The following is a 288,358-nucleotide window of genomic DNA, read 5'->3' as shown; positions in this document are numbered from 1 at the left end:
ATTGAAAAATCGAGAAAAACGTATATGAGTTTGTCCGTTTCGAACACTTTTTTCCTACTCTTATTTTCATTTTTTCTATCGACCCCTGAAGCAATTAAATAGCAAAACAAAAAAAGGTTGACAAATAGAATAGACATATCTTTATGCAATAATGTGACATGCGACATTGACCATAATAATTATAACATTTCAAGAATATTCGCATCAAAATAGTATATCACCATAAGTCGCTCGTCAACGATTCACGGTAGATAATGAAATGAGTTCATACATTTATTACCGGTGGTAGAGCTTTGTGCAAGCTCGTCTGGGTAGGTACCACCCACTAAACAGATATTCTACCGCAAAACAGCAGTACTTGATATTGTTGTGTTCCGGTTTGAAGGGTGAGTGAGCCAGTGTAATTACAGGCACAAGGGGGGACATAACATCTTAGTTCCCAAGGTTGATGGCGCATTGGTGATATAAGCGATGGTTAACATTTCTTACAATGCCAATGTCTATGGGCGTTGGTGACAACTTACCATCAGGTGGCCCATATGCTCGTCCGCCTTCCTATTCTATAAAAAAAAAAATACATACACTGCAGAAGTTTGTCTTTTTGCATGTATGACGTTGTTTCCTAACATCATTTTATTAAACGTAGTTTTTTAAATTGAACGCTCATTGGCCGCCTATCACATCATCGTAGTTGCTACCAATTAATGACCATACAGATTAAATCGAAATTAGTGGAAAGGCTTTGTGGAAGCGCGTTTGGGTAGGTATCACACACTCATAAATTATTTTACTGCTAAACAACACTAATTTGTGGTTTGGACCTGGTTTGAAACGTGAGTGAACCAGTGTAATTATATACAAAAGAGACATTACTTCTCAGTTCTAAAAGCGCCAATATCTAATCTAGCCCGTATAAATAATAATAAAATATATAAAAATAGCTTTGTTAGCTAACAAAAGCAACGTGTAAGCGATAACTTATATCGCTGCTTGGTTAACATACTCAACGAGAAAGCAGCAACTTTACGACATAAACAGCTAACATCTGCTTTGTCTTATTGAATTTCGAACTCAATATTACCTTCCACTGCTCACTTATTCATTCAGACGCCGAAGAATATACACGTTATTGTAATACTTGATTTCGAAGAAGACATTAACATAAAGAAAATAATAGTTTTAACACATTAGTAACACTTGTTATGCTCAGCTATTTTTGGTTCCAATTCAATTTTAAATAATATTGTTTGTTACGCTTTCATTAAAGGACAAAGGAAGCTTAATAGCTATACTCCTCTTCACACGTGGTTGAAGTAGCAGGCTTAAACAAGACTTACATAAATGATTACTTACCATCAGGTGGCCCATCTACCGATCTACCTAACTATATTATAAAAATGTAGGTACCACCGTTACTGGTGGTAGGGCTTTGTGCAAGCTCGTCTGGGTAGGTACCACCCACTCATCAAATATACTACCGCAAAACAGCAGTACTTGGTATTGTAGTGTTCCGGTTTGAAGGGTGAGTGAGCAAGTGTAATTACAGGCACGAGGGAAATATCATCTTAGTGCCCAAGGTTGGTGGCGCAATGGTGATGTAAGCGATGTTTATCATTTCTTACATTGCCAATGTCTATCGGTGTTGGTAGTCACTTACCATCAGGTGGCTGATATGCTCGTCCGCCTACCTATAATATAAAAAAAAACTAAAAAAATTCAAATTTAAATCCAGGAAGAGCGCGTTTAATATTTTAATGGTGATGCCCGATTCGGACCGGTTGAACGGTCATTCTCAATGTTGACTAACCAACTGTGCTGAAGCGTATTCGCAAGCACAAGTGCACGACAGATTAGACGGAACAACTTTGTGGGCTTTTTCAACTTCCAAAGGCTAAGGATTTCATCGAAAAGAAAACTCAATAGTGTACATAATCGAGCCGGGATTTGAGCCATATAATAATAATAATAATAATAATATTCTGGGACATTTTTCACACACGGCCATCTGATCCCAAATTAAGCTTGTATAAAGCTTGTGCTATGGAAACCAGACAACTGATATACTACATATACTACTTTTCTTTTGTAAATACATACTTATATAGAAAATTACACCCAGACTCAGGACAAACAGACATGCTCATGCACACAATTGTCTGTCCTAGGTGGGAATCGAACCCACAACCTTCGGCGTGAAAAGGCAAGTATCTGCCAACCACGCCAACCGGCTCGTCATCATATGAGGTAGTGCTACCAAGAACATACATATGTTGTAATATATATTGTATATTTATAAAAAAAACTGTCATGTTCATTTACCTACACTTATTGTAATTGTTCTTATATATTATTACATATTGAGTTGAAGTGAATGTAAAGCATGTATTAGATGTATTTTATATACAATTGTTCTAGATCCATATATATAAATATATATTTTTTATGTTTTAAAATACGCTATCGAACTTAATGACCCAAAAAAGAAGTTTGAACTTGACCGACCCGTAACAGCCTCTGAATGTCCCACTGCTGGGCTATAGGCCTCCTCTCTTCTTTTTGAGGAAAAGGTTTGGAGCTTATTCCACCACACTGCTCCAATGCGGATTGGTGGAATACACATGTGGCAGAATTTCAGTAAAATTAGCCACATGCAGGTTTCCTCATGATGTTTTCCCTCACCCTAAAGCACGAGATGAATTATAATCACAAATTAAGCAAATGAAAATTCAGTAGAGAACCCACGATCGTCGGTTAAGATTCACGCGTTCTTACCATTGGGTTATCTCGGCTCATATCCCATTGGGTATTTATCATAATGGGTATCCATTGATATCAATCAGATTTGTTATAGAATTATACGTGTATATTTTCCGATTACTATTGGTAATGTTTACACTTATATCACCTCATCCATAATGTAATTATTGGTTAAGATAAAAGCAAGTATGATCGTTTCTTGTGAATTTTCTCACCAATATCGTCTTGGAGTTCCGTTTAATCTATTTTCATGCCATAATTCCTCGGTCAAAAAGAATCCTTTGCTCAAAGAATACCGCTAAAATGAAGCATCCCGTTCAAAAGGAGTACACTCAAAGGAAAAACTGAAAATAATATAAAATTTTCAACGAAAAAAAAAATACTGTGGGGCGTATTTTAAAATGGTTCAATTATTTTTAGCGTCGGTCGAGTCTTTGTTAACTAGCTTTCTACGCTTTGTATGAACACAATCGTGTTTGAATAGAATGTGGTTTTCGGTACTTTTGCTTTTAGCGTCAATGGGATTTTATATGGAAATTGATTTAATTCTCTGAGGACCTCATTTTTGTTCGGATGTATTCAAATATTTTCATCATGCCGATGTTTTGACGTGTAATGCACCTCGATTACTCCTTTTATTGATATAAAAAGGCAGACAATTTAGGTATTTGACTGTACGGTTTTTACTTACCTTTGGTTCAAAGGAAATTATTATATAATTTATTTAGGGTTGAATATGTTAACAAGGATTACTATCTTCATTTTTATGGCCTTACTCATTTTTTATTTAGATAATGTTCAGTTAAACAATGCCGTCTTCTTCTTTAGAATGTCAATTCAATAATGACAGAAAGAGAGAAATCAACGTTCGTAAGTCCGCAATTCTTTACCGGTTATTTTTACACAAATCAATATAGACCATTTTCCCATTTTTCGGATGAATACACCAACTATTTTTCTCACCTGTCGTTCGTTATCAACGTTGCAACGCGACCGTAGTGCACTTTAAAAAACTCGAAACAGCTGAGTTTTTAATAAAAAAAAACCTCTAAAGGTTTATGCCGGTACACTTGTGGTTCCGTACGTAGCTCGATTTTATTTAACGTTATTGTTTGTTTCGAAACGCATTTCTATTTAGAAATCTTAATTAATGTATAAATATTTTTGCTGTTTCAAATTTTCGTTCTTTATTTGAAATTAAATTTTTTGCTGTTTGCTGTTGAATCTTTCAGTAAAGTATAATAAAAGCTAGACAGAAACCTCATTTTCTATTAGGAAGGTTTAAAACTAATACGCTACTCCACCAACACAATGGATATCATACCACCATACTAGGGGGTAGAATATCATTTGACACGTGCAGGTTCCTCTTCACATTTTCTTACACCGCCGAGCACGAAATGAGAGACTTACTAGTGCTTACCCAGAATTGAACTCACAATCGTCGTTTGAGATTAGCGCTTTGGAATCATTCGGCAAACCTGTGTCCAAAAATAAAAAGAATTGCATTTCATCCCATTGTTGAAATCAAAATTATTAATCAATAAATTTTAGTTTTCTTACAATATAATAATAAATTTTAGTTTTTTTTTACAAATTCAGTTATACTATTAAAGTTTTTAATCTGTTTTTACTAAATATTATAATATTTCTTCCCTTTGTATTTTAATACAAGCCATAAATCTTTTTCTCTTCCATTACGATAAAAAAACGGGTAAGTTACGACAATCTTATATCGGCTACTTATATTAGCGTACCTTTTTACCTGACTACGAAGTTAAGTTGGGCGATGATTATATTATATTTTTATTTTAAATATGTAACATATATATTGTTTATTCTATGTACAATTTAATATGATTAAGTATAGCATATGAAATACAGTGGTGCTATTCTGTTAGAACACTTCATTACTCACTCGTGAAATGATCACAACCGACTTATAGTGATATACTATTTTGATGCGCGTATTCTAGAAATGTCATAGTCATTACGGTCAATGTCGCATATCAGTTACGGATATTTCACGATCGTTTTCTACGGTGGGTTACAAATTTGTTCTTACATAATAGCCTGTAGGGCTGTTCTGAACCCAAATTGATAGTTTTCGCCAATCATTGTCATAAAAAAATTATAATTATGTTTTTAAATTATTCAATTTTTATTAATTTATACTTATATTAGTAACAGACCAAATGTGTACTCTAAAGACGTTTTATTTTATTTGTAGATACATATCTGTTTTTATTATTAAAAGTTCTTTTGAATTTTTATTAAGCTTTTAAGTCACGTTCGAAATTTGTTTCGTAATGTAGATTATATCCCTATGAACAATTATGCACTACGATTAATCATTAAAAATACCATGAACATCATGATATTACAAAATCGTATTCCGAATGTTAAAACTTATGTCATGCGCATCCAACAACTTGCTAAGGTACCGTGTGGTGGAATATGCTCTAAACAATCATGACAGGTGACCTATCACCAGCCATGAAGCATTTACGAGCAGTCATTGATTACTTCAGGCGCAAACATCAGATAAATTTCGTGCATATGGAATTCTTTTATAGCTTAAAATATTCATAGTGGTAAATCGTTGAAGTATAATTTATTGATATTTGGTCAGCGTTTCATGTTTTACGTCATGTATGACAAAAAATAAATAAAAAAACGATGACGTAATATGTATTCTAAAAACGCGATACATCAGAGCGTTGCAAAAGTTTGATTCATGACGAGCAATAAAAATTAATAGTTTTTCACAGGCTCTATTTTATTTTAGGATAGTTTTTTTTATGATTTATAGAATTTATTTATATTTTGTTTATTAGCGATTATAATACTCTTTGTCTTGAATTCGCGGAAAAATGTACAAAAATGAATTATACAGCTTAATTTTTTTTTATGTTTTAGGACGGGCAAACGGACCACTTTTTACTGCATTATCGAACAATTAAAAGATTCATACAATTGGTTTTAGGAACAAGGATTATAAGATAGTTACCCAAAGTAACAGTACAACACACCGTTTACTGGTGGTAGTGCAAGCTCGTCTGGGTAGGAACCATTCATAAGATATTCTACCGCAAAACAGCAGTACTTAGTATTATTGTGTTTCGGTTTGAAGGGTGAGTGAGCCAGTGTAATTACAGGCACAAAGGACATAACATCTCAGTTCCCAAGGTTGGTGGCACATGTAAGCGATGGTTAACATTTCTTACAATGCCAATGTCTATGGGCGTTGGTGACCACTTACTATCCAGGTGCGCCCATATGTCCACCTAACTATACAATAAAAAAATTACTAAAACGTATTACAACTCGTCTTAGTGCTTATATTGGTGACATCTGTCTGGTTCATTCTTCGCCCAGAGCCTGGAACCCAGCTCAGCCCGGAACCTGCATTGTGATTCAACAGGGAATGCTGATAGCTTTCTGCCTACCATTCCATTCCGTTCTGCTGTCATAATTTATTTTATTTTATTTACAAAAACAATAAATACGATAGGAACTACATTAGTATAAAACTGTGTCGTAGCTACTATCGCTCTCCAATTCGACAGCACATTTATTTATTATTTGTTCATTATAAACATAACAATCAAATATCATTTAATTTAATAACACAATAACTAATAACAAAATATACTATATAAATATATACATCTAAATACATGTACTATAAGGAAGGGATGGGGTAGGAAGAAAGAATAGGTTAGGTCAATGTTATACTGATCGTTTTAGTAATGCTTCAGTCTCATCATAGCCCAAATTGAGAAGCCAGTTGGTCATTTGAATTTCACACTGGTAAGTCGTAAGTGAGAAAATATTGTTCTTCTTATTTATTCTATTATATAAAATTGAACTCAAATAATTGTATTGGTGACTTGCCATCGCTGATTTAAATGGAATGGTCTGGCAAACCCTATCACTTCTGCGTTTGTTAGATAAAAACTTAATTTGTACAATAGTTACTTTTAATTTGGATTTTTTTATACTTATTTACATACTCACGATATATTGATGTTATACGGTGTATATGACTAATGACTAAATCATGGTACACAGGAGCCGAACCTCCATGAATCGCTACCGGTTGTGATAAATTATATCATTTATAGCGATAGCAAGTAAAACTGTATGTAATTATGAACAAAAGTTTTCGTAGCAGTAATTTGAAACTTTAACAAATTAAAGCAATGTTTTATAAGTTTCATGAAAATTCTATGCGATCTGAGTTCCACTTCATATCGTTTATTGCTCAAGTTTTGAAGTTACTTGAATATATTATTAATATATGTACGTATTGTTACGGCTCGTGGGTTTGGTTCTTGAATAATATGTTATAACTTAACGCTTTGCCAAATCTAACATTTCTGAGTTTCTATCAAAGGCATTGGTTATAATTCGTTTTCTTTATATATAACCAAGTTTTTGGTTATTGTCAATTTTTAAAGTCATAACATTGTCAATTGTTTTATTATTTTAATATTGTTTTTAGTATAAATAAATGTTGCTTCAGCCGTCCTCTTGGTGACTAGGAAATTACCCACCCAGCTTAAGGGTATACTCATGGAGAGTTGGTGTAAGGCAAAATGCGTATGTCAATAAATAAATAGGTTAAGGGCAACTTTATAAACACATTTATCTAAAATGACTCACGAATTTTTCATTTCAATTTATTTGCGTTAAATTAGAAAAAGTATTTTAATTTTTCCAAATGGCAACATTTACCTAAACGACTAGCTATTTTGATAAATAGCCATTCATTCTTATATATGTGACGATGTACGGATTTGTTATGTGTGTGTGTGTGTTTAGTAGTTTTGTATTTAATGATATTTTCTACTTAATATCTATTTTAATATAATTTGGATTCATTAATATTTAAGTTAGCTTTGGCCGCAATTAGATTAAGCTTTTTAAGTCCAATTATAGTAAACGTTTACAACGCAAAAAGAGAAGATTCTGAATTAAATATTATATATTCTACCGCCAAACAGAAATATTGTATAGTTGTGTTCCGTTTTAAAAGTTGGGTGAGCCAGTGTAACTACAGATAAAGAAGATAATATCTTAGATCCCAAGGCTGGTGGCGCATTGCTATTCTGCTTACGTAACATAAAAGGACTTCCTTGTAAAAATACATTTGAACAAAAACATTATCATTTGATATACAATACATTGATGCATCCTCTGTTATGTGTTAGTATTTGTGTTACGTATACACCATATCGTTCATCCATTAGCGTTATTGTGTTCACTAAACATGTCCTAAACAGAGATGTGGCTCAGCTTTCCGCTTCAATAAACTTATTAGATATAAACTTCGTCGTAGGCTATTCGTAACGGCACTAACGTAATTGCCAACTTGAATTCAGATATTAAATTAATTTAATCGAGGCGTTGCTAATAATATATATTATTAATATTAGAAATTAATCTTAGCGTTTCTGCTATTGACAATCGTGGATCGGATTTTGAAGATTTGGTGGTAAGGTTTTGAAAGCCCGTCTGGGTACCACCCACTTATTCTTATTTATATCAGTTATTCTACCGCCAATCAGCACCATTTAATATTATGTTACGGTTTCAAGGATGAAAGAGCCAGTGTAATTAAAGGCACAATGGACATCTTAGTTCCCAAGTTGGTGGCATGGGCGATGTAAGGAATGGTTAATATATTTTACAAAACCTATAACATAAATATATATGTATATATTTATATGTATATATTTATATACTGTAAAGGCGGTAAGGACCACTTACCATCAGGTGGTCTATTTGCCAGCCAGTCTTATTATTTAAAAAAAAAAGACACACATACACACAGAGAGAAAAAATGACTCATCTGTTTTCTAATGTACCTTCGCATCGTCATTTTCTTCAATTAAATACTGAAAAATATAAAGAAATTATTTTAAAATAAATTTATATCTAGAATAAAAATCATAATGTGATTTACTAAAGCCTACAGCTAACAAAACGTAAGAAGGTAATATTAAAATTTTCGATTATGATTCTGCCCGGAAATAAAAACATAGACACAACAAAATATCAATAAAAACTATATAAAAGAGACACCCAAAGGCAACACGCCACACTGTGATTTTTTTTTTGTTTGAAGACAGCGCAGAATAAAAATAAATAAATATTAAATTCACGCTATTTGTAACTTTAAAATAATAATATGTTCATTAATGTTTTTCTCGGTTTTACTTATTGTGTATCTGCTTAATATGATTAAGTTTAAATAAATTTATTGAAATCCTATTCAATTAAAATATACGCAGCGTGAAAATATAATTTACTTTATAGAAGAAATACTGGCAAGACTGCCAAATATAAACAATTTATACATAGAGTAGTCGACACAGCACTCAACCTATTTCTCAAGTGGAGAAAATGTTTTTACCCGCTTTTTTCCAACCTGCTTCGAACTGGTAACACTAATTTTTATTTAAATTAAATTGAATTTTTCGCGCGTAAAACTCGAACGTTCTAATTGTGTTATATTTTAAGGCTCTTAATTTAATTTGACAATAAAATTAAATTGAAGCTTCATTTGTGGTAATTCATGACTCACAGATAAATAATTGCTTTGCAATATTCTTAACATAAATAAAATATTATGTTTCAAAAACATTTATGAATATTTATAAATTTGAAAAGAGTCCTTTTTTTATACAATTCACAACAATTATTTATAAAAATAGTACGATGATAATTTATATATAACACGTAATTGTTAAGCAATAATTTTATTAATACAATCCATTAAATCGTTTCATTATTGACTTATATACGATATAATATTTATTTAATACACAAACATACATACATGTGCATGTATGTGGTGTTATTATAATTGAAACGGAATACGAATATTGGACTATTAACATACAGCTTCGATTTCCGCTCAAGATCAATGTTTGTATAAAGGGTAAATACCAGAGCGTACGCCGGAAACATAAACTAATTGCTGTGCGGCTCGAACTGGCTACGACCGGTTGTGTCCAGATATATCCGGTTTTATCCGGCTACAACCGCTCGCGTCCGGTTTACGGGCAGCGAATGTATCAATTATTACGCGAGGTGTAAAACTTTACGGCTAGATTAACTAATGGTCGGTTTCTAGATATTGCGAGCTGAATCGTAAATAGTTTAAAGTTATACCTGGGAAATAAAATAAGCTTCTTTAATATGTATTTATGTATAGGTCGAGTATACTATCGGACTTAAGATTAATTGAAAAGTAAGGCGACGTTCGTGGACGTAACAAAGTCTGAACACCGTTCCAGAATAAACCAAAATACATACATAAATGACATTTTGGATAGTTATTATAAATAAATATAATTATAATTGAAAGAAAATGATAAATAAATATTGAATACTTAAAGTTTCAAAATAAAATACACTTAAATAGTGTGAGTACCCAGGTACTCACGAGGATTGATGTGTAAACATGTGTTTACGTACCGATCTCACGCACACATTAACGCACTTACGATGACGTCATCTGACGCTCGAACGCTCAAGCAGCCCCTACCGTGTACCGAGCGCTAAGATCACAAATCAATATAGTTTTCTTATTAATATAATAATATAAATAGCAACACAAAGGCGTAGAAAGGGGCAACGGATGACGTCATAAGAGAGGGTCATGTCATTTGCGGTCATGACGTATGAGTCGATCTTACCCTCAAGGCGCGCCAGTAAATGATTAACATTAAAAAAAAAAGTGTACATAGAAACAAATAAATAATAATTATTAATGTTACATATCAATTCCATAAGTGAGAAAATACAACAATAATACTCACGGGACGTGAAATTTTAATCAAATTTCATATTTTATCTAGTTGAAAAGTTTGGAGCTTTTAATCAAGGTGTAAAATACGGTTACATTTGCAAAGTCGTGAAACGCCTGAAAAAACAACTAGTACGATGATAATATCTGTTATAAATTATTCAGACGGTCATGTGAATTAATCCTGGAGCTTTTTACACGATACCGCATGTTGTAGTCATGTGTCAACTCAGTCAATATAACACGTGTCTAATGTATCATATAATTAATACCTTTTTTTTAACGCTGGAATACCGCGTCACGCGTTTCCCCCTCGGGAACAGTGGGGGTATGTGGGGCTCGCCGGTGCCCGAGGCGCCGAGTGCAACCCGAACGTCGGAATACCCACTAAAAACCAGCGGTACCCTTTCCGCTTTAACTAGGAACGCCACGGGATCGCTTTCGCATGCTACCGTGACGCTCTGACGATATAATTAATGCTCGTGTGATCGAGCTTTGATCAGCTCTTGTAATTAGTTATATTGTTTTTGTTGTGCACAATTGCGTTTTTTAGGAAAGAGCCAAACCAGTAATAATATTATTGGTCGTATCAGTTACCTGTTATAATAAAAAAACAAATAACGGGCCGTCTTGTTCAAGTGCGTCTTATAATGTGGGACGAATGTACGATGAGCCACCACTCACAAATAGAAGCCATAGAGAGAACCTAAGAATATAATAATAAATAAACGCATGAAACAATACGCAGGTCGTGTGTTTTATGCATGTATATATTATTATATGCCCTTAGCACTTTAATGTATAGGGGAATAGATCGATTTTCGAACGATAGACGTTACCTTATTCATTAAAAAAATCACGGGATAAAATACTTATTTTACCGGAATACAGGCGGGCAGGTGGTAAAAAATATAAATATGAATAATCGAATTATATATATGATAAAATAAATGATCGAAGAAATTATTTATTCATTTATTTTGGGAAATATACAGCATAATATAACACATGAGCATTTTATAACAAAATAAGTCTCACATAAGCCAACAAAGTTTCTACATTTACATTGAAACATGAAGTGAACCTAACAAGAACAAGTTATTTAACAAGTATATAAAGTATCAACAAGTAATTTAAAAAGCAGAACAAAAAAAACGTTAAAAATATTAATGACAAATACATTTTTTAAGGTTCCTAGGAACTTAAATAAATTTACGTTAAATATATCTATATTAGTGTAACGTTTATTATAATTGTCACATGCTCTTACCAAAAAGCGATTTTTAGCATAGTTCGTTCTACACGTAGGAGCAGAAAAGGTTTGTTTTGAATAATGGAAATGGCAATGGAATGTGAACACTTGATATAGATTTTGTTGACTAAGTACATTGAATCGACAAAATTAATTTCAATTTTGTGATATGATATTACTGAAGCTTCTACTCTAGCTGCAACACAGACGTCGCTGTGGCCTGCTTTCATAAAGGCTCTATGCATCTGCATTAACAAAATGGCCGACAGTAATGGCATTACATTCTTTCGTTTTGTTTCCTTACTGTATGTCAGTATACTTCCTTTTGTTGGTACTAATATGCTTGCTAAAGACGTTATTGTCATATATACAATGTACGTATGACAATAGATATGAAAGAGATGCTGTAAATGGATAAACTGCGTGTAATATTATTTGAAAAAAAATCTCGTCTCATTTTTTTTATATAACATACGTAAGACAAGTAAATGGGTCAATGGTCACCACCACCTGTTGGTAAATGGTCACAATCCATTGACATTGGCATTGTGAGAAATATGAACCATTCCTTATCACCATGTGCCACCAACCTTGGGAACTAAGATGTTAGTTTCCTTGTGCCTTTAGTTGCACTGGCTCACTCGCCTTTTAAGTCGAAACATTGTCATGCATTGGTAGTAAAATATCGTATGAGGGTACTACCTATCCAGACGGGCTTGCACACCAGCAACCAAATATTAACAGACTATAGTTGAACTACGATTAAAATCAATGTACTTTATTCGAGTAGAAAATTCTAATGAATTATATTGTACATGTACGCTTTAACAAATCGATTATATACTTTAACAAAACTGCAATTTTTTGATAAATAATACTGTACTATATAATATAGAATCCTGATTGAATGGGTACTCATCATCGAAAAAAATCATCATTGAATTTTAATTTGCTTAATTTGAATTTGTTTATAAGCATCGTGAGGAAGCCTGCATTTGGTGGATGAAAATCTGGGTGTCTACCAACTCGAATTGCAGCAGCGTGGTGGAGTAACATCCGAAACATGCCCAGCCCAGCAGTGGGCCCAGCAGCAGTGGCTTCGCGTCACCGACATGCTATTGTAAATACAACGAAATCGTTGAAAGTACAAATAATTTAAGTATTGGAAATTTATGTAAAAACTAACAGTATATACAAATAATATAAGTGTATTTTAACTAATATTTCTTTAAATTAAGCCGTATTAATATTTTGTGCCGAGTTTGCGACATACTGCTTATTATTATGAATAAAAAGCATTATAATAAAAAGGGATAGAATTATTACCTGGAGTGCCAATAGATGTGGAAATTGGACAAATATATTTAACAATTTCAAGTTTTCACTTCTATCGGGACTGCCGATAGAAGTGAAAACTTATAATTGCCTGTTTTTTTTATATTAGGTTGCATGTTCGTCTGGAATATTTTGTATTAATTGGATCCGATATGAATGGCATGAATAGGAGCCAGTGTAATTACTGGAATAAGGAAAATGGCATCGCAGAGACCGCATAGAGCTGCCTTATATTTATTATAGAACCTTTTTTTTTTCGTGGAGGAAAGGCATTTACGCCTGCCGCCCGGACATGACCGGGACGAGTATGTGGGACTCACGGGGCAGAAGGCCACCGTCCTACCCCCTAAAACCTCCTCGTTTCCTTCTCACCGCATGGTGGCGGGGTTACGGGAACGCGTTAGCTCACCACCGCGACCCCGCCTGCGGCCGTCGCTTTGGGTGAGCGACTCACCTGTTGTTTTTTATTGAGGTTTTCTCCTCTTGGCCCGGCCGGTGAAGGCAAGGCCCTCGGTCCCACCACAGGCTGGCGCCTGGATGGGGAAACGAGTTTGAGAAGGCGGTGACCGAAGTCTGTCCGCCCAGCATCGACACTGAAACTGGACGAACCCGCCTCTCCCTCCTCCTCTACTTCTCTACTCCGTCCTCCCGTCTTCGGCAGCCCGAAAGGACTCCGGAGACCAACTACTCCTCTCTCTCCGGCGGCCCAAAAGGACCCCGGAGAGAGACTATTTGCCACGAAGCCACTCGCTGGTCCACTCTGCGCAACAGAGAAGTCCCAGGAGCGGCCCGCGACACTTCCGCCGCGTCAGTCTCAGCCGCGATCGACAAGCATTCCGGAAAAACATCGGATTGCTGGTCGACCCCATTGCCCAGGGTGCACCACGTGGAGGTGACTGATGCACCCCATATTTATTATAGACCCAGTATTTATAAGTGAGGGTGACGATTTATCACCGGGGGGTACTCCAGTCACATCACTTTACATAAACCTCATAATAATCATTTTTATTCTAAGCACTAAAATGATAAGTAAATAGTATGTTTCCAACAATATAATAAATAGTTCCTAAAAATAAATGGTTAAAATAAATCACAATTTAAAACATCATCAATTAAAAATGCCGCAGCCTTGGATATCGCAAATGAGGTCGTTAAGGGATTGACGTTAAACCTCCGCTAATTTCCGAAAGCGGTTTATACCGGTTGGAACTGGTTATCCATTTTTTAAAAGAAATATATTTTTAACTGACGCGTTTTTAATAGAACTGTGTCCGGATAATCCTTTTTTATGCCTTGTTATCCATTTTTTGGTTTATATTATATTAAAATAACGAATTGTCGATGACAATTTTTAATGGTATTTATATAAGAAGTTTCGTTTAAAAAATAAAACGCGTTAAGTTTCTTTCGCTGGTTCTTCTCAGATCGTGGTATTTTCGAGCTTGTGGTAGTTTTTAATTTGACTATCAATAAGTAAATGTCTTATTTATAAAAATTATATAAATCTTACGCTATTATAAAAATGTCACGGTCTTACTTATAAAAATTGTTTAGCGGGTGATAAGTTAAACAATGCCGTGTCTTCTTTTCAAATTTCAAATGTCAAATCAATAATGAGAGAAAGAGAGAAATCGGTGTTTAACTAAACAGCCACTGTGCAACGTTTATAAGTAACAGTGACTATGGCCTCCTCTTCTTTTTTGAGAAGAAGGTTTGAGCTTATTCCACCACGCTGCTCCAATTTGAGTTGGTGGAATACATATGTGGCAGAATTTCATTGAAATTTGACACATGCAGGTTTTTTCACGATATTTTCCTTCACCGTCAAGCACAAGATGAATTATAAACACAAATTAAAAACGTGAAAATTCAGTGGTGCTTGCCTGGGCTTAAACCCACGATCACCGGTTAAGATTCAAGCGTTCTAACCATTTTTTTTTTCGCGCAGTGTAAACCTTCAGAAAAGTACCTAGCTCGCATGGGGGGGGGAAGCTGGGTTTATGTGGGATTCATACCCACTAAAACCACTGCGATGGCCATCCTCGGCACGGATCGGAGAGACTGCGGGATCATGTTGATATGACGCATCCGCGGCCTCTCCCATGCCTTGCTCCACTCGTGGCTCGGCGGAACTCTCCTCAGGGGGCGAAGGTAATCTCGCCCCCCAAGCGTTCTAACCACTGGGACGTCTCGGCTCTTTTTAAGTAAGGCTGTGAATGAATTTGAACTTGAGTTCAAAAATTCACTAAAATAACTGTATATTTTATCACACATCATATGCAGCCTTTAAAGGCTAAGCTGGATATATGTTCCACTTAATTGCCGTCACTGCGACCGATTCTGTGCTCTCTTACCTCTGTTGTTTCTCGTTATCTTCTTTGCGGAGTCCGTCCATCTAGTTCATATATAGTGTCTGTCAATAAGAGAAAAATAATATATCCTTAATATATCCTTATGTACCATACAAATTCTTTGAATATTGAGTGAGTCAGTGAAACTTTAGGCTCAAGGGACATAACATCTTAGTAACTAAGGTTATCCACGCATTAGCGATATAAGGAATGTGAATGCGAATGGGCACCAATGGTATGTATATTCACCTATATCTATGATATGTACAAAGAATAATGAGGAAGGCCTTTTCATAGTAATAGGCAAGCTCGAATCCTTAACCATACGGATATTTTATACCCCTTATAATAAATTCCAACAAAGAATCAGTTTGCTGGAAAAATTCTTACAACTCGCACAAATTTCATTTAAGCAGGCTTATGGAGTAAGTTTTATCATATGGGTCGCTGTAGAACTATAAAATAACAATGCTACGACTATAAATTATTACTGGAGATGTTTTATAGGGCAAAGAGTTATCCTGTATGCTTGAAATAAAGCGATTCTCGTAAATGTGGAACGATGAAAATACGTCTCAGTAAGATTTAGTAATAGAATTGGAGTAAGGAGAAGAAAATAAGTCATCTCGCGGTGAACCTATCACCAAAGACTCCCAAGGTCATATGTCGGCAAACCACCCGAATAATAAAATAATAAATAATAATAATAAAAGCTACGAAATACTTAGCTCGTCGATGAAGATGATACCTGATAATACTGTTGTTAGACAGTCATTTGACATAAGTGAAATATATCACAGTAGGTGTATTAAATAGCTCCCCTTTGAGTGTTGCTGGTGTCCATGGGTGGTGGTAGTCACTGACCATCTGCCCTTAGTGAGTCTCCTGCCCCTTTGCCCCCCACTAATATAAAAAATCAGGGTCTTCAATCAGTGCGTCCTACCTGTAATGACTTACGGTGCCGAAACGTGGACACTTACCGTAGGACTGGTCCACCAATTTAGGGTCGCTCAGCGAGCAATGGAACGCGCGATGCTTGGGGTTTCTCTGGCAGATAGAATCCGAAATGAGGACATTCGCCAGAGAACTAAAGTCACCGACATCGCGCTTAGAATTAGCTCGCTGAAGTGGAAGTGGGCTGGTCATGTCTCCAGGCGCATTGATGGCCGATGGAGCCGACACGTGTTGGAGTGGAGACCACGCTTAGGCAAACGTAGTGTAGGACGCCCAGTGACAAGATGGGCCGACGATTTAAAAAAGTTGGCAGGTTCGGGATGGATGCGGACTGCCCAAGATCGGGATGGTTGGCGTTCTATGGGGGAGGCTTTCGCCCAGCAGTGGACGGCAAAAGGCTGAAAAAAAAAATATAAAAAAGACTTCCATAAGTCATAAGTGAATGGTTGTGATATATATAATGTAAAATATATTTAAGCAAAAACCTAAATAACATATGCCAATGAGTTGATATGTGATGATGATGATGACCTTAGATGGACGGAATGGATCGGAAATCCAAGCAATCACTACTGACATTTTTAATAATTGAATGGGAAGGAACAGACTTCTGACGCACGGGTAACACCAGTTCAGTAGTCAGGGCTACTTTTTAGAATATGTATGTATTGGATAACAATAAAGTATTATTATTATTTTTATTTATTATTATTTCACGTGCTCAATTAATTTGCTTACCTTTAATGGAAATATCGTAGAGATAGCTGTATGTATGTATATATGTATGTGTGCTACTGTAGAGTTACAGCTAGCGAGTCAAGTACCCGACGAGCCCAATTGTATTTTTAAAAACTAAGGAGTTAATTAAACACGTCCGAACAGATTTAGATGCTCAGTTTAATTAATTGAGAATACATATTGTTTACCGTCTAAACTCATTATAATTCCCACGAATTTACCTAGTCAGCTATGTCACCCAGTAGACCATCCAACGATAAATGCTACAATGCACTTTTAGGCTTTTACTGTGAATACTCTGTATGGTACTGGATGCATAACTAGCGCTTTTGTTGTTTACTTATTTTGATTTTAATACCATAAGTAAAATTTTGATACAGCCTTTAAATATGCCACTGTTGCGATAAGACTTTTCCTTTTGAGGAGAAGGTACCTTACCTTAGCACCACGCTGCTCAGATGGGTGTCGGTGGTTACGCGTGCTACGCAAGATGACTTATAAACACATTCTACCGATTTCAACGGCGTCCTAAGCCGAGGTCCAGCCTTACAGGAGACACCCTTAGGACGTCCGTCTCTCTTGAGCAATGTGTGGCTCCCAACATCCGGCTGAGTTCAACTCGCCCATCCCGCCCGGTGACGCTCTAGAGGCCAGTAGGGCCAACAGTAATACACAAACCGAAAAAAATAAATCTAAGCACTTGAAAAATCAGTGATGCTTGTCCGAACTTTAAAGGTCTCGGTTAAGATTCGCGTATTCTATCACGTATCACTGTGTCATATGGGCTCATTTTCTTTGTGTTTTTATTTTATAATTACTTACATAAGAATGACTTACATTGAAGACTTAAATAAGTATATACAACTGAAAATTTAAAATATCGTCTGTATATAACATAATCGTATAGATTGATGGTTAGAATGCTAGATGCATTTCTCCATTCTCTAGTATCGAGTGAAGGCAATCAGAGTATTATATATAGAACTATGTAATAATCTAAGTGTATACACATATGCGGAATATTCAGATTAACTCAATCAACATAAAAGCCCATTAGTTCACACAATCCATTACATTGTAACGCCCAAACACACTTAAATGTACGTGCACTGGCTGATCCTTCCATTAATTAATTTTGAGTTATCTAGTTTTCGGTTCAGCGCCACTTATTGTACTGGACCTATTTCAACTAACACGTTAGGTCATAGAACAAAACTTGGCTCTTTCCAGACATTGGTTACGCCCTTCAACTAAGTTAAATAAATTTTATCTGAAGTGTTTATTTTTTGTATTGTTCTTGTACTGGCTTTATGGGATAAGATAGGGGGCAAGAACTAGGCTCTAATTTGAAATTTGATAGCTCCGAATAACGTCCACTCTGAGGGTGTCTCTTATGAGATCGTACCTCGGCTCAGGGCATGGTCGCTTAGTCTAGTAGCAATTCGTGTTTAATAATTAACCCGGACTATTATATAGAGTTGATATATATATTATAATTATGATTTGTTCTTAGTGTACGTTTAATTTTTCTCTACGTTTTCTGTATGAGTTAATTTCATACTAATTGTTATGGAACAGTGAGTTAGTATCAATCAATCAATCAACAGCTAATCTTAGTCCACTATTGGACATAGGCCTCTCCCAAAGTGCACCAAAGCTCCCGGTCCTCCACCTTCCAAAAATTTATTATTTAGGTTTATAAAATTTATTACTTTGACAAATATCTATACTTATAAATATTGTTTAGGTGGCAATTAGTTAAGTATTGCTATATCTCCTTCTTACAAATGTTAAATCTATAATGATAGAAAGAGAAAAATCAGTGTTTAACTAAGCAATAACATTAAGAAGTAAAACCGAAGAGTAAATTTGTTGGTCACGACAACTTTGACTAGTTACAGTGTTTTGTGTAAATCATTCGATCTTGCTTCGAATCATATCAAATTATGTAATTTAATGTTAAAATAAATTATCTGTATTTCAATTAGTCTATGACAAGTTTTCTCATCTATTCGGAGCCAGTACGGATGTGATAGCGATCTTCCCGAGGTGAATAACACAGAATTTGAATAGTCTTGGGAAGTCTTTGATGATGTTTATTCAAAGAGCTCGACGTATTAATGTTATTAATTGAATGTAAATGGACATTATATAGTTTACGCTTTTAGTCATTTTGATTAATGATAAGGAGAAACTACAAGATTTCGTATAACTATAATGGCTTTAAATAAAAAATACCTAGTTCGTTTTGAGGTTTCCAAGTATGTTATACTTTTCAGTTTGGTCGGATTTTAATCGCTATCATTCCTTATTTTATTATTTTGGTTAATCTGTAGACAGGCATTTGCTATTTATTTATTGATATGTGGACTGGTAAAGTCACCTCATTGTTAGAGGTTTACAAATTTTATGAAATTTATGTTTTTTCAAAAAAAAATTAACGTCGCGATTAATATTTCATCTTTTTTGTCCGTGGAGAATACCTTTACAAGTGATAACTTTCACATTAATTGAACAGACATTGCCGAAATTTATTTTTATATATAAGATTTACAGATAAATGTTTTATGTAACGTACAAAAACATTTTCAAATAAAACAACACGAAACCTACAATGTAATTAACGAAACTGAAAGAAGCGAAAGATGTGTTAAATCATATATTTCGGGGTTAGAGAGATTAAACGAACAAACAGGATAGCAAAAAGCCGCCTAAACATGACCCGAAATTCCGACACCATAAATACGAGTGTTTAGCCGAAAAAGTTCAGAACGACTCGACCGCTGCGAATTTTGGCACGAATGAAAACTTTTCTTATACGCCGGATTAAGCTTAAATGAGTTTTTTTCACGAGGATAGTTTCCACAAAAGGATTGTTGTAATCTTCCATCGCTGTTTTGTTGAGGATTAGGTAATTGATTTTGCAACAAATAAATTGTTTTTCGCATCGTATCTCTGTTTTATGTTCTATTAACACTTGCTCGTAATATTCAAAGCGAAAAAAAATCAACGAAATGTATAGATGAGTGGTACCTGCAAATCGCTTTTGAGTTAATTGAATTTCGTAAAAAAATTAGTAAGTACTATTAGGTTTCTTCAATATCGTATTAAACGAAGAATTCTAAAAGTTTCTATTTAAAAATGTTAACAGATATAAAATTCGAAATAGTATTTTTACAAAGTCGTCCAGACGATAAAACTGGCTAGTAAGACTCTTTAAGAGTCCGGAAGGATGCAGGAACATTTTCAACCGACCGTAGCGAGTTAGGTTCATAGCCACTTATGTTTTCCAAGAGTTAGTTGTTTACCTATTAACCCAAATTACTCGTACGTTCGAAGAAATAGGTCGAAACTGTAACGATTTAGAAAGAGAATAAGTTTATTCAGCATAAAAAAGGTTTTACTAAATACAAAATTAAAGATATTATGGGAAAACGGGCAGGAGGCTCACCTGAAGGAGAGTGACTAATCATCGACTCCTGTAACATCTCAGACCTGAGAATAACCGACAAAAGAAACTCAACGGATTTTTTATCTCATATTTTACAAGTATAGGTATTATACAATAATCAAATAAAATTTTTTATTTGAAAGGGCCTGGAGGTGATCCTTTCATTCCCAAGGTGTGCAATCATCTAAAAAGTCATTCGTTTTGTAATAACGATTCTTTTAAATTTCAGAATTAAATATTTTTTAACGTTTTCTGGGATTCTGTTATAACATCGTGAGATAACTTTTGTCGAATAAAAATCGCGCATTGGCACAGCTTGTTCTTGTTGTAAGCAAAAAAATATCATCCTAAAGGAGAATTTACTCTTCTTTTACTTTAAAAAAAGTTTAAATACATAAAACTTACTTGCGTCGTAATTCAGCTCATAAACACAGGGAACTGTGGTCAATCTGATAGCCAGAAATGGCGCCATTGATTTCATTTATGGCGGCTCTTTCTTTATCGCTAACGTTTGATATATCGGCAGTATTATCCCAATATGAGGCATTAATAGTGATATTAGAGGCAAAGTTATAGGATATACTGATGATAGTGGAGTTCTCTTTGCAACAAGCTAATGTCTATGGCATTTTATTCGTTAGCTTATACGACTTATATTAAATTTTGAAGTTAAAAGTTTAACGGATTTTTCAAAAGAATCAAATTCTTTATTTGTATGTATGTTTAGGTACACACATACTTCCACGGTAGGATGCGCAAGCGATACCGTGATGTCCACTCAAAAAGAGGGAGTGGGTTTTTAGTGGGTATTCCGATGCCCACAGTGTCGACGAGCCCCACATAGCCCACCTCATGTGAGTTAAAAGTATAAATGCGTTTTTACAGCGAAAAAAAAGGTACATACATACCTCAAGATGATGCTAATGGACCATCTGATAGTATTACTACCACAGCACATAGAAATATTACCCATCCCTCATATAGTCAATGCGCCAGCAACCTTGGCGCATTGCTTTGGTTTTTTGAACTAAGATGATATGTAGCTCGTGTCTATAGTTGCTCTGGGTCACTCACCGTTCAAACCGTACAAGTATTGCTGTTTATAATGTACTAAATAGTGCATCATTGCCAATATAAAAATTCCTGATTGTGCTGATAATTTCTTGACTGAGAACTCAAAAAATCTTTACTATTTGGACTTAATTCACATAGAATTCAAGATTTTAGGGTCTGTAGCCTTATTACACAACGCGACAATCAGTAGACATAGAAATATATGGCACAGAAAAACACTGCGCAAACCCTAAATAAACTGAATAAGGGCAAGAGAATAATCAAAATATAAACTAAACATCAAATCCGAGGTCTGTATAAATAAAACGAGATAAGAAGTTATTTAACAAAGATCGGAGACAAAATGAATGAGAATGAGAACGAAACCATTTTAAACTTAATCAATCAAAGTTCAAAACGAAACCACTCCAACAGCGTGTTTTAAATATATTTACTTTGAGTTCAAAATGTTTATATTGAAAATTTCTATATTGAAAAATAACTGACTTACGTTTTTGTTTTGGGTTCAAAGTCCGTGTAGTTTAGTAAAGTATATTATATACATCGGTGGTAAGACTTCTGTGTAGGTACTACACACTCATCAGATATTCTACCGCTAAGCAGTTACTTACGTTAGTATTGTTGTGTTCCGGGAAAAGAGACATAATATCTTCGTTCCCAATATAACATAAAAAAGATAGATCATCGATAGTGTTTTTAGAAATAGACTGCATACATAATTATCTAACTCCGTTAATAATGACCACCGGTGATAATCAGAAAACACCAATAGAATTATCTTAATTATTTAGGATTATTTAAATATTTAACATTAATGTATGTAAAATTTAACAGGACAAAAGTTATGTAGGCTAACGATGTCATATTAAACAGACAACCTTCATTGTTGGCGAAACATTTGACAAACCATTGTATGACGACATGCGAGCATTCTTCCATTCTCGCTAACGAGGGTCCATAATGAATTCAAGGGGAATTAAGGTTCCCACACACTTAAAAATGGTAATAACTAAGGACAAACGTTTTATTTTATTATTACACTTAATATGCAAATTTAATCGTAAAAAAATGACTTTTAAGTCGAGACTAACATAATAGGCGTTTTAAAAAAATATATTTTCGTATTAATTTACACAAATTTATTTGCGGTTATATATTATATATATATAACAGTAACAGTAACAGCCTGTTAATGTCCCACTGCTGGGCTAAGGCCTCCTCTCCCTTTTTGGGGAGAAGGTTTAGAGCTTATTCCACCACGCTGCTCCAATGCGGGTTGGTAGAACAATATATATATATATATAATAGAACAATATATATAACAATATATATATATATATATATATTGTTATCAACATTGCGCCAGTAAAATAAAATAATAAAATTAAAATGTTTAAATATCGTAATTCATAAATGTAAACATTTTAAGAAAAAAGGAAAATAATCATCTTAATTTTTTATTTTAATATTAATTAAATAATATTAATATTAAAATATAACTGAATTGTCTTTATCCTATATATTTGAAGTTCTCAGTTTGTTTGAATTTCCAAAAAATATTTTCATACGTAATACGTACCCATACCGGTGGTATGACTTTCTGTGTATTTGTACATATAAATAATTATTTTACAACAAAACAGTAATACTAGGTATTGCTGTAGACGTTCTGACAAGTGAACAGTGTAAATTATACTCACAAGGAACATAACATCTAATATTTTGTTATACACTGCGAATATGGGCGAAACGTGACCACTAACCATCAGGTGACGTTTTATTGTCAGCCTTACTAAAATAAATTAAATGAAATATATATAAAAAGTTACAACCTATAAAAAATTAAGGCAGCACTCAGAAAACCGCTCTTACAACGTAAGTATATACCATTCCTTAATATAATCGAAGTATTTTATTTAAGCAATAAAATCTGAGTTTCTTAAATATAAATAATTTTTTACTTCGAATATCTTAAATTAATTTAATTCATAATCATATCGTTATTTTTCATCTATTTTATTTAATACAACGGGTTGTCATGTTTCATATAATGTTGCAAGCCAGAAAAATCTTGATTAAATTAAATTATTGAGTTGCTACTTTCAATTGAATTATATACTAAATAGATAAAAAAAAATATTCACGAAAGATTTGTAATTACCCTTAAGCTATAATTAATCGTGATATGCTAAAAACTGTTAAATTCATCAACCCCAATTAATTTTGTTGCTTGGAACGATGATCGCGGGTAAATATTTTAACTAAACACGTGTAAGTATTTATAAATGATAAAAGCTTGGACATTTATATAGAAATTTTAAGGATCAATTAACGATTAAGTAGGTTTTTGAAACAGTACTATTTTAATTAATGACTGTTGCTTAGAAGATGTTTAGTTAAATTATTAGTACTAAAAAAAACTAATAAAAAAAGAGAGATAGAAACAAATTATCTGAACCCAGACTTCTATGTGATATCGTAGTGTACACTACGAATTACTTGTTATTATTTTATGAAAAATACAAAATGATAGCGTGATTTAATATACATGCAGTGCCATCTATCGATCGAAAGATTAATCACCCGGTGTCTTAAAATCTATCGAACGTGGCGCTATTCAGGAAATCAAATACTAACATTTTTGGACCAACTGAAAAGAATCATTTATCACGTAATCTTTACACGCTTGAATTTTGAATTAATCTGATTTTTTTAAGTAACTTCTTTTTCTATAACAAAACAAATGATTCAGAATATTAAAGTTTTGCGGTAGTTTTTTTTTATTTACTCAAATTAAAAAAAAGCAGTCTTGTAAATTCGCGACCTGATGGTAAGGGGTCACCATCGTGCATAGATATTGACGTCATTGTGCTACCTACCTTAAGAAATAAGAAGTTACTCACCTTTCAAACCGGATTACGGAAACACTAAGATGTGTGGTTTAGCGATAAATACGTCGTGAGTGAGTATTACTGACACAGACGGTTGCACATAACCGCCAAGTAAAGGTTATAGGTTCGTATATTTAGAAAAATGAAACAAAAATCATAAAATGTTGAGAGCTGTATCTTAAATTTAACAACAGGAGCAGGACTAATTAACACAAAATAAACGTACTGTAATAATAATAAACAACTGCACTATAACATGTAACAATGAATTAAGTGCAATTATAACCTTTATCTCTTTTGACTTAAGAATGTTGTTTACTGAAGTGTATACCTACTGGCATCACCTCCAGGTAGACGTACCCTCAGATTTCGGATAATTTTTAAAAATGGCATCAATGACTAAAATATGCTAAGGAATCGAAAAGTCCTATTTATAATCGTACATTTCTCACTTTCTGTCACCATCAATTGGACAATTTTTCGAAATAAGAAGGCACAGCATTCACTATTTACCCTTTAAGTAATATTTATATGTAAATACGTTATTTAAAAAGTAGGGAAATATATATTCATCTATCTCGATAATCTGAATACCTTCGAGATATTCCAGATAACGCTAAGAAATTAGTCGTGATGGGTTTTTTTTTTTTATATGCCCCGAGATAGCAAATGACTCTACTCCACCTGATGGTAAGTGGTAGTAGAGTCCAAACGCGACGACGGCCAGTACAGAAGTACAGTCGGGAAGAATGTTCTGTACTAGCCGTCCCCGCCTTGCCGGCCCGTACAAGATGCCTCTTCACGCCTCGTTTGAAGGAACCCGGGTTGTAAGAGGAGGGGAACACGTGAGCTGGTAAGGAATTCCATTTTTTGGTAGTGCGACAAAGAAAGGAGTTGCCAAATTTCTTTGTGCGCGATGGAATTGATGTCACAGTTAGGCGGTGACATCGAGAACCAGCTCGCGTGGACTTAAGAAGGAAGGGGGAAGCAGGAATAGGGTAGAAGTATAACAGTAATTCTTACTGTAGAATTTTGAAACTAGGACTTATAACTTCTTCGTAGTTCTACGTATGCTCTGGGTCTTAAAATAACATAAATATAATATATATTTATAACATAGATATTATTTATATCTATGTAAGTAAATATATTAATATGTGGTTCAGTATACAAAACAAGTGCGGAGCGATTCCACTGGATTATAATATGACTTATGTGTGCCTATAATTCGATAAAGAAAACATTGATGATATTATTTACATTAAGAAATTCTACGACATATAATTTCAAGAGTATTTTTAATTTTTTCGAGGCCTTTGATAACTGTGGTATACTTTTAGAAAGTACTTTTATTGTAACTGATAGTATTTGTGGTAACAATTGTAGTTGATTTTGTCTTTTAATATAGAAATATATAGAATAGGCTATTTTTTCATAAATTATTTTTAAGAAAGCAAGCGGTGGTAGCAGTTCAGCAGACTAAAATTGTTTAGTAATTAATACAGGTCAGCATAATTATCATTAAAGTAACACATGTCACTTCTATTATATTATTCTAAGGTCGTAACCAATTAGGATGGCCGTAGAGCCAAACCAAACAGTGCTACTCACATTAAAAACAATGGCTTCGGACATTACACGACAGCGCGTCACACCGTAAACTTCACGATGTTTCATTAATTTTTATTTTTTTTTTTATTTTGTACTGTGGTTTAGGAAAAATCTAATCAGTTTGGCTACGACGCCCAAAGATAAAAAAAAAATCCTCATGAAATATTACTGCTGAAGTTCTGTTCAAATCATAGATTCATCAGCGGTAATAAGACATAATCGAACAGAGATCATCTTTACATGATTTTCATTTTGTACATAACTTACATTACCGTAATGTAAAACTCAACTTTCCAATTATGGATTATTTTTTCTCCTTCTATTTTGTTGGTCAAACCTTGGATTTGAACCCGTGTTCTTCTCCTCGTCGGGATCTACACTGATTGATGAATTTTAATCTGTATTAAAAAAGTTCTTAAAATATCTCATTGATATAAATAACATGTTAAGGGAGAATCAATCGTTGTCGAGTTGACATTTAGTTCAGTGGAAGAAGTCCTCGAATGGTCAGCCATAGTGTACGTACAGCCTCTATCGAGATTATCATGTTTCTTTAGTTTTAATTTAATTTATTCAACTATCACATTCGAAAACAGTAGTACGATATAATATCATGGAATATTTATTTTTAAATTTACACGCACATTCTGAAATATGCAATATAAAAATAAGTTTAGTAGGTAATGATCCAGGAACCAGGAACAGGAACAGGAACCTCGGGAGCCTCGAGACCTCGGGAGAACCATTATGTAAAAAATATTTTTGTTTAGTATTGTACACGTACCCTTTCTATTTCCTTATTTCTAATAATCCAATCAAAAACCCGACAAATACAGAAGTAGTTAAGGCGCAGAATCAACTGTGGGCTGTTTTTTTCTGTAATAGAAAATATTTACGCTTCATTGCTATAAAAAACAATATTATTTATACTTAATTCGGAAAAAACACGTAAATTTTATCTTGTTTATAGTGAATTGTCAATAAAGAAATTGTAATCACCCTTCAACTCGAGACGTCAGGTCGGTATTACAAATAAAATATTATATTTTATATATCAACTCGCTATCCAAACAAACCGCCTTCACTTCGCGCCAATTCCAATGTATATTCTATTTTCCCACGATGTGATTCATTCGAGATTACGCATAATATAAATTCATATTGTACACTACAGAAACTATATCAATATTAAAAATATATTAAACAGCTACGAAAACTTTCAGCAATTATTCGGTGTGAGTGGCGGCCACGAGGGTAAGACGGCGGAAAACACAACAGGCGTAGTAACACGGGAGTAATTACACGACAGTAACTCCACTGTCTATGCACATGGAATGCTAAACAATCATTATGGGTTATCGCACGTCGAATCTCTAATGAGCTTAGGCTTATGGTACCCTTGTAAAACGAGATCCATAGATTTCCCATTAAGAGCATCCCATTAAGGGTTTTTGATTTATTTAGACAAAGTACTCAAGTTATGCTTGGAATTTCATCTGAAATATACAATACGAATATTAAGTTGATTTGATATTTTTGTTCTAATTTTTTAGTTGGAATCTGTATAAAATGTGTCATCCCTATTCTTCTCTAACGAAAGAAATTCAATTAGAGGAATAGTGGAATACGCTTCAAACCTCCTCAAGAGGAGATGAGGCCTAGTAGTAGGACATTCACAGGTTACTTTTTATTTATTTACTGTATTTTTTTATATATGATAATAAAGAAACTTTAAAAATACACATATATTTGCCTTTTACAATATAAAAAGAGAAACGTATGTACCGAGCCAGTTATTGTTAAAGTAATTAAATACCTTCTTCGTGCTTGAGCAGAATTCAGTTAATTAAGCATTGTCACAGAGCTTCAGCTCATTCCGTAGTACAAGAAAGAGCGTTTTTTGCTAAATAATTATATTAAAATAAATATTAACATATGAAAGCCGAGATGGCCCAGTGGTTAGAACGCGTGAATCTTATCCGATGATCGTGGGTTCAAACCCGGGCAAGCACCACTGTATTTTCATGTGCTTAATTTGTGATTATAATTCATCTCGTGCTTAACGGTGAAGGAAAACATCGTGAGAAAACCTGCACGTGTCTAATTTCATTGAAATTCTGCCACATGTGTATTCTACCAACCCGCATTAGAGCAGCGTGGTGGAATAAGCTCCACAACCTTCTCCTCAAAAGGGAGAGGAGGCCTTAGCCCAGCAGTGGGACATTAACAGGCTGTTACTGTAAATATTAACAAATCACAATGAAAGTTAGAAGCTTTTAAAAGCAAAATTGCTAAACTTACACTTCAAATTGTAATTTCATGGAATGTGTTTGATCAAAATAATAAAATGCGGTGATAATGACCACTTACCACAAGGTGGACTATTTGCTCGTCCACCTAACTATTTTATTTATTTATTTATTTATTAAGGTTTACCAATAGTCGTTCGCACTGAATATAACACATAAAACATTTAAAAATTTATATATACGTAGAATAGCGTAACAATTAATTATAGGTAAACAACACTTTTAATTATACATAAAAAGAAAAAAAGTAGCTACAGCAAATGCATTTAACACTAAATAAGGATAAACTAAAATTTAAAACAACAATAATCACGAAAAAAAACTGAATAACAAGAATATGTATATCTGAAAGTATCTTATAAAAGTAGTTATTTTACTAACTGCAAGCATTTATCACATTACATAATCTCGAACAGGGAGAGTTGGCACCTAGCACAGGCTTTCTAAGAGGTGGACAAAGTGGTGTGATCGAGCTGCAAGGGAGCCTAGAGGGTACACACAACTTGAATAAGCCAAGGAGCTAAGGGCAGTCAAATTTTGTGGCAAAAAAATTTACCCGCAAACATTGCATCCAGTATATGCCTGCGATTGGCTAGGGACTTCATGTTAAAGTGTTTAAGGCGACATTTGTATGAGCGTATTTTTTAGCTATGTCATTATGAAACGCAAGGTGCCATACAAATCGTTTTTGAATACGCTCAAGTCGCAGTGAGTGTGTAGCATAATGAGGCCTCTAGACCACATTACAATATTCCAAGACACTACGAATCAAGCTGTTATAAATTATTATTTTAGTTTTTTTGTCGCGAATTGCCTTACGTTTTCTTAGGATAATAATAATGTCCTCCAGACCGATTTCGGCCACGGCGGCCAATCCCAAGAGAGATTAGCCAACTACGCAGGAGATATTATAATGCACAAGTGTGTGCACTAACACAGGTGCACTCTCTATTCCCTAACTCTCATAATCCGATGGGACGGCAATCCGACACGACCGGAAAGAGTTCAGGCGCAGGACCAACGGCTTTACGTGCTTTCCGAGGCACGGGAGTGTACACACTTCCAACTTCCACACTCCGGGCTGCTACTGAGAATTTTCTGACAGAAAACCCAGGAAACCAGAAAACCAAATTCCCAGGTCAGGCCAATAACTTTTTATTGGCCCGACCTGGGAATTGAACCCAAGACCACCGGATCTGCGGCCTTATATCAAGCCACTAGACCAACGAGGCAGTCGTTTCTTTGGATAAACCCTATATAAAAGAAAACATATTTTATTATATACATAAATATTATAGAAATAAATATATCTAATATTGATAGGGTCTAATTCCAGCCGCTATCCCTTCATTAATATGTCAGTAATCTGCTCTTTCAAGTGCTTCTCTTTAAGGTAGTATGCGCAAAGGGCGTTGCAGAGGGAAGCGAACATGGAGCAATTAGAATTTCGGTGGCTTTCTTCTTTCCAAGGTCACTGTGTGAAACTGGGAATTGAATAATAAATGTAATATTCAAACAACCATATTTAATATTTTTAAATTAATTTAGGCTGATGTAGATAATAAAATAAATTATGTTCAGTATTCAAGTGGAAATAAAAACCACCTTTATACCATCAATGCAGCGCCAACTATAGATTTTATATCAACTGCGCATGTAAAAATAAATTAAAATTAAAAAAAATAATAATAACAATCTTTTATTTAAATGCGCTAAAAAATAAAATAAACTTTTCCTTTAAAACATTTACAATCCACTTATAACGTCATTACACAAATTATATGATATAAAAGCTTGTCGCGAGATTTACGAATATACATTGCAAGTTAAATAAAAGTTTGTACACATATTGGCTGTTACACTGGCTGACTCACTCTTCTTAACCGGAACATGGCAATAGCCACTAACTATAGGATTTAAGATTTTATATCTCCTGTCCAATAACATTGACTAACTCACCTTAATACCTGGCACTTACCAATACAAACTGGAACTAGAAGCGTGGGTGAATGTTTCCCAATGAAAAGGGCCCGTACTGCACCACCAGTTCATAATGATGCAGACAAAAATCACATCTACGCAATGTGATTTACTCTTATAATTAATTTAATAAAATATATTTCAAGAAATATAACATATAACAAATAATGTACGGCACCTCTTATACCCTTTTTACTGAACACAACGTTAGCGCGATTTAGGAATCAGTTATGTGACACGATGATATAACATTTGATTAGTGAATTTTTATATTTTTCTCAGTTGTAGCTCTTTGAATCTGATTCAAGTTATTATAAGACTACCAGATAGTATTTTATTATGAGTCAAAGTCGAAATATAATTTTTATACGTATAACGATTTCAGTATCTCTTAAAAATAAAATCTAATAAATAAAATGGTCGATCGTAAAATTCTCCGGAACTTACTAGAACGAAGTTCTCGACATTTTTATCGACGGCCATCCCACGTAGCGAGTTCGTATCCTATAAACAAAACGAAAATTTAAGAGATATAAAGTAGATCTCGATAATTGAAGTACGGTTTAAGGCTATATTCGCACTGTAAGACATTCTTGTATCAACGAAAATTGATACATAGGTATAAAATATTTTTTAATGTTATTTTGTTTTATTATTCATTTGGCGATCAGAATTTAAAAAATTAAGAATCAATCAATCAATCAATCAACAGCCAATCGTTGTCCACTGCTGAACATAGGCCTCTCCCAAGGTGCGCCAAAGCTCCCTGTCCTCCGCCTTCCGCATCCAGTTGGTGCCCGCCACCTTCTTAAGGTCGTCGGTCCACCTGGCTGGAGGGCGCCCTACGCTGCGCTTGCCGATTCGCGGTCTCCACTCTAGGACTCGTCTGCTCCAACGGCCATCGGTCCTACGACATACGTGACCAGCCCACTGCCACTTCAGCCTGCTAATTTTGCAAGCTATGTCGGTGACTCCGGTTCTTTTCCGGATAATCTCATTTCTGATCTTATCCTTCAAAGATACTCCGAGCATAGCTCGCTCCATAGCACGCTGAGCGACTTTGAATTTGTGGACTAGTCCCGCAGTTAGTGTCCACGTTTCGGCACCGTATGTCATGGCAGGTAAGACGCATTGGTTGAAGACTTTCGTCTTCAAACATTGCGGTATAGACGACTTGAGGACTTGACGAAGGTTGCCAAATGCTGCCCATCCCAAGCGAATTCTTCGATCGGCTTCCTTCTCGAAGTTGTTCCTACCGACTTGTATTACCTGTCCTAGGTAGGTATATTCACTAACAACTTCGAGAGGTTTCCCCTCGACATATATCGGTCCCGGCACGACATGCCTATTGAACATGACCTTGGTCTTGTCCAAGTTCATACCGAGACCGACACGCCGGGAAGACTCGCCTAGGCTACGCAGCATTTCGGTGAGTCACCGAAAAAATTAAGAATATTTAACATAAATAACTATGAATTGACTGAGCACATTTTTTTCTGACGACCTTGACAGCGTCAGCTGTTCAAGACCGAGTACCGAGACTTAGTCGAGAATAAATTAAAGTCTATATATGTTAGTACTTAAGTGAAATAATGCCGTATTTATATATAAATATATAATCGAGAACTGCGTGTACATGGGATTTGTAAATCTAATATTAGTTGATCTTCAATCTTATATTTATAGGTTATTTTTATATTAGCGACTGTCTTGATGTCTTTCATGTGTAATTGGTAATATTTAACTTCTTAACCCGAAATGCAACTTACCACATATACCAGGAATGTATTATGGAATACTTTATGAAAACAACTTCGATTAACGTTTTTCCTTAACCTTTTCTAAATCATATTTTTCAAGATAAATAACTTGTTATCATAATTATTTTAGGAACCGTTTCATGGACGTGCGTGGGTTGATGGTACCTAACTTAAATTCGTAAAATCATAAGTATAAAAAATACACTTTAGAAGAGGCTTTGAGTTTTACTATTCTCGGATGGATAGCCAAATGATTAATCATCATGATCTGATTAATCATAGTAATATCATGGGACACTATTCACACACGGCCATCTGATCCCAAACTAAGCAGAGCTTGTACTATATACTACATTTCTTTTGTAAATACATACTTATATAAATAATTACACCCAGACTCAGGACAAATAGACATGTTCATGCACACAAATGTCAGTCATGGGTGGGAATCGAACCCACAACCTTCGGCGTGAAAGACAAGTATCTACCAACCACGCCAACCGGCCCGTCATTAAGTTATGAACACTGACTCCAATACTGTAAGCAAATGATAGAGGACTTTGATGATTTGGTTAAACAAAAGGTAAAGTTCGTTGCTCTGTGCTTGTGAAAGCAAAGAATTATTAAAGCATGACTTTAGAACTATTGTGTAACATTGTAACACGATTGTGAAATCACAAAAAGTAATATGCGACATTGTTTATAAGCATCAAAATAGACACTTATCGGCCTTACTTATAAATCTTTTTAGCGACTGTTTAGATAAACACTGATTTCTCTCTTTCTCTCATTATTGATTTGACATTCGAAAGAAGAAGACACGGTATTGTATAATAACATTTCACGAACGAGATACGAAGTGAGTTCTTAAATAATTCACGCGGTCTAACCACTAGGCCATTTCAGTTTTTTATCTTAACCAATGATCGTGGGTTCAAACCCGGGCAAGCACGACTGAATTTTCATGTGCTTAATTTGTGATTATAATTCATCTCGTGCTTGACGGTAAGTGAAAACATCGTGAGGAAACCTGCACGTGTTTAATTTCATTTTGAAATTATATTGAAATTATGCCACATGTGTATTATATTCTACCAACCCCATTGGAGCAGCGTGGTGGAATAAGCTACAAACCTTCTCCTCAATAGGGAGAGGGGGCCTTAGAACAGTAGCGGGACATTAACAGGCTGTTACTGTTTACTTGTACTGTGTATACAAATAGTCTAAGACTACCAATTTTGTAAGGTAATACTTTAATTTTTTACAAAACGAAGTTTGGTGGTTTTCAATAATCGATAATGTACATATGTGTGGGTCTTTAAGTGCAAATTACTTTGAATATAATGTAATAATTGCATAAAATATTACATTTAATTTTATAAATACATATTAATAATGTTTTTTTTTTCATGTGACACGCTTGCGGATTGATAAAATGAATTATTAAAATATCAATTGTAAAAACTTTATTTCAAGTACAAAATATCTAACGGGTGGCAAGCACTAGTGATTGTTGCGTGGTATAGGATTAGTTTGATTGATTAGAATGTCATGTGGACGTGTTGCCTTATATTTTACACCAGCAGTACAGTCTTGAAATGAAAAGCAATCAGAGTAATGCAATTATCTAAGACAGTAACAGTAATAGCCTGTTAAAGTCCCACTGCTGGGCTAAGGCCTCCTCTCCCTTTTGAGGAGAAGGATTGTAGCTTATTCCATCACGCTGTTCCAATGTGGGTTGGTAGAATACACATGTGGCATAATTTCAATGAAATTAGACACATGCAGGTTTCCACACGATGTTTTCTTTCACCGTCAAGCACGAGATCAATTATAAACACAAATTAAGTACATGAAAATTCAGTGGTGGTTTCCCGGGTTTAAACCCACGATCATCGGTTAAGATTCAGGCGTTATAACCACTAGGCCATCTCGGCTCTTTGTGCCACACATATGTTATTTCATAATATTTTTTTTAATGTCTGGATTTATAAACATTCCCCTATATATAGGCGTACACAAAACTCCCTTTAAAAGCTGAGTTTTTTCATAAGGAAAATAAGCGACATCATTTTTTTTATATGATCACTAATATTTCTGTTTTCATTACTAATTAAGCTTAAAATTTTCGTCAGGATTGGAGCTGAGAATAGTTAAATGAGTTACATATACTACTAAGACTTTAGAGGAAAATAAAGTTACCGTATCACAGTATTTCTTCTTCATTCGAAACCTCTTTAATATTATCTACAAACGATAAAGTATACGCCGTCTTATACTACCTTGTAAAACTATTTGCGATCTTCAATTCTTCCATATAAAGTTTTATTGTATCATTTATAGTTCGGCCAACGTTCTATACGACATCGCTGGAGCCATTTTATTCCCGATTGCTTTGATATATTAACTAATATTGTAGATGCGGAAGTGGGTTTGTTTATTTGTCACGCTTTCATCTTAAGTCTCTTAGTAATTCAGTAACAGCTTGTTAATGTCCCACAGCTGGGCTAAGGCCTCCTCTCGCTTTTGAGGAGAAGATATTGAGCTTATTCCACCACGCTGCTCCAATGCCGGTTGGTAGAATACACATGTGGCATCATTTCAATGAAATTAGACACATTTAGGTTTCCTCACGATGTTTTCCGTCACCGTCAAGCACGAGATGTATTATAATCACAAATTAAGCACATGAAAATTCAGTGGTGCTTGCCCGGGTTTGAACCAACGATCGTCGGTTAAGATTCACGCGTTCTAACCACTGGGCCATCTCGGCTTATTATTTTTAGTAATTACTCAACCGATTATCATTAAATTTTGCACACACGTCTTTAGGGTTACAGAAAATTAGATACATTATATCTTACTACAATTTTTTTTTTGTTATGCAAACACGTCAAATACATGATTTAAAAAAATATTATGACGTTGTGTAAAAAGTTATTACGTCTTTCTGTTGATAAATTATTAATACCAGGCGAACACGTTAAGCCATATCTTCGTTTCAGTCGTGTCGGGTTCACTTCTCATCAAATTACGATTATACACTATAGGTTTGTACACTCATATACACTAATACGAGTATTTATTTCACAAAAAAGTAGTTTTAATGATTCGGAAGCCAAGAGCCGGAAAATCGATTAAGGAAAAGTTACTCGACTGAAAAACACAATAACTTTTAATTGACCGATCGCGATTTGATCCTTGGACCTCGGAATCAGCGGCCTTATAAGCTATCAAAAAGACCAGCGAGTTGTTATAAATTGACTGTTCGTTGCTTTAATCATTATATATATTAAAATGCATTTATGAAAACTAATATACGTCTGTTGTATGCAAGTTTTACGTCAAACTTTTAGCATTAAATAAAAATACATATATACTCATTTAGCATTATTAGACCCTGTTCCCTAATTTATTTTAAACAAATTGATTCTAATTGCAACAAAGTAGAGTTTAAAATTCAATAACTTGCAACGTTCGGTCAAATGAAATTTAATGTTTCGTAGCGTTGGTCCAAATGGAAAAAGTTTTGATGTATTAGCTGTATGGCGTTACGCTGGATTTATTTGAAATAATTTTTGTTTTATGAAGACTAATTTTAGCGAAGAAAAATACGAATAATGTGTTCTATTTTTAAATTGAAAACTGTTTTTACAGTGTTTAATCACTAACTCGCTCTGGTTTTAAACAGACTATTTTATTCTGAGACGTAGCACTTCTTGGAAATTATATTAAATACTGATATAAGGTTTAAAGCCTTTTCTTTTCTTTGCAAGTCAGGTAGGTACAACTCAATCATCGGGTATTCAATTGCTAAACAGCAATACATAGTATTGTTGCGTTCTGATTTGAGCCTGTATAACTACAGTTTCCGAGGTTGGTGGCACATTGGCGTAGTAAGGAATGGTTAATATTTCTTACATTGCCAATATCCATTTGTGCTGGTGACCACGTACCATCACGTGGCCCGTTTGACAGTCCGCCAACATGTAACATAAGAAAATTATAAGATAAGTTATGTTTCTTTGTTGTTTTGCTTTCTTTTAACCGACTCTCGTAAAACTATTTCGAGTGATACGGAACTTCATATTATTTTAGTTTATAATTTCAGGCATTATGTTAATTTGTTGCATAGTTTATTCAAATATAGTTTTAAATACTGACATAGTTGGAGAGAAAATCGTTGGTACTGGATCTTTCTATGAAAGTATGTAAAAACTTTGGATGAAATATATTTTATAAAATGAGAAAAAAATACACGTGGTAGTTTTTCCAGTTTTATTCAATTGAATAAAATTATTAATCCTTATCATAAATAAAATATAAATTTCAGTCGTTCTAATGTTAGTAAATAATTATATATAATTAATTTAAATAATGCTTATAGTTTATAATTTGAATCAGTAGTTTTAGAAATATTACGAGACATATCCGACCAAAATGCGGTATTTTTTTTATACAGCAACATTTATATTATATTGCAACATAAATATAAAGTAATATGTTCAATTGTGTGATTAGTTGAGATAAACTGTTACAAGCTATTGGGACATTGACAATACTAATAATTATTACCGTATAGAATCTATCACTCAAAACAGCGTATTACGTTCGGTTTTCATCATGTGACTTCGTATCTGGTAGTAAGTTTTTAAACAATAGCATTACTTCTCTTGAAAACTGAAAATTATTATTATATAATATTTAATTAGATATAAAAAAGTCGAGATGGCCCAGTGGTAAGAACGCGTGAATCTTAACCGATGAACGTGGGTTCAAACCCGGGCAAGCACCTCTGAATTTACATGTGCTTAATTTCTGTTTATAATTCATCTTGTGCTTTTCGGTGAAGGAAAACATCGTGAGGAAACCTGCATGTGTCTAATTTCATCGAAATTCTGCCACATGTGTATTCCACCAACCCGCACTGGAGCAGCGTGGTGGAATAAGCTCCAAACCTTCTCCTCAAAAAGGGAGAGGAGGCCTTAGCCCAGCAGTGGGACATTTGCAGGCTGTTAATAAATAAAATAAATAAAAACAGATATATTAGATATTCATATTAAGGTGTAAATAATATTAATTGCAGCCAGAGACTGTTAGGAATAAATTTAGACTACAATGAGTCACATCAGTAACTTTCTTTTATTATCCAGATAAAATACTAAGTTAAAATCTTCTACAATTATAACTAGTTTAATAAAAATGACTTTAAATATTATTTATCCCCTTAGGGAAAGGATAACTGTTACAGTTTAGTGTCAACTATTAAATTTTACGTTTAACATAACTACGAACGCGTGAGAATCACATCGAGGGGCCAAATGGTTGTAATTAGCATTATCTTTTAGGGCGTTAGGGTCTAAATACGTTTTAGTAACGTGAACAAGAAGGACATTTATTTTGTACCCACATTACGACATAGCTTACCTACGAATTTAAGCTGACATCATTTTTTACCCCTTAAAGGAATATAAGGTTTGTTTATTTCATAGCTTTAAAAGGATTTAAAAAATGTAAGGACACGATTATCTGCAAAAGGTTATTATGTAAATTCATGGATGATAGCATACCTTGGGAGTTGAAAGATTTCCTCTTTGCTATTATTGTTTGTTATATTGAAAATATGGAAACAATTATTATTATTTTATTGTATAAGGTAGGCCGACTTCCACCGCCCAAATACATTGGAATTGTAAGAAATATTAACGTACGAATATTAACGTAAGAAATGTACTACCAACCTTGGGAACTAAGATGTTATGTCCCTTGTGCATGTTTGCTGGGTTGCCGATCGCTTGAGCCGGAATACAAAAATTCTAATTCTTCAATGTCTTGTGAGATGATGACCGTCAGGTAGCCTATGTTGTCCGTCCGACCTATTTTATAAATATTTAAAACAAATTAAGCATTTCAATTCGATTTGTTATTCTCGCTTAATAAGTTATCAGCAAACAGCCTGCTCTCGATTTATGATGCGGATTTTATTTAGCAAATTGTTTTGTTCGGGGATTATTTTGTTATTTGGCTATATTTTATTGTTACATAAAGCGTTTTGGATTTAATTTATGTGAAGATTTTACTTCATTAATTATATTGTTTCCTTGAGCTTACTGAAGTGGTCTTAGTCATTATTATTATTAGACTTTATTTCATAGTATTGCTTAACATTTTTTTTTTAAATAAGATAGTTACAAGTAGTAAAATTAGTTATAAATGGAAACTTGACTGGTATGTGTGCTAACATTAATATCATAGTTTTAAGAATATATGTGTTTGTTTCCTAAATAAAAAAAGATTATTTTAGTGTCAATGAGACCCAGGCGGAAAACGACTTTCACACTTTTGCTATGTTAGATAACAGGTGTATTATTATTTTTTTGACTCCGTATTTCATTATTAGTTTTCTTTAATTATGAATTAAATTATAGCATTAACCATCAACTTCGATGTTTCACTTTTATGGGCGTCTTATTTTAATAATAATATTATCCTGGGACATTATTCACACAAGGCCATCTGATCCTAAACTAAGCAGAGCTCGTACTGTGGAGACCAGACAACTGATAGACTACATATACTACTTTTCTTTTGTAAATACATACTTATATAGATAATTACACCCAGACTCAGGACAGACAGACATGTTCATGCACAGCCATGTCTGTCCTGGCTCACAACCTTCGGCGTGAAAGGCAAGTATCTACCAACCACGCCAACCGGCCCGTCGATTATTTCTCTCAAGCTTTGTTTATTTATTTAATTTTGCTAGTCTTTTAATATAGACTTAATGTTTATATAGTATAGTGTGTCACGAAACCCTTTTATAAAAAAAATTATATAAAAAATATTCTTTCATATCACAATTGAAATTGCTGATATATGTTTTAAGAAATTAAGTATTAAATTTCTTTAGGCTAAGTGATAGTAGTAACAGCCTGTGAATGTCCCACTGCTGGGCTGAGGTCTCCTCTCCCTTTTTGAGGAGAATGTTTTGGAGCTTATTCCACCACGCTGCTCCAATGCGGGTTGGTGGAATACACATGTAGCAGAATTTCAGTGAAATTAGACACATGCAGGTTTGGTTCACGATGTTTTCCTTCACCGTCAATGATGAATTTAATAACAAATTAAGCACATGAAAATTCAGTGGTACTTGCCTGGGTTTGAACGCACGATCATCGGTTAAGATTCACGCATTCTTACCACTGGACCATCTCGGCTAAGTGATTAGGTAAGTTTAAATACAAATTAATTTTTACAAAGAACCTCAATCGAAGAGTTCCTCACCAAATTAGATAAATCCATTTAAAACAAATGGTGGGTCGGTTGAAACAATTAGGGAGGCAAGATCAATCCAATTTTGAGGGCGAGTTTTATTAAGTAGAATTTGTAAAGGGTTGTTTTAAACAATTTATTCGTACCACGTACGGAACGAGCTAAGCGACCCAACATTACGTATGCGAAGAATTTTTCATTTCTGTACATTTAGTGATTACGTTTAAAAAGTATCATATCTTGACGTGAATTAGGCTTTGTGTCGTATCCATTGAGTGATTTACGTAACAATAGTGTCTTGTTTCGTCATTACTTTGCAATGTATGACAAAATAATAACCGTCTCTCAAAGTCACTTTACCAACCAAAAGCTCTCTCTTATTGAGATGATGCTCCAATGATGGACAAATGTGACAAATTTTATACGACATAATGAATGTATTTCTTCGGGATCCCATACACCGGCAGAGACGAAAAAATTTATAAACACATGAAAAGGCAGTAGTGCTTTCACTGTTTAGTTAATTTTAAAGTTATAAGTATAGAAATCAAAAACTAATGCTATCCAGAAAAATTGAAAATTAATCGTCATTACGCTCATCATTTCGCATTATAATTAAGGCCTGATGTGTTTTACTTTTAAAAAAAATTTAACATTAAATAAATCATTTTGCGATAATTTATTTGTAAAATTTACTATTAATTTTACTACTTAAATTTATATTTTAACTTGATTGCTTAACCTAATGAGTTATAATATTAGAATTCCTAAAATTCTAAATATTATTGTTGTTTACAAATACTTATTGTTGTACACAATTGAGCTTACACATAAAATACTGACGAAATATATGTGATAAGAGCGGGCCTTACCATTAAGACACCTATGTACATGTATGTAGATTACCTCTGTACTTGTATGTATATACCTTAATTCCATTTTTAAATTATCATAACTAACTATATAAAAACGTGTCCACAAAGATATGAAAGAAACAATAGTTATTAAATAACACTTGCGTCTTATCGACGAACCACAGGCTGAAAAACGAAATAAAAATATAACACAAGGGAAGTCAACAAAGCACGAAATTAGTTTTATCCGAAAAAAAGTAGGGGGGGGCAACGAAGCGAAATGCGACAGAAATGGGAATGTAGGGGTTATAGAGGCTATCCCGTTGATGTTCAATGATTTGACCGTAAACGTTACGCTGGATAAAGGTGTCATAATGCAGCTAAAATAAATTACATGGTTAACATTAAAAGAAATAGGCGTTTAGGAATTCGTGTATAAATGTGATGAAATCAAATCTTATTGAATACCTAATCGCATTATAATCTTGCTAATATTATGAACATCTTCTCTTGTATAGAATGACAAGACTTGTTGTTCAAAAAATATACAATAATTTTGATATAATAATAAGTGTATACATAATTCGTACCGTTGTTGAGTTACAAATAAAAACAGATAAGTTCTAATATTTCAACATTAATGAGAGTCATACAGGCTCGATGCTGAATCCTCAGTCATCTCAATTTGACGTATCGATGGAGGCACAAAATGAAGTGCTATTATTTTCTATAGTTTCAAAAAAAAGCATTTTCTAGACCTTTCTTTGATTAGGTCTATTCTAACATTTCAAGATTTTCCTCAACGAAGCTATCATGTTTTTATTAAATCAAATAATTAATAAACATTACGGACGTTTAGCGAATTCCTTACAATATTAACATTTAGTCATAAAATAAACATTTAGTCACGAGTAATATGACAGCCCGTTCTAATCACTCGAGTCGAGATGGCCTAGTGGTTAATGCGTGAATCTTAACCGATGATCGTGGGTTCAAACCCGAGCAAGTACCACTAAATTTTCATGTGCTTAATTTGTGTTTATAATTCATCTCGTACTTGACGGTGAAGGAAAATATCATGAGGAAACTTGCATGTGTCTAATTGCAGCGTGGTGGAATAAGCTCGAAACCTTTTCCTCAAAAAGAGGAGAGGAGGCCTTTAGCCCAGCAGTGGGACATTCACAGGCTGTTACGAACTTACGAACTAATTGTATAATTCAAAACTTATTTATTAACGTAAATTATTACGTAATTTATTAATTTATTCAAAACTAATTATTTTCGACGTAAAATAGCGTAATTAGAACAACAAAATATTCGATACGATTTTCATATAACTTATTATGTAACTACTTTCCACAAAAACCACAAAAATATTATATTGGTATCGATTATCTGTGGATAGGACTGGCAGCACTGTTTAGAGAATCTTTTGTTTTATTATTTTGCGTGGGTAGTTGTTATCTGTCAGTGTTCCAGCTAATTTGAATTGTCTTTATAAAATGCCCTTAAATTCGTAATTTTGTGACTAATAACTTTTTTTAATTGATATTTCACTTCTATCCTAAAAATATTATGTTTATAGGCGGCAGAAGAAAATCACAGCCATACAAGTATAGACTGTGATAATTTCAATTGCATTAATTAAAAAAAATACATTATTTTTATTCTTAAAATTATGTAGTGTACACCCAAACAGGTTTTACATTAATGAAAGCTAACTTGAATAAGTTATATTTTTGTTTTGATTACTCCCAGAATACCCATTAACTTAATGTGTTTGTGATTTTTTATCTAAAACGGGATAACTAAAATTCAATATTGTGTAACGTAAAATGAAATCGTATTCCAGACGTAAAGAACTAACACTTCAAACACTTTCTCGCGAATCGTATTTTCAAGGAGCCATTTTACGAATCGCTCCAAAAACATCTGGATTAATCCGTGTTTGCGATGGCGACGTCCTATCACACTATTCCATTAGGTTCTTTTAGTGTCGACTGCGACACAATTTCGACTCTTGACTGCAAGGGGTGGAATTCAACAAATAAAACCTGCTTGAAACCTTTCGAGTGGAGATCGATTGGATATATCGAGTACGTGAGATTTTACGATAAAGACGCTGTATTTTGTCAGATGCGAATTCTTTGTTACCATTTGTGTTAAAAATTTGCAGGGTTGTTATTAAAATGGTATGATAACAAATATTATTTAGTATTTGTGATATGTTAAAATCTAATTTTATCGTCAATTAACTTTTTATTTTACGTAGGTATTAAAAATAAATCAGGAATCAGAAGAGAAATTATCTAAAGAACAATCTAAAAACTTACCACAGAATCGTCTAATGGTGATATTTATTTATATGATTTATTTTGAAATATTGGATAGAATAACTTAGATATATACATGAATGATAGAATTACACGTTATCTATAGTAACATTGAAAGGATAAAGCATCAAAATAACGTATTAATGCAAGTTGGTGTTCAACATTTCACGAGTGAGATACGAAGTGAGCTCATGCAGAATAGTATTGCTGTATTTTACAATTGAGTTTTACACCGTTTCCTAATCAATTTCAAATCAGACCATATTTATTAAATAACAAGTCACGGTGCTATGGTATAAACAATACATTTTATTTAAATAACACTAATTATTTTGCTTCTATTTTACTAAATCCTTAGGCTAAAAAAAACGTTTTTCCATTAACCTTACTTAGGTATTGCGTTGAAAATCGACAAAGGCATTCGATTATTGCTATATTTCTTGTCTCAGCCTGAAAACCTAATGGCAAGTAAAGCTGAAAGAGGCCTGGAAGTAAAAGAAAAGCACTTTGTCATAAAAATCCAAGTTTACGCACGATCCTTTAATAATAACGCCATAAAACTCGGTACACCGTAAATAAGAACCTGATTTTTTATACAGAAAATATTTTTGGTCATATTTTTACTCGATTAGGATGTAACAGACGGTATTACTTAAATATATTATTATACATACATACTTTATAAGTAGCTTACGATGCAGTTGATAGGACCCATGGGTCTGATAGGTTGTCACAGGTTCTAATTCGGATAAGCAATTAATGGAGTTAGAAGATAACTAAATTTATGATGTTTATTCATCGGTGAGCTCAGTGGTGAATAATACATTGCAGATCATTGCAGCATTGCATGGTTGATTAAGTGCCGTGCTTTTTATTTTAGCAGGAACAAAGTTCGTTGCCCAATAGTGGGACGTGGGCAACGAACTTAGTATATTGTCTATTGATTAACTTTGCTGACTGTATAGTTATTATAGTAACCAGTGCTTAGATCCCTGACGAACCACGAGCGGAAAGCCGCGGATGCGTAACATCGGCAGGATCCCACTTCCACTTCCGATCTGTGCCGAAGAGAGCCATCGCAGTGGATTTGGTGGAAAAGAATCCCATAACCCAGTTCCCAACCAAGTGCAATCCCAATTAAAAAAAGTTAGTTTTCTAAAGGTCTCCACTGCCTGAATAAAATTAGACACCTATTTTATTTACAAGGCTACAGTTATCAAGACTTGGGTTCACGCTATTAAGAAACTTTTAGTAACGGCTCAAGCTAGGAAATTATACTGGGATAAAAAATATAATAATTATAAAGTTACAGCTGATAATGACTATACATTTTAATAATGTACAAAAACACAAGTTGTATGTTTATTTACATCAATCAGATTGTAAAAATGATAAAAAATCTAGTGATAAATTTTCAAAATGTTACAAGTTTATATACGACATTTTTATCCGCTATCGATCCCAACTTCGTAGGTATAAGGGATATTATCCCGTGCTATTTTATTATCAGTGAGGTATAACATTCTCCAACCGCTTATTTTTCACGCGCTTCTTTAAACATATCATAATATATATTCAACTATTTTCCAATTGAAAAGTGTAAAGTACATTATTTATCGATTATATATTTAAACGGAAGTACAGTTGTCGTTATTTTTTTTAAATAATCTCGTGGTTAATGTGTTAGGTATATCTTTTGTCGGTTCTGAAACTAAAAACTTATTATGAAAGTTCCAATACAAACGGTATATTTTATGTGAAAGTGGAAAACGACAAACCTCCTTTATCTTTTTTTTTAATACTGTTTGTTTGTGTATCCTTACATTAATTACATAATTGGATGAAATTTTACATAACATTTCTCACTTCACACTTACAAGGAAACTGAAAAGTTTTAGTTGATAGACAAGATATTTTGAAAGCTATAATTATAAGCGAAGTGACAGCGTCTCACCATAATATATTAAATTATTCTAACCCAATATGTTGCCGTTTCGCCCATAAACAGCTAGGGAGGATAACAGCCTTATATTGATATAGATGATTTTACTTAATTTATACGTATATTATAATTATTTTCATTTTCGATTCCTTTAGAAATTTTGAAAAAGATTGATAAGGTATTGGTAACTACAGAGTATATTAAGCATTTTCAATTACTTTTTTTTAACGAATTAAGTATAAGTAAGGCGTAAGGCCCAATGGATAGAACTCGTTGTTCTCGACTAAATATTGTTTAAATAGATGTCTCTATTACTATTACAACGGTTTTTTTTTATTTAATATGGCTATGTGCGAGTTATTAAAATTCGTCAAACCAAAGAAGTAAATATAGATATAAGAAATTGCTATTATAAAATTCAAATAGACATATTATATATTACATTAATATGGCAGGTTTTGAAGGTTTCGTAACAAATTAATTCACACTGGTGATGCCGCAAGTTTTGTTAATATGTAATATTGTAAAGAATATTATTGTTACATAAATAATAAAAAAAATATATTAATATAATGAATTATCAGTACTGTTAAATTTAATAACGGAACTATATTCAGACGGCAAATAAAATCCGGAAACCATATCCCATTTAATACAACACACGAACTTAACGAGCGCCTAAAATTTAATAAGCTCGCGACCGTGGCGCCATCTGTTCAAATAACCGTGTACTAGGCAAAATTCATAAAACGCTTAATACTTAGTACTGCCGTGCCGTCTGTACACGTCTTTATGGCACGCCGGGACAGAATTCAAAATTAGAATTCGACCAATTTAGGTTCTTTATTGCGACGTTCGTATTTTGGGCCGGGCGAGGATTCTTTATGATCGGAATATCTCTTGATTGTTATAGATATTTAATTATATAAAATATTTGGGATTTATGATACAAAATTATTATAATATATGTAACATTGAATTTTTTGCCTTAATAATTCAATGACGTATTGGCCTGCGATTGCTTCGATCATGAATCCTTGACGGGAACATTCGGCTTTATAAGGCAGTCAGTTTTATTTTTAATTTATATATTATGGATTATTTGCAATAAATAATATAACCTAGGATGTTGTGATCTATGTTTTTAATGAAACTGTCTACACCATATTAATCAGAAAAAAAACATTAAAAATATTGTTGTTGTTGACACAAAAATCTTACCACACAACATCATGTAACGTCGAAGTGTTTTACGCGGCGCATGTTAGGTGAGCTGTCAGTAGGCATAATTTTTTCGGACATCTTCAAAATTTATCGTCATATTTCAGTCAATTTTCAAAAAACTTTAATGAATTTTGCACCTAAACCTTACTCACGAATCACTTCGTCCAATGGTGAAAAACGTATGAAAATACGTTTGATAGTTTTTGAGTTTATCGCAGACAGACAGATAGACTGATGCAGCGGAGGACTTTGTTTTATAATATGATCTATCAAAATGCCTTCGAAATTCAAAATTATCTCTAAGACGCCGATCTAAGGCGACGATATTTAATCTAACAAGAAAGATTCCCATATAGAATGATGAAGGAATAAATAAGTTTTATTATGAGCATACAGACAGTACTAAATTGATGGAACAAACATATTTTATTGGTTAATTTGATTCACACTAAAAGCGAAGGACTTAACATTATTACAAAAGTTAGTAAGAGTTAAAAGGATAGATAGTCGGAGCGGTACCGAACTTGGGATGATATTTTTATATCCGTCGAATAAAAATTTAGTGTCTTTACCGTCTGTGGGATCGTATATCGGGATGAACAAATAAATCAGTCGGATTAGGATGTAAGGATGTTATTAATATAATTCATTAGGCTCTAACACTTTACTGGTGGTAGAGCTTTGTGCTAGCTCGTCTGGGTAGATACCACCCACTCATCAGATATTCTATCGCAAAACAGTACTTGGTATTGTTTTGTTCCGGTTTGAAGGGTGAGTGAGCCAGTGTAATTACAGGCATAAGGGACATAACATCTTAGTTCCCAAGGTTGGTGGCGCATTGGTGATGTAAGCGATGGTTAACATTACTTACAATGCCAATGTCTATAGGCGTTGGTGACAACTTACCATCAGGTGGCCCATATGCTCGTCCGCCTTCCTATTCTATAAAAAAAACTGAACATTTTGATTGCATCGGACAATTAAAAGATCTTGGTCTAAACTCAGAAATAAAATGATGTTTATCTGGATTTCTTATACAGATAACTAGCTGCTCGTCCAGGTTTCACATGGGTCTCAATAAAACGTTTACTCTCTCTATTCAGTATTTGTTGGTTGCCTGGAAGAGATCGCTAAGTAGCGATAAGTAAAATTGTATGCTACTTTTATTTAGGCCGTATCCATGTTTTATATATTTTTTTTCTCTTTGTGGTGTACAGTAACAGCCTGTTAATGTCCCACTGCTGGGCTAAGGCCTCCTTTCCCTTTTGAGGAGAAGGTTTGGAGCTTATTCCACCGCGCTGCTCTAATGCGGGTTGATATAATACACATGTGGCAGAATTTCAATGAAATCAGACACATGCAGGTTTCCTCACGATGTTTTCCTTCACCGTCAAGCACGAGATGAATTATAAACACAAATTAAGCACATGAAAATTCCGTGGTGCTTGCCCGGGCTTGAACCCACGATCATCGGTTAAGATTCACGCGTTCTAACCACTAGGCCATCTCGACTCGACTGTGGTGTACAATAAAGTATAAAGTATATTTCAGACAATTTTCACAAAACCATAGTAAATTATACACCAAAACATTTTTCATGAATCACTCTGTTTAATTGTGAAAGCCGTATTAAAATACGTTCGGTAGTTTTTTGAGTTTATCGTATTCAGGCAAACAGTCGTGCTGGAAGACTTTGTTTTATTTGTTATTTAAGCCGGTTTATAGGTTATTTAAGCCGGTTGGCGTGGTTGATGGATGCTCGCCTTTCACGCCGAAGGTTGTGGGTTCGATTCCTACCCAGGACAGATATTTGTGTGCATGAACATGTTTGTTTGTCCTGAGTCTGGGTGTAATTATCTATATAAGTATGTATTCACAAAAGAAAAATAGTATATGTAGCATATCAGTTGTCTGGTTTCCATGACCGTGTGTGAAAAATGTCCAAAAAAAAGTATCGTTATAATTTACTTTTTTTTTGGTAAAAATATCCAAAGTAAATCAATTTCCTACTACAACATAAGTTGTCACATCTACGTTGCCAGTTTAAAAATGTAGAATATTATATTTTTATACGATGTGACGTATAATCGTCAGAAATGTATTATCTTTTAATATTAAACGATCATTTATTGTATACGTATAAATTTATTTCATGTAGCATACAACTTTGGCGGCCTTATTACTACACAGCAATCTCTTCCAGGCAACCAACGACGTATGGTAACACATATGAGTAGTATCATATGCGATATGATGTGGGTGGTGCATGAATAACAAATAAATAAATGATATTATCAATTCATACTAAAATTACAAATATATAATATAAATATATACGATAATATTGAGTATTATACTCTTTAAAATAGTAACCAACCAATTTACTTAATTAACTTACCTATTTATTTGTTAACAACGCAATAACATTCAATTGATTTAATTGAACGTCGACATAGGATATTTGAACAAGGGAAATTATAGGGTTCCATCATTTCAACGTGTAACAATATTCCTTAAAATATTTTATATACGCAGTGTTTCGGTTTACCCGTTAGTACTATAGTATTTTTTTAATATGTACTGCTGGTCGGTTGTTTAATTATTCTATCCTTAAAAAGGCCAAGCCTTATTAAGTACGTGCACGAGTACATAGTTATAGGGCGATGTAAAATACGACTAGCGCCATCTCTTGATGAAAATAAAAATTAAAATGACATTTGACGTAACGTTATTTGACTTGGTCAAAGTGAAATCATCTCATGTCGTATTTACGTTTCGACACGTATATGCTGTATGCCGCCTACAAACCACCCGAACAGACTTTTTGCAGCACTGATGTCCAAACGCTTATCGACACGCCGCTGCCTACACTGATCGTGGGTGATCTGAACGCGAAGCACCATGCTTGGGGCTCGCGCGTCATCACCCAAGCGGGTAGGCACCTGCACGAGGATAGCGAACGACACAGGGTTACGGTGTGTTGGGTCCAGGAGCACATACCAACCAACCCTACGTACCAGCCGGACGTCCTAGATATCGTGCTGCATCACGGACTAGACGCACCTATGGATGTTGAGGTAAATTACGACCTCAATACGCAACACCTGCCAATAGTGGTCACAATCGCCCTCCAGTGCGACTTTATAGTGCCCCGTTCCCCACGTTTGCGGGTTGACTGGGGACGCTACTCCTCAGAGTTCTCGGAGTTTCAGCTCACGGTCCCGATCGCGACGACTGATGATGTAGAAGGAGCTGCTTCTAAAATTTCTGAGGCGATCCAGAAAGCCAAAGAAGCAGCCACCTCACAAGGAAGCACGCCAAGAAGTCCTCAGGACCAGCTGCCGAGCTCGCTCCGAGCGAAACTGAGGAAGAAACGGGATCTTCGCCGACTCTGGGCGCGAACGCGCTGCCCGAGGGTGAAGCGTGACCTCAACAAGATTGCAGAGGAAGTGTCGCGTGCACTCGTGGCTCTCGAGGATGACTACTGGGAGGCCACCATCGATCGAGCATCTGAGCATGACACGACGCTGTACCACCTCTGCAAAACAACTCACCGGACAAGACTCGCCTGTCTATCCGCTCCTAGATCGAGCGGGTAACAGAAGATATTACGCCAGCGACAGAGCAGAGATCCTGGCGGAACATTTGGAGGGCCAATTCACCCCCAACCAACCGGAATTAACTAAAACCGATGTCGTCCATCATCACGCGGCGATCCAGCAACAAGTGGAGGTATTCCTGTCGGCCCAAAACCCGCCGCTCCAGGGTGACGATTTCATCTCTCTGTCCGAGCTGCGGAAGGCCGTCTTCCGACTACCAAAGAGGAAGGCGCCAGGCCCCGACGGAATTACCAACGCCGCGCTGATGCAGCTACCCAACAACTGCCTCGTAGCGCTCACGAGTGCATTCAACGGGATACTCCGGAGCGGACACTTCCCCGAGGCGTGGAAGATAGGGAAGGTCTTCGCCCTCCCTAAACTCGGGAAGGATCGGCGCTTCCCAGCAAGCTATCGGCCTATCACGCTACTCTCGCACATCGCCAAGCTGTTCGAGCGTCTGTTGCTGCGGAGACTCGCGCCTTACCTGCCCCTGCGCGAGGAGCAGTTCGGATTCCGCAGCGACCACTCAACGACGCTCCAGCTGGCGAGAGTCCTTAGCCACTTAGCCAGTGAGCGTAACAAAGGGCATCCCACCGTTGGGGTCTTTCTCGACATAAAGAAGGCCTTCGACCGGGTGTGGCATGCCGGACTCCTGGCTAAGCTCCTGAACACCTTGGCGCCTCTCGCGTATGTGCGAGTAGTGGCGTCATTTCTGGAAGGCCGAAGCTTCTATGTCTCGGTGGAAGGCGTGGATTCCCAACCGCGCCCCATTCGAGCCGGAGTACCCCAGGGTAGCTGTCTGTCGCCGCGTTTATACGCGGTGTACACGAACGACATCCCCACCCTCCGCGACCATCTGCGAGAGGGTGAAGAGGACGTAATGCTGGCCCTGTACGCGGACGACAGTGCGTACTTCTCGTCGTCCTATCACCAGATCGTTGCAATTAACAAATTGCAGCGCGTGTTGGATCTGATACCGGATTGGCTAGACAAGTGGAGGATGGCTGTCAACGTTGGTGAGACGGCCGCTCTGCTTGTCGGTGCTGACAAGCCGATGCGTCGGCTCACCTTCCGAGGCCAGGACGTGGAGTGGCAGACCTCAGTCTGTTACTTGGGGTGTCACTTGGACCGCAGGCTGCGCATGATACCCACCGTTAACAAGGTGGTGAGTCATGCCGCGGCTGCCCGGTCTAAGTTGTATACCCTCTTCACATCGCGGCTTCCTATGAAGACCAGACTGAGGGTCTACGGTGCCTACGTCCGCTCGCGCCTGACGTATGCGGCCCCCGCCTGGTACGCACTCTGCTCAGCGTGCCAGAAGCGGAGGATTCAGATCCAACAAAACCGATGCCTGCGAATGATTGTAGGAGCTCCGAGGTACGTCAGGAATGACGTCATTCACCGAGATACCAGGACGCCCACCGTGGAGGAGTTCGTCCGCAAGCTCGCTCGCTCGCTATTCGCAAAGGCGGATAGCAGTGCGAGCGTACACCTCCACGGTATAGCACCGCTTCATGCCACCTGAGGGGCGTCTTTTACCTCGTGAGCTCCTACTGTCGCCGACCATCTGCTCCGATGCGGGTATCGGTGAAGAGGACGACGACGATCTGGAGACATGATAGGACGACAACACCCTTATACATCGAAAAACTAATCAGGACGAACAGCCACTGGGTCACAATGACCCTGGCCCTTTGGGCCAGAACACAGTGAAACGACGGATGAACCGTCGGGGAGGAGCAGCCCGGGTAGGGGGGGCAACCCCGAGGCCCGTACCCAGACTGGCCTAGGCCAGTCAGGAGGACCATTGATATATAACGTTATTTGATCTTGAACAATTTGATAACATTTTCTGAATCGCGCTTATGTTTGGTTCAAATATTTCTGTATAATAAAAAATATATTCTGGTCTCAATATTTAGAATATAATTTGACACCGGTGTTTGTTGTGTATGTACAAACAGACATGACGACAATCTTATTTCTGCGAGCTGAAGTGTTCTCTACCATAATAACCGCCGAGTCAAGGTGACATATCATAGGAGACAACTTAATACTGAGACATTGTTTATTATCAAAGGTCTTCTATCAAATCATCTATGAATGCATGTATTTTTATACTTTGCAATCAAATGTATTTATTTTATATTTATGCCAATTGTGTCACCAACTGTTGATAACTTGAAATATACTATTGCGTGCGGTTCGCTATTAATATTTGAGTGTAAGGAGCGAGACAACTTTTGTACTAAGCGAAGAATCCCTGGAGAAATTTCGTTATTGCCAGACAAAGCTTACATCTTACAATTTTAAACTTACATCTGACATTTACTTTACAGAGAAACAGACAAAGAGAAAAAGAAATCAAAGCTATCACGTAAAACATAATTGGTTTCAATTCGAGTTTAGGCATATATATTAGGCAAGATATTAGGCAATAAAATGGCAATAGGGCTTTGTGCAAGACCGTCTGGGTTAGTACCATACACATCACATATTCTACTGTCAAGCGATACTCAATATTGTCCTGTTCCGGTTTGAGAGAACAAAGCATTAAAATTTCCGAAGGTGGCGCATTAAAAGCATATATTTGCATCTACCTATATGAATTCAATGTTCCTTTCTGAGCTCAGTGCAAGGGAAAATGAAAAGTTGAATGTTGATAAAAATGAGATTTTATATTTCGTGTAATTCACACGCGTATAGCTTATATTAAATGAAAATAAATTATGCAGAATATGCTGCTATTGATATCCACACTCGAGACAAAATCGAACCAAAAAAAAAATTCATTCATGCCAATTCCATTTAATATTAACGAAACTTTTTTTATTACCTCATACAGTACATATAGACATATAGAATAACAAGAGAAATAAAAAAGTACCGTAAAAGGCTCCCACTTAAATGCATATAATATAAAAGGGGAACAAATAAAAACACGATAAAATAAAACAACCGTTCAAACTAAAAACCTTCCGGATTGATCCGATGGTTTAGCTCATGATGGTACGACGTTACGAGCAGCCCGTGAAATCAAATTGCCTTCCGTTCACCGCAAACCCCATAGTTTGCATCCATTTTGGATTAGGCGGCTTTATGAAAATGTTTTACGTGTTTACCTAAGGGATATTAAAAGATAAGCCTGTTTTTCGTTTAAAAAGCCAGATGTGATTGCCCTAATGCATGTTTTCAAGTTTTCAATTGCCATTAGTGTTATTTTTTACTTAGTGATATTAACAGTTATGTATCTTATATAAAATGAATCTATAATGAGGTCGATATATATCGATTTCCGCTGTAAGTTATATTCAACAAACACAGATGCGAATTACATACATCATTTGACTATATTTGTTTCGTTGTCATCTGTCTCGTATTTTATTACAAATAGATAATAATTATTATAATATATCAATGATAAAAGCTTTTTAATTAAATATAAAAAATAAAACGTATACGATTTTAAATATAACAGCCTTATAACCGTTTATCGGCAGTTCAGTTTAACATTGATTTCTCTCTTTCTGTCATTATTGATTTAACATTTGAAAGAAGAATACATATTAATATACACACTAATTGTTTAAACCACCCGCTAAACAACGCTTATAAATAAAACCATAAGTACTTAATTATATCTGACAATTTTATAACTTTAATGATTACATTGAATATTACCAATCAGATATGAAAACCTTACAAAACATTTCTATTTCAATTGCTATATCGATAAACTGTTTTAGAAAGTCAACGGGTTTTTCCTATACCCTAATGTACTTTCACATATCTGCAGCGATACTCAAATATTAGCCATACACTAGACATCAAACAAACCGAAATTGGTTTCATAAAAATATAAAAATTGTCAAATATATCCTTTTCATAGACATCTTTTTTACGCTTTCGAGAAGTCAATATTTATATGACAGAGATAAATCGAGATAGCCCTGTCTATCATATTTAGTCTGTTTCCTCAACCGCGTAATACACGCTGCCCACTGAAGTTGACCTTTTACGACCCTAAGATTTTAGTTTTTCTTTACGATTTCCTTCATATATCCAGAACAGAAGGGTTTTGCTAATCTGGTTCTCACATAACGTTCGAATGCGTAGACTAGTTGACCCGGCCCCTTAATAGGGTCACCCATCACTCAAACTGTCCCTTCAAATGAGAACGTTTTCTCCGTTCCGATTCTCATGAAAATCGAGTTCTGTTATTTCATAACGTCTTCGGTAATAAGATAAAAGATTTCGTAACCTCATTTGTGGATAGCTATTGCCAAAAGATATTGCGTTTGTGAAATGCAATCAGATAACGTCATAGTTGATCGCTTAAAAACTAATCAGCGAAATAATGCAAAGTCTCAGGGCGTTAAATCGTACTAGAACCAGAAATATGATGTTATTTAATATTAATGTTATAATTTCAAAAAAGTGTGTCGCATCTTAAGTTACAAGTCTTTTGATTGACATTAACAAAATGACGTGACATGACATAAAAAAAAAATCAAGCCAGTGAAGTGACAATCACATATAATATTCTAAAAGTTTTAATTCAAGGTATTTTCAAATTATTAATTATATTAATAAATTAATAATATGACGCAATAAGATTCGCGTCAAATGACTATGTATAATGAAACGACATATATAAATAAAGTAATCATTGCGGCGGAAAGAGGTCAGGTGCAGAATCAACGGTTTTATGTGTTTTCCAAGGCGCGAGAGTATACATACTTCCAACTTCCAGACTCTTACTGACATTTTTTTGACAGAAAAAACCAATATTTTTTTATCGGGTATCGCAAGTTTATATCTAGAGAACAACGATGCAGGTAGTTCTCCTATAAGCTAAATAAAATAAATAAATAAATAAATATCCTGGGACATTATTCACACACGGCCATCTGATCCCAAACTAAGCAGAGCTTGTGCTATGGAAACCAGACAACTCATATACTACATATACTATTTTTTTTTTGTAAATTACTTATATAGATATACACCCAGACTCAGGACAAACAGACATGTTCATGCACACAAATGTCTATCCTGGGCGGGAATCGAACTACCAACCACGCCAACCGGCTCGTCTAAATATAAGGTAACTTTTATACTAAGGCAGATTCTTGATTCAATATAGTTGTTCAAACTAAAGTGACTAACGACGGCCAGTTCTAATTTGCTAATAATTTAGTCATAATCCAAAATTAAGTTAAGATTATCTTGAGAATCATATCAAATGTTTAGTAAAGTAGGACTTATGTCTTTACCCTAGCGGTATCATGCCCATGATTGCCTTGTTGCCCAGTACCCCCCTCCCCATGGGAGCCCGGTACCTTTTGCGAAGATTTCCACTGCAAGAAAAAAAAGTGGCTAGATATGAGGCTGCAGACCCAAAGGTTCTGGATTTTATTCCCAGGTCAGGCCGATAAAGGTTATTGAGTTTTCCATCAAAAAATTATATTATATATATAATTCGATTTATGGAATAGAGAGTGCACCTGTGTTTTTCGTACACATTTTTGCACTATAATTCGTCCTGCGCAGTTGGCTAATCTCTCTTGAAATTGGCCGCAGTGGATAATAATGTGGAGGACATTATTAGAAACAATTTAGTCTACTAATGTCCTCCACATCATTATCATGACCATGATTGATGATGATATAATATTATACTTAATATTAAACTTGTTTAAAAAAAATGACTGCAAAATTATATAAACATAAATCCGCAGAAACTTCATCAATTTAATAATTTTAAAACTGAAAGTATTCTCCAACAAGATATGTATAAATAAAGCATACTAACTCCTTACTTACTTTACTTTTATATATATAAAAACATATAAAAGTATTTATTTAGTATTAGCTGATTTTCATGCAAGATATTTATTTAATAGCGTATAATTTGTATTCCTGTATAATATACCTATGCGGAAAACACTAACTACTAACTTTCTTACGGGCTGCTAGACCGGTTAATATGAACTTTAGTTTTAATTGAATCGTGTAAGATGGTGACTTGATAGAGCTTGTAAGCTTATACAATTACTAGTTTCCGCCCGCAGCTTCACCACCGATGGGGGGGAGCAGGTATCATTTATTTATTTGGTTCTGATAGGTACCCAGTGCTTTGTGCAAGCTCGTCTGGGTAAATACCACCCACTCATCAGATATTCTACCGCAAAATAACAGTACTTGGTATAGTTCTGTTCTGGTTTGAAGGGTGAGTGAGCCAGTGTAATTACAGGCACAAGGGACATAACATCTTAGTTCCCGAAGTTGGTGGCGTATTAGTGATGTATACAATGGTTAACATTTCTTACAACGCTAATGTCTATGGATGTTGGTGACCACTTACCATCAGGTGGCCCATATGCTCGTCTGCCTACCTATTCTATAAAAAAAACCCTATATCTTTTTCTGTACCATTGACAACAATGCAAAATTACATGAGTATTTAAGCATTAGAAACAAACAAAACAACCAACAAACAAACCCCACTTTCACATTTTTAATATTAGAAAGTTAGGTTTACTAAAAGCAAAAAGTCATTTCTATCTTGATTTTACACTGAAAATCAATATTTGAGTGTTATTCGATATTAAATAAAGGAATTTTGATTTGAATTTAGAGAAATTGAATTTGAATTTGTCATTAAACATAAATAAGAGTAACCTGAAATCCTGTGGCTTTTAATACAAATATCAAAATAACGGTGATTAAAATTTTCCAATAAATTCTTGTTAACATTCACATATCAAAGGTGTATTACACATGTATGATGTCTTCATTACTTTGATCTCATTAGGAATACCATCAAGATCTTAGATAAGATGACATAGCTAATCATTTCAACATCACGCACAGCGATATCGCATGCGAAATGTTTGTTTGCACTGTTCTTAACCAAAAAGCGGTATGTTATCGATTTTATACTTTGTATATCTACGGGTTTTATTTACATCATTTGTGATGTGAAACATATATAGGCACGCATTAGGGGTAAGTCCGACTCGTACGGCCGTGACGGTAAACGGTATGACGCTCTCTTACGCCGTCATACCTCGTCAATGCCGTCGCTTTCGACTCTAATATTTCGATAATGGCGGCCTGTCTCAACGACGACTAGATATTTTATTGTAGTCAAATGTGTTCCTTTCTCTTTTAGTCTGATGGAATGGCGATCCAACGCGATTGTTTAAACTTTATGAGGCTGGCGTGCTATCCGAGGCACAGAAGTGTTAATCATTAATTTAATTCCTAACTCTTGGCTGTAACTGAAAAAGCCTGACCAGAAACCACTGATATTTTTTACTGGTCCGACTTCGTATTCAAACTCAGGTCTTTACAATTTGCAACTGTACAACCACAGCCACTGATATATATGACGGATCAAATATTACAACGCGAACATACGTTAATAGACTAATGACTAAGACAAGCTAGACTCGCATACATTAGCTGTAATTAATTCCGTAATTCGTCGGCTAACCATACATTATGGGTAACTATACGTCAAATATGGGTGGATGGACTTTGCTAGCATTAAGGGATATTTCAGAATTTTGCCTATGTGGTTCTCTGTTGATGATCTCGTTATATAAACATACTTTATTGCTATACACACATTACATATGAACAGCGGGAAGTAAATTTGCATTAACGCGTACAGCTAATCAAATAATTAGCAAATTTTGCTAATAGCGTTTGATAATTATCTGTTCATAGAACATACATACATAGTATGTGGTCTTTTGACTAATGCTATTTGGGGAAGACTGTATTGAAACTTCAAATGAAAAAGCGATGAATGGCCTTTGATTTAAATGATTATAAATATATAAAAGAGAATTAAATTATGAAATTATTACGCATTTTAAAATTAAACGAAAATCTTAAACGAAGATTGTGGTTACAAAACCGGGCAAGCACCACTGAATTTTTATATGTTGTTTGTTGTCAGGAAACCTGCATGTGTCGGATCTCCCATCTACACACTCGACTGAAGTTGGGAGCGGAAGCTAGTACTTTATATAACACGTAAGATAAAACACGCTTAAATGTTTTCATCGTTCCGACGATGTTAGTGTTTTCCGAAACACTACTACTAAATTAATGTTTACAAAGTTCTTACGATTTAACGTAAGTAACCAATGAAAGCAATGTTTCATTACATTAAATTTTACTTATCCAAAGTAATTATAATTTTATTTCACCGTCACATGAACTTTATCTTCAGATCCTGAAAACCGAGCGACGAACAAAACTCAAATATTTATAGAATTTACGCGTGAGACGCGTATTTGCGAGATACTTCCAAATATTACCGCGATTTTGTACAGGAAACAAATCATGTTATACGGATTTAATATTCAAACGATTAATGCTTTTGTATGCTTAATAATAAGAGCTATATTTCTTTGTGTGGTTATATATATTTTCGCCAGGTATACAGAACGTAGCGGTTTTAATAAAGGGTACCCCTTAAATTTGTATGCTAAGCTATGGAACGAGAATATTTATAAGGTTTCGAGATGTTAAAATGTGTTGAAATCATTTTTGTATTATAAATAAGATCAGAGCGACATTTTTATATAACGTTCCGTTATAAACCTATTATCTATCTTATATTCTTTTTATATATCGGGACTTATACAAATAATAAAGCGTTATTAAATCACAAGTAACTACGTTTTTACAAAAGGGGAGACATGTAATATGATACGCTTTCCCCAAATTGTCCCTCTTTAGGAATGCTTCGTATATCTTGAATTTCCCAATTTCACTTTGAAGGTTTTGAAACGTTAAACTCTCCACTAAAAATGCCTTAAAAATATTTTTTGGAAAAAATCTCGTGTCATTTATGTGTACTGTTACTTTTAGCTGTTATTACAACAAAATTACAGTATACCAATTATAAATTATTGAAAAAGTGGGTTGTTGTACTTACACATAAAAAGTTATCCTTAAAAATTCTTCACATACTATATTTATTTATAGCAGAAACTTTTTCTCGAAGTCGAGCGAACTTTAAATCGGATTACAGTTGGAACGTGAAGTTTTAATGCGATTCCAAGAATTTTGTTTTTAATATTTAGATCTTTTAGCCTTTTAACTCCTGATCAATTTTGATCGCAATATAGATTAATTAAATATTGCTACCAATAATAAATAGGCGCTTAAATCTTAGACTACTTCAAAACGTAATATTGCTAAATTTTATTGTCAGGCATTTAGGAACAATTTCACGTGATTTATTTATTGGAAAATAAATTACCAAAATTTAGTAAATTTCTGCTTAAAACTCATTATGTTTCAATTAATCGATATTGTATTTAACCTAACAAATTTACATAAAATCGTTTTGCCATTGGAGTAAATTCTAACTCGTTCCATGCTATTGTAAATTACGGCATAACCAATTATTTAATACGGATTAACCAGTCTCGTTTGTACTTCACACGGTGCCATTAGGCGGTTACGACCAACAATTGCGGGTAATTTGTATCACAAACAGTGCTAAATTGTGCAACTTAATATTTTAATGTGAGAGGACCTTACTTTTTTGGGATACAAATTTTAATTGCTGTAATTTTTCATTTGAGAAGGCTATAAGGGTTCTTCTTTGTCGAATGAGTTTTGTTTCCGTGTTTTGTGATAATGTAGATTATATAAGTATTGTAGATTATATAGTATATCCTTCCTCTCTTTTAGAGAAGAAATTCACCACACTGCTTCAATGCGGATTGATGACACATGTGGATTTTTTATCTGTTGTTATTTGATGTTCTACTTTGCTGCTGAACACGAGATGAATTATAAACACAAATTACACATGCACGCATATTATGAAAACTGAGTAGTGAAAGTGCTTGAGTCTGAACCCACAATCTTCCGTTAAAACTCACGTGTTCTAGTAATCTCCATATAATTTATGTAAAGTAAATAGAATTTTTAAATAATTACAGAAATAATACTTTCGTTATAATGTAATTGTCATGTTTATTGATATTGCAATAGCGACGTGAGATAGAAGATACAAAAGTCATAAAATTATCGCTATAAAATATTTTAAGTGGAAGCGTTTAATATGTGCAAATTAACCCAACAAGACTAGCTTAGACGAACAGAATACTACAAGACTTACTTTTAATTAGTTCTTCATTATGCCCGAGGCTGTCTTGGCGTTGTTTTATTTGCAAAATGGTTTTTATTATGTCTAGCTTCGCGTTTGTAACGAAAATTGCAGACTTCAGTCAGTAAGATGCACTTTTGTTCGAACGATATGTCGTTAAATCGATACCAGTTTGGTCAAGTGTTTAGCTTACATACGTCATATATGATATTTTTAAGATTATCTAGAAATTTTAACTAAAAGCATGTAGTTAAGAATTGAGCGATAGTACTCTTCTGTGTGGTGGAATAAGCTCCAAACCTTCTCCTCAAAAAGATGTGAGGAGGCCTTTAGCCCAGCAGTGGGACATTCACAGGCTGTTACGGACGGACGGATACGGACTCTTCTGTACTTTAGAAATTACGTCAAGTTTTCGTCCTTCAGATTTCTCGCTGGTTGTGTCAAATTGGCATCCCATTAGATAATAGCAGCATCAGCACACACAAAATCTACAGCAACATTTGATTAGTCTCCTTTGAAAATAGCATGTGTGGCGGAGACCAGGAAGTTATTATGTCCATGAATTTAAATATATATAATATATTGCAAGCTAAACTGTCTATAAATTCGAGCGGGTGCTCAAGCATTGTAGATCCATTTCAGCTGCTGAGAGTGTTGTTTTTGACAGAAAATCAATATTATATAACTCGCTAATATTTATTTTTTGGTACAAAATAACTTATTATTAAATAATTTTATATGTGCAAATCTTTCATGTCGTGAATTGTAAAAGGATCTCAACAATAGCACTTCTTTCAAAAATACTGAAGCTTGCATCTGACTGTTGAATCGACAGAATTTAGAATTTCTACTAATCTAAGAGCCCGAGTTGTTGGTCTTAATGAGCAAAATTTTCACGACGCCGACTAATTACAGTCAATAAAAAAACTCCTTGAAACGTTCTTTTTAGAAAATATAATTTTATGTTTCAATTAACCGCTTAAGCTGTTTTGTCGCTTCTAAAAGTGTTCGATTTTTAAAGTTACTCATATATTTTAATTTATTCTTAATAATTTAACTGAAAAAATTGGAAAATAATAACTACTGAGTCTTTATATAGTGTTATATAGAGTTTCTTATATATGTAATAAAATAATTTATTCTCTGTAGACTGCATTCCAAATTGGTGATAACTTTATATTTTATATACTTTTGTATCATGAAAATTAAAAAAACTCATAAGAGTATTAATTTACTATGGTACTACAGTTTTTCTAAGTAATATTCTGCTTGAGAAATTACCACCCACACTAGGTATTCTATGAACGCATTACTCACGTTGTAATTACAGGTAAAGGGGAAAGTTTATTTTAATGGACTTCCTCCGCCTATAGACTGTAAAACATTTAAACCAATCCTTACAACGATCATGTGCCTCCAACCATGTGATCTACTTTTTTATACCCGTTGTGCCTAAAATTAGACTGACTCTCTTACCCATCGAATTAGAATAGCTACGTTAAGTGCTCAGACATGCTTGCACCAAGCCATAATAATGGATATATACCAATATCAGATTCCAAGAGTTATATGCTATGTCTGCTTTCCAATTACTAGTAAGAATAATTTATTTTAATTAACTAGATAATCTTTTCCAGTACGCTAACAAAACCAGTTCGTTATCTATTTAACGAAATCCCATTCTGGAGATCTTTCAGCATAATTAAACAGATGTACGGGAAAAAATAACAGTTTTAGGTTCATTTGGGCGCTCATAAAATTCTGAACACGCACCCCCATAACGTGGCAGGCAATGTGAGTGTAGTCCAAGTTATAAGATTGTGTCGTATCTTAAAATTGTAAAAACGTCCTGTTTGGTTATAAAATAGTTATTTTTAGGTAATTTATTTTGGACACTATCGTCGATATAAATTGGTGCAAAGAAGTGCAATTCTACAACTATTCTACGACAAATACAATTCTGTTAAGAAGCACAGAACAAAATTATCACTCCTTGGAATTTGTCAAAGTCTCTGAAAATGTATTATTCATTCTTTAGATTGCTAATCTCCTGATCTCCTTCGATGTTCTAAATAAATAAAATAAACTTGTAATTATGTGCAAATTCGTAGTTAACTTACACATTGATATATATAGTAGTAGTTACTTAATGTGTAATAATATATATATATATAAGTAAATTTTTATTCAGTTGTTTGGTTTCCATAGTACAAGCTCTGCTTAGTTTGGGATCAGAGGGCCATGTGTGAATGGTCGAATAATAATGTCCTAGAAATAATTAATATATTAAAAAGCTCACATACGATACAAAGCAAAAAACATTTTCCCTTATATACGTATGCGTTAAGGTGTGGGTGTTGTGGTCATGATTACTTCTTCTTTTTTACTAATGCCACGGTATCGCTTCATTATTATTATCATTTTTTCTTCAAACGAGGCGTGAAGAGGCATCTTGCGGGCCGGCAAGGCGAGGGCGGCTACTGCAGAACATTCTTCTCGACTGTACTGGCCGTCGTCGCGTTTGGACTCTACTATCACTTACCATCAGGTGGAGTAGAGTCAAATATAAAAAAAGTCACAAAATAAAAGACACAAATCATTTTGTATGTTTTTCTATTTTATTTATATTTAATTATAGTAGATATTTTTATTACAGTATTGCGCTCGTGAAATTGACCACGTACAAAATCACCTGCCTCCGAAATCCCGTAATTTTCTGCACATTCGTATTATTATTAGACAGATATACTAATCGTTAACACGTTTTTTTCACCTTCTGTGCTGAATCTTATAATTAATGAATCAATATACATACGTTTGCGTTTTTATTTGTGATACTCTTAAAGAATAATAAAATAAATGTAATTAAATGTAAATGTTTTTTTAAAAAGATATTAATAAAGGTTTAATACCTTTAAAATAAAAAAAAAGATCAAGTTAAAAAGAGTTTTCAGCTCTTTAATTTTAAATTTAAAATAAAGTTATTTGTGCATATTCTTTTCATTTCTTGCTATCTTATTACAATTGTAGTATTTAATTCAATTAAAAAGTGCTTAAAAGCTTACTTTGCTGTAAAGTTAAACATAAATAAATAATAGGTTTGTATTAAGTAAAGATACTTTAAAATAACCTATTATAATAAGATTTCTTTGAGATTCGAGATGGCTCAGTGGCTAGGAACATGTAAATCTTAACTGAAAATTGCGAATGCATCATTTTTGTGTATAATTAATCACATCATCTAGTGAAGAAAAACGTCGTGAGGAAACCTGCGTTATTCACTAATGCGCATTCTAGCAGCGTGGCGGAATAAGCTTCAAAACCCTGCCATAAAAAGGAGAGGATCTTAACTCAGAAGTGGGACATTTGTTGGCTGTTACTTTTTTACATATGAGCATACTTCATACAGCAAGTCGTATTTGCTATCGGAAAGTCTAATGAAAATCCCTTTTTGTCCCTTGGAGATTATTGGGAGTAAAAATCTAATCTCGCTTTTTTCACATTGTTTTGTTACACTTGCAATCAGGATTTTTAAATTCAAACACACTTGTATAAGTACACTAGTGTGTAAGACTATTAGCTTGTGAATTCAAGTTGGATTTTGCATTATTTTCTTACAAAATAGCTTCGCTGTTAAAACAAATGTAATGGCTAGTTGGGATTGCATGTTGGTGTGGTTAGATCAAAACCACATACCAGTTATTATACAGCCAAGTAGTTGCTGTTTTTATATCAGCCAATGAAATAACAGATATTACTTGGACTTTAAAATAATCCATGTATGTTGGTTGCTGGATAATAATATAAACTGAGTCATTTGATCATCAATCAGATGTTGTACTTATAAGCAGTGTTTTGAAGTTATTCAGTTAATTAAATTCACGAACTACTAAATTTGTATTTGAAAGTATAGTGACAATGTGTCAGTAACAAAGTATGAAAATCTGTCACCGGGTGAACTATAAGTAGTAATATGTTTATCTTTTAAAAATAGTCATTACAATGTTAAGCCACTTTGCTATGATCAATTGGTAAGGGGTAACCTACCTAATAAAACACAACAGTAACCTATAAATATTTCTCTGCATAGGTGAGAGGCCTTCTCTCTTCACCTTCATTGTAAGCTTATTCTGCCACGCTGTTCCATTTAAGGTTGATTAAAAGTGTGCACACATATGGCAGAATATCATGCGACAAATGCAGGTTCCTTCATTGCCGATCACAAAATAATAAAACCGATCGAAGTACTCGAACGATTGAACTATACCTATAGACCATCTCGCCTCATTAAATAAATACGTAGATTAATAAACAATAATATCTAAGGTGTAGTGAAGATTTAAACATTATGAGAAAAAGGACTGATGAATGTTTTTGGAACTAATAGTCGATGACATTGAGATTGAATATTAATATTACAAGAACACATGTTCTTTATGGAAAAAATAAATATATTTAAACTGAAATATTCAGATTACCTAATATAGTAGACCGTATGATATTTATATATAGGTATGTTGATGCAAGAAAGGAGGCCTCAAACGTGGATCAAAACGGTTGCTTCGAAGTCTGTCAGTGTTTGTTTAACAGAAAACTTAACTTATCCTACATTTAATGTTATTTACAAAAAATTATAATTAATTTATTGTATAATAAACACAGAAGTCCCCTTGAGCATGTCAATCTAAGGATTTCCACCAAAAGGGCGAGAATGCGTAAATATTCATCTTTACACCCGAATTCACACAGCCAATATTCAATATGTTAAAATCCACACGCGAGGCTAAGCTTGTAATCAAACGGTTCGTGGGTACGTGAATTTATTAAATTAGCTCATTATATTCCCCACGCCCCTAACAAGACCAGAGCTGAATAATCCCTTAATAAAGAATACTAAAAACCGCCACAATAAGAATCAATAAGGAGTTTATGAGAAGACAAAGATATAAGGAATACATTACCTAGATATAACAATAATATATAATCAATTCTTGCTCTGTTATAATACATATACAAATTCTTAACTTAAAATCAGATAAAGCTATTTTTTCAAGATAAAGAAAGAAAGATAAAAAAATACGAGAAGATATATACTCGTATCAACTACTTCGAATGTGAATTCTACCTAGAAGAACTTGCAATTATAATTCCTTCTGTTTTAAAATGCATAATATACATATTTGAGCCGGTTGGCGTGGTTGGTCGAACACTTGCCTTTCACGCCGAAGGTTGTGGGTTCGATTCCCACCCAGGACAGACATTTGTGTGCATGAACATAAATGTTTGTCCTGAGTCTGGGTGTAATTATCTATATATGTATGTATTTACAAAAAAAAAGTAGTATATGTAGTATATCAGTTGTCTGGTTTCCATAGCACAAGCTTTGTACAAGCTTAATTTGGGATCAGATGGCCGTGTGTGAAAAATGTCCCAGGATATTATTATAATTAATTAAATGACTATATCCTCCATGATAACCGTCATCACCTATAACGTGATCTTGTGCTGTATAAAGTGGCTTCTTTATTGATCTATTTATTGGTAAACGTAAAAGTATCATCGAAACTTTATCATAGGATTGAATACCAAGTCACAAGATACCCGTATCGACTTGGTGGAGACAGAAACTAGGTGAACATAACAATTACTTATAACTTTTAAATCTTCAAAGCAAAGCTTTTATCTTTAAGGTTTCATTTTAAAACCATTCATCACATCCAGTCGATCAGTTCAATTTTAAAGCAATGTAAATAAAAAGACCAGAAACCGAGAAATAATAATTTCTGACGCAGCCATTCGGAGGTATTCAGCGCACGTACAACACAATGGAGATTTTTTTTCCAGTCTTCACGGAATTTGGTTCCTGACAGTTTTGCCACCTACATCAGCTTTACCATTGTGAGTCCCATTTATGGATTGGTTTGATAAATTAACAATTATCCAAAATTTTTGTCTAAATAGTCTATTGTTTTGGATTTAGTTTTAATGATAATTTAGTTGAAGGATCTTAATAAGGTATTGGCGAAGTAAACCCAAATATTTCGGTCATCGCTATTGTGGTTTTGATTTTTGTGTGTCTTGAGATTTAAGTAAATATTTATAGTTTTCAAAAAACTTTAAGGCTTGTTTTATTTTGAAGCTAATTTTGTCAATACCTTATGAATCGAGGTGGGCAATCTCATCAACAGTTGATCATATGAATTTTAACGATGATTGTAGGTTACAATCCGGGCAAGCGTGCAAAAGGCAAATGTGCTTAATTTGTGTTGTTGTTTTTTACAACTTATTATTGTTTGTTGGTGACGGAAAACATTATGAGGATAAAGGCATGTGTCTTCAATCCCCTATTGGAGCAGCTTGATGGAATAAGCTCCAAATATTCTCTTCAAAAGAAGAGAAAACCTTATTAGCTCATCAGCGGCACATTTATAAGCTTTTACGTTAAAGATCACTATATACTTTTTCCATATGATATTAGTAGATTGATAAATTGGAATTCAAATGAACCTTCCAATATGTAGTGTATGAACATATATATACATATATAAATAATTCGTTAAATGTTATCAAATTTTAAGTAAATTAAAAGTAAATTATTTGTATTTAATGTATATAACTCTGTAATAAAAACATTATTCCAGTATTTCTATAGTATTATCATTCATAAAACATAAAAACATTACATCTCATATGTTCATTGAATTGGAATTTTACCATAAAGAGCCTTGAATATCTTATCTAAATTCGCTAGTTAATAAAACTGTCTACAGCGAATAATTTACTAAGCTGCTATATTGTTAATACCTAATAAAATATCTAATTTTCTTCATAAATTAAGTAATATGCGAATAAAATCATTAAGCTAATGTACGAAATGAAACAAATGCAACTAATCAACATATGTAGCTTCGGGTAAAATAAAAACAAATTTCTTTATTCAACAACAACATTACACTTATATATCGATTGACAAATTAGAAGCTACCTTGGTTCAGAGAAAAAACACCCTGAACTGAGACGAACCTGCGAAAGAAACTCAGATCCGATCATTCAACTCAAGAAATAGTTCTGGGTCTTAAGCATTTGTCAACAATATGAATAGGATATAGTAATATTACCAAGCATGATGTCCACGACGCTTGTGAAACACTTTGACATGCCAATAAAATAGGTATTAAAACTAATTCCACTTGTAAATCAAGCGAAAAAAGACATGTCCCTATTCTGAAAACAGTCCGGACGTCAAAACAAGGTTGTTAACAAACACGCAGTTCGCGCAACACGCGTTAGTGAGAACGTCAGTTAGATATATTGTAGCAGCTGCGAAGCGACGGAAATATTTACATAGGGATGGACTATCCAAAAGCGAATATCGAAATTAGGTCGCAATGACAAATTCTTTAATATATCATTAGATTTACTGCAACACTTCGTAGCTATTGATGTCAAATACAAGGGTAGGGTAACGTAAAAATCGTTGTAGTTGACTAGTTTCTAGAATGTTATCTTAAATCTAATTAAATATTAAATGTATGAAGCCGATGTACATAAGTACGATATAGTTGTTACTTAGTTTTTGAAATCCGAAATTAAAAAAATACATTAATAGAAATTAAGAAACCAAATAAACCACAGGCACATGACTGTGGAAAAATTTAACTAAATAAAAAACACGTAAAAATGTATCGAGCCTGCAATTTATCCAGCTAAGTTTCAGTTTCGTTGAATTCATTTATACATATTATGTTAATTAGTCTAATAGTTTCACTCATAATGGCGGATTTTAATTATTAAAAAAAATTCACGTAAACTTTAAATGCGTTGATTACTAACTCTTCTTTTTAGTATACCTTAAAAAAATCTAATTCTTTTACCATTTATTATAAGTAAGAATAAAGCTATCGATAACCGTCCATCCCTATCTAACAGCAGTACATCACTGAACTGGAGATTATAAAATCGTCATAATCATAACTCAATTAAATCTTTTATATTTATTCGACTCATTAAATCAACATATCGCGATACTAAATTAGACTTATTATGAGAATACAAATGACTACGTATTCGAGTATTCAAATATTACATATAATTCGATAATATTTCTTATATTTTATTAGTCGTGTAAAACGTTACGGGAATAAATACAATACAATACAATATAATACAATACAATACGAGTTTTGCGATAATTTAATAATAATAATAATAATATCCTGGGACTTTTTTCACACACGGCCATCTGATCCCAAATTAAGCTTGTACAGAGCTTGTACTATGGAAACCAGACAACTGATATACTACATATACTAGTTTTCTTTTGTAAATACATACTTACATAGATAATGACATCCAGACTCAGGACAAACAGACATGTTCATGCACATAAATGTCTGTCCTGGCTGGGAATCGAATCCACAACCTTCGGCGTGAAAAGCAAGTATCTACCAAAACGCCAACCGGCCCGTCAAATTTTACGTAAAGGACGGGTAAAAGAGTATAATAGTTACGTGAAGTTGTGAACCGATGTCAATAATATAATATTTAAAACAGATTTTCTCTGTTCTGCTCTGAGGATAGCTAGGTTAAGCAAGAGCCGTGATGGCCCTTTGGTTAAAAGATCAGAATCTCAACCGATGATTCGAGTTAAAACCAATTGAAGCCAGATGCAGCATGAATGATGAATGATGTAGATGTAATAAACAAATCAAATAGACCTGTGACTGATTTGAGTCACAGGTTTTTTTCATATATTATAATTATATGCTTAAGCTATTCATTATTAACAATAAGTTAATTATATAGGCCTCAACAAAAGGTATCGTAGACCCCCAAGAGGTAATTATATTTACAATTAATTAGCTCATCTGAAGTTTCACCACGTTAATTGGACACAGCTTAATTGGCATCTTCGTAATTGACGGTTAGTGGGGGGAATATGGTGGGGAAAGATTCAAAGTCACCTATTGTTATTTTGAAATATGATTTCGGCTACTACAGGTGTCGCTACTCGCAAACGAACTAGAAATATTTTAAACTTAATTTTGCCAGTTTGCCGTGTAAATCTTGTAATAAAATTATTAAATCTGGATTTTTAAGTAATGATTTACGACACTTATTGTGACTTAACTTATTTTTGTGGGTCTCATATTAATTTTCGACGCTTTGTCATACCAATTATTATACGCCCGCTTTATTCAGTTTTAATTAAATTTTATTAAAGTTTTCTTTATGATAATTATAAGTCTATTCCACGAGATAATTGTCTATTTTATTAACTATTTATTTTATATCGTCCGGCTGGCTTGTGATTAAGTGACAAATATTTAAAAAAAAAAAACACAGTTATAGTCTTAAGTAAGTAACAGCCTGTTTATGTCCCACTGCTGGGCTAAGGCCTCCTCTCCCTTTTTGAGGAGAAAGTATGGAGTTTATTCCACCACGCTGCTCCAATGCTGGTCGGTGGAATTCACTTGTGGCAGAATTTCAATGAAATCAGATACATACAGGTTTCCCCACGATGTTTTCCTTCACCGTCAAGCACGAGATGAATTATAAAAACAAATTAAGCACATGAAAATTCAGTGGTGCTTTCCTTTCCTTCTCCCTTTTTGGGGAGAAGGTTTAGAGCTTATTCCACCACGCTGCTCCAATGCGGGTATAGTATAGTCTTAGACACAACAAATTAAAATAACAAATCGAGATAAAGAGCATTAATTTTTAATTGAAAAATATAACACACTATAATTAAGATCCCTAGATTGTTTTTTATCCAATGAGATAATAAACCTTTAAAAACATACATATGCATTATTAAACATTTTGAGGTTGAAAATATAGATTTTGTTTATGTCACAAATATATGTTTTACTAATTATAGCGATGAACCATTCAAGTAGCCCTATAATTATAAAAATTCAAAATCGGTCAAGCCATTTGAAATGAGAAGGCTTACGTACACGTTTACATTGAATTGTATGCTATTTATATAATTTTATATAAATAGCATATAATTCAATTCATTTTGCGATATAAACCGCTTTAGTGTCTCCTGATAGCATAAGGTTGAATAGACTTTAAATTCTTGTAAATTGAAAAGTGCACTTGACTTCAGTACATTTAAACTCAATAGATACTTCGGACACTATGCTAAATTAGTAGTCCCTGGTCACAAATTCAAGCATTACAAATGGCTATTTTATCTTTGAAATCTATTATTGACTGCATATTTTTATGGATTATAAATTTATAATGCAATACCTCTGCTCTTACTACGTTTTGGATTAAATTTTATTTCCTTATTTGGCTGGATGCGTAAGAGTCTTTGCTTATGTCACTATTTTTTTATTTTGTGCGTTGATAGTTCGTTCGTTAACGAAGTTTTAAGCAGTACTTGTGATAGAACAACGAACCGTTCTAATATATAACAGTTACACAAACCGAACTTCGAGCATTGCGTTCGACATTTTGTTACGTTAATTTTACAAATTGTCAGGCATATTGGTGTAACATTTCATCGAGAAAGGCACAAGCGTGGGTGATGCAGAGTGAGGTGCGCGCGGATAATTAATATAACTAATCAAAATAAACGCAATAAACTCAACAAAGAGTAAACACAAGAAATGTTACAGGTAAATACTTGTCGTAAGCATTACGTCGAACGCAGCGTCGAGCCTTCGCGGCAACGTTACAATTCGTGGAAATGCTCGAGGAATGCTCTAGTAACTCACCTTTCAGTCTCGTTGTTGCAAATGTTTACTTACCTTCAGAAATATTTTATCATTTGAACTCGTATTCGACGCTGGTATAAATATATATATACTCCTTATCCCTCTCAATGAAACCTATTTGCCTTCTTCTATTCATTTCTAATCGTTCTCCCAAACATTGTCCAACACCAATATTAAGCTAACGTAAAATAATCACTACAGTACTGTAACAGCCTGTTAATGTACCACTGTTGGGCCAAGGCCTCCTCTTCCTTTAAGAGGAGAAGGTTTGGAGCTTGTTCCACCACGTTGATCCAATGCGTGTTGGTAGAATACACATGTGGCATAATTTCAATGAATTTAGACACATGCAGGTTTTTTCACGATGTTTTCCTTCACCGTCAAGCACGAGATGAATTATAAACACAAATTAAGCACATGAAAATTCAGTGGTGCGATCATCGGTTAAGATTCACACGTTCTAACCACTAAGCCATCTTGACTTAATAATCACTAACACATAATTTATTACCAAAAAACAAACAAAACATACATTAACAAAATGAATTTTACATACATGAATAATTGACAAACACAAAAGTGATTGGAAATAACGCGATTTATTATCGTTCGATTGGTTCATTTAACTTGCAAAAGCAAGGTGTAATATTGGAAACAGGCGTTCTGGATCTGTTAATACGATTTTAATTACGTTAATCGTTTTACACGAATTCACGTTTAAAATATTCGTATCGAACGTAGGTGGCTATCACAATATTGGGTAACAATTAAAATGAGTTGGCAACACCAGCCAATTATCAATTTGTATGTAATTATACTTTACGTGCTGTTTCCACCGCGACATTTTGACGATCGATAAGTGCAATGTTGCCTTATTGAATTGCGAAGAATTGTAAGTGAGCAGCTGGTGATAAAGCTCAGGTTCAGCTAACTTAAATTAAAAAATATATATTCAGGTAACTTTTTACAACCACAATTTACAGCATTTATAATGATTTAAAATTAAATTAGGTTTTTTTTTCATATAGAAAAGGTAGGCGGACGAGCAGCTGTCTAACTGAAGGTAATTGGTCACCAAAGCGTATAGACATTGGCATTGTAAGAAATGTTAACCATCGCTTACATCGCCAATGCGCCACCAACCTTGGGTACTAAGATGTTATGTCCCTTGAGCCTAAAGTTTCACTGACTCACTCAATATTCAAAGAATTTGTACGGTATATAAGGATATATTAAGGATATATTATTTTTCTCTTATTGACAGACACTATATATGAACTAAATGGACGGACTCCGCAAAGAAGATAACGAGAAACAACAGAGGTAAGAGAGCACAGAATCGGTCGCAGTGACGGCAATTAAGTGGAACATATATCCAGCTTAGCCTTTAAAGGCTGCATATGATGTGTGATAAAATATACAGTTATTTTAGTGAATTTTTGAACTCAAGTTCAAATTCATTCACAGCCTTACTTAAAAAGAGCCGAGATGGCCCAGTGGTTAGAACGCTTGGGGGGCGAGATTACCGTCGCCCCCTGAGGAGAGTTCCGCCGAGCCACGAGTGGAGCAAGGCATGGGAGAGGCTGCGGATGCGTCATATCAACATGATCCCGCAGTCTCTCCGATCCGTGCCGAGGATGGCCATCGCAGTGGTTTTAGTGGGTATGAATCCCACATAAACCCACTTCCCCCCCCATGCGAGCTAGGTACCTTTCTGAAGGTTTCCACTGCGCGAAAAAAAAAAGAGTGGTTTGAACGCTTGAATCTTAACCGGTGATCGTTATCGTATCGTATCCCTTGTGCCTGTAATTACACTGGCTCACTCCTTCAAACTGGAACACAAAAATGGCAAGTACTGCTGTTTTGTGTTAGAATAAAAAAGGTACCACCGGTTCGGAATTTATCTACCGAGAAGAACCGGCAAGAAACTCTGTAGTTAACCCTTTCGACCATTTCAGTTATAAAGTGATTTCATTAAAATATACAAATAATTTCACGCTTTTTATCATCTACATAATTTTGTGATTAGAAATATGCCGAATACCTTTTTTAACTCGCTTATAAAACCTATATATGTGGTAGACATACCCACTAAAACACCAGCGGTACCCACTCTGTCTCTTCGGGAGGCATCATGGGCTCGCCCAAATGCCTTTTACCTTATTTATAATCTTTTATTTTAAACAATATATGTAGGATTTATATATATCACACATTCTTGTTGAAATTTCACTAAAGAAACGAATATTCTTGTAGAAAGTCTTTAAGAGAAAACATGTTGTATATTATAGTTTGTAACACACAACAAAGGGAACAGGACTGTTACTCCTTAATACAGATTATTTTATAACCTACCGAGAAGTACAGTGCTACAGTGCGAATTAAATTAATTTGTACAAACCAAAGTGTAAAATTTAATTACTATGTTCAATCTCTATTCCATATTGAATAACGATATATTGTTATATATTATTATTTATTGGCGAGTTAGATTCATGTTACTCTATCGCTATTCTACTACTAAACAGCAAATATTTGTATTGTATTTCAGTTTGAAGTGTAATTGAGTTATTGTGATTGCGTGTATAAGATAAATAAATCGCAAGTTCAGATGGTTGGCGTCGCGTTGATATTTCTTACTGTCTATGGGATGTTGATCAAGAAGCCAAATCGATTCTCTCCTTCCTTGCCTTTGATTCAGTATCATAGTATATAATATCTATTATTAAAATTGATTCTGCTTTATTTTCAACAACAAACTCTTTCTCTTATATCTCTCGTTCCATCTCTTAAGTGGTAATCAATTTCTTCTCCAGTCAGAGTTTAGCATTTCATTTTAAGTAGTTACGTAGGATAATATATCAGCTTACAGAAGTCAGGACATTGGCCGTCAATATTAAACTCTAGACAGCTGTCGCTATTCATCATGACTAACCGTCTTTAGCTCAATTGATCTTTCAATGCTTTTATTTCTGTCTGAATAAATAGTAACTAATACATATATACTTTAGCATATCACTAAGCCGCGGTGGCCTAATGGCTAGAACGCCTGAATCTTAACCGACGTTTGGGTTCACACCCGGGCAAGCACCACTGAACTTTCATGTGTTTAATTTTGTGTTTATAATTCATCTCGTGATGGTGAAGGAAAATATCGCGAGGAAACCTGCACATGACCAATTTCATTGAAATTCTACCACATGTATATTCCACCAACCCGCATTGGAGCGACGTGGTGGAATACGATCCAAAGCTTCTCATCAAAAAAGAAGAGAAGGCCTTAGCCCAGTAGTGGGACATTCACAGGCTGTTACTTTACTTATCACTAGGTTCTCTAAAACTTACAAAAGCAGGTGTAGCATAACATTTTTGCTGAAATATAATTTTAATGATAAGTATAAAATTTAAGCTATTTTTCAGTTTAACTTAACTAGAATGGCGATTCAAATATTAAGTTAGTACTCTCTTGAAAATAAAGTTGTAGTGCAATCTATTTTCCAATAGAAGTTAATTTTTCTTCAAGGCCTACCAAAATCAAAATATACTTTGTAGAGGAAAGCTCATACAAGCATTTCAATGTATATATATTTTTATTTTTAATTATCATCGAAATGTAGACTATACTGAGAAGGAACGAGAAGAAACTCACATAATTAAATGAAATTTATATACTTGGTGGTAGGACTTTGTGCAAGCCCGACGTGATAAGCGCCATCACGCACACCCGCTCATCACATGTTCTAGCGCCAAACAGCAATACGTAGTATTATTTTCTTCCTGTTGAAAGAGTGAGCAAGCCAGTGTAACAGGTACTAAGGGCATAACATCTTAGCTCCCAAGGTTGGTGGCAAATTGGTGATGTAATGTAATATTTCTTACGATGCCAATGTGTATGGTCGGTAGTGATCACTTACCATCAGGTGGCCCATCTGTCCGTCTGACTTACCTATAATATAAAAACACATACGTAAGTTAATATACCTATCATTTTTGTATCAACCGTAAGGATATCCAAGAACCACCAAATAACAATATACTTCCCCATTTTTTAAAAAAAGAAAACTAACAATAAAAATTTGGAATACAGTTAAAATTAAAATTCCGTTCTATTTTAAAGTAACGCCCCTAAATAACCCTTCAATTATACAAATTATTTCCTATACTCCCATTGGTTGTCACGCGAGTGTATAATTTTAGCGCCATTACTTCCATTATAGTTCATGATATGGGCGCAGCTGTCCTGATAAAAGTCCCAATTTAAAAACATCGTTTTACATCTTTATATAATTTTGTCGGTAGAAAGGACATGTGTTCTAGTATGGATGGTTTCATATTGAACACTTTTTTTATGTGATAATCACTAGTTATTTACCACTCAAAGATATATATACTTTATTATATATAGAAGATAAAAAAGTGTTTAGAAAATATTCATTGATTCCCATACCGGATAAATAATAATTCAATTGTATTTCATTATCTATGTTTAAACTTGATTGTCGAAAAAGAGTAACAACAGAGTTTCTTGCCGGTTCTTCTCGGTAGAATCTACATTCCGAACCGGTGGAAGTTTTAAATTTCATTCAATCTTGTGAATTGTCAATTCAAAAGTACTAAAAGTATAACTTGTTTTGATTTGTTATGAATAAAAAAATATGTCTCTGCTTATTGATGACTCTACACTGACCAGGTTTTATTCGAAACCATTCAGAAGTGCTATTCTGTAAGAATTCTCTTCATCGCTCACTCGTGAAATGTTGACAACCGACTTATGGTGATATACTATTTTGATGCGTGTATTCTTGAAATGTCATAGTCATTACGGTCAATGTCGCATATCACTTTAGCATGTTTCGAGAAGTCTTAGTCGAATGACACAATCTTAAAAGGTTGAATAATAGTAGTAACAGCCTGTGAATGTCCCACTGCTGGACTAAGGTCTCCTCTGCTTCTATGAGGAGAAGGTTTAGAGCTTATTCCACCACGCTGCGGGTTGGTAAAATACACGTGACAGAATTCCAGAGAAATTAGACACATGCAGGTTTCCTTACGATGTTTTCCTTCACCGTCAAGCACGAGATGAATTATGAACACAAATTAAGCACATGACAATTCAGTGGTGCTTGCCCGGGTTTGAACTCACGATCATTTAAAATTCACGCGTTCTAACCACCAAGCTTATCTCTTTTTTAATTGTTTTATGTTTTAATTTTTCTACTTTAAAATTAGGGGTAATTGAACTCAATAAAAGTCGAAAAGTCTAAACAATTGTACGCATACAGCGTGTACTAAATGTCAGAATTAATATACTACACCTGGCTATGTTTGTGTCATGGAAATTAGTTAAAAATAAACATATGAAACCGCTGACAATGTACCGTGTCGTGATACACAAAGAAGGTGACAAGCATCGTAAATGCTTAGAACTAAAATTAAATCTTGAAATCTTCAATCAAGGGCTAAGGGTAACTATTCTTATGTCATACGAAAGATATATATTTTTAATATGTGATTTTTTTTTGTATTTTAATTGATTTATTTTTTGAGCGCAATGACACTGAAATTTTAAGTCTTATTTTGTTGCAACATTTACAGTTTGTTCTTTATAGTGAAATAACCTGCCCATACTTTAACCCTGTTCATTGTAATATTAAAAACTTTATATATACACTATAAATTATTCCTATGAAATTTTCGAATAGCTTTGCATCAATAATTAATCATCCAATGATTACGTAAAATTCATTGCGGATAATTATGTCATAAAATTTAAAAATTTCAAATTAAAAGTAAGTTCGTACAATACACATATCGTACGATATCAAAATGGCCACTTATCTATTTATATCGTATACACATATCGTCTAAAGATCGTCACGAACGAGTGTTCAGTGAATTTTGAGCCAAACTTGCCTTTTATAAATTGCATTCCTCGTGGTCGAGTCTGTCCCAGTAGAATTATTGCCTCGCGTCTTATTTGATGAATTCAAGCCACAATAAACCAGTATAAATTGACCTGTCTTGTCACAAACTTGTTGCATTACAAAGGCAAGATGATATTTTTAATGGTCCCTTTAAGCTGGACGTTAGGCGCCACATATTTTTTAGTCTATTTGCTCTTCTCGATGTCAGAAATGATTTTTAAATTATTGTAAAGTTTAATACTTCAAAGTGGTGTATTTCGGTATTCGTTTATTTTATTTGTCGTTAAACACTTTTGGCATTTAACGCTTTTGTGTCAGTGATACTAAAATATACGAACGATTTAATTTTATTTATTTGCGAAAGCGAGCGATTCGAGAATAAGTGACATACATTTTATTTGATCAAATTTTAATTTTGGAAAGAAGTTCCTTATTGTGCTTTTAAGTCTAAACTATGCGCATCTAGGCCAGGTTAAGCCGAAATAAGTGTTAGACTGTCACGAGGTTTTTGTTGTGTGTGTTTGTGTGCTTAAAAGCGTATGCATAAGCTCAAAAGGGAAATGACGTCTTAGTCCAGTAGTAAAACATTTACGGGCTTAAAAATAACTCAGTTCATATACAATAAAACACTGCAGATATCTTCGTAACTTATATTCAACAACCAGGTAAGCAATCAATAACATTCAACTAGGTATTGAGCCAAGATGGCCCAGTGGTAATAACGCGTGAATCTTAACCAATGATCGTGGGTTCAAACCTGGGCAAGCACCACTGAATTTTCATGTGCTTAATTTGTGATTATAATTCATCTCGTGCTATACGGTGAAGGAAAACATCGTGAGGAAACCTGCATTTTGCCACATGTGTATTCCACCATCCCGCATTGGAGCAGCGTGGTGGAATAAGATCCACACCTTCTCCGCAAAAGGGAGAGGAGGCCTTAGTCCAGCAGTGGGACATTCACAGGCTCTTACTGGACTAGGCATTCAATCCAATTCATATAACAATTATCCAAAGAACCTCCAAAATTATCTCACTAATCCCCTAACCACCATTTTGGTGTCTTTTTTTTTTATTTTTTTATGTTATAATAATAATTATTATTATATTTGTCGAGTGTCTTCCGCCAGTATTGCCAGCGCGCAACCGCGTTAATTAACCAAATATTATTTTATAAGATAATCCTAAAGTTTACATAGGTTTATACAGTATATATAGTAATATCAACGCGTCAAAAAATTAAATCAAAGCATTTCACTTGCTTATTGATAGTCAAACCTGAAACTAACACCGGTTCAGAAAAGAAACACCCAGCCCTGAGAAGAAACGGCGACAAAAACTCAGGGGGCTTTTATATATATATATATCATTATTAAAACCATTTAATACAGTATCAGACACGCCATTAAATGCATATCATTAATCTTAGATTGCATCATCTATAGAGTTTTAATCGTGATCTGTTAAATTCAACCGCTCCGCTATCCTTTGAGGATATTTGCTATCAGCTCCAGAAACGCCTCCAGCGCTAGTTGCCGCTATTGAGACCAGACTATTGACTTCCTTTGTTCCACTCATTAGACTTAGAATTAATACGCCTCTTACATAGCTAGTTCAATACCATGTTAAGCAATAGAATTAATAAATATAATAAAATAGTATAAACCTTATATAAATATATATCACCCGGCCTTTTTGGCCCCCACTTGTGACAGGAGGTGGTTTTTTCCCCAAAGAATAAGAATTGCGATGTATGTACTTAGGTTAATGTAAATATCTCTTATGTGAACAAAATGGCTACGGTAAAAGGTTACACGAAAGCTTAAGCAATGAAAATATAAAAATATTTTTAAATGAATTTTATTTTTCTCCGTAAAAACACATATAATTTAAATGTGTTGTATTTATATTGTACCGTCAGAAGAATGAAAAGTGTGTACAACAAACTCAATCGAAAAATGATTCTCAATTAATTTGATACGCTATATACAAATAAATATATCAAAAATATTTAATAATAAGCAATGATTAAGTCGCTCCCCATTATCCGCATGAACCCTATCGAATTTAATTATTTGCGTTCGTAAATATAAACTCTAGAAGCGTATTATTGTTTCGTTGATATCAATTTCGTTTACATTATATTCGTGTCAATGATTGCTCTTATTAAATCACGTAATCCTTTGTATGTTCACCCCTAAAATTAATTCTGTAGTAGTCACTCCAACAAATCCAATGTTTAGCTCCCCGATTATCACAGTCACCGCCATCTTTTATTTTCCTGTCATCCTAATAAATAATAACCTCATTTAGTTACACTGCGACACTCCATATCTCTGTGTGTGTTGTTAAAATGTATTCATTTGCGCAAGCCCGTCTAAACACATAAATCAACACTGCCTTAGGCGGCTTATTAATATTTGCCGTATGTGCTGATCTAAAGTTTCTGGAATGATCTTTTCGTATTTCATTTGTTGTATATAATTTGGACTAAATAAATAATTGCTTTACGGTGAAGGAAAACATCGTGAGGAAACCTGCATGTGTCTAATTTCACTGAAGTTCCGCCACATGTGAATTCTACCAACCCGCATTGGAGCAGCGTGGTGGAATAAACTCCAAACCTTCTCCTCAAAAAGAGGAGAGGAGGCCTTTAGCTCAGCAGTGGGACATTCACAGGCTGTTACGGTTACGGTTAAATAATTGCTTTTAAATAGTAGTTTGTTTTTAAGTGTTTTTATTTTATTCTTAGCAATCATTGACAAAATGGACTCGAATGATTGAATGAATGAAAATCAACCTTGGAAACTAAGATATTATGTCCCTTATGCCTGTAGTTACAATAGCTCTCTCACCCTTTTAATAAGAACACAACAATACTACCTACTGCTGTTTGGCGGTAGAATATGATATGTTAAATTTTTTTGTATAATTTGCACATGTACTCAATAATAAAGTGACTGATAATAATGTTAAATAAGCGAATAATTGTTTTATTTAATTTAATGGTACATCTAGATAATTTAATTCTGTACTGAATATATAAGGGAGATGCTATCTCCAACGCAGTTGTTCGGTCCACTACAGCGAAAGAGCTACATTAGTATTTGCACAGCTACTTTCAATAGACCTACATTATGATTACAGAATGAAACTATAACGTAAGGAACGTTATAACGAAAATGCTATATTGAAACGTACAATAAGATATATAGTCCAATGGATCCGAGGCGATGTATGGAATTGTTAATATTTCTAATATTGCCAATGTCTATTTGCGGTGGTTACCTACCCAGGTGGCCTATTAACCAAGCCCTATTTAATGAAAAACATATATATCCAATGCTATAAGGTAATTAATACATCATATTATATTAACTTCCGATTTGGAACTTCTTGTATTGACTTCTTGTATAAAGCTGATCACTTATTCTTCAACTTTTTGGTAACAGCCTGCGAATGGCCCACTGCTGGGCTAAGATCTCCTCTCCCTTTTTGAGGAGGAGGTTTGGAGCTTATTCTACCACACTGCTCCAATGCGGGTTGGTGGAATAGACATGTGGCAGAATTTCAGTGAAATTATACACATGCAGGTTTCCTCAGGATGTTTTCCTTTACCGTAAAGCACGAGATGAATTACAATCACAAATTAAGCACATGAAAATTCAATGCTTGTCCGGGTTTGAACTCATGATAAACTTTTTAATATTTATGAATGTAGCATATTGAGTAAATCATTGCAAACGATATCTTTCCGACTGATTTTGGCCTTTAGAGTCATTCTCAATGACACTAGCTGTGGGGGGATCATGGAATTGAAAACATTCTTGACTTTCAGTCTTCAGACTAAGAATTTCTTGGCGGAAAAACCTAATAAATTTTTGATAACCCTAGCCCGATTGGAGCCCTAACCCTCGAGATCCCAATCCCAATAACCCATATAAACAAGCCACAAGACCCAACGGACAAGCACAGTCACTGCATAGGTAAGAGAAGGAATGAAAAATATAAAATGAAGAACGTATCTTAATAATATCTAAGACTTGTATTGAATTAGACTATTAAATTTACTTATAAAAACTTTTGATAATAACATCTGAAATATTAATTACATAAAAGATGAAAGTCGTTTGTTCAGCGTTTAATCTCAAAATAATTACATCATAAATTGCATCCGAATTCCAACCCTTTTGTTTACGCACAATAAAGATAAAATTTAAGAGGCTCGCTAGGAAATAACTTGACAATCTAGTATCTAGATAGGGAATGGCATTACAAAGAGGAATAATTTAAACGAAGGTTCTGATTTTAAATTTGCATTTTGATTGTATTTTAAACTTGAATATTGTTTTACTAATGAAGATCAGTGTGGGAAAGTTAAGAGGCTAAGGATACGGAAAGTTTATTGGTTAGAATACTGGTGATAGAGCTTTGTGCAAGCTCGTCTGGGTAGGTACCACCCACTCATCAGATGTTCTACCGCAAAAAATCAGTACTTGGTATTGTAGTGTTCCGATTTGAAGGGTGAGTGAGCCAGTGTAATTACAGGCAAAAAGGACATAACAGCTCCCAAGGTTGGTAGCACATTGGCGATGTAAGCGATGGTTAATATTTCTTACAATGCCAATGTCTATGGACATTGGTCACATCTGGTTGCCCATATGCTCGTTCACCTACCTATACTATAAAATAAATACGTGGATTTTTAAGCGGTAATAGTGGAGTGAAATCCGCGTAAATGCCACTGAATTTTCATTTGCTTTATATGTGTAAGGACAGTAAAACAATTACTATTTTTGATTATAAAATTATGCTATTTCATTTATTTCGTGTCTATTTATAGAAATGTTATTAATATGTTCAAAATATGTAGAAACGTAAAAAATATCATCAACTTAAGTTATTCTATGTACGTATATATTTTTTCGAAATTTTATATTTTTAACAAATTATGAGCTAAGATGGGTATATAATATATTGCCATATATTTGTTTAAATATCAAATGTGTCTGACGAAAAAAGGTTTTACTTTATAAAATGTATTTATTTAGGACTGTCTACTTACCATATTGAAAAACATCCTAATATAGTCATTAGTGCTCTATATATAATCAAAAATCTATTTTATTATAAGCCTTGGATTGTTTTTGTATTTTTTTTCTATAAAAAAGCCAGATTAAAAAGCTATATAGCTATAGAAAAAGACGTAAGCCAGGGTTGAACCCGCGTTAAGGCTACCATGTACATGTTGGTTGGTACAGCAGGTCTTGAACTAATTACGTCTTTATCGTAGTAAAAATCACGTGATCAGCTGCTCTTTAAACTCTTAAAAATATTTTTATTACAACGTAAAATGCAGTGAGTACAGTAAAATGGCACTGATTATTGCTCTGCTATCTTTTCTGCCTTATATAACAGAAATGGGCTGAATATAAGCTCGGTAAAGTATACAGACGATTCCTAGCAATTGTTTCTGATTGTCAGCTTTTAGCGTCATATACAGAAAGTTCTCTTTGAAAGTTCTAAGCTGCATGAAAAATTTTCATTGTGATATATTATATATAAATCTTTCAAATATATTTTAAGCCGAGATGGCCCAGTGGTGAGAACACGTGAATCTTAACCCAGCTCGGGTTTGAACCCACTGAAATTTCATGTCTTTAATTTGTGATTATAATTCATCTCGAGCTTGACGGTGAAGGAAAACACAGTGGGGAAACCTACATATGTCTAATTTTACTGAAATTCTGCCACATGTGTATTCCACCAACCTGCATTGGAGCAGCATGGTGGAATAAGCTCCAATATCTTCTCCTCAAAAAGGGAGAGGAGGCCTTAGCCTAGCAGTGGGACATGCTGTTACTGTTACTGTGATTTGTATTATAAATGACTTGTGAATGACTGTTGACATATATATGTAATATGATAACATTATTTCAACGTAACCGAAATCCTTCAAATAATAGTATTACTGCATGTATGCATTTTCTAACTATTATTGTCGTTTGCTTGTCCTTAATTTGGCATAAGGACTTTTTATTTGCCTAAGCGCGTTTAAAATTGTGGGTTTGGTATCTCAATTGGTATACCAGTGCAGAGAATTGTGACTAGCTAATAAAGCAGATCCCGATAACCTGGGGGCCTAATTTGGACAATTAAATGATTAGATTTTCCTGTCAAAAGTTTCAGTACCACCACGTTTGAAAGTTGGCAGTATGGTGGTAGGGTTTTGTGCAAATCCGCTTGGGTAAGTACCCGATTAGGTAAATGGGCGGTTGACTACTTGCCATCAGGTGGCCCATATATCATCTGCCTACCTAATACAATAAAAAAAGTCTTCAGAAATTACCACCGTGATCGTATTCAGTACATCGGAATACAATCGTAATAATCAATCCAGAATGCATCTTATTATATATTATAAGCAGATGGTATTACAATATCTAGTACATAAATATTATAGGTATGTCCTTTAAAATATTTGATGAAATGAAATAGATGTAGTGAATATTAAATAAAAGAAAGTTTTATTTAGAAACGTATTTATTTTTTATTTTATTGTGCTCCTCATATTTATAAATAGACACATTTGTCCGTAAATTTTATCGTAATAGTGATGTTTTGAAACATGCGAAACGATTGTACAGAAATAATAAATATCACTCAAATAATATATTAAATAAACAAAAAACAAGAACAGTAATATATGATCGAATATAATTTTCAATATATACAGTATCGACAAGTAGCGTTACGTTCTTAAAAAAATCATAGCAATTAGTTTAGCATGATACAGCATTGAATAACCCATATTTCAATTTATTGAAAATAATTTCTATTAACTATAAGATTTCAAAGTAAATTGTACTTAAAATATATTATAAGTTATAATAAATTTTAATACACATGAACTTGAGCATCTCGCTCAAGGTTATTTCAATATTATCTCGTGTTGTTTTTAAAATGTTGATCTAATATTAGAAACCAATGTCTTATTTCCATATGAAAATATGATTTTATAGATAGCTAAGAAATATTCTATATTAAAGATTTGTTAAACATAAATGTTTCATAGATTTTCATTCGATTTAATCAGAAATATTTAGATGATGGAAATACAATTATAAAAAGTTCTTTAGCACCAGAAATATATAAATAAATAAAGCTTTTAAAACAATATTAGAAGGACATCAATGATTTTATTCTATAAATGCAATGTAGATAATTTCATTATGATATGATTATAAAATCCAAGTCACTATGCTAACTTAATTTATCAACTATTTATACAATATCTACAATTTCAGTAAATTTCAAAATTTACAATTTATATTTTTACAATTAATCAAATATGTGTATTATAATTTGATAACTGCAATTAATTTAGGACTAGTTCGATATAACTTACTATGACGAAACTTCTAAAACTTATCTATGTTCACATAATTGTACAAAATACCTACTCAATTGATTCAAATTGAAAAATCGATACCAAAAAGCTGTGACAAAATTATATTATGGTTATTTCTAGTTGGAAAATCTTTCGCTAATTAGAAATCCTTTTGTACAGACTGTAGAAATATTATCACTACTGAGTATCACTACACTGAGTTCCATAGTCATAATAATTCACTCACAAACACTATTATCGAAGAAGGCAGAGGGCCATACTGAATTTCAGTGAAAGTAGGCCGTAAGAAGTAAACCTAGTAAATGCTTGGAATTACATTAGATATCATGTATCACTCAAAATGGAACCATTATGGCAAGTCTATCACCGAGTCCGAAAAATTTTCTCGTTCATGACAATGGTATTTCAGCTGACAAGCGATGTCTAGAGGAAGCCCTTGTACCACATGTTCCACAAGTATTATTACTGTATCCTGAATCGGAACCAAACGAGGAATCTCCACTAGGAGGTTTGGGAGATGCTCGTGGTCCTCTCCAGCAATTGATACCAGGTAGTTCACCTCCAGGCCAGGCTCCCCCAGGTCCCATTGGCATAGGTCCATGTGGTCGAGCACCGACAGTACCAACTTGAGGGTATAATCGCAACAATGCATCTAGAAGCACTCCTTCGTGGAATTCTGATGGATCTGGAGGATGCATATGTCTAGGAACTCTATGCTGAGCCCGTCTTCGTTCAAGTGACTTAGGCCGCCGGTCTAGTCTTTGTGGCCTTGGTCTGTGAGGCAACGAATGTGGGGCGGGTGGTCTCGAACACGTCCGACACGGTACCGCTTCACCGACGAGGCTGAGCTCGTCCTCAGCGAAATGGTCGTCACTGTGAATGGAGTCGTCGGAACGATGAGGCAACTCTTCGTATAGAGGAGCACCACAAGTGTCTCCGCCACAAGAGTTGCCGCCTCTCCACGAACCACCCGTGCCGCAAACAAATACCCGCTCTTGGCAATTGGGTCTCTTTGCTTCCACCATCTGTAAAAAAATTGAAGAATATGTTATAACAGCCCATATATTTATATTCATATAATTGCAATTACATAATTGACTAAAGGCTTAAATATTGTCTGTCTACCACAATTTCGAAATCTTTTAAAATAAGAGTTATGCTATACCAAAAAAATATCCTAAATAACGGATATAAATAAAGCTCTACTGTATATATAAAAGCCATAAATTACTATAAATTTAGTTCTGCCAAATAAATAATTTAAAACATTTTTAGATTCTTCTTTTTATGCAATGACTACCACTTCAAATTATTTAAAGTGAAGAAGTAAGAACAGTAAATATTCACCTCAAGTTGTGGTTCCATTTCGGGCCTGTGTGGTAAAGGTGGTCGGCGCGGCAGATCCTGTAGGTCCTCGTAAAGCGGCGCTGGTGGTGGCGCTCGCCTCTGCGACCCTGTGCTCTGGTTAGTAGCTGAAGACTTCGATGGCAGCAAGTTAGTGACTTTCCGCTTATGTCTGGAGGAGAAATTATTATTTTAATATTTTCGTAACTTTATATATAAGTATTGCTGTTCCTAATATTATAATTATACATATTATTGCTAGAAATCTTTAAGTGCCAATAAAATCTTAGAGTTAGCTATACTATAAGATGCGGGTTGGTCGATGCGCCAACTGATAGTTAGTGGTGACCACCACCACCGCCTATAGACATTGTCACTGTGAGAATTAATAACCATTCCTTACATCGCAATACGCCAACAATCTTTGGAGCCAATATGTTATGTCCCTTGTGCCTGTAGTTACACTGGCTCACTCACCCTTCAAACCAGAACACAACAATACTATTGCTGTTTATGATGAGTGGGTGGTACTTAAACAAACGGACTTGCATAAAGCCCTACTACCAAGTGAAATAAAAAAAACATGATTTAGTAGATCATATACAGTTAAATATCATTGTATCATTCCTAACCGTTATTTCAATCCCACACATATTAACAAAGAAAAGCAAACGGAAGCTGCTTTATCTAACTATTACTTTAAACATACATAACTCATGTTACAATAAATAAAAGATTATTAAGTGTGCGTGATGTTATTTATCATTGAAAGAGTTCCCCAATAGCAACAATTACGCGTAACTACCAGCTACGTACATATGTATGTACTTATCACAATATCTCTATTATTATTTGTCGGAACTGTATTGTATCTTGGATCTTTTGTGCCTTGCAGACTGCCACTTGAAAATATTCGAAGATATTAAAAAATGACAGAACTTTATCTGGTTTATTGTCGTACGATTTGATAAGTGGCTACAAGATTTTGCCGTTTGTAAAACTTCGTGCAATCCCGTTTCGATCGTCAAATATTTTTTCTTTGTTTAATTTCTTTCTCTGCAGACTATTGCATGTTTTTTTGAGTTTTGAAAATTATGTTATATATTTAATTATATTTTCTTGTATACATATTTGAATATTTTTTTAAGTACATATTAGTAATAGCAAATTAAGCTGTGTGTCTAACTGTATCTATATATTAAGCGATCTTGGCGCCATCTGTTGTAGAAATAATAATAAGCTTTTATTGATACCATTAAAATAATAATTATAATCAGTGAGGACCATATATTCTGAAGTATATTATATTAGACGTACATAAGCGTATGTCGTAGAATTCAATTCGTATTATTCTATATTATAAAGAGATTAAGTTTAATTTGTATATTTGTAAGTTTGGTTGTAGGAGGTAATCTCTCAAACTCTTCATCCGATTTCAAAATTTCTTTCATCAATATTTGGAATAAGCTGATCAAGTTATATACATTATCCTGTTGAAAGGTTTTTTTTTGTTTACCAAAAATTTGCAGCGTAAGTTGACGAATTAAGTAAGCGATTGCGTTTTTTACGATCATTGCCTTAAAATTTCGTGAGATAAAAACTTTTTTGTGCAACAAAAAAATAAAAAAATAAAATTCGTTCATAAAGAAATGCACTCAAACGTGCAAAATATAATGCCATTCAATTGAAATGCAATTATATTGGGTTATTATAAGTAAATTAGATACGGTCATTGAACATGGTTCATGGAACATATCACGTGATACGGTGATATGTTTTAAGTAAAAATGTTCCGTAGGTGATTTAACAATTTTGAATTAGAAAACATTAAAAATACAGATAATAAAAATAAAGTTGATTTTGTTTTAATTCATTTATATTTATTCAATTTAACATTTGGAATCTGTGATATATGTCAAAATCCTTTATAATTTCTTGTAATAAAAGTTTTAGCCTAATTTCGTCGGATGAAGAACCCTACCTGATATTAGGGATAATATCAGGTAGGGTTCAAAGTAAAGATATGTACATGTTTGTAATACATAATTGCGTTCGTAACAAAGGCACATTAAATATGATTCAATAAATTGAATTGAGGCGAGCGAGTGTGGTTTTTATGTAGTCGGCCTCACATTTGAAATAAAAAAAAATTATTGTACATTTCCATTGATAAATAATAAAAAAAAAAAAAACATTCTTAATTTGAATACTGACTTAACTTCTGTATATATAAAATATGTGTTTTTTTAATAACGATTTAATATCGAAGTTGTTAAATATTTAAATAATATACTTGTGAAATTACGTTTTGTTTTGATTAAGTATTTGAAGATAAGTTAATATTAGTACTATAATTTACGTAAGGGTCTTTTTATTTCTAAGTATTAGATAGATTGATAAAAGTGTAATGCCTAGGCCGAGATGGCCTAGTGGTTACATCGCATGAATCTTGACCGATGATCGTGAGTTCAAGTCTGGGCCACCACTGAATTTTCATGTGCTTAATTTTAGTGTTTATAATTCATATCGTGCTTGACGGTGAAGGAAAACATCGTGAGGAAACCTGCATGTGTCTAATTTCATTGAAATTACACCACATGTGTATTCTAACAACCCGCATTGGAGCAGCGTGGTGGAATAAGCTCCAAACCTTCCCCTCAAAAAGGAGAGGAGACCTTAGCCCAGCGGTGGGACATTAACAGGCTGTTACTGTATACAGTACAGTACAGTATAAATTATATGCCTATATAAATGTGTATTTTAAATATTATAGCGTTACCAATTTTCATGTGCTTAATTTGTGTTTATAATTCATATCGTGTTTGACGATGAACGAAAACATCGTGAGGAAACCTGCATGTGTCCAATTTCGTGGTGGAATAAGCTCCAAACCTTCTCATTAAAAGGGAGAGGATACCTTAACCCAGCAGTGAGATTTTAACAGGCTGTTACTGTACTGTACTGCCGATAAAAATGTGTATTTTAAATATTACAGCGTTACCATTTAGAATTTAATAGATATCCATGGTAGTATACATACAGACAGGCTTTCTCGTGAGCGGAATTCTTGATTTCGAACGCGAAAGCATTTAAAAAATGTTTTTTTCCTTTAGTTTTGTTTGATATATTTGAATTTGGAATGTCAGTTAATATCCACGAGCTCTACATCATCACAAAATTCGCAAAAGAAAATAACAAGAAATACTTCGAAGTATTTATAAAAGATGAAAGATTTCTTTGTTGTTATAAAAATATGTATAAATATAAAACTTCCGCGACATAAAATAGACCACCCACGGTCACGACCGTCTTCATGATATCGTGAAATGGACACTGCTATAAAAAGGCAGTTAACAGCTTGTTCGGAATTGAGTGATATAACAAGGAACTCTTTTCGTCGAAAAAGACTTAAATAGTTTGAATAAAACATACTTTTACTTTTTAAAATTCGAAAAGAACACAATCGAAAAACATGTTGGTCTGCTGATGCAAATACGTTGAGGATAAACTCATACATGTTCTACAGCTGGGCAATGACTTTTTCTCTTGTGAAGAAGATTTGGTGCTTATTTTACTCGGAGCTTCTATCCAGTCTTCTATGATACTCAAAACATATGTACTTGAGGTTATTATTATTAAAATTTCAATAACGTATTATAGTTATATCAAGAAGGAAGAGAGGTTTCCGATCTGATGATGATTTTATATTTTTATACTGAATAGCTTAATTAAAAATTGTATGCTGCTTGGATAAGTATGAACCACCAGTGAATGTTTCTTAATGATAAGGAATAAAATTATTGAAAGAGTTCATGAAAAGAATACAATGATAGCTAATTTGTTTTGAAAACTAACTTTACGTTCGTATTTATCGATGAAAAATTGGTAATATTTTGAAGCTTACTCATCATTTTTTTACCGCTATACTTCCATTTTTTCTTATTCTTAAAATGTAAATAGTAATTATTAATAGCAATAAATCGATATAAAAAATGCAATTTTTTAGTTTTTTTTTAAAATAATATAGAAAGAAGGAAATAAACTTAAAAGTTAATCAAACACATATTTTAACAACATATAAAACTGTATAATATGTGTTGTATTTTTTTAAATAATATCACAGCAAATGTGAATATATAATTTTCAAAATGGTCACAACTTTAACATATAATCGTTTTCCTGAAAAATAATATTCTGATATCTATCTGTGTGTACGTGGTAAAGAAAATGAATGAGTTTTAAGTTACAAAACACGAATTAACTAATATATGAATCAAACTGTTTGTTTATGTTGATTTAAGTTTTTTTATTGTAATAACTATGACAACATATGTGACAGGATCGTTATCGATTGAAAATATTTAAAAATTATTGATATTATGAGATTGAATTGATTCGAAAATTAATTAAACTAAAGCCTTAAAATAAATCGTTTATCTAGAATCAAAATTCAAAGATAAGAATACATTTATACAAATTTCCCAAAAACAAATTTGTCACAACGCATTCTAAGCTCTATCACGATAAGAATAGAATACACTATCTTCGCATTTTATTATTTTCATATGACTATTTAATCGTAGTGATGTCTGTTGTTTGTCGATAAAACCAATAAGATAAATCAAGAACACGGTGCCTTGTTTTGTATGTAAATAGTCATGATTTATATTTCTTCAAATATTTCGTTTTATCGATATGGGTCCCTACGAAATTTTATTGTAATTAATGCGTTTAATTATCTTTATCTCTAATCGACTCTGGTATCTTTTAATTGATGAAAACGAGATTTTGTTTGATACAGTTCGAAAGATTTGTCAATATAAATAATTAACTTTAAACAAATATACGAATACTAATAAAAAAACTAGTCTGCCTTTTTGGTTTAGTGGTAAGCTCATTGGGCTGCAGCTTTCGACGTCCTGGGTTCAAACCCAGAGCGGGTCAATATATTCTAATTAGCAATAAAACACTATAATAATTCGTGCGTAGTTGACTATTTTTCGTTGAGGAAGGCCGCTGTGACCAAAATCGTTTAGAACGACACAATAAAAAATGAAATATTTTAATCTATTAAAATAGCTTTATAATTGATATTACGCAATTAAATTTAGTCTATGTGTAATTAGCTCTCGATGAACAAGGAACCGAGTAATAACTCTTATATGTTAAAAATTATTGATAGACCTTAGTTAAACTAATTTATAAAGTAAAAAATATATTAGTATATACGTAGCTATATATTAATGCTCGGGATAATATAACCATTATAATAATACCACATACATCCATCTGTTCAGTCGTTTAAGAGTTATGGTGGAATAAACTTACAAGAAGAGTGAAATCATTACGTGCCTTTTCTGGGCAGTCGCGTAAAAAATAGAGGTATTTTACTGATCTTGACGTGATTATCTTTTATTGTTCATTACGTTTACTTTCAATTACATATAATATATATTAAATTGCCATTATTGGAAATTTTGATTGGATTTATTTTATTTTCGTTTTAATTTTATAATGTATTTTTAGTAATTTCAAATTTTCAATTTGTTTAATATAAATATATTATAAAGTTTTAATATTATAAATAGATATTATAAATAATAAAGTTTTAATGTTATAAAGTTTTATTATTTTAGTTTTATAAGTTTTAATAAAATACATTTAAAAACACATTCTAAAACCTGTTAAAAATGAGTTGCGTTCATAATAACGGTCAAAGTTTCGAAATAGGTGGTACCTGTAAAGTAATACGATATTACGCTTAGTAAACTAATATTCCGCTTGAAAAAAGTGTTAAAACAACACTAGACGTGATTTATCATCGACACGTTCTACGTCACAACTCATTATCTCGTAGCGCGTCACTACCGATATAGCTACACGTCAATCAATCTTATAATACGTCCATGCGATTAGTGACGGACCACTAATTATAGACTATCGAGAAATATGATCCGAGTTCTCAATGAATATCGACAAAACGCGGTGTCGACATCAATTTGGCGCGAGGCTCGTCTTAAACTATGGAATGCTTTGCTTGAGTCCGTATTTTCTGTTAGGTACAATGTTGGTGTCTTCAAATCCAGAGTAAACAGGTTTCTTATAGGCAAGCGTGTTATATTTTAGACCGTGTCTATGCTTAAAATAAGGCAAGTCAACGGTCAACCGCTGGCCTATTAATTGTAAAAAAAATGTTTACTTACAATTAAATTAACATTCGGCTGAGTTTGTAACGGGATGGGATTTTCTGTTTATATTCAGATCACGTATAACGATGCATATTTATCGAATTTTACTTCATATTTTGTATGCGCCGTTGTCATATACAAAATAAAATTTATTTTAACACGTGTTTCGCGTCGGTGGCGTTTGTTTGTCAGCAAATACTGTGATTGATATTGTTTGATAGCTGTCTGATATCGATATTTATAAATATAAATTAGAGGTTTCGTCCGCGTGTGTATGTCTTGTGTGCCTTTTGTCCTTTTCTGTAACCATGATAAATAAACCATGAAATTTATCATCATATATCATAGCGATCGGTTAAGATGTAAACGCAAAATTAATTTTAATTTATAATTAAATTTATAGGATAGGTGGTCACCAATGCCCATAGACATTGGCATTGTAAGAAATGTTAACCATCGCTTACATCGCCAATGCGCCACCACCCTTGGGAACTAAGATGTTATGTCCCTTGTGCCTGTAATTACACTGGCTCACGCACCCTTCAAACCGGAACTTCAAAGCGTAACAAATAAATAAACAAATTCACTTCCACAATTATATTATTAGCAAGAATAAGATAAACATCTAGTACAACACTATCGTGGCTCAGTTGAAAAATGCTTAAAATATATATATTTTAGACTGTGATGATTTTTGTTTTTTAGGGATGTCTAATATGAATTTGAAAATATATTTAACAGTAGTTGCGATTATTTTAATGTCTGCATGTTTCGCAATATATGTTTCAGGATTAAAAATTGATACAGATATGATATTCATATATATATATATATATATATATATATATATATATATAATAATAATAATAATATAATGTCCTCCAGATCGATTTCGGCCACGGCGGCCAATGTCAAGAGAGGTTAGTCAATTACGCAGGAGATATTATAGTGCACAAATGTGTGCGCAAACACAGGTGCACACTTTCTTTCCTAACTCTCATAATCCGATGAAACGATAATCCGACACGACCGGAAAGAGTTCAGGCGCAGGACCAACGGCTTTACGTGCTTTCCGAGGCACGCTACACTCCAGGCTGCTACTGAGAATTTTCTGACCGAAAAAACACAATAAGTATTTATTGGCCCGACCTGGAATTGAACCCAGCACCACAGGGTCTGCGGCCTTACATCAAGCCACTGGACCACCAATGAGGCAGTCATATATATTGGCTTGCATTAGACGTTTTAGATTCCAGATGACTTCTTCATTGATTCCGAGTATGTGCCCAGTTGACCTTAAAGGTCAGTTGTCTTAATCTTTTGCAGATGAACGGGTCGCCTTTGGTGGTACTTTTAGGCATGGCAGCCTAAGTCTTATATAATTGAATAATCTATTAATTATTATGAAAATAACATAATTTTTTTTAATTTTTTTTATGAACAATGACATTAGTTTTCTGTTATGTTGTTGTAATTGTTATTTCAATTTAAAGGATATTTAAATTCTAAACTTAAGTAGTTTTTAGTGACAATAGGATAAAAAATCATATAATTTAGCAACAATTTACATATCCATAGTTAGTAGGAAAGCCGGTCACTCTTCTCGTCCAGGAAGATGGCCCCCCTTCTTCCTGGACGAGAAGAGTGACCGGCTTTGAATTAACGGACCTCAATTAAGACCAAAGTGTGCCAATGGACAATCAGGTCCGCATGCAATATTTTTAAATGTTAATTTTACAAATACCATTGCAAATAAATTTTTAAAATCCTTTTCAATTGTAAAAATATTTTGAAATAATTTATTCACGCGTTCCGTATAAAATTTATTATCAGATCGCTAACGATTCAACTGAGGAATTGAATTTGCGTTCTTTTTAACACGTATTCAGAAGTAAACTGGATTTTTTTTAACAATGAACATTTTTTTTCAACACTATTATAACTAATATTATGAATGCGAAAGTGAGTTTGTTTGTTACACGTCTTAACTACTGAACTGATCATCATAAAATTTTGCATACATTGTCAGAGAAATAGAAAAGGACCCGCTGGGTTTCTTTCGGCGGTTCTTCTCAGGGCTTGGTGTTTCTTTTCCAAGCCGGTGGTAGTCTCTAGTTTGACTAGCAATAAGTGAATGTTTTTTTTTAAATAGAGTATCAAACACCTGATGCCCCCTTTCTCACACGAGGGCAGAAACTAGTTTAAAATAATACTTTCATAGTACATATATCGATACAATAAAAGAAACTGTTTATGTTGTTCAATTAATAGGACCCATTTGTATGTCAATGACATATGTCATTGCGATCGCAATGGTTATTGACATACGTAATAAAAACAGAGCTTTCACATTTCTGTAACAAGCCGAGGCGTCCACGAGACTGGCCGGAAAGCGGATTATATTACTCTTTCGTGATGCTGGTATTGTCTAACTGAATTTATGCATTAACGCTTCGATCATTGAACGTTGATTTTATTTATGGACGGATTGCAAGTTCCTTTGGTTTTGCTGTATTTATGCGTTTAAGCAAATCGTTATATCAATATCCTTCGTGGCCTTATTACGTTTCAATTTATAGCGGCTATAATTGTTTTCTTTAAACATTATAACAAATAATAACACAAGCTGTATTATATAAATGAATGAAATAAATATATTTAATATGTTTCTTTATAAAGAATAAAATTCGTATTCAAGAAAGTTGATGAACCAGCCGTTGCGTCAAGATAGGTGAAGGTGCAAATGAAAAAATCAGTCCTTTTTTTATCGCTGGAAAAACGAATTACGCGTTTCCCCCACGGGAACAGTGGGGGAGGGGGTATGTGTGGCTCACCGGTATTCAAGGCGCCGAGTGTGCTCCGAATATCGGAATACCCACTAAAAAACTAGCAGTACCTTTTCCGTCTTAACGAGAAATGCCACGGAATCGCTAGCGCATGCCACTGTGACATCAAAATCGGTCCTTATTTAACCTATTTCGAGTCTACGACACAGATTTGCAGCATATACGCATCGTTTATAAATATATTATAGTTTATAAATATATTCAAACAAAGTCACGTCCCAAAATATAGTTCAAAAATAGTTCGTTTCTTGACCTTTCCTTTGGATTTAATTAAAATATCTTGTTTCAATTAAAATTCATATCCGGTTAATGTAATTGTATTAGAATCAAGGGGATTCAGACGAGATCAAAGGCTTATTGGGATTGTTTGGGATGTTATGTTTCGGGAAGTAATATAAATTGATCAAACTTTATAAGATAAATACGGTTGAACGGTTGAACAGGTCTTATTAAATTCAGCCGACGGAGACCAAATAATTTGAAATTATTACTATCGTAACTATCCTTAGTATGGATATATTTATTTTTAATTCAACGAATCTATTGTTAAACGAGATTTTTTTTTAATACCTCGGAAAACTAAACTAAGTCCAAATATACAAGAAACTTAAACCAGACGATGCAGTGCGTTTCGAACGTTTCGAAGGCTTAAATATATAATATCATATGAATAATATTATTATATAAAAAGCTACAGTTATACCGCGCTTTAAATTCAAACTATTGACGTGACAAAAGTGAATTTAATGTCTTTTCATAATCTCACTCATTTTACAAATAAAGAAAATGATTTATTATTAGATAGAAAGAGAAACTAATATAGAAAGAATATATAAAACTGAGTAACTTTATCAGAAAATTATTCTAGATTTAAGTCGGTCTGTTACCTGCATTTCAATAGAAGGCATTGAAGGCAACCCTATCGAAGCTTATTAAAATTTCTTCTGGCGATAACTTACGGCGAACTTTTACGCAACGTTGAATTTATATAAAAGTTAACCAATTATGTAAAGCGACATATACGTAACAGTAACAGCCTGTGAATGTCCCACTGTTGGGCTAAAGCTCTCCCTTTTTGAGGAGAAGGGTTTGGAGCTTATTCCACCACGATATTTAATGCGGGTTGGTGGAATACACATGTCGCAGAATTTCTATGTGGCAGTTTTTTTTCAGACATACATATTCAATTTTAATAGTTTGTTCATATAAATGTATCTATGAAATTATACCAATGCGTGTGTGCTTGCGTTGGTAGAGCTTTTTGTAAGCTCACCTGAGTAGGTTTCACCCGCACTTTTATTACTGCTTAACAGTACTAAACAGTATAACTTTATTATTGTGTTCCAATTTCAAAGGTGAGTTAGCCTTTGAACTACAGGCACAAGGCACATGACATCTTAAGTTTCCAATTAGGCGGTGCTTTGCTGGTGTAAGAATTTTTTAATATTGCCTAATGCGCCAATGTATTTTTTTATCGATTATGACCATAGTATTATATGACCTCCTATTATGATCAGGATTTGCCAGTCCGTTTAGTTTTTGTAAAAAATAAAAATAAATGTCAACGATAAATCAAATCTAATATTCCTTTTATCATGTTCTATTTAATATCACAGACACAATTTAAAACATCACACTCATGGATACGTAAATACAAGATATGTTAAGCAAATATATCATGACAATGCTTTCATGCATTTTCTGCACGTGGCAGTTTACTACCTAGAATCTAGGTTAGGCTAACACTAAGTGACGTGTCTCGTGTCATCGCACAGTTTATACCCCATTTGCAATACAAAGATAACAATTCTACGAAATTTACTCGTAGTATGTTTAGTTTTGAAACGTATTCTGGAATAAATGAATGTCAATTTTGAAAACAATTGCAGCCGCTATCAGTTACGTTAGGAAACTAAGCTGATAATGAATAATTGTAAATTATTTTTACAATACAATTTTAGATAATGGATGACGCTCTTTGAAAAAATATTTGACCCAACGCTTCCAACATTTCGTGGTTCTTTTAAGCCGTTGACTAAAATAATGCACTTTTTACTGAAATTTTAATACGCTAATGTACGATATAGTCCAACTTTTGGGCACATTTACGTCGAATTTTTCAACTTAATCGAATAAAAGTTGGTCGATTTTATCGAAAACTTCTCGAGTTGCATATTTTTAACTTGAAAACTCGAACGCAATGGATAGTGTGAACATCGACAGGTCCATTATCCAGAAGTTTCAGTTTGAAAAGTTCGTACCGAGTTGGCATATCAAAGTTAATAGAAGTTACCAACTTATGAAAATTGCCTGCGAATGTTTTCTACGTTGTTCTGTTCTTGTATTTATAGTGACAGTCATGGCATTCATTTTAGTGTATCAGCTACTAATTATACATTAGCCTAACAACTTTTAGCGTATTACTTTAATTCGAAAGGAATCATTGGATTACAGGATAAAAGTACTCAACTCTCTCTACTGTCCTGTAGTGAGGGCACTAGTTAGATTTTTGCTTTTATATAAGTATGTTACAGCTATATAAAATATCTTGAACTTTTATAGCCCTTACTCAAACTGTTCTTTATTCAAAATAAGACTATTAACTCTCGGACCACGAACAACGCTTTCATATAAAGTAACATCGTTATGGAGTTACTTTAACATAATTTTTATCATTATTGTAACGCCAAAAATTTATTCTTATTGGAAATCAAATCAACTGAAATCCGAAAACCCAATGCCTCATCTTGAACAATGGAATAATCTTGAACGCTGTCACATCTTATCTGATGACAGATTAAATTTAGGAGCGAATAGTGTTATGTCATTACGTAATATTCTGAATAGACGCGTAGATAAGTGGGTTATATCTTGTAATTTATGGCTCGAGGATGTCACACTTAATCATGAAGTTTGCGAAAGGCTTTTAACGGAATGCTTTGTAACAATAATTATGACTAAAATTTTGGAGTTCGGTACCTGGAGATGTGAGTTTATTCAGTTCTGTATTGTTTAACAAATTCTAGAGGGACTTTTGTTAATTACAAACATCTAACTTCTGTGTTGGTTTTTTTTTATAGAAAAGGAAGGTGGACAAGCATATGGGCCACCTGATGGTAAGTGGTCACCAAACGCCCTTAGACATTGGCATTGTAAGAAATGTCAACCATCGCTTACATAGCCAATGCGGCACCAACCTTGGGAATTAAGATGTTATGTCCCTTGCCTCTAATTACACTGGCTCACTCACTCTTCAAACCGGAACACAACAATATAATTATTGCTGTTTTGCGGTAGAATATCTGATGAGTGGCCTACCCAGACGATCTTGCACAAAACCCTACCACCAGTATATGTGGATATAAAAAATAATCAACAATATGAAAATCCTACTGCTGGGTATAGTCATTACCTTCTTGTTTAATTTAAAATTGGTAGCTACATACATTGGCCACCTAGTGGTAAGAGATTACTTCACCTATAGACATTGGCATTATGAGAAATATAAACCATTCCTTATATCGCCAATTCGTTACCAAGGTTTGTTCCAAGATGTAAATCATAATGTGCTCATTCTTCCTTTAAGCCGGACATAACAATATCGATTCGATATCGTTAGAGGTCGTTCGATTGACAGTATAATAATAAAAACTCTACCCGATTAACATTTAATGGAATTAAATTATTTTTGTTACAGCGTAAACATCCCACAGTTGGGCTATGGGCTTCACTCTTTTTCGGGTTGGTGAATAGATATACGGCAGATTTTCTTCCGATACGTCCATAACTTAGTTTCCTTCCCGCCGAGCATGAGATAAATCATAATTCACCACAACGCAATACAAATTGAGCATATGAAATACCGTGGCACTCCACAGGACTCAAACATGCAATCATTGGTTAAGGTTCGCGTGTTCTAACAACTGGGCGACTGACTTTCATACATGGAAATAACAAATGTATATGGAAGTCATATTAATGAGCTTCACGTATTGATAAAGCTAAAAATATTAATTTTGTTATTGAAACAGTGGTAACGCATAAATATAAGCAAGTTATTTGGGTTAATTAAGCTCTGATGGGCTAGTAATTAAACCTCTCATTACAATTTAATTAGCATGGTTTGTATTATGATTTTTCATATTACTAATTATAATAAATAATAAGCACGATATTGTTCGCATCACATTTAGCTTATTTAATCCTAGAGGGTTTTTGTATGGCGAATGACAATATACTCATAATTATTTATTTAATCAATAATGTATTCCGATCATCAGCAGATGACATAAGATTTTTTAATTCTTTTTATATAATTATCTAAACTTTCTCAAAGCAACCGCAGTTTAACCTTATATAATAAACATTATGTACAAAACAATGGTTTTCATTATAATATGTAGAAATGTGTCCTGAACTCTCCATGCGTTAAATTTACCATAGCTATTCAAATCAGACCACAAGAACGAATTGAGATATCATGCAAATATGTGATTGTATGCAGATTGCCGATAATAAGCCGTTGCGTTCAGAAATCAACGAATCCCTTTATATGATATAAACGCGTTCAAAATACGACTTTAAATAAATGAAACAAGTTTTAAAATTCGACAACAATATCACATTGAATGACGTACAACATCTAGATATAGCTAGTTACAATTACACACGGAATTGCAGTTCTTAAGCTGATAGACATAAAGATTAAATTAGCAGTAAAGATTTTACGGATAGTTGAGCTTACACAATTGGTTTGCCATAATGAGAAGAAACAATGGAAGTTAATAAAGACGTTATCCCATGCGTACGTGATCTTATAGATAACGTTGAATCAATGAGATAAAACACTGATTTTTATTTGATACTTCATATGGCGCTTCTTATATCCTCTGACAGAATGATTAACGAACAGAAAGGTTTATATCAGTAAATTTTGAATTTGGAACCTTAGGGGCCAGTTTTTTGACCTTTGTTTTTTGATCTAAGTATTCAATTTCTTATTGAATTTTATAAATGTAACCTAAAATATCACAATGTGAAATATTATGTATATCAAAATAATAATCTTAGATTATTTTATAATGAACTATTACTTATATAAAACTAATAATTCAACATTTAGTTGGATTGCACTGATGATTTGTTCCTTTTCTGGTCTTTCATAAAACGTTCATTCAATACGCTATTAGCGTTACCGAAATTGAAAAGAAAATCTGGCTGAATCGGACGATTAAATTTATAAACCTCAATTTCTGGCAGTTTAAAAGTCTCCTTTGCAAAATTTAAAAAAAAAATACAAAAGTAGAAAATGGTTTTACTGCAGTCTTTCTCGGTTGGGTTATTTAGAGTGCTCAGCCTCTCAAAGTTAAGACAAAGCGACCCTGTAAATAGTCTATTGTTTGGGCCCCCGATGTTGAGGGGACTCGAGTTTGCGCGGGTTTTCTGAGAATAGTCGAGAGTTATACCGTTGAGGGGTTCGGTTGTTAGATCTTTGATAAATGTGAAGTTGGGAATAGTAGCAACGAAAGCTGCTATACGATTTTGAAGGATGTGTTATAAATTTTTTTTAATATTGTATTCGTTTAATATTGACATTTAAAGTTTGAAAAAGGGTTGATATAATTTTAAATAAAATAATAAAATATAAGTACAATTTCCGCATATTTTTTAAACAGAAATAAACATTTTACGATAAGGTAGACTAATAACTTAAATGATTGCCCAGATAACTATTGTCAGGGGTAATACGAAGCCATAAGCAATTTTAACACGACTCAAATATGAATATTCGAACATTGCAAAGCTAGAATGCGCAAGAGTGGCACGCCCTCTACGTTTATTGGTCGACCGTCGCGGTTTCATCCAATCGCGAAGAAGGAATCGCGCGGTATAATTTTGGCATAATTCGTCACGCATCAAAATTTTACGTTTTAAAATCGTATGATGGGAATATTCCTTAAAGGAAGTTGCGAATTTGTTAAAATGCTTTATGTTAATTTTTGATACATTTAAACAATAATTACTTTAATTGTAAACGTTGTCGAGCGAGTGTTTTCTTAAACATCGATTTCTCTCTTTCTGTCACGATTGATTTAAAATTTTAAAGAAGAAGACGCAGTATTGTTCAACTAATTACCCACTTAACGATATTTATAGGTAGGTAGAAGCCGTATATAAAATAACGTGGACTTAAAAATGGTTGATTTTGTCAGAAACACACAGGGATTTATTTATAGATATATGTATCTTCCATAACAAGTGAAGCTCACAGGAAACCATCCAGATATATCCCTGTTTACATATTGACATTTCGATGATTTATGAATAATAAACCCGTGCGGTATGTTGCCATATTGTTTAAAACGGTTTATTATTCTAAGGCCGTCCACAGCAGTTAAGTTGTTTATACAACAAATTAGATTTTATATAACCATTATTGTAACGGTTCGAATATTAAATATTCTTTTAAGAAATATTAACCATTCGTACATCGCCAATAGAACACTAAGGGAACTAAGAAATCGGAATACAACAATAAGTACTAAGTATTATGGCGGTAGCTTATATGAGGAGTTGACTTGCGGTAGGGTTTTGTGCATACCACAAAATGTGTATATTTATTTACTTCGAACTATTGTGTTTATAAATTAAAACCTATATATTACCTATATTTTTTAAGCAAATGTTTTGACACATGTCAAATAACCGAATTCCGTTTTAACAATATCAGAAATGCGTTATGATATGATAGAGCGATCTGTTCGGTTCTATTTCCTGGTTATGAAGTTTCAAAATTTTCTATTTCCACGTTTGATTTTGCATGCAAGCTGAAATGTGTTCCTTCAAAATATTATTTTATGCTAATGTTATAGATATACTCGCAATTGGCAACTGACAGTGCGAGAGCGTTGCCAACTGAAAAATCTACTTTAAATAACGTATAGAATATTTTACCGATAAAGAATATTACCTTTTGACTGTTTAAAGTTTTTTTTTCTGGATTGCTAACTGGCGTGGTACGAATATTGATTTATTTACCCGACCCCCGACACGGGTTTTCCTAGTGGTAGTGGTTGTATTCAATTATACTACTTTATATTTTGTGGTGGTAGAGCTCTGTGCAAGCTCGTCTGGGTAGGTACCAACCACTCATCAGATATTCTACCGCAAAACAGCAGTACTTGTTATTGTTGTGTTCCGGTTTGAAGGGTGAGTGAGCTAGTGTTGCCAATTACAGGCACAAGGGATATAACATCTCAGTTACCAAGGTTGGTGGCGCATTGGTGATGTAAGCGGTGGTTAACATTTCTTACAATGCCAATGTCTATGAGCGCTGGTGACCACTTACCATCAGGTGGCCCATATGCTCGTCCGCCTTCCTATACTATAAAAAAAATAACATGTTCGATGCTCTCAATTCTTATCTTATTAAAACTATATTATAGCAACACCGTATTATAATTTAGACCTCGTTAAGGTACTAACTTTGTTAATCCGACGACGTTCGTCTGTCCGTATATCGACGATATAAATACGTATTGTGACGTATATAATTAACACTGTATAGTTTGATTTAAGTTACAAGAGTTAGCGGAAGCGGAAGCGAGACGAAAAAGAGAAATATGCAAAAATATAATAGACTTTCTACAACTTTTAACACAATATTTGAAACATCAGCTCATTCAATCTAAATACTATGAGTTGTAATTTTAATGTTCATAGTTAAAAATATTTACTCGAATTCAGGCCAAAGAAAAAAAAATACTATGACATAACTTATATACATATGTTATACCGATTTTTCCACTGAAAATCATATTGTAGGTTCGATAATTTGTCCGGGTACGGTAAGTTGTTTATTAAAGAGAATATCGTGGACCTTGTTACACCATATGTACAGTGCGGGACAAAAGATAGAATTTTACATATAAAATTGATATATTACCTTCGCTATAAAGCACGAGACAGATAAAAAAATACATAAACGCGAAAGCGCACGTTAACATTCCTTACTATTTTATATCAACTACAAACTTCATGTAGCCTTGAATGAATAACACAAATCTTCAATTGTTCAAACATCAGACAATACACATTAAGTTCACGAACAATTAAATAAGAGACATCTTGTTACTTGCACTGTCATCTGCTTAAAGTCGGGATTAAATCTCGAATAGGTGACAGCAATTCTAATCAACTTTCGGGCCATTGCGTTAGACGTATGTGACGACGGCTTTAACGACGATTAAACTGTCACATCCACGCCTGTCTTCGCGGGACTCAATGGCGCTAATTCGTGAAAATATTGTACTGCTCCTTTTCTCGGAAGATTTAATGTCAAGTGACAATTACATCTTGAAAGTTGGATTGTCAGATGTGATTTTAACTTTTGTTCCTTAATTAAGTTTTAATTGTATCTAATTTAAACATTTGATTGGCATATTTAAGTTGCGCAGCTACTTTATTTCGAATTGAAATAATTTCGTTTTAAAAAATACCGAAAATAAAATCAATTTAATTAAGTATAAGCATATTCAATTATCATAGCCCTGCTAGACAGAAAATGCTAGCGAGGTTATATATTGCATTTATTAATTTATATTTAATAATTAAAATAAGTATTTTCAAATAGCAAATTATTTTTTTCATAAGACAACTTCAGCTAAATGATATAAAGTCATAATTTTCTCGTTACATGTTTCCTCGTGTATCCTCATTCGCCTTAAGGTTAGCTGTAATAGCTGTTATTTTAAATCAAGTTCTTAGCCCACTTACTTCCAAACGAGTATGGCGCCTATAAGCACACCCACGATGAGCACGATTGAGCAGAGAGCGATCACCGCTGACGTTTGAAGCGATGGACCGCTATGATTGTAAGCGTCTATCTTCTGTAAGGAAAAAAATAAGAATGTATATTTGGGGTATAGAATAATTGGAGCTTTTGCAAGACTTTTCGCATTTACAGATATATTAACTCATTGGTATAGTAATATGTTTTAATTGACACTAAAAACCTTAATTGATTTGCGGCTTGATATATTGGTACATGAGATGGATTGGTTTTGTATTATTCAACATTATTTTTTATTGGCATATTACTCCAGTGACCTTCTAGACTTTAATCTATATTTGTGTATAATTTAATCAATCTTATTTATATTTTATGAAACCGGGGTTATGTAGCAGACATAGTTGAGAGAATTATAACATTTTAAATATAACTATAGATTGAGCTGAAATAAAAAGGGGCCTTTGCAAACATTACACAACAGCAAATCTGATAGTTTGGTAAACGGCCAAAAAGTTGTTTAAACAAATAAATAAAATTAAAGGTCCAAACATTTCATTGTATTCTTTCGTGATCTAAAAACATCGAATCAGCATTTGGTACAGCTCCAAAACAGCGTAAGTTACATTACAGTTGTTAATGAATTTGAACTCAACACATTAATTCCAATAGTAAGGTTGACAAAACAAATGAAAATTAATCAAAGCAAAATAGTGTATCAATGTGCGAGTATAATTCAATTCGTAAATCCTTGGAAGCGATCCAACGAATCGACAGAACGTGATACGTACAACACAATTGTGTCTGCCATTTATCATAACTCGCACAGCAATATAGGCATTCATGCCACTGTTGAAAGATGATAATAGCGTGAATGTATATCGCAAGTGCCATAATGAGTTTTGGACAGCGTGCAGCTAATTTGTCTTGTAAGTAAAGAATCGTCGATCCTTGCCAAATGTGCTTACTTTTCGCTCGGAGCTTGTGGATTTTGGCGATCACTGCTTACGTCTGCCAAAGTATACGTAATATACAATTTCAATTATTGAGAATCATATATTGTGATATTACAATTTAAAAGTTCTTATATTATTGTTCGGAATTTTATTTTATAATTAATGTTTACAACACCAATAATAATTTTATACTTTAAATTTGAATTTCGAATGTTTTGTTAGCTTTGAATCTTAATCGAAAACAATTTAGTTCTAACAAAAGTGTTAAAACAGGTTCTCCTCGTATATTTCATTTCTACCATGTTGTATGCTCGCCATTTTGTAATTATGGATACCGCCGTTTTTTATATCAAAACTATAAGAATAGGTATATGGTGTATTAATATCTTCATAGCAGGCGTCACGCATGTTACAAGGGGAGAAACGGTCATTATAAGCCCCATGTATTTTTTCACCCCTGGAAGTTTTAGCTGGTTTTTTGTCTAGAAAAAGGGGTCGTTATTGAAAAAAATGTCGGGTTCGTGTTTTAAATTGCTTTATTAGACACAAAGGTGATATTGAGGTATAAAGGGAATTCCAGACGATTGACAAAACTAATGGTCCCCAAAATTATGGAATTTACGATTCGCAATTATAACTTAATAATTTTTTACCTTAATCAATTTTAAGAAGTAATTAATAGGAATTAAGTTTCAATATTGTATGACATAATAAAAATTAAAACCAATGTTACTAAATAATGCAAAACAAAAGGAAAAATATTAACGCAATTTTTGACAGTAACGAATGGAAATGATATAAAAGATTATTGCTTAAAACAGTCATTTTTTCTCGGACGACCTTCAAGTAGAATCCTCTACTTAATATTATTTGATTATAAATTGCAGAATACCTGTCTGGTTAGAGTTTCCGAGATTAGAGATTTGGATGTTTACTTAGACCAGAGGCTAACTTTTACCTATCATATGAATTATATAACAGCTAAAGCGTATCAAATGCTAGGATTTATTCTTAGATTGACTAAGGAATTTAAAAAATAGCTTTACATTAATTCTACTTTTCAATGCTTATGTTAGATCTATCTTGGAATATTGCTCTACAGTTTGGAACCCTTATTATAAAACGTATGTAAACAAAATAGAAAAAATTCAGTCAAAATTTTTGAAACATTTGCGATTTAGAGGTGGCCTTTCTGATAATACTGACAATAATAATATCTCGGGTATCATTCCGTTAAATATGCGTAGAATTATAAGAGACCAAATATTTTTATATAAAATTGTTCATAGCACTGTTGATTCTAAGAGTCTCTTTAATAATATACTTTTTAAATGTCCTCGCCTTAACTCGAGAAACCAAACTTTATTTTTTGTACCCCTTTGTAACTGTGACTATTCAAAGAATATGTTCTTGTTACGTGCATGTAAAAGTTATAACAAACATTGTGCAGAATTAGATATATTTAACTCAAAAATTAGCGAATTTAAATTTAGTTTACGTCATATAATTGAATTATAGCAGTTTCACTTGCATTTTGTGCTTTCTGTTTTTGTTTTTATTTTTAATATAATATGTCATTTGTTTGTATTAATTTTAAGTGGAAACTTGATTGATTTATGTTTTTCTTATATTTGTTTTTTTTTAACTATTAAGTGTAATTATAATTGTTTGTTTCCCAAATAAATAAATAAATAAATAAAAATATTCCTATTAGTTTTAAAATTTGCATAACTTTAGTATATATATGTGCGTGCTTGATTGCTTGACACAAACGTGTTGTGTGTCTTAGTGAAAAATTATATGATTTATTTATTAATTATTGCGATGCAGTTGAATTCTCTTTTTAAATTATATTTTTACAACGTGTTGATAATATAATTTGTTTTAAGTTCATGCAAGTTATTTTAAAAATATTATATTCTAATCATTATTTAGTTAGCGTATTTTAATTAAACAAGTTACTTCAACGTCATACATTTAGCAATGGTGTATTTTAAATGCCAGAGTTAAAATATCAACAATAAAAATAAATATACAAACAATGTCACAATATTTTAATAATATAAAAAAATAAAATATGTATATAACTAAAAGGTCATATGTTACCATCACAATATAACATTATGATGGTAACATAGGACCTTTAGTTATATTTTTATTTGTTTGAAATTTTTGTTAAGGACAGGTTTTCAATACTGCTGATAACTACGTATCACAAGCTTAGAAAGTGAGAACTATCGTCAAATTTTTAACTTTCAAAATCGTCGTCGGAAAGTGCTATACAATAAGCGCTACACAGCGCTTTCTAGTGACGGTATAAGTCAAGGTAGTTGTGTCTATAGAACGAACGTCCATTCCGAGCCTTCATGTAGACTCCCCTTTTCTGTAAGAAAGGGTTTTAAAATTTGACGTTAAATTTAAGTTAAAGGAGACTCCCCTTTTCTGTAAGAAAAGGGGAGTCTCCTTTAACATTATCAAGGCGATCAAGGCCATCGTCATTTAAGAATGAAACTGGTTATTTCTGGATACACAAACAGTTGGATACAAGCTACCACAAAAATTTACATGTCAAAAAAATGTTTATTATGATACATGGCGTATCATATATAGCGATACGTTATAATGACTCTTTTATCCTTAAATAACAATGATTATTTTAATCAAAATTACGTCAATAGTTTTAATAAATTATCCTTACTATTATTATACACGTGAATATTAGTTTCTTTGTTTCATGTCTTAACTGTATCACCGATCATGACATTATTTAAACATGTTGTCATGGTGTACAAAAAAGACCATAACACTTAAACCTCCCTTCCCGCCTCAGATACGGAAGACACCGCGGAAACTAGTTAGATTAAAATTCAAATATATCTCTCACAGGAGAGCATTGATCAATATGTGCGTATAAGCGTGAAATTTTTGGGGTGGTTTAATGTTTTTGGCAATAAAAACGTACATTCAACACATTTAGGGTGTGAGGGAAACAAAATGATTATATACGGGAATCCGATATCATAGAATTAGGGTTCATGTCTGTGCGTCTGTTTTATATTGGAATGGTTATGATGTGTTCCAACATTTGTTTCTTTTATAAGCCTCACCTTTTATTTTTTAGAATGATAATAGAAAAATTAAACAATTACACTTGATTGAAGAATTAAATGCTAAGTTAACTAATATTTACTTAAGTGGTAAGTGGTTTTAAGGTAGATAAACTTCGTCAATGCGTGGAGCATGGAGCAATGAAACTCAGATTATAGTTATACTAGCTGACTCAACGCTGTTTGGCAGTAAAATAAGTATGGGCGGTACCCACGCAGATGAATCCCTACTACCTTTGAAAGTAATATACAATATGCTGATACTAAACTTCTTACTGGGAAAACGCGTTAAGATAGAAAAATAGTTAGCAATAATTTCATAATTATAACGCAATATTGTTTAGTTTTAAGGGTTGAGAATGAGTAGGCACAAACGGTGATCGATGGGGACATATGCATTTATAGTTGAGGTTTCGAGACTGCTAGAAACAATAGCGGTTTCGCATGAAATAGGAGAAGTTATATGAATAAAATGTCAATAATGAATAATTAAAAATTGATTTATGTATAAACTATGAGTTGTTATGTATAAATTAATAATGATTCTTAATAATACCACTCTTTTAATATAGACTTACAAGCAATAATGTTTTATTACAAAAGAAATCTAGCCTTTCTGTTGTAATATTTTTAAAAGTCAACACTTTCCAGCTTTATATGGTTTGAAATTTGCGATACAAGTATCATTACCTTCCAAGACTTTATTGCTAAAGATGAGACACTGCATAATGCTAGGTTAAGCTGAACATACTCTGAAGGAATTTGAAGTGTCATTCAAACCAAAACAGCTCTTAAAATTACTAGTATACAGTTCAAAGTGATATCAGGTTAAAGACTTGTACTTTGTAACTCTCAATGCCTCAAGTACATGTTAAACAATGTAAGATCAATCGGGTATATATCTTCGGACTGTAACCAACTTACTAGACAGAATACATGTAGTCACTTACTCAATACTTACTCGGGAATATATTACAGAGACCATGTCTGAGCATGTAATAAATGTTCATATAATGTCCTTAAATTATTTAAAGTACCTATCGATGAAATTTAGTTAAAGATAAATCTAATATAAGTGCATTTAAGTAGTAACGTAAGTATTTTAGTAAATTATTGCATAAATTTTGCTGAAATTCTATTGTTTATCTTTAATCTTGGTAGTTAAGTTTTGAATACAATTTGACTAGTTTTCGTCCACGGTTTCGCTCGCGTGTGTGGGAAGGGGTGGTCTGTTTGGTAGCCTTTTCTGTACTGTGAACAACGTGCATCATAAATTTCATGACGATTTCCGTAACAAACTTTCACGATTATTAATTTACCGATTTCTCAACTTTATGATAAATATATTCGTATAATATATAAGTTGTGAACAAAAAAACTGTCAGATAAAATAAATAAGACTTTATTTCAACTAAGTTCTTACTTACTTCTATTTTTTTACAGTAAACACATTAATTACTAATTTAATATTTGTATTGAAAATAATATTTAATATACTGTTTTTTTATATTTATATTTCAATCCTTCTAAAGGAGAAAATATAAGTACCAAGTACCATGTTACTTACTTGGTACTTTACTTTTTTCTTTAATTGAACATTGTATTATCATAAATAAAATAAGAATCGAATTTTAGATAATTTTATTCAAGAAAGTTACATAGCGTTTACTTTCATATCCAATGCAAGATCTTAAATCATTACTCTCACTGAGAAATATAAAGATAACACGAACGATCGCCATCGACTTTTAATATATTACAAAAAATATTTCATAACTAAAGACAATTCATCCATTCCCAAGACGGTCATTGTATGGGACTACCATAAAACACAGATAAATATCGGAACACGGCCCTAAGAGAATTAAACTTAAAAAAGGGACGTCGATTTGTCAAAATGTTCATCTATCTGCTGAGAAATCCGTCATCAGGCCCAAGACGATACATCGGATATATCTTGCTTCGATCTCGAACGAACAATATCGAGGTAATCTTGGGGACTTTGTAGCGATTTTTTTTATTAGTATTTGGATAACAGCTCTGCGAGCACAACGATAAATTATATTATATATATTATTAAATTATATTTTACGGATTTATCGAAGATATTCAACGACGATCTTTTTAAAGAAACGACACTCAATGACGATATTTTTAAGAAAGACTAGCGATTATTAGCGTGTGTGCACACACACGCTAATAATCGCTAGTTTTTACGTTTACACTGATTATTAGCGTGTGTGCACACACACGCTAATAATGAGTGTAAACATTCAAATTTCAGACTTTGCTTTGCGATAGAGAATTTCTCGTCAGAAAAGTTATTATTAGAATAAGCAGACCTCGGGATTTGCGGCCTAACAAATAATAACCAATAGAACTGTCACCAGATAAAAATTAACACTTATGTTTATGGATTACCTAATAAAAAAAGTAATAAAGCCAAAAATCTAAGTCATTATTGAGTGAATTCCATCACGTTTATAATACAACCAAATATGTTGCTATGTGAGGATGATCTTGGAACAGTCATTTCGTTTGCGTTAGTCACATTATAACGCCAAACGGCTGGACAAATAGTATGTGTGGTGTCAACCTTACAATTTAGTCTAAAACTATTTCCATCCAAGCGATTGAGCTGAAATTTTGAACACTATGTGATAGATACCAATATTATTTGGATTATATACTTAATTATAAATATTAACAATTGAAGTTGAGTTTATATGTATTGTTATATGTATGCTATTTGATAAATTTGCTCTACTTAGGGGTTATCGTACGTTTATTAAATTTTAATATTGTATTATAATATGACAATTATGAAACGTTATCAGTGGCTTATATATTTAAAGTATAATGTTAGTATCGGCTTTGTCCTCATCTCTTTAATATGATGGTGGTCCTATTTATCCGTTCATCGATCTCAACGCAGTAGCCATTTGTCAATTCTAGGGGCATTAATTATTAAAAAGCTAAAAAAGAATTGGGAAAAAGGGCTTAATTAATTTGGTCCCGGTTTCTAGAAAATTCTTTCTAAATTATTATTATCGTTGGCCTCAAAACTTCGCTCCAGAGTTTTTATCGAAATTAAAACGACTTCGCAAAGGGAATTTGAAATTTTAAGGCTCATGGAAATAGGAAACGGTAAATTAATAAAAAGTTCAATCAATTCAGGATGGTTAATTGCCACATCAGAATTTGCTAATAGTCATCAACGGAAAGCGGTATTTAGTGAGGTTATTCTAAGTGTTCGTAATTAAAGCCAATACATGGGGCAAGGTATTCTATAATAAATCCTGTAGATACTCTCATATTTTTTAAATAATAAATTCCAAAAATAATACTAAACAATATTATGAAATAAATAGAATTTAGTATCTTTATTGTATACTTAGTCGACAGTAATGACATTTTATATCAATCATTTCGGTGGTTCTTAATTCGTGTTTTATGAAAACTTTATTATAGACGAAACGATACACACCACGTACCCATATATATACATGTTAAAGATTATTATAAAACAGAGAATCGATCATAGGGGAATATAAAATACTTATTAAACTTATTTAAAATATCGGCAGCCTGATAGTAAGTGGCCCACAGACAACGGCGCCGTAAGAAATATTAACCATCCCTTACATTGGCAACGCTCCACTGACCTTGGGAACTAAGATGTCACGTCCTTTGTGCTCGATTCACTGGCTCACTCAACTTCAAACCGGAACACAATAATACTAAGTAGCTGTTATCAATAAGCGATAAATGGTTGGTAACTACGCAGACGGTCTTGCACGAAGCCCTAACACCAAGTAAAAATTCAGTAAAATGAATCATAACAGCACATTTTTTGTTGACTTTGTAATAATACATAATATTATAGCTTGCCACGGTATCACCTAGGTAACGCGCAGACACGTTTTTCTATAAATATATGTGTGTCCTGTAGTCGTGTGTGGTAAAATTATAGTTACATGAAACGAGGTAAAATAGAGACATCACTGTCTTGGAAATTATATAGTATCATAACAACCTGTTATTTTATTTAATATATACAGGTTTTTAAATGTAAAAACATTGTTCTTTATGTTGGTGTAGAAATTATAAGCATTTTTTGATGTATTACAAAAATGGACAATAAATACTTTTTAAATGAGTCGAACAACTCAGTGGATAGACCACGTTAATCTTAACCAAACAGCATTAGGTTTTCAAAAACTTTTTTTAAGGTTAAGTATGTATATAATTAAGGTTATTTTTAAGTTTGGCACAAGGTACGTTATATCTTGGTTCCGAAGGTTGGTGGGGCATTGGCTATTACATGAACAGGAATAGCTATCTATATGAGATGGTGACCATTAGCCATTAGGTGGCCCATTTGCCCGTCCATAATATCATAAAAAAAGAGAACGGTAAGTTGGCACTGAACGTGTCACCGCGCTGCTGATAGAATCTACGTTATGACACTTGTGGTTTTAATTACCCGTGGCTATCGATTGAACGTTCACGTGCAGAATCACTCTTCGTCCCTTATGCCTTTAATTAAACTGGCACCAATCAAACCTTAACAAATCAATATGAACTCGACGAGTTCGCACAATGCTATAAGTGTTATTAATCACTAGTGTGTCGAGTAGCGTGGGTCCAAAACTGTCAATACAACGATGTTATTTAACATTACATGGAATTAAATAATATTTAGATAATGAAACAAAAAATCTAAATATGGCACAAACACGATGTCTGTGGAGATATAAATAATGTTGATAATAATAATATTAAAAAAATAGTATATTTAAACATATTTACGAAAATACAAGATTAGAAAATCACAAAAGTCAATTTCCGACATCGCTAACAAGTTCAGTTACAAAGTTCCAGCGTTTAAAGTTTAAACGTGATTGATCCGTTGCATCTGACGTTAAAATAAACTGAGAGTAAATAAATTGGAACTCTAAGAGCAACTATTTATGGTGCACATTCACTTGATGGATAAACTTTCTCGATAAAAAATGCACGCTGGTAAATGTAGTTGATACGGTAGAATGTCTAATATTGGAATAGTTTATATTTTGAGAAATAACGTTTTAATAAAAAACCTGAATAGGTACCATGTTTTTTAGTTAATAAAACCAACAAAACGTGATAGATTTGTTCTCCGTTTTAATGCGAGACGAAAAGGACTAAGAAACAAACAAAGATAAATGAAGTTACAATTAAATTCGAAACTGTGTAATGTATTGGTTTCAACCAAAACTGGGGAATTATTCGGAACAGATTTATTTGGTTTTTCGTGTTCATTATTAGTTGGACTTAGCACTGCTGTAGGCTTTTAACGGAAAAAAGGAAACGAATATTGAAAAATAATTCTTTTTAACTCAAAAGCTGCTCTTGTCTTTTTTTATCTAGTCAAAGTTTTTTATTCCTAAACAGTAGTAATGGTATTGTATGTATATACATTTTTTAAAACAAGACTAATACTTTAATTCTTGCATTTTATTGTTGAAACGTAAAAATACTACATTAAAATTAATTTTAGTCAACTGAATAAATACTTAAGAATAATTTCACAGATAGCTTATGAATATTAAAATAACATTAATTGTAAACGAGACATTTGAAACAAAAATAGAATGCAATCAAATCCCTGAGTCATGTTTATATCTACATATAACAAAAGAAACTAAAATGTAATCCTTGAATGGTACTTTTAAATATTATGCGCATAACAAAACGTGCATCCTCATCTTAAACAATTAAAAGAACAAATACAAACATCTATTTAAGGGTTTGACTGAAGTCGGTCGTGTGGTTTTTTATCTTTTTTAAGAATTTAATTTTAATACTATTATATAGTTATAAGGTAAACTGTAACAAAAAATATACTGTAAATATTAAATTCCAAGTACTAAACAGATATCAACATTTGTAAAATTTAAACTTTGATACTGCCCGGTAATAAAAAATCATCATCTTTACATTACGTAAAGGCAAATAATAGAAAGGTTTCAAAAAACCAACACGTATGCGGAGATATAAAAGATTATTCGAAAAAATATATACAGAAGTGGTTTTTAAATGTCTGATTGGTAGGAAAAAAGGTTAATCTAATTAGATGAGATGTACAAATCCCGATCTAATTTAGATATATTTGATAATTAAATATCAAAGTAGTGAATAATTATATTATATTAAATTTTCGTATAATCAATATTTTAAAGATATTTTTATATTAATTGTTGATAAGCAAAATGTTAATGACGAATGTCGTTCTTTTAACAATATAAGTCTCAAAATTTCGGGGAAATGGTTCCTTCGCTGTTTACGATTGCAGAACACGTATTGATGTGATAGTAATGATAATAGAAGGTATTGTTTTTTACTATCAAATCCTAAAAATCAACAAGATACTTGATCTACGTTAAAATGCAAGTATCAGTCTGTAAACATCCCCTTTGCTGGGCTAAGGTCTCCTTTTTGAGAATGATTAGATCTTATTCCATCGTGTTGCTCAAATACGGTTGGGTTGATACACGTGTGGTAGTTTTTATACCGACAAGCATATTTCTCACGATTTTTTCTTCTACTTTGAGCACAGAATTATAAATAAAAATTATGCAAATGTAAATTCAGTGGCGCTTCATTGTGTTTGAATCCACAATCATCAAAATTCACGTGTTCTAAATATTGGGCCATCTCGGCTCTTAATATAGAATAGAATGCCGAATAAATAAAAAGAAAAATTCGTTAATCATGACATCGTTATAATAATGAGTCATTTGCAAATCATTTTGAATCAGATGTTTTATTTGTTAATAAAACAGAATATATAAAAGTTAACAAGTTAATGATGTCCAATTTACGAGTATGTTCACACGTCATCAGTAAATTATCCTCTAAAAGGTGACCAAGATACTCGACTTCAACCTCTCTAGACCACCCAATAATTCTGCTAACGATGACTCATAGCAAATAAGTATTAACACCTTTTCCTCGTAAGAACCACATATAAAAAGCATGAGAAAATGGGTTTATGAGAAACAATCTTGACAATTTTGTTAATAATTGGTTTAATTCGTCATCATCATTATCGTTCGCCCGTCTTTATCCAATTTGCTAGACTTTTACGGCCAGCCTCTAACTTTTTTCGGGAAGATTCTTGCTTTTGATTTGGCTCTCTGGCACCGCCTTACAGTTAATGAAAAGGTAAAAAACCAATTTTATTTTTATTAAGTTTTTATCAAGTTATGCATGTGCAATGGACAACAAAATCACGTAAGCTAAGTTTTGACTAAAAATAGAAATAAAAAAGTCATAGCATATATATGCTTCAAACAGTTTGGTTTTCGTAACTTCGAGTTTGCACGGATGTTGAAGAATGTTTACCGGTTTTTACTTTAAACGTCTATCATACCTACACCTAAAAACTTGATGGCGTACTTCTAACCAATTGAGAATTAAAATCTCTCTTCCATCTCTTTCTTTTCTCTTTGAATCTATCCCGTAATATATTAAAATTATCTATATAATATTTTATCATGCCCAAAAAGTTAATACAGAACACAATTCAGATTGACTTACAATCTCTATAAAAGCAAATTCGGATGGAATACTTAAAGAATACTAATTACCAATACAATGAAAGTACAATTTACAATCATGCGTTATTATTAATACAGATAAAACATTTTTTTTCTAAAGATGGATTTAACTTATTATTTTAGTGAAACTCTAGAAATGGAAATATTCTCAGCCACCTTAAACGAAGTCTGAGAAAGCTGGACACTATAATTGTATAATAAAAAAATAATCATAATTTACTACCTGTTTATTTTTTCCTTTATCTTTGTTAGTTAGACAAAGTGCCGCCTGATTCCTGATGTCTTAATCAAACGAGATTGCGATACGTAAACCGCAGGAATTTAACGCGGGTTATAAAATCGAGATAAAAATGCGTTGAAAATTAGTTATACGTTTCACGCTTAATTTATTGAAGAGATTATAGGAATAATAATCGTCTAATATATTTTTTATAGTGGAGATAAAGTTTAATGGCTCGTGATCAAAGTTTATAACGAGAATGATAAGAAAGTTTTCGGAACAGATAAAAATCTCAGGAGACTTGTTTTAGCGTATAGTTGTGAGATTTTATAGCAATTAAATCAAATAAGGCAGTTAAATAGTGATTAATTACACAAGTGATTCGGACGATGAGACGCGATGGCACAGTGGTTAGAGCCAGCCGACCAGAACCTTAAAAAAGGCAAGAATTAATACATTTTCATCTTAATTTATCTTAATAATTTATCTCCTGTACATGGTCTCCATGTATCCTTATCCGCATTAGAGCAGAGTAGTGCAAGAATAAACTCCAAGCCTTCCCCTCAAATATAAGTACAGATTTAACCCAGCAGTGGGATATTTACTTTATACAAATAAAGCCATAATGACAGTGAAACGAAGGTTATTTAAACAGTATTTTTTTAAGAAGTGCTATCTAATGGACAACATAATCCAAGAAGCATAGTTTCTAACAAACATTTCACGAACCGACATTCTTTAGCAATAATGAAGTAATGAGGTAAGTAAATAGAAAGCACGTATCAATGTTTGCATTACAAGTACTTACGAAATCCAGGCTATAAACCGTTACTCTCAAGTTCCATAATACAGAGTAAACAGAAAACGATGGACTTAAGTAAGCAAGACTTACTTTATAAGTTGGAGATCGTAAAAAACTTGGAGATGTAAAGATAAAATTGTATTGTCGCAACGCCTTCATTAAAGCCCGCATATGACAAATATTTACTAAGACCGATAAGAGACCGACTTATTCATTATATTTTGGGAATGTTAAATTATAGATAAGATCGCTCGCCGATACGTCACGGTTTAAATGTTTTGTAAATGAAACAGGAAAAATTGTTTACGTTTATGTGACGATAATACGACTATATTATAGATTTCATTCGAATAGAAGTAATATAACTGACTTCATTCGTTTTTTTTATTTAACATCTCTTAAATAAAACTGAACAAAGACCTCACTACTATTAAGGAATTTTAGAATTTATTCAAATGGTACCAAATATCAAAATAAATTATTATTGACATATTTCTTTTTGGAATAAAATATGAAATGAATATTTTAAATTCTAAAATACCATTTCAGTTTATGTAAGCTTTCCAAGTGGACTGTGGCGGAAATGAAGTGGCATTCTAATTAGAATTTGCATTAAAATTTCCAACACATTTAAGTTATTCCTGTGTTTCTATTTTAATGAAAACCTAATTTTATTTCTCTTTTACCGTGGACCACATATGCTAGAGTAAACTTATTTCATTGTCAATATGGAAATTTCGTTTAAAACTTTGTAAATCAACCTTTTAGAATCAATTTAATTAAATATTTAAAATCGTAATTACAAGCATAATAAGGTTAGCTAAGTTTCTTAGTTCTCAAGGTTGGTGGAGCATTAGTAAGGAATGGTTTTTATTTCTTACAGTGCCAATATAAATATTATGGGCGGTGGTGACCACTTACGATCAGGTGGCCCAATTGCCAGTCCACCTACCTATTAAAAATTAAATATCATAAAATATACTTATTATTATTACTAATGTAAATAAATTACTACTTACTGGTTCCGTATCGCAAGTTTCCAAATCCGAAATCGGGTCGTCACCACAATAATAGTCTGCCTGCAGGAACGGTGGTCGCGGGGGTGGCGGTAGCAGAAACTCTGGAGGTGGTCCAAGACAATCACACTCCGTAATGTCCGTGGGCTCCAAATCCCACATCTCGTACTTATCTAACTTAACACTATTCACAACCTTGTCGCTGTAATCACTAACACTAGAATATCTAGTATCACGTTTAACGCGATTTACTTCATTTGTAGTTCTTAATTGTATTAAATTGGCTATGTATAGTTCGTCATCGATATCACTCCACACATTCTTTCTAACCTCATCATTATCTTCAAAGTCACTGTAACTCTCTCTATCAGTTTCAGATGCTATAACACGATCGCTCTCACTATTCGATTCGTTAATAACTTCACTGCTTTCTTTGTTCTTATCACGGAAAGCATTTTCACTTTTAGCGTTTACCGATTTATCGTTTAAGTCGGGCTTTTGCAAATATTTATCACTGAGGTTTTTGTAAATGACATCCTGAAGTGTCCAAAAAGCGTACGAAGACGCCTTGGTTGGACTGTTATCGTATCTCTCGTCCATACGCAGTTTTCTTCAATTTTATCTGTAACAAACAAATATCGTTTAAATAAACCTTATCTCATGACAATCGCTCCGTCCAATTTCGTATCAGACACCGACCGAATCAATTCTATATTAACATCAAACCACTTATTATTTAATAGAAGAGTTAACACCTCATTTTGTATAACAAAGAAGCCGCAATTAATGACTACTACATCTAAGAGCACAATGGCTGCCTTAGTATCGATATCATCAGGCTCCATTGGTTACTTTTAATTTATTTTTTATCGCATCAGTTTGACCGGATGGGTTTCTAGGTATGCACGTATCGTGATGTTGTCAGAACTGGCCTCGAAACTACGATCAATGTTTCATAATATCAAACGTTACTTAACTGTTACTCTTACAAAGAGTAATCTCTATAACTGAGTATATTATTGAAAAACATTAATTATATTATATTTTTAGATTTATTTAAAGATTTTATTTTCATTATATATAATGTTATTATAACATATATATAATATAAAAATTATATTACTCTTTATATTACATATATATAATATAAAGAAGTAATTAATTAATACATTAATTACATTTTATTTTTTATCCCATCACAATATTCTTAATATATATTTTTTGAACGCACATTTTGCGTCATTTAACGGTTACAAAGAACCACGTCTTATTCGAAATGATGCTTGAATATCCACTAATGTCCACAATTGACACAGCACTAATACACAATAGTTAAACGTAGAATGTTTCGAGAAGCCGGCGTGAGATTGCGGGGTCAGAAGGTCGAGACAGCTCCAAGTCACTCAATAATCAAACGGATGTTTAGCATAGAACCTTAGTAGATTGCATACATTATAGTTCTTATACGGTACATTATGAATATAAGTATACATGATTGATTGCTTAGAATAATTGACAATATACTTTATAATAAGATATGACAAGATGAGAAAATGCTGCTGAGATTATAGTGTTGTATTATAGTATATATTTATTAGACGACTAGACGACCCATATCACTTCTTAACCAAATAAATCGGATCCAAAACCAAGAGTATACTAAATTATAATATGTTTAATTTGTTTTTATAGTTAATCTCTGTGATGAAATATCGTAAGGATACTTGAGAGTACGAAATGAAATTCTGTCATATTTGTTTCAAAAATCCCGCAGCGGAATTAGTAATCAAGGAGATGAAGCCACCCAGTAAGACATACTAGCTGTTTCAACACTTTCGAATATTTTTTATTTTTAAAAAAGTAAAACTGACTGGCAATTATCCTGAAGGTTAGTGATCGCCAAAGCCCGTAGACGTTGTCACCGTTTTTGATACTTTTAACTCATCGTCAAATCGCCACCAACTTTGAGATCTAAGCCGTTACTTTTTTATTACTGGTGGTAGGGCTTTGTGCAAGCTCGTCTGGGTAGGTACCACCCACTCATCAGATATTCTACCGCAAAACAGCAATACTTGATATTGTTGTGTTCCGGTTTGAAGGGTGAGTGAGCCAGTGTAATTACAGGCACAAGGGACATGAAATCTTAGTTCCCAAGGTTGGTGGCGCATTGGCTGTAAGCGATGGTTGACATTTCTTACAATGCCAATGTCTAAGGGCGTTTGGTGACCACTTACCATCAGGTGGCCCATATGCTCGTCCACCTTCCTATTCTATAAAAAAAAATGCCTTTAGTTATAATGGATCACCGCCCCTTAAGCCCTTAAATATTGCTGTTTAGTGGTAGAATATGTGATGTGCTTGTAACTACCCAGACCTTCCTACCCAGCTTGAAAGTTTTTTAAATCAATAAATCGAAAACAATGTTTCCATGGGAAGTCACGTTATATATATGTTTGTATATTACTGTTTGTATTTCAGAGTATTCATATTCTATTAGTATAATTGGGTTTAATACGTTGTTATAGATATGTAATAACCTTAATAAGTCTCTTAGATGTCTACGAACACATTGTATTGTTTGATAGGCATTTTCAATTAAGCCCGATTACGATTCTAAGACTATCGTATATATATTATATAATACATAGGTATTTGAGGCTACATAATATTAATATATTCATATAGACAGTATGTGGTAAGTTACTGTAACTGTAAAAACTGTAACAGCCTGTGAATGTCCCACTGCTGGGCTAAGGCCTCCTCTTCCTTTTTGAGTAGGTATTTATTCTTTTTGAGTAGGTATGGAGCTTATTCCACCACGCTGCCCCAATGCGGGTTGGTGGAATACACGTGTGGCAGAATTTCAGTGAAATTAGACACGAGATCAAGCACGAAATGATTTATAATGACAAATTAAGCACATGTCAATTAAGTGGTACTTGCTCAGGTTTGAACCCACGATCATAGTTTAAGATTCTCGCGTTCTTACTATTGGACCATTTTGGCTCTCGGTTGATAAGTATGTGTAAGTTAGAAGCAATGGCATTTTAAATTAATTGTAGTATGAAAAATGATTCGAAAAATTCGTGTATAGCATTGCTCTTTCTGCATAAATGAAGGATTTTTAAACAAAATTTCACCCTCGTCTTAGGTGTTAAATTTTCAAAAATCCTTCCTTAATGCTAACTTACTGCGCAAAAGGTATGTAAATTTTCATGGCGCTAGCTCCAGTAGTTTGAGCTGACTTTTATATGTCAGTCAGTCATTCATATATATATATAGATAAAAAACCACATTCCAAAATATTAAATGACCGAATGATTTGCAACTTTGCATTGATATATACGGAGATCATTTATCACGTCATTTACAAAGAGTTAAAGTATGTACATATGTATTAAACACATTCGTAATTACTAGCCACAATAGCATGGGCAAATATATTGAATGGATTCCATTAGACTGTGTAATCATTTTATTTGTACACAAATTTGGCGTGAGATTTTGTTCATACTTTTCAATATTCATTAATGATGGTTCAAAACTTAAATTTAATAATAATTGAACTTCATTGTGTTGTCAATTACACTAACTATCCGTATGCAAAACGAAACGGTTTATGATTTACGTAGCTTTTTGACAATTTGAAAATATTGTCATGGATTTACATTGGGTCACTTAAAGTTGCCAGGGGATATCAAAACGAACACATAATAATTATTGCGATTGTATTATCATCGGCTAACCCGATCAATGGCCATCCATATAGGTTGAGTCTCATTAACATTTTGGCGAGTGTTCGGAGAGTCTGACATCAGCACAATGCCAAGTGGAGGGCCCTCGAGCCTCTTAACGAACCTATTCTGTTGGTTTTCTCACGTGAATTATTACTAGTTGAGCAGGGTTGCCGGTTTGAATTTTCTTGATGCGTTCGCAAGAATTTGTAACTATTAGAATAATATTGACTCGAATTGACGCGTTTTGTTATGTATTTCAATAAATTTCAAATTTCGAATAATGCGTTCCAGATTGTAATTTCCAAATACTGAATGTGAATAAAACAATTATAGTGTGCAAAAGATTATTAAACAATTTGAATACATTAATGATACACATCGGGAATGGAATTACAGCCTCCTGAAAATTTTAAGCAATTACAAGAATCAACTAACAACAAGATTTTACTTCGCTAGTGATTCAGTTATTTTCTTTTCCAGCTCGATCGTAGTTTCTACTGCCTATCTTTAAGGATTATGCTTCTATCAGTTTGAATCAATGAAACGAAAATTTACTAATTCCAAGTCATTTTAACATATTTTTAACAAAATGTCAAAGAATAATACAAATATTTGTTAAAAATAAAACTATTGTGTACATTTGTAATGTACTATAATAAAATCGTCAATAACGGTTGTTGTCGGGCTTAACATTACGTGCAAAGAGCAAAGGTTTTCTAAAACAAATTGCATTTATAACGGAATTGAAGCTCACAGGTATACAGGATTTTAGTTTATTCATAATTAATTTTATATAATATTCACATATATATTATGTAAACCTTAACAATTGATACTAGACATTGTATATTTATTATTTGAGGCATTGAATTTTTCGAATCGCTTTTTACTTTGAGCCGAGATGGCCTAGTGGTTAGAACGCGTGAATCTTAACCGATGAGCGTGGGTTCAAACCCGGATAAGCACCACTGAATTTTCATGTGCTTAATTTGTGTTTATAATACATCTCGTGCTTGACGGTGAAGGAAAACATCGTGAGGAAACCTACATGTGTCTAATTTCGCTGAAATTCTGCCACGTGCGTTCTACCAACCCGCATGGGAGCAGCGTGGTGGAATGAGCTTCAAACCTTATCCTCAAAAAAGGAGAAGAGGCCTAAGTCCAGCAGTGGGACGTTCAGAGTTACTTTTTACTTTATTGGAAACAAATATATAATAGTATTAATAGATGGTCATGACAATTTTTTTATCATTTTAATCAAAGCGTAGATAATTTATGTATAATATAATAATGTTATTACATAGCTATGTATAATTAAACAATTAATGTATCAGGTGTGAATATTCTTACATTTCTTGTAGATTTTAAAAAATGTATTTAAATAATTACAAACCGTATTGGTAGTTTAATATTTTATTAATCTTGTAAATTGACGCATCAAAAGCATTTGAATAAAGTTTGTTTCAAAATAATTCGATATACATTTCACCAATAAAAAAAATACTATGTCGGCAAAGTCAACATGGATGGCTTCCAAATGGTCCTTCTTTAATTCAGCATTCCAGCGATAAACCGTTCAATGCATTGAGATCGTAGTGTGTGAACACGCCTTTATGGCCTATAAAATGAGTTTAAGTAGGGAGGCGGGACAATCTGGCTTTCTAGATTACTCGTATAATGTAAATGTATTATATAATGAAACAATGACACAATGCGAAGATATTTTGTTATATTTTTGCAAATATTTAGTCATAAGTTCAAAAGGTGAATATTAAAGGCACATAAATGCTAATTATTTTATTTAATTATTTCCATACATTTCTTTTGCTGCGTATACGTTATGTCATAGGACTTTCAATCATTACATTCATAAATTTAATATAAAAATACAAGATTTTTTGCTGGATAAGATTAGGATTAGAAACACAGGAGCATTCTGGTTCTTTGTTTTGTATCTCACACAGCTGGATAATTCAGTCGCAGGTGTAAAACTTTACATGCTTTGCACGGCTCAGACGAGCAGCCTGGCTGTTACGAGATAATATTGACAGAGAAATCCGAAACTCCATATAGCCTTAACCGGGATTAGATCCTATGAACACGAATCTACAGCCTTACGAAAACAGAACGAGGCGTTATTACTATAACTAATATATAAACACTTCTTAAATATTCTTCAATATTCTTATAACCCCACCGATACGATAGGGATAGCAATAACTATACTGATAATTTAGTTAAATTGTATTCAGCTAAATTTGGTGCAATTATCACATAGTAAAATAAAATATATTAATAGTTTGAAAAGAGGTGAAAACTGGTCATACGGCTTTGTGCAAGCTCGTCTGGGTAGGTCCACTCATCAGATACTGTACCGCAAAACAGCAGTACTTGGTATTGTTGTGTTCCGGTTTGAAGAGTGAGTGATCCAGCGTAATTACAGGTACAAGGGACATAACATCTTAGTTCTCAAGGTTGGTGGCACATTGGCGATGTAAACGATGGTTAACATTGCTTACAATGCCTATGTCTATGGACGTTGGTGACCACTTACCATTAGATGGCCTCATGCTCGTCTACCTACCTATACAATAAAAAAAAGACCAAAGATTACTTAGAATTTGCCTCAATTAAGATACAAATTACACATCAACTTAATTTATCAACATAATGTACTAATGCTTTATGTGCTTACAGGATTATTAATGGTTTTTTTTTTATCTTTAATAATATTATAAATGCGAAAGCGAGTTTGTTTTACTCTTTCGCTTTCTCGTCCGAACTACTTAAACGCAATAATTTCGATAATCGTTGGAGCATTTGTTAGTTTTCTTGTAATTTACAAATTACTTTACCAATTAGAATTTATATTCTTATTACATCTTACACAATTTTTCTTTGTTTTTTCTTTGTCGACATGATAAAACTATTACGATTTTTCCTACCTTACTTACTTTTTTTTTTAATTTTGATGCGAAAACTTTCAATATGATTTGAATATTATATTATAATCATTTAATTGGTTATTTTTTTAAACACGATTAAATAAAGAAATCCTACAAATAACCACGGAACTAAAATAAAATAACAATTACTACATAACCCGGTTTCATGCAAGATATCGAGGAATCCTCGATATTTGTCGGAAGAATACGATTCGGTTTAGTCGGCAGTCGGCGACGATTCAAAGCGTTCGCTCTATGATGACGGGAACCGTAGTCTTTTCGAAGTTTATCGACTATTTCTGGATAAATAAGGATTATATAATAATAATACCAGACGTTATATAATGTACACGACGTAGAAAAAGCAAAAAATCAGTAGTTACTAGTTATGTATTACGAATTCTATTGATTACATTAAAACATTAAGATACTCATTAATGCAATTTCTTGTCTTTATACATATATAAATAATATTAACATTTTAATTTAATTTTACTGAGAAAAATAAATCATTTTGATAAAATTAAATATGTTCTAATTACGACTATAAAATTATTTCAAAGGAAACAAATCGACTGAAATATTATGTTTTGTATTTGTATTAACAAAACCGAATCAAATTTACTAGCAATTACATAAAGAATAATAAGAATGGCCTGAAAGCAAAGAATAATATTAATAACATTAGTTTTTCTTAAAACGTGCATGTTAGTAATAACGTTTTTGTTTTATTTTTATAAATAAATACTTAAGTGGAATTATACAAACAATAAGATTTTCATATCTGGATTAATTTATTAGATTAGCTTGGAATATCCAACTTTGTTTATAAACTAGGTCTGGACGGAACATTCTCTGGCAGATTAATTCACTCATTTCTCAATTAATCTTTCATTTCATTTATTCTATATCGGTACATTTTTAACTTTTAAAAAAAGGAACTCGTTCTTTTTAAAATATCCTTAAAAACACCAAAAAGTATTTAATAAAATTAAAAAAAAAAAAAACACTGAAACTAACCTGTCTTAAAATTCACTACGCTAATCCAACTACAAAGTTTCATATCGGAGAACGTACACTTATATCACTCACAATTCATCACTTCACACACAACCGCGCGTAAATATTTCGAAAACGAGAATGCGTCTCGCACGCCCGACCGTTTTGAACTAAATAAAATTTAACGAAACGCACCCTATTTATAACTTCGGTGCTTGACAGCTTCGCTGGTCTATGATTGGCTGCACCTACTCAGGTAGTGTTTTTTTTTGTATTAAATTTGTTTCGACGCTACTCTCTTGTCAACTTGACTTCGGAAATGGAATATATGATTGTGACGATTAAGATTTACTAAAAATAAACATTGCCTTTTTATATAAAATACATGTTCTAATTTTGAATTTTGTTTTTAAATATTAGTTGTATTGCATTTAAATACAACTTTTAAATTTCCATTTTTTTCTGATTAATAGTTGTGTGAATGTAAATTTCAAAGTTAAACACGGTTAAATGAATGAATGAATGAATGGAAGTAAATTACAAATAGAAAACCAAGTAAACTCTAATTGAGCAAACGCAAGGTGCAAATCTTACGCTCTTAACTTTTCCTTTAAACATTAAATAAAAGCTCTTTAAAATCTTCCTTTTAATTATAAAGATGCTTAAGTTGAAGATTATAACATTCAAGGTTTCACCTTTCTAACTTAATGTCTTAATTTCGTGAAGTTTTCCCACCTTTTGTTTGTCCGCTGTGGGCCGGTTTGAGTGGCAACTCAGTCAGTGTAATTTGGTTGGTTCCAGTGTCTATGGACAATGATGACCATATCAGCTTTATTATAGTTTTTTTTTTATAGAATAGGAAGGAGCATATGAGCCACCTCATGGTAAGTGGTCACCAACGCCCATAGACAATGGCGTTGTAAGAAATGTTAACCATCGCTTACATCACCAATGCGCCACCAACCTTGGGAACTAAGATGTTATGTCCCTTGTGCCTGTAATTACACTGGCTCACTCACCCTTCAAACCGGAACACAACAATACCAAGTACTGCTGTTTTGCGGTAGATCATCTGATGAGTGGGTGGTACCTACCCAGACGAGCTTGCACAAAGCTCTACCACCAGTAGAGTATAGTATAGTATTTATATTAAGCATTTAGTGTAGTATTATATTAATAAAATAATTGATTATTACGATTATAATAAAATAATAACAATATCACTTATGCCTTTTTATTATTGTAAAAATTGATTGTATTAAAAGTGATTTTTTTTTCAAATGTTAATTCATAGGTTTGTAAGAAGATTATTATAAAATAGTATCATAAAATTATTGATATACTTCAAATTTCTTCAAAAATAATTTATTAAAGTCGAATCCAAAAGACATTATTTTATCATACGGCCATTTACTCTGTGTGTACGAAAACTAAATTGCTAAGAAATAATATAGTCAAATCAAATCAAAATATACTTTATTCAAGTAGAGAGTCACAAGCACTTGTGAATTATTTTTTTATGCTTTATAAAAATAAAGCTACCACCGGTTCGGATGTAGCTTCTACTGAGAAAGAACCCACTAGTTATTCGACAACAAAAAATGTACATGTGATAATCATATTATACAGTTATATCTATACCGTAACAGCCTGTGAATGTCCCACTGCTGAGCTAAAGGCTTCCTCTCCCTTTTTTGAGGAGAAGATTTGGAACTTATTCCACCACGCTGCTCCAGTGCGGGTTGGTGGAATACAAACGTGGCAGATTATCAGTGAAATTAGACACATGCAAGTTTCCTCACGATGTTTTCCTTCACCGTAAAGCACGCGATGAATTATAATCACAAATAAAGCACATGAAAATTCAGTGGTGCTTGACCGGGTTTGAATCCACGATCATCGGTTAAGATTCACGCACTCTTACCACTGGGCCATCTCGGCTCTCTTTATTTAAACATTCTGTTATATTTTGTTGTTAATTAAATTTACAACTCATGTTATAGGTTATGTTTACAACAATCCCAAGTATGATGTCAACGGAAATTTTATACTGAATAAAAACCGTTAAGCTACAGTTTATAGTCTTTTTAATCTGACTATAATAAAGTCTACGATAGTAACGAATTGTACGTACGATACAATTTAAATTTTTCAATCGTCAACCGATTTTATTGAATAGAATATCGTTATTTCGGTTTTTTTTTAATCAATTGATGAGCTATTGTATGGCTGAGCTATTCTAGAATTCAATTTATAAATTAAACAACTTTATAGTCGTATTTTTTACACACCTTGAAGTTCAGCTTTAATTTTGATTTCTAGATATATGATTTTTTTTTGTGTGTGGCAACCCTGAATGCAATGTCAATCCTAATTATGTGTTTGTGGTCGACTACCACATATAACCAACACGTCTGAGATCTAATCACATTAATACGTGTTCACGAGTTAATTAGTTTGTTTTCGCAGATTTGTAATATGTTGCTGTATTTATTTTTGTTTGAACATACACATTTATATTTATATATATATATATAAATGTGTATGTGTGTGGTTCCTTTCGACTGGCCCAAAAAAAGCCGGGTACGGGCCTCGGGGTTGCCCTTATTACCCGGGTTCTTCCTCACCGGCAAGTTATCTTGCCGTGTCCTAAAATATAACGGAAGTGATGTATAGAAGGTAGACCGGTTAGCAAGCAATTACAAATACTTTTAATTTTTGTCTTCAATTAATCGAAAGTTCATCAGGATGGAAGCTAATAACCGATGGGGTCAGGAACGAACCCGCTTTACTTCGCTATGTGACTCGCATAGCGATGTAAAGCGATACATTTGAATCATTTGATGTAAACATTTAAATACATTAAAGCACGGATTTCTTTTTTTAGTTGAAGTAAGTTGGCAGACTGCAAATGGACCACATGGCGGTAAGTGGTCGCAAATATTAACCAACCTCTACATCTTCAAATTTGGGAACTAAGATATGATGTCCTTGCACCGATAGTTACACTGACTAACTCTGGGTGAGGTCAATCACACAACAATACTTATTGTTGCTGTTTTGCGGTAGAAAAAGTATGAGTAGGCGTGTTACCTACCTATGTTTCTAGTATCTATGGAATTGGATTAGAAATAGTTATGATGGAAACTAAATGCAAACTTACTTTTAAATATTGATTATTTATTCTCGTTAGACTAAAGTTTTGATAGAATTTAAATAGTTTACAAATTTATCAAAAACATTTTCTTACTTTGTGAGTGTTGAATGATTAAACGAGATGAGTTTATTTTCGTGTCCAAGAGTTCAGATCGTTTTAATATCGGACCAACAGGGCATTGAAAATTGTTAAAAATATTAATACTAAAGACATTTCTTAGATAATGTTTACATACTAGATGATCTATTAAGCTTAACTATGGAAATACTTTAGCGATGATATTCCTTACAGCAGCGCATGAGGGTAAAAAACACCACTTATTCTACAGTCAAACATCAACATTTCATATTTTTGCGTGGACTATTGGCACAACAATTACAGACACAACGGACTCATAATCTTAGATGACGTGGAACCTAATCAAAATAAATATAAGCAAAAAAAAACGATTAGGACTTTTCCTTGTCTTGTCTTGACAATTAAAAATTGAAAATGACAAATAAAACAGGTAAGACAATTTCAAAAAAGTTTTACTAAATATAGTCCATCGATTTTATGTAATTAACTGGTTGTGTATGACAAGAGAGTCGGACATGATGCAACTCGCTTACATATTATATAAATAAGCCTACTTAGCACACATATCACTAGCCATTGAAATGTGTTAAAACGATGATTTCTTATAAAGCAATCGATTTGACATAGACTACTTAACATCTAGACACTGTTAAATATTGATTCGCTTTAATTTTTTTTCGAATCAAAATTGTCAAATGTGATGATAGATCCAATATTATCCAATATGAATTAATGGCGGTTTGCTTATATTATTACATTTTAACTTTCAAAGTATAATATTGACGGCATTTAATTTTGGTAATGCAGCTTTACACACAATAATATAAGTATTAAATTTTCATTAAGGAATCTATTCAAGTAATAAAGGGAATGCTTTTTAATATGTGTATATTTTCTAATGCAATATGGTACAAATAACAACCAGTAAATGTCCTATTTAGGTGTTCACTACACATGTGACAGAATGTCATCAGACACATGCAGGTTTCATGCATGTTGCCGTTACTGCTGAGCACGAGTATATTATACATCCTTGTTGTTGTGTGCTCGATGTACATTATAAACACAAATAAAGCACATGATAATATATTAAAGAACTTATAAGAAATAGTACTAAACTCATAACGTTAATCCAAGTAACAAACAAACTAATATCTCTGTTACCCGATTGTATTGAGTCAGTAGATCTTTTGTTAGGCATGCGATTTCACAAAGGGATACCAGAGGACGAATAATCCGCTTCTGTTTATATATATAAAAAAAAAAACAAATGTGATGTTTACGTTAGATATTATGTGAAATGCAACGATACTCGAGTTATTTTTTTATATTGATAATAGTTCAACTATCGTAGTTTCTCGGACCGGTTCTTCTCTGGATGTTTGCCTTTACGAAGTAGTTAATATGTTTACTATAAATACGGAAATTTAATGGTGAATATTGAAGAAAGTATTTAAATTTTTGGTCTTATTTCATTATTTCTATGCAATATTAAAAATAATTGTAATAAATAAGAGAGTTTTCAATCAAACTAAGTAAAACAACAAAAGTGAACTCAGTAGCTATAAATTGTACACACGCAATTATATTTTAGTAAATCTCTATTTTTACATTACTCTTCGTTTTGGTCAAACGTTTTAACTAAGAGGGTAAGATGTGTTTTCGTGTTTGTTCTGGTGTTAGCCTCGGCCTGGCTAATGGCGGCGGCGTCGGCATGTTCTTTACCAAGTAGCTAAGCTAAGGTATATACACACTGGAGATTATCTGAGCGATTTTTTAGTAAAAAGTTTTATTATGTTGCAATTATTAGCAATTTTGTTTTATTGTTATATGTGACAAGTTGAATATAATTTGTTTTAATATTTATTTTGATAAGTGTCACTCAAAAGTCATAAGTCAAGCGCTCCCGCTTGTAGATTTATCTTTATAAAATATATTTATTTATTTCTTTTGTCATAATGTAATCGAAGTAATAAGTACTTAATTTTTTATTAATACAAAATTAAAGTTCTTTTATTAAAATGAAAACAAAAATCTCATTCCTTTTTTATGTAGTGCGAGAAGATCTTTTCACGTATTCGAATGGTTTATCGCTTGTGCTAAACGCTAACACAACACTCCAGCGGGTTACGCTGTGGATGTATAGAGGTATTAATTTTTATTTTATTTTTAAACGACCACCAACACGCCTTTGCTGTATTAATATTTATCTTTAATTAACTACAGGATTACGCAGTAAAGAGAAGGCTTGGAGTTTATTCCACCACACTGCTCCAATGTGTGGTGGGTACACAAGTTACAGAGTTTCATCTGACGTGCATGTTTCACGAAATTTCATCATCATCCCCCCATGAAATAATTATAAACACAAATTAAGCAAATGAAACCTCAGTTATTCTTGCTGGAATCGAACCCACAATCTTCGAATAAAATTCATGTGTTCTACTAACCACTGAGTCATCTACTACGCATGGTTTTTTTTAAAATTCGATTCGGAAGTCACTAAATTTTAAGAAATACTATTGTTTTCAAAGGCTGATTTTTTTTTAAACTAAAAAAATATAAATAGGATTCGTTTGTTTATTTATTTACTGACGGTGCACAAACGCCTCCAAACTGATTTGACTCTACCTGCTTAGACAATGTATTTAGAAGTTTTGTGTACTCTTTGGTTGCTATTGTGAAAGGTGAAACAGCTAGTAATTACAGGCACACATTACTTTCAAAAAATAGCAGTTGCATTGTCGTCTTCACTTTAATTTAAACAGATAAAAAAAAAACTGCTCCTCATTTCAATATTGTTTTTTTTTTTGTGTTAAAATGCATCACAGTAAAAGAGAAAATACAATTTGAGAAAATTATTAGCAGTTCAATATAGAAAGAAAAAAAAACTATTCTGTTTATTATTCGGGCACAAATGACTCGTACTGTTCTTATTAAACATACCAATATTACGTACAAATAAAAAGCGAAAATACTGACTCACAAACGACTTTCTACGGAAGAAAACAGTATAACCCAATTTATAGAAGAATAAATGTAGGTTGGGAGGCGCTCTACATTCGGACTGATGTGTACTGGCAGCCGTTTGCCAAGTGCGATGCCAAGACGGTATTCGTTACCGATGGCCCAACATAGTGTCCCCTTGTAAGGGGGGGCATAGGACTTGGCAAGAGCAACGGAAACATATTGAGTTTGTTCGAGAGGCGAGATAAGGCCAAATTTATTCCTTCTCACCAGTCTTTACTCAATTTCGTTTAAACTATAGACAGTTTGGGTCGTTTGATTTATTAGTATATATGTGTCTCTTTCTCTCTTTTTAGATACTAAGAATTTTCTTTGAAAATTTTTATCAATTGTGATTTGAATGAAGCAATCATAAACTTATAAGTTTTATGTTCACAACGTTGAAAACATTAAAGAAACAACAATTACATAAGCAGTTGCGAATCATACAACCTACTCAATACATGTCCATAATTCACTTGATTGTCATGCAAAACTATATCACTTTTTCATGACATTAGAATATACCATCAATAGCATGACTACCCCGATTTATAACTAAGAATCCACGAATGACGTCATCAATTTAATAACTCCAAAAGACCCCCCGAAGAAACGTTTCACGTGCATCGCACGCCACGTTCATTTACGATGATCCTTATTTAACTGCATATAATAAACATTAATGTTAACATATAAATATTATTATACTGTAAAATATAAGAGGAATCCGGGTTGTGTATACCGAGTACTTTAAGTTTGAGTGGTGCTAGTAATTCAACTCTAGTCGCATGGGATTTTGTACGTCTCATTAATACACGCCGTTTAGCGCAATGAACCAGTTTGTTAACACGCTACATAGATGCACGCTACAAACCATGTGTCTAAACTGAAAGAGAAATACGTTTTTAGCTGCAGAGGACGTTTTCAGCGAGTATATTATTTTATTATAAAAAAAGATTTTGTCGCATTTAATTAACTGACGTTAAAATTATTTAAATATTTCAGTATTTCATAAAACGCGGTCAAGTAAGGAGATAAGTTAAAATATATGTTAAAGTATATGTTAAAATATATGTTAAAGTTTTATGCATTAATTAAGTTGATATTGTGATTTTTTTTATTAAAGTACTCATATATTTTCTAACATGAGATAAGAGCCATCATCCTTACTTAATATTATAAATGCGAAAGTAAGTTTGTTAAGCTTTCACTTAACTACTAAACTGATATATTTTGCATACATATTTTCTATAAAAATAACATGGGATACCTCACACGCGAGCAGAGTCTCGGGCGAATTCTAGTAATACACAAATATTTGGCCTCAAAATAAAACGGGATTGGAATTTGTGAGAGCTTTTATCAAACTAATCCGAACCGTTAAATAAACATTTCTACAATATTTTAGCTATTTTATTGTTATTGATCCTGGCTAATTTATTTTTTGATGTCTTAATATAACTAATAGAGGCGTGATGGCTCAGTGGCTAGAACTTGATTGATTCAAACCTGACAGCACCAAGGTAAAGTTTTTTTATGAACCACATGTGTATCCAGTATAAGCTCATTTTTTATTTTTTTTATATAGAATACGTAGGCGGACGAGCATATGGGCCATGTGATGGTAAGTGATCACCAACGTCTATAGACATTGGCATTATAAGAAATGTTAACCATCGCTTACATCGCCAATGCGCCACCAACCTTGGAAACTACGATATTTTGTACCATGTGCCTGTTATTACACTGGCTCACTTACATTCCAAACCGGAACACAATAATACCAAGTACTGCTGTTTAGCTGCTGTAGAATATCTGATGAGTGGGCGGTACCTACCCAGACGAGTAGCTGTATAGATACAATAAAAGGTAACAATCGTTTTTTTAACGATATAAGTGATATACAACTTGAACGCTACGTAATAAAATCTGTACACAGCCTTCGTGTTTTTATGCGATCTATAAACTACTAAAAACATCTTCATATATTTGGGAAGCTTGTTGACTAAGTGAGGTCGTATTTTTTATAAAGCAGTACATCTATACCACTTATATTGATGATTTCGACTTTGTTAGAAATTTACTTGTACTTTATTTATATATATTCTGTTGTTTTATATTGGTTCACTCAACCTTCAAGCTGGAAAAAACAATATTAAGTATTGCTGTTTAGCGGTATAATATCTAATAAGTGGGTGGTACCTACCCAGACAGGCATGCACAGTGCTCTACCAACTAATTAGGTGAGTTACCGAGTCTCGAGTTAATAATTTTCGAACGCGCTATGACATTTTAAGGTTTGATATTTTTTATGTAAATATAATAATCCTGTCTATGCAAAACACGTGTAATTAACAAAAGGTATAATTCTTCTATTTTGTAGTAAACTATTTGCAGTAAATATATTCGATAAAAATATACATTCGAAACAGTTATTTGAAGCGAGACATCCCAAGTCGGGAGGGATCACGACTAACCGCGGACCACGACGTCTCTAAAAACTGAGACTTAATTAAGATCTCTAACGACGCCAATTTACAAGAAATCCCGTACGTGACTACAGACTTAAGAAGCTATTAGAAGTCTCTATGCTAATCCACGTGTAATTTACATAGAAAACTAAAATGTAACTGATTCAATTACGACAGTGTAAGTAAAATAGTATTATGATATATATATATATATATATATATATATATATGGGTACCTGCAACATAAGTGGAGTTGCTGATGCGTTGTTGATTTTAAAGGAATCTGTATGCTCGATCTTTGAAAACTCCTATATTATAGATCTCCGGGAAAACCTTCAGTAGGAATCATCATGTAGGAATCATCAGATCATTCCACAACCAGATCGCGAAAAGAATGATCTTGACTCACGTATGTACATTAGTGGGATACCAAGCTTGGTATGGCAAATAGGTGCAATGGCAGAAATGTGACGATGACATTGACAGTTACTTTTAATGATATTTTATTTTTGTTACAGTTGATATAAAAATATTTAGAGCTTCCATTGCTGATATATTTGGTAATGCAGATATTAGTTATGGTACAAATGAAACGGTCTCTTTATAAATTACTTTGAAGTTCTATACAGGAGTTATAATTGCGCGCACGTGGTTCGATTTGGATTCAGAATCTGATTTCGCTACGTGAGTGCATATCATTGTGATTAAAATTAGAACACGTCTCTGTAACATGAGTTTTAGAACTGGAATTCTGGGTACTGATTTTGCATAACGAGTTTTCGGTGATTATAACTTCCCGAATTGATGTTACTCGATTTTCTTTAACTTAAGCAAAAACATTGTTTTAATGTATTCGAACTGTAGATTTAAATATTTCAAATATGTCTCAAAAGTAAAGAAGTATTATTGTGATAATCACTGATTTTAGATCATAGAAGAAGCATACGGTTATTATTCGTTTAATTTAATTTGTTTTTTTTTGTATTTAAATGATAAAAAATGACTATTCAATTTCTTGTTGATACTTTTCGATTAAATCTATATACAAAATATGTTCAACTTTAAAAGGTATATGGGTACATCTTTCAATTTTACTAACTCTTGTAAAATCAAGATTACAAAGCGCATATACATACATAAAATAATAAACTACCTGATATGTTTTTTTATATGAATATTTATTGCACAAAAAACAATTGGAATTAAAATAGTCACGAAAACGTACAAAGTCAGACAAAATATTACCGAGATAAGAAAAACGATACGTTTAAACAAATCCGATTTCGTTCCTCATAAAACTGCTGAAATCCAATAGCGAGACGACGGACAAGGTGAACGAGATAAAAACAATAAAGTTAACATTAAAAATTCGAAAGCTCTGCACGTTTGTAACCCACATGCCGGCACTGACCGTATTTATGTTGTCAATAAAACTCAGCGTCGCACGGGGAGTCTCTAGACATAAACATGAATGAAAATAGTCGCGGTCGGTTTTTTTCTGTCCCGTTTGATGGCTTCATCCAGTTTAACAAGTACGATTAGCATACTGTTTTTGCTAACGAACTTGAGGGGTAGTTTAGCCACTTGTAGTGTTATATATACTAAGCGCGTAAGTTTGTTAGATTGGATGGATCTTTTTTACTCTTTTAAACACTAATGAATCGATTTGGGTAAAATTTGAAATAGAGCTTAGCACATATGCTACGTTATCTAGGCCACTGCCGTTACGTGTAGGCTTAGCTGGGGCCCGAAGCTAGTGTTATATTTATCACTGCTACCGATATTAACTTTTAGTAAGTAGTATATTGTATAAAATATTTTATTTGTATTGTTATAGAAATTATAATTTTTAAAGTGCGAAGTTTACGTTCTAATTTTGAATCTATACTCATAACGCATATAAATTTCCTTGTTTTTATCTGTAATTTTTAAGGTTATTGTAATCGATATTTTTATATTTTTGACTACCTCGTTCTAGTGGCTATAGATCCCGAGGTCTTAAATCCTATGCCGGGCCAGTAAAAAGTTATTGAGTTTTTTCGTCATAGATTCTCAGTAGCAGCTCTGTGTTTGCGCACATACTTGTGCACTATATGTCCTGCACAGTTGGCTCACAATTGATATAAAAACTGTGTTTCGTAACAAGTCGAAAAACGATTTAAAAAAGTAACAGCTCGTGAATGTCCCACTGCAGGATTAAGTCCTCCTCTCCTTATTTTGAGACGAAGGTTTGAAGCTTATTCCACCACGCTGCTTTAATGCGGGTTGATGGAATACACATGTGCAGAATTACAGTGAAATTAGACACATGCAGGTTTCCTCACCTTGTTTCCTTCAAGCACGAGATGAATTATAAACACAAATTAAGCAAATGAAAATTCAGTGGTGCTTACCCGGGTTTGAACCTACGATCATCGGTTAAGAATCACGCGTTTTTAACCACTAGGGCAATTTGGCTTATGAAAAAAACGATTTTTCAATAACTTATATTCATTAAAGAAAATTATCCTCCAGGATCATCAAAGCTTTCCCCTAATTTATTGCTAGCTTCATACGATGTTACCAAATTGGCTGCAACGTTTAATTCATCTAATTGGCGTTGGACGAATGGACCTGCAAATTGTCTGACTGATTGTTATTTTGAATTGTATCTATGGAGTGGTTATTATTAAGTTAGTACCGCGGGGAATTGAAATATATGGTCTAATATTTTAGAGGACGGATGAACAGTTATAAGGCATATATCTCAATGTATATCGAACAGCATATACATACATACACAGCGAATATCCAGGTGTTTAATATTGTATAATGCAAAATTATATAACTGCAAGCAAATTGCTGTTCCAACATTTATATTTTTCAATATCTTACTTAAAGATAAAAGTTCATAAATCAGGCATCTACTTAACTTGGTACGTCGTATATTCTACCACCAAACAATCAGTGTAGCTTCAGAAACAAGAGATATAACATTCCACAATGTTGGTGACGCATTGATGTAAGGGATGATTAATGTTTCTTACAGGCCTTAGCCCAGTAGTAGGAAATTCACAGGCTGTTACTTACAGTGCTAATGTCTATGGATGGTGGTGACTACTTAACTATCAGCTGTTCTAATACTCCAATGTGGTAATCGTTAGTGGATACACGAACAAGAGATTAATTATAAGCACATGATAACTCACTGGTTATTCGGATTAAAATATATTCGGAAAAGAATGGGTGTAATTATCTATATATGTATTTATTTACAAAAGAAAATTAGTATATGTAGTGTATCAGTTGTCTGGTTTCCATAGTACAAGCTCTGCTTAGTTTCATCAGATCAGGATCAGATGGCCGTATGTGAATAATGTCTCAGGATATTATTTATTTATTTATTTATTTATTTAACACTCGTTGCACAACATATAAATAAGATGAGAGAAGTTGGAAACAATCAAAGAAAAAGAAAAATAAAAAATGGTGCGCAAAGGCAGTCTTCGGTTATTTTTATTATTAAAATACGCGACTTTTTGTTAAAATCCAACGCTCTTCTGAAGCATCACGGTTGATTAAGTCATACACATTAAACCGAATATAATTAGCGACACAATATTAACAACAAAACTAATTGCCACCCAGTATTCAAAACAAATCACTAGCATTTTACTATTTGTGACGTCAAAAACGTTGGAAAATAATAAAATAAACAATCCTTTGATATCTAGACACGAATGACAAAAGCATGACAAATGCCTTTGTAGTAGCTGTTGTCTGTATAAAAGAGACAGGCTGACAAAAAGAGGACAGTGTTGGTATATATCAAAGATTTAATGCATTTGTGTGAAACTTTTGATCCATTTATTGTCGTCAATAACAAACAACTGCGAGTAAATTTTGCTGGAGAATATTTTTCTTTATTAAATTTTGTTTTAAAAGCTACTATTTTCATCTCCATGTCGAAATGGAGATGGAGCTGATATCGTAGTGGTTAGAAGACGTGAAGCTTCAGCGATAATTGCGGGTTCAAGTTCACTGAATTTTAATGTGTTAAAGTGTTCAGGAAAACATCGTGACGAAATCTGCATGTGTGGATATACACACACAGTTATGTGGAAATTGGAACAAGTTTCTTACAAGAAGAGGAGGAATTACCTTATCATTATAACATTTATTTGATGGTAGGGCTTTGAGCAAGCCCACCTGAGTCACAACTACAGTTCAAGCGACATAATATCTTAGTTCCCAAGGTTGGTGGCGTAAAGGCGATGTAAGGAATAGTTAATATTTCTTACAACGCCAAATTGTATCTATCATCTTTTGTGACTACTTACGATCAGATGGCCCATTTGCCCATACAACTTAGGTAGTAGTAGGTTTTATAATATATACATATATATACGAAATTTTCATAGTTACTTTGATACTTATTTTAATTACATTGCTAAATATTAACTAGATAAATAACTAATAAACATTTACGTTCTTGTGATAAAGCTGTGGCTTCTACGCAAACAATGGTTAAGTTAGCGAACACCGAATTAAATGGCGCAACCCTCGGTTTCAAGTGAATATTTTAATATATCTAATGGGTGTAATTATCTATATATGTATTTATTTACAAAAGAAAAGTAGTATATGTAGTGTATCAGTTGTCTGGTTTCCATAGTACAAGCTCTGCTTAGTTTCATCAGATCAGGATCAGATGGCCGTATGTGAATAATGTCTCAGGATATTATTTATTTATTTATTTAACACTCGTTGCACAACATCATGCTTCACATATGAGTACATATGTGAATGAATTTGATCAAAAATATTTTGTTTTAATGAAAATAATTTAAATTTTATTGTATAAAATAAAATGTGCACGATATACTGTACAGATGGCTGGTCCTTGTGTTTTTCTATTTTAGCTCTTATTCATTTATAAGAACTTGATTCTCCGGGCATTCTTGCAGACTCTAGACTGCTACTGAGAATCTTCAATAGAAAAACCCACTTTTTTTAAAGGCACGACCTGTAGTTTGAATCTACTATGCTTACCAGTCGACCAACGATGCCTCGTCAAATATATAAATGTGAAATAAAAAATAATCCATCTAGATTTAAAAGCAAAGGCAATCTTAAGCGAAGTTTGACCTTTTCAATATCTATTACTTAAACATGATAACAGCTTAAATTATAATTACACAGTAAACAATAGTTATTGTTAATCATTTTCATTACTACCCTCGCAAAGATCGCAACATAATCTTACAAATATTTCAACCAAACATCTGCGCCATTTAATCAAAAGGATCTTAACTTAATTAAATATATACCGTATTTTAATTAATGCCTCGCTCAAACATGAATGTGACACGCACACTTATAACATCTCGGCTTAAATTTCAACAATTTTCATTATATAATGAGGCTTGATACGTCTTAGGAGTCACGTTTTCCACATGTCACGTTTTTGTAACGCGAATTAATTAAATGTTAAAAATTTGTAATTTTATCTATGAAATGAATATTTAAGCTTTAGATTAATTATGATTCTAGAATACTAAACATTTCAAGACAATGTTCATTAGTATGTATTATATAAAAGAATCATAAATCGATTTTAATGGAAACTTAGGAATTATTACAAAACTATTCGTTTGAATATTTTTTAATATGAATGAGACTTTATTCAAGAGAAAAAGGGATTATAAAGGCAAATACGAAGAATTTCTTTTAAAAAAATATAAAATCGAATTAATTTGCATTTTATATTTATTTTAATACAAAACAAAAGTGGCATAGTATATATATTTGTAAAAGGTATATAATGAGCGAACAGTACAGAACGAGTGAATATTATTTGAAAGTTGGGTTTAACAGACAAGTGTTGCTAAATATTTCATGTGCTATGTTTTAAACTAATGTATTCTTAAGTGAGAGCATCGTAAGGAAATCTAATCGATGAATTTTTGACAAATCTACTTCATCAATAAGCAGCTTTAATAATAAACAGTTTTTCCTACCTTTTCTTCATACATGATACTATTTTGTATACAGCATAACGGTAAATGTTATGATTTTATATATAATTTCACTATTTACTTTTGTATGGATAATTTATGAAAGACTGTTTTTGATGAATATATAATTTTTTGCAAATAAAATTAACATTATTTCTTTACACGACAGTCAGCTCATGTCAGATGCAACCTTGTTAAAACGTCTACCAAAATATAAAATTAAAAAAATACATATGATGTGCGTATGTATTTTTTAGTTTAAAATAATAATACTGACTCTTTATTTCCAAGAATGAGATGAGTGCAAAAGAAATGTTTCCTAACATTCATGAGTTTACACTCACGTAGTTTTAGGAATTCATATATAAAATCTAAATTCATAATTAAAATTTGTAATACTTACAGTATAAATTATAAAATAGCTTCAATATATACGAATTAATTTTGTGTCTGTTACAAACTTTGTAAAATATAATATATATTATTATGTTTCTTTGAAATGTATAATAGCCAAGATGTTTTGCTAGTTAAATCATTCTTAATGTTATGCATTTATTCCGTCTGAAGCATTCTTGGCGCCATCTGTAGTGAAATGATTGAAGAATTCCAAACTAAACAATTAAAGAAATTCGCAATGTAATCGTTGACGAGAAATATTTTAACTATTTTAAATACATCTTTTGTTTGAATATAAAAACTTAATTCATAAAACTTGATTTTATTTATATGTATTTTTTTATTTGTGTAATGTTGTGAACAATAAAAAGTGCAAATAAATAAAAAAATACATATTATACTTATGATACTTAAAAATCGGAAAACGTGAAACTTGAAATCGAATATTGTAAAACTAATTAAAGGTGCTGGTTATTTGAATTAAGGTATACAAAGAAAATTTAAATTTAATTTGTAATAATGTCACAATAATATATTACTAAAATTATAAACGCGAAAGTTAATAAGGATGGATGGATATTTGTTACTCTTTCACGCAAGCACTTAACTATTCTATACTATATATTTATAAAGCTAAATATAAAAAAGTTTAAATAATTTAACTTAAATGAAGTTAAACCAATAAAGATACCCGACGATTTTTTGTCACCATCGACGCGGAAATGAGTAAAACAAAGATCGATTTCGGTATATTTGGGACGAGCTCATCCTGTTCAAAGATTTTCAACGCACGTACTACAACTAAACGTTGATAAAATCGTGATTTGATACAAAAAATACTGTCACAGTATCGTATTTGATCAGATGGAAGTGAAATGAATTTAATATATTTGATTTCATGATAACATATATAATTTATCTATGTGATTATTAATGTTTGACTTATCTCAGTAAATATGTGAAATTAATGCACGAGATTAATGATATTTAGTATACAAAATATACTTTTTAAAAGAGAAATAAAGTGGTTACCATAAAGTATAGTATGGTGTCTCTCGAATTCAAAATTCGAATTTATTTATTTAAAATAGAAAACACAATCAGTAGGTTATTTTGTAAGAGTAAATAGGAAAACGGTCGTGAAATTACAGAATGTGATATGCAACATTTACCATTATAATTATAACATTTCAAGAATACACGCATCAAAACGGACCCAGATAACGCAACAAAACTACCCAGACTAACAGAGCCCTACCACCAACTTAACTACATAAATTACAAAATATCGATATGAGCTTTATATTAATAGGCGATATGTCCAACGAAATAAAGTGTATTTTGATATTTATTTATTTGAATAAAATAACTGTTTTTACTTGATATTATATACAAACACAATCGCAATATAAACTAAATAAATAAAAATATAAAAATATAATAAATAGTCATGTATTTATTCTTTGTGTATTCGTATTAAAATATTATGTGTTGAAACGATTGTATATCATATTACTTATATATACATATTTATTACATATAAAAACACAAACATAATATGATACATTGCAATATTTAAATGGTTGAGTTTATTTAGCAAAAACACGTAACGTTGGGATGGGTCGTAAATTTTGAGAGCGGTTTAGTTTTTTCGGTTAACTCAAAACCGAATTTACGAAGCGGACGAAAGTAAAACGTTGATTTTATGTCGGCTTAAATATTTTTCGAAATAAATAAGTAGGTTTATTAGGAAAAATATTTATAAAGTTCGGAGCAAGGAGAACTTTTTTTCGGGAGTATTTCATTACATCTTTCTATATAAATTGTAAGCTATACCGTCTGTCTTAATATTATAAAGTTTTTTCGTTCGTTTGAAAACTAATCTAAAGTATTCTGATTGATTTGAAAAATATTTTTAATGTTTATTGGGATCCTCTTGTAAAAATATTACCGGATAACTTATAACACAAACGTGAACATTGATATAGATAGATGTTAAAAGAGTATGGAGTTCGTTTTCGTTTTTTTCTATGACACACAATATTAAGTTTATATAATACTAACTTGAGTGATGGTTTAGCTAATATTACTGCTGAAGGTTGTATGTCAAATGATTTTCCGATTTAAAATTGCATAAAGTAGTATGTTAAATTTTACATTAATGAATGTTTATCCTTTTCAAGTTATGGAATTTATATGGAAATCATAATATTTAATGAAATATAAATGAATAATTGCATAAATGTTATAGTGTTAAATGGACTTATTATTATTTTATATAATATTATTTTGATATAGGATCTATTCTAGTAAAAGTGATGGCGTTAAGTAAAAATCGCATCCGCGTGGCATCGAGGTCATAAATCTCTGTTTTTCACCGCCGAGGCCGACACAGCTTGAAGAAGGCTGGGAATAGAAGTCGAAATGTTTTTCGAACAGACTAACGAACTTGCAGAGGTGTTTATAGTTTTTTCTACATTAATATTATAAAGTGGAAAGATTTTTTTATTTATGCTACTTACTATTATATTCTTACTAAAACTACTTTTTAAGAAGTGTCATGAGCTATATTTAATTCTAGTTATAATAAGACATATAGACGCAGACTGAATTACAAGCGATTATAATTTTTACGCATTTCCGGGTTACATTTAAGGGCAGCCTTTTATATATATAACATTTCAAAATGAAACTTTTCTAACATTTTTCACGTGTACAGTGGTTATTTATTTTATATAATTATGATACATAAGAGTTTATTGTTAAATTTGTAGCCTCTATCCATATCTACTCTACAATGATCACGGATAGCTCTGACATTCGTTTTCCGATCCCTCAACAGCTCATCAATCGTACATCTTATTTGAGATCCGAATTTCTTCTTAAAAAAACATATCTTTGTTCTTCCCTTTCACGACAATTACCTTATCATTCGTCACCGTTCAATTCTTAGCTTGATTTTCTCAATCAGCACGGCTTAGGATTGATTGATTAGGTTCGAACGTTTTTTTATTTTTTATTTTTATTTTTGAGGCAAAGTATTAAATACTACGTATGTTATTAATTGTACGCCTTCATTCATTTTGAGATAATGATTCGAAGGAAAGTGCTAGAAGAAGATATGATTGAGATTCATCATTCATCAAATCAAACAAGACTTTCTGTTATTTATCTATAAATATCTATTGTACGTATATAAGCGTAAAAAATTTAAGTTAACATTTGTTTGACTAGGCTGAGATGGATGGTTAGAATAAATGAATTTACACCAAAGATTGTGGTTTCAATCCCAGATAATTTTTTAATACATAATTTGTTTTTATAATCTCGATTTAATTAAGATTATTTTTGCTTCGAAAGATTTTAGTCTTTGCCTTTTAGTTAAAAAAAAGTGCAGATCATATTAAATCTGTAATCACATAGAAAAAATATATAATTAAAACACATTATTATGGTTATAATTGATTTTTTTGTACAATATTTTGATTGTAACTTAATAACTTATTTTAACGAACCCATCTATGATTAGTTTTTGCTTGTAGTTGTTCGTTATCTCGTTTCCCACGGCGTCTCATGAATGTTTTATGCAATATAATATATCATACTTTTTAGTAGACTCAAACCGTTGACTCTTGTTGACCAAGATACGATTATTTATTTTTTTTAAATTAAAACTATTAAGCTGAGCTTCAATTGTACTATAAAGCTGTCTAAAGCTGGTTCCATCTATTTTAAAGGAAAAAGGTGTTTTTAAGAAATCGGTGAATGTACATAAAAAAACATGTGTCGAACATATAACGCTTTTTTAAATCGTTTTAAAATGTAAAATTTAATCAAAAAATATCGAAATATTATTCAATCGATGTTTATTATGACACAGTATATTTTATCATTTATAATACTATTGTAGTTTCTATTGTATATATTGTTTATGATATGAATAATTTGTTCAAAATGAATAAATATATATCTTACAACTCGGGTTCCTTCAAACGAGGCGTGAAGAGGCATCTTGCAAGCAGGCAAGGCGGGGGTGGCTAGTGCAGAACATTCTTCCCGACTGTACTAGCCGTCGTCGCGTTTGGACTCTACTACCACTTACCATCAGGTGGAGTAGTCATTTGCCTTCCCGGCAATAAAAAAAAAATAAAATTTAGTTAAAAGTCTGTCCAGACAGCTCAAATTTCTTATATAGTAATTTATGATTGCCTAACATCAACTCGTAAGAAAAATCCTTCTAAGTTTATATTCTACTAGATTTCACCCGCGGCTTTACGCGAGGGCGAGTGGTTTTGTCAGGTGTTAAGTATAAAAAAGTAGCATATGTCTTACCCTTGGGTTCAAGATGGTTTCATACTAAATTGCTTCATCAAAATCGGCTTAATAGCCGTAAAAGCATAACAAACGTAGTTATTTTCGCATTTATAATTTATATTCCATATAAGTTATATTTGTAGATATAAATTAAAAACAGATAACATCTGATATGATCTTTAAATTATTACATTTGGCCAAGAGACTATAATTTTTGTTTTTTAATACTTTTGTCCGAAGTTCAGCCCTATCGTAATTAAATTTGGACGTCTTAGTTGACAGTTCATTCCTTTTGTTCTCCCCCAAGTGATTTCGTTAAGTTTATGAAAAGATATTACACCCTAAGTTGTTCTTCGTCTAATTTGGATCGGAGCCAATTACAGCAATGGAATTTTTCTCATTTTAATATAGTGTGTAATGTAATTTCATAAATTTATTGTGTAATTCATAGAGGAAAACAATTTAGCTAATAGGTGTAAACATCTTTCTCTTTCTATATCTGTTTTCTCTTTCACAGCTGGGCAAAGACACGACAAAAACAAATGATTTGTATTGCCGAGAGACAAGATTTAGTGAACGGAAAACGTGTTTCTTAACTGAAGATCACAAATTCTAATCCGGCCTAGACTAACTAATTGTTCAAATACTTATTTAGTGTTTATAATTCATCTCAATGATGGGGCAAAATATATGACGATTGCTACTGCCACATATTGTGTATCCTTGAACACTGGAGTAGCGTGGTGGAGTAACTAACTGTTTATTGAATGAAATTCATAAATAGAATGAGCAAAGGCATATGTTCATGCCTTTGAGTAATTTTTATTCCCATTGTTATAAAAATTTGGGCATCTATGTACCAAGTTATGTAAAAACATATATTTTTGCAAACATACAAAAACTCAGTTAACTTCCTCAAATTAGAATCTCGACCATTTAATATTAACCTTTTTTGTCCACTTGACTCAGCTCCATTTAAGCGCGAATCAATCAATAAAATCAACGCCTCATCTTCATCAATATTTAACGCTACTGCAAATGGTTTTATAATTAAAATACTGTTTGATTTTTGTTCACAAGAAGTGAATGTCAAAATTACTTTTAAAGGCGTTGATAGTAATTACATATAAAATAAATTGCGGGAAGTATAATGAGGTAATTATTCAAGATGGATTGAAGCAACTTGTCAGTCGGCAAAAACAGACGGCAGCCGAACCATGGTTTTTGTTACAAGAATCATTGACGACAAAAACACTGACATCCAATCGGGCCATGAACAGATTATTTTTGGATGTGGCACCAGTCATCTATATTAAATCACGTTAATGCAATGATATGAATATCATTTCATCTAGCGAAACCTGAGGCTTCGCATGGAATTGAGTTTGTGACGAAAATTCTTCAAAGTTTAAGCGATTAAAGCGATTTAGCCATTGTATAGTCACGTATATAATGGCTTAATCGCAGACAATATTTATTTTTCAATTATTTAAATAAATTGAAAAAAGTATGAGTGTTTAATTTAAATTATATATGCATCAAAATAACGTCAGTCGGTTTTCATACGTATATCAAGATGAACAATTTAACAATCGGTACAAGTGCAGTTCTTCGAATAGTAAACGTGAATAAATCAGAAAAATTGCTGCTACTTGTGTAGCATTGAAGATGCGGTTGAAGAATCTTCAAGGCTACTCCTCTCGAGGAGAGAAGACTTTTGTCCAGTCCATTATTTCACAATCGGGTTATTTATTTCTTACTAATACTGCATAATGCATATTGCATGGATCATTGATACCATGAAGATCAAATAATGCCCGAATTTCTCGGCACCTAGAGCAAATACATTTTTTAAATTATAATAATCTTTATTTTATTGTCAAAAACGAAAGCCATTCAATTGAAATAAATGATTTTCATCGTTTATTGTTATTTCTATAGTATTTTTTCCTTCTAACTTTGACACCGTTGTAGGCGTCAACATAAAAGTTATAATATTTATCTTGGGCTCTTAAGTGTGTTTCATCGTATTTAGTTGAAGAGTTGAGGAACTTTCGCGTTGAGGGCTTAATTGTTTCCTAGTTTTTTGTTAAAACTTTCGTTGTACTGTACTTTTGTTTCCGTTCTCTTCTGTGTTATTCTTTTATTAGTTTTTTAAAGTTTTGCCCGGTTTTTTTCTGTTGTTTCAATTCAATTTACTTGTAATTATCGTAAAATATTAATATTTTTAATAAAAAAAATATATCTTTTATATTATGTAATTTCTTAATATTATGTAATTTCTTAATATTATGTAATTTCTTTGTCAGTCATATTGCAAAATTATAGTATAAGTAATATTGAAACAGTTCGAAAAAAATGTACACCATCGAAATTTAATATATCAAAAATAAAAGTCAAATTTTAAGAACTTTAAAAATGGTTAGTGTCACGACTGCCCAAAATATGTACCTTACAAAATCACACCACCACCTCTAGTGATCACGAAGGTACCACATGAATGACACGTGATAAATCGACGAACAAATAGAAGTCCAATGAAACAAATAACCGTTGTCAAATTATTATCGATATTGGATTTATCAAACAGCCTCTGCTGTTATCCTTTATAATAATAATAATAATAATATCCTGGGACATTTTTCACACACGGCCATCTGATTCCAAATTAAGCTTGTACAAAGCTTTTGCTATGGAAACCAGACAACTGATATACTACATATACTACTTTTCTTTTGTAAATACATACTTATATAGATAATTTCACCCAGACTCAGGACAAACAGACATGGTCATGCACACAAATGTCTGTCCTGGGTGGGAATCGAACTCACAACCTTCGGCGTGAAAAGGCAAATATCTACCAACCACGCCAACCGGCTCGTCAAATTAAATAATAATTAATACTAAATAAAAATTAATTTGAAAATCGAAATCAATACATTATTCAACGCTCTGTCAAACTTTTTTCATTTTCTATTACAAAATAAAATATTAATTAAGTTACAATGTTTATTAAGTTCTATTACCATCTATATTATATAATATGTTGTATATATATGTTGTATCTTTGAAGTGAAAACTTCTTTAGGCGCGTTGCGCTGGCTTGTAGTAGGAGATAGACTCGTGGGCTCGCGTCATCAACATTCTAAAGCCCATCGAATCTTTTCTAGAATATAATGAAATCGTTGAAAGTACAAATAATTTAAGTATTACGGAAATTAATGAGGATAATAATGATAGAAACTTATGCAAATACTAACAATAATATGGGTGTATTTTAACTATTATTTATTTAAATTAAGCTGTATTAATACTGTGTTCTTTGATTAATAAATAGCTATATAATAAAAAGGGATAGAATTATTACTTGGAGTGCCAATAGATGTGGAAATTGGACAAATATATTTAACAGTTTCAAGTTTACACTTCTATCGGCAAATCCTATGACTGTCTGACATTTTTTAACGTAATAATTAAATTTAATAATTATTGGCAAACGTTAAATTATCTGTATTATTTTATCATAGAAACAAATAAATTCCCGCGGAAGGGATGCCGGATACCTATTGACATTACGGCGTCGGAAGCTCGGTGTTACAAGTATATATTTACTGTTCGTACAATGTTTGTCACTGTTTCGATCAAAATAATCAATGTTAATGTAGATATTGTTGTAAATATATGATGATACTACAGGAAGTAATGGCCCAGTGCTTAGAATAGGCGAATCTTAACCTATAAATTCGAGTTCAAACCCGGATATCAATGAGGTTTCATTTGCATAATTTGTGTTTTTAATTAATCTCGTGCTCGCTATTGGGTAGGAATGAAGTACTTTTTCATTGATTTGCAATAGAAGTATTTCTTAGTTCATAGATATATCTCTATCATTCAATAAGAATGAAATAAATTATATATATTTATATAACAGGTAGTTCGAAAAAAATCATTAATTAGTTACCAAAGAGGATTTACGTAGCATTCGTTTTTATTTAATGAATAAACATGAAATACAAACTAATAAAACACCAACGCGTTCGATAAATATTTTATTAGCAATCCTAGATGGGAAAAAAACTAAGACGGATGAAATGTATTAAAACTAACAGGATTTAAATAAACGAAGCTTATTTTAGATTGAAGAGGAAAGTCGCCTCGGAAATAATCCAATCGTCGCAGAGCTAAGGGAAATTAACACGAATGCTGGGACAAAGTTGATCGTTTGTGAAGTGACTTTGAAGATTTTTTATTTGAACAAATTTTCATTAGCTGGATTAGAAATTTAGTTATAAAATTTAGTGAGAAGAGTCAATTTTGAAAATTTTAGTAATAAACACATACCTAGTTTATGAGATTTTTTTGGCTTAGTGGTTTGACGGTTAAAGAAAACCTGTATGTGCCTAATTTCACAGAAATTCTGCACATGTATTTCACCAAACCGCATTGAAGCGAGGTGGAATAAGCTCCAAACCTTCTTCCAATCTTTAAGGAGAGGAGGCCTTAGCCCAGCAGTGGGACATTCACAGGCTGTTACTATACAACTTTATTTTTAGCTTCGCCTATTAATTAATTCAAATCTTTTGTTAAAAAAGTTTGATAAATATATATATATATATATATATATCTTTTTATTTTTTGTTGTTGTTATATTTGTATGTATGTTTATTTTTGATTATTAAGCATCGCCTTCACGGATTTCTGCTTAGCCTAAAGGTTGACTGGTAGAGAATGCCTTTAGGCATTATGTCCGCCTTTTGTTCCTACTACACAATGTGGTGGTCAAAAAGTTTTTAAATAAATAAACAGATAATATTTATTTCATATTTAATATTTAAATTCTTACTTTGAAATAAAAACGTTAATTTATATTAATATATAACAATAATAATACTGAATTTTTTGAGCAATTGAATGATTTTTCTTAATTTTGTCACGTCTGATCTGACTTGATGAAATTAAATTATCTTTAAAATAAAACAATGAGGTAATTAATACAATGTCAACGGCAACGCTGATCGTGATCGAACCGACAGATGCCACTAAGGGGAAATATCATGGGAATGCGACCGTGCAACCCTGTACGGACTTTCGGAGAATTTTCATAAATTATATATCCATAAAAATGGCCGTACGTCCGCTGTTATTGAAGGCATTTGAACACTGGTTAGTTTTTTATGAACAATAAAAAAATATATAACGGTATTATTAATTACTAAAAAGTATTTAAGTAGTTCAGTAAGCTAATTAAATTGGATCAATTGAATGATATTTATAAATAGTCAATAGAAAAAAAATGCCTAAAATGTATTTTTACAGAATAGTTCTAAAGGCGAATAAACTTGGTACACTTTCGATTTCACGCGTGCTCCTTGAGCGAATGTGTGGACACCGCATTATATTTATTCATATTTGTCATAATTGGCAAGCAAAATATTGTAATGAATAAAGTTAAGTTTTTATCTATACATATTGTATGCTCCAGTTGCATCTTAATATTAAATCACTGTCCATCCCCACTTCATACGGGTAAAGTTCGTACAAAATTATTCCGCCTTTAAGTTGAAATTTCCAAAAAAACATTCTTAGGTTGCACTATAAAATAAACCTATTTTCCAACTTATATAAATAATATCAACTTTCTAGATTCAGTAGTTTTGACTATGAGTCGATAGTCAGTAAGATATTATAAGTAAAGGTTAATTGGTGAAACAAAGTAAAATTAATATCCTGGGACATTATTCACACACAGCCATCCCAAGCTAAGCAGAGCTTGTCCTATGGAAACAACTGCAGACAACTGATATACTACATATACTTACTATTTTTCTTTTGTAAATACATACTTATATAGATAATTACATCCAGACTCAGGACAAACAGACATGTTTATGCACACAAATGTCTGTCCTGGGTGGGAATCGAACCCAGAACCTTCGGCTTGAAAGGCAAGTATCTACCAACCACGCCAAGCGGACCGGTAAAAGCCCCTTCAATTAAAGTAATAGGTCATATGTGTTCCATTTCTAGACAAACCAACTACTCCACAAACAAGCTAATATACATGTACTATTAGAATATCAACTGTACGTGTAGTGTACAGTTTCCCTCGCTCGTTGTATAAACAAGAACGATATGAATTTTGCAAACATAAAAATTAAATGAAGAACTCAGTACTGCTTATTCAGAATAGAATACATCGTATCTATCAATAAGTGCTGAAATAATGAAGTAAGCCATGATCCATATTCATAAATATATAATAAGGTTAAAATGGCCGAAGCCGAGATGGCCCAGTGGTAAGAGCGCGTGAATCTTAACCGATCATCGTTGGTCCAAACCACTGAATTTTCAAGTGTTTAATTTGTGATTATAATTCATCTCGTGCTTGACGGTGAAGGAAAACATCGTGAGAAAACCTGCATGGGTCTAATTTCACTGAAATTCTGCCACATGTGTATTCCACCAACACACATCGGAGCAGCGTGGTGGAATAACCTCCAAAACCTTCTCCTCAAAAAGGGAGAGGAGGCCATAGCCCAGCTGTGGAACATTTACAGGCTGTTACTGTTATTATAAGGTTAAAATAACTGATTATATAGTCAAAAATAAACCACAGCCTATACTCGATAAATATATAAATGAATAAAAATGATTATTATAATACAGAATGTCTGTTCCTAGGGTTTAAACATAATGCATAACAGACGACTGGTAACAGACGACAAAATTATATATATATATATATATATATATATATATATATATATATATATATATAATTTTAAATAAATGTATAAATACATAATACATCCAGACTAGTGAATCGAAACCGCAACGCCAGAGCGTAAGGGGCCAATTGCGCCAACGGGCCAGTCGTTTATCGATGAATTCTAAAACCGACGAACCTCACGCAATTTCAATTGTTTTATGGAGTAGCCATTAAACTCGCATCTTTTAGAAGAGAATTAAAACGAAGTCTCTTAAATCGGTTGTAATGATTTCCGTGGTTATGATACGAAAATAAACTCATGATACCGACAGGCGTTAGGGTAGTCCATTAAATCAACACGCATCTCACTCTGACCACCCAAGATGAACAATGTTTTTGTTATCACCATATCATAAAATCACACTGTTTATCGCGTTCGTGCCCATTCAGAGGTGCTGGAATCAGACAAAGATTAAACACCCACTCAACGACACCATCCAATAGTTTTATTGCCGTGATAATCAAACAGAAATTATGTTGGTTAAGAAATTACTGAACTCGGAACATAATAAAACGGGCACAATAGACTGATAACACTGTTTTATTTCAAATGTTTAAATTATTCAATTCAATGTAAAAGTATTACACTTATTTGTTGATCATCGTAAATATTTCCACCGGTTCAGAAACGAAGTACCGGATATCAGAAGAAGCGAATGAGACTCAAGAATTATCTGTCTGTAAGGAGAATAATGAAATATTGAAAAATATACGCAGGCAATTAAAAATGCAATCCTATAACTTAGATTTTTCGAGCTATCTGGAAATAAAAATATTTAGGCGTGGAGATTTGAAATTTAAAAAAATAAATATGTATGTTATATACTGTTTTAAATTAAAAAAATACGTTAAAAAATAAAGTGAAGCATACTTGTGCGAAATCGAGTTTCTTGTCCGATTTTTAAAAATATTTTTTATGAAATAGGACTGTCAAGGAATAACGGATAGTTGTTGATATATTAGACAAACGTCACACACATCCAATTAAATGCGTCGCAGTTCAAAAATATGGCGATTTCTATAAATAATTTTCGCGGTGACTCCAGTTTCGTTGTAAACGCTCCATTCGATGTGTTTATTTAATTTATACTAATAATTCTACTTGAATTATGGCTCTTGGTCAGGAAGACGGTGACAGATCAATATTTAGTACAAAACGAGATTATTCACGATTACAATTTATGCAAAATTTAGTAAAATGTGATTTTATTGTAATACATTTTTATAGCTATGCTAGCAAAATGGCTTTGTCAGCGAAAAATTCGGTTTGTGACGAAAATCCTTCAAAATCTGTCATTTTAACGTACATAATGCATATTCGAATTGTACATATAAATATTTAAATTATTAGGTAGCATAGCAATATAAAATAAAAAAGAATAATTATTTTGGCTTTGGTAACTCGCAAATAGCTATATTTACGTAAAATATAAAGATGGTTATTTCGAAATCACAGATATACACTTAAATTTTATTTACACATTAATAGCTCGTAAACGAGTCCCTGGATAAAATAATGAAGTTTGGAGTGGTTATTCAAATGGCATTATTTCACCCGACTCTTGAACATTTTAACTTAATGGTTGGCTGGAATTGAATCCGTGAAAAAATTACAAACCACGTGATCTGCCCACTGATCCATTTCAACTCAGTTATTTTATAAAAACGATCATGAAAAACCTCAATGGTTAGTACATTTATAAATACATTAATACAGTTATCCTTTAAACTATTATTGTACATGACTGTATACATAGGTATGTTTGATTACGAAACCAAAAATAAAGATAAATTTAGCGACGCACTCATTGTGTGGCTTATTTGATATAAAGCCAAGTGGAGCTATTCTGTAAAAACAAATCTTGAAATGTCATAAAGCGATATGAGATATTGACTATAATAATTATAACGGACATCAATGTAACGAATATATTAATATAGTATTCTATCCTACAGAAAAGCATCATACTCATATAACTATTATTCATATAAATATACGACTAAAATATTTATTGTACAACATTTAAGCTAAACTAAATCGTCGGTATTATGTTTAGTAATAAAACTTTTTACAGTATGCTCTAACGAAACCGCTTAAAGAATTCCTTGTTTAGACGAGTGTTTGTCGGTTACAGTAAATAACGTTTATTATGATTAAGAAACAACCTTTCTTTGGCGAAACTGTTTAAATGATATCTTTAATATTTTTGCATTAAATCGAATGTAATTCTTTTTCGTTTATTATGTAAGCTATTCCGATTTTAAGTACTAATTATATATTTTACATTTTTTTTATATTAAGTTTTTATGGTATGATTAGACAATGTGTCTTTTTCAAATGTCAAAACAATAATGACAGAACATAAACGGTGTCACTCTAAACAAGCCAAACATCGTTTATAAGTAAAGCCGATAATAATTTTAATAAGTTCATTTGAATTTATCCTTGATTTATTTCAAGATTTAGTAATATAAACATTAAAAAGTAAATTCGTTAAACCACTAAGCCCACAAAATGTTAAAAAGACCATATTTATATCGCTAACATAAGAGTTAAAGCTATCCTAATGAATATTAGGAGAAACTCGACTGATAATCGGCTGAAAATGGAACTTAATGTTTAATAATACTTCTCCACCAATTCGGAGCCGAATTAACAATACAAGCTTCAATGGTGATATAAAAGTGTTATGTAACACATAATAAGCCTCGAACTCTGGTAACACTGATTAGAACTTGCCAATTGCAGTTGATGTAACAATACCGTTCCACGTAATCAAAGCTAAATTATATCCTACATCGACAGCATACGTGTCAATTTCGCTAGATCCGCGCTGACAACGGATTGTCATGTTGTCCTTTATTAGTCGACGTATTGACAGAACGAGAACAGAACTAACGACATCGACAGAATCGGGACAAATATTTGGGTGTTCAATTAAACAAATGAAATCCTATGTGGTACAACACTTGCGAATGTATTTAGAATAAAATTGTTGTTTCGAAACGCACATCGAAAGAAAACAAACACAACTCGGTAACGAACGGGACTGTTATGACATCTGTCGCTGCGGACACTTTGACAATAGATAATATAAACTATACAGCTGTAACCGTTTGTATTTCTATGTCAAAAGTTAAGCTGATTGGAAACACGAGTCATGTGAAAATTGGAATAACAATGAAGTTGAAAATGAATTTCGATGAATTCGATTGTAATTTTAGCAACATTGTCAGGACCATGTAATCACGGTATTCAAATAAAGAACGTTTGTAGCTCGTGATATATATAATAATTACCGATTTCAACGGTCATTACCTGTTCAATTTTAGAACCACACCAATCTAACGGACGCTCACTGCCCACTCGATAAAAAAAACAACAAAACAAAACACGACAGCTGGTGCTACACCGAAGCTAATAATAAAGTAGAAATTTGGACGGACATTATCCATTATCTTAATTTTGATACGGCATACAAAATAGCGTTAACTTCTGCGACATGTGGACTGGGGCGAAATTTTGAACGGTTTAGTGTTTATCAATTTATCTGTTACGTAGCAATTAAAAAAATGTCACAAATGCTATGGTACAATCTTGTTCGAATGAAGATATATGTACCTTTTTTATTTTAGTCGGAAGCATTAGTCAAACCTTATTGAGAGATGTATCACTAATAATGTATCGTAAGTTGAAACTTGTCAGCATACCAGAATTTAAACTGTCAGCCATCGGTAGCCATCTATTATGGCTATCTCGTTCACTCATCGTGACACAGGCGACCACTGACGTTGAGTATACTTTAAAAAAAGTCAGGTACTCAAAACCAAACTTCGTTAGCGGTGTCGGGGCTCAAAGCGAAAGAGTAGATATTATCTATGATTTCTCAGAAGCAACAACCCTTAGGGGACCTAAGTCTATAAAAATATTTTGTCTCTATATTTAAATATATTAACTGTTCACACTTCCTTGGCTCTGTTAAAAATGAGATGTCAAATACGTCGCAGTTTTATAGCCTTTGTAGATAGCATCGAACTGAATATTTATTTAAATCCAGGAATTTTGGCAGGACACGGCAGACTGAACGCAAATGACGCGTACTTAAATGGGAATTAATGAACCAGATAATTTTCTGTTTCTAAATTCAAAAATAGATCATATCACTAATAACAATATTAGATATAATGAAAATGTAAATGAAAACAAACTGTATAGAGACATCGATGTTATAGATAGAATCTCTTTGTCGCACGAATTTGTGAGCGTTTCCACGAACAAATTGATTCTTGGAGATGTTCAAATAGCGATTTCTGAGCTTGCCTCAATAAATTGAGATATCTGGTCAGTTCACGTCGCGTCAGTTATTGTCGATTTTTTCATGATTGTTTTTTTTTTTGAGCAGGTAAGGATTCGAAGGTGTCGGCATAAGGCCTTGTAAATTGCTTTTCTTTGAGAAATGATTGATGAACTATTAAATTATTGTATGATAAACGCTTCGCTGAGTTTTTTAGAAAGAGATTTTAAAGGTGTTAATAATCTTAATGTTGTATACTAAAATATATATCGCGTTTCTTAAGAATTCTTGTTAAGTAAGTATTATTTTTGAACACTCATATTATTAGACATGCCGAAGATAAATTTTATCAAATTCAATAATGGTCAATAGAAAGATTCACACAAATAAGCGCTTTATTAAAGTTGCTGAAGATTATAAGAAAAACATAGAATTTAATTATAAAAATCAATAATGTTCAGCACGTAGGTGACGAAATCGCTAATAACGGGTAAATATTAAACTGTGTTATATTTGTTTGTTTTTTTACGTCTAACACCTCGTTTTGTTACCTCCTTTTGTCGTGAAATCTGCGCAGCAAAGCGCGTTATATCTCGCCACACATGCTTTTTAATGAAATTGACATTCCGTTATTACAATATTTCTTGAAAAAATTAATATAAGTCATAATAACTCCCAACTTTTGACGTGTTCAAGTTCATTATCACCATTTAAAATTCGAACAAGTATATACATTTCCAAATTGTTTTTTTAGTTAACTATTTTTTAATTTATTTTGCTTTAAGAATTTCAAATATGGAATGCGTGAAAATCTAATGTAAATAAATAAGCACAAAGAGGTAATCCTTAGTTGTGTACTTGAATAAATGTTTTGTTTCAAAATGACTGAAATACCAGTCGAAAGCTCATATTATGAATTTAACATAATTATCTGTAAACCTATTTGTACGTGTCTATATTATGTTAAATATCATTCTTATATCTTGATAGATATTGTTAACGATTGGTAGTAAATCAACCTTTTATGTATGTATAAGTAAAATTTCTATCGCTTAAAGGTACATGGTTTGATGTTGCAACTCATTTAAATATTTTTTGAAATATATAAATAATGTAAATTATTCAACACAAGAGTATATATGTAGATGATGGAAAAGCACGAAGTTAGTATTAACGTTTACATAATTTATATAAATTTAATTGTATAATTAAAATACCTATGTAATTTGATTGGTGGAAAACGTTGTACTAAGTTTATTGCCAGTTTTTCTTGGTAGAATCTACATTGCAAGCCGTTGGTAACTTTTAATGAATGAAGGAATGAACGATGACATAATACTGCTTGTAAAAGCTACTGGATTAAAGTATATAGATATTATATGTATGAAACTTCTAGTTGCACATTTGTTATGTGCATGTATGTGTTTGAAAGTTTTATGCACTATTAGAAAATGATAGTCAAAACGAACCGCGTCATACTAAGTTAAATATTTAACAGCGATAGTTAACTTTTACGATAGCCATAACCAAGAACTTCGAAGGAATTTTATTTTTAAGCACACTTTGTTTCGAGCCTTTATATATACTAAGCACTGATATTAAATTAAAATATTATAAGCTTGCTTTGCTATAAAATTTTATGCACGATTTTACTATTCATATTTTACTAGGTTTTGCAAGTTTTTTTTTATTTGTCATGGCTTCCTTTAAATTAACTTTAAGTAAAAAGTAACAGCTTTCAAGCATCCCACTGTAGGTTGTATATTTTACTGATATTCTTCTGCCTTCTGTCATTTTGTAAAGTTGGTATGAAGCTTTTTTACCCAAACTGGAAATATGCTTCTCTTCATTGATAATAGTCATGAGAACAAAATTACAGGACAACTAATCTACAGTTTTCGTTACTAATCGTTGTCGAGTCTTCGTTATCCATAATATTTAATTTATTTATAAACATTTTACAAGGGTCCACTGTCAATACAAATATTTCAAAAGATGATACATAAAAAAAAAACGATTGCACTTTTCTTCAATGAGTAAAGAAATAACAATGATTTAAAATTAAAATTCTCAATTGATAATAGCACTCTAAACATAATGACACTTGAGAATAGAAAGGCAGAACCCCCAAAGATATAACCCGGCCGAATCACAATGACGGACAATCGGAAGCGAAGCACGTATTCCTAGGAGTCATCGTCACAAGTGGTCTAAACAAAAGTTTACGATGCCTTAGAAAAAAAATGAACTTCTTTTTTTTTATAATCGTAAACTTCATTGTAGTTTGAACACAGGGTTCTTAACACCATGTGTTTGGCGCCAGTTAAAACAACTAATTTTAAGCGCCACAGCGCACTCCGTCCATATGGACTTTACGACTTGCGGATTCGTCCAAATATTGTTTTTTATTAATACCCTTAACATGTTTCTTCATTATTTTTGCTAAGATTTTATCGTTAATAATAAAATAATGGTTGCGTATAGATGAAATATAAGTATTTAATTTATCCTAAAACTCAACACTATAATTTTATTTAAAAATATATATATATATATAAATACACCTACAATATTTGATACGATTAAGATGTATACTAATCAGTTTGTTTTGCAGGATTTTTAAATAAATATCTCTTAAAATTAGCTTAAAAGTAAATTATATCTTTTTTAAATTTATTATATAATGTAATAAATCTAAATATCATGAAAAAAACACCTACCTAAAATTGCTAGTAAAAGTAATAAAATGAAAGTTTATTAATGAATTTTTTTTTCTTAACTGTGTTATGTGAATTCGTGAAATAAAATTCAATCGTTATCTTCAAAAAGAAAGGATGCCTCAGACAAGCCATCGGACGTTCACAGACTTTAATTTAGTTTTTAATGTGACTACGTTAACGAAATGGTCTGTAATATAATGTAATATTTAAGTAGCGATACAGTAAGATATTTATTTATATTAAAGCCTTTTATATTTAATAAATACAAATAAAAATTAAAAATAGTTAATGTACAATTTGTGACCGTGTGGATTGCTGGGAAGATTGCTAGCTGCATTTTCCATTTGAATCGCAATTCCGATTCTCTGGACGAAGAATGAACCAGCCCTCTTGTCACCAGTAGAGGCAAGAAGACGGGTGTAATATTTTTGATCAAATTTTTTGCACTATTACTCCAAGCGTTTCAACTGCAATCGGAACATAATACAATTAGGAAGACTCAGAATTACTATAATTTATTTATAATTGAAATTATTTCAATGTAAATACTAACAGACGTTGTGATTAAGTTCTCATGGGTCATTTCGGTATTTAGTTCGAAATTCAAATAATAGTTTATTGTGGCGAAATCGCCGTCGGCTCCTTTTGTCAAGAGACCATTTGTTGATTTAATGTTGTGAATAGTTCGTAACAAAAAAAAAATGCTATCGAAATGATCGAAATATGAACGTGGGGTAGGCCTGACCATCTGTCGCCTGGGGGCTTGGTCTGAATCCATTTGTATATTGATGGCATTTTCATGTTTTGGTTAAATTCATTTTTGCATATAAATTTTTAGGTTCATGTTGGAAGTTGAAAAAAAAATCATCATTCGAAAAACAAATGTGTAACACGGTGTTGTGTTAGAGAGCGACCGCAATTTTGTATATTACAATCAAAATAAAAGCTTTTATTCAATATCATTTCAGATACAAACTCTTTTAGAGCACAATAAAAATATAAATTGTCGGAACTGGTATTATTCGAAAACAGTGAAATATTTCGTTTTGCGATATCAAGAAAAGAGCGCAACTTAATACAGCAGTGCAATTCTGTAAGAACTCACTTCATTACCCGTGAAATGTTGACAACCGACTTATGGTGATACACTATTGTGGTACGTGTATTTATTTATTTATTTAAAAAAACAATAATGTATACATTTAGTGGCCTGAACTTATGGATATGTTACAATAACGTACTTATTCAATGGATACAGGAACTGAACTAGGCCGAGCCTACGTCTCAAGCGTTTGTCTCTTCCATAGTATCATACAACTTGTAAAGTAACTTATAAAATGTACACCGTAATATTAGAAAAATATTCAATTGTCGTTAGTGGGAGTTTATGGTAACAAAACTTTTTTTAATCTACCGATTTGTATGTTATAAATATTATTTCAATGCCGTATATCATTTTCTGATATTTTACGACCGATTTCTGCGGCGAGTCTCCAGTTCGTTCTTACAGAAAAGCATCATAATCGAAAGACGTAAATAATAATAGTAATTGCCTAAAATATATTTAACCAACTTTTAACCGTTTAAAGAAATTTAAAAATAATATAAATGACTTTTAAAAGCACTTTTATTCGTCATTATAAAAGTCCACAATACGAGTTGAACATAAAAATACAACCGGTTCCAAATCTCAAGAATAGTCAGGAAACTCAATAGCATCTTAAAGTATTATCAAGAATAATGATCTTGGTAGATAGGAACATCTATAAATTACAATTAATATAAAAAACTCACACATATTTCTTTCTTTCTTTCATAACTCATACATATTATAATTTGTATGTAAGGTATGTTGTCATAATAGCAAAAGTTTTTTACCGTCCTATACGAATACATTTTAAGTAGAAGACTAACTGTCGCTCGCGACTTCAGCCGCGCCAATTAATTTTCCTAATCTACTTCATTCCTTCCATTGGCTAACTCAATATCACATTTCTTCGCGATAGATTGAGTAGCTTAGTCGTACGGAATTACTTTCTCATCTATACTTCGAAAATCTTTCGTGCTGACAGACTATCGACACAGCCAAAACAACTGAGTCGAAAAAGCTGGAATTCGGAGCAAAAGCTTATTTTATAATATAAATAAAAAAGGGGAAAGGATATTTGGAAATTTCAACTTTAAGAGAGGGATATGAGAGGGGTAAGCCGAGATGGCCTAGTGGTTAGACCGCGTGAATCTTAACCGATGATCGTGGGTTCGAATCCGGGAAAGCACCACTGAATTTTCATGTACTTAATTTAATTGGTGTTTATAATTCATCTCGTGCTTGACGGTGAAGGAAAACATCGTGAGGAAACCTGCATGTGTCTAATTTCATTGAAATTATGCCACATGTGTATTCTACCAACCCGCATTGGAGCAGCGGGGTGGAATGAGCTCCAAACCTTCTTCTCAAAAGGGAGAGGAGGCCTTAGCCCAGCCGTGGGACATTATCAGGCTGTTACTATGAGAGGGGTAACGTTTTATCAATTTACTCGTACGAATCGAGACAGGCTACTTTATATCATAAGTATAGAAAATAATAGACAACGCAATAGTACTCACAGCAAACATACGTCCATAAAAACCAGTGGACAAACAAACCTTGCGGTTGAATAAAACATCACACCAGCATATGGCGACCGAAACGATAAAAAAAACATTCACGGAAATTTATAACACGTCAAATCTTCAGAGAAATGGTTTCCTCTAGATAGAGACGTTATTTTTATATAAAATTAATTGTTCAGTCATTGGTTGCATCTGCCGCTCCTTTTGTGCTCTTTTTTTACGCCCCATAGCTATAAAGGTGCAGGTTTGTATACACGCTGTATAAGTTTTGTAAAATAACCTTTAGTATCGGATTTGCTCATTAAAATTGTTGTAATCGATACCAAGTTTTCGATAATTATTCGAATACCTAATTCCGATATACGATGTTAAATGAATCCTTTTCACTCGTGTTACCTATAGCGATCATCATAAAACCCCGATAATGAACGTCTCGAAAGCGAATGCCTATATTACATTTCAATTACCATATAAAATGTACTGAGCCACGAAGCAACTCCTTCGATAATCATCTAATCAGAGATCATTCAATAACTTTTATTTAAAGCCTCTAAGAGGATTATTATTCACGGGATATCGACTCTAGAACAATGGGAATAGGGATTATATTACATTGACCTGATTGGTAGGCTTCGTTGAATCTCTTGTTTTATCTTAAAGGATTTTTCATCGTCTATTTCTAGCACGTCATATGTAGAACGACAGGAATAAGCGAACAGCGACATATTCTCTTTTGTATTAAAGTTCAATTTCAAATGATATATTATCTTATTCAACGACATTCTTATTTCCGTAAGGTCCGTAAGGCATGTTCGAAACGTCAATGAGTGTTCGTAATCGAGATTCGAAACGCAAAACGATGTTGCTCAAATTGTCGATGCCATCGCAGTTCAAAAAGTTGCCGCATGAAAAAAAAAACAACACTGGTCTCGATGCGACTGTTACGTGCGTGGTTGGTTTCGTTTTTATATAAAAACCGAACCACGTCCGCGTCCCTGCCTCATTTACCTCTATTGTTTAGATGAAATTAAATGCATTTTTCGTGTGCACGTAAACCTTTATACCGGCAATATATCGAATCAGTCGTTCCCCTTGATGGTCGTAAACGTTTTAAAAAAACTTTACAATTTAATTACGTACATATGTTAAAGTGGGCTGACACGATTTATAATGTATGGTACCACAATAAATTGTGGTGGAGACAATAAAGTTATTCGCGGACAAAAAACGGATGAAGAAAACAAAGATCATAATGAATTAAACAACATAATGAGACGTCGATTTGGGATCGAGAATCACGGACACCTGCGTAGGATCCAAAATGTCTTCATTAAAATGAGTGAGGCCGCTCCGCACAGGTGCATTTTGATTGGAGGTTGCGAGTTAATAAACCGCTAGTTAAATGAACACCGTAATATTATGCTGTTAATAACTTAAGAAGTATGTATCATTTTTTATATAAAACTATATTTTTTAATTATTTCAAAGAAATTGAATTTTACTACATTTTTTAAAAATCGAATAGTTTGTTTTCAAATATAATGAAAGTTGAAATCAATATTTTCAACGACTGTTGTTTTTTTTCAACTTCGAAGAAACTCGTGAGTATAACATTACACGGAAGCTTTAAAAACCATCTCTAATTACAAGTTACTCTGTTTCATAAAGTCACGATCCTGGTAATTGTTTCGCCTGCCCGTTGACAGGCACCCCGGGGACGCACCGATTGGCGGGAATCTCGCAAGATGGCGGCCGACCTCGGCTGACCCATCCGTCAAGCGAAGACGGAACATCTGTTTTAACATGTCGGACTGGCAGTTAATAAACGTTCCATATACAAACTTGAATTTAGAACTGTTTTCGAGGAAAGAGATTTCGCGTTGACAAGCGTCGGTCGGATTTATGAGGGATTTAAATTATCTGTGGATGCGATGCAAAAAGTTTAACCTTAATTGCCTTGATTTATTCGTGATGTCTGATTTGATTACATTTTATAAACTGTTTCATTTTCAATGCCGCTACGTTTATTCAAATGTGTTTGTTTTTTCTGACGTAATATTTTCGAGCGGATTTTCAATGGGCGTCATAATGGGATTGCCACTTAAAAAAATTCTTGCAACGTTGTCTATGCAAGCACAATAAGAAGCGGCTCGATTTAAGAAATCTAAGCGAGCAAGATTACGTTAATATAAAAGAATATAATGGTCTGTGCCTGAGGCTAGCAATTTCCTTTTGCCCCGAAATACTCGGAGAAATATGCTGTACAACTTTGATTGTACATGAGAGGAAGAAGAAACTTTGTTTGCGTTGAACAAACGCTCTTTCATCTTCCTACTCGAGTCCTTACTGCATTGATAATAAAGGCTATTATTCTATAGATGTTTCTCGGGATTTGTGGTCCAACGTTCATCACTCTTCATTGTTTACAACAGTCATTAACGTGTTTCGCGATGATTCTGAATTTCTTATATTTATTGGCCGTAATAACATTTTGTATATACAAAGTTAAACTAAAACATTGATTAGTTACTGTATAGTTTGATTATAATATATAATACATAACAACGTTGTGTATAAGAAAATATAAGAGCATGTTCATTTTGATCATCAATCATAATATTGAATGAAGATAAAATTCCTGACTGATTATATTTAGAAATTGTGTCATAGCAATTAATTATTTATTATTGTACCGAATCACGGATACTAACTACGAGTCATCATATCCACTTCATGACCTAATAAACTGACCATACGAATTTTGTGGTTTAATACAATATATACTCCGTTAAGCAATTAAATAATACTGACATGTTCATAGAGAACGCATATGAGACATATATTGTCACAAAAAATTATAGGAAACAAACTCATTACTGTGGTCGCACAAGAAGGTATTATTTATTAACTGTGTCCGAGGATTCGCCTGCGTGGAATTAACTTTGTGGCTATAAGAGTATATACTAACATACTAAAATCTTATTTACAGTGAAATAAAATATTGACTCTGTTACTTCGTGATAAAGGAGAAGCTTTCTAACGATTAAATTATTATTAAATCGGTTTAGTAGTTTCAGAGTTTATTGATTACTAACAGACATTTTTTTCCTTTTTATAATAACCTGTTCGCCCCTGACTTCGCCCGCATGTCAGATAGATGTTGATGTTGGGGGGAGGAATTGTTATAAAAAAGCTTCCTATATAAGGACACAGCGATCAAACTTGCATCAACCACATTTCATCAAATTCAATAAAATAACAGCGAACTTTACTTAAATAAGAAACGGTAACCTTCTAACAATGACAGTTAATATTAATATGAAAAATATGAGATCGCAAACAAATATATGAATCCGAATGAAATATTGATTATATTTTTATAATATGATTGTATTCTATTTATCTGTCAAATATTAACATTACTAAGCAGTAATAATAAAATTTATTGTTTATAGATAAATTAAAAATAAAAGATAAAGAAGAAATAGAAAAAATTATTGTTGTCAAATATATGTTTTATAGATTTTTTTTTTAATTCTATAAGAACAAACTCGAAACTTATCGCAAAAAACGGTCGTGAAATGTCAGAGAGTGATATGCGACATTGACCCTTATAATTATAACATTTGAAGAATACTCGCATCAAAATAGTATATCACCATAAGTCGATTATCTTCGAAGATAATTATTTCAGAAATAGCACTGCAATTATTAATAAACGTAATTTAAATTTATTTTCAATATTTAGACATTTTATTAGAATTAAATACAAAGTAAATATATACTTGTTTCAACCAATCAGATGACGATAAATAATGAAGCGGATATATCTTATTGATTAAGAAACAAAACCTAGTTTCACTCGTCTTCCGCTCATTCAACCGTCCGATGAAAATAATTGTAAAGTGAATTCGATTCTTAGAAATAAATATGAATATAATTTAATTTAATGCATATATCTTTTTATAATTATTGTATAGTCTTTATATAGACCCATTATCATCATTATAAGATACAATAGTGTGATTGTTTGAATTTTTTATTGATTTTACGTAATATATGTTGAGTTACAATATCTTGTTTCACGAGTACGAAGTGAAATATAAATACAAATAAAATACATGATTAGCTTGCATGTGTTTCAACCTGCAATCCACAACGTTTGGTTAAATTTCTCGTATTTTTTTTGTTTATTTATAACATCACCAACAAAGTACACACAGATACAAAATAGCACACAGTTGATAAAATAAAAAAAGAAGTGCTACCTCAATTACAGGTGATAACTAAACTCAACAATAAAAGACAAATCAAATTTCAGTTTATAAAAAACAATGAACAAAAATTTAATAAAGTAAAATAAAAATAATAATGATAATTAAAAATGGATAGTAAGTGTTATTTATTCATCGCATTATGGACCTTCTAAATTTATGTATATTGTTGGTAAAGATACTGTTAAAGATGTCTTTAACTATGTCCGTTCTGAAACTATGAGCTATCATAAAGTAAGTACTTAAGTCAACTGGCACACATTCCGCATCAATGAATAAGTGATATGGAGTGTACGACGTCAAGTGCAAACCAATATTTATATTGCAAATGAATACCAAATTTCTATAATTTTTTTAATACTGTAGATTTTGATGGTGCCTGGTAATAAAAATACATATTAAAATAAATTAAAGATAAAATACATCAGAGTCACGGACAACACGCAAAAAAAGTTCCATAACGATTGATTCAGTAGTCAAATTGAAGTACTGGTGGTAGAGCTTTGTGCAAGCTCGTCTGGGTAGGCACAACCCACACATCAGATATTCTACCGCAAAACAGCAGTACTAGGTATTGTTGTGTTCTGGCTTGGAGCGTGAGTGAGCCAGTTTAATTACAGGCACAAGGGACATAACATCATAGTTCCCAAGGTTGGTAGCTCATTGGTGGTGAAAGTGATGGTTAAAATTTCTTACAATGCCAATGTCTGTGGGTGTTGGTGACCACTCACCATTAGGTGACCCATATGCTCGTCCGCCTACCTGTCGCATAAAAAAGTATGAAATATCAAAAAAACGAATGTTATAAAACTATATTCTACTATTAACAGTTTATTGTGTCCAAGTGTTTATGTCATTTTTATTATTAATAATTTCACAATAAATTGTGCAGATATGGCAACGATAACTTTAAAAATTTATAGAGTCACGCCCAAGTAAACTGCATTAAATCGTGTTTTACGATTTTAACATGTTTATTTCATCGTAAAATTCTAAGTATATTTTTCAATTATAAACCATTATATAATGTATATAAGCGAACTGCTCAGATCTGCACATGTATCATTATGTACATACACAAATAGATAGTGTTACCTACTTTGCTTTAGAACTATTTAAAAGATTTAATTGGTATTAATTATTTTCATATCGACTCAAACTCTCAAGTGGCATTTTTTTCTTCGTAGACAAAGATCCCCCAACATACATTCCATCCGAACTTTATTTTTTTTTTTCACTTAATGATATAAATATTCTATGTACTTAATGTTTGTTCTTGTTTCCTTATAATTACTAAGTGCTTATTAAGTTATCGATAAGGGTAATTAAATTAAGCAATGCTAAAGCAAGCTGTGTCTTCTTCCTGCAAATATCAAATCAATGATGACAGAGAGAAATTAGTTAAAATAAGGCTGTGAATGCATAAAGCTTACAGATCATGTATGTATCAAGAGATTTTTTTTTATTTAACAAAAACATATAAAAAAACAACGACAATGAATGATAACTAGCTAAATATTATATCACGCAAGCTAACTATCAATACAGTAAAAATTATACAGTAGTTCCTGAGATAATAATATAACAATATCCTGGGACATTTTTCACACACGGCCATCTGATCCCAAATTAAGCTTGTACAAAACTTGTGCTATACAAACCAGACAACTGATATACTACATATACTACTTTTATTTTGTAAATACATACTTATATAGATAATTACACCCAGACTCAGGACAAACAGACATATTCATGCACACAAATATCCGTCCTGGTTGGGAATCGAATCCACAACCTTCAGCGTGAAAGGCAAGTATCTACCGACCACGCCACGCGGCGCGGATTTTAATATCTAATATACATATATAACTTTACAACTCACCTTCTTAATAACTGCATATGTATCCGAACAATATCTGAAAATAAAATATGTAATTAAAAAGTCAGATTTAAGATGAAATAAATAAAATTGAAATCAAATTCATTATTTGTGAAATCGAAAAATTACTGTTTTTAATTTAAACACGTTTGCTATAGCGTTTTACAATTTCATGTCAGAGCTAAGTTCGGGCCGCAAGTTTCAAGCATTATTAATGATATAATAACATATTTAAAACCAATATCGTTGATCTGTCTGTATTTATCTTAAAATGTTTTGATAACAAACAGTATAATCAGCAAAAAAACCTTTAAAGTTTTCCTATAAAGTCGTTAAGTGATTAATACCCACTTATAATTTTTGTAAATATTTTTGTAAATATTTTTGTAAATATTTTTGTAAGTTAGTTAATTTTCTATTTATCTATTTCTACGACATAAATTAACTTAAAATCTGTGTTACTTTTGTCATTTCTTCTTATTTTTACTCATGTGGTGTGATCCAAATAAAGTTTAAAAAAAAAAAAAAATATAAAAAAAAAAAAAAAATAATAGGCTTAAGGCCTTTTAGATTAGTAGTGGTGTAAACGCAGTTTTTTTAAATAAAAAATTGATCGGTGAACGGACAAATCTGTCTCCTAATGGTAATAACACTGCCCATAGACATTGGTGCTGTAAGAAATATTAATCATTCCTTACATCGCAAATGCGCCACCAACCTTGGGAACTAAGGTATACCTTACCGAGGTATACCTCGTGCTTGTATTTACACTTGTTCACACACCTTTCAAACTGGAATACAACAAGAGGATCTACCCAAACTTATAGTGCCCATCATAAGTAACGGAATTTTTTCAACAAGAACATCATTACTATCTTAACCTCACTCTATAATGACTCCAATTTTAATCCCTTCACACGTTATTTCTTATACCTGGAAGACGAGCTCATCAACCAATTTCTGAAGACGTTTCGTCTCTATCATCATTTATATGATTTATATAGCTATCCCTCTCGTTGAGCCGTACGGACTGAGCAAACATGGTCTCTGAATTAAGCAATTATAGTTAATTTCGTATCTCCAAATAGCCAGTCGTGTGGGCAAGAGAATATGTTATTTTGAATTGTAATTTGTGTGGAGGCATCCGCTCCAACAGCTGTAAATTACGTTTTATAGACTATACGTAACCTGTAGTTTGACGTCAGATTTGGATTATATTTATATATCATTCAGATAACCAAGTATATATCTTCTATATTCTGTATGCGAAAGTAACACCGTTTATCTTTCATGCTCTTACGGCTAAAACACTGAACCGAATTCGATGAAATTTTGTATAAAGCAAGCTTAAGATCTAAGGAAGGACTTGGGCTTTTTTTTTGTGTCTTTTGGTTAGTGTTCTTGGAGTTGCAAGCCCAGTGTAAGGTTTTTGCTTAGTATACCATTTTTTATAAACGGTCTAAATGGGCATTTTTTTTTATTAGCGTTGTATTTATTAAGTGAAACATCATATTTATGGATGTATTAAAATAGATAATAAATTTTAGATATAGATTCTAAGTACTTTCATAAATATAATTTTATTATTTGTAAATGTTATCTAATCGAATATTAAAATATACATAAACAGAAGTACTATTGCTAATCTGGAAAGTTAATGGATATATTTCGTTGGTAATAAAATATTTATTAGTCTATCATTTTAAGTTTGAAGTTAATTTTAGATCAATATACCATTTTAAGGTTACTGAAACTATTAAATATAATGTTTTATTATTTAAATACACTAGTTATCACGCTTATATTCGCTACAGCTTTCATTCTCTCTTACGCTATAGCTTTCATTCTCTTAATCAAATGCGCGAGTCATTAAAATTTGAAATAAAGAATTAATACACAAATAAATATATGCTTTGTTTTTTTATAAATATTAATACAATTTCAAGGATGTTTGAAATGTATTAATTTCGGTTATTCGAAAAGAATCGATTAAAATATCGAGCCGAAAATAGTAATCATTTCGAACCGGTTAATTTTGAACGTCAAAACGAATTACATTTTAAAAATTTCAATGTTAGGAAAAAAGAAACAGTGACCGTTGAATTCTAATTTTGAAACCATAACGACGAAGTGATTAATATTCTCCATGCCGGAATGACACTCCATGTCAGCGAACGTTAATATGATTGGACGTTTTCATATAAATTACAACACCGGGCGGGGCCTATTGGTATAATTAAAAAGCATAGATTATTATCGCCTTTCCAACCAGCCAGGTTTCCGGCGCGTAATTGTTAATAGGGCCGATTCAAAAAGGTTTTAATGAACATTGTTTTTCTGTGAAAGCTTTCGTTTGAAGAGTTAACGGTCAGTTGGTAATTTTAATTATTATATACAACATATATTGTTATTAACAGTCCAGGCTTTTAAATTTTGTTTAAAAAAACTCGTCAATTAAATCTTCAATTACTTTTACACAAATGCTTAATTAACGAGTCCAATCATATGTATTATGTTTTATAGTCAATTTAACAATAATTTCATACAACCATTATTCATTAAAAGGGCCAAAAATGTAAACCACTCTGGTTTAGTACAAATTATTCATCGCTTATTTTGCCGTCAAACAGTAGAACTGTATTACTGTGTTTTGTTTTAAACGGCTAGTGAGCCAGTGTAATTATAGCACAACAGACATGACATTTAAGTTGCCTGGATAAAATTGACAGTGTGTGCCATGTGCCAACCCCTTGTAAAATCTTGTAGATTCATTTAAAGATACCACAAGTACCGAGAAAAACCGGTTAAGCAGTTACTTCACTATAAAGAAAATTAAATGGCTGAGATGAACGCGTGAATCTTAACTGATGATCGTGAGCTCAAATCCGGGCAAGCACCACTGAATTGTCATGTGCTTAATTTGTGTTTATAATTCCTTTCGTGATTGGCGGTGAAGGTAAACATCGTGAGGAAACCTGCATGTGTCACTGAAATTCTGCCACATGTGTATTCCACCAACCCGCATTGGAGCAGCGTGGTGAAATAAGCTCCAAAACTTTCTCCTCAGAAAAAGTGAGGAGGCCTTAGCAAAGCAGTGGGATATTCTCAGGCTATTTCTATTGAAAATACATAGTCAAATATATGTTATATGTTATTGGATTGTTTTCTCTAGGGCTAACTATACTATAAACTCCAAATTTAACGAATTTCATGCTATTTTTTTGGTCTATATATTTTTGTATTGTATATTAAACCTTTTCTAGTAATATTTTTTAACATATTATAATTTAAATTAACAAAGTTAAAAACTAATCATCTATTATATACAGCTACTTATAAAACATAAGACATCCTAATTATTCATATACTAATATGCATATCTGGTTAAGTAACAATATATTAATGAGCTCACTTAGTAAGTCACTCGTACCGTTAACTAGGCAACGTTATACGTGTAACACAATCCGCTGTTGTCAAAACAAATTCTTATCGCGCTATGATTATTTGTGTTCATAATCTGAATCGCTTAAAAATAAAACGAGAAGATTAAAATTAATGTGATCTTAAAATATTGAGGATAGCTCTTTAAGTGAAAATCCTTTGGAATTGATGAATATGTAATTTCAAGGTCACATTTTGACAACGTTTCAATCTAAAACGTTTTTGACGCAAATAAGTTTTTTTAAGTGACTTTTTATGAAAAGATAATTCGATAATGTCTATAAATGTTTTGCTTACTTTAAAAAAAAAAGTCGATATACCTTGAAATATAGAATAAAAAACCATTTAATTAATATAATGTTCAATAACGGATATTATTTCAAATGTGTTGTACCACAATATTTCCAATACAATTACATATACAATTTTTTTTTTTATAATTTAAAACGAAATTAATAATTTTGTTCAGATCTTGGCAATTATGAAATTCCAACAATTATAACATACAGAATATTAAGAACAGCTATGGAGTAACTTAATCGTTGCAATTTCGTTGGTTTTACACTAAAATTATTATAATAATTCATCTCGATTCCAGCATTGAGAACAATTCCAATAATAAATCATAGTTGAATATCGAAAATGACTAACGTTGAACGATTACGAAGCTCGATGGATGAATTATAATTAGACTTCTATTGTATTTATTGTTATTTATGTAATATATTACTACACATAACTCGCTCGACTTGGTGTAATTATTATAAAATATTTTATAATCTTTATTCGGCATTATTAGTAAATGATTACTAAAAATATATAAAAATATTACTTATCTAATTGCTTCTACTGGTGAAAGGAGGACTGGTCCATTTCTCCCAGAGAATCGAAATTGCAATTCAAAGTGGAAATGCTGCTAGCATTCTTGCCACCATTCAACGCGATCATTATTTATATAGTAGATATTTTATTGGTATATATTTAAGGCTTTAATTTTAATGAAATGTTTACTATACTATGCCGGGCCGGTTGACGTGGTTGATAGACACTTATCGTTCACGCCGAAGGTTGTGGGTTCGATTCCCACCCAAGACAGACATTTGTGTGCATGAACATGTCTGTTTGTCCTGAGTATGGGTGTAATTATCTATAAAATTAAGTATTTACAAAAGAAAAGTAGTATATGTAGTACATCAGTTTTCTGGTTTCCACAGTAAAAGCTCTGCTTAGTTTAGGATCAGATGGCCGTGTGTGAATAATGTCCCAGGATATTATTATTATTATATTCAATATCAATTTTCACATTCCCCTTGAGCTTGAATCTTTGAGCTAGTGATAGCTATGCTTACGATAATTACCCAAGGGGTCAAGATTGACCAGTCATCGTTCAGCTATAAAGACTTTATAGTAGCATATGTAATAAAAATCATATAACCAACAAAATATATGATTAGATTCTCCTGATCGATATCGGCTATGGCGGCTAATTTCAAGGGAATAGCCAACTGCTCAGGTTATATTATATTGCACAAGTGTGTGCTCCTCTCTCACTGTCATAATCCGATGAGACAGCAAATCCGATACGGCCGAAAAGAGTTCAGGCGCAGGCCAACTACTTTACGTGCTTTCCGAGGCACGGGAGTATACCCAGATCCAACTTTCAGACTCCAGGCTGCTGTTGAGAATTTTTCTACCAACCAACTTTTTATTGGCTCAACCTCGCATTGAACCCAGGAGCTCGGGATTTGAGACCTTAAATCTAGCCACTCGAACAACGAAGCAGTCAGTCAAAATATATTACTTGTCGTTATAAAATCTTAATACTATCAAAATTAAAGTATCAAGCAAAACACTCAATAACTATACAATTTTAAACGAAGCATCTATTAGCACTAAAACCGGTTTACGTCCTCAGATTTATCTGTGCATTTGCTACACGGTTCCTGCGGGAAATCGTTTGAGATGCAAATTCTGAGCAAGGTGTATTAGTAACTGCCTTATTGGTTCTATTCTATGTATCTAAGTAAAGTTAGTATCTAAATAGTTAATGCGGTGATCCATGAATAATCAAACACAATCTAAGATTCGGATATTGCGAATTTTAGCTTAACTTAAAAGCCTCTATTGCGGTAAATATTTAGCCCATAGCAACATCGTATATCTTGTCTCTCTCTAAGCAATTTTTATCTTGTAATTGTTATTAACATATAATTGATATATTTTTTTGATTATTCTAAAATATTCCACCCAATGTTCAATGCGCAATATTCCTGTATCGCCATATGCTCTATCGTTTATTTTTGTTTCGGCGCATCTGTGATATGAAACGTTTTGTAATAAAGATCTACTTTGTAAGTATAGGTTAAGTTGTAATTGTAAAGAAGCACTTTCCTTTGATTGTGGTAAGACTTCCTAATATACTCCTTTCAAAATATTAGATATACACTGTAGATTTCAAATTATGTCGCTAATAGAATACGTTTAATAATAAAGTAACATAAATTATGAACAGATTCAGACTGTGACCCAGTTGAAGTATTTGCTATACGAGCGCAGTGGCTTTTGCCGCTTTACGTTATTCTTTTGAATTATAATGACTTTAACGATGTCTGCGATTCAAAAAGATTTTTAAAATAACTTAGTTGTTTAATGTATTTAGAGTACTTTTTGAGTTAACGTTAATGAATATATTGTTCATTTCGTTAAAGCTTCATTTCATAAATATCTTATCAAGATCTCCTACTTTAAAGGGGGCTTATCTTGAAGAATCCAGTTATCCAGTGAGAAATTTCTTTCGAAATATTAACATTAATTAAGTTTTGGAGTTTACTGATTTACATATATATATGGCAGTCTTGCACAAAAAATGGGAGTTACCTCACGAGGTTGTCCTTCACCACCAAACAACTGATAATAAATAGAAATTAATATATATATATATATATATTATATTCGATACTCTACCGCAAAACAGCAGTACTTGGTATTGTTGTGTTCCGGTTTGAAGGGTGAGCCAGTGTAATTACAGGCATAAGTGACATAACATTTTAGTTCCCAAGGTTGGTGGCGCATTGGTGAAGAAAGCGATGGTTAACATTTCTTACAATGCCAATGTCTATGGGCCTTGGTGACCACTTACCATCAGGTAGCCCATATGCTCGTCCGCCTACCTATACTATAAAAAAAATCAGTGTTGTTTCCCTCTAGATTTGAACCACCTTAGGTTCTCTACGTATTATCTTTACAAAATTATCATATTATATTAATAATATAGACTTCAACTGATGGTAACATTTAAATGATCTTGAGGTTAATCGTTATTAGCATTTTATTTTATGGATATGTGGTCGATTTTCAGTCTATTGAAACACGAAGCAAAAGCCACGTCCTATTATTTTGGTAAAAGTGTTCTAAATTTAAATGCGACATCAATTTTAGTATGGTGCCCATTCATCCAATTACATAAAAACTTATAAAGCTAAATTGTGCAGAACGTTTCCGCTAACGTATAAATAATATTCTATAGGAGGAACGCTAATATTCTATGTTTTCTGCGAAATGTCAGCCGAGATATTAACAGTGGTTAGAGGATCATTAAATTGAATGAATAAATTGTGAACTTATGAACAATTCTGATTACATGAACTATTTCATGAAATGCTACCAACATAAGTCTACCAGGAAACTCTTACACAGTTACTTGTTAGAGATATGATTAGAGAGTTAGAGATAAAATTGTACAATATTTCATCGACCCCAATTATAACATTTAGTTTTATGTATAATAATAATGTTTAAGAGTATACTTAAAACAAAAAAAAAAAAAAATATGGATTTGTCTTGCTGACGTTAATTATTATTCAGTGAAATACAAGATGGCGTATGTGAATATAATATCGACATTAGGTTCTAAGTGCGTAGCAGCGTGTCAGTTATGTTAATAGCATGGCTTCGTGTTAATTAAATTAAGTCACACCATAGAGTTAATTGTTATTTATTGTCTATATAATGCCGCATACATTATACACCGTAAACTAAATAATATTATGATTATTTTGATAACAATGGTATAGTTTAAAAACATGAACTTTTATGTAAATATTTTTTAATTTGAATATTAAAATAAACACTTAAATTAATGACGTCGTTGAATTTAGTTTATAATTGGTATTAATAAATAAAGATTCTATTCAAATTAAGATCATCACTACGTTCGACGTTTAAAAAAAAGATCTTAATTTTTTTCATTAATGATAAAAAAAAAATTACATATATAGTTTACATAGAAAATAAAATCCCAAGAACACTACATTATCCAACTCAAAGACTCGGTGAAGTTATACCTTCAGTAACTTAGCTCATATGATTCAGAAATGTTCGAATATAGTTGCGCATATCATTACAAAGTGATGCTCTAAAACAACGTTTAGAATGTAAATTGTCATAATAACGGATTATTGCGCGTGAAATAGGCATCATCAATAATTTACACATTACATAACAGCATATGTATCAGTTGTATATAACAGCGTTGTTATATCATTGATCCGACTTTAAAGTTAATTTTCTAGTCTTATTGAGAAAGGTCGTATGATAAAATTATGTTCCAATTTTAAAATGTTATACTAGATCTTTAAGTTTGTTAGTTTGTTTTTTAATCTATGTCATGTCGAGACCATCAACCTCTACCTGAATAAGCTTTTATAACAGGAAAGTGTTTTGACCAGCATTGGGACTAACAAACACTACTGCTATACTCTAAATATCAATGAAACAAAAACTTAATCCTGCAAATATTTCCAATTAAATTTCAATTGAAACGTAATTAAGGTTACCTGGATTTTTTTTAATAAACAATTGTTTTACACGGTTACAATGAAAATTATTTAAATACTCATATGAACCCTTCATAGTCATAATTTTTACATATAATTTGTAACTTACATAAAATACTAATTTTTAGTTTCTGGCTATAATAGAAAACTAATATTCGTGTGGTAACGACAATTCTACTACTAAAACTACTAAGTCATACATTGATTGATATAACGAAATAAAAACATAAAAAACATCTGCCTTTGCCTAATTAATTATTAAAAAAAAAACAATGGACGAAAAATATTTTTAATTAAACAACATTAAGGGAGATGGAATACACAGCACTATTATAATTAACATCGTTACGATTGCACATTTTAAATTTTACGTTCAACAACAAACAAATGGATTAATATTTGGTAATCGTAAATATATTATTGACGTTGATCATAAAACGAATGTTGTAATCTCTGAATAATTAAAGGATGAAGGTACGGAAAATACGGTTTAAACAATATATCGCGTAACAAATAAAACGACCGGAACATATAATTTCTGAACAAGCAATGTTTATTAAGCCATGCAAATTGTTGCAAGTGATTTTATAATTACGGTAAAGTACATGTTTTTAGCTGAAATTGTATGCAAATTAATGGCGGATTGCGATAATATTTGTTCAACTGAAATTCGAATGTAGATAATTTGTAGAGGAACTATTTCATGACGTTGACGTGTATGCTTTTAATAATAAAACTAGTTAGTTTATTTTATGTACTTTACCAGATAGTAATAACGGATAGTTCATCAAGCTAATTACTGACCCAATGACACTATTTTTTATTGGAGCAGCTCCAAACCATGTCATCAAAAGGAGTTCCCGCCTAACGGTAGATGGTAACATCTGCTTATTTATTTTTCTTAAAAATTTAGTCATCCTTAAGTTAAAAACTGGTTTAACCATAGGTTCTAAGATATAACGTTCCTTGGTAACTCTTGCTCATTTACATTTCAAACAAGAAAACTTAAACCGTTACGCTGTTTATCTTTTAACCGATAATAGTATGGTCAATTGTTGATAGTTGGGTGATATCTACCAAGCCCTCACCTAATATTTACACGTATGAATAGAGGTCAATGACATACGTGATGCAAAAAAGAAACTATTGTCTCGATGGTTTATATTTTGTTGTCATAATTAGTATAATTGACAGTTTGTAAATATGTATATATATAAAAAAGAAGGTTTGGAGTTGCAGTGTTACATCAAAATCGTCATCGTAATCATGCTGACTTCCTCAAAATGTCTTCCTTGTTATATAAAAAGTCACCCACACAGGTTTGTATCCACGAACTTCGGTCAAGATATACGTGTTCTAGCCATTCATCCATCTAGACGTCCCATGTAATCACCATAAATAATATACGATAATAATGATATAATTTAAAAAATAAAATAATAAAAAAATATCAGAAGTTAATAATACTAAAAACTTAGATGTTCATTTGTCTAAAAACAAATTTCCACTGGGATTAAAATCAAATATTGTTTTAACTGGATATATAGCGAGTATTTTTACACTACTCGGCGGGAACAACCTCATTATGAAATAGTATTAACTTTAATATGACACGATAAAGTCGCTTATATTTTTCTCATTTATACCGTATCTTAATTTATATTTTTAATTTATGTTTTTACATATATATTTATATATGTAAAAACCTTTACGCCAAAGAAAAAACTACTAATATTAAAAAACCCTAAAATCTATTTTAGGATTTTTTAATATTTTTCCAGAATCCAAAAAGCTTTTGTCGTTAAATAGCTCATAGAACATACTGACTTAATTGCTTCATTAGGTTCGGGGTTCAAATCCCAGGTCGGACAAAAAAAAAAGTTACTGGGATCTTCAGTCGAATATTATCAGTAGCCCTATCTGGAAGTAGGAAGTGAGTACGCACCCGTGTATCGGAAAGCACGTAAAGCCGTTAACGCTGAACTTATCAAATTTTATACAATCACTCATACCAACATTTCTAATATCCATTCAATGCGTTCGAAAATGTAAATCGTTATCCAGAGAAACTTTATTAGTTATCTAAATTGCAATAACGAATAATAATCTAAATTATAAGCTCCGTCCCCATCGGCTATCCCCACTTTGTCTATTGGCCGTAATCAATATACATCACAGAATTAACAATACAATAGTTGCAAAACAACGTAACACAATGCTTTGTAATTTATGTGCGTAAACTCGATGTAATCTTGCAATATAGCCTTGTCAAGGCATAACCCTTACTCGACATTTGAGTTTAATTTAGTTTTAGTTTAATACACTAGTTATTACATTTTTATTTTGGCAATAACCGAGATGGCCCAATAGTAAGGACGCGTGAATCTTAACCGATGATCGTGGGTCCAAACCCGAGCAAGCACCACTGAATTTTCAGCTTAATTTGTTATTATAATTCATCTCGTGCTTGGCGGCGAAGAAAAACATCGTGAGGAAACCTACATGTGTCGAATTTCACTGATTTTCTGCCATATGTGTATTCCACCAACCCGCATTGGAGCAGCGTGGTGGAAATAAGCTCCAAGCCTTCTCCTTAAAAAATGAAGAGGAGGCCTTAGCCCAGCAGTGGGACATTCACAGGCTGTTACTGTTTGGCAATATTATTATTTCTTTCTTCAATGTTTGTTATTCTGTTAAATTTATTGCATTCTGGACTCACTTGTTTTTTCATTTTTGTCACATTTATATCATTCATATATCAGTGTACATAGCATTTTTACAAATTAAAGTTTAAATAATTTAATTTTTTGTTTGTGTTTGAACTTGTATTAATCGCTTAAGAGTAACGTGTTACAGCAACTAGGCTATCTCGGTTATTATAAAAAGTGAAAATAGTAGTTATTTAAACATTCAGATTTCGTAAACATATTAAATATTCTTAAAATATTCCGTCGAGCAGAGAACAAACCGATATCTCCATGGGATACAGTGGGTTCCTCTACACGTTGTTGAGGATATCTCCTGAGGATATGTTTCAGTTGTTTCTGGGCTTGTTCCCTGTATTTATTATACTGTCGGTACTGTCGTCAAAATAAATACGTTGAATAATATCATTCATTTGAATCGATTACAATTTTTTTTTAGAAATTAATAAATATATTAGAATTATCTGATTATTATTAAGATTTTTACAAGTTAGGTAAACATTAAACTATATTCTAGTATGTAGTTTTATCACACATGGAATCAATAAATCAATATTGTTATTACAATTATTTGCTTACGTCGATTCAATTCAACGGATAACTCATTTCATACATTTTAAATTATTTGTAGTTCCTTTATTAATATTGCATGTAATATCGTTTAATGTGTAAAACATATATATTTAAGTTTTCATTTACTAAAAATATTATTTTAATATCGCTTATTAAAATTGCGATCGCAAACTCAGAAAGTCATTAACTACGAGAACACGAGAACAGGGCTATTTTATGTGAGTGACGTATATTAATGTATTTTTTTGCAAGCTAGCGACGTAATCTATATCATTTTTATGAACATTTGAGTTATAAAAAGCAATAACTATATATATATTAATAGTCAGTTTCATTATAATAGCTTGAGAGGCAAGCCATTGATATGTAAACCAATATCCATTCCAAATGACCGAAATTAAGTCATCACTAGCTCTACACGGGGTCCATGCTACCTATATTTAACTTCACGACAGTTACATTAACGTAATTAAATATAAACCTTATGATGAATACAAATGATTGCATTTCACTTGTCAATATATTTTTATCGACTTCAAGAAAATCGCAGCGTCATCCCATCGGCAAAGCGTGACAAATCGCAATGGAGACGTCAATATCTTTACATTCTCCATAAACCAACAAATACAAAAAAATCTACAATATGAAAATAGGGTAAATAAAATACGACATTGTTGTTCGGGTTCCGTCGTGACGTCTCGTGCTACTAAACGACAATGACAATCACGCAGGAAAAAAAATTAATTCAAATAGCTGATCGAAGGTCGGTCGTTTTTACTAACGTACACTTACAATGTTGAACCGTTTTGTTGAATTTTAAATTCGACTAAAATTTTTGTTCCGTTCATTCGGTTTGTTTGGTTTTGCATAATGGTCATCTGTTTTTTTTTGGTTTTATTTGTTTACGAACGAGTAAACTTTACGTTGATAGGTTTTTGACATTTCACTTAATTATATCAACGTCTAGACATCGCCCGTAATGTCATTAGCATGAATAATTTACCTAAACATAACTTAACTTTAAATCTCGTACATTTATGCGAAAATGCCTTAAGATATTTTGTATTTATGTACCCATGATGGTACTCTATTCAAATAATTCCAACCTTAAAATCAAAAGTGAGGGAGCTACACTTTCGAATTGAAGAAGTCGTGACGTCGTGGGGAGTTCTTCTTAGGAATCGTCCAACTAAATGCCCTTTGTATTTATCTTTTGTTGCTTAACAATTTCATTGTTTGCCTTCGTTACTGTGCATTTACTTTACTCTATTATTTCACTTGTAACAGAGTCTTCAACTTCGCTCCTTATCTGGTGTATGTCTGGTAGGTCTTTTATTTTAAGATAGTTTTTTTTTTTGAGATTGCGTCATCAGAAAATGTCTCATTTAACATAAACAGGTTTTGCTGTTAGCTTGTAGGTCCTATTGTTATTATATAAATGCAATAATCAAGAACCAAATTTGGCAAATGAGGTATCGTTGAAGTCATTAAAGAGTCACGGTTTATAGATAATAATTTGTGCATAATTAATTAATTGTTACTTTGATTGTAATTTATTAAAACATATATCTCTATTTGCTTTTATTCAATATGAAATATTTTCCTTTTCCTAGAATTTAAACAAAAAAGCATGTTTTTTATTTTAGCCTATTGGGTCCGTTATAAAATTGTATTAACTTTTATTATTTAAGTAATTTTATCTTCTTTTACCTTTTACTGCACTGAATGTAACGGTGTGTTGGTAGCATATGTACAAGGCGTAGACTAATAAGCAGCCTATCTCAGACTTCGACCTTTTCACTAAATTATCAAATATCATATTGTTAACTCATTTTTATGGTTTTGTACCTTAATTTTGTCTTTGTTTCTTTTTGGTGAATAAAGTTATTTATTATAGTTATTATATATATTATATCCATAATATTATAATCTTTAATGGTTAATCTGACTTTGACAGCGGTAAGTCCTGATTAGTCAGCAACGTAGGCGAGATTTTCATAGAATTGAAAACTGTGAAAAAAAAAATTGTACGTGATTTTAGTATCAGAAGAAATTTTATCGATTTAATAATAATAATAAGGTTAATGTATGAAGTTCTGAGAATTGATCACTAAAAAGTTATTAAAATTGTACATTAAATGCATTATTGCCGTCGGCAATTACGTGCAATTGTTTTTCTGACATTATTTACGGAGTTATTAAAATTAAGCACATATTTCATTATAGTTTTAATAGTTTTATAGATCTCTATCTATTCATTTATTTTTAAATATTTTTAAACATTTTTACAAGTGTCTTTTTACAACAAATAGTCAAATACTGCACGATAAGGGCCTCTAGTCGTTTTAAATTGACGAAAAAGGAACTAAATAATGTGTTACGGATTCATTAAAATAGTATACATATTTATTAAGCACTCTCGACTTATTATTTATTCGAACCTGTGACCTTTTATCTTCGCATTTTACCACTAAACATTATGCGTTATTTTTTATAATTCGTTTTAATCAATTTATAAAAAGCCATAAGTAGATCAGATTTTTGTCTTATGATTGATATCTAGAGTTAGTTACCTTTTAGAAAATATTGTAACTAAAGAATTTTAATGCCCATTTCTCTCGTCCTAAGCTTCAAGAATTGGATTTACAAAGGAACATGAATTAAGTCGTTAACTTTTGTGGTTTTCATGATCTGTAGGATCATTAGCTTGTTTTGTTTGGTATAAGATACGGGCGCGCCGTTCCTTTGTTATTTTTATTTTTATTTTCGTCGAATTAAATCGTCGCAAACATTAAAATTCTCTGTTTATCTTTGTAACTCTAAAATGTTATCATTCTGTTCATTGATAAGCTGTTTATCAACCACTAGCGAAATTGCAAACTAATTTAATATCAACGAAAACATTACATGCACGTGCCCAATGAGGTTCCAACCGATATATACTGTGTATCAACACGCTGCGCATAATCGAAAAGCGATAACAATCGTTATTAACCATTAAACAGACCGAAAACAATTTCTGGCTTCGCGCCGAACGCGTCTATCCAACTTTATGATTAAGATATCCAATAAAAAACAACGCAACAGATGGAAGGAGGCGGATACGCTGCCTACGGGTGCAAGGTATATAGTAATTACTGTTAGACAAACGCTCGAAATCAAAAACGCCGACACACTCAGAACGTCCACTTTATTATGCATCCGATACACACACAAAGATGTTTTATTCGCGCGATGTTCACAACACACACGCTGGTTTCCTAACATCATAATTACGAGGGCCAGTGACGTGCGTCGAGCTGTAACGTGCCTTAACAAAATGGCGGGTAATATTATTTATACATCGAGGTGCATGTAACTTTGATAGCTTAATACAAACCATGGATATAATAGTTTCTTTCAAATCTTAACTCGCTGACGTGATCATGGAAACGTAACTATCTGATTTAAACAAAATAATGAAATACGGTTAATTAAAGCGTCGTATTTCAGAATTATATGATAATGAGGGTGAATAGAGAAGGAAGTTACATAATTAGATACGAAACAATAGATACTATTATCAACAAAAAATCATTCATATTTAAATTAAAATTTGTTTTAAAATTGATGTCCTCCAGAGCGCATTAGTTTTTAAGTTTATTAATAATCAAATAGAAAACACAATTAACTGAATTGAAAAACATTTAAAGTCAAGCCAATCAAATTAAACAGAGCTTTATGACCGAAATTAACTCGCTATATAAGCAAGCATCCGAAACACTGACGCAAAATTGAATTCAACACAAGATAATATTGTTAACAATACATTCAACGTAACAGAAAACTCATCGACCCACACGCGACGCCCTGTTATATGATAATGAGATCTTATGAATAAAATTCGTTTGGGCATTAGTTATTTTCTAACAGTAGCGAGTAACATTTAAATATGACTTAGTAAGTGATTAATATTTATTACTTAACTGAGAACGGTAGCCGAAAGGAACTTGCGTAACAACACCGGGAGATGTTAATTTTATAAACGAAATTATTTAGACAATTTCTCAAGCTTATGAATGAAGAAGTAACAGGTATTATTAAGGTTATATTTAATAGCGTCATCAGTATCAATAGGCTTATCACAATGTAATCAAGCAGTAAATCTTATCCCGAAGATCGAATGAGGATAATAATAATTATTCTATCAAAGCTGGTCTAGTTCTTGAGGTTATTAACAATACGATTGAGACTAAGAAATAAATTATAATTCATAAAAATCAAAGACATAAATGCAGTTTTATTATCTACTGAACAAAATTAAACGAGACATCATTTTTAATAACAAAATATTTAATTAAAATCAAAATTAAAGTTAAAAAAACTTCTCAGAATCAACACCGGATTGTACTTTAGATAAGGATTAGAAAAAAAAAATGTACAAATTGAGCATTCCTTAGACATGTCAAGCCACCAAATTAAGTTGTGTAGAAAGAAAAATAACATACAAATACTGTTAATCAAGATTGTGGGAAGAGAAATAGCTCGGTAATTATTAAAACAAGATTATTATCGAAAACGCTGTAAGTCTTGTAAGTTCAAAACAAGTTCTCCATAGATTAATAATGGACGCCAGTCATTAACGCTTCCAACGGTAATTGCTTGGCACTATTATGATGAATTGTTACATTTTTGAGGGTACATTTAATAAACGCTTCAAGGGATTATCATCTTAAATTACCGGAGACGAGGGACTTTTAACCGTAGTTACATCATTAGGGCCATAATAATTTCTATACACTCTTCAATCTCAGCTTTTGAAAAAGATTTCCTCCTAACGAGAAAGATACTTTTGGTTGCCTTCAATAATATCAAAATATCATCCGTGAATTTGCCTTACGTTAAAGCTAATTTGTTTATTATTAACAAAGACTCAAAAGAACTTAAATTCATTTTATTTAAATTAGGTACTAAAATAAATAAATTCGGTCCTAATGGCTAAGAGAGGGTTTCAAAACATTCGCCTTGACTGGAGCTCTTAACGAAATTGTATTATTTTGCATTTATTTTTGTCAAAGTCCTCTTGAGTAAAAGGCTTCAGTTGGAAATTGGCACTAACGTTTTATATCGACTGTTGAATTTAAATAAACGTCAACGCGAACTTCTAACACTGATCTTACCAACAACAAAAAGATAAAAATGTTTTTGGTTCATTCCAATTATTTATAATAATAATATAACTTTTCAGTTGCTAAATATAGTACTTATGTATAAATATTTTATTTTGAATAATTGTATATAAAAATTATAACGTTACATTAGCTAAATTCAGTTTTTCTTATCGTTATAATGAATAAACATTAATTATTTTTTATTTGGATCACTAGTTTTCGAGATTATAAAAAAGTTTTAAAAGAACACATCAGAAAAAAAAATGTGGGGCGTGTGGTAAGATAATTAGCATTTGGTAGGCTGATTCCGTGCGGCCGGAGGAACCTTGAAGCGATTTTATTATTAATAATGTTTATAACATTGTTAGAGAACATGTTGAAAAAAATAAAGATATTCCATGAAACGCGACGATAGTAATTTGTAACAGCAAAATGCGTTAGTAAAATAAAACTTTAAAATGAAAAACAGGTTCGTTCCTTCATAGATTTCTACCAGATATTTGTTGTGAAATGAGAATCAAGTTTCTCTGTAAGAAAAGATGTCTATCATCAATAGTTAGATACATATTTAGAGACCATTAACATACTTTAAAGATTATGCGTCCCAAAAAAGACTAAGCATGGGAATAATTCGTCCTTGACCATTACAATGGTATATGGTTTAATAAAAAGGTATAGGTATTCCAAACATTTTAACGCGAACGTTCCAAAAATGAATTACATACAATTCTGCAAATTTATCAAAATGAATTGAAAAAATGAGCTACCAAAAATATTAATAAAGGCAAATCTAAATCCGTCAGGTGGACATCATTTCACTGGGATATGAGGCGTTAACGATTTAGATCTTTCAAATTACACGCCATTAATTGAGACGTCAAGTTTGCAAAGGAAGAGGGAGAAAAAAAACGAATAGGCCCGTCTCCATACTAATTTAGATATCAAGCGAACGGGACCGACAAATTGTTAGCCATTCGTTTGGTTCGTGGAATTAAGACATCGGTCGGACGCTTTGTTCAAAGACTATTTTTAGTTTCCATTTCAATCGGACATGGTCAGAGTTCGGACTTTGGCGGTTTTTGTTATGGGAAAGTTTGGAGTTAGGATGTTGGGCTGTGACGGATTAATCTGTAACCTTTGAGGGTAAGTGATTGAGTTGGAATGTTTGTTCGAAGCTATTTCTCTTCAGCATGTTATATGACTTTTATAAAAAAAAAATACTACCAGATCAACGAGATATTTAAATCTCGTGTAAAAATTATTTGGTAATACTTTAAGAATCAAAAGTCAATTATCGTAAAAGTTTATTTGAATAAAATTATTTTATTAGCTTGATAAATAAAACATATGATATTAACTACGAATCTCAATTTCAAATACGATCACGTACGGAGTTTTCCTCGTCTGTGGTACTGCCAAATTTTGCTCATGTATCGTTTCATGCTCAACGACGTAAAACATCAAGAGGATACGAACATATGTTTTAGGAATTATGTAAAGCATTTTTACTTTAATTGTCAATTTAAATTTATATTTACAAAGTCTAGGGGTCATACTAAATCAGATTTATTTATATTCGTATAAAACAATTGATCTCTCTTAAATATAACTTAGAAGTACATAACGGCATTCGACATCACGAGACTATTGGTGCAAAGAGTCGTATATGACAATTGAAAAGAACGGAACTGAATATTTTCATATATTTTATTTGTATAATATTTGTTTCCTAGTTCTTTTTTTGTTAAATTTAATAGTATTTTATTATTATTATTATTATTATTATTACATGTATTGATTAATCAAAAAGAGCCGGTTGGCGTGGTTGGTGGATGCTTGCCTTTCACGCCGAAGTTTGTGGGTTCGATTCCCACCCAGGACATATATTTGTGTGCATGAACATGTATGTTTGTCCTGAATCTGGTGTAATTATCTATATAAGCATGTATTTACAAAAGAAAAATAGTATATGTAGTGTATCAGTTGTCTGGTTTCCATAGTACAAGCTCTGTACAGGCTTAATTTGGGATCAGTTGGCCATGTGTGATAAATTCCAGGATATTGTTATTATTATTTTTATTATAAAAATAATTGCATTAATTGCCCGTACTTTTTAATAGCAATTTTAAGCAAATTTGCGGCGATAAATGGAATTTATTTTATATATTAATACAAAAGAATCCGTAACATAATAACTACTTACATTTAAACTAACCTATTTTAAAAATCTTGATTATAGTCACTAGCAAATAACATCACCTTGAATTCATAGACAAAAATCGTCAATATCAGAAGATTACGCAATTTAAAAATTTAACGTAATTCTTACATACGTCCTTTTACAACAACAGTAAAAAAATCTGTTATAAATGTTAATAAGGCTATAAATTAACATTAAGAAAATCATTCCTCGCACTGGTTTTGATAAATTTATTAATTGAAACATCGTAAGCTATTAGAAAAAAAAAACTGGTTTGAATGCAACACAAATTTATGCTTTAGAAATGTGTTCTGTATTTAATGCGACACTTTGACAAGGGTTAATTTATGTTTATGATATTAGAAAATACATTAAATTGGAATACTATGATTCCCTTATCATAAGCTTATGTGGGTAGACAGTAAATGAATTTTGATTAGTAATTATGTTAAAACAAATGTAGTAACTGTTTCCAATGGTATATTTCTTTCTATTTTTTGGGCCAAATTATTTTACAAATATCATTATAACCTTAATGTATATTAAAAAATATTTTTTAACCTTTCTTGTGATTTATTCTGTGGAATTTTTAAAACGATCATGTATACAGCAGTAGTTCTGAGATTAACGTAAACACAATTTAAACACAAGAAAATTCAGTGGTGCTTGCCGGGTTTTAACCCACGATCATCGGTTAAGATTCACGCGTTCTAACCACTAGGCCATAACGGCTTATAATTCGTCTCGTGTTTGACGGTGAAGGAAAACATCGTGGGGAAACCTAAATGTGTCTAATTTTATTGAAATTCTGCCACATGTGTATTCAACCAACCCGCATTGGAGCGTCGTGGTGGAATAAGCTCCTCAAAAACCAAACCTTCTCCTTAAAAGGGAGAGGAGGCCTTAGCCAAGCAGTGGGACATTAACAGGCTGTTACTGTTACTGTACTGTACACAATATAAAGACAGACGTAACGAAAGAGTTGTATTTTGATGTTGTTGGTTACAATTGTTTGACCAGTTCTCATGTGTAGAGGGCACACACACAGTTCACAGACCACAGGCCTCATATAACAAATAAACCATTCTTCATACAACAAACAGCCGCAAAATTCTATTCAAATATTTCTCAAGAGCACAATCGAGCTTGCAAATATCACATATACTAGGATCAATCACGTAACCAACCAACTTAATAAAATAAAGCTATATCAATATAACACTGACCTAAAATAAACTTAAATCAAAATGAATTTATTATTTTATCTATGTATGAAATTTGAATAAATAATAAAATGATATAACGCGATAGATATTAAGATAATGTCGAATAAGTCCTATATATCACGGTAAAACTCGATACAAGTGACAGACGAAATTAGTTTTAGTAATCGACCCGGGCTCTTTGGAAATCCGTAGCGTTATTAGGGGAACATTATATATTATTTAATGGTGATTTTATGAAAATGCGCCAGCAAATATAAAAGATTTATGTCTTAATAAGCTTTCTTAATGATATACATATGTTATATATTGGTAATCGAGTAGACTTAACACCGTTACAAACACGTTTGATAAATGTAACGAAAATCAATATGATTTCTTTCTAGATAATTTTAGAGCTATATAAATAAGCTAAATTTGTTTTCATGACTCATGAATCATTTTACCACCAAATTAAAATACAGAGTGTTGTTGTATTCCGGTTTGAAAAGTGAGTGAACCAAAGTAATTACAGTCACAGAGGACATTAAATCTTATATCTTGCAGTTGTCGGTTGGCGTTGACGACGTAAAAAAAAGTTTGTATTTCTCACAGTGCCAATGTCTATAAGACAAGATCAACACTCACCATCAGATGGCTCATTTGCTGCTGATATGCCTACTAAAATAAAGTATGTTTGTTTTGGAATAGATTTTTATGACCGGTAAGTACAATTCTCAAGACTATGCCTAAGGTATAAAAAATGGCTCAAGATATAAACAACAAATATACAGAAAGTTAATGTTTTGTTAGTTTCTTATCAAGTCATTAATAATATTATACTCACATTTACCTACGAGTTAAGTGTGAATTTACTTAAGACGATACATACAACAATAGTCTTACCGTTATTGGCAACGCTTTTTTTTCATGCTCGTAAATTATTCGTCAACACAAAAAAATCATTCATGCACAAACACGAACTTAACTTATTTACTGTAAACCTAGAATAATATATTATTACTAAATATATTGAGCCTTCAGATATTGTAATATTTTGGTAAAATAAAGTATAGGATACAATTTTCTACGCCAGTAGGTTTCGTTAAAATTCTTATGACCAAAGAGAATTGGGACATATCTCGGCTCATTTACATGTTATTCCATCCATAAACTGACCCGTTTTTGTATTAAAATAAATGATATATGCATATAACGAAAAATATAATACTGCTTCGAAATGCCTTACAATGCCTATTCGACCGATCCCTTATTTTGAGTTGTGATTTTAATTTCATTGGATGAACGTGTTTGCGCATGAATTTCGGTAATCCAGATCGTGTTTTTTTTGTCTTTACTATATTCACTTGAGATTTCTAATGTTTTCGTAGTATTATTCAAGTGAAATTCTATTAGGGTAAATCTTTATATGGCGTTTGTTATTAATGGATTATGTTTTCGTTTGTTTAAGTTTTATTTTGATTGATGGCTTCATTCACTGCTATCATCCTTTTTTTATGATGAGTTGGAGGCTTTACCACCATCAAACCTGATGAAAAGTTCTGGTATCACTAAGATGGACCATAATTGCCTATTTATCACCAGTAAAGAATAATATAATTTTTTAAAAGCCGATATAGCTCAGCTCGCGGGAACTGAAACCAAAGATAGCGGGTTCAATTCGGGCAAGCGCCACTATTATTTTCATGTGTCTCACTCTCAAACTCATTAAAAGAAGAGGAGTTCTTTGCCCTTCCGAAGGACATTTAAAGGGCTATTATTGAGGTAGTAATCTGATCTAAGATATTCGTAAATCGTTAAAATGACAATTATAATGTCATTGCAAGAGTGAATTTTTAAGTAAAATATATTGATCTCGTTTCGCGTGTTGGAATTTCTTTCATCCAGATGAATGATATTTCGTACTAAATCACGTCATGGAAATGCATCATCTCCATTATTATGTATTAATGTTGACGACCAAGTGTAATACAAGGAGACATTAATGCTTAGGTAGAACTTATGATCTGCCGACATTAATACCAATTATTCATAAGACCCGTTAATTCAGGTGTGACAGGGATTATATTAAAATGATTAAATTTTCCATTACATTTGATACCTACTTTATATGATGAACTAACGGTTGTTCGCTATTCTCTAACCCTTTCTTAAACAAACTGACAAGCTCTATATTTTATCTCATTAATAGAATTTCCACCGGAAAAATCTAAAAGGAAATATATACCAGATTTTCATTAACGTTTTTTTGCGATTTCGCCCGCATTGGATTTATATACATCGGATATAAAGATAGTGTTTTATAGCCTTTTGATACCATTTGTATTTGCTTGATTTCGTTTCCAATTAAGAGAGTTTTATTTTACTCAAACCACTATTAATTTCATTTTCAATATTTGTATTACTATGTTTTTAAATATAATACTACTATTTTAAATATAAATAATTACTATTATTTTAAATTTAAATATGAAATAAAAATAAACACTGAGAAATGAATGTATCATAGTAAATAATAAGTCAGTCCTGAGACACACGAAAGGAATACCATGTTAAAAATAAAATCCTTAATCCTATAATAGCTAGTATAAATAAAGCTTTCGTTTCATTTTACAGACATACTTGGCGACGTGTGAAATATTGTTATCGATAATAAAAGTACAATAAGACTCTGCGACGACTTTATACACGAATCGCATCACGTCCTAAGAAATCTGAGAACAACGTGTAAAGAAATCTCGATGGAAATAAAATAAGAGAACATTTATGAATAAATTATGGCAATGTAAAGTATGATAAACGATGTAAGGATTGTAATGGAACAGCTTGTGGTGTACAATTAATAACCAAAGTTGTTGTTGACTCAATTAAAACAAATGCTTATCATGAAGCAACAAGGTCGATAGTGCTTTTATTTTAAGAATGAATTAAAACGTTCAGGTGGTTTGTTGTACGGACGGACGCCTCACATCAAGCTCAGCGGGTGGCTCAAATAAGTAAACTAGTATCTTGCGGACTAACGTAATAATCAGAATGTGTTCGACCACGTTAACAAGATACTTAGTAAACCCAAAGTGGAGCATAAAAGCTATGTAAGCATGATTATGCAGCGATTCAGTTGAGTTTCTGGAGTATTTAGTTAAGCTGGTCATCAAGAATTAATACCAACGCACGGTGATTATTCACGATTCGAAAGATTATGATGTTGTGAAAAATAATTAAGGCACGACGTTTTGAGAGCAAAGGTCGAGGAATCATTACAGGGGATTATTAAGTCTCTTGCAAAATCTTTACGATCTGTTGAGAGCTTTTGTAGTGTTATTATAAGGATTGGTATTTTCATTTATAGGAATATTTTATATAATTTTAATAAGTTGTTATTTAAATACATTACTTTGAATAAACATTCTGATAGAAAGTATTTTGTATATATATATATTTTTATATACTTTACATATATATAAAATTTGGTTACTAATGAAAGCTTATCTTTGTAAGATTTCTTCTAGCCACCCTAGAGTGTGATTAATATGAGGTTCTAAATGTACAGTAATTATTTTATGCAAAATCACACCAAGTTCCTGACGCTAATGCATGCCAAAACTAGTTCCCAACTTGAATGCATACGGAATCGCGGTGAAGATGTAAGATTAATCGGAATCGAATCTACGCGGTTCTGAAGTTGGAAACGTTGATTTTGAATTCAGAATTTAGAATATTTGACTTATTGTTGATTCAAATTATTTTAACTTCTTTCAGTTTATGATGGCCTATTACTACTATTTGATTTACTAAATCCACTGTAAATATATAAATAAAAAAAATTGTAATACAGTGAGGTTTGTGAAATTTTAAAACAAATAATTACTATCGAATTAATTGGGATGCCTTTTAATTTTAACCCTACACTCCAAAATTTCATAGGTAAAATTCAAAAACTTTTATCTTTATATCTTAGTAGTTCTTAGGTACATAAGATATAATAAATAAGTAAGATAGATGCAATACATTCCCTAGGTATACCAAAGATGTAAAAACTTTTAACTGAATTTCATTCTTGACTGTAGACACGATTTATCTTTCTGTACGATCAGCAAGTTATAAAACTAATAGTTAGAAGAAAAATTTGCGATAACATACAACAAACATAGTGGGAAACGTGAGAAAAAAGTCATAACGGGAACGTGTAATGGCACAGCTTTTCTAATTATATGAATGAGATACCGAACTCATTCAAGATGAAAAAAATATTGGCGTCGACTGTGAACTGAGATGAGGAATCGAAGGCATGCGATGACATAGGTAGGGTTTACGATACCGGCAGGTGACAAAAACTGATATGAATGCCAAGTTTTTGCTCAAAACCAGTTCTCGGCGGTTCAATACTTAAGAATGCTGTAGACGGACGCACAGATGAGAATCAGACGCTTTGTTTTGGTATTAAATGAGATATTGGTATGAGTAAAAGCGGTTGATTGTCTTCTGCGGCGCTTTAATTAACTTTTTTTTTTGCATAAATATGACATTTTCTTTTTACGCTAGCAAATTAAGAAAAATTAAAAATATAATTAAATATTATTACATAGTACGTCAATAGAAATAAGAGGAAGAAAGCAATTTATTTAGTGTAATTGAATAACTAATTTACAAGATAAATATAAACACGAAATCAATTTTTAATTAAAGTTTCGTTATAATTTAATGGGTTTTACATTAAATATTAAATTGAGTTAGTAAATTATTATTTTAATGGTCCTATAAATGTTCAACGAAAGAATTTACGTTCGAATTTTATGAACTTGTTATGAAGAAGTTAAATATTACAAAGTATTGTCAAATATTAGATAAGTTTTATGAGATTATAAAGTATTCCTGCTTCCTGCTTCCCCCTTCCTTCTTAAGTCCACGCGAGCTGGTTCTCGATGTCACCGCCTAACTGTGACATCAATTCCATCGCGCACAAAGAAATTTGGCAACTCCTTTCTTTGCCGCACTACCAAAGAATGGAATTCCTTACCAGCTCACGTGTTCCCCTCCTCTTACAACCCGGGTTCCTTCAAACGAGGCGTGAAGAGGCATCTTGCGGGCCGGCATGGCGGGGACGGCTAGTACAGAACATTCTTCCCGACTGTACTGGCCGTCGTCGCGTTTGGACTCTACTACCACTTACCATCAGGTGGAGTGGAGTCATTTGCCATCCCGGGGCATATAAAAAAAAAAAAAAAAGTATGGTCATTTTATATCATTACTATATATTTTCCGCAACTCTTAGTCCTCCCTTCTGGATCCTTCAGTTCCCCGTTAATCCAGTAATTTACATTTCCATGTCCATCGTATAGTCCTGGACTATCACTTTGGCAAATTGTTTTGCATTTATTTAAATGGTTTAGTCATGTAAGCTAACAAATAGACAAACTTATTATTTACTTTTGTTATGTTCTTATCAATCGTATGTATCCAACGTGGATTATGCTTATGAAATAAAAACGCTACGGTTTTATAATTTAAACTTCGTTCATTATATTACAATTTCCGGGCACATAAGTTACAATAAGTTTATCCATAGCTTTAATTTATATAATTACAAATAAACCTACAAAGTATTGGATCATAATGACGTTGGTAATTGTATAACTTAAATGATTAAGACGAAACATTCGTAATCGCTATTTTTTGTCGAGTAATTAAATTCAATTAATCTCGTTAATAATCTTGTTAAATTAGCAGTAATGTCTTATAATGGACGCAAAATTCTGTTTATACTATCATTGAAATTATTTATTGTAATTACACAATTTCATGTTTGACGGAAATTTGGCAATCGAATTAATATCAAATATATATAATATGTATCATCACATTGACCTGCAACTATTTCATTGAAATACAAAATAAAATATTTTTTTATATTTAGTAAGTTTAATGAGACTTACTATATATACCTTTAGAAAATGTCAAGCTTTCTCTATACTGTACACCAATGTGCAAATTCTTACTGCAAATGTTAATGGTTATTTATCCTTCATGAAGATCAATATTATTTATTTAAAAAATGCGATATTCAAACGTTTTTAGAAGGTTAGTCTCATTTTCTGCCATAAATTATGCTTGGTGGTCCATCTTCGAAGCATTGTAAAACCTGTTACAGACGTTTGTGAGTTTTTTGCATCAACGAAACGTATTATTACACGCCTGTTCGTTTTTTTGTTACTTCTGTTATATAAACCTGACCATTGTTTACTTTTGATTATAATTATATATGAATATTTATGTATACATATATATGAAAATTTATGTATCCATTTGATATCAGATAATCACATCGTCTATTATTATAAAAGTTGGTAGATTTTTCATTGCGAAAGTTTTCATACTATCATATTTTGTTGTAAGTCCCCGCTAGATGGCGCAGCAGCTCATCAACTTATATACCGTTCTGTCTATAGAAGCAATCAAACTTAGTAAATGTTTTAAAATTATGGCTTAAAACAAAATGCCAACCTTATAATTATTTTGGTCGCATGACAAGAGGAAATTACAAGGCCTGGTGGCAAAGACAATTGTTTCCGAAACAGTAATTGTCGCTGTTACTTGTGAACAATTCCATCAACTGTTATATTAAGTTAATCAGCTTCAAAAACAATTAAACTACAATTGTAATTTAAAATGAACATATGGAATGAGCTTAATGGTGAATATATTATGACAATACGAGACATACCAACGCAAGCAAAAATTAAAATAATAACAATCATTTTTGAATGGTTCGATTGTAAGGTAGGAGTTGAAGGAAACAAGTTAATCAAATGACACGTGACTTATCATTATACTATCTACTAGCAAGACATACAATAAATCTGTACGTTAATTAAACTTACCACTACACCTCCTACTAGCACTAATCATTGGCCAAAATAAATCAGGGAACGATTTCCAAGGCTTACCCACTGCTTCCTTACTCAAGCATTTACGTAAATATAATATCAACAACTCAGTATGACTAATGAAACCAAGGAATTTAGAGTTACACTGGCTCACTTGTCCTTCAAATTGGAACACAAAAATACTAAGTAAAATTCTACCGCTTAACAGCAATCTGTTAAGCGGTAGAATTTAGGACGACTGGATACCTACCCAGCCGGGCTTGCGCAAAGCCACAAGTGTTTACAATTAAACTACTATAGTGTTTGTAACGAGTTTATTTAAAATGTTTTTTTTATTTTTTAATTCGCGTTAAATAATCGCGTTGCTCAGATATGAACAACTGGTTCGTATCTGAGCAGTAAACGTTTTTTCATTTCGTAAATACTACAGCTACATATAAATTAAATTCAATACTTTAATATCTGATTGTAAGATTTTGATGGAGTTCCTGTAGATTATACACGATGTACCCATAATTATGGATTTAGAATTTTCTCGGACAGTTCTGTTTAGTCGAGTGGATTTTCCAAGCGGCTGAAAGCGCTTATCGGTCCAAAATTTCTCATAACAAATTCTCTAACATAATTTGAATTTAGCTGATTATGCTATCTCTGGTAATGGAAATCTACTACAGGCTAAAGTAATAAACGATATATTATTTTTTGTTCATGAATTAAAAATACATAGAATTAATGTTATAAAAACAGATAAACGAAATCAACTAACATAATAGAAATCACGTATTAAATATTTATTTTAGATTTAAAATTCTTCAAAGTTCAACGACATTCCAATTTTGAATATTAACGTCATGAAATCCATTAGTTGCAAACGCTAGAAGTTAGAAACGAAGTTTCCACGGTAGAAGTTGAATCCGACGGCATAGTTGTTTTAGAAACAAGACTGATCGAAGCAAAAAGCCGTCTCGTAATTCTTACTGCAAATGTTATGAGAAACGGCAAAATTATTTCCACAAATAAGGCTACAAGAATATAATAATTATGAAATAATTTAACATTTTAAAAACGGTTTCGGTTAAAAAATTAAAAGTAGTTGATTTTATGAATTAAAAACTTTTAAGTTAAAGTTAAGTTTAAGAGTATTATGGTTGAAATTTTGATTGCAAATACTTAGTTGAAATTACCTAAACTAAATTTTTAAGCGAATGCAACTATTTTGTAACTAGTACCGACCGACTATTATATTACATAATACTAATATTTTGTTATTCCGATGTTTAAATAAAGGGAATCGATAATCAATATATTTTTTTTAAATGGTCACAGAAACGTGACTAAAATATATTTTTAATAAAAGTAATCTAGCTCTGCTTGTGGCTATCGTAATTTTATAAAATTACGATTAAAATTATTTTCCGTTGAAATTGGGGTTAGGATTGGAAACGACAATAGTCCATGTGGTAAGAATTGAACCTGTGTCATTCACATCACTAGACGAGACGTTTACAGTTGAGCCCCTGAGGCTTAAATACAATTTAGAAGTTAATATGAAACCAAAAGCGCCATCGAGTAATGTGTATTTACGACGTGTCAAAACAAAAAAAAATCAATCATAAAATTTCAAACGAATATCGCCACATTTGTTACCAATTATAGCGTTGAAATACTCACTGAGAATCTTTCCTTGGGTCGGATGTCTGTCTGTATTGTAATTAATAACTTCAGAACGCCCTCACTCAACACATGTGCGCTCGGGTTACAGATTTATTGCGTTATTATTGTTTATTTCTTAATTTAATATATTGTTAAATGTTTCGGTTTCAAATTTTATTGTTATTGAATGATGAGATGAATTGAATTGTTTTGATAATAATAATTTAGCAAATGATTAATTGTGAAGTTTTTTTTTTATTTGATATTGCGATTTATCCATATATTCCCTGAAACTCTACTATATTCAATGTTGTTCATGTATGTCTTATAAATTATAAAAAATGGATAAATACAGTCACATGTCCAGTGTAAAAATAAGATTACAAAATGAACACTATATGGATGATATATACTGGTAATATTTGAAAAATGAATTCGTATCAGAAATTCCGAGAAAATAGCTCTTAAATCTGCAACCTGCACGTTTCACATTCAAGATGTACTGCTAATTAACCGAGTTACTTGAACGTAAACTAGCGAAATTTATAATATGACGCGAGAGGTGTATGTTTAAATATCGCTTCATGTGCAATTTAAAACACAATTTTTTAAATTTTATGATATGTTTGTGTCTCGAAAAATATACTTTAGATAAATTGGGATGATTTAGAATGTTTTTCCTCGTGTATCGTGTATCCTTCTTTTAGTTTTTACTTGTCCAATTTATTGTGTTTTTTTTTCTTTCTTTATTTTTTTTTCTTTCACGAATTTCTCTTCTCACATATTTTTCTTACTTTATTTTATCTTTACTTAGTAGTACTTTGTGCACAATTGTCTTGGTTGGTACCCCACACCCACCCACTCATAAGATTATATACTACCGCCAAAAAGTGGTACTTGGTATTTTTGTTAGTTTCCAATGTTGGTAGCGCTTTGACAATGTAAGGGATCGTTTCAATGTCTATGGGCGATGGTGACTTACCATCAGTTGGCCTTTTTGCCAGACAATCTACAATTTTAAATAAATAAATTAAAAATATTATACAGTCCCTCTATATTTTGTTCCACATTTTGTTTCTTATTTGTAATATCGTTAAAACAACTTCCAACAGTTAAACATTTATTGCCCCTACAGTAAACAACCATTTAATAAATTGAGTAGCAAATAATGCAGCTCTACTGGTCACTCACAAATATTGACTCTTCGTAAAAGTCGGAACTGACCAGAAATATTATCCCCCGTTCCTTAATTACAAAGAGGACCGCGCCTCAAAACACCCGCTAACATTAATAGGAACAAAACAAACAGATGTCAGGCTGGTTCTTTATGTAGCGCTTTGCATGAGCTATAATTTATTTCAAATTGAAATTTAATATCAAAATATATTATGGTAAGATTCAATCAATAAAATACTATAATTCTGACGAAATAAAAAATGCCTGGATGTATAAAGACATAATAAAATTACAGATACAGTAAAATTAGAAAAAGTTATATCACATTTGTTATGACATATATCAAATTATTATACCTTTATTCAAAAAAAAATAACAAAAACGAATATACATAGTGTAATCGGTAAGTATCCAACGACAAAAATTACAGTCAATTAGTTCTGTTCAGCGACGTTATAGCCCGTTTAACGCTCCCAATAGGTAGTCGTCCTAAAAATACTAAAAAGCAGACATTTTAGGGTGGCGACGTATATCGACGTTATCAAAGATACGCCGCTTCCTTAGATAATGGTCGAAGCGGTCAATATTTGGAAACGCATCGACGACAGTAAAGTGAGTTCACTTTACGTTAAAGGCTGCAGAGGAAGGACTATGTTTTTAGTTGTAAGTATATATTTAACTAACTTGTAACCTGTATTTTTCATCTCGGGTTTTTGACAATCTTTTTAATTTGCTTAAAGCTTTAATACGAAGAACATTAATATAATTATGTTAACAGCTGGTTTATTTACGTTAAGATTTCCAATAGATTTTGATAATTATATAGTTCGACATAAATATTAATTAAAATATCTTATCTAATTTGCTATAATAATATAAAAAAATATACACTCGGTGGTAGGGCTTTGTAAAAGCTCGTCTGGGTAGGCATTACTAACTCATCAGATATTCTACCGCAAAATAACAATACTTAGTATTGTTGTATTCCGGCTTGAAGGGTGAGAATCAGTGCCATTACAAGCACAAGAGATATAAAATATTGGCTCTCAACGTTGGTGATTGTAACGAATGGTTAATTTTTGCAATATTTCCATGTCCATAGGTGTCCGCATACTTATTATATAAAAATATATATTCATTAAATAAATAATTATGCAAAGATTATATTAGACAGATAAATATATCAGGTAATATTCTTAAACTGAGATGTTTTACTTTGTTGTAACTAGATCAATTTATATTCTTAATCCCAACTATAGAGTAATATAAAAACTAAATATTAAAAACAAGCAAATACACACACCATAAAGGTATAATCTGGACTCATCTAATAGTCATAAATAAAGGACACTAATTACGCTTCCTCAACTTCATTTCGCTCATTTAAAGTTGCACGATAAATCCTAAAACGAAATCGTACCTACAGATGTCTCAGTAAATAAAGATTAAACCATTTAATCAGCCTGTCCTAGAGTTCTGTTCCTTGTTTTGTATAACAAAAAGTTTTGACGTGACTTATATCTTGGACTTTGGGTTAAATTAGAATCGCAAAGAGTGTTTAGTTACAAGGAAAACAAATTATTGTGTTGGGGTGATTCAGAAAAATTGTTGTCTAACTTTATAAATTTGTTTGAGAGTGATTTATGCTAGATGAGAACTAATCTAAATTGGACTTTTTTAATATTATTCGAATGGATTTTAAAGAGTCAGTTTTCATTGCATATGTAAGAAAAAGATCAGTAACTTATTATTTATAATCTTTTTGTAAATCTTTACATTTCTTTTTGTCATCTAAGATAATATTATGTATTCATTTTGTTTAATTATCTTAAAGGAAAACATCAATGATTGAATATGTTATATATTCCAGTAACGTAAATTTAGTAAGTTACAAATTAAGTAATAGGCTGATACAGATGTATTTGAAACAAATTACTTACAGCAAACAGACAGACGAGATCCAAATCACGTTTGTACCTGAAACAATTACAAAAGGCATCAGTGTCACAGTTCCATCAGACTTACATCTACATTTAGAGAATCACTTAATGCTAGATATTCAGTCTTTCTTGTTCCTTATCTTAAAAAAAAACATTAAATTTGACAGTGCATTAGTATCATAGGAAGGATATTATGTTGTAAATGCGTGTAGGTGGGGATCAAAGAAACATTATGCGTTACGGTTTACCATTTAAAGATAAGAGCGTGTTATGGAGACGCCTATACTCTAACGTTGAAAGATTACAATTTTATTTACTGCTCCAAAACGTTTGATAATCCATGTCTTAATTAACCAAGCGAGAGAAGACTTTTACTATGAGTCCCGGAGCTTATACTTTTAATCGAAATGTGCTTTTTGGTTTTAATTCAAAAGCAACTTTATACTCTTGCATTTAAAGTTGTAAATTTAATGCAATTATGCTAATAGCAAAGATAGATGAAGTTATTAACGATACATCGATTGGTTCATTGGTAGCGGATTCTTTACATATGTTTTGTCGGCAACCAATATCCATTAGCAGTGCGCTGATTCCAAGAGAAACATTTTTTTTTAATAATCCAAAGAGATGTGTGAAGGAAAAAGTAACCAATCGCTGACCCTACCTACCACTTTATACTAATTTAATGTCGCCTTAAAATCCTCGGAACGGTGAGATGAGTGAATTTGGTTTTAATAAGTCTAGCTCCTTTATCTTTAATTGTCCCATAAATCTGACCTGGATATATTTTATTTGATTTTTTAACAGATCGGCATAAAACAAACGAACTCAAAAAGTTTTTGAACGAAATTTATTTGGAGGAAGTTGAATCAATCACGGTTGGTAATCCTATAAGCTATAAACAAAGCCGGACAAATGCCGATAAAGCCGACTTTTACGATCTGCCACCTCGTTTATTACGAAGAGTGTCGAGACGAAACAAAAGTAAAGGAATTGTATTAACAAATCGAACCGCACTTGATAGTATTGTTGGTTACATTTACGATTCAGGCCAATATAAAACGTATTGGAGCATGCCATTAAAATGTTCTATCGTTATCGGCTTATGGCACGATTTAGATTTATTTATGACGTAAACTATTTCAATTCGAACAATTGTACGGATGACTTAACCGTTTATGTTTTTATAAGATAATTTATGAGGACGTTAATCTTAAATTTTCGTTTTATAACAAATTTCGACTCCGGTGATCTTGTTTATATTTTGTGTAAATAAAATACGATAAGAAACGATAGATACAATGAAAATAAAATTAATTTATTATGATATATGTTACTTGAATAGATTTGAGTTTATATTCAACCTTACTAATATTAAGTCGATAGTAAATACATTTAGTTTTTAGTGTTTGTATATCCGTTACCGTGTATAGCCATCTTAATTGTTTTTTGGAGGAAAAGTTGTTGATGGGCCGGTTGGCGTGGTTGGTTGATACTTGCCTTTCACGCCAAAGGTTGTGAGCTCCATTCCCACCCAGGACAAACATTTGTATGCATAAACATGTCTGTTTGTCCCGAGTCTGGGTGTAATTATCTATGAATGTATTATTATTTACAAAAGAAAAGTAGTATATGTAGTATATCAGTTTCTGGTTTCCATTGTACAAGCTCTGATTAGTTTGGGATCAGATGGTGGATTATTAATTTTTAGACTCAGAATTATCATCATAATTAATATTATAAATGTGATAGTTTGTTTTCTATGTTTTCACGTCTTATCTCATAGGTGTTCAGAAAAGGACATGTGGTACTAAATATAGCCCCCTCCCTAATCACTATGAAACTATTTTCTAATGTAACTGACATACAATAAGTGTCTTATTGTATGTCAAAAAATATTAGAAGCATTAATAGCTCGCATCGTATATTATTTTAATTATTTTTGTTATTAATAGCGTCATCTATAACAATAAATACAACTAAAAGTACCTACGTACAAACGGAATGACTAATTACAATGTTATATTATTCATAGCATTATGTTAGTATATAACTCATTCTATGGTTGTTAAAGATATTTTAAATGAATAGTCAACATGCAGTGTTCGTTAAAATCTGACCCTACGATTTGATGTTTCATACATTAAACATAGAATATTGGCGTGACTTCAAGCGATTTTGAACGTTATGTGTAGCTGCTTTAAGATTGCAGTTTTAATGATCTTTAACTTTTAAATATGAGATTTTGAAATGTCAAGAATCATCGTAATGTGAAATCTGACTCCGTGGCCTCGTCGCTGTTACTGAATTTAGAAAATTTAATATTTTGTTCTTACTTCTATTATTGTATATTAATGAGTAAGTGCTCCTTTGTTTGTATGTAACCATCAATTTCAATACAACACGGAACTGATTTTAAAACATTTTGACGATTGTAAACTGCACATTTTATGAAAATAATTTCTAAGAATGAAGTAAATTCACAAATATTCTAAATTATTATTATACATAGTTCCTTAAAGTTTATTTTAAATTCGTTCTTAACAGAAACAAGCAAATAAACGAGTCATTAAAAATAAACAAGACTAGTAATGCTCAAAAAAGCGAACACGGAGGTAGATAAAAACATCACATTGACATCTCGATCACGACTCGAACGCGACTCGGAATCCGTGATGTCATGATGAAGATGAACCTACGCTGACAAGGTCGATGTCAGGACTAATATATTATGATTTTACAAAGAAGAAATGCACAATATACTTTTTGGGAAAATAAAACAGTAACCCGTATCGTATATATAAGTAGTTCTAGGCCCCCCGGGAATCCCTTTATTTAAAAAGGATATGTACAAATAGAACGATAAGGTCTTCTGACATTTCGAATCCTTATATTGTTAAAAATGTCCAAGCCCTTTATCATACTTTCGCAAATATTTTGATTGAACACAAATATCCAATTAAATTTTTTATTTAAATTTAATTATTTATTAATTTATTAATACGGTTGGTAATATTTTATATGATTTAATTGTACCAAATATTTATTTATTTTACTTATGATTTATTTTGTCATGAATATTACTCAATTAAAAACTATTTTCTTAATACGTTTTTGGTAATAGTTACCAAATATCTTTTTAAACTTGACATTCTTTTACGTATGGTATACATTCACTGATATAATATCGGATTTAGGTTTACTCATACTGAAGTATTCCATTATATTCCCTTCAATGTGAAGCCGACTGACGACATCTGGTAAATTAACTTCTGACACCTTTTTAAGCGGATCAACTTTAAATTACATTTCGTTTTCACAAAAAAATATGTCATTATGATTGAAATTTAAGGTACGAACTGCATAAGGTATCACCAAAAATGGGATCTAAGAATTCGTTAAAAACAAATGTGGCAAAAACTTTTCCAGGATCAGAACACACAAGCTTATAGTATTTGCTGTAGATTCTCAAAACATCTAACTGGTCCGAAAGGCGACCATCATTACCAAGAAAGCATTTTGATTGCGACACAAGGTAGCTTTCAGAAAGTCCATTAGAAAAATTGCTGTTCAAGTTTTCGAGGGAATGCTCAGAGATGTTCGAGCAAAAGTAAAAAGAATGTGGGACTGAGGCGCAACAAAATGAAGAAATTAACTCGAAATCGGTGTAACAACGGGGAGATCACTTAATCGCCACTCGTCAAGAACCGGTTTTTTTTCTGAGGTCAGCGGGCGCTTTGAAATTACGATTGTTTTTGATGGAACTTCGCGTGTATCAGTGTCTGCTAACAAGTTATTTTTACTATACGAGAAAATTATAAATATATATTTTTTAAATATAATTTGGATAAGCTTTTAAAAGATTATGAGTGGATACGAATAACAAAAAACCGTTACAATCGTTGAGAATTTATTGTTCCCTTTTTAATTACTTAAGCTTAGTTTCTCATACTACGTTTAGCGAATATTGTTTTAGCAAGAGATTTTGCCAAAACAAAAAAAAAAGATAAATTCCACTCAGACGTTCATTCTACCCATATAGCTACTCTGTATAAAACTCTGTTTTATGAAAACCAAGCGGGGCTCTTTGAGGGGTATTAGGGCACGCCACCCGGTTAGTCCAAGGATCACGAACGCGTTTTATGCCGCGTCCTAAGAGAAAGGATATCGCGATAAAGATTACTTAAAGTTTTTTATTCTGAAATAAATAACTAAATATATATTTTTTGGAGTGGCTTTGGAATGTTTTATTCGTGTATTTCATAATATGACGTTATATATGTATATTTATAAATAGTCTATTCTACCTACAAGTATTATTACTCTTTAACATTTGCCAATGTTACGAAACATAATATCCTGGGACATTTTTCACACAAGGCCATCTGATCCCAAATTAAGGTTGTACAGAGCTTGTACTATGGAAACCAGACAACTGATATAACTAACATATACTATTTTTCTTTAGTAAATACATACTTATATAAATAATTACACCCAGAATAAGATCAGGACAAACAGACATGTTCATGCACACAAATATCTATCCTGGGTGGGAATCGAACCCACAACCTGCGGCATGAAAGGCAAGCTTCCACCAACCACGCCAATCGGCTCGTCAAAAAAAACCATATGATTATTTAAAAAAAACTTATTCAAAGAATTATAAATTAAAACTTAAAAAAGATTTAAAAATAAATTGATTATGATAATAAATTGATAATTGAGTTGTAAGCTAAACGCTAATCGTTCGTGTAATAAAGAAAATACTTGTCCGAGTTGAATTATTATTTTTATAGTACCCGGTGTTCAGATAGATTGCTCGTGATTTAAAGCTTTCAGGACTTAAGCTTCTTGGGGGAAGCAATCCGGCTAATACTGAAGTAACTTACCTGTAACTTAGAGAGATTCAATGGAATCTGTAATTGATATTTGAAATAGCTAGTATTTATATTTGTGATGTTTGAGTCTATTGGGACATCAAATATTAATATCTAAATTATAAAGCGTCATGTTAACACATGTAACATTACGGATGTATTTATAGAAGAAGTCGCTATGGTTCAGTGGTTAGACCAATGATTGCGGGTTCAAACGGAGTTAAACATCACTGAGTTTTCATGTGCTTAATTTGTATTTACAATTCATTTCGTACTCGGTGAAGGTAAACGTCGAAACCTGCATGTGTCTAATCTCACTGAAATTCTGCCGATTTATAGTAGCGTAGTGGAACAAGCTTCAAAACTTCTCGAAGGGAGGAGAGGGTTTACTCCAGCAGTGGAACATTTGCTTTACTTGAACTAATAATTCTTAAAAATTGTAAAATAAAATATGTTCATTCGTTAAAAAATATGTTTAAAAATAAGTTTTAGCATTTTATAGAATTCATTAAATCTAGAAATATTTTGTATATGAAGTAAGCAGCCGTGGTTTTTGATTATCGTTTATAAATACTGATTTATAAGCAACAACATCAATGGACAACGCTCGATATTAGCGTAGTTTATTATTTTAATTATAATATGTGCATATACTAGCTTAAAATCACAGCAACTAGTTTCTTGTTTATCCTATTAGTTAAATTCATTTAGAATTAGTTCGAAATGACGTCACAAGTATTATTTAATTTTAAATCGAAAAAATAAATTACTTTATATGACTATGATGATTTCACTGGATGAACGAACCAGAGCAAAAAATACTCAACATAGACGTTTTATTTACTCTTGAAATAAATTTACAAGACGTTTATAACAATAAGTCGATATAAGAAAACATTGATATCTCATTCATAAGTCCTTTATTTCATTCACAGCTTTTCTGGTGGCATTATTCAAATTTTAATCTCAACAACTCTCAATATTAAAAAAGAAATTGTAAATCCTGAACCGTTATACATTTTGTTTTATCATTTTATTTGAAAGCTTAAAATGTTCGCATCAACCTTTGTCGTTATGTTTGTGTTGTTGTTATTAATTATTTGCTGTCTCGTTGGTCTAGTGGCTAAATATAAGGCCGCAGACCCCGAGGTTCTGGGTTCAAACCTCTGGTCAGGAAAACAAAAAATGGGTTTTTCTGTCGAAAATTCACAGTAGCAACCTCCGGGCTGTCTAGAAGTTGGAAGTGTGTACACTCCCATACCTAAGGACGTAAAAAAGTTGGTCCTGCGCCTGAACTCTTTCCGGTCGTGTCGGATTACCGTCCCATCGAATTATGAAAGTTAGGGAATAGAGAGTGCACCTGTGTTAACGCACACGCTTATGCTTTATAATATATCTTGCACAGTTGGCTAATCTCTCTTGAGATTTGAGGTTTGGAGGACATTTTTTTTTTTTTTTTTTTATAGAATAGGAAGGTGGACGAGCATATGGGCCACCTGATGGTAAGTGGTCACCAAACGCCCTTAGACATTGGCATTCTAAGAAATGTCAACCATCGCTTATAGCCAATGCGCCACCAACCTTGGGAACTAAGATTTTATGTCCCTTGTGCCTGTAATTACACTGGCTCACTCACCCTTCAAACCGGAACACAACAATATCAAGTATTGCTGTTTTGCGGTAGAATATCTGATGAGTGGGTGGTACCTCCCCAGACGAGCTTGCACAAAGCCCTACCACCAGTAAAATATTATATGATATGTATACGGTTCATCGACTTTATAGTCGATATCTTTCGGATCATCTCAGTTATTTCTTTTCCGAACCAGTAGTAGTTTCTTATTTGACTGCTTCTGTATCGAATAAACAGAAATTAAGCACATGAAAATTCAGTGGTGCTTGCCCGGGTTTGAACCCACGTTCATCGGTTAAGATTCACGCGTTCTTACCACTAGGCCATCTCGACTTTTTTTTTATAATTAAAGAGTAATTATTTCTGTTTATTTCTGTTTATAATTCATCTCGTGCTTTTCGGTGAAGGAAAACATCGTGAGGAAACCTGCATGTGTCTAATTTCATTGAAATTCTGCCACATGTGTATTCCACCAAACCGCATTGGAGCAGCGTGGTGGAATAAGCTCCAAACCTTCTCCTCAAAAAGGGAGAGGAGGCCTTAGCCCAGCAGTAGGACATTTACAGGCTGTTATTGTATTGTTGTTGTATTGTATTGAATAAAGAATTTTTGATTTGATTAGTATATAATATTACTTTTGTAAAAAATATTGTTGTCTACTATCGCATGAAGGTTTTTGATTTTAAAGTGATTTAGATTTTATATTATCTACCTACCCGCTGGGCTCCTGTGGCTTTGCTTTCACTATCTCCCAGAGAGACTATAAGATGTCGTGAAAATATACAGCTTTTGTTTTATTCTTATCAAATTTCGTATCTACGCGATATTGTAACTTCATCTCCTTATATTATTTATTCGCTTTACGCTAAATTTATTTCTATTCGCGTCATATTTCTTAAGAGAAAATCTTAAAGTACACGCCACACTTGAGACATAGAGCAAATAAAAAAATTTGGTATTTAAAATACATTACCGTTCTTTTTTTGACAAATTCAGTGATAGTAAACATCTATAAATAGATTTATGTCGACAAACAAAAAGGTACAGGCGTCAAAACAGTGCCTACATCCCTATTTCCCAACAAACCAAGAATTGATAAAGTGACGATCGATCATACGTTATCAGAACCCACGTGTCCAAGTGTATCCTAATCCATTACAACTTTCCAGTTAATAAAATTCATCCGTCGAACGTTATTTACAAATTGATAAATATATGATAAACCAGGTAACAGCTACCGCGGTGACATGTCCATGATAAGAAGGCATGTTTGACAAGGATAACGCTGTCCCGCTTCTTCAAAAGCAATTAAATGAGAATGAAAGAGAAGTATATATGAATAGCTTTTATCGTATTGTTGATACGTTGATCAGGGTATGCTTGATGTTGTTATACTAGAAACTTACATGGGAACACCGTTTAATATCATATTATTATGATACATTAAAAAACTTTCTTATTTTTTTAGGTAAATTTAGTTTAACAATAATTTTCATCTAATTTATTTGCCTAATCACAGAGAAATATTGAATAAAACATGAGATCGCACTAAACCTGTTTCATAATCATTAGTTAATGTCAACACAGTATATTTACATTTTAAACTTATTTATAGCTTCGAGCGTTATGAGATAATAAATTTTATAGATTGCCAACTATAACATTACGATTTGAACCAAAACCATAAATAATAATTTAATAGAAATAATAACAGGATATAATTTAAATAAAAAACAAAAACAATTTAATATAGAAATAAAGTAGAAGCCAATATAGAAATATCAGTAACGATTACAAAATAACTAATTACCTAACAAAGCTGAAACATGACCAAAGAAATAGTTCGGAGTCAATCGCACGCAATCTATACCGGAGACCATATAAATTCAAATGACAATTTAATCTAATAGACAAACCCATGAACCTGTCTTTAGTGAGAATTTAATGGCAACACAACGATAATTACTGGTAAGTAGCAACAACTAGCAACATGAATTGAAATGCAAAATTCAAATACAAATATAGAAAATTAAACCGAAACTTAAGAAACATTAGATACAGAATCGCTCGAACGATTAACGAAAATATATCAAAAGCGTCGTCCGTACGAAGATATATATTTCGTTTTAAGTAATTAAGTGGCTTGGAGCTAGGTATCTTCATTGAGTCGCATGAATCTAGAAATACTCGTTCCTTGCAATAATTACAGCTAAAGTTATTTTAAGGGCCACTTAGTGAATTCATTACATTGATATCGAGAACTGGAGCGTTGACGATAATTTTCTACAGCTGCAGATTTTTTGGGTGTAAATATTTGATTACTGCATTTTTATTTTTTGTTATCACAACGACATACTATACGTGTTGTTAATAACGCTTCGATAATTAAAATCTCGTTGATATATTAAATAAAATTTCAATCATTTTCAGCAGTGAAGTTTTTGTATTGATAAACAAAAAAGGAAAAAAAGAAAGAGGAATCCTAATAACACACACAATTATAAGTATCAATAAATACAGATACATACAAATGCGTAAATAAACAAGGAACATAACCGAAAATATTTATAATTGTATAACAAACTTATATTCATTTTAATATCAAAATAATTCAGAAACATCTAACAATTACTAACACAAACAATTATAAGCGACCAACAAAAACAAAACACAAAAACCACTGATTACTCCACGATTGTGCTCAGTTTTGTTAACAAATAGAAATCCAATAAGAGAATAACGAAATCTAATTACAAAACGAAGTTGTCATTGGTGTTATTTAATGGCTATCGGACTGTACCGTTAATTGTGGTCTAGAAATTTTAGAGACTAAAATAACACGTTAACTAGAAAACGAGACTACAAAATTGGCGCCGGGCGGAGATAAAGGGAATTAATTGTTCTAATTTATTTAGTGCTTCCAAATATATCGATAGAATATATGATAAAAATATATTAGAATCAATGAATCTTGTTTAAATATATATTTAAAATTTCAGTCTCAATGGCTCAATGCTATTAGAGCGATGTGAAAGTCACAGATTCGAATTGTTGACTTGGTCGTTACTATTTTTTTTATATATAGATTGGGCCAGTTTATGGTAAGTTACCAACGCCCATAGACATTTCAAACGTATTTTTTTAGTATTGCTTATATCGCCAATTTGCCGCCAAACAGAAACTAAGAGGTTATGTCCCTTGTACCTAGTTATACTGGCTCATTCACCAACACAATAATACTTAGTATTACTAATTTGCGGTATAATAATATTATTTTAATAAACATATATATATATATGTATATATGTATATATACGAAGAACCTAATACTCGTTGTATCTTTGATTACATTAAAAGTTTGAATGTCGGAGTTTCCATACTAACCCGATCCAATGTACCTTACTCGATAAAGACTATAGTTAGTCTTAGCAATTTAGCACAAACTTATAACGAGGAGAAATTAGAGCTAAGAGTAATTCCTTAAAAATACATACTCATTATAACATTTTCATCTTTATAAATTCTATTTTGTCTTATTACGTAAACAATATACGTCACAAAAGAACAATTTCATATAAAACTTTTTAAATTTTTTACCGTTGCCCTATTAGTATTGAAAAAATAATTTGTTCTATATTTAAAGTAACTTTATCGGCACGTCATAAGCATGACCCTATGTTGAATTAAAAAAAGAATGCTTCTATGACGTAAATAATGGATCAGTGTATAAAGGCATTGCTATTGAATTTACGGTTAATGTATTTTTTCATTGTTTGTACTCCATTCTCATTCTGTGTAATTTATAAAAGGTCTTTATTTGACTTCCTTTAAGGCTGTATTCCTTAACGATTGCGTGTTTTTTGTCTTTTTTATTTTATCACTTAGATGTTGAATCAATTCGACTTTTTATATCACTTAGTTTTATGACTAGGTTTTAATAGCAACTCCTAATTTGGTATGGAGCCTTGGTATATCGTTAGTTGATATTATATAGTGAGTTTGTTAGTTTGTTCTTGCGTTCCGTTGCTTCAACCGTCTTTCCTAATAAATTACATTCAAAGACTGGACATATTTATGGTGCTGGCGTATCAGATCCCCAATCATTGATGTACCTTTCCATCTTCTGAGACCGTTCTTATTATTGAAGGTTTTGTGATTTTTTTTAATTTCTTTAATACTTTCGTACGTATCAGAAATAATGTACACACAAAACAATTTCATAAGAGAGCTAAGTATAAAATCCAAAGAAATTTTTCCAGCACACCCAAGGATGAAATGATAATAAAAATCTGTCTTACAATGTGCAGTGAAGTGATATATACCTTTATATGTACAGTTATATAATACGTAACAAGCCAAAACACAAATAATATACATACTGGTGGTAGGGCTTTGTGCAAGCTCGTCTGGGTAGGTACCACCCACTCATCAGATATTCTACCACAAAACAGCAATACTTGATATTGTTGTGTTCCGGTTTGAAGGGTGAGTGAGCCAGTGTAATTACAGGCACAAGGGACATAAAATCTTAGTTCCCAAGGTTGTTGGCGCATTGGCTATAAGCGATGGTTGACATTTCTTACAATGCCAATGTCTAAGAGCGTTGGTGACCACTTACCATCAGGTGGCCCATATGCTCGTCCGCCTTCCTATTCTATAAAAAAAAAATATATATAGACTAAATATTCGTCTAATCTGTTGAAAGAAAATATAAAATCTTTACAATGTAATACAGCTTTTCGTTTCCAGCATTAATTTACTATTAATAGAATTCTAAGGGCGTCTGAAATGTAATTAGGCGAAAAGTTATTCGTAAAAGAGCGCGTAAATAGCCGTGGGTAGAAAGTACCGTAACATAAGTATTAGCTGTATAGACGCGAAGGTTATGGTCGAAGAGATCTCGGATTATATTAAAATATAATATTTAATATCAAAGTAAAACTTTGATCAAATCGAAAAGATCAAAATGAAAAAGTATCAGGAGTAGTATATAGTAGTATAAAACATATTATTTTAGTGTATAGTCTTAGGACGAAATTTATATAATAAATAATTTACATAATAATCTTATAACTAATATTTAATCAGTGGTTTTAGAAATATTACGATTTATTTGAATAAAATTACTCGAAGCGTCAGTGCGGGCGCGCGAGTATTTATATCGCACTAGTTTTAGCCCGCGGCTCCGCCCGCGTGATAGGGGTAGTTAGGTATAAAAATAAGCCTTTGTCCTTTCTTAGGATTCGAGCTTGCTTCATCATTTCAAATTTTAGCCAGACAAGTTTTTAAACAGTTAGTGCTTAAACAGGCAATGATACTTTAGTATTTGTAATATTAGTTTATATAAGTTAAAAAACAGCACGGTATACAATGACAACACGGGCAACTAGTAAAAGTGTAAATTGACCTATCTGACATTAGGAGTACGTTATCAAATTCCACTTTTTTTTTAAATGGGCAAATGGGCCAATTGTTGGTAATTGATCATTCGCTCTTACATAATAATAAAATACATACACTATTTATATTATCTATGCACCACCAATTATGGGATTTTGTTGGTTGTTATTACACTGGCTTACCAATAGTCAAAACGAAAAAAAATATTCAATAGTATATTTATTTCAAAAGTGTTACTGATTGATACCCGAATACATTATAAATGTGCCAACTCAGATGAACCACTTAAAGCCAGCATAGCACATAATTAATTATTTAATTTAATTATATACTTATATATAATAAAAAATATTAAATCGTTTCAAAATAGACAAATGCATTCGAGCGTGACAATAAGGTTATGAAATATAAAACGAATAGTAGAAGAAAGCTAAGCGCTTTTAGTATTGAAAATTACTTGAAAATTGCTCACGTAGCTCTTAAAAGCATTCCGTCCCTTGTTTTATGGAAGCGACATTTTGTTTCAATATCTACGTCGTGTAACGTTGAATTTAATTTAGCTACCGTATTCCGTTGGATTGACTCATATTTAACATCTATTTATTCAATTCCTCCCGTTCGTTTTTTCATGATAACTTTAGGGATATAGAACGAGTTTCTTTCGACAAATATGTATGATGTAATATTTTATTAAGTCAGTTGATATACCACAAAAAGTTTCTTGGAGTTAGTATTCATTAATAATAATAATGATAATATCCTGGGACATTTTTTACACACGGCCATCTGATCCCAAATTAAGCTTGTACAAAGCTTGTGCTATGGAAACCAGACAACTGATATACTACATATACTACAATTCTTTTATAAATACAGACTTATATAGATAATTACAATTACAGACTCAGGACAAACAGATATGTTCATGCACACAAATGTCTGCCCTGGGTGGGAATCGAACCCACAACCTTCGGCGTGAAAGGCAAATATCTACCAACCACTCTAACCTGCTCGTCAATTTCATTCATTGATTAACTTACAGGATAAATTTAATATGTGTATCATTGTTATGAAATATGTGTGTCGGATCTTTTCGTTGGATTAAACATCGAACCGGTAGTAGTTTTTCATTAAATTTATCATGTAAAATGACGATAGAAAAATATTTTTAAGAGTTTACTTGAATAATATATATTTTGGTTTCGATACAAATAATTTTATATATATGCTAAAGTGTAAAATAAATCTGGATACCACAAATTTCTACCTGAACTGAAATGATACACGTAAATATGTTTGTTTTATTTTGAACTTTGTATGTACAAGTTTAAGAGTCAAAATATGCGATTTCGTATTTCAGCTCACCGTCCGTTACTCAAAATAGATCATGTCAAAATGTCAACAGTGAGTTGGGATAGAAAAAAAAAATTACAAACCGCTTTGACAATTTGCTCTGCGTTACGGTTGAAAAAGATAATCGATCGGGAATAACAAATTTCTGACATTTGCTTGAAGTCAATACAATATTAAAGGAATTAGATACGTTGCAATGATTGATAACATGTTACAGAAATTAAATATTTATTTGAAAAATTGATTATTAAACAGATAAAAAAAGCCGAGATGGCCCTGTGGTAAGAATGCGTGAATCTTAACCGATGATCGTGGGTTCAAACCCGGGCAAGCACCACTGAATTTTCATGTGCTTAATTTGTGATTATAATTCATCTCGTGCTTTACGGTGAAGGAAAACATCGTGAGGAAACCTGCATGTGTCTAATTTCACTGAAATTCTGCCACATGTAAATTCTACCAACCCGCATTGGAGCAGCGTGGTGGAATAAGCTCCAAACCTTCTCCTCAAAAAAGAGGAGAGAAGGCCTTTAGCCCAGCAGTGGGACATTCACAGGCTGTTACGGTAAACAGATAAACTTTCGTACTGAATTCAATCAAAATCAAAGTATTATTTATTCAAATAATATAAGTATTTTGAAGAGTATTGTTACAGTATTAATAAAATGTAAAATTAAAACAGCTTCGGAATTCCGAGATGAACTCGCAAAAAACTCAGTACATACAAATTTATTAGTTCCTTGTTTGCAGAACAAAAGTTATTAGATTTTTCTGTCGGAAAATTCTCAATAGCTACGTGTAGTGTGTGTGTTTCCTGTGCCTCGGAAAGCCGTTTGCTAACCCATCCGATTATGAGGGTTAGGAAATAGATAGTGCACTTATATTTGCGCATATACTTGAGTACCATAATATGTCCTGCGCAGTTGGCTATTCTCCTTCGTGATTGGCTGCCGTGGTCGAAATCGGTTTAGAGGATCATAAATTTTCATCGGCATGTTAAAGTCCACGTTTTTTATATACATTTTAGTAATGAGTACTAAGCCTTATTTATATTTGTTTTTCAACATGGTCAAAGTTTTGAATGTGCCAATGTGCTGTGTACTCCAACATTTATCCACAGTTTTTTCTTGTTCTAGATTTATTTAAATATTACTAATGTTATTCTATTAGTAACAGCCTATTAATGTCCCACTGCTGGGCTAAGGTCTCCTCTCCCTTTTGAGGAGAAGGTTTGGAGCTTATTCTACCACGCTGCTCCAATGCGGGTTGGTAGAATACACATGTGGCATAATTTCAAATTAGACACATGCAGGTTTCCTCACGATGTTTTCCTTCACCGTCAAGCACGAGATGAATTATAAACACAAATTAAGCACATGATAATTCAGTGGTGCTTGCCCGGGTTTGAACCTACGATCATCGGTTAAGATGTACGCGTTCTAACCACTAGGCCATCTCTGCTTTTTTGTTATTCTATTGCTAGTGAGTTACTTTTATATTTTTGTATGCTGTATTTGCATCTAGTATGATAGAATTCATTATTTTCTTCTCATTTATTATAAAAATAATTCATTAACAAAATGTTTTTGATTTTAACACAAATGAAGAGCATGAAAATTATTTGCCAGCATATTAGGTTAGGCTTATAAGAGCGATGTTTTTTTTTTTTAAGTTCAGCTTAGTTTACAAACAAACATTGGATTTATCTATATTGATTGAAGCAATGTTGGGAATAGGCAATATATTGTTACTTCCCATGTTTTAAGGGGCCTATTTGAGAGGCCATTACGGAGATTGGAACAAGCACTTGAAAAATAAAGTAATATAAACCAATAAATCATGGTTAAAAAGGTACTAGCTATTTCAAGTGCTGCAGGTGCTGGGATAATTTTTTTTTATTTATTACTCAACAGCAGGCCTTGTTAAAGTTAATTGTTTAATTAACTATTCATAAGTAATGAGCTTTTTAATATTCACTTCGTGGTAGGCCTTTGTGCAAGCCTTTCTTGGCAAATACTCATCAGATATTCTACTACAAAATACATAATAAATACTTAGTATTTTTGTGTTCCGGTTTAAAAAGATTGAGTGAGCCAGTGTAACTACAGTCACAAATGACATAACATTTTAGTTCTTCAAGATAGATGACGCACTGGCGATACATGTAAGGAATGATTAATATTTCTGCGCCGGTGTCTATGGGCTGTGGGGCCACTTATCATCAAGTAAACCATTTATCCGTAATTAATTAAATTCAAAAATCAAAATTCGGATATAACTTGAATAAGCTCTATTTTTATATTTCAATACAAATATGTGCACTAAAATATATAATACCTGAAAAGCATTGGGTTATAATTTACGTGCTTTATTTATATGCAACGGATGAACGCCATTAGGGTCCAAGTATTCAACTTCGGCAAATAGATAAAAAAAAACTTTTGTCAGAAATTAAACATCTAACACATTGAAACCATAAAAAACACCGTATATCCTGACATTAATCTATCAAACATGGGACGATATTATGTAACTCATCCAACAATGAAAGATACTAAAAGAAATATTCCTTTCTATCACTTACAAAAGAATAGAATCAGTAACATTTCGTTCGGAACTCAATTCTGGTGTAGTTTTTTTTTTTCACTATTGTCGAATTGTCAATAAAATGTTCGGAGGCATAAAGCCTATTTGCTGTCATTTATATTTTTATGCGAATCCCCATCAAAAGGAACTCGGACTTCCGGAGTATTATTAGATGACAATAAATATACTAGAGCATAAGAATGGAAAGCAAACCACAAACAGAACTGAAGGCTTGTTCGATATCGACAGGGATGCACCGGCTTAGTTTCGTTTGTTGTCTCTTTTTAGCACATTTTTTTTTGTAAAACGTTCTTATTTGATTAAAGAAATACAGAAAAAAAATTAGATTCAATAATAGATAAAAATATTTTTATACCCGTTGTTCATATTAAAATATATCTTTTACAACCCGTTCGCAGCGCCACCTCCCAAAATCAATTTAAACCAGATGTACACTCAAACACACACAACAAAAAAATCAAAATCGAACCAGCATTTCAGCTAGAGTTCATTGATATGCACACATACATAATTCTATTATTTATATGTTTATGTATATATAAAGATGTTGTGAGCATTTTTATAGTATAGGTAAGTGGACGAGCATATGGGCCTCCTGATAAGTGGTCACCAACGCCTATACACATTGGCATTGTAAGAAATGTTTACCACCGCTTACATCGCCAATGCGCTACCAACCTAAGAATCTAAGATATTATGTCCCTTGTGCCTGTAATTACACTGGCTCGCTCACCCTTCGAACTGGAACACAACAATACCAAGTAGAGCTGTTTAGCGGTAGAATATCTGATGAGTGGGTGGTACCTACCCAGATGAGCTTTGCACAAAGCCCTACCAGTAACATTTAAGTATTTATAAATTACTAATTGTTATAGTAAAATAATTTGCTTACTACAAACACAATTACGTTTCTTTAGAACATAGAATAACAAAAGACTTCAAGCGATGTGAAGAAATCTCCAGCGAATCGAATGGAAGAGGTCAATAAAAAATATTGTGTATCATCACAAACGAGTTTACTGAAATCAGATGTCTCTTTCAGCTCAATTTTAGTCAAAACAAAATCAGAATGGCCTTTTGTTAGCAATCCACTCCGAGGGTATCATATTTAAGCGAGGGCTCGCAGAGTTCGCAAAAACATCGTTGACTCATATTACTTAACAAATAAATATTATTTGAGTAAATGTTCAAATATTTATATATCTATTTGATATCTCTTTAAGATCAATAAGGTTGTAACTTAGAATATTTTGTAATGTAAATTTGTTTGACTGTATTTAAGTGGCACTTAAATATAAAATCTAAAGATTTTAAATAAAATATTAAGTAAGAAACGAAGTTAATTATTAAAAATAGTTAAGTAGTATTTCATGTTACTTAATTTAACTACTATTAACTTTCGTGGTTTTTGTAGTGCCATCATTTAATTGTTATTTGGTTGTTTATATTGTTAAATAAATAAAAAAAAATTAATATGTGTTATATATGATTTATTTAACGATGACTTAAAACACGTGACATCTTTACCGAGGATGTTGAGCCCGGGCAAGTATCATTGATGTTTCAAGTGCTTAATTTATGTTTATAGTTTATCTCATGCTCCGCATTATGGAAGCCGTTTTTTTTACCTAATAGAGGGTTATATATCGGCTGATCCGTTATTATTTCATTTCTGTATCTGCTGATATTACAGGAACGAGTACAAAGGACACTGTTGCCCCAATTGTAAATAAACAGCGCGACACTATGGAATCGAGTTACATGTGTCGACTCATTTACCCTCATGTGTCTTTATTTACATCTTCAATACCCCTTTTATAAAATCACAATGGCCTCAGAACCGGTGGCGACTAAAAAATATCGAGGATATGACATAAGAATTCTTTTGAGAGTCCCTGTACACGATATGAATGGAATATTTTTGTTTTCGTTTCATGATAGTTTTCTTTGAGCTATTCATAATGCAAAATATGCTTTGCATTTCAATGTTTGTCTGTGACAACGTTTTAAATATTTATTTCAGAAAGTAAATGGCGTTTGCTTTGTATTCGAATTCATTTCTATGCGTTTATTTTTAAATAGTCTTTTAAATCTTTTATAACCGGACTAAATTAACACGAGCATGTTTTCATAGTAAGTGTATATCGTGGCTGCACTCGCGTTTAAATTAGATTAAGCCTCTTTGTTTAAATACTGTCATCGTTTATAGGCACTGATCAACTCAGTCGTACTTTAAACTTCCTGAATATCTTTAATATATAAGATATCTATAAAAAGCCGGCTGGCCTAGTGATTAGAACGCGTGAATCTTAACCGATGATCGTGGGTTAAAACCCGGGCAAGCATCACTGAATTTTTATCTTTATGTCACTGAAATTCTGCCACATTTGTATTCCACCAACTCGTATTGGAGCAGTGTGGTGGAATATGCTCCAAGCCTTCTCCTCAAAAGGGAGAGGAGGCCTTAGCCCGGCAGTGGGACATTAACAGGCTGTTACTGTACTGTACTATCCATAAATAAATGTTTTTTTATTATATTCTATATTCCTGTATTTGAAGCTGTAGCTTTATATCAGATGAAGGCTCTAGCCTTTATGGTAGTTATGTATTGTATAATAAATTAAGATTTACTTACTTACTCTTATAGGTGTTTTTAAGATTAAAAAAATTACAGAGAGAGAGAGAAAAAGATATATATATATTATATAATGTACATTCTCCGGAATAAATACTATGATATTACTCACTAAACGGGCTTTGCGCAAGCCCGTGTGGGTAGTTACTACTCATCAGATATTCTACTGCTAAACAGTTATACTTAGTACTGTTTTGGTCCGATTTGAAGGGTGAGTTAGCCAGTGTAACTAAACAACACATAAGGGATATAACATTTTAGTTCCCAAGGTTGGTTGCACATTGGTGATGTAAGGAATAGTTTACATCACCAGTTCGTCGCCATTCGTTTCGTAAAGCAAGTCCACCTCCCTATAACATAAAATATATATCATTTTGTAATAAATCTTCTTATAAATATCTGAGTAACGTATAAGCCTATAATATCAGGCTTTCTTTCTTTTTCTATCTTTGTAAAGCAGTGTTCACTCATGCAAGGTCCTAACGCGATAATCTCTGCGTGGGTTGTATACATTTTTAAATATTCACAGAAGGAGAAAGTGCTATTTATTCGCTTTCATATTTTTGTTAAATAAAGAGAATATTTGTAAACAAAGCTCTGTCCTCTACGGCTTTGGATAATTTCGCGTATTCTTTATCGAGCTTTGTATTGTATGAGGTCGTTTGTTTTATATATAATATTAATATTTGTTAGTGTGTTGTGTTTGTGTGTTAATATAGCTATGTTAGCGTGGAATTGATAAACTGTATGTTATTTCTGGCTAATAATTAATTTTAATATCTAAACAATTATTCAAGTAGTTTAGTAATAGTACTTATTTATGTTTGTCTATAAAAGAAGTATATTAAAATCTTGTAAGGGCAAGTCATCGCTGGGCAAAGATCTATCTCCAAAACGTGTTTAAATGTGTCTGATCGTTGTATATTTACAGATTGTCACACCATTGGGTACACGATGAATTATAAAAATGGCCGGGCTCGGATTTCAATCCACGACTAACAGTTAAATCTACGTGTTTTATCTATTAAGCAACCTAAGTCTACCTATCTATGTAATAACACATTATAATTACAATATGCGAGTAAATAAAATTTTGTTCGTTGCAACATTCCGTAACTTTTTATTGTTATTTATGAATAATCCTATCGTATAATAACAGCATTTAATAATATTACAAATGAAAACGATAATTCCTTCACGTTTCACTGAACTTGACGTTATAAAAAACCTAATCCGAAAAAAAAAATCTTTCACAATCCGATATACTTGAATACGTTCAACGAATAAAACGCATCAAGTTACTAAAATGGAAACATCAGTGTTAAAAAGAAGCAGTTTTTTATTTTTTATTTTAGGGTTCTTTACGCAATGACAATATTTGTTTGAGTATATTAATATTATTGTTATTAAATACAGTTTTAGGATTTTGCTTGTACAATTAACGTTGTTTTTTTTTATTTACTTTTTAAGTCTGAGTATCCTTTTATTCATATTTATTGATTTTTTTAACTGCGTAAAATTTGCATTATTAAATAAATTATATATGTTTATATATGAAATTGCATTTTTTAATGCTATAAACTTTATAGATGTAATGTATAGTTTATTAACAAATACTACATACGGTAAAATTTAATATATGTAAATTACAATTTAGCGTCAATAGATGGCGCTCATTTATTTTATTGAAAACTGAATATGCAGGTATTATTTTTACGTGAATTAAAACAAGATTTAAATGAACAAAAGATGAAGTGAATTTAGGTTAGACTCAGATTTTGATTTAACATTTAAAATAAATTCAAATTAAAACTAACGAAATTATCAAACGTTAACAAGAAAATTGCAAAACAATAGAAAGACACATATAGTTGAATAATTAAGAACAACAAACCAAATGATAGGCATCTCGAACATGATCTTAACGATCCTGTCACAATTACTCCTGACAACTTGCCCTTGTTAGGTAATACTCGACCATGATAACTGACTCCGCCCGCCGGCGGAGACGAGGTCCCGAATTCATTATACACGCCTAAGTGTGATGGCGCACTCGATCCAGTAATTGTCCACCCTTCCAATAACATCCTAAGCCGTGAGACGGCTTCACAGAATGCACCCCTTGAAACGAAATCCTGAACCCTAAAGTGTGTTTCGATTTCGATTTACTTTTCGCCCTTCTCATTTCTGGCCTTGACTACTACAAAAATATAAATTTAACAAAAATGGAAGATTTTTGAAGCCGAGATGGCCTAGTGGTTAGAACACGTGAATCTTAATAATCGTGGGTTCAAGCCTGGGCAAGCACCACTGAATTTTCAGGTGCTTAATTTGTGTTTATAATTCATCTCATGCTTGACGGTGAAGGAAAATATCGTGAGGAAACCTGTATGTGTCTGCTCACTTTCACTGAAATTTTGCCACATGTGTATTCCACCAACGCGCATTGGAGCAGCGTGGGTGAATAAGCTCCAAAACCTTCTCCCCAAAAGGGCCTCTCCCTTTTCAGGAGACGAGAGAGGCTTAGAGAGGCCCAGCAGTGGGATATTTACAGGCTGTTGCTGTACTGTACTGTATTGAAACTAAGTCATTTTTTGAAGAGCTATGTTGTTTTATAACCTACGAGAAATTTAGAATTTATACGAATTTAAGAAATGGGTCAAATTACGAAGCAAAGTTACTCATATAATGATATTATGTACAAAAACCTTCTCGTAAAAGTGCTGCATCTATTTTTTATAAGTTTTAATCATTGAAAATTCTTTTTATTAAACCGTTCGTATGAAGTGTATAAACTAATTTCTGTACGGAACCATTGATGTAAAATAAGCGAACTGAGTATATTTTTTATGCTCATCATTATTGCATAATATCCGTCTTAGGTATTTTACACTCGACGCACCCTTTAAGCAGTAATATACTTTTACGCTAAATTGGTTCGCGATTCAATTTTTTATAACCCTTTTTTATTTAATTTCGTATTTTTTTTTTTTTTTATATGTCCGGGATGGCAAATAACTCTACTCCACCTGATGGTAAGTGGTAGTAGAGTCCAAACGCGACGACGGCCAGTACAGTCGGGAAGAATGTTCTGTACTAGCCGTCACCTCCTTGCCGGCCCGCAAGATGCCTCTTCACGCCTCGTTTGAAGGAACCCGGGTTGTAAGAGGAGGGGAACACGTGAGCTGGTAAGGAATTCCATTTTTTGGTAGTGCGACAAATAAAGGAGTTGCCGAATTTCTTTGTGCGCGATGGAATTGATGTCACAATTAGGCGGTGACATCGAGAACTAGCTCGCGTGGACTTAAGAAGGAAGGGGGAAGCAGGAATAAGAGAGAATAATTCCTCAGAGCACTCGTCGTGATACAGTCGATAGAAAGCACTCAGTGCTGCTATCTCGCGACGCAATTGTAAAGGTTCAAGGGTGTTTGTGACCTTTACGTCGCCAATAATGCGTACTGCACGTCGCTGCAACCGGTCCAAGGCCTCCAGTATGTACTTAGCGGAGCCATCCCAAAGGTGCGAGCAATATTCAACGCAAGACCGTACCTGTGTTTTGTATAACAGGCACAGTTATTGTGGCGTGAAAAAACGCCGCACCTTGTTCAGAACTCCGAGTTTCCGTGAAGCTGTTTTTATAATAGCCTCGATGTAATCCCTTGGACTAAGGTCGCAGCGAACGTCCATCCCCAGCATGGCGATTTTGCTTTGTATCATCAGCGGTGTGCCACAGAGAGAGGGATGAGGGTAAAATGGTGACTTTTTTGCTGTGAGAGCGCATACCTGTGTTTTCTTGGCATTAAACTCAACAAGATTATCAGAACCCCATTTGGCGATGAGCTCTAACGTCCTATCGAGTTCAATGACAAGATTCTCCCGCCTCTCCTCAGTTTCCGCCCGCCCAGCCACTGCGCGTCCGTGGTATCCACCATGCACTGTACTATCATCTGCATAGCAATGTATGTTCCCAAGGGAGAGCATATCATTGATATGCAAAAGAAAGAGTGTGGGAGATAGCACAGATCCCTGGGGGACCCCAGCATTCACTACATAGAATTGAGAAGCGCAACCATCTACTAAAACACGAAGGCTACGCTTGTGTAGGAAGCTGGCAATCCAGGTGCATAGCTGAGCAGGCAGACCATATGCCGGTAGCTTGGAGAGAAGACTTCTGTGCCAGACCCTGTCGAAATCCTTAGAGATATCGAGGCTGACAGCCAACGATTCTCCATGCTTGTCGATAGCTTCACCCCAGAGGTGTGTTACGTACGCTAAAAGATCACCTGTGGACCGTTTTGACTGACGATCATTAATTAGACAGTGATCTTCTTGGTAATGGATCAGTTGGTTGTTTAGAATCCGTTCCATCACCTTACAAAGTACTGAGGTGATAGCTATTGGCCGATAATTTGCCGGGTCAGACCGATCCCCTTTTTTGGGAACCGCTTGCACATTAGCTCTTCTCCAAGCCCCCGGCACACATCCCGAAGAGAGAGAAAGTTGGAACAGGCGCGTTAACACAGGAGACAGCTCCGCCGCGCACTTCTTCAGCACAATGGCTGGTATTCCATCAGGACCGCTAGCTTTCCGTATATCAAGTGATTGCAGCTCCGCACGCACATCACGTTGCCTGATTTTGATGTCAGGCATCGTGTGGCCACATGAAGGTATTGTTGGTGGCTGCGCACTACAATCATCGATCACAGAGTTGTCGGCAAAGAGTTTAGCCAGGAGGTCAATCAGTCGAGGAGCGCAATCGGCGACAACAAACATCCGCCCTGACGAACAAGCATACTCCGGCTTTCGCTTTAAAAGATTCTTCAAGCATGTAGCCGGGATAGTTAAGGTAGCTGGTGTCGGCAGGGCGGAGTATTTGCGTCTCCGTGAGAAACAACATTGCTGGCCGTGCTGTCTCGAGATGGTGGTGGACAGCGTTGAGGTTAGCGTGGAGTCCTCGGATGTAAGAGAACTCGACCTCAAACAGCGTGGGTATGGTGGGGGTGTGCACCGCTGAACGCCCGTTATTTCTTACTTGCGCTACCATTTGGAAAAATAAGGAAAAGAGACGTGAAGCGAGCGACGTATTGCCACGATAGGGATGGGCAAAGTATGGAGGCGTGTTTTCCCAAATGGTTGCCAAAAGGGAAAATATACTGATCCGCCGGACGGAAGGGCCCCCGAACACCCCCGGAAGTGGCCGCCGGGACCCCACCTTCCGGTCACCAACCGGCACGACGGTCCACCCCGAGATTATGCGTGGCCTGGTGGGGCAGCCTCGCGAGCTGGTTAGGCACGCTCGGGCCCCTGTACTATGCCACGGGCGGCTAGCGGAACAGCCGTTTCTTCAGGTCTCCCTGTCCGGCAGGTCAATACAGTTTCCCCCGGCATTGGTTCAACAGCCGTCTCCACTGGACCAACACCCATCGCGGCAATACTGGCTCGGGCACTGGCTGTACGCTGGCTGACCTCGAAACGCGGTTGCAAGCCACTTCACGAGTTTTTCACCATGCGTACGGTGGTAACAAGCCAGGCGGATGTTAGCATCCTACCACCAGATGAGCAGATGGTCGCTCAGATATCCCTTAGTCGCCTCTTTCGACACCCATGGGAAAAAGAGGGGCAGTGAAATGTATTCTTTTTCCGTCACTGCACGGATGAAATTTTAAATGGTCTGGTTGATAGGACATAAGACATTATTTAAAGTAGATACTTTTAGTTCCACAAATATATAACGGGATTTTTTCAAATTTGGAATTGTTTTTTTTTTTATAAGAATATATTTTAAATTCTTTTTTGATGATGAATGTTTTACACTTTCAATGTGTGCCAAAAGTATGTAAAAAAACAAAATATACTTTCAAAGTAATATTACTATTCAGCGTAAATCCATGTTCATATTTATGGTACTAATATTAGGAAGAGTTAAGATTTTTTCGTTATGTTCTAGCGAATCGAACGCGAAAATCGCTATAGGAACACTTAATCACTGAATATGTATTAATGGCGATGCTAAAAAGCATCGTGAGGAAACCTACAGGTTTGATTACATATCCGCTAGCCTGTGTGATAATTGGAATTCGTGATTAAGAGAAATTGCATTGTCCAACCATAGGCTTTTTCGAGACCATTTACCTAATTAATGGGGGCATTCATTTATACATAATTTATATATCATTAAGTAGAAACAATTTGACAATAGATTTTCTCCGATAGAACTTTTTAAATAACAATTATTATCAATTCAAAAATTTAAAAAACAATAATATTATTATTATTTTGTTAATATATTATTAATTGATTTTACCGTTATTAAGTTGCGAAAGTTCTTATTCACTATATAAATTGATGTGTCAAAGTACGATTAATTATAGTGCGATGATCAATGAATCAATCGAAGCTATTACATCGAACATCCCTTTCTAAATCATAGCAACCGATAGAGAGGTACATCTGTCATGTAACATGATCCCGTCGTGCTGAACAAAATCCATCGCATCACGATTCCACCCTCACAGTCGTATAGCTAAAGTCACGATTGTTATTTATTAACTTGATATCCAATATAAATCAGTTCAAATAGTGAGTTAATATTTATTAATGGTGCAAATATGGCACGATTTATCTCAATCAGCGCCTGGACTACGCCAAGGGGGTAAATCGTTTGTTATGTTTTAGCAGATTCGTATAGTGGATGCGAGAGACTAACGGCTTAACGAATGCTCTGATCTATTTTTCACGATAGCCGTTTTTTTGAAAAATTTCATCTCTTTTAAATTCTAATACAAAACAATGTTACTTATACTCTTAAATCCGGTCAAGCACTAATATGTTTCCCTATGTTTATTGTGTTTATAATTCAACTCGTGTTTGGCAGTAAAGGAACACTGCGTGAGGAAACCTGGATCAGATGAAAATCTGCCTCATGATTATCCACCATTCCTGATTAGATAAGCGTGGTGGAATAAGCTCCAAACTTTATCATCGGGACAGTCTTTGACCAGTTACTATTACTATATTACAATACAGATCTTTGTTAAACTTTGCTTAGAGTAGCATATAACAAGGATATTACTATATCTTAAAAATCACGCAACTAAACCCGTCACGCTCAGTGTATCCGTTATACATATTGCATATCTCATTATGACACCTCAGGACGTGTTCTCTCAACTTCGCTAAGACGATACCAAGATACATATAAAGTTTAAAGGCTATTTTTTATCAAACATTGAACAAACATTGAAATTAATACACAGGAAACGTTCAAAAACTTATGACTTGGTCATCAGGCTGTTGCGCAAAAATTGAAGGTCGTGTATAACGTATGCTTTAAGCGAGATATTATTTTTATTGTGTATAATCTAACCCCGTGGTTTTATCCACGTTAAATGTCACTAATCTACTCCCGTGTTCAATAGCGTTATGGATTAATTACATAAAAATTGCACTCGTAAGCTTATCTATTGAAAAATAAGACCTTTTGAAATCGGATTGGTATATCGTGATTAACGCGTTCTGATAAACAAAACTCTTCAAGTTTCTCGATCCAAATCCACAAATATAAAACTTATATATATATAACGGACAAATTTCACCCAAGTGAAATGTAATATAAAGGTATCATAAAAAACAAGAATCAAATGAAAGTGAATAATATGATTAGGCAAAAGGAAATTTGATTTACGACGCAAAGGTGATAGTAATTTCATTTAAATTTAGCTCTTGTTGTCGTTGTCGGAATCGCTCTTAATAATATGAAATAATTATTTACTTTTTTAAGATCAGTTTACGTTTGAAAATTGTACTTAGTATGTGATAAAATCAGGAATACATAAGTTAGTTTATATATTCTAGTAAAATCAATACTTCATATTATTAATGCTGTCTTTTGGAAAATTTCTGGGAATTCCGCCGCTGTTACCCTGCACTTAATTCCTTATTATAATGAAAAATTCTAAGCATTATCTTTATAAACGCTACTAAATAGTATTATATACTTAATAATTATATGCGATTAGCTATTTACAAACTTTTATTTAACTTGGAAGGTTTATTAGAAATATTTCCTATTTCTTCCTTAAAATGGTTTTTAGTTTTAATTTATTTATATAAATTTTCCAATTGGAAAAACTATCAGTCAGAATTTAAAATCTTATATCCGTATCATACAATTGATATTATTATTAACTGAAAACTATCTAGCTAGTTAAATATTATCTTATAATATTCAAAGTAACTTCGTAGTTGGTATCAAAATTGTTTAAGAATTAAAAATTAAAATTTTATAAAAAAAATTCCGTGAAATTGCGGTGTAACAGCAACTTTTAAACGTTTAAAGAATAACGGTGTAAATACGGAACACTATAAAAGTTGAAATGTTGACCGCTCGCTGAGACCGCTTTGTCTTCGTATTGTCTTCGAAACAACGTTCACAAAAGCCTCAATGGCCCTACAAGCCTTACACAACTTATTTTCATTCTACATATATTAAAATTGCCACGCGATTCTAAGCTCTATACTTTAAACAACAAGACAATAAAAGCATAAATGGAAATAATCACCTGTGAAGTTATCTTTGTCGAGTACACTTGTAACTTGTCATCGTTGTCTGTTAATTTGGTATGTAGTACCATGTCCATGTAGAGTCATCTGGTTCTTATATGTTCATCCTACTTTGACGTTCATTAGTATAGGAGTGTTTTGCTATAAGGTGTATTATTCCATGAATTGATTTAAGAGTAGTGCTGTTAGGACGTTTTTGTTACGCAGAAATGTTTTCGAGTGCCCACATAAAAACCCCCTTGTCAGTCAGTCTTTGATTATTCTTTTGTCTCATATGACATAGTTTTTCGACACACGACGACATTTCAAGTTGATATTTATTTCTTGTCCAGAGCATGAGGGCGTAGCATTAAATTCCATTAGTTTTTATTCTTATCAATATATTGAAAAGTTATAAATTATAATTAGTGTTTACTTAATAATATTTCGAACTCAAAACATATTTTTTCTTTTGTAATTTAAATTAATCAATTTTTAATTATATAATAAATAAACTAAAATTCACAGTTAATCTTGCTCACACGTACCGTCAAGCAAAATGAAAATTAAGAAATATGAATAACTCTGGTTATTTTATCAAGGATACCCACAAATAAACAGCTATATATTTTAAAATATACATGAATATTTCAGCAATAAATAATACTATATTGAGCATTTCGACCGTAAAACCCTAATCAGAGCAAGATATCCCAAAACGAAGCTCAGGTATATCGGATTTTCGCAGCACGTATCCAATACACATAGATATGAATCTCAACCCATAGACCTTAAAGTTTGTTACGAATTCTAATAAGCCGTAGGATTGTGGTTACCAGTCGAATTAGAGGCGAAACTGATAAGTTCACGGTATCATGTATGTTGAGTACGAAAATTTCTAACTCATTAAGAAATATTCCGTCAGCTTACTTTTGTAAAATACTCGTTTAAATTAACCACATTTATTTAATGCTTCTATATATATTTAAAGGCAAAATCAGGAAATCTGATGGAATGTGACTATCACCACCCATGGACATCTCGTGTGTGCGTAGCCAGCGTTTGACATGGAAGATGAAGAAATTATATTGACGAAGATAAGACCCATTTTTGTAATTTAATATTTTTATAATGATTTAATATATTTAAATAAAATAATTCATTATATATACTAAATACAACTTTGATTTAAATACTACTGTAATGGGACAGTAACTCTGACCGATTGTTGCACTCTCACGACTAAACAACTGAACCGATTTTGATAAAATTTGATATGAAGCTTGAACCCCAAGAAAGGCTACTTTCCTGTACCTAATATCTGCCCCTCCTCCTAAAACGCGGGCGAAGCCGTCATTGAGAACTAGTCAATAGTAAATTAACTGGCTGTGTGCATAACGGAATCATGCAATGGTTTCACATATTCGGACTTCATATTCTAACAACCTGTACCATAGTTACACATTGGCTAGCAATTACAGTTCTAACGATAGAATGTCTGACTGACAGACAAACTGATGGCGTAGCCTCACTAATAGGATTCCCTATGGGTAGAACCCTAATGAAATATCAGATGTCAAATATAACTCGTGCATTGTAACAAGCTTTTGACATACTATTGTTTTATTTAATTCTTGTTTTCGCCCGCAGTTTCTGCTGAGTTTGAGGAAAGAGGTTCAGGTGTTAGGTAACATATGTGCTGGATTTGTTATATTTTGAATTGCTAATTGAAAAAGTACTGAACAAATATACATAAAACAGATACCAAAAGATTGGAGTGCGTTTTGAAAGTGTATATAATATTTATAGTTTGCTTTAAATTTAGACTTAACGTGACAAGTATGTATCTCATGTTTTTGTATATTATACATATATAAAGTTGTAAGTGTTGTATGTGCGTGTGTGTGTTGTGAATAGACTTTGTTCTTAACAATGTTGTCGAATATATTTCTTATACAATAAAAGGTTACGCTGTTTTAGTGCCAATTATTTGTTCTTCAACAAATTTTCTAGGACGCACTACATCGATTGGCTCCTTAGGGCCCCCATCCTTCCCGGAATGAGGGTGTTGTGCTACGCGGATGACACCCTCATCACGGCGACGGGGCAGACCTTTCAGGAGGCGGCCCGCCTGGCCGAGGTTGGAGTATCGCTCACCAACCCAAGCCAAGGGATGCTGGGCTTGAGGGTCTCTGTCACAAAAACAGAGGCCCTCCTATTCCACGGTGATTAAGGTGCAAGCCCAGATGAGGTATCTGGGCCTGATCCTGGACTGAAGATGGAGCTTCAGGCAGCATTTTGTCCAACTCGGCCCGAAGCTCATAAGTGCTGCTGCTGCCCTGGGCCGCCTCCTACCCAATATAGGAGGGCCGGAAACACCATGTCGGCGCTTATACGCTGGCGTACGGTACGGTACGCTCCATGGCGTTGTACGGTGCACCCATTTGGGTGAATGCTCTCACCGCTCGTAACAGAGCTTTTCTGCGGAGGCCGCAAAGAGTCATAGCGGTGAGAGCGATACGTGGGTACCGTACGGTGTCATGGACGGCAGCGACACTTCTCACGAGCGATCCGCCCTGGGAACTCCAGGCGGAGGTGCTTGCGGAAGTACACCGGTTCCCGGTGGAAACGAGGTCAAGTGGCGTCCGTCCAGGGTCGGCGGAGGTTGAGCGAATCAGGGAACTAGCCCAGCGAGCCTTGATTCGCAGGTGGGAGGAGGACCTGAGGTCCCCCTCGGCAGGCCTAGTGACAGTGGAGGCGGTCCGCCCCCAATTGAGTCGCTGGGTGGAACGGAGTCACAGCACACTCACATTCAGGCTAACGCAGGTACTTACCGGACACGGTTGTTTCGGTAAGTACCTGCACCGGATAGCGAGGCGGGAGGTGACACCCTCCTGCCATGAGTGTGGTGCGCCTTCGGACACAGCGTGCCACACTCTGATGGAATGCGCCGCTTGGGGACCTCAGCGCATGTCTCTGGCGGCCTTAGTCGGTGAAGACCTCTCGCTGCCGAGTGTGATAAACGCCATGCTTGGTAGCGAGAGGTGCTGGTTTGAGACGGTCTCCTTTTGCGAAAATGTCATGTCACAGAAGGAGGCAGCGGAACGGGAGCGTGAGGAGAGGGCCTCCGCTGACTCGCTTCGCCGAAGAAGACCGGGGAGAAGGCGTCGGCGCTATGCGCATCTTCTCCTCCCGCCCTAAGTGTTGCCGGGTTTAGGGGGTCTTTGTACCCTGAGAACGCCCTAGGATTTGGAGGCCTGCAGAGGCGGGCCAACCGTCGGGCCGTCACGGTAGTATGCGCAAGCGATCCCGTGTCGCCCCTTGAAATGGCGGTGTGGGTACCGCTGGTTTTTTAGTGGGTATTCCGACGCATATTCGGCGCCGGCGAGTCCTACATACCCCCCCACTTCAAGTGGGGGAAACGCGTAAACGCGTTTATCCAGCGAAAAAAAAAGGACGCACTACATAGTTGTTTCTTAATAATAAATCAATACTTCCAAGGAAAAGATATTTATTTGTAATTGATCTGCAATCTGGATAAGCACTCTTATTTAGGTGCGAAAATTGTATTATTCATCTCAATTTGACAATGAAACATGAGGTAACCTACATGTGTTGAAGTAATACAATTTGTGTATTCACGCCAACCCATAATAAATCAGCGTGGCGGATTATGAATTCCATGCCTTACAAATTTAATAATTCGCAAAAAAATAAACAAAAAATTTGTGTAAAAGCTTAAAGTACCGTAAGTAATTTTATACATCAGACGTTGTCAATAAGTGTGGGAAATATAGACATAAAATAAAATGAAATGAAAAGTGTTCGCAGCCTATGCTCATTCTGCAATAAAAAAAAAAAAAAACGTTAATTTGCAAACAGCTGGCACGCAAGTAAATCATTATTACCCGAGACAGCTACGTCTTCATTACATGAAGCTATAATTACGAATAATATATTTATGATGTACTTACTAGATATTATATTTCATTAATTTTTGCAATTTACTGCATGCAAAAAAACATTTACAGCATCTCATCAACTTAACAATATATAATAATAATAATATCCTCCAGACCAATTTCGGCCACGGACACGTACAAGTGTGTGTGTGATATATATATATATATACGGAGTAAAATATATATCGAAAAAAATTTATAATATATAGCGAAGTATATAGCCACGACCATTTTTTTTATAGTATAGGTAGGCGGACGAGCGTATGGGCTGCCTAGCTGCCGGCTGGTAAGGGGTCATTGACGACCATAGGACATTGGCATTGTAATTTGTAAGAAATGTTAAGCATCGCTTACGTTGCCAATGCGCCACCAACCACACTGGCTCATTCACCCTTCAAACCAGAACACAACAATACCAAGTACTGCTGTTTTGCGGTAGAATATCTGATGAGTGGGTGGTACCTACCCAGCCGAGCTTGCACAAAGCCCTACTACCAGTAAGTAATAATATATGAAAAATAGAGTTTCGTTAAAAATTATAATATATAGCAGCGAAGTATGTATATAGCCACGACCATTTTTTTTATAGTATAGGTAGCGGACGTGCGTATGGGCTGCCTGATGGTAAGTGGTCACCGACGACCATAGGAAATTGGCATAGAATGTATGATAGATATAGACATAGAAGTAGTAGAGAGGTGGAGTAGAGAATGTCGGCCGAGAGTGGGCATGGCGACATCGTCATGCCTAACTGCAGCGCATAATAATATTTATAAATAGATCAGAGTACATAAAATTAATGCTATTTGAAAACTTAAGAACCAGAACTACAATTATTGGGATTATAAATGAGCGATATATAACATTCACGCGATATATATCGAGCGTATTGTATATAAAAAAAATAATTCCTATTCAATAAAGTAAACATTTATACTCTCATAGGTCATTATTGCATAGAACAATTTTTAGACCGATAAGATGTACAGCGTAAGCGATGTCGGTGATACATCGACAGACGTCACATTACTAGAAATTAGGCAATTCGTGAGGTGTAATTGTATGTCATGACTCAGCGGCTATATTGTGTTATAATGGTAATGATTACCTTTGTGGTTTTACTAATGTGTGTGGTATTTCTTTTAACTCTGATTACAATGACGGTAATGTGCGAATATTCTAGTACTTCGGTTTGACATATGACGTTATGCTTTAGTGACTCAATGGATTTAAGCAAGTTTAAAATCAATGACGAATTCGTCAAAAGAAAACGTCAATTGTATAGAAATAGGATAAGTGTTCAATTTGTCATGTTATCAAAGAAAAGAAATACTAATAATAAAGATGAAATTGGAATGGATAATCATTGGATGCTCTTGTCTTAACCTGTTGTTTTTAAATAATAAATAAATAATATTCTGGAACATTATTTACACAAGGCCATCTGACTCCAGGCTAAGCGTACTATGGAAACCAGACAACAAACAAGTATCTACAAACCACGCCAACTGGCTCGCCGGAGTGGAAATTGATTATTTATTTGAAGTAGTTGAAATTGTTAGGTATACAAATTTTACAGTACTCTTTAATTGAGTATTGTAAACTTTATACGTTACAGTAATAATTGTTGTAACGTAAAACTAACGGAATAAATATTTTCTTTTATATTATTAATAAAAATATAGCTGTATTGTTATACTTTTATTTAAGTAGTAATAAATTAATACACATCAAGTAATTGAAAATTTGTCCAAAAATTAAACTAATTACGGCATGCGGGCTCCCCAAGATCGGGATGGTTGGCGTTCTATGGAGAATATAATATTAGTAATATAATTGAGAAGATTTTTATACTAACCACTTTACTGTGACTCACCGTAGTAGACGGACGGTTAAATGGGCCACCCGATGGTATGTGGTCACCACGGCCCGTTGGCACTGAAAGAAATATATTACATAAATAGAAATTACACCTATACACCAATCTTACATCGGCAGTGCGTCACCAAATTTGGATACTAAGATGTTTTGTCCCTTATACTTGCACTTAGACGGAATTACTCAGCCTTATTATTTTTTTAATTGTATTTTTATAGAAACAAACTGCGGATAATAAATTTCATAAAACATTAAATTTTAACAATTCATTACCAATACAAGTTTCCAATGCTTAACACATAATAAAATTACCAATGAACAAAAATTTGGTTTAAAAGAGAGATTGAAATAACAAATAATGATAAATTATATGTATATACAAGAACAATGTCTGCTAGATTTTTTGTTCCGTATTAATAAGGTCATAACTAGAATGCTCCCTTTACTTTCAAACCCTTCGTAATTCCCATAACATCTTAGTTCCCAATATTAGATTTTTGATGGTTTGATGATGTTTTGATGGTTTCAATGTCTATGGACGGTAGGGTCCACTTATTAACGGGCCACCCGACAGGTGGCCCATTTGCGTCACTGACTAACTAATTTAACAAAAAAAGATATGTATCTAAGGCTTAGAGCAAAATGTAAAGTTTGATTTTCAATAAAATTTAAATAAGTCAAACGGACTCGACTCTTATTAAGTTACTATTAAGACGAAGATTTATTCAAAACAGAACAGACGCTCATAATAAGACGTCGTGCATACAAATTAGGTGAAAATCAGCAAAAAAATGTTTGCAATAGCTCCGCTTTGGGAATAATATTGAATTACTTTAGCTTTTTATTGGAATAATAAAAAATACATTTTATTATAATTACCACGTTTTATTAATGACATTTATATTTCAACTAGTTTCCGCCCGAGGCTTCGCCCACGTATAAGAGAGTGGAGGGGTTTAAGTATTCTATGTCTTTTCCTGTAACCCTGACAACATGCATGCAAAATTTCATGATAATTTGTTGAGTATTTAGGACGTCAAAGCGTAACAAACAAACTAACTTTTTCATTTATTATAGAAAATAGCCTTTTTTTTCCCGCGATTTCACTCGCGTAGTTCTCGTTTCCGTGAGAATACGGGAACAAAATGTAGCTTTTTTTTGTAGTGTAGGTTTACGAGCATATGGGCCACTTGATGGTAAGTGGTCACCAACGCCCATAGACATTGGCATTGTAAGAAATGTTAACCATCGCTTACATCACCAATGCGCCACCAACCTTGGGAACTAAGATGTTATGTCCCTTGTGCCTGTAATAACACAGGCTCACTCGCCCTTCAAACCGGAACACAACAATACCAAGCATTGCTGTTTTGCGGTAGAATATCTGATGAGTGGGTGGTACCTACCCAGACGAGCTTGCAGAAAGCTCTACTCTTATGTTACTTGCTGATAATGTATGTAGCTTTCTATTGGTGAAATAATTTTTAAAATTGGTTTAGTTGTTCAGGCGTGAAAGTGTAACAAACTCACAATCGCATTTATGATATCAGTTAGAATACCAAAAGAATTTGCGTATACCTAGTGCACAAATAAAAAATAAGTTAAGCTTAACGTCGTGTAAATTAAATCCACCTTAGATTTTTTTTTACCCCCCAAAGTGTAATAATCTCTGCCCCTCACGTCTAGCTAAAGACAACATTTACACCTCGATTATCATATGAATAATCTGTGCTATGAAAGAGTCCTGGCTTTGAAAGCGCCGCGTAACGTTTCAAAGTACTACAGAAAATGGTCGTTTAGTATTCAAAGAACATATCCTTTCATAATTCTACTACTTAATACAGGCTCACACACGACCGCCGATTCGAAAACTTTCTAACATGAACCCTGTGACGTCATTGTGTACACAATTATGTATGGCATTTGTGATGTCGTGTATCTAACTGAGGGGTCTTGTTTGACTGGTCGTTTTATCTTAAACTTGGCCTCATCTCTTTGTTTCTAGAGAACGTGATATAAAAGATTAACTTATTAGTATTCGGGAAACGAATCCGACGGCCCGAGCTACGTTGAAGAAACGTCATGAGAAATTCAAGAAATGACAACTCGAGTTAAAAAAAATCAATCAGTCTCGTTGTATCATTATTAAGCATTTTTACTATATAATTAAAATGTATTAATGGTTTCCAATGAATCATTTCAGAAAGAATAAAATAAATACACTTAGTTTTACGTCGCTGGTGATAGGGCTTTGTGCAAGCTCGTCTACAAAACTGAAACTAAAAAATGAGTCAATATAATTCTAATATTAATAATTTCTCTTGTTGGTAGTGGGTTATGCAAGTTAGGCACCACCCACTCATCAAAATTCTATCGCAAAACAGCAGTAGGGTGAGTGAGCCAGTGTAACTACAGGCACAAGGATCATAATATCATAGTTCCCTAGTACAATGGCACATTGACAATGTAAGGAATGGTTAATAATTCTCACAGTTTCAATATCTATGGACGATGGCAACCACTTACCATTAGGTGGCCAGTTTGCCAATCAGTCTTACCGATAATAAAATATCTGTTCAAGATAAACAGACTTCAAAACCTCTTGAGCAATCCACCATAAAGTTGGCACATAATATTTATTATTTTTTCTTGAATCGAATACAATGGATAGTATGACAGTAGTAGTTCGGTCCTCCTGGCTGGCCTAAGCCAGTCAAGGTACGGGCCTCGGAGTTGCTCCCCTACCTGGGCTTCTCCTCACCGTCAGATTTGTGTGACGCGTCTGTCCTTTTTGGCCCAAAGGGCCAGGGTCTCAATGACCCAGTGGCTATTTAAGTTTGCGCAGTTTATCGGGGGAACTGCTACGCAACATGCGCGAGGAGGAAGAGGATTATATAGTATGACAACTATCCATTTTACTTTAACTGCTTTAACTCGCTACTAGATGGCGCTGTTCTACATCAACTTCTATAAATCGTCCAACCAATCGCATCAACTGTTATTACACTATATATAATATGTTGTACCATTTTGTTCCAAAGACTTAGATATGTAAATATGACTTCAATATACATAGTAATGTATATATGCTGGCATTATACCAAGAAAAATATTACATTCATTTTCATCGCTCATATAACTTACTTTTCTGATTAACTCCGGGTTGATTATTGTATAAGAATATTCAATGTTTCACTGCTGGGCTGAGCCTTCCTCTCATTTAGCGGAAGGTTAAGTCCTTATTCCACAACGCTGCTTTAATGCAGGCTGGTAGTTGCTGGTGATAGATTTTCATCACCGCGAACAAATTGAATTTTAAACACAAGTTACACAGAAAAAAAATTGAAATGTCCTTAAACGGGATTGAACCCGCAATCGTCTATTACGATTCACGTATTCTAACCATTGGGCTATCTCGACTTTCTATATACGCTTTTGCATAATTTTCGCGTGCATACAAATAAAAACCTCGCGTTATATAATGCAAATTTACGAATGGAAAAAATAACAACGAATTTTTAATTAGCACGTATACGCCTGAACTTCTAGAATTGCAGACCCGATTGCTATTGCAAAAAACTACTTATAAGAAATATATATATAAAGAGAATAATCGAGTAAATAAAAAATGAAAATCACCATCGAGATAATAAATGTATCCTTTTCATTTGAAGCTTCATCCACCATGCCAATGCCAATGCCATCCCAATACCGTTTACCGGATACACATACAGATTTTCATCATGCAGGTTCCTTACCATATTTCTATACTACACCACTGAATTTTCACTTCCTTTATTTTTATTTATAATTCAACTCGTGCTCGGCGTTGAAGGAAATCGGCTACGTGTATCCACCAACCCGCATCAGAGCAGCTTGGTGGATCAAGCTCGAAATCTTCTCTTTCTTTCAGTGGGACATTTTGAATATGCTATTTTACTATATGAATGCCCACATAAATATTTTTATAAGTAGTTTTCATTATTCTACCCTTAAGCAACAACGGCGAAATACATATTTATTTTTATTTCGATATTGTATATTTGCGATGACTACTTACGAGACCTATTTGCTCTCACAATATTAAATTAAATAAAGCTGTGAGAGTTTTTTGAATCGCCTCTGGGTTTTTCTCTTTGCCGGATAAAGGACTTTATTTGTCATCATCGAGTCGAGACTTTGCACAATTGTTGTTGACACTCACTTTAAACTTTGTAATACAGTATCATCAACATAAAAGAGGAGTGCGCGAGTCGTATCGAATAACTGTTAAAAAAAAGAGATTTTTATAAGCTTGTCCCTAGAGTACTAAAGTATTAAAGATTTTGTCTTAACAGTATTAATAAAATTTTAATATATAGTAAATTGTTTTCGCCCCCATTTTCTTATATATTGGGTAGGGGGGCGTTCCTTGGGGTTTAAGCTCGCTACATACCAAATTTTATCACAGTCAGACAGACATAGAGTTACTTTCCCATTTATAAAATTTTAAAGTCTAGTATAGATTAAAACTCTACATAACAATTGTAAATTAAATTTCAAATGAAAGATTGCATGTTATGATTACACGAATTTCTAATATTTCAATATGTTTATGTAATATGCGACTGTCTCGTTGGTCTAGTGGTCAGCATATAAGGCCACCGATCCCGAAGTCCTGAAAAGTCTATTCCAATTGAAGAAGGAGTAAAGGTATACAAACTTTATTTTTTTATATTCCATACAAATTGATCATAGCCATGGTATGTTACGCACTGCAAACAGTTCTTGATTAATATATATTTATTTATATATATATATAATATATACGTGATATAGATATCACGTCAATTCATTTTAAAAGAACAATTCGAGAACGTCTAAAACTAATGTTGAAATGAATTTTGGATTGAAAATCACATCAAAATTGGTACGGCAAACGTGATACATACGTTGTGTGAATCATTTCATAAAGCCTGTCAAATATGACGCTCGCATGCATCGTGGCAATATTCTCCACTAACATAGGTTTAACTGGATATGAAACTTTTGGCCATGGCCCAATGGTTGAAATGCTTGAATCTTAACCTATGATAGCGGGTTCAAATGCAATACAAACAGTGAGATTTTACGTGATTTATCTGTACTTATAATTCATCCTACTTGGCATGAGGATACTTGCATGATACAGTTATTTAGTAAATAAAGAAATAGATGTATTAGTTATATATATATATATTGTTTGTAAGCTAAGCAATTAAATTAACGCTGTGCAAAATAAAAAATATTACTTATGAATTCATAGTAAGGATATCGTATACTGGTGGTAGAGCTTTGTGCAAGCTCGTCTGGGTAGGTACCACCCACTCATCAGATATTCTACCGCAAAACAGCAGTACTTGGTATTATTGTATTCCGGTTTGAAGGGTGAGTAAGGCAGTGTAATTACAGGCACAAGGGACATAACATCTTAGTTCCCAAGGTTGGTGGCGCATTGGTGATGTAAGCGATGGTTAACATTTCTTACAATGCCAATGTCTAAGGGCGTTTGGTGACCACTTAGCATCAGGTGGCCCATATGCTCGTCCGCCTTATTATTCTATAAAAAAAAATAAAATAATAACAATAGAAATCACGGATATTTTGTTTGAAAGTCCTTGGATTATGTAATACGAGTATTTAAAAGTGTTTGCTTAGTGGTTGAAATTCGCTTGAAAATGTGAGAAACATATATAAATTTGCATAACTTGAAAACATTTTCTACTCTTATTTGCAAAAAAAAAGATATCTGTAAAGCTCGTCCATAGCTAACTAAAATCGATTCGACAAACGAATGAGATTAAGATACTGAGCTGTTTATATTGTTTATATAATATAATTTTAAAAGCCGAGATGGCCCAGTGGTAAGAACGCGTGAATCTTAACCGATGATCGTGGGTTCAAACCCGGGCAAGCACCACTGAATTTTCATGTGCTTAATTTGTGATTATAATTCATCTCGTGCTTTACGGTGAAGGAAAACATCGTGAGGAAACCTGCATGTGTCTAACTTCACTGAAGTTCTGCCACATGTGAATTCTACCAACCCGCATTGGAGCAGCGTGGTGGAATAAGCTCCAAACCTTCTCCTCAAAAAGAGGAGAGGAGGCCTTTAGCCCAGCAGTGGGACATTCACAGGCTGTTACGGTACGGTAATATAATGTTATTATATAATTATTATATTAATATTTTATATATATATATATATAATATATAATTTCATATTATAATATAAATATGTCTTTGAAAGCAATATTATGTTTATTAAGTGGATAAAATCGCCACATTTTATTACTATAGTTATTGTATAAGTTCCCTGCATTTTTATATGCCTTTTAATGTCTTTAATATAAATTTTATTATTTATTATATTAGCTGTTACATAGTAATACAAGATGGATGCTGTGGTTTCTTAGAATTGAGGGAACACATAGACTTATAACTCGTTTAATTTGTAATGTAATCTAGAGATCTGTATCGTTAAGGACAATAATAACATAAAATAAAATAAATAAAATGCCTTAAGTTAAACGTTTAGAATAATAAAAACAAAAACTTACTAAAATTTCACACATACTATATAAAATATGAATTATATAAAATGGCAGATAAAATACACGATGTCCCATCAAGACATTCATAAAGCTGTGAGGGTTGCAATAACCAACGGTTCAGATTAATGTCCCACTTTATTACTTTCTGAAGTCCAGTATAAGACAACTATAAGTACAGTGTCGTAATAATAATACGCAGACCTATAAAAAAAGAATTTTCTAGCTATAATATAAATATTTAAAAATTACTACGACTTTATATAAATTATAGAACACAGATGAATATTTATTTTACCCGCATTATATTATAAGGTGTACAGTAACACTATGAATGTATCACTGCTGAGCTAAGGCCTCCTCTCCTTTTTTGAGAAGGTTAGGAGCTTATTCCACCACGCTGCTCCAATGCCGGTTAGTGGAATACATATGTGACAGGATTTCAGTGAAATTAGACACATGCAGGTTTCTTCGCGATGTTTTCCTTCACCGTCAAGCACGAAATGAATTATGAATACAAATTAAGATGGAATCTAGTGGTGCTGGCGTTGAACCCACGATCATCGGTTACGATTCACGCGTTACCACTGGGCCATCTCGATTATAAGTTATAAGGTGTAACACAGCTAAAACATTAATAGACCCACAAGCAATTATACACTCATCTTGTAAATATATAAGGCTTTTGTAGGGACATTTTTAATGGCACGTTGATAGTTATATTACAAGATAATACCTCCCCCTACACGCGAGCAAAGTCGGAGCGAATACTAGTGTTAGCTACACATTTGCCGTATTCTTTTAATTACTTAGAAATGCTTAAAATAATATATTTTTAATGTAAGTAAGGTGTTATCGAAAACATTGAAATGATCATATTTTCAAATTCCGCACAATTATAGAAAAAAACCTTATTCAGATTAACCGGATTAGAAAGGTAAATTTATAAGTTCCCAATTACCGTTGAACTATTATAGTTCACCGAACTTCAAAAGTTAACTCCACCAGTTAAACACGTTAAAGACCATACTCGGATCATCATAAGCTGGTAACTTGAGACGTTTATCGTAATAATCTACCAAACATTAATTGAAACTCGAGTTGAAAATTATTAAAATTCAACAAATTCGTGTTTATTTATGGCTTGATTTTTTTTTATTTACAGCTCATTGCGTTCTGTTTGTATTTTTTTTAATTGGTTAATGTTGAAACAGAAAACTTGAATGGAAAACGATTATTATGTACACGAAATGCCGAGATGTGAATATCAAGTTACAATTGGAGGGGATTTAGGGGGGTTTATATAAGGCAAAATGGGCAGATGAAGATTGAAAGACCGTATGCGGGCTGAGACATGTAAGGATTAATATCGTAACTAATATTATAAACGCGACATTGAATTTGTTTATTTATTTGTTTCACTTTCACGTCTTAATTGCTCAATAAAGCTTCGTGTAATATTTCATACATTTCAGGGATACATAATGGTACCTAGCACCTGGTCCTCCATCACAAAGACGAAACGTACGGGACACTAGTTATTTATAATGGTCACCATTGCGACTCATAAATAAATGAAATAAGAGAAAATGATGATGATGATTAAAGTTTTACTGGATCTAAACCTTATGTGATATAAATTAGTGTGATTAAGCCTTGAATTTATTTCATTGGATCTCTTCAACGGAACATTTATGAAAAACTGTCATATAAGTTATACGGCTAGAAAATATAATGCGAATTAAAAAAGTATTTAACAGTGAACAAAATTTATACATCACGATATTTTGGTATATGTAAGGTAGATGTGGATGTAATATGTGTATATGTATTAGAAATTCTAATTGACAGCGACTTAAAACGAAAAAAAAAACAAACTCGAGAAATGACATACACACAAGTCTAAGGGGATATCGTAAAAAAACATAAAATACATATAATATATCTGTTGTATAAATTAGTACTATTATTTTTATAGAAGGGCTAGGTGGATGGGCTAATGGACTTTCTAATGGTCACCGCTACCCATAGATATTGGCATTGTAAGAAATATTAACTATCCCTTATATCAACAATGCTCCACCGAACGTGAAAACTAAGTTGTTATGTACCTCGTGCCTGTAGTAACACTGGCTCACTCACTCAAATAGGAACACATCAAAACTAAGTACACCATTTTTGCGTTCAAATATCTGATGAGTAGGTATATAAATATGTATATGTATATTCTTGGTAGAATATCAACAATTAAAAGTCGACACCAGAATTAACGATAAAAAGAATCAAATCAAGCTAAAAAAGCAAAAAAAAAACAGATCCAATTCGTATAGAATACATACAGAAGAGATCAAATTCATAATGTTGTGAAAAAGAAAGCGAAGCTAAACGTATCGATAACGTATCGATAAACCTTTGTTCGAATCGTTTCTGTTTTCTCAGCCCTATCGGAATACCCTTTAGAGTAGATATAAAGTAAATTGCACGCATCCTTATCTATTGTACGTATTCCCTAAATAGTTTACGAGATAGGTTATGAATTTTCAATACGACGGTTAATGGTAACGATTCCCGTTTCAGTATTCGATGTTCGACTCGATTCTAAATATCGATTATGTAATGGCGGCAATGATATATTTTAAATTGACGTTCGAATTTCAGTAATCATATTTTATGTCTACAGGTTCTAGTTATAATAAATAATAGCATCAAATTACGTTACTTTCACCGCCCTTTGTCGATGATGTGTCTTCTTTATTCAAATTTCAATTCAGTTATGACAGAAAGAGTGAAATCAATGTTAACCAACACCCGCTAAGCAACGTTTTTAAGTAAGGTAACATGATGATAACGAAATAATCGAAGTGAACGTACAAAAAAAATTATTTTGATCTGAACTATATAAATTCTATATAAGACGAGATGGCCCAGTGGTAAGAACGCGTGAATCTTAACCGATGATCGTGGGTTCAAACCCGGGCTAGCACCACTGAATTTTCATGTGCTTGATTTGTGATTATAATTCATCTCGTGCTATACGGTGAAGGAAAACATTGTGAGGAAACCTACATGTGTCTAATTTCACTGAAATTCTTCCACATGTGTATTCCAACAACCCGCATTGGAGCAGCGTGGTGGAATAACCTCCATACTTTCTCCTCAAAAAGGGAGAGGAGGCTTTAGCCCAGCAGTATATATACTCAAACCCAAAAATTACATCAATTCCATCGCGAACAAAGAAATTTGGCAACTCCTTTCTTTGTCGCACTTCCAAAAAATGGAATTCCTTACCAGCTCACGTGTTCCCCTCCTCTTACAACCCGGGTTCCTTCAAACGAGGCGTGAAGAGGCATCTTGCGGGCCGGCAAGGCGAAGGCGGCTAGTGCAGAACGTTTTTCCCGTCTATACTGGCCGTCGTCGCGTTTGGACTCTACTACCACTTACCATCAGGTGGAGTAGAGTCATTTGCCCTCCCGGTGAATATATAAAAAAAAAAAACTTTGGCAGCGCGATTTAGAAATGCATATCAATCAATAAGCGCCATCTATTGATTGTAACTTACTTTACAGTTTCCGAATATGTCTTATATTTTTATATTGTTTCAATAATAATAAAAATTTATACCGTACCATAATTCTTATTACGTTCCAATATGAACAGGGCCTTATACAATTACGTTATCTGTTACGAACTCAGCGTCTAATAAATTCTAGGTGAATTTCCAAAGTAAATAATCTTATAAAGGAAACGCTGCGAGAGTTCATTTCAAACCTGCCTTCCTACCAATATATATATCTAAATGAGCAATTGACGCATATTTTTTGTAAGTGTAATTGCAATAGCGAGTAAAGGTCCCACTGCTGGGCAGAGGCGTCTTCTTTTAAGAAGCTTCATAGTCTAAGTGGTTCTTATTTCTTATATAATTTTAGTATGGATGTCTAAATGAGGATCTATGTCTTCCTTAACTAAACAATAACATAATAGATAATTGTCATTTGAGAGCGTAGATCTTATGCTTTTCAGCATTTCAATTACATAACCTTGGGGCCATACCCTATAGGGTAAAAATATTTATATAAGCTACGCATTATTATTATAATTATATATTAATATTATTATAAATATTATCAAATTTTATCGTTACAATCATAAAAAATATGTAACCTAATTTTGTGTTAATTGTAGGGTTTTATTTAATATTTCATGCCCTATTTCACGGGTCAGGTTATAATTTGTTTCAGAATATTAAATGAATCAATTCTATGTTAAAAATTGATACTTTTTACCTTCATTAAAAATGAAAAAAATGTAGATATATTTTATATATATTTATATTTTACATAGTGTTCATTACTATTCATAAAATACCCTTAATTTTACATATACATGTTAAATTAAACTGCAAATATAATATGTATAAATTTTTAATTACTTCTTAACAACTCCTAGAGCATTTTCTGAGAAAGCAAAACTCGAGTAATGCAGATGAAACGGACGGTAATTGCTAGATAGTTAGCCAGCATATAAGATTCTGATGAGAAAAGTTACTGGCTTCCGTAAAGGTGTTGAAGAAAAAAAATATCAATAATAGGCCAGCAGTATATATATATATATATATTAAAATAGATAGGTAGATGAACTAATGGGCCTACTAAAGGATCACCACATAAATGGTCACCACCGTGATAGACACCGGCACTGAAATATTAACCATTCGTTACATCGCCAAATCACCACCAACATTGGGAACTAATATGTTACGTCTCTTGTGCCAGTCGTTACGTTACACTGACTCGCTCTCCTCTCAAACTGGAACACAACGATACTAAGTATTGCTGTTTGGTGGTAGAATATCTGATGAATCGGTGTTACCTAAGCAGACAGTCTTGCATAAAGGCTTTAATAACGAAATAATGGTAGTCGTACGTATTATCTCGAACAGTGACTTTATGTTTGATATTTAAAATGAATAAATTAAGAACATCTCGTTAATGTTTTTTTTTTAATTTTATATACCCTGAAACCGAAGGTTCTATGTACTCTTTTTTAAATTGTTCATTGAAAAAGCAAGGCAGTTTATAAGGTGATAATAATAAGCTCAATTAAATATCAAGGCTATTGCGAATAGAAAAAATGTGCATTTTTTTAATGTATATATTATGTATCGCCTTATTATATTCGACCCCCTGAAAGGGACGCTTTAAATAAATATAATTATATTGTTAAAATAAACTTTATCTTTAAAACAGGTCTTGGTACAATTTTTACGATAAATATTAATTTAACCAGAGCAACCAGGGCATTCATTAATCGCTTATAAATTATCAAGTTGATATCTCATGAGAGACTATCTGGTGTAATGAACAAGTATTCGAGATAAATTGCAGGGACTAGTTCAGATTTGCATAAGAACCCAGTAAAATTGCCAATGTATCATTCGATTCCTAATTTTAATACTCGCTGCATAAGTGATGTAATTGAGTTATCGAAGTATCGATTTCAATTCGTCGATGTTATTCGCAATAAAGTGATAGTTCGCAATAAAGTAATAGTGATAGTTCGATTAATTCAATGAGGTCGATCATTTCCATACGCATTAATAACTCTTAAGGCTCAAACTGTTTCGTTCATTGTACATAGAAATAGTAACTTCAGGTTTATAAGAAAAGGAGAGTTTATTTTTATTCTTTAGAATACGTCGTTCTCATTTAACATTTAAAATGCTAGCAAGCAGATTTGCGTCATCATGATACAGTTAAATATAAAACAGTGGATAATGAGCCCGTTTCAATGAAATGAGGAGTGAAGACTAATAACTTTGACCTTGAATAGCATGAGATCTGAAGTAATCAATTGTATTATTTTTTTGGATTAACGAGACAATCCTTTTAATCAATTCGATATCTGAATAATACAATATTATTAATATTTTGATTTTAAATAAAGTTTCATGTTTTAGTATAGTTTATTTACTTGGCTGTTGCATATAATTACAATTAAGTCAGTCGACCCCATTTTTATAACTTTTGGGAACACATTGTAACAAGGATATGAATAATCCTACACAGAGGTATTCGTATTGTTCCCACCACCTACAATATGGGTACCTTCGAGTTATTTAAAAAAAAAAAGTAACATAAGTTAAAAATTGCAAATCAAAAATAACGTTCGTAAATTTTAACGATAAATATCGATACCAAGGATTTTATTGAGACATAAAATGAATTTACATCTCATTGATGATGTATATATAAATATGTTCGTAATAAATACTTTGATTGTGAAAGTGAACAATTTGATTTGATGGATGTTACTGCGATTGATTGCGATATTAGGATTTTTAGGATATTTTAAATTAAAATCGAAATTTATATTAATTTTATTTAAGTGAATAGATAGAGTAAATGTAATGTAATGCTTCCCCCTTCCTTCTTAAGTCCACGCGAGCTGGTTCTCGATGTCACCGCCTAACTGTGACATCAATTCCATCGCGCACAAAGAAATTTGGCAACTCCTTTCTTTGTTGCACTACCAAAAAATGGAATTCCTTACCAGCTCACATGTTCCCCTCCTCTTACAACCCGGGTTCCTTCAAACGAGGCGTGAAGAGGCATCTTGCGGGCCCGCAAGGCGGGGACGGCTAGTACAGAACATTCTTCCCGACTGTACTGGCCGTCGTCGCGTTTGGACTCTACTACCACTTACCATCAGGTGGAGTAGAGTCATTTGCCATCCCGGGGCATATAAAAAAAATAAATAATAATAATAATAGTCTGTTAGTATCTCACTACTGGGCTAAATCCTCTCCATATGACTAGAAGGAAAGATTATTCCACTACACTGTCGCAGATTTTCATCCAACACCTGCATTTCATGATGTTTTCCTTCACCGAGTCCGATATTAATTATAAACGAAATTAAGCACATGAAAATTCAGTGGTCATTCTGTTGAGCCTACAATTTTTGTAGCCACTATCATTTCGTGGACAGTTTAAAAACATTAATTTGGTTTCGCATTTTACATGTGCAGGAGTTAATGGAGTACATAGCTTAGTTTTATACTTCCTTTAGTTATATTAGAATATGAGATTACTGTCTTGACATAATAAAACAAAGTCACTCGCTATTAAAGTTACTTAGATTTACTGTTAGATCCCATCACTTTAAAATTACTTGGAGCTTTGCGGTAAAACTTTAAGACTGTACCATCTAAATCATTAAAAAAATAAGTATCAGCCGGTTTTAAAATGTTCTAGTGCAGAAGAGGTCTCCTCCCCTTTTGAGGTGGAGCTTATTCCACTACCATGTGAATCTACCTACATTAAACCTGTGGCTGACTTTCATGCACATGCGGGTTTTTGTCACGATTTTTGTCCTAAATCACCACAGCACGAGGCGATTTACAGTTTGTCTTATTTGAATTTGAACCCACAGTCTTCGGTTAAAGTTCACGTGTTCTAGCCTCTGGGCTTTCTCCGAGGTCGGTAAATTTTACAATAATAATTTAGTGCCTACAAACGTTGCTTAGCGGCTGTTTAGTTAAACACTGACCACTATTTCTGACATTATTGATTTTACATTCGAAAGAAGAAGACACAGCATTTTTTAACTAATCGTTTTCGTTAATGTTCTATCCCATGAGAGTCGAGTAACCTTTTATTAATATAAAATATTTTTATTATTTGAACTGGCTACCCTCAGTTTATATTATCTAAGTGCTCCAGACCTCTTCGTCTATAAGCTTCCTGTTCATCCATTGTTTGTTAACAACGGTTCAAAACAATTAAATTAGTATAACGTATCTAAAAAGCGTGTAAACAAATTGAATAACACGACGTTTAAACTTTAAATTTGTATCAAGGAAGTGATCATTAACACCTTTTCATTAGCGAGATAGTAATAAATTCAATAAAACAGTAACTCATGAATGGGCGGAACAAAACGGAGACACGCTTCCCGTGAAATTGTTTTGCGTGAATGAAACTAGTGTTAAGTGATTTTAACATTTCTATCAGACAATGGTTACAATGCAATACGGCACTTGGGATGAAGTGCTTGTCCCAGTTCTTGTTTGATTTGCTTTTTGTCATTTCTGTTTTTCAATTGTTTATTGTTTTTGCGTCACCTGAATTTTATGGCCGGCTCATTTCGTTTTGCAACTTTTTTTACCTTTAAGCACATAATTTTATTGTATCCAAGTACTATGTCAAAGTGGTGTTTGTTTCAGTCGAAACAAGGTGAAGCCGCGATTTTGCTCGTGTTTTTCTTAAAGTTTAAATAAATCATTTGTATGTACATTTTAAACATTGAAGAACGCCCCTGTTGCCCCTGAACAAGTATGCACCCCTTTTTTAATTTTTTGAGAAGAAAAGTAAATATTGTAACATATTACTTCAATTGGTTCGATTCACATTAAAAATAAAATCGTAACAGACTGACATATTTATTTTTGCATTTATAATATAAGTTTGAATCATGATATACTAGTGGTCTTCGCGATTTTTTTTTATAGAATAGGAAGGCGGACAATCATATGGGCCACCTGATGGTAAGTGGTCACCAAACGCCCTTAGAAATTGGCATTGTAAGAAATGTCAACCATCGCTTACATAGCCAATTCGCCACCAACCTTGGGTAATTGGGAAAAAAAACGATTTCACCATATACAAATATTATATTCATTCATATGTCTATGTTCGAATCTAATATGTCCTATGTTCTAATTCTTGATATTCCCTTTCGATCGATTCAGTGTTTTAGTCGTAATAAGGAAACAAGCAAACATACACGCAACAGTTAAGTAAATAATAAGTAATACCGCGAGATTTTATCCGCCTTAAATTTGGATCGTACATACCTGCTTCAAACTGTTAGCCATAATGGTTGACGTTTATGTTTACTGCTTCGCTCCTTAGGGCCATGGCGTAAAATTATATTGCCAATAACCTTCCTCAATAAACCGCCGATCTAACGTAAAAAGAGTTATTCAAATCGAACTATTAGTTCCCGAGATTTTCGCTCTCAACCATAAAACTATCCAGGCCTATAACATATATGTATAGATTATAAATTAAGATATTTATTACGTATTAGATAGTTAAACTTCATACATCCATTCATATTTCTTGCAGAAAATCATTTTAAATGGATCAAATAAAGACATCAGCGCTTTATAGTAAGTTGAAAGCATCGTCCAAAAATATCGGTGCAGCGATAAATATGTACAAAATATTTTAAGCGCTCGCAAGCAGCGCCAGCGCTTAAAATGCCTCATATATCTGTTATTACAACAAAAAAAAAACGTGCTTATACATGCATTGATTCTATCACCAAATATTAAAGACTTGTATTTAACCTGTTTCTTAAATGTTACTGTAATTATGATAACATTTTTGGTTTGTGATTAGCTTACAAGGTGGATCTTAATGTCTTGGGCGTAAATCTCGGTCGGGACATTAATAGTTTTTGTAAACTTTTAGAATGCCTCATAATGCAGTGCCATTCTCTTAATGCACTTCATCTCTCTAAAGACTTCTTGTAATTCAGCATACTTTTGCATTATTATATATCCCGTGTATAAATTGTCTTATTCACGCTTTACTTTAGCGGCGCGAAGCCCACGGAAGCCGTGAAACGCAAGTGTAAACGGTTTCGCGGTTCGCGGCGTTTTCCGTTTGTTGTCGGTTTTTAGTTCGGTGACAATGACAATGAAGGGACCGAACGATGCGAGTTTATATTTTTTCCAGACCACGTGTAGATCTTAGCTAAAGTTTGAGGACGCGATTCATGAGTGAATATAAAGCTGTCTTTAAAAGTTGGCGGATGAGGCTGAGCTTTGGTCAAAAGAACATTATTATGATCTTATGGCTAGATAATAGCCTTGCAGCTCCCGTCCTGGATTCAAATGCCATTGATTTTCATTCAAAGAACTTCAGTAGCAACTCGAACTTTTGATAGTTGGCAGAGCTGCCATACCTCAGAAAGGGCGTGATATTGATGGACACACTAACTGTTCACAATTGAATCGTAACCGTAATCAGTCAGGAGAACATCATTATAAATAATACCAAAAAAAATATTACCACTTACCATCATGTGACCACTTACCATCAAAATAATATTCCTTCAAGCTATTTTTAGTTTAAAATAATGATATTTAAATGTAAATAATTTTTGTCGTTTTTTTATATTTTAGAACGAAACGACTAAGAATATAATAATAAAAATACTTAATATATACTGACATTGGCGAAACTTTTAGCTGTGGTGACGAAATGCTTGAACTTTTTTAATAAAATATGTACTGGGGATACGATGACCTAAGAACAAACTTCGTACAGAAGTGCTATAGTGACTATTTATGAAAAGAGTATGATTATTCTCCAGAGTATCGCCTGTAAATGTCCCACTGCTGGGCTTGTATGAATTTTCACGTGCTTAGTTTTTGTTTATAATATTTGTCGTATTTGGCGATGAAGGCTATACTTCTAGGTAGATCAATATGGCGGAATAAGCAAATCCTACAACCAAGACAGCCTTTTCCATGCATTCCATTTAACGATTGTTATATAATATATTATACTGTTTACACGATTATGTATTTTATGTATAAAAAAATTGTGATCGCCCGCGGCTTCGCCCGCATGTTATGTAAGGTAAGAGATGTTTGGTGTTGGGGTTATTTTTTATAACCCTATATAAGTAATAATAAACTAAGCATTTGTTCTTCCTCGGGGTTCAAACTGGCATCATACTAATTTTCATTCAAATTAGTTGTGTTCCAGCCGTATAAGCAAAACAGACAGACAGAGTAATTTTTGTATTTATAACATTAGTATAGATAAAATAAAAGTATCTTTGCTTGCATTAATTAAGCATTTTTATGAGAGAAATATCATTTCCTTTGCATTCTTAAGTTCTTTGAGCGACTCTTCGTAATGCCATCGAGAATTTTTTACGACTCCAAAGTTTGATATATAATACGAGTTTATTATGATACCGAAGACTAAGTTATTAAAAACATTTATTACATTGAAATAATTGTTAATTTACTGACATTATCTGTAATCATTGAATTTTATAAACAAATAAAAGGATGATTTGTTTTTTTTTTAATTGATCTCATAAATATGAAGTTGAAGAATTGTGTGTTTCAATGTGTGCGAGAAACTTTATGACGGACGTTTATGATTTTTTTACTGAAAGTAATCTATAGGCACTTGGTGGTATGGCCTTGGTGGCCCGCCTGGGTAGATACCAATTATTAGTATTGTTCTGTTCCGGTCTAGAGGATGAGTTAGCCAGTATAATTACAGGCACAAGGGATATAACATTATAGTTCCCAAAGTTATAATAATGTCCTGGAACAATGAGGAATTGAAATATAAAAAGGTAAAAATTATAATAAAAAAAAATATATGCTATTGTGATACGTCATCAAGTATACTTTTTAAATGTTAAAATGTTTTTATCGACAACGTCACATACTGACTCGACTTGGTGGTGAGTTCAGAGTTCTTATAGAATTTAACAAATCAAATCAAATTACTTTATTCATAAGCATTACACTTACTTATTGATGGTCAAATTAGAAACTACCACCGATTCGGAAAATAAATAACCTGACATGAGAAGAACCGGTGAAAGAATCTTAACGTTTTTTTTATCATGTCTTGCTTACAAATTTTCAGAATAAAAAATAGCCAGAAGGCGATCATTTCATTCGCAAGGTGCTATCATCCATAAATTCACTAATTGTATTACTTTTTGCATTCAAGCGCTTCTTTACATTTAACAACAGAGGCATTTCGAACGCTTTCTGGGATCCTGTTGTAAAACCGAACAAAGAACAAAAGAGTTTAATTATATATCTGTATTTAAAATAAATATAAATTAAATGCTGTTCATTGCTCACTCCATAATGACTGAACAGATTTGAATAATTGTATGAAGTATTCTTTTTAATTATCGTAATAGTCCGAATTAAGTCAGAAGAAAATAAATAAATTGGAAACTTCAGCAAAAAACTGCAGTACTGTTCTCTAAGAATTCACTTCGTTCCACCCGTGACATGCTGACAAGCGACTTATGGTGATATTCTATTTTATTTTATTTTGATGCGTGTATTAATATAATTATTATGATTAATATCGAATATCACTTTCTGACATTTCACGAATTTCTGCGTTGTCTCGAGTTTGTTCTTACGGAATATTACAAAAATGTATAACCAGTGGGTGATCTTACTTTTTTGTTGGGATTATAATTTAGTAAAAATTAAAATAAATATTTTAACATTAATAAATACGAAAACTAAATGTGCATAACGAGAGATAATTTTCAATGTCGAGTGATATATCGTCTTGTGATCGCCAATAACATCACTTTATTATTCGGCGTACCATTTCAGTCTCAAAACTTACACTTAACAATACTTTAAAAGTTATCAACAATATTATTCAAGTCCATTCTTACATAAACTGTCTACATTATTGCATAAACTTGTGTTTTTCGTATCAAGTCATGCTTGTTATTTATGATGCAAATTTAAAAAGTTATTTGTCGTAAAGCATGTTTTATCGTACGTTGTGTCTATTTTAAATTACTCGTATTATATTACAATTCAAATAAAATTATGACTGCCATAAAGAAATTTCGAGAGGGGTTTTGATGAGACCGTCAGTAATTATGATCATAAATGACTGATGACTTTAAAGATGGTATTAAATGGTATTAAAAAAATAAATCATGTTAATGCTTATCTATGAAAAAATATGGTATGTTCAACTAAAGATATTTTGAGGCCAAATTCAAATTATACTATTCTGTATTGTATAAAAATTAAAAAAAATAGTTAAAATATTATAACAAAATTAAAGTCAATGTAATTAAGGAATGATTACAAATTACTTCACTATAAATATAACGCGAGCTGATGGATAAATACATATGTGGCAGAATTTCATCCGGAACATGCATTCACGATGTTCTCCTTCAGCGTCGAGAAGAAGACGAATTATAATACAAATTAGCGCATGAAAATTAAGTTATGTTTGCTCAAGTTTGAATTCACAATATTCAGTTAAGACATATCACATATACCACTGCGCTACCACGGCAACACTATTAATATTACTCAAATTGACTATCAAAGGAAAACATTATACACCATATTCCCGACAATGACCCTTTCTGTTAACGTTCGGAAACATCAAAGAATTTAAAATAGCTCAAGTTTACCTTAAACATCGGATCATAATAAACGTCTTCGTAATTGAACCAGCATCTAAACATTAGTAAGGAACCACTACAGCATGCAACCAGGATTTGAAACTCAAAATTATTCAAACAATAAACGACTTTATGTTAATCACATTATAAACTAAATTAGAATACACTTAAGTAAAAATCGAATTGTGTTCTATAGTACCAATGTGAATAAAGTGATTTTTATTGCAGGAACCATAAATGCATGAATGTTGTGAAATACGATCGAGATCAAACTATACTTCGATTATGTAGGAAGAGATAAATATTAAATGGAACGATTTGATTTACTGTAAATAAAATAAGAGATAAGGAATAGGAACGCTTATAATTGAACTTCATTAAGAAACATAGCAGACTTTACCTTTCAAAATACACAAATATCAAGGAGAGTATATTAAAACATTAAAGCCACGAAAACATTTTTTAGCTACCTTGCATTTTCCACATGTGTGCTTAACGCAATGATATATATATATATAAAAGAATACCATATATAATACTGACGGGCCGTTTGGCGTGGTTGGTGGATGCTTGCCTTTCACGCCGAAGGTTGTGGGTTCGATTCCCACCCAGGACAGATATTTGTGTGTGTGAACATGTCTGTTTGTCCTGAGTCTGGGTGTAATTAACTATATAAGAATGTATTTACAACAGAAAAATAATATATGTAGTATATCAGTTGTCTCGTTTCCATAGTACAAGCTCTGCTTAATTTGGGATCAGATGGCCGTGTGTGAAAAATGTCCCAGGATATTATTATTAATACCTAATTTTTCGAAAACAAAACTATGATAAAGAAAAAAATGACATAATAATAGTAAAAAAACTATAAGAGCTTTATAAGTTTATACGTATTTATTCGTCTAATATTAGGATATATAACTTAATATAAATAACTTTCTCACACTCAATCGAAATGCTTAAAGTGGGTTTGTTCTGAATCGATCATAGGTATTCATTTTTGTCCTCCTGACCGATATCTATCACGGAGAGCTATGCCCTTAAAATCCAATGGGAGGGCAAACCATAAATATTTGAAGCCAGGACCTTTGCATTCAGTCAAATATATAAAAATGTACACAATATTGTAAAATTTAAACGATATAAACGTGGTAAGAATTCAAAAGATTATATACATTATTCAAATAGGCTTTTACAAGTACTTTTTGGATCGTCATTTAAGAAGATTATAAAGTAAATCTACTTCAGCTTGGAAATGCATATTCTACCTAGAAGAACCGGTTAGAAACTTACTAGTTATTATTTTCCATTAATCATATTAAGTTATGTTTTTTTCCTGCATTAAAATAAAAAATAATCAACTCCACGCTTTTTTATCATTTGTATAATATTTTGTTATATGCTTTATTCATTATGTTTCTTTAACAACCTATTCACGTTTTTAATTTGCATTTTTTAAGTCTCCAAAACCAGGACATTATTGCCGCGTATAAAGTCAATTTATATACTTACGGGTTATAGAAATATATATATGTCAAAGAAAAGTAATTAATGTATTAAACCCTTTCAAAGAACCATTAATGTTAGATCTCCCTAATGAGGGAAATAGTTCTCGACCGTCTTACCATCATTATCTCCGGACAAGGCATTATCTATTCAAACAGGCGATGGCAAATGTCGCCTCTATCAAGTAAATAAGAATTACGATACAGAGAAATCACTTCCTTAAAACAATATAAATAGAGACGATAATACGTTGATAAATAAAAATCAATGTGTGGTCATCACAAGTGACACAATACATTCGGTATATTGTAGGATGAGGTAATTAGTGAAAAAACTTAAGAAAGATGTAAATATTTGTATTGTATTATTTAATATTTTTCTATTCAAATAATAATAGGAAAAGATATGAAGACTAAACATGATTAATTTCCATCCGTGGATTCCCTCGCGTATGAGAGGCTGTTTGAATGCTATATCGTTTTCTTTTAACAGTACAGTAACAGTAACAGCCTGTTAATGTCCCACTGCTGGGCTAAGGCCTCCTCTCCCTTTTTAGGAGAAGGTTTGGAGCTTATTCCACCACGCTGCTCCAATGCGGGTTGGTAGAATACACATGTGGCATAATTTCAATGAAATTAGACACATGCAGGTTTCCTCACGATGTTTTCCTTCACCGTCAAGCACGAGATGAATTATAATCACAAATTAAGCACATGAAAATTCAGTGGTGCTTGTCCGGGTTTGAACCCACGATCGTCAGTTAAGATTCACGCGTTCTAACCACTAGGCCATCTCGGCTTTTTTTTTTAACGTGTATGAAAATTTGGTGATTGAAAAATTGATTATTGGTTGTGAAAGCGTAACACGAACTCACTTTCGCTTTTTTAATATAAGTTAAGATAGTTTGGAATTTTAAAGAAAATACTTGCTTTATTAAGAATTGTATGTCTTCGTTACAAAAAATAGGTAAATTATAATGAATGGTGCTTTAAAATCGGAATTTTTAAATTATTAATAAATTTGAGTACTAAATATTTAAAAGAAATACTAATTATTGTAGAATATATATATAATCACATTAAATAACTTTGTAAAATTAACATTTTTCTTGATTATCGAATAAATCACATTTTAGTTTATGATAATCTCTTTAATATTTTTTTATTGATTGTACGTGTTATTTATTAGTATACTTCACCGTATTTATTTTCTATATTACAATATATGTAGTGTTTAGGTATTTTTAATTAATTGTCATAAAATGTGTGAAACCAACGGTACCCAATTAGTACCGTTGGCTTGATAATAAGAAAATACCGTTTTGATCAAACGAAATATTTATAAACAACGGAACCAAATAATAACATATATAAATAAATATTATCAATCGAAGATTTTAAATAGATAAAATAAATGAACGCCTGAAGGTTTCAATCACCTTTGATTAAGGAATTTGAAGAGTTCATCACCAGGGTCAATGAACTGACAACAATAAGACATTTTTTTTTATCGCATAAAAATCGCGTTACGCGTTTCCCCCACGGGAACAGTGGATTAGCATGTGGGGCTCGCCGGTGACCAAGGCGCCGAGCGCCCCGAACATCGGAGTACCCACTAAAAAACCAGCGGTACCCTTTTCGTCTTAACGAGGAGCGCCACGGGATCGCTTTCGCATGCTACCGTGAAGCAACAATAAGACCTAAGCCGACCCTCGGTGCCAACATATACTCAAACAATCGTAATGGCTACTCAGAAATCTAAAAACCTTAAAATAACCACCTAAAAAGTTCATAGAGAATCCTAAAACTAATAAATAATCATTACTTTTACGTTTTACGTTTGTTTTTTTTTGTTACGCTTTAACCTCTTCCCTAATCAAGCGATCACCATTAAATTTTGCAAACACGTTGACAGAGGTACAAAAATTGAAATAGTTTACCTAACAAGTCCTCCCAAATAATAAAGCGAACAAATATTGTTCGTAAACTTTAACATTTTAAAACTTTTATCCATTACGAATTTTTATTTATATTAAGTTAGTCTCTGAAGTCGTGCTTGATTTTTCACTTAGCATAAATAAATGTGGTGACACGATTTGAATAACTTTAACTTGCTTATTTCGAACTTGGTCAGATCGTTCTGATTACTTCAAGGGGAGAGAGAGAAATCCAAATCAGATACTGAAATACGTGAGTTATTATTGGCTAGTGATCGCGAAGGCTTTATACAGCAACAATCCTTGTTTGGAATAATTCTGTACAGAACTAATACACTTATTTGGTTAGCTTTGTTAGACTTGATTTAATCAAAGCTTTTAACAATAATTAGTGTAATTAAATGTTTTAGTTAGCTAGTATGTGTTAATGTGACTACCTCGTTGGTCTAGTGGCTATATGTAAGGCCGCAGACCTGGAGGTCCTGGGTTCAATTCCCAAGTAGGGCCAATAAAAAAAGTTATTGGGTTTTTCTGTCATAAAATTCTCAGTAACAGCCCGGAGTCTTGAAGTTGGAAGTTTGTACACTCCCATGCCTCGGAAAGCACGTAAAGCCGTTGGTCCTGTGCCTGAACTATTTCCGGTCATGTCGGTTTGCCGTCCCATCGGATTATGAGTGTTAGGGAATAGAGAATGCACCTGTGTTTGCGCACACACTTGTGCTCTATAATATCTCCTGCGTAGTTGGCTAATCTCTCTTGAGATTGGCCGCCATTACTGGAGAACATTAGGCTATAATTTATGTTAATATATAAAAAATTATGAGCCGTAAATATCTTACAGCTGATCAAAGGTTTCCTCTCCTCTTGAGAAAATTTGGAGTCTTTGAAACGTGTTAGAATTTTATTTGGCAAATCAAAGGTTCCTAAGCATATTTTCTTTCTTTATTATATGTATTATAAATATAAGTTAAGCACTTGAAATATCAGAAACATTAACCTATAATTTTAGGTTATGATTCAGATGTCCCAGCCATCACAGCTCGGTTTCAATAATGTCAATGAAATCAGCATTGCATTATGTGAATAATGACCCAGGATATTATTATTATATTATATTATTGTTATTTATAGATTAAAAATACTTCATCCAGTTATTCTTGAAAGCAGTGTCAACCAAAGGAAGTTGAAGTCAATAAATTTATTTAGACAATACTTCATTCTCAAGGAAGTTTGCCTTAATGAGAAAGACTTAATAAACATTTATCATTGTTATTGCTGTACCGTAAACTATAAAACTAATTACTATAAAATAAAAACCGCGAGATAAAAGTGAATTTAAAAATCACAAAAGTGGTATAATTATAAAATTAAACAGTAATATTAAATTTTATTTACAAAATAAAAGCTTAAAAGCTCCTTTGTTACATTTTTTTTGTTTTGAATTTAAAAATTTATTCATAGCTCCCAAACGAAATTAATCATGCTACAACCCTGACAGAGGCTCGAAATAAGTCCACATAAAAATTCTAAAATAAAAAACCATTGCCCTCGAAGTTCCCTCAGAAGCCTACAATGTAGGCTTTTATTTATTTTTCATTTTTCATCTTCCGAACTCTAATGTTCTTTAATGAAAAGAAGCCGATACTGCCACATTTTTTTCCTGCTCAAATCTTCTTTGTAATGTTTCATTTTAAGAGCTGTCTTATTATCTACGGCTGACTGGTTAAAAACAATTTTTTTTCAATAAAATCTTCGTATTTTTTTATACACCTTATCTGCAATATATGCTGTTAAATAAACTTTTCTTTATTTATTTTTTTAACAGCCGTAACTCTTTATTTATTTGGTAATTCAATAATTAAGATACATACTGTATTATATTATGAATTATATGACATGTAACTAAAACTAAAATAGGATTACACAATTAGCTTAAACATATAATTAGCCTAACACATAGCTTTTTTTATAGGATAGGAAGGCGGACGAGCATATGGGCCACCTGATGGTAAATGGTCACCAACGCCCTTAGACATTGGCATTGTGAGAATGTCAACCATAGCCAATGCGCCACCAGCTTTGGGAACTAAGATTTTATGTTCCTTGTGCCTGTAATTACTCACTCACTCACCCTTTAAACCAGAACACAACAATATCAAGTACTGCTGTTTCGCGGTAGAATATCTGATGAGTGGAGTCCTACCACCAGTAAATATGTTCATATTTGTATAATATAGCTATGTTCATAGTTTTATATTATAATTGTGGTAACAGCCTGTGAATGTCCCACTGCTGGGCTAAGGCCTCCTCTCCCTTTTTTTGAGGAGGAGGTTTGGAGCTTATTCCACCACGAATACACATGTGGCAGAATTTAAGTGAAATTAAGACACATGCAGGTTTCCTCACGACGTTTTCCTTCACCATAAAGCACGAGATGAGTTATAATCACAAATTAAGCAAATAAAAATTTAGTGATGCTTGCTCAGGTTTGAACCCACGGTCATCGGTTAAGATTCACGCGTTCTTGCCACTGGACCATCTAGGCAGATAATATTTTAATTGTGTTTTTATTTATTTTATTTTTTTACTTAGTAATATAAAAATGAACTTTAATTTGTATGGCTATGTTCTTCACAATTAATTATTATTATATATTGAATTACTATCTAGAAGACAGTAAGTAAAGTAAAACTATTAAGAAATGAGAATTTAATGAATGAATCTTTTTCGGCACATTTATGAAAGTATCTTTTTAATAATACAACAAATTAACAACAAAAAACATACAAATACAACAAATTAAAAATACAACAAATTTAACAACAGCGATCGTTTTTCTTTAATCATACTAGTTTTCACCCGGGTGCAGGTGGTAAGGGGCAGTGGGCAGGTATTAGGTAAAAAAAAATAGCCTGTCCTTCCTTAGGGTTCAGTCTAGCTTCCTAAAATCGGTTTAATAATTTAGCTGTAAAATAAACAGAAAGACACACAGACACGAATTTATAATATTAGTATAGACAGAAAATATTCAAGACCGCAACTGAATTCGATTTTTTATTGTTATTATTATTTTTCATGATCGTTACCATAGTTACAGCCATTGCCGATTGATATTTTCACAGAATACGTGCTATTCCGTAAAAAAAAAACAACTGGCTGGCAATTACCGTTCCAAGTTTGAACAGTGACTGACATAAAGATAGACAGACGGCGTAAGTTAGTAATAGGTTCCATTTGAGTCCTGCAGTGCTGTCCTATAAGAATTCACTTCATTACTCACCAACAAAATGTTGAAATCGACTTATGTTGATATACTATTTTAATGCGCGTATTTTTGAAATGTTATATATATTATGGTCAATTTCGCATATCACTTTTTGACTTTTTACGACCGATATCAGAAATAAGTCGCCGTCGGTGATCTTATAGAATAGCCTCTAGTAGTCTAAAATATTTTAGTATTTGACTACTTTCGATATTCACTTTTATTTGAAATATTTATCAATTACACTTTAATCCATAAATAAACTACCATGTAGGCTAAGCCAAATAGGCTATATATATATATTAATTACGCCAAAACGATCCAGCCATAAAACAAATACTTTTGAAAAATTGAAAAAAATCGAGTTCCAATAAAATTATTACAATATATAATAATAATCATTGATATGTTTGAAAATATTTACTTACAAGCTCGGATATTTTTTGGAGACACTAAAGTATAAGTATTATTAACTAAGTAATAAATTTTATCACAATATCGCATAAATAAGTTTTTGAAGGCTGAATCTATTTTGGATAACTATGTTTTTAAACTGTATTGTTGCTCATTTAGGGGGTTTATTGCCTTAGTCACCACGCTTAGCAAGCGGGTTGGTGACCGCAGTAGCAGGAAATCTTTTGCTGCTGCCCGCTATCAGGATTTGAAGATCGGGGTTGGCGTTCTATGGAGGCTTTCGTCCAGCAGTGGACGGTGATAAGCTGAGACATATTTGAAAAAAAAACCAATTACATTGTTCATTAAATACTACAATTATAATTTTTTTAGGAATATTTTTAGTGTTACGATTCGTAATAATCTGATTGTTTACGTATTGATATATAATATTATTTAGCACAGTTAAAAGTTAATGGTGAGCTGTACACACTGTCGTCGAAGACGTATTAAGCCGAATTAACGTTTGTCATCGTCTTAATGAATATTCTCAAAAAATGTATTACAAGTATCATATATCGTTGGAATGTTGATCATTGATCAAGTATGCAAATTCATTTACTTTATTTATATATTTATGTATATAGGTTGGCTAGAAATAACTGTATTTCATAATCAATTTAATTTTAATGTTACAAAATACATTATTATATAGTTATTTTTGTATATCTGTTAAACTAATTTTAATTTAAAAACTTTAAATACTTTGATTATATATTTTGTAAAAGACAGTAATGTATTTACTTAATAAGCAGTTTTCGAAAATTACTGACTACAACTTACGAAGTCAGTAATTTGTGAAAAACAGTGAAAATGCTTTTTTAAATTGTTTTGGGATTTTCATGTCATTTGATCAACAATGGGTGCAAATATTGATAATATTAGGTGTTATTGAGACTAAATTTGCGAACTAAAATGATTCTTATTAAAATATGTGGTAAGGAGTTGTTTTTATTTAGTGTTATAATAATGACCGTGTTGTGCTCCGGATTTAACAGTTATAGCTGTAAGAGAAATAATTATAAAATACAGTTAAAACAGATACATATTTTGCTTATTAATATTATTTATTAGGTGGTAAGGTTTTGTGCCAATCTGTGTAGGTACCACTCACTGATCAGTCTAATTAAAATTAGATCCACTGGTCAGTAAATATGAATTTTAAATATACATATCAATAGATAATAGTCAATACCGTCGCGTTATAAAAAAATCTATTAAGATTATAAGAATATTCTAGCTCTATTCTAGTTCAAGTCCCAAGAGAAAACTACGTCCGATTGGAAAATAATGTCACTTTCTAAATAATCTCATATTTCCTAACAAAAAAAAAACTTGTAGCTTATGAATATTTTGATAACATAACGATGAATTAACATAATATTATTTTGAAGGCAATAAATCAGCCATTGCTAAACAAGCTAATAGATCATTAAAATGCAAATATTATGATAACGAATCGTTTAAGTGAGTACACTCGAGAAATTGAAATAAAGAACAAAACGTGACTTTTCTTGAAATTCGAATTTCTTTTCAACAATCTCTTCGAAGTATATTAACATAAACGTTATAAAGTCAAAATCTTCAAAACTTACTTTGCCTCTTAGCAATTTCTCATGCAGATATTTTCTTATGTTCATTAACTTAATCACTTTTCACAAAATCTTCATCACAGTTTACAATTATTCGTATCAACAAGTTCAGTTAATTGTTGCGTATTGTGTAACTGAAAGCGAAAAAAAAATTTTGTTGCCGCCGGTTTGATGGTCTTGCGTGGGTTTAATGAGAATGTTTGTGAAATTTGACTCCCCGTGGGTATTTTTATAATTGATGATAATATACATCACAAGAAATAATGTATCGACCGCATCGGACCAATAACCGCTTCGAAATTACAATTGATATTGTCTCTGTTTGGCCATTAATTGATTTTTAGTACCAACCTAATTGTTCATACCTACGGATATTATTCGGAAACTATAGAATTCTATCCCTCAATTACAAACAATGCCCCATTGTACTTCATTTTATTAAAAGCTTGAACTATTTGTTCATTAATCTTTTGTTCTTCCCACATGTCAAATTTTAGTTCACACTTTATTCAATATTTATTATTCTATTGATGTTTGTAAATTTATTTTAAGCTCGAATTCACGAAAGCCATTCGCAATTTTCCAGAGAATATTGTATTACAAATTCACCAACTTTCGTCGTTTCTGAAAGCCATAATACTCGGTTGAAATTAAATCATTTCATGTTTCCGTTCTAACGTTACACGCAAGTTCCCTCCATTAAACGTTGTCAGGCTTGTACAAAGTCGGCAACGCTCCAATATTACCATTGGCCTAATGTATGTCAGTGTTTACCTTTGATGAAATCAAACAAATCTCTACCGCATCCGTTTTTATCAAAACCACTTGTTTCATCATCTAAGACCAACAAACCGACACATTCACGATTTTTTTTACCTAAGGTCAATGCACTCGAGTTATCTCACAACACTGATAGCAATCCGTCGAGTCAGGGTTTTTAGGGCGCACTATCTAGGAACAAACATCCCTATATAAACAGACCGATGCAGTTACGATGTTCCGAGCGCGGGAGAGGCGGCCGGCAGCGACACAGTCCCTCTGACGGTCGAGTAGCGACTGACTGAAAATTATGTTTAGCTGCGGGACACACCGGCTATTGCATTCGAGCATAAGCGAAAATGGCCGAATGTAATTTTGAGGTGGGAATGAGATGGATGAGGTATGGCTTATGGGGAAATGAGATGGTTGCGCAGGTAGGGTGGGAGATGGTTGCAGCTAGGATAGGGGTTTTGTCTGCACAGCTTACAGATTAAGAGTGCATTTGTTTATCAAACGTCTAAGAAATTACACGTTACATTTTATTGCTATAAAACGATAATACTACTGCATCAATGAGCATATTCAAACGGTTAAAGCCGTTTGAATATGCAATATCATATAATATAAAGCAATATCTGATTCCAATTGGAATAAAAATGAGGTTTTAATTTGATTTATTTTAATAGGCAAATGAATGTATATTATCAAACTTTAGTATATATATACTAAAATTTTGTTTGATGATATATACGATAAAGTTTGATTTCACGTTCGAAAGACAAAGATACAGCATTATTTTAATAATTACCCGCTTAAATTTGCTTACATATAAGTGTAAACTAAATCTATCACAAATTTATTTTGTTGCATTTATAAAAGATATCCTGTCTTATTACTTCCATTTTTAAATTATTATTTCTTTATACTTATTTAAGACTGAAGTCTTGTAAATAACTAGTATGTCAAACAATGTCATTCACCTGTTTTTACCAAATCATCATCATGAAATTTTGCACACACGTTGTCAAAAGCTGAAATGGACATAGGGCGAATTACCTTATACACGCCTCGTAGGCCCTCGTGAAGCCGCGGGTAGAAACTAGTATAAATATAAAGGCATACACATGTAGGTAGTTATGAGAGAGGCACTTCAATTTATAAATCGTTTGACAGAATGATTGCCTGTCATCCACGAATTTGTGTCAATTGTCTGTGAATTGAGAGTACGAATTATCTAATTGTTGCCGTTCAACGATAATTTAAGTTCGATATTCCCAAGCGTGTCGATAATATGACACATTTTACGATTTTCCTCAGAACAAATGGATATGGATATGACATTTGTGTAATGTATATAATAATTGGTAATTGGTATTAAAAGCTTACAAATTAATAGCTAACTACGACATGCAAAATAGACACTAAGGATCTAAAATAACAATAAAAAGCAAGAAGTACTTAAAATTAATTTTTTTTCTTTTTAATTATTATTGTTTTTTCTTAATTTTAATTTTATATATTTTAAAAATGACTGTACATAGCTTTTTAAAAACTAAAATGTATTGAATATAAAATAAAAATAAATAGTTAATTTAGTTTTAGAGAAATGTCTTTTACTTGGGTTTTCACGAATAGTAAAAAAAAATGGCATTGTCGACAAGATACGCAGTTCTCTTCGACCATTTTCTGTCTGATTTATTACAAGTATTGTTATTATTCTATTTATTTAATTGTATATATTTTGGGAGATATTTCTTTACCAATTTACTGACAGGTTTTGCGGTATCAATTTATCTGGTATAAAACTGGGGTAACTAGATCCTAAGGACTCGATTCAATGCTTTTGCAAAAGATAATTTAGATTTTATACGATGTATCGGTGTCGATTGGATTAAGTTGATGACGTAGAAATTATGTATAGCGCCCCTTTTAGGATAAAATTTTCGCAAAATCCTTTCTTAGTGTGCCTTTTCTAAATTACAAAAGGAAGCTCTCCCTTTGAATTTCAAATCTCGACATCTTATAGTTTAAGCTGTGAGATGATAGTCAGAATATTGCCTTTTTTAAATATAACTTATAAATATATCAGCATATAAAGCTTTTTACATAATAAAAATAAAAGCCATTGAATATCTCACTGCAGAGTTTGGAGCTGATTCCACCATGCCACTGGCATGGGGGAACCTTCTCCCCAAAAGGGAGAGGAGGTCTTAGCCCAGCAGTGGGACATTCACAGGCTGTTACTGGCATGAGAGAATTTCATCCCACACGTGCAAGTTTTCTAACGATGTACTCCTTCACCAACGATCACGAGATGAATTATATTTGACTTATATTATATTTGAACCCGTAATCTTTCATTAACATTCAATCGATTTAGCCACTTAGCAATGTCGGCTATAAATTGTTACTAAAATATTATTCAAAATTCCTTTACATTCCAAAAGTGAGTCAAAGTATTATTAAAAAGCAACACAAAGCATAATCGACGATTCCAAAACTTGAGACTAGTTTACAAAAGAATCCTTTTCATATTTTACATTCACGCGATTTAAATTTAAAATAGCTCCTTGTTATAAACATACAGTTCAATTTTGATATCTATGCCCTTGTGATAGAGTATTAAAATCATTGAAAAGTGTCGACCCTTTTGAACTATAACTACAGGTGTTAAATAACAATATTCAGTAGTTTATTCGAGTGATTTGCGTTGACTCAAATGTATTGGCTTCAAAGAGATAGTTAAGGCTGCTTACATACTTAGCGACAGTACTGTTTATGATAAATATGATCAATGCATTTTTTTTTTTTTTTTTTTTTTATATCGCCGGGAGGGCAAATGACTCTACTCCACCTGATGGTAAGTGGTAGTAGAGTCCAAACGCGACGACGGCCAGTACAGACGGGAAAAACGTTCTGCACTAGCCGCCTTCGCCTTGCCGGCCCGCAAGATGCCTCTTCACGCCTCGTTTGAAGGAACCCAGGTTGTAAGAGGAGGGGAATACGTGAGCTGGTAAGGAATTCCATTTTTTGGAAGTGCGACAAAGAAAGGAGTTGCCAAATTTCTTTGTTCGCGATGGAATTGATGTCACAGTTAGGCGGTGACATCGAGAACCAGCCCGCGTGGACTTAAGAAGGAAGGGGGAAGCAGGAATTAGAGAGAATAATTCCTCTGAGCACTCGCCGTGATACAGTCGATAGAAAGCGCTCAGTGCTGCTATCTCACGACGCAATTGTAAAGGTTCAAGGGTGTTTGTGACCTTTACGTCGCCAATAATGCGTACGGCACGTCGCTGCAACCGGTCCAAGGCCTCAAGTAGGTACTTAGCGGAGCCATCCCAAAGGTGCGAGCAATATTCCACGCAAGACCGTACCTGTGTTTTGTACAGCAGGCACAGTTGTTGTGGCGTGAAAAAGCGCCGCACCTTGTTCAGAACTCCGAGTTTCCGTGAAGCTGTTTTTATAACAGCCTCGATGTAATCCCTTGGACTAAGGTCGCAGCGAACGTCAATCCCCAGCATGGCGATTTTGCTTTGCATCACCAGCGGAGTACCACAGAGGGAGGGAAGAGGGGAAAATGTTGACTTTTTCGCCGTGAGAGCGCATACCTGTGTTTTCTTGGCATTAAACTCAACAAGATTATCAGAGCCCCATTTGGCGATGAGATCTAACGTCCTATCGAGTTCAATGACAAGATTCTCCCGCCTCTCCTCAGTTTCCGCCCGCCCAGCCACTGCGCGTCCGTGGTATCCACCATGCACTGTACTATCATCTGCATAGCAATGTATGTTCCCAAGGGAGAGCATATCATTGATATGCAAAAGAAAGAGTGTGGGAGATAGCACAGATCCCTGGGGGACCCCAGCATTCACTACATAGAATTGTGAAGCGCAACCATCTACTAAGACACGAAGGCTACGCTTGTGTAGGAAGCTGGCAATCCAGGTGCATAGCTGAGCAGGCAGACCATATGCCGGTAGCTTGGAGAGAAGACTTCTGTGCCAGACCCTGTCGAAAGCCTTGGAGATATCGAGGCTGACAGCCAACGATTCTCCATGCTTGTCGATAGCTTCACCCCAGAGGTGTGTTACGTACGCTAGAAGATCACCTGTGGACCGTTTTGGTCGAAAACCGTACTGACGATCATTAATTAGACAGTGATCTTCTAGGTAATGGATCAGTTGGTTGTTTAAAATCCGTTCCATCACCTTACAAAGTACTGAGGTGATAGCTATTGGCCGATAATTTGCCGGGTCAGACCGATCCCCTTTTTTGGGAACCGCTTGCACATTAGCTCTTCTCCAAGCCTCCGGCACACTTCCCGAAGAGAGAGAAAGTTGGAACAGGCGCGTTAACACAGGAGACAGCTCCGCTGCGCACTTCTTCAGCACTATGGCTGGTATTCCATCGGGACCGCTAGCTTTCCGTACATCAAGTGATTGCAGCTCCGCACGCACATCACGTTGCCTGATTTTAATGTCAGGCATCGTATGGCCACATGCAGGTATTGTAGGTGGCAGTGCACTACAATCATCGATGACGGAATTGTCGGCAAAGAGTTTAGCCAGGAGATCAGCTTGCTCTTGCGGACTGTGAGCTAGCGATCCGTCCGGATTTCTGAGCGGTGGCAGCGAAGGTTGGCAGAAGTTGTTTTGCACAGACTTGGTCAGACGCCAGAAGCTACGGGAGCCCCTAGGATGCGAAACAAGGTCATGACCAATCTGTACAATGCGCTGTGCATCCGCTCTCGTGTATGCCTTTCTACAGGACTTGGAATTTTTATTATAGTTTGCTTTCAGTGAGTCAATGTTAGATGCCCCGCTAATGCAGCCGTTGATCCACTTGCGATATGCCGCCTGCTTAGCTGATACAGCATCGGCACATTCACGAGTGAACCAACGGTTACGCGTACTCCTACTGACGAGATCTGAGCTAGGAATGTAGTATTCCATTCCCAGCATGATCTCGCCAGCAACAGCAGCGGCACTAGCTGTCGGGTCATTCCCACTGAAGCAACGTTCCTTCCAAGGGACCGACGCATAGTAATCGCGCATACCGTCCCAATCCGCCGACTTATAGTGCCAAACGCGACGTTTGCAAACCGCTAGTGGCGGCAGCTTGGCCTGTGGCACTCTGGTAGAAATAAGGCTGTGATCCGAAGAGCCAAGAGGAGCCTGAACCACAACCTGATATTCCACCGGGTGAGAAGTCAGCAGAAGGTCCAGTAGAGAAGGTGCTTGCCCATCAATGTCTGGGATCCTGGTGGGCTGATCAACCAGTTGGGTCAAGTCATGTGTGAGAGCAAAAGCATGAGCAGTCCTTCCAGCATGGTCAGTTTTGAGGGATTTCAACCAGGATTCGTGGTGAGCATTAAAATCCCCCAAAAACACCAATTCCGCGTTAGGAAATTGCTCTTGCGCAGCATCTGCCACCCGACTAAGATGGTCAAATAGTCGGCTTGTCTCCAAGTCACCATTGTGGGATCTGTAGAGGCACACGTAGACTCGGCTCCGACGAACCAGGTCCACACGTACCACCAACATGGAGAAGGAGGGGTCCTCCAAGCAGCGCAGTCGGTGACAGCAAACATCCGTCCTGACGAACAAGCATACTCCGGCTTTCGCTTTGAAGGATTCTTCAAGCGTGTAGCCGGGATAATTAAGGTAGCTGGTATCGGCAGGACGGAGTATTTGTGTCTCCGTGAGAAACAACATTGCTGGCCGTGCTGTCTCGAGATGGTGGTGGACAGCGTTGAGGTTAGTGTGGAGTCCTCGGATGTTAGAGAACTCGACCTCAAACAGCGAGGGTATGGTGGGGGTGAGCACCGCTGTACGACCGTTATTTCTTTTTTGTTGCGCCATTTGGGAGAAATTAAATGGAAAAGAGACGTGAAGCGAGCGATGTATTGCCACGATAGGGATGGGCAAAGTGTGGAGGCGTGTTTCCCCAAGTGGTTGCCAAAAGGAAAAATACACTGACCCGCCGGACGGAAGGGCCCCCGAACCCCCCCGGAAGTGGCCGCCGGGACCCCACCTACCGGTCACCAACCGGCACGACGGTCCACCCCGAGATTATGCGTGGCCTGGTGGGGCAGCCTCACGAGCTGGTTAGGCACGCTCGGGCCCCTGTACTATGCCACGGGCGGCCAGCGGAACAGCCGTTTCTTCGGGTCTCCCTGACCGGCAGGTCAATACAGTTTCCCCCGGCATTGGTTCAACAGCCGTCTCCAACCAGACCAACACCCATCGCGGCAATACTCGCTCGGGCTCTGGCTGTACGCTGGCTGACCTCGAAACGCGGCTGCAAGCCACTTCACGAGTTTTTCACCATGCGTACGGTGGTAACAAGCCAGGCGGATGTTAGCATCCTACCACCAGGTGAGCAGATGGTCGCTCAGATATCCCTTAGTCGCCTCTTACGACACCCATGGGAAAGAGAGGGGCAGTGAAATGTATTCTTTCTCCGTCACTGCATTAATTTCGTATAGTTTTTTTAACTGTTATAACTGTCCGTATTTTTTTTTTTTTATAGAATAGGAAGGCGGACGAGCATATGGGCCATCTGATGGGAAGTGGTCACCAATCGCCCTTAGACATTGGCATTGTAAGAAATGTCAACCATCGCTTATACAGCCAATGCGCCACCAACCTTGGGAACTAAGATTTTATGTCCCTTGTGCCTGTAATTATACTGGCTCACTCACCCTTCAAACCGGAACACAACAATAACAAGTACTGCTGTTTTGCGGTAGACAAGTGACAGTTGAAACTTATAGTAAGAAGTCACCTACTTATATTATACATAGCAAATATTTACTACACGACTGAATAAAAAGCAGATGTGGATTTTATTAGATAATATTTTTTTTATATTGTCATCGATCAACATGAACCATACATAAGTTGTTATTGTGTATGTTATTAAGCTGGCACTCTTAGAACTCGAACCAGGAAACTTAATATTAGTTATTGTCACTAATATCTAGCTCTGTAGAGAATCACGGTGCACCACACTCTGATGGAGTGTGCTGCGTGGGGGCCCCAAAGGCATCGCCATCGGGAAAGGTGGCAATGACCTCTGGTTGCGGAGCACGTTTAACGCCATGCTCAGGTGCTGGATGAACATAATCTCTTTCTGCGAGAATGTCATTTCGCAGAAGGAGGTCACGGAGCGAGAGCGTGAGGAGAGTTGACTTGACCTGACGCTGACCCGCTTCGCCGAAGAAGACCAGGGAGATGGCGCCGACGCTATGCGCACCTGTTCCCCTCACCGTAAGCGTCGCTAGGGCTAGGGGGGGCACTCTGAACCCCGGGAACCCCCTAGGAATGGAGGGCCGCTTAGCCGCGAGACAACCGTCGGGGCGTCACGGTAGCCTGAGCCTTAGCGTCGACTAGTCCCACATACATGTGAGGGAAATGCGTAAATGCCTTTTTCCAGCGAAAGAAAAAGGTTTGTAGTGACTGTAGTTGCATAGTAAGTATTTACTAATAAATAAATTTACTATGAATATATTAACCGTCATTTGTGAAATAATGTATGAAATATAATTTATTAAACACTTAGTTGAAGCAAGTACTTTTGAATCTGCCTTTTTAATTATGTCAATTAAGCTTCAAGCTACCGGTAGGTGAATATAAATTCTGTATGAATATTTTTAAAGGCATATTTTAAATGTATGAAAAATGAAGTAATTTTACAATTAATTATTTTTAATCTCATCAAATATGATGAATGGGAATTACAAATTAACATTATACAAAAACCCTAAATAAAACTAATTTGATAGGAAAAAAATAATTGCTTCTCTTTTAAACACGTCACAAAAAAGAGAGACAGCACATTGCTTAGCAGTATTCAACAGAATTTACTATTGTTTCTTTTATATGTATATACACGAGAACCGGTAATGAAGCTTAAATAATATGAACAAATTTAAGTTGATACAACCAGTAAATAAGGTTACACCGTCATATATCCGTATTAGGGTGTTGATCGACATTTTGTTGTCGCGTATGTAAACACCCTTACGCTTTATTTTGAAACATTTATGTAGCAGGCAATTAGCGAGCTTGTCTTTTACAATATTTATTGACCATTTTGTGGTGTACGGCATATATTATGGAGTTGTTCGGATTAACATAACTTTTAATGTAAGTAGGTCTAGGGACTTGGAGTGGTATTATAGGCATTTTATAGAGGATTAGGACTTAACTATTAAACGGTATTGCTTCGTACTATCAGCTTATATATTTCTGAGTGTTCATAGATTTGTATTTATTTGAAATGAAGTTTGTAATTTGGTTTTTTATAGGTGGATATTGACGAAGTGTTTGTTTTAATTTTAGTAAGACTAATTTATGAGTAATTAAGTTAACTTCTCTGTTGGTTAGGTGCTTAGCTACCAGGCCTCAGATGTAGGCAACTAAATCCCAGGTCGGTAAACAATAAAAAAAATTTAGAATTTTTCGGTCGATTTTTTTTAGTAGACGCTCGGATTCTGGCAATTAGAGGTGTTTATATCCGTACTTCAGAAAGCACGTAAAGCATTTTGGTCCTGCCCCTGCACTGTTGTAAAAAATATAAGGATTTTATAAATAATTAGTATCTGCTCGCAGCTTCGTCTGCGTTAGGGGGGCGAAGGGTTCAAGCTTACCAAATTTTATCAAAATCGGTTCAATGTTTTAGACGTGTAAAAGACAAACAGATGGACAAAGTTACATTTGCATTTATAATCATAGTATATAGTAAAAATATATATAAATAGAAACTAAGTCTTAACAGATAAATCTTAATCGTCTGTTTTCTTATGTATCCAAGATAATATAATATATTTAATTAAGTATCCTTAAGATTACAACCATGATAGTATGATAAATGACAAGCGTTAACATTCTACGTTTAAATCTTATCTTGTTAAAGCAGCTTTAAATGACCTAACCATCAATGTTTCATTAATACACTGTAAAAAATCAATAAAAGTCTAACGAGTTACCACATTACCATAATAAGTGGTAGCCAACATATTATTGAAATTTACTAACATTCAGAAAGGCGTTTTATAATATTATATGGTATTAGAGAGATTATAAGATCTCATTTGCAGGTTATCACCTCCCACACGGGTGAACATGCAAATAGTGAGTCTGATATATAATCATGGATGAAAGCTATAATTTATTGTTACTGGATTTAAATTTTTTTAAAATTAATATACTGTACCACTTGGTGGAAGGACTTTGTGTAAGCCCGTCTGGTTAGCACCCACTCATCATATATTCTGCCGCTAAACAGCAATACTTAGTATTGTTGCGTTCCAGTTACTTGAGGTAGGGCTTTGTATAAGCTCGTCTGGGTAGGTACCATCCACTCATCAGATATTCTACCGCAAAACTGTAGTACTTGGTATTTTTGTGTTTCGGTTTGAAGGGTGAGTGAGCCAGCTTAACTACAGGTAAAAGGGACATAACATCTTAGTTCCCAAGATGTGAGGAGTGCTATTTCTTACAGCGCTAATCTCTATGGGTGGCGGTGATCATTTATCATCAGGTAGTCCATTTGCTCGTCAAGGGAGGTATCTAACCAAACAGGCTTGTACAAAGCCCTACGACCTAGATAGACCTTCAGCGCGCCGCCTTTTTACATCTTCCTCGCTCGTGTGTCTTACTTTTTAACTGAATTTCTTTATTAACAAAAAATGAACATCAACTCCAATATTGCATCAAATTTTAAGTTTAATTTCACAATTAACTTGCGAGTATTTGAGTTAATGAGACTAAAGTGAAAGAGCATTTGATATGTGATGAGCAAGTTCAAATTCGAGTTATTTGGTTAAAGTCTTTCTACAATTTCAAAGCTTAGTTGATGTGAAAAATTACAACAGAATAGTTTTAAAAATGTTCTTAGCAATAATTAATGTAAGAGACACGTAGACTGATTTATGTGTTTTGCATATTTTTATAAGTAAAAATAAAGTGCATTGTATGACGCATTGTGCGCGTGTAATGGCTGCCGTCGGCTGTCATAACTCGTAACACTGTCGCATCGTAAACAGCGAGATAAGAGGCGTGGATGTAAGCATGAAGCGGGTTCGGGGCCGAATAATACGAAATTATGATTAAAATAAGTTATATCATCAAATTTGTATTTTGGCTACTTTTCTTGTAGTTCTTTACTTTATTTTAGTAAAGAGCAAAGTAACAGCTTGTTAAAGTACCACAGCTGAGGTAGGGTCTATTCTCTTGAGGAATTTTTAAGGAGTTTTTGGAGCTCATTCCACCACGTTGCTCCAGTGCGGTTTGATATATAAACATGTCGCAGATTTGCATCTGACACGTGCCGGTTTATATGTGTATAAATATAGAAAACAATTAAGAACATGAAAATTCATGCTGCGTGCTCGAGCTTCGAACTAATACCTCTGATTAAGATTCACGTCTTAGAACCACTGCGCGATATCTTCTTTAAATAATGTTAACTATACATCAAAAGACGATGATGATGTTTGTCTCTTTGTTCGCTTAATTTTCTTTTGAGTTACAACATGGATTTTGATGCGGTTTTCACCATAACTTAGGTAATTTGTTATACGTATATATGTCTTGTGTCAACTGTGTTATCACGTATATCTCTCACAGACAGCTTTTGATAAAAATATCTATTAAAAGAACGGTCATATGTAATTGAAGAAAGAAAAAAAAACTATTGTACATTTACTATTATGAAATATTTTATTTATATTCGATTTAATAATATTTTAAGCTTCGCGATTTGTGTCGCATTGTCGATGTCAGGGATGGTTAATAATCATAAGACGGGCTGTTTGCTAGTCTATGTAAAACAATATATATATGAGTAACGGGATAATTAATTATATAATGTGTTATATAAATCCAGGAATAAACTAAATATCATATACATGTCTTTTGTATATTTTTTCATTATTAATTTTATTAACACGCTGTCTCTCATCACTTAGAACTTACTACTTTCATTCATAGCGTTGGTAGTTCAATGTTTATGAGTATAGCTGTCCGCACACAGCGATATTGCAATCAAAATGCACAACTACTGTTTATACGAAATCGTTTAGTCTGAATGCATCAAATGTGTTCTACGATTCATCGGTTTTAATGTACGGCTTTGTACATATTTAGAGTACATTAGTTCGTGTAATTATGGCTATTAAGATTTAGAAAGATTTTAAGGCGTGATGTATGTGCAACGTTTCCGTGTGTAAAGCGTATAGTGTGTAGTGAAACGTTTCTTTCTGTTGTCTACTACACTTGTTTTATATTGCAAACGCTTTTAAATAAATAAGTATCGTGCTAAATAAAAATACCCAATCCTAAAATCTGATTTACAACCTACCGTCTCTAGGGACCTTATCTATTATGGAAGCTAGGCCCTTAAGTCTAAATAATTGATAAATTGTAACGAATTGCTTAAACCGCTCATTAGGCGCATTCATTTAATGGATTTTTAGTTAATAAATCGTAGCTACTATACGAAATCATTAATTATTATTATTTAAGGATTTAGATAGGTAAAGGGGATTGTTTGGGTCTATTTACTCAACAATTCAACTCAACTAATATTTAGGAAATGTTAATCTTGATAGTGAAAGCTGTCACGTTGTTTAAGTTCAAGACCACATCATTTTAATTAGTTTTTTAAGTATTTTTTGTATAGAATAGGAAGGCGGACGAGCATGTGGGCCACCTGATGGTAATTGGACACCAATGCCCTTAGACATTGGCATTATAAGAAATGTCAACCATCGCTTACATAGCCAATGCGCCACCACCCTAGGGAACTAAGATTTTATGTTCCTTGTGGCTCACTCACCATTCAAACCGGAACACAACAATATCAAGTACTGCTGTTTTGCGGTAGAATATCTGATGAGTGCGTGGTACCTACCCAGACGAGCTTGCATAAAGCCCTACCACCAGTAAATAAAGTAAATTTTATGACAGATCAAACTCATGCAAACTTTCTAGTCAAATATTTAAAAATAATATTTTATTAGTAATAAAATCTTATACGATCTTCCATAAATCTATTTAATCAGTTTGTTGAATCTACAACACATTTGAAGATTTGTAAATTTGTAAATTTTTTTGGTAATTTAAACCTTATTTTCAAGAGTGTAAGATTCAAAACACAACGTTAGTCGTCTTGTCTTTAAGAATCAATCTTGTCAGCAAAAAATACAGAGACAAGTCAACATATTCCTATCTTACTCGTTACATACACAAATTGTTTTTGATTTTGTGATGCGAGAATACTGTCATCAGTTCATCATTCTAGGTGGATTAATATGCAGATTTATGTGATCAGCTCATTAAAACAAAACAATTAAAACAATATCCTTCCAAATCTTCTGTTATTGAAGGATCAAAATGTTCCACAAAATAATAGAATGAAGTATATGATTGAACGTTGAAGAAAATGATAATGATGATGTCCTCCTGACTGATGTCGGCCATGATCTCTATTGACATAGAGACCAACCATCTGCGCAGGACATATCATAGTGCAAAATAACTTTTTATCTGTCCGACTTGGATTTTGAACCCAGGACCTCGGGATCTGAGGTCTTAAGCCACTAGACCAATAAAACAGTTAACCATTCATGCATGTGGATGAAGAAAATAATTACACTGTGAACTCTTCCAAATAAACTCCGTACACGACGAGAGCTGGAAAATAATAAATGTGCGTTTAAAAATCGAAAATCTTTTGCGTTGTTAACATGTGACAAAAGTTAATTAAGGTGACAGAAAAAAAACGATCTTGTGTCATTTGTTGATTTGTTACAACAAACGATAGTAATGTCTGATTTTCTTGTGAAAATTAATATGTTTACGTGAAATCTATGAGAAACGCTAACTATGATATAAGATATAAACTCATCAGTTACAGCATATCATTCTTAATTTTGTTTTTTTTTTATATATCCGGGATGGCAAATGACTCTACTCCACCTGATGGTAAGTGGTAGTAGAGTCCAAACGCGATATATAGCTCTAATCTTCATAGTCTTGCGTTTATTCAAGACATTTTATTCGTCTTGTTTCGCTCGATTAATTTCTAATACACTAACATTTATATCTACGTATATGATAACATATATTATACATTATATAAATACAGTCATCATTATTTACCTATCATCTTATTACGAACTAGATTATCGTTTATAACCAGTCAAGTCCACATAACTAATCTGCAATAGAATTATCTTTTATTTTATAATATAGTATATTTTTATAGTATAGGACGAGCATATGGGCCATCCAATGGTAAATGATCATCAACGCACATATATTGGCATTGTAAGAAATGTTAACCATCGCTTACATCGCCAATGCGCCACTAACCTCGGGAACTATGATGTTATGTCCTTAGTGTGTAATTACACCGGCTCACTCACCCTTCGAACTGGAACACAAAAATACCAAGTACTGCTGTTTTGCGATAGAATGTCTGATGAGAAGGTGGTGCCTACCCAAATGAGCTTGCACAAAGCCCTACCACCAGCCTTCAGATATATCAAAAACTTTTTTTTTTAAGATTTTTATTATTTTCTTTCGTAACTCATATTATGTTAATAGAAGTGATCAATACGTGCTTACATAAAATAAGTCGTTTGAATTCTTGGAAGGATCTCATGTATGCTTCTACGTATCGCTTAAAATATCATCTTTAATAACGAAACCGATTACAAATGGCTTACCTTAAAATGAATAAAATTACACACTTTATAGTTATATATTTGACCTTAATGAGTACAAAAATATTCAGAATAAAACCATTGGGAACATTTCAGATCGTAAAATAATAAAAATATAAAATATTTTTTGGCAAAAATATAACATCCCGTCTTATTGCCTCTACTGATAACAGGAGGGCTGGTTCATTTTTCGCCCAGAGAATCGGAATAGCGATTCAAAGGAGAAATACTGCTAGCATTCTTGCCGCCATTCCACGCGGTCACGATTTGTACAGTAAGTATTAATTTTTATTTGTTTATTTTTAACGCTTAAATTTATTTACGGTAACTTAACGGTACTACATCATTATTGGTCTTAGATCTTAGTTAATTAATTTTATCCATTTTTTTCGAAATTGTGTAATTACTATCGGTGTAAACTTAGCTTATGTTTTTAGTTTTTTTTTTCGAAATTGTGTAATTACTATCGGTGTAAACTTAGCTTATGTTTTTAGTTTTTTTTTTCGAAATTGTGTAATTACTATTGGTGTAAACTTAGCTTATGTTTGTATTGTTTTATATTATTATATGCTACACTTGTTTACATTGCATGTTTCTCTAAAAATGAATAAATATTAGCTCGAATTCAGCTCGTATAAAATAACGAACAAAGTGACCAGCCCTGCATACACTTAATAGAATAAGGTGATTATACACAACACCTCCATTCTGGGTCGGTACAAAGCGTATTTACCTTACAAGTGCCATCTTCCGGATAAGGCTCTTAAAGTCTCCACGGCGTAATGTGAAAACCTTTTGTTGCGGCAAACGTTTATGAAGTAGGCAATAGTGATACTGGAAGTGACTTAACGTGTGATCATCTGGTGTGCTCTAAGCGAGACTCTGGCTTTGGTCTGGCTAGACTTAAGCATGGTAGTATGCGAGTGATCCCGTTACACCTCCCGAAGTGACGAAGCGTACCACTGGTTTTTAGTGGGTATTCCGGAGCACTAGAATTCGAGACGCTGGCAAGTCCCATAAACCCCCCACTTGATGTGGGGGCAAGGCGTTTTTCCAGCGAGACAAAAAAAAATGGTGCTAACCTTAATAGAAAAAAGTAATATCTCACTGCTGGAAACATTGGGTAATAAGTACCAATGAAATCATGAAACTAGTATAAAAGGACATTAATTAATAAATGAATGTGATACATTACAATATATATAAAGCCTTAATAAATGTAATGGTCAGTTATTGTACCAGATATCAAAACTTGGTGTCCCGATGTTCTGATTTGTTTGATATGTAACTTGGACTCGTAACTAGAAGTGCATTACGAATTTTGTATTCTTAATTATTATTTTAAATCCGATTATTGACGGTGTTCTTTTAACATATATATATATATATATATATATATATATATATATATATATATATATATATATGTATATATATACATAATAATATTCATCATAATCAGTCAATCGCAATCCACTACAGGATATCCACACAGTACCTAAGCAAGCTAATAAGTCTTATGGGTGCCAAGAATAAAAATAAATATTAATATTTTGTTGTTATACATAAATAAATAAATATAAGCTTCCTACAAAGTCAGCCAAAGCACCCGATTCTCCAACTCATCCACTCCGATCCCTTTTCTCTGTATGATCGGGCCGCCTAGCTAAAGAGCTATTCATATTTGTAATAACTTAAAAACGATTCATAAATAATGTTTTAATGTAATATAAAAAAACGACACTTCTAGTTTTCTATATCAATGAAATCCCTTTGTTGGATTGAGCGCTTTGTGCGGTAGCCATAGTAAGTGTTAAGCGACTGATTCTTGGTTCGCGAAAAAGACTTTGAGAGTGACCCATCCGGTGTGAACTACTTCAGTCCGGCATATTATAAGAAGTGCCTGTTCATACAATTTAGCAGAAAATACTTTAACCTTGGTTACTAAATACATATAAGTCGATATTTATATATGATTCGTGTAAATTGTTATCGTGTAATTAGTTAATTACATACAAAAAAATATCGGAAGAATTTATCTTTTATATAATTTTGAATTTAAGTAGAGAGATTTTTATACTACCTTATATATTTAACAGTTTATGATACACAAATAAAATGCATACAAAAGAACACAAGTTGAAGGAATACTCGTCCCTTAGAGATATATCATACGTATTAAACATTCAGTGTAATTACAAGACAAGGGATGTAATATCTAATTTATTTTTGTCATCTTAATATAAATATATATACTGGTGGTAGAACTTTGTGCAAGCTCGTGTGGGTAGGTACCACCCACTCATCAGATATTCTACCGCAAAATAGCAGTACTTGGTATTGTTGTGTTCCGATTTGAAGGGTGAGTGAACCAGTGTAATTACAGGCACAAAGGACAAAAAATCTTAGTTCCCAAGGTTGATGGCGCATTGGTGATGTAAGCGATGGTTAAGATTTCTTACAATGCCATTGTCTATGAGCGTTGGTGACCACTTACCATCAGGTGGCCCAAATGCTCGTCCGCCTTCCTATTCAAAAAAAAAAGATAATATAAGAGTATTAATTAAAATAGTAATATAAGAGTATTAATTAAAATAGTTACACCATCAACTTGTCACTCGTCTTACGGCCTTACTTATACAAGTTGTTAAGCGGGTGATTAATTTAACAATAGTGTGTCTTCTTCTTACGAATTTCAAATCAATAATGACAAAAAGAGAGAAATCAGTGTTTAACTAATTGATAAGCAATGTTTATAAATAAGGCCGTTAAAATAAACAACCAAAATTCATATGAAATCTTTACAAGTGTGAACATAGAATAATTAACATATTACTCAAATAAAAAATAATCTTATTGCACTTAATATGTGTACCAAAAATTTATTTCCACAGGAAATATTTTCAGATAATTCTTAAAAGCCACAAGTATTTTTTCCATTACCTTGCTATAATTCACATTATTAATTATATGATTAAGAAAAACCTAACTAAAATATATTTAATATTAAAATATGGTTTTTATTTTTAATGAAGTCTGGAGAACCTAATTTTAAATTATTGCAATAATATATATACGTTGTATTCATTTATGCTCAGCTTGCAACATGATTAAAATAATGTATATTTTCTGAAAAAAAATCAGTAAAATGAAAAAAAATGCATAAAAGTTTACATAAGATTCACACGAAGAATGAAAATGACATAAATTCGTCACTAGCATAATTATATAAAGACTGAAAAATGATGACCGAGGCCAGTCATTACATTTAATTTAACTTTCCTACTTTTTAAATTTATCGTGTAATAAATAAATACCATTTTATTAAAAAATATTCTCGGTCATCGTTCAGGGGTGGCACATGCCCTCCAATTTTTCATTACCATCACAGTGGATACATTACGCGCGTCTGATTCAGCAATATTCCCGCCATTAAGAGCACCACAATGGGCCTTGGATAAACACAAATAAATCTGAGAGTAGATCAGGGATATGATAAATGATTTTAAAATGATTCTACGATCCTTTGTAACATATCTTGTAACATATTAGTACATGTATATATATATATATATATATATACATATATACATGTATATATGTATATATATATATATATATATACATGTACTAATAGTAAAATAACGTAGCTTAAACTACGATCAATCTCCTTTTGCCCAGCATTGGGACATTAGAGACTTTGAAATGTGTATTATAGCAATGTAATGGAAAAAATACTTATGGATTTTAAGAGTAATATGAAAATATATTTTGTAAAAATAAATTTTTGCTACACATATATAATTGCAATAAGATTAATTTTTAATTAAATACTTTTTTAATTATTCTATTTTCACACTTATAAAGACGTCATATGAATTTTGGTTGTTAATTTTAACGGCCTTACTTATAAACGTTGCTTAACAATAAGTTAAACACTGATTTCTTTCTATTTATCATTATTGATTTGAAATTCGTAAGAAGAAGATAAATTATTGTTAAATTAATCACCCGCTTAACAACTTGAATAAGTAAGGCCGTAAGACGAGTGACAAGTTGATAGTGTAACTATTTTAATTAATACTCTTTATACATATTATAAATATATATATTTATAGACTAGGTAGACGGACGAGCAAATGGATCAGCTGATGGTAAATGATCACCAACGCCCATAGACATTGGTATGTAAGAGATGTTAACCATCACTTACAACGCCAATGCGACACCAATTTTGGAAACTAATGTTATAATAATCTTTATTTGAAAATATAAGCATTACAGTATTTACACCAAGTCGCTTATATCTACACTAATTACTAAACATTTTTTAATTATTCATACTAATTTAACATAACATACTACAAGGATAAATAAAATAAAATTTAGTAAAACAAATATAGAATTAAAATTTGTAAACAAAATAAGCTTAAATCTATTTAGGAACTACAAAATCAATTTTTAAAATTCTGAAATATATAAATTTGTTTGAACATAGTATAAAAGGGATCATAAAATATGTCTACATCTCGACAACGTACGAAGTCATTAAAAAGTTTAACAGCCCTAGCAGTGGGGCTGTTGCTAGCTTGGGGAGAATGCCACATAGGTGCCACTTTTTGCCTGTAATTACACTTGCTCACTGACCCTTTCAACCGAAACACAACAATACCAAGTATTGCTGTTTTACGGTAAAATAACTGATGAGTGGGTGGTACCTATCCAGGCGAGCTTGCACAAAGCCACTACTACCACCAGTAAATATCAATAATTGTCCCAGAGATAAATATATTATTACATGTTATCCGTAATAGCGAAGGAGGTATTTTCATAATGACATTTTTAAGCTACTTATCGATATTTTATAGGAAGGAACTCAAGTATAATATTTTACTAAAGATCTTGTATTCTGTATGAGAAAGCATCACAGCTTATGTATGTAAGTCAACAGATTAAAAATAAGATACGATGTGGACAATCAAAATACAGGAACGATAATACGGTCAAATATAAATAATATTACCAGTTTACTCGAAATGGCGATTTAAAACAGGTATTTATAAAAAAAAAACATAATTTACTCCCATTTACTTATTGATAATTGCATTAAGATACATTTCGGTGGAAAATAAACCTTATTGTAAATGATATAAGATATTTTTTTCAAAGTAACTAAAGTTAGCGATAAACTCCCACTTTGTGACAAAACAAACAAATACTTAATCAGGACAACAAGACGGCTTAATTAAAACTCCGAAACGTATACACGTGAATTCATTTAACTATGGCGGTTTTAAATCCGTTCGTACATTTATTATCCTCACAAAACGATCGTGTTACGAACATCTGTATTTTTTCTTAAATAAATCATTTAAAAAAACAACATTGGATATAAGTTTCATATTACGTTCTTAGTATAATACATATATCTACCTCGTTAGTCTAGCAAAGCCTGAGTTCGAACTCTGGGTTGGGCGGATAAAATGTTATTAGGATTGGCCAAGGTTGGTGATACATTGGCGATGTCAAGAATTGTTAATATTTCTCACAGTGCCAATGTTTATGGGTGAAAATAAAAAATCAGATTGCTCATCGGACTATGTTAGTTAGAGGATAGAGCGCACCTGTGTTTGCACTGCAACACTGTAATATATCTTGGGCAGTGGACTAGTCTCCCTTTAGAATGTGACCGAAATCGGTGACGTCATCGTCATCATTCGTCACATTTATCTAATTTCTATGCAGCTTAATTTTTATGATAATATAAATAAGTAAGATGTGTTATTCTATACAAGATAATATCCATACTAATATGCCATAGTAGTTATTGGCCACTTTTAATATAACTTAATAGCTAGCCGGTCTTCCTGGATTAAACCTTAATGAAATTGACATTCATAATTAAATCCCATGTAAATTATATATATCTTAATGTATAAGGATTAATTAATACTTCTACGGACATTAATCTATCGATAACCCATTTGCTATCGATAACCCATTTGCTTAAATCATTAAAAACATTAAGTTACTACATAAATACAACTGTAGAGTAGATAATAAAAATTTATTTCTACCTCCCACGTGATGTGGTTTTTGCATTAAACTAAGAGCCAATCGAGCTCATTATAGGCATTTAGGAGTCTTAACGTCTTAATTTGAATTCGGGATTCGATAAGTAACAAGTTTTAAAGGCGCACCTTTTTTGGAATTTCGCATTCCATTGACTTCAGTCGAAAGAACTTTTTGTGTTTTAATTAACGGTATTGATACCTTAATTAACCGTTATAAATTTATTACATAAATTAAAGATAAATAAGTTAAATAAGATAAGTAAGTTTTTTTATAGTAAAGGTAGGCGGACGAGTATATGGGCCACCTGTTGGTTAATGATCACAATAGACATTGGCACTGTAAGAAATGTTAACCATCGTTTACATTGCCAATGCGCCACCGACCTTGGGAACTAAGATGTTATGTCCCTTGTGCTTGTAATTGCTGGCTCACTCACCCTTTAAACAGGAAAACAACAATACCAAGTACTGCTGTTTTGCGGTAGAATATCTGATGAGTGGGTGGTACCTACCCAGACGAGCTTGCCAGGTGAAAATCTGCCAAATGTATGACCAAGCCGTATAGGAACGGCATATTGAAATAAGTTCTGAATATTGTTACATTAAGATTACAAATAAGTCAAAATAAAAGGTAAAAATTGTATTTTTCTTTGATATGACAACTACATATGTATTTTATATGATATTGATTAAATCTGTGACTAGAAAAAGTAATGTCATTATTGTTACTTTTAATAAGAGAACTTGTTGGTATTGTGTCTATATAAGGCAAAACCTGGTCCAGGGTCCTACAGTTAGGCTAATTAATAGTTATTGGGTTAATAAGATTTTTTTAATTTAAATAAGTATCCGGACTAACAAATTGGCAACCTGATATTAAATGGTCGCTATTGCTTATAGACATTGGTGCTTGAAATATTAAGCCTTCCTCAAATCGCCAATGCTCCACCAACGGGAACTAAGATCTTATGTCCCTTGTGCCTTTAGTTACACTGGCTAACTCGCCATTCAAACTGGAAACAACAATTCTATGCAAGTAATGTAATAATTATTGCTGTTTGGTGGTAGCATATTGTGATGTGATGAGAGGGTGGTACACAGACGGACATGCACAAAGTCGGTGCACCAACTAAAACTTGGCTTTCACTGTTGAGAATAACCACCATTATTGGTTTCATCATCATCATCATTTATAAACTTTAACAAAATACCTAAATAAAGATAGACAAAAGGTTCCATAGATTTCACCCCACTTTCCTCCATTTCAATTTATCCCAAGGCACTTTTAAAATGAAGATATCGAAGTCTCAGGTAAGCTAAACACCGTCCAATTAATTAGTGAAACGCAATCGTGATAGCCGGAGCTGCTATTAATCAGCCTGAGATCTATCTGATAGCAAGGACAGAAAACTGATGTGTTCCTATTGGAATTAAAGGTGTTCTTATTAGAATTTATATAGAACAAATATTATTTCATCATCATGTGATCGATAATTTTTTTTTTTAATTCTATCGATCTTGTATGCAGGATATGAATTTGATTTTTCGTTTTGAAATAAAAAAAAAATACTTTTAATTTTTGGTTAATTTAGAATCTATATATAATTGATAATTGTTTAATATCAATTACTATAACAAATATGAAAAAACTGATATAGCGATTAAAAATAAATTCAATTACGATTTCATAAATAATTTAATAAATGTTATTATTTTATTATAATGTACTACAAAAGTCGGTGCGAAACCTTTGAAGAATTCCATACAATTACATAACAATATTAACTTGACACTAGCAAGCTAGATACCCTAAGTACGTTTTTTAATTGTTAATTTTAAGTGTTTAGTGATAAGTTGATGGTGTAACCATCTCAAAAAATAAAAAAAATCGATTGTGTAATTAAGACTTTAAAGCTTAACATGAAAACAAATAAGTATCTTATTTATATTATTACAGTAAGGATCTGTAGGAAATTATAAAACATATATTAAATTTCTGTAAGAGAAAAAAAATAACAATTATTTTGTTTAAGTTCCAATTGGTACGAACCATTTTGGTCATGTCATCGGCCCACGGCTAGATGAATATGTACCGCGGTAATAGATGGCCTGAGTAATACCGGTACATAGTTCTGGTCTTGCAACTGAACATAAAAGATATTTTCGATGACAAATTAGATTATTGATTAATTTAAGCATTATTAGATTTTGATTGCTTTTTTTAATCTATTGAATAGGTACGATGAGCAAATAAGCCACTTGATTGTAAGTGTTCATTAACGCCCATAGACATTGGTATTGTAAGAAATGTTAACGATCCCTTACATCGCCAATGCGTCACCAACCTTGGGAAACCGAACCGAAACCCAAACAGCCTGTGAATGTCCTACTGCTGGGCTAAAAGGCCTCCTCTCCTCATTTTGAGGAGAAGGTTTTGGAGCTTATTCCACCACGCTGCTCCAATGTGGGTTGGTGGAATACACATGTGGCAGAATTTCAGTGAAATTAGACACATGCAGGTTTCCTTACGATGTTTTCCTTCACCGTAAAGCACGAGTTGCATTATAATCACAAATTAAGCACATGAAAATTCAGTGGTGCTTGCCCGGGTTTGACCCACGAACATCGGTTAAGATTCACGCGTTCTTACCACTGGGCCATCTCGGCTTGGGAACTATGATGTTATGTCCCTTGTGTCAATAATTACATTGGTTCATTCACCCTTAAAACTAGAACACAACAATACCAAGTACTGCTGCTTTGCGGTAGAATATCTGATAAGTGTGTGGTACCTACCGGTTACCGGAGCCGGTTGGCGTGGTTGGTAGAACACTTGCCCTTCACGCCGAAGGTTGTGGGTTCGATTCCAACCCAGGACAGACATTTGTGTGCATGAACATGTCTGTTTGTCCTGAGTCTGGGTGTAATTATCTATATAAGTATGTATTTACAAAAGAAAAGTAGTATATGTAGTATATCAGTTGTCTGGTTTCCATAGCACAAGCTTTGTACAAGCTTAATTTTGGATCAGATGGCCGTGTGTGAAAAATGTCCCAAGATATTATTATTATTATATTATTACCTACCCAGACGAGCTTGCACAAAGCCTTACCACCAGTTAAGCTATAGTGTGGTGACTGAATGACATTATACTAAAGTAACTGTTACTATACAAAATTCACCCTTTCATACTATTTTATATGAAAAATTCCAAAATCAATCCCTTTTATTTAAAGGGCCTGTAAAACTATTTCTAAAACAATTTTTCAATCAAAGTTACTTAATAAGGTTTTCAAAGATAGAGAAAGGACGATCCTGTTTGAATTGTTTGCAATTTCTGACAATGTTTTGTTACCTATATATACTAGTTATCGCTCCATGGTATTCCTGAAAACCTAATTTAATATTATTTCAAAATAAATTTGTCAATATTTTTCGGCCGTGGCTTTACCTGCGTGTTAGGGGTAAGGAACTGGTGCTTGGTATAAAAAAGTAAAATATATTCTTCCTTGGGGTTCAAACTTAGTTCATACTGAATTTCATCAAAATCGGTTCAGTGGTTTAACTTAGATGGAGTTACAGTTAGCATTTTTTAATATATATAGGTTACCTTCTCCTCAAAAAAAGGGAAAGGAGGCCTTTAGCCCAGCAGTGGGACATTCACAGGCTGTTACGGAGTATCTAATCTTATCGGACAAGATCCTGAGATTAATGCGTTCAAACGAGCAAACTTTTCGGGTTAATACATAATGTAATATCATTATATGTATTTCTCATGAACTACGATGGATTGAAATTTAAACAAAAATAGTAACAGCCTGTAAATATCCCACTGCTCGACTAAGGCCTTTTCTTTTGTGGAGAACGCTTGGAGCTTTTTCCACCACGCTGCTCTAATGCGGTTTGTTGCAAGATATTCATCCGACTCGGAGGTTTCCTTACGATGTTTTTGGTTATCACCAAACACGAAATGAATTATAAACCAAAAATTAAGCACGTGAAATTTTAGTGGAACTTGCACGGTTTGACAACGCAATCTTCGAATAAGATCCACGTGTTCAAAGCCAGGTCGGGCTTATCTGTTAAAGAATCTCAGTACCAGCCAGGAGTTCGAAATCGGTCAGAACATTATCATTGTAAGATATTTTTTTACGAACAACACTTACGCGGGACGGCTCGTTTCTCAACGTTGAATAGCCCCTTAAGGTAACCAAGCGTATTTCACAAAACGAACAAATGACGTCATCTATTAAAGCGTGTAAGGAATTAAATGGACGTGTTGAATGAAAAAAAAAAACATCCTATTAACACTTATGAAGATAAAATGTACAATTTAAATGCGATATTCGATATCATTTATAATCGCAAGAACTTAAACCTTTCCGAGTAATTGACTGTGATAGACAGGCTGGCAGATAACGCGGCCCGTCACGATTCGCATACTTTTTCAACCATAATAAAATTTATATGATAATCTCTTAAACGCTTTTACGAATAACCGTTTATTAACAATTTTGCATATCAAAATATATACAAATCTATGTATTTATATATTCTTAAATGTAAAATATTTTCTCGTTGGTCAGTCATAATCAAGATATCCTGGAATCGAATCCCGAGTTGCGCAAATAACAAGCTATTGTTGTTTGCTTGCCAACCAAACTAATATTCCTTAAGGCTCATTTCCGTAAAGATTTTTTTTATATAAAATAGGAAGGTGGACGAGCATATGGGCCGCCTGATCGTAAGTCACCAACGCCCTTAGACCTTGGCATTGTAAGAAATGTCAAACATCGCTTACATAGCCAATGCGCCACCAACCTTGGGAACTAAGATTTTATGTCCCTTATTATTATTCTGTTGTCTATATACTAAACTGTCAAACAGCAATACTTAGTATTGTTGTGTTCGGCTTGAAGCGAATACACCAGTGTAATAACAGACACAAGGGGCATCTAAGTTACACATGTTGATGGCGCATTGGAATGTTTTGTTGGAATTGGAAGGAATTGTTAAAACTATTAGTATACAAAATTCACCCTTTCATAACATCTTATATAGAAAATTCCAAAATCACTCTCTTTTAGTCAAAGGGCCTGTAAAACTATTTCTAAAACAATTTTTCAATCAAAGTTACTTAATAAGGTTTTCAAAGATAGAGAAAGGACGATCCCGTCTGAATTGTTTGCAATTTCCGACAATGTTTTGTTACCTATATACACTAGTCTATATATACATATACATATATATATATATATATATATATATATATATATATATATATATATATATAGACTAGTGTATATATATATATATAACGGTGGGGTGTGAACGCCGTGACGTAATGAGTCACGTGATCGGAATCGTTTGGAGGGGTAACTGTCACATTTTAATGGTCGGAGAGCGGTGAGTACAGAGAGCGATACAGTTCGGACCTTCCAAACGGGATCGTTGGTTCATGCATCTCCGATAGTTATAATATACCGACTTTGTAATTTGTGATTGCTGATTACCTACATAAAATACCAATGACGGGCGTGCCGCTGATCTATCGAAGACGCCGTCACATATATATATACACATTTATAAATTATTTAAATAATAATTAACTCTTAAATCACGAACCGCTGCGGTAACATCGCTTATCTTAGTTACTTTTCTATCCCACAATAAAGATATAAATCAAATGACAAGAGTTGAATAAAATTTTGCGGACCGGCAAGGCGAAGGCGGCTAGTGCAGAACGTTTTTCCCGTCTGTACTGGCCATCGTCGCGTTTGGATTCTACTACCACTTACCATCAGGTGGAGTAGAGTCATTTACCCTCCCGGCGAATATATATATAAAAAAAAATCACTTCTATCTCCTATCGCTTGATCGCCTACTCCTTAATATTGAACGTGATACATGATTTTTTTTAAATATAATCATGTTCATGTATATAAATAAAAGTATTTATATTCTTGTTATTTGAAATAATCGTTGCCAATAGTTATAATTTGATTTTACAATCAACAATAATTGAGAGTATATAAAATTGCATGGAAATAATAAAATTTGGTCGAAGAATAATTAGTCAATTAGTAAAAACGCATCTTAATAAATATAATATAAAATAATAACAAGGGAAAATAGAGAAGTGTTTCACTTTAATGAAATCGGAATTCGTTAAATTATATTAAGATTCATAATTTGACAAAATTTTATAAGTCCGACAATTTCAATGAATTGAAATAACATTAAACCAAGTTGTTATATCCAGTAAAGTACACTTTATAAGTACATTAATAACCACTAACTGTTATGATATATCGTTAGTAAGCCTTTTCACGAAGCGGCAATTCCGGGATCGCGCTAAAATAAATCTCGTCCGTACAAAACCTGGGCGCAGTAAAAATAATAAATTTTATGAACTTCCTGTAAACGAGCGAGTCGCCTGAAGCAGTCAGTGTCCACTACGGTGTAACGCGTTATTTCTAACGCAGTATACAATGTCCAGTTTTCCCTTTAGGTCGGCGAAATTATGACGAATGTTTTACAATATTTTATTTATTTACAATTGCAAACACTCGTATAAGTCACGTTACATTTAAGTACAATTTACTTATTAGAAGTAAACTTTTTTTTTGTTTCGCTGGAAAAACGCGTTTACGCGTTGCCCCCACTTGAAGTGGGGTGTATGTGGGACTCGCCGGCGCCGAGCATGCGCCGGAATACCCACTAAAAAACCAGCGGTACCCACACCACCTTTTCGAGGGGCGTCACGGGATTGCTTGCTTCCGTGACGCCCCGACGGTTGGCCCGCCTCTGCAGGCCTCCAAATCCTAGGGGGTTCTCAGGGTACAAAGACCCCTAACCCCAGCTACACTTACGACGGGAGGAGAAGATGCGCATAGCGCCGACGCCTTCTCCCCGGTCTTATTCGGCGAAGCGAGTCAGCGGAGGCCCTCTCCTCACGCTCCCGCTCCGCTGGCTCCTTCTGCGACATGACATTTTCGCAGAAGGAGACCGTCTCCAACCAGCACCTCTTGCTACCAAGCATGGCGTTTATCACACTCGGCAGCGAGAGGTCTTCACCGACTAAGGCCGCCAGAGACATGCGCTGAGGTCCCCAAGCGGCGCATTCCATCAGAGTGTGGCACGCTGTGTCCGAAGGCGCACCACACTCATGGCAGGAGGGTGTCACCTCCCGCCTCGCTATCCGGTGCAGGTACTTACCGAAACAACCATGTCCGGTAAGTACCTGCGTTAGCCTGAATGTGAGTGTGCTGTGACTCCGTTCCACCCAGCGACTCAAGTGGGGGCGGACCGCCTCCACTGTCACTAGGCCTGCCGAGGGGGACCTCAGGTCTTCATCCCACCTGCGAATCAAGGCTCGCTGGGCTAGTTCCCTGATTCGCTCAACCTCCGCCGACCCTGGACGGACGCCACTTGACCTCGTTTCCACCGGGAACCGGTGTACTTCCGCAAGCACCTCCGCCTGGAGTTCCCAGGGCGGATCGCTCGTGAGAAGTGTCGCTGCCGTCCATGACACCGTACGGTGTGTACGGTACCCACGTATCGCTCTCACCACTATGACTCTTTGCGGCCTACGTAGAAGAGCTCTGTTACGAGCGGTGAGAGCATCCACCCAAATGGGTGCACCATACAATGCCATGGAGCGTACCACGCCAGCGTATAAACGCCGACATGGTGTTTCCGGCCCTCCTACATTAGGTAGGAGGTGGCCCAGGGCGGCAGCAGCGCTTATAAGTTTCGGGCCGAGTTGGATAAAATGCTGCCTGAAGCTCCATCTTCCGTCCAGGATCAGGCCCAGATACCTCATCTGGGCTTGCACCTTAATCACCGTCCCCTGGACGGTGATAGACGCCCCTCGGGGGGGCCTTTCTAATTGGTCTATATGCCGAAGGAGAATCGAGTGGACTCCCCTCTTTCGGCAACAGAACCAACTTTCAACTTTCAACGTTCCACAGCTTCGGAAACTGCCCACTGGAAAGACATTCATCACACAATTCCCGAAGCCTCCCACCTAGATGTTCCAGGGCGTCACACAGAACACGCCCTGGAACCCCGTCCGGACCCAGCGCTGTGGTTCTGGCCCTCAATAGATCCATCTCTCGCTCCGTAACGTGTGGTGGAGCCGCACTGTCATCTGTTACAGAGCGAGGGGGCATACTTAGTGGGACATGTTCGCCTGGTTGGGCAAATAATTCACCAACCAGTCGCAGAAGGAGATCCGGCGGCAACGTTTCCGTCGCAGGGGCGCCGTGTGTGCGGAACTTTCCTCGCACACCACGGTACGGGCGTCCCCACGGGTCCCTGT

The 288,358-nt window shown here is 33.3% G+C and overlaps 1 protein-coding gene across 3 annotated transcripts; it reads right to left on the bottom strand.

The window, feature by feature from the left end:
• Positions 1-83,336: 83,336 nt before the first annotated feature.
• On the bottom strand, positions 83,337-260,486 carry LOC126776210 (uncharacterized). Of its 3 annotated transcripts, XM_050498517.1 has the most exons (9): positions 260,242-260,486; positions 259,471-259,601; positions 230,918-230,979; positions 198,031-198,067; positions 166,254-166,287; positions 116,596-117,214; positions 102,875-102,987; positions 85,069-85,237; positions 83,337-84,746 (listed from the first exon to the last, which is right to left on the bottom strand). In XM_050498517.1, exons 6-9 carry the CDS (start codon positions 117,190-117,192, stop codon positions 84,111-84,113), a joined length of 1,515 nt encoding a protein of 504 aa, XP_050354474.1. In that variant the 5' UTR covers positions 117,193-117,214; positions 166,254-166,287; positions 198,031-198,067; positions 230,918-230,979; positions 259,471-259,601; positions 260,242-260,486; the 3' UTR covers positions 83,337-84,110. The 3 variants fall into 3 exon arrangements, with proteins under 3 accessions (XP_050354474.1, XP_050354476.1, XP_050354475.1); XM_050498519.1 differs by lacking the exon at positions 230,918-230,979 and having other exon boundaries at positions 260,344-260,486; XM_050498518.1 differs by lacking the exons at positions 166,254-166,287; positions 198,031-198,067; positions 230,918-230,979; positions 259,471-259,601; positions 260,242-260,486 and adding an exon at positions 124,295-124,453.
• Between the last annotated feature and the right edge of the window lie 27,872 nt (positions 260,487-288,358).

Source organism: Nymphalis io, chromosome 19, assembly GCF_905147045.1.
Source record: "Nymphalis io chromosome 19, ilAglIoxx1.1, whole genome shotgun sequence".
Lineage (NCBI taxonomy): Eukaryota > Metazoa > Arthropoda > Insecta > Lepidoptera > Nymphalidae > Nymphalis > Nymphalis io.
Note: the sequence above shows the minus strand (reverse complement) of the source record. Positions and strands in the feature narration are given on the sequence as shown.

Excerpts from the sequence above, each read along its gene's own strand:
- LOC126776210 (XM_050498517.1), bottom strand. The coding sequence starts at position 117,192 with ATGGACGAGAGATACGATAACAGTCCAACCAAGGCGTCTTCGTACGCT. Across the intron at positions 85,238-102,874 it reads GGCGCCATACTCGTTTGGAA|ACATAAGCGGAAAGTCACTA; the intron begins GTAAGTGGGCTA and ends TTTCTCCTCCAG. Across the intron at positions 84,747-85,068 it reads AAATGGAACCACAACTTGAG|ATGGTGGAAGCAAAGAGACC; the intron begins GTGAATATTTAC and ends ATTTTTTTACAG.